Here is a 288,358-nt window from a genome sequence, read left to right on the forward strand (position 1 = left end):
TCAACTTCTAAGTCAGCTTCATTATACACACAGCTGTCACCATGCACCATCCCGCCCACTTAGCAAACAAAGTAACCATCTCGGGTGGTGAACGCATCAGCAGAAGTAAGTACTGAACCAGACTAGTACGGCAGTAATGCAAAAAAAGAACCAGTGAACTAGCATTCTTGCTCTATGCCCCAAGACTTCATACCCATCAGCATCAGACTCATGAAAATAAATAAATACCCTCTCCTTCAAGGACTTCGTTTTTTATTATTTTACATTTATAGCAGCGCACAAAACCCTCAGGCATCTAGGCGCTAAGTGCAGAGTTAACAGTTTATACATCTATTTCATACATTGTAAGACACACACACCCAAACTCACCCAGCCCACTATCCCTCCTCACAACCACTTTCTGCAGCCAAACTCCCTCTTCCACCCTCTCTCCCCATTCAACATTAGTTCCCTGATGGAGGGAGCCAGCCAATCAGGTGGCTAGGAACGCAGTCTGAAACCAGCGCTCTCTGCCAGCGTTCCGAACTGCATAATGGCCGGTTTCCCTGTCTGCCATCTTCCCCCCTCCCACCGCCCCCCTTTTTGTTACACCCCCCACTTACCTCCTTACTCGCTGCTCCTGACAGTCATCATGGAAAGGAAAGGCCTGCCTTCCCTTTCCATGGTGACTATATTTGAACAGTATTTTCGTTCCATGAATGGAAAGCCATAAGGCACCCCATTCACCGAACGAAAATACTTTCAATGAGCCCCATCCCAGCCCATGGGATGGGTGCTAATGACATTATGCACCCGTTCTCAAGGCTGGAACGTGTGGTAACATCCTATTGCCCTCGTTATTCGCCGACCAACGCAGGCTGCCAGGCCATTACCACCTGCCCCAATCCTTGAAACGGGTGATTAATGGCACATTGTTACATATTCCCTACTAACTGTAAATGTTAACCATTCCCTTTGATCCTAAGTGGTATGCTGTAAAAACATCTTCTGTTGTAGAGACTGTGCCCCCCTCCAGCCCTCTAACGTAAGCCTGAACACAAAGTTGATGTAGGGTACTTCATTGTTTACTGAAGTTGGGTTCATGCTCAAAAGATGCCAAAAATAAATTACATAAATACATTTAAATAACCCAGCAGAGATGATTTTACTGTTTTACTGCCCAGTGGTATTAAATGCTTCTAAAATGGTCTTTATGTTATCAGCAGGAGTAAATACCAATCATATCACTGGTACTCATACTACCATTTGCATAATGATGCCCTCGAACATAGGACAATATGACCATTGGCCAACTTAATCATGAAACTATGTCATTCGGTAGTTATACTAGTTGGTCGGGCTTGCCCCATGTATCCATAAAATACAAATGTAATCAACAATTCAGTCAGTACAATAATGAATTATCCAAAGAATTGCGTTTATTGTATCCCAACATTGTTCTGATCACAGCCAACACGTGTTTCGACACTGTCTTTTCCAAGGCTGTTATTAACACATTATTGTTGTAGTTTTATCAGCACATGTTAACATTTGCATATATAAGAAATTATATATACAAACGGATCATGGTTTGAGGAGGGAGGAGAAAAGAAATAAAAACATGGGAAAACTCAATATAAAAAACAAAAATGAATGATGAAAGATTAGCACATGCCTTTTTTGTCTCTTGCACATAGGTCCTTTTTGTCCACCTAGTCCATTACTGTTGGCGACAGTTAACTAACAAATAAACAATTATTAAGTCTGTTGTGGAATCGGTGAAGCACCTCAATTTCCCAATTTTAATAACACAGAAGATCAAGATTTAGCAGACAAATGGGAAGACAATCTAAATCAGAGCTCGAAAGTCATTTTTGAACTATTAGTGGAACATGCCACCAGGCAACATGTTAGAATACAGGAACGGATATGAGTAGCACAGAGAGAACTAAAAAGAAGAACTACAACAAAATGTATGATATTTTGAAAGCCTACCAGGATGAAATGAAGATACATAAGTTTAGAAAATATTTTAAGCATGACCATCGCTACCGGGAAGTTCGTGTTTACGCTTTCCAGCCAAAATTTGATGAGACTCAGAAAAGCAGATCTAGAGCGAGCACACCAAATACTTCTGTGGGAAGCTCAGATGTGGACTCAGATGTTAATATCACCCATGACAATGGTTTGCTTGATGATGTTTCTTTGAGTACTTTTCCTGTACCTGCATATTTTCTTTCTAAAAAAACCCTTCTTCTGATTTGAACTATCAGTGACCTTATTTTTGCTTGATGCTTGCTTAGTACAAACATCAATGTACGGAACACAACACCAGGGGCAGGAGGGGAGGCAGGAGGAAGTTCAGACAAAGATCTGACACAAACAGTGAGACTGACGAGATCAGGCCCCAAGACCGAGAAGAATTCAGGGAAATTACTACTGGGAGTCTAGTATCCAACCGATCCAATAAGCAACTTTTCACAATAGAGAATTGAGCCTTGAATAAAGGACTGTCATTTGCTGCGACGATGGGAATGGATTTCACTAATTTCCAAATTCATATGTTCAAGTGTGTTAGAAAACTTAAACAGAAAAAATACTTTGCCACTCAGGTGAAAACATTTGTACCATGTAGAGTGGAGTGACCAATGAGTGAATATTCAATTGTAGATATTAAGAATACCCACCTCCTGCTGTCTCTGGAACGGGAGACAAGGATCAATCATGCCGATATATGTACAGATTTAGAGGTATATTCAAGAAATCTAAAAGAGGCGAAAAAAGGAGGCAATGTTGTCATCCTCAACAGACAGGATTACAACAAAATGGGGACACCACAACTAGGCACATCCGGGTTTTACAGGAAATTAGCTAGCAATCCAACCAAGACCATAGTTCATGAACTTCAAACAATGACAATGGAATGTCATGTTTTGAGCCTTCTTACAGATGAAGAAAAATAATTTCTAAATATCACGGAACCAACAATGCCAACAATATATTCTTTACCCAAAATACACAAAAGATTTTATAGTTTTTCAGACGTCCACCCCATGAGTGCTATTGGTTAGGCCAATGAGAGCCTATTACAATATATAGACACTGCTATTAAGGATCATGTTTTGATAATACCATCCTATATCATGGATAGTACACAGGCTCTACAGTTCTTGCAAGATTTAGACTCGAAAGAGGGATATTTGCAAGCCACATGGGATGTCAAAGCACTTTACACCTCAATTGACCATGAACTAGCGATCCAAGCTATACACTACACTTAACGGGACCTTTCATCATCCTACTAACTGCAGGTGGAGATGCTGAAAACATTTCTATAATTCACACAAAAAAAGTATGTTTTTCTATCTGATGCAGCATACTATTTGCAAACTAAGGGAATTGCGAAGGGTGCCAAAAATTCCCCCGCATTGGCCAATCATTTCATGGCACATTATGAAAACATGCATGCTCTCAAGAACAGCGATTAGGTTGACAATATCGTCATGTGGAGAAGATACAATGGCGATATTGTCATCATATGGGATGGTTCACAAAATCTGTTCAAAGAATTCATGCAGTTCTTGATTAATATTGAATGTGGGCATACTCTCACAGGACGTTGTGATGCTAACAGCATAGAATCTCTGTACTTACACATTTATATTGCCAACAACAAAGTAAAGACATCAATATTTTGCAAAAATACAGAGGTCAACTCCACACTTCATGCTAGCAGTTGTCACAGAAGATCCACTGTCAATAACATCCCTACAGGAGAGTTTTATCAGGCACATTGGGATCTCTAGCGATGATGTGTACTTTGAACAACAATGTAAATTCCTGACAGAGAGATTTCAGAAGTGGGGGTATTTGCCCACAGTAGTTAGAAAGTCCCAGGACAAGATCAACATTTTGGACAGATCAGGAATGATAGTAACAACACCCATGACCAGTTCTGAGAAAAGAAAGCACATTGATATCATTGCCCAATATTCTAAGGATTCTCATATACTTTATAAAATAATGCAAAAACACTGGCCCCTTCTATGTATAGATACTGACCTAACGCCAAAATAATAATAATTTTGCATTTATATAGCGCTACAAACCCTCAGGTATCTGAGCGCTGATTATTATTACCCACGGTCTGTGGTGCTAATTTATCGATCTCAGAAGGATGAAAGGCTGAGTTTGGCCCTGCCGGGAGTTGAACCTGCATCAGCAGGCTCTGCCGAGAAGTCAAAGTGAGCGCTCTACTCGCTGTGCTATCAGACCGGCTCGGTGATACATAGATAGCAAGCCGAAGTTTGTGTTTACGAGAGCGCCAACCCTCATTTCTGTATGAACATTGGCACTGATTGGCTGAGAGCTTTGACTGGTTTCCACAAATGTGGGTCATGCAGTATGTGCGGAGTTGCATACAGCGACTGTGACAGATTTACGTACAAGGTAGGCTCAGAGATCACCATCTGTGGTGTATGCCTTAATATGTGTCTGTAAGAAGTTATATAAAGGAAGCACCGTCAGGCAGCTAAGAATACGTATTAGGGAGCACCTAGCAAGCCTGAACAGTCAGGATCCCAGATTACCATTGGTACATCATTGGCAAGAGTGACATCAGATGCAGAACAAAAGCGATCTCTGATTAATTGGACTCCTGAAAGCAAATTGTGGGAAACCTGGGGGTGACCTCAAACTCAAACTGAGACATATGGAATCCAAATGTATTTGTAATTTACAAAGCACAACGGTGGGCCTCAACACTGAACATGAAATTAATGTATTTCTGTAAAGAATACGGGGGAGTAGGTTATCTGTGATCACAGCGAGGTCCGCCAATGGTACGGCTAGTGAGATTATGTGACTTATTTCTGTGAACAAGATAAATTGACCTCCAAAATGTCACCAATGTATAATGTTAGACACTATTGTTAATACTGCGGAACTATTGCAGGCCTGCATATTTGTGATCACTTCGAGGACCACCAATGGTTAGGCCAAAATGACTATCCAAACTATCTCTGTAGGTAGACAAGATAATATTGTTATTAGAAAATGAATGTTACCATTTTATGATGTTACACACTGCTGTGAATATTGTAGAGTAAATTCAGGTGCGCTTTCTTATATATTAAAACCAAACCATGATTTTGCATTGTTGACAAACTAGGGGAATGTTCTATCTCTATATTGGATGGATGAAACACCACAAATGCCACACTATGGTATAAATGGAAACACTTGTGTATAGGCGCGTTATAAATGCCATATCATATCAATGGCCAGTATTATTAATGCCAGTCAGTCAGTCAGATAACTTTATTCGGTCATTAGACCATCAACGTACATCCTACAAAAAATAAACATTCCTAAACTAGCTTACCACCATATTATTTCATATAAAACAATAATGAACAGGATTGCTGGGAGCCCATAATAACAGAGTACAAAGTAGTATAACAAAATGAAGACAGGACCCTCACTATATATCAAAACTATTAGTGGGATACCAGGGGCTTCAACCCCTCTCCCGAACCAGAGAAGCCGAATAGATCGACCCTCCCACCGTGGTTGGCACGGGCGCCTGAAATAAATAACACAGGGAACCACATGGCAGCCAATGGGGGAAAGACTTAGGGAAATGGGGTGTAATGACAAAGGGAAGATGGGCTAAACATAACATGCATATACATAATCACAGTTACAATGACTACCTATTGCGCGTAAACCTGTACCTTACTTCTGTACTCCTATCCTGACCACCTAAACCAAGGCGGAACTACCCCTTATTCTTAAGGTGAGCAGTTATTGCAATAACATAACATATGCTGAAGTTGCTCCTAGTCTCAACATAAAGATACCTTTAAACATGTGTTAGAATGTCCAAAACATACATAGCACTGAAACAAACATGATAGGTGTTTCCCTGAATAGCGTGACATACAATGCACATATTATGGCACAGACAAAGGGGATGACCCTTATATGAAAAGACAAGACTCATGGCCCATTGAGCACAAATAAGCGACAAACAAATATAGCACTGATTTCACGTAAATGTGCTCCTCTTTCTTATGTTTGCCACAATCTTATACCTCCGGGCTGTAATTGTAATAACCAAAAGTAGCAACTGGGTTTCAGAGCACATAGTCCTCATAACTCTTTAAACCAAACAAGTGCAGTATGTAACACAGAGCAAGATTTGCCTCATACACACATATGTGAAGCGTCTGTAATGAATTTCGATATTCCACAACAAATTGAGTAGGGCAACTCAAGAATGAAATGACTAGAAAGTATAAACATTTATCTGCTGGTCCGGGCGCCTCACAAGGACACCCAGACCCTGGAGAATGATCCCCATAATGAGAAATGTTTCCTCGCGTATAATCACCACCACGGCCCGGGATCTCCTACAACGTGTGTCACTGCCGCTTCACATCACCGCCGCCGCCCTGGGTCAGTGAAAACAGTCCTTTGGCATTCCTTAATGTTGCATCCTATGCCTGCCGTCGCTGCCCGTGCTGATAACCTTAATTATCTGCACCAGAGCACGGGCAGTTAACAGCTTAATAAAGCCCCTAATTGCTCAGCTAGCGCTCCACGCAAACACAGAGAACTACACCCAATCCCAAAGCATGCTGGGAAATGTAGTTTTAGCACAATTTCCAATGCATAGCACGCTGTCCCTGGCCCCAACCTTTATTTCTGATAGTACCTCCTCTCTCAGGGGCTTTCCCAGGTCTGACTTTCTTCGGGTGCTGCAAATGAAATTGTCTCATCAAACGGGGTGCATGGACCGCACTAGCCGGATCCCAGGAACATTCCTCTGGCCCATAGCCAGACCATTGAATAAGATACCACAACTTTCGCTGTCTTCGTCTTGAGTCCAATATTCTCTTCACCTAGTACTCCATCTGCCCATCCTTGGTGATGGCTGGGGGTCTCTGCACCTGTATCCCAGGAACTGCGGGTTTAAGCAAAGACACATGGAATACAGGATGTATCTTTAATACTTGAGGCAAACGTAATTTGGCGGCCACTGTAGACATACATTTAACAATCTCATATTGCCCAATAAACTTAGGGGCAAATTTACTAGGTCCTCTCAATGGCAAATTGTGAGTAGACAGCCATACCTTATCTCCCACCTTATAGAGGGGACCTTCTCTTCTCTTTCTATCTGCATATTTCTCATACTGTTCTTTAGCCTGCTCTAAATTGGCTCGTGCCTTCTGTCTGATGGTCAGAAGTAATTGTTTTCTTTCCTGAAGCACTGGAATATGCTCCACATCAGGTAAATGTTCAGCTAAGATATGTTGCACTTGTCCATACAAGCATTCGTTTGGGGCCATACCTAGTGAAGCATGTTCGGTATTGTATGTGAATTCCGCTAACCATAGCGACTGCACCCAAGATTCTCAGCCATCATTCAAATAACAGAGCAGATATTGTTCCAACGTCTGATTGAGCCTCTCTGTTTGACCATCCGTTTGCGGGTGATAACTTGTAGATAATGCACAATCAATTCCTAGCATCTGACAGAAAGCACGCCAACATTTAGAAGTGAATTGAGGACCCCTATCAGATACAATACTTCAAGGTAAACCATGTAATCTGATCACATGTTTAAAAAATAACTGCTAATTTTCCTGCTCCCGGAATGCCTTTACACGGCACAAAATGAGCTTGTTTAGACAAATAGTCCACTACTACCCAGATCATGTCATACTGCTTGTCAGGGGGCAAATCAGTAATAAAGTCCATGGAGATATGAGTCCATATTTTCTTAGGAGTGGGCAAAGGCTGGAGCAACCCTACTTTCTTACTATGGTCTATTTTGCTACGTACACAGGTTTCACATTTCTGAATGTAATTAATAGCATCTTGTCTTAACCCTGACCACCAAAATTATCTCTCCAGCATACTTTGAGTCTTTCTGGTTCCAGAATGACCGGCTAAAGGAGAATCATGACACCACTGCATCGCTTTCTTTTGCAAATCAAGGGTGGGTAAATACAATTTTCCGTCATAGTACGGAAGACCATCACAAAAAGTTTCTCCACTCCCCATTTCCTCCTTGCCTGTTTCTTCATTTCTTGTTTCACCTGTCTCAACAAGTTGGTCATAACAGCTCCTACTACTCTTTCCACAGGAATGATTGTTTTAACCTCAGTCAACATGTTTTCTAGATTTTGCTGTCTAGACAGAGCATCATCTTTCCCATTCTTTTTTCCTGGTCTGAAAGTTACCACAAAATCAAACTTGTTAAAGTACTATGACCACCGCAATTGTCTGGGGCTTAAAGTGTGTGCTGTCTTAAAGTATTGAAGATTTTTATGATCCATGAATACCGTCACCTGATGTTTGGCACCCAACAAATAATGTTGCCACTCCAAAAAGGCTACTCGAATGGCCAACAACTCTTTATCTTTAATGGAATAATTTTGTTCACAACTCGTGAGCTTACAAGAGTAAAAAGCCATAGGATGCCACACACCTTCCTCATCCTTTTGAGATAAGACTGCCCCTACTGCCATATTGGAAGCATCCGTTTCCACTTGGAAAGGTTTCTCAGGATCCAGATGTCTAAGTACCGGAGATGATGTGAATGCCACTTTCAACTCTTGAAAAGCCTTTTCCGCCTCTGTGTTCCAAAGAAACCTGGTGGTCTTCCTTAATAACTTATTTATAGGGGTAACAATTTGTGAAAAATTGAAAATAAATTGCCTGTAAAAATTAGCAAAACCCAAAAAAGACTGAATATCCTTGATGCATTGAGGCATTGGCCATTCAGTAACTGCCTGCACTTTATTCTTGTCCATCACAATTCCAGGGGAGTCAGAATAAAACCAAGAAATTCCACCTGAGTGGTATGAAAAAATCATTTTTCCAATTTTATATACAACTGATAGTCTTGTAATCTTTTCAATACTTTTCTGACATGGTCTACATGTTGTTCTTCTGAAGCGGAGTAAATCAAAATGTCATCAATATACACTGTAACAAACAAGTCTTTCAACTCACTCAACACGTCCTGCAAAACATATTGGAAGGCTGCTGGTGCATTACACAGTCCAAAAGGCATAACAAGGTATTCAAACAGGCTGAATTTAGTCCTAAAGGCCATCTTCCACTCATCCCCCTCTTTTACTCGAATCAAATGGTAGGCCCCTCTTAAATCTAGTTTAGGGTATAAAAGTGCTGTCTTGACTTGATCCAATAAACTGAAATCAAGGGCAAAGGATATAAATTTTTCACTGTCACCTTATTTAAAGCACAGTAATCAATACACATCCTAAGGGTTCCTTCTTTTTTGGGAAAAAAGAACAGAGGAGATGAAACTGGAGAAGTAGAATGTCTAATGAAACCACTTTTCAACATATCATACAAGTATTCCCGTAAATGCTGATTTTATGTCTCTGTCAAAGCATAGATTCTGCTACAGGGTAACTTGGCTCCTGGTTCCAAATCAATCACGCAATCATATGATCTATCAGGGGGCAATCTCTCTGATCCCCCTTTATCAAAAACCTCTGAAAAATCCTGATATTGGTCGGGAATACCAAGACCCACTGCTCCCACCTTTTGGGATTCTGACACTTTCTCTGCCAAAAACAAAACAGGGCCTATCTCCCCCTCCATATGACTTTCACACTCCAGTCCCTCAAAAACGACCTCTTGTGTGACCCAATCAATTCTGGGATTATGTTTAATCAACCATGGCATACCCAAAATAAGTCCAAACTGTGGGGCCGCTATTAAATCAAATACAATTTCTTCCACATGACCAGACCCACACCTCATTCTAATTGGCTGAGACTGGTGAAAAATGGGCCCCGAGATCAAAGGTGATCCATCTATTGACTGCAACCCCTCCACCTGTGATTTGTCCCTCAAAGGTAAACACAACCTGTTGGCCAAACCAATGTCAATGAAATTACCTGTGGCTCCAGAGTCCACCAAGCAAAGAATAGTGTGACCCAGATGTATAAATGCACATTTTTTTACCTGCTGTATTGGCAATCCAGCTGGGAAACTTACTCTCTGCTGGGCCTGACACCTAAGTTCCCTTTAAAGCCGGACAAGCCCTTTTCTCGCCTCCCCCTTGCTTCGATCCCCTCCAGCTTCCGTCTTTGGAGTGTTAGGGCAGGTTCTAATATAATGCCCTGGTTGCCCACGATATAGACACACATTTTTAGCCTTACGTTGTTCCTTTTCTGCTGTAGGTAACGGGCCTCCCACTCTTCCAATCTGGATAGGCTCTCCTTCCCCGTTCCTACTTCCTTTACCTCGATCCAACCTAACAAATGGCACCACCTCTGGTCTTTTCTTATCACCATTGCGTTCATTCATGCGATTATCTAATCTTAATGCCAAATCAATCATGGCAGTACATGTATTCGGTTGAGGTTCCACCTGAGCCATTGCATCCTTTAGTTCTTCTCTTAATCCTCGGTAAAATAACACAGTTTGTTTATTCTCTGGCCAATCTGTCTCAATCAATAGTCTATTAAACTGGGTCACATATGAAACTAGGTCACAAGTTCCTTGTTTTAATGCCAATAATTCTTTGTCTTGTGCTAGGGAAACATCTCTGCAATCAAACAGTCTTCCAAATTCTGCCAAAAAACCATCCCAATTATACAACAATGGATCGTCCTTGTGTACTAGGGGCATAGCCCAAGCGGCCGCATCCCCCGTTAGATATGAAATCACAAATGCAGTTCTAGCCTGTATAGTCTCAAAAGCTGTAAGTTTGCATAAGAAATGCAGTCGACACTGTGTCAAGAACATAATATATTTTTTCGGATCCCGTGAGAACTGTTCTGGTGCCGCTAAAGGCACACTGTTCGGAGGCTGCACAATCACTTTAGGAGAGGATCTTCCTGTCGGGATTCCTGATGCTGACCCAGCCCCTTCCAGTGGAGTACGTTGGGCTACCAACTCCTGCACCTGAGCCTTAAGGCTACTTGATTCTTGTCTAGCATGCACTAATTCAAGTTGAATATCTTGCAAAGTCTTTAGCACTTCCACTAAAGAGGGAGGATTCGCTTCCATTTGACCTGGGTGGTTCAATACCCCAAATCGGGGGCAGATAATTCTGTCAAAACTATTACCAGGGGCTTCAACCCGTGGTTGGCATGGGCGCCTGAAATAAATAACACATGGAACCACGTGGCAGCCAATGGGGGGAAGACAGAGCTGGGAAAGGAGGTGGAATGACAAAGGAAAGATGGAGTAAACATTACATGCATATACATAATCACAGTTACAATGACTACCTATTGCACCTAAACCTGTACCATACTTCTGTACTCCTATCCTGACCTCCTAAACCAAGGCGGAACTACCCCTTATTCTTAAGGTGAGCAGTTATTCCAATAACATAACATATGCTGAAGTTGCTCCTAGTCTTAACATGAAGCTACCTTTAAACATGTGTTAGAATGTCCAAAAAATACATAGCACTGAAACAAACATGATAGGTGTTTCCCTGAAAAGGGTGACTTACAATGTACACATTATGGCACAAACAAAGGGGATGACCCTTATATGAAAAGACAAGATTCATGGCCCATTGAGCACAAATAAGCGACAAACAAATATAGCACTGATTTCACGTAAATGTGCTCCTCTTTCTTATGTTTGCCACAATCTAATACTTCTGTTCTGTAATTGTAATACCCAAAAGTAGCAACTGGGTTTGACAGCACATTTTCCTCATAACTCTTTAAACCAAACAAGTGCAGTATGTAACACAGAGCAAGATTTGCCTCAAGTAAAGTTCAGCAGTAATTTCTCATACGCGCATATGTGCAGCGTCTGTAATGAATTTCGATATTCCACAACAAAATGAGCAGGGTAACTCAAGAATGAAATGACTAGAAAGTATAAACACTTATCTGCTGGTCGGGGCGCCTCACAAGGACACCTGGACCCTGGAGAATGATGCCCGTAATGAGAAATGTCTTGCGTATAATCACTGCCGTGGCCCGGGCTCTCCTACAGTTTGTTCCACCACTGCTTCACATCACCGCCGCCGCCCTGGGTCTGTGAAAACAGTCCTTCGGCGTTCCTTAATGTTGCATACTAACTCCTTCTCCGCATGCCTACCGTCGCCGCCCGTGCTGATAACCTTAATTATCAGCTTAAGAAAGCCCCTAATTGCTCAGCTGGCGCTCGGTGCGAAAACAGAGAATTACACCCAATCCCGAAGCATGCTGAGAAATTTAGTTTTAGGACTGTTTCAAATGCATGGCCCCAACCTTTATTTCGGACACTATACAGTACCCGGTTCCACAGGCCTAGAGCCGCATTCATTCTCAGATGGCCTAGGGCCCAGGGGAATTAGATATGCACCAGATAAAACCTTATTGGTAGGGATGTTTTCAAGGGAACAAGAGGGTTCAGGGAACGGGCTGATTACAATCCAGCTTTTAAAGGCCCACCATGGCACTCAAATCTTTCCAGGATATCCCTAGCCATTCACGGGTCCCTACAAAACAATTTAACAGAATCAGCAGGTTTGTCGCTGGTCAGTCTCTGACACCCCACCATAGTTTCCCTGGTTACAAAAGCACAATCCCCAACAGAATGAAGCCAATGGAGACATTTATTTGAGAGAGCGTCCCTTGGTTCTCTCCTGTCTAGGGGCAATTTGGCTACCACATGAAGAAAAACGGTAGACCTTATTGGTCCCCCGTGTATGTGACGCAAGAAAGAACATCCCCCAGAGTAATGATGTCATGCACTTCTTGCCTTCTCTCTAGGCCACTTGGCCTTCGGTATGCTTGGTGCACTAACCACCAATATGAGGGGCTTGTTACACAAAGTAGGGGCTACAAAGGATTCTCCAGGTGCATTGAGGTGCGGCGGCTGCTCGGCCTTGGGTTGACTCATCAGTGTGGGAGCATTAGATTCACTGAAAGCAATGTTTGAGTGGGAGCACGAGGAGTGGGGCCCCACAACAGAGATGGCAGTGCCTGCACTCAAAGGACTTTTCCCGCCTCTCCCATCTCCCCCCTCCCATGGGCCTCAACCAAAACTTGTAACAGCTTTTTTTTCTACCAGTTCAGATAGCACCCATTGACAGGAACTACCTCAGGGAGTATGGACCTCCTTGTTTGAAGGATCTGAGGTGAATGGGTTAACTTGGATGGTGGGCTTGGGTGCCCTTAAGAGAATTAAACAGAGGAAAGATTTGCCCCCCAAATTTATAGCTGACATAGTCTCACTCCAGGTGCTGCAGGTGCAACTAGGAGAGGGGTTTTCCTCGGTTATTCGTTCAGTATCCATGTCCATTAAGTCTGGGGCAGGGAGTACAAGAGTAGACATAAAATGAGCTGCAGTGAAGCCCAGGGCAAACCGTAGACGTGGATCCAAGCGAGTATTCACAGAGGAATTCCGGAATGGCAAGCAAATGGACACAATCGGAGCCAAGGTGGAAGCCCGTGGGTCACCTTCCCAGATGTCTTTGGCTAAGCCTGGGGTCAGTTTCTCAGTTCCGTTGACAGATATATCAGAAGTACCAGCAACCATGCATAGAGGACTCCCTGCAGTGTACAGGCTTTTGTTGGACACCGGTTCTCCTTGATTAATGCTTGGTGACCTTTCCCCACGGGTCAAGGAGGGTGAGGCAGCCAGGGTGCTAGATGTTTTCCCCCATGGCAAACAATTTGGACAATTGTACCCCCCATAGGGAAAAAAGGTTGATACCTAGAGGCTGGGGAGACTTATTTGGGGAGCGTGCTGCTAGGTTTCTCAAATACTCCCCCAGACACGAAGATAGTGTCAGCAACAACTGGAGCAGGGATCCTGCCATGGTCAGTGACAAAAGCCCAGTGCCTACCATGGGTCACCACACAACCCACCACTTTTCTTCACACCACCAGGATCTTACGTTTAGTTTTGTCCTCAGGCTTTCAGTGGGTTTGCAGGTTGGAAAGGACAGCAGACTTACAGAGAAAAAGGGGAGGGAAGGGAGAGGTTGGCGCCACCTCCATTACCAATCTTCCAACAATCCTCCAGCAGGAGGCAGGGTTTCAGGGAACTTCCGGCTCACATCCTAGACAACCACAATACCCGCCCCCACCCAATTCGTAATTTTCAGTGCATTCTCGGGTTTTAGCTATGTAGGTGATACTTTCAGTCCCTACAATCCAATCCAATGCTCTATGGTGCGCCCTTCAGACTGCTGGTGGGGGGGGCAGTTATGGAGGGCAAAACACCAGCACTTACAGAGCACCCATCGCTTGTAGAATTCCCGCAACCTTGGGCCTCGCGGGCTCAGGCCCTGCGGGATCGGGGTGTAGCTTTTGGAGGCAGGGGGCCATGGCCTCACTTGCCCGCAGCAACGGTGTCCCTCCTGGGACAAACTCTCTCCCTGTGAGAGTAGAGCTCCCACACCCTTGGTCGCCATGGGCTTTGGCTCTGTGGGAGCGTGATGCAGCACATGGCAGCAGGGGGTAGGGCCTCACTCGCCCACAGCAATGGTGTCCCTCCAGGGACAAACTGTCATGAACCGCCGCCTGCGCCCATTCTGGACTTCGTGGTCCCTGACCCATAGAGGACTGAATTCCGTGATCCTTCCAACATGGACGTTTGGTGCAGAATGCAGCTTGCCAGTCTTTACGCGCTACGTTCAACATTCTACAAAGCAGACACACCCCTGCGGCTCTGCGCGTCTCAACGCTACCGCTCAGAGCAGTCTGATGTGTGTTTCCGAATTTCACCCAGAACTTCCTTCCTAGTCCTGTTTCCCGATTCCTTGAATCTACATCTTCCCTTTCCTTTCCTTGAACTTACCTTACGATTCTTTCGGGATCCTCGCCTGCGCTCGAGTCACGGCGTTCCGTGCCTCTGAGCCCGGGCTCAGTCTCCTTCCTGGTACCTGGTACTGGACATCCGACCGCCTCCTGGGGTAGGACCGCTATCCCCACGCTGGAACCAGACGACCAGCACACAAGTCTCTACAAATCCCAGACCGTGCAAAAGAAATCATCTAAGAAGGTCGCAAGCAAGGAAAGACAGGTGAGAAGGGGAGAGACTTGGACAGATCGAGACGCCTAAAAAACAATTCAAATACAGAGATGGAAGCCGCGGTTCAAGACCTCATGCGAGGTATGAATTAACCACTGAAGTCCAGAAACTTAAGGCACAGAACGCTGCTTTAAAGCAGCTAGTCTTGTCTTGTGACTCTGCTACTAAAGAAAGTGTCTTATTGAGAGGAGTGGTGGACAAATATGATGGCTCTTCAAAGAACCTTTGTGCCTTCCTTGACTCATGTTTGGTGCATTTCACCTTCAAGCCCTACTACTTTTCCACCCCAAGAGCCAAGATGGGGTTTATGATCTCACACCTCACCGGTAACGCCTTAACGTGGGCAACCCCCCCTAGTCAATTTGGGCGACGCCCTCCTAGATGATTATGATGGATTCGTGGAAGCCCTAAAAGCCATGTTTGATCCCCCAGAGCTTGTTTACAGCGCTCAGGAACGACTACTTGAATTTCAACAAGGATCCCAGGATATGCTTACCTATGTGACCCGCTTTAAACAACTTGTAAAAGAGGCTGATTGGTCCCAGAAGCAAGCTTCACCCTCTTTCGAAGAGGCCTAAATGAAGAAATAAAGGACGAGCTAGCCAGGGTAGCTCGCTCAAGCTCCTTCCAGGCCCTCATGGACCTCTCCCTACAAATTGACTTTCGTATCCAGGAAAGAAAGACAGAGAAAAGAAAGTCTAAGTCAACATCTCAAAAGGCTGCCACAGACCATTCATACAGACCAGAGCCCACAGCTTCTCCAACCCCGGATCCAGAACCCATGCAACTGGGGGCCTTCCGTGGACCCATTACCCCACAAGAAAGGATGCGACGGATTCACACTGGACTGTGCATGTACTGCGTAGAGAGTACCCTATTGCTCCACCACGGCGTTCGGGAAACGCCAGCTCCCGATCCTAGATGGGGCACAGTTTCGGGAGAAAGGTGTCTGCTCCTCATCAATCCCTTCCTTGAACTCTCCTGGACAAAACAATCTTGTGATTCTACAAGCATTCCTATCGCCTTCCAAGAAAGAATCCTACCCCATCTTGGCACTAGTGGATTGCGGAGCCATGGGCATATTCATAGATCATGATTGGGTCACTAGTCACAACATTCCCCAAGAAACACGAGAGACTATGCAACCTATTGAAGCTATTGATGGGAGACCCTCATCTTCAGGACCCATAACCCTTCAAACCAGAGAGATTCTTCTTTCTATAAATCACCACCAAGAAAGGATTACATTTGATATCATAAGATCTGCTCACTATCCTATAATAATTAATAATAATAATAATAATAATAATAATAATAATAATAATAATAATTTGGCATTTATATAGCGCTACGAACCCTCAGGTATCTGAGAGCTGCTTTACCCACGGTGTGTGGTGCTCATTTATCGACCTCGGAAGGATGAAAGGCTGAGTTCGGCCCTGCCGGGATTCGAACCTGCATTAGCAGGCTCTGTACAGATGTCAAAGCGAGCGCTCTACTCGCTGTGCCACTTGACCACTGGCATGGTTCTAGACATGCCCTGGTTACAGAAGCATAACCCCTATATCAACGGGCAGCAGGCTCCTTATTTCTTGGTTCAGAACATTGTATGTCCCACTGTTTGTCCCCAATCACTTTACCAAGTTCCTCTGGAGACTCTCAAGAAACTCAGCAAATTCCAGTCACCGTCTCTAACATTATCCAGATTCCCAGGGCCAACCAGGCATACGCAGATGTATTCTCAACAGCAATTGTTCAAACTCTGCCACCCCACAGACCAGAGGATTGTGCCATTGACACTGAACCTTCAGCTGTGATCCCTTTCGGAAGAATGTTTATTCTGTCACAATGGTCGAAGTGTACGAAAAGAAGTAGTGGAACTATGTTCCCTGCTGGCCTGCACCCACTCCCCACAAACACCATTGCCACAACCCCTCCCACACACAATACACCCTCCAAACACTTGCACCTGCTGTTTAAGGGAACGTTCAGTGCAGTTAACTGAAACTGAAGGTTTCAACTTCTTCCTACACTTTTATTTTAAAAGGAAACCATTCCGGAACGGTTTCTTTTTAAAATAAAAGTATAGGAGCTGTAAAAGGTAATTTAAAAAAGTAGAGGAGCACCTCTCCCGACCGCTCCTGCTCACTTCGACCACTGTTCTGTCAGAGCCAGAAAAAAGGGCCCTCCGGGAACACCTGGACACCAACTTGGAAAATTGAACTATTCGACCATCCAAGTCCCCAGTGGGCGCTTCCCTTTTCTTCGCTCCTAAGAAGGATTCCAAGGAGCTCAGGCCATGTTTGGATTACCGTGGCCTTAACCAATGCGCTCTCAAGGATCGTCACCCATTGCCTCTCATCTCGGATATCCTGGAAGCAGTGAGAGGTGCAGTCATCTTCACAAAACTAGATCTCAGGGGTGCCTACCATCTTATTCGTATATAAGAAGGTGAATAATGGAAAACAGCCTTTAGAACACCCTTCGGCCATTTTAAATACTTGGTCATGCCCTTTGGACTTGCTAATGCCCCTGCAATTTTCCAACGTTTCATGGATCGGGTCTTTTCTGATATGTTGTTCCTCTTCATCATTGTTTACTTAGACGACATACTGATCTACTCCAAGGACCATCTGAAACACGAAGAGCACGTAAGGGCAGTCTTACAGCGTTTACGAGAACACAAGCTCCTGGCCAAACCCGAGAAATGTCTTTTCCATGTATCAACTATTCACTATCTCTGATTCGTTCTTAGCCCAAAGGGGATAGAAATGGATTCTTCCAAGGTTGACTCCATCCCATCTTGGCCTGTTCCGACCACTGTAAAACAAATTCAATCCTTCCTGGGGCTTGCTAATTTCTACAGGAAATGTATACCCACGTTCTCTGAGATTGTGAATCCCATTGTCACACTATTAAAGAAAGATAATCCCTTTCAGTGTACCTCAGCCCAAGATTCAGCATTTCAACGGTTGAAGTCGGAGTTCACACAAGCTCCCATCCTAGCTCAACCCGACACTGACCGACCTTTTCTTGTTGAAACTGGTGTCTCCAACTACGCCATTGAGGCAGTCCTGAAACAGGAATATGGCAACAAGTTACAACACCCCATCGTCTATCTCTCCCGCACCTTGACTCCCAGTGAAACTCATTATTCCGTCCTGGAGAAGGAATTGTTAGCCATTCTTCAAGCCTTCACTGAATGGTGTCATCTCCTTCTGGGAGCCAAACACCCGGTACAAGTCTGCACGGACCATCGGAATCTTCAAGTCCTACAATCCATTGAATGTAGAAACAGTCACCAAACCCGTTGGGTCTTCTTTTTTGCACAATACCAATTTCAAATACATCATTTTCCTGGAACACATAACATTATTACCGATGCCTTATCCAGACATCCTGATTACGAAACCCTTGAGGACCGGACCTTTCCTAAGATGTTTCCCAACTCAATATTTCTTGCTCAAGCAATCACTCTCCTGGAGGATATTCAAGCCCGAACTCAGTCCTCTGAACCCTGGAACGAGTTTAAGAAGAACAATCAGTGGAATGTCAAATCAAAAGATGGATATCTCTTCAAGGACAATCGACTGGTCATCCCTACTCCTGGATTGAGACAAAAAATCACAAGCCTATGCCATGATACTCTCCATTAAGGACACCGTGGCATAACCAACACCCTCCATTTTATACAAAGACAGTTTTGGTGGCCAAGGATGAAGGATGACATCAAGATCCATGTCCAGACTTGTGCAGTCTGTAATCAGAACAAACATGACAATAAAAGACCAGCAGGTCTCTTACCCCAACCAGCACTACCAACAAGACCCTGGGAAATCATTGCCACAGACTTTATTGTAGAATTACCTTCTTCCAGAGGCTACACGACTATAATGGTTACCATTGATTTGTTCACAAATATGGCTCATTTTACGCCTCTATATAAACTACCATCCTCATCTGAACTCGCTGGGATTTTTCTAGAACTCATATTCCGGCTTCATGGATTACCTTTCAAAATCATTTCTGACAGAGGACCCCAGTACATATCCCAGTTCTGGAAACAACTATATCGTATATTGGGAATTCAACGTGCATTGTCTTCGAGTTAACACCCACAGACCAATGGTGCTACCGAACGAGTAAACCAAACCCTGGAACAGTATCTTCGTTGTTTCGCCACCAAAGTCCAGGATGATTGGTCACTCTTAATTCTTGTGGCCGAGTTAGCATACAACAATTTGGATCATTCTGCTATCAAGACCAGTCCTTTCTTCTGTAGTCAAGGATTTCATCCTTCAGTCCTACCATCCGTTCTCCCACATCCTACCCCAGTTCAGGCAGTTGATTCCTTGTTTGAAACACTAATCAATGTGCACAAAGAAGCAAAGGAACACTTAGAAGAGGCCCTAAGAGACGTGAAACAATATGCAGACTCCAAAAGAAGGCCTGGGCCTTCCTATTCAATTGGCGATAAAGTCTGGTTATCCTCAAAACTCCTTCCTCTGCACCTATGACCAAATAAATTGGCTCCCAGGTATTACAAACCCTTTTCTATGAAGGAAATTGTCAATCCAGTGGCCTTTCGACTCCGACTACCAGAGTCTTGGAAAAGGATTCATCCTGTCTTCCACACTTCTTTGTTAAAACCATATGTTCAGCCCTCTCGAACTGCTCCAAGATCCACCCCAGTGATTATCAATGACCAACTCGAATATGAGGTCTCCAGAATTTGTGACTCAAGGTACGTCGTGGTCAACTACAATATTTGGTCGAGTGGAAAAGGTATCCTCCCAGTGAGCGCACCTGGAAACACGTGTCAAACATGAATGCACCCCGGCTGATACGAAGATACCATCTCATCCATCCAGGCAAACCCAAAGGAGCTGGGTTTCGGAGGAGGCATACTGTCATGAACCGCCGCCTGCGCCCATTCTGGACTTCGTGGTCCCTGACCCATAGAGGACTGAATTCTGTGATCCTTCCAACATGGCCGTTTGGTGCGGAACACAGCTTGCCAGTCTTTACGCGCTACGTTCAAAATTCTACAAGGCAGACACACCCCTGCGGCTCTGCGCACCTCAACGCTACCCCTCGGAGCAGTCTGACGTGTGTTGCCGAAGTTCGCCCGGAACTTCCTTCCTAGTCCTGTTTACCGATTCCTTGAATCTACTTCCTCCCTTTCCTTTCCTCGAACTTACCTTATGATTCTTCTGGGATCCTCGCCTGTGCTCGAGTCAAGGCGTTCTATGCCTCTGAGCTCAGACTCAGTCTCCTTCCTGGTTCCTGGTACTGGACATCTGACCGCCTCCTGCAGTAGGACCGCTATCCCCACGCTGGAACCAGACGACCAGCACAAAAGTCTCTACAAATCCCAGACCAGGCGAAAGAAATCATCAAAGAAGGTCGCAAGCAAGGAAAGACAGGTGAGAAGGGGAGCGACTTGTGACACAAACACTCTCCCTGCAAGAGTAGAACTCCCGCACCCTTGGTCCCCGTGGGCTTTTAATGCTATACTCACACATTAATTGTGAATACATATGAGCCAGGGCGCATTGCATGCCACTAATTATTTGACAACCTAGGACATACAATGGCCGGGCCGGCAGAGCCTCAATGACAAATCTAATATTCAAGAACCTCTTGAAACAATGGCGCTATGCCATATCAAATAAACAAATGATTGAAATTGTATTCAGGGATAGCCAATGTTAATTCAAATTAGGGACCATTCATTAACTTGGATCACCCAGGTAAGACTACTAAAATTCTTTTGGGGTAGCGGGTGTTTATTAATTTACCTAAGGAAATCTCATTTAAATATCATCTGGACCGCTTCCACTTTTTCTGCACGTTTGTTATAAATAATATTAATTTTGGCTGTGACGTCATCGCGCAATGTGTATATGACATCACACAATGCATTGAGATGTAAATATAGTAACAATATGGTGACCGTGTTTCTCGCACATTCGGGTTACCAGGGGGAATCCTTACAGGATATCCTGCATATCAAGCTAAGGACATTGCGAAACCTATTTTATTGGTCACTATACATCGTGGCAAGAATTATGTTAGGACAGCACAACTTTACAACTTACTGATTCAAGCTGGACAGTTGTTAAAATTGAAGCTATCAGCTTATTATATCAGAGACTCAGAGAACTCTTTATTTTGATGATGTTCTCTGGACATTTTTGCAGCAGCACATTTATCAAGTAATAAGAAAGAATAACCCGCTGTATCCTCGAAATTAATTCAGGGAATGGGCTAAAGAGATAAGCCCTTGGAAACAATGACTTAACATTCCTAATTTACAATTTCAGATGTTTATAATAAGGTCTTACCTATTATTTTAATATGGGTTTTTTTGCAGCCAGAAGAGAGAAATATAGCATTAAAATCAAAACAACCAAGATGTTCATACAAACATTACCCAGAGCACTATGGGTAGATGCTACTATGATCCTTTAATATCCTTCATGGACTATGAACAAACATTTAATTAGTTATTGACTTGTATATTCAAATCTGGCTCGCAGGCGAGAGTGAACAGCAAATATTGGTGAGTTATACTTCATATCTCACCACTCACTTAATTGAGACTCTTTTCTTTGCATTACTGCAATCAAAATGTACAAGTACAATGGTATTCCCTAAACACCATCAGATCCTGTACTACAGCTCATAGTACCCAATCTATATAGGTTATCTTTGACACCATGCATGGGTGTATTAACAGATGAGTTACGGGATCACAAATTGGACTTGGGGTGTGTCACCAATTCTACAACAGAAGTAAAAGAAATGTTGCTTATGGTGACCTACAGTAATGGACCAGGTGGACAAAAAGACATATGCAACAGGCAAAAAAATAATGTGCTAATTTTTTATCATTCATTTTTGGTTTTAAATATTGAGTTTTCCCAGGTTTTTGTTTGTTTTCTTTTCTCCTCCCTCCCCAAACCATGATCCTGGTATGTTTATATAATTTCTTATATATTCAAATGTTACCATGTGCTAATATAACCACAACAACAATTTGTTAATAACAACCTTGAAAAATACCTTTTGTCGAAACACGTGTTGGCTGTGATCAGAACAATATTGAGACAGGATAAACCCAATTCTTTGGATAATTATTCATTGTATTGATTTAGTTGTTGATTAGATTTGTATTTTATGTATACATGGGGCAAGCACGACCAACTAACTAGTAAACCTACCTAATGACAAGCAGCATTTGAGGTCAAGGGTGCAACCTTAATTTCCTAGTCACGCTGCATGGCACAGCACACATTATAGGGTCAAAGCGCACTTACAAGCGGTCGTACCCTGACATCATGAAAGTAACCTGCATACTTAAGGTAAACTCTAAGACATTGGTTGAATTGAACGTGAATGGCTGAGTAGGCTTTAACAGATTGCTTTTGTTTAAACAATCAATACTACTTCTATTTTGTCAAAATATTTCTTTTTTAAATAAACTACTACTATGTTTTTCTCTTTTCAGCTGAGGTCTGCCCATAAAATCCTAATTCAGAGGTATTTGTATCTTCCATATTCATGAGAGTGTGTATATTCTCCTTGTTCTTGCCCATTTCACCTTTCCACTACCAGCCTCGCCCACCTGCTCAGCCCTAGCCTGGCACTACTGGGCTAGTGCAGCAGTCCATTGCTTCACTAAACGAAGGCCCATGTACGACTCCTACATTATTAGGAATGCATTAAGGACAGGTGTCTCAATTATTATAAAGCAAAGCTGACACCATCTATGTACTCAGGGCTATATATATATATATTTGAACATATGTTAAAGACCAGGTGATATACCATCTGCGAGCTGCTGGCCCTGAAAGGTCCTAGGTGGTAGGCCCTGAACAGTAATACGTGAGGTTGGTAAAGAGGTACGACGTCCTTTCATTGCAGGATGTTATTTCGCTGGGTTTTCTACAGCAAATTCTTTTTTGAAAAGACCAATCGAATTTTTAGGGGTGGGGGGTTAGTAAATTATAAATATGGGGTGTGGGTGTTTGGGAATAAATACTAATTAAAGAAAATGGGGGGAACCCCCTCCACCCAAAAATAATTTTTAAACAAATTGATGGGTTTTTTCGTTAAAAAAAATTGCGGTAAAAAACCCCACGAAAAAACATCCTGCGATGAAATGACATGAAACCAGAAAAGGCTACCAGGACTTATTCCAAACTATACCAATCTAATCGTATATAGTGTTTTTAACAGCACATGTGAAGCAATGTCGTGGTCACATTAAAAAAGCAATGAGCATCCACCATTTTCTATTGATTTGATTCAATTTGAGTTATTTCTTTTGTCAATGTGTCTTTTGCTCAGTGAACCCAATAATAATGAGCACAGTTAATATAAACCACACAGATTAAACTATTAATAAAATTAAAATAGGTAAGCACAGAGAGAGAAACATGGCAGGTGTAAAGAAAGCGAGAGAGGGAAGGGCACAATTTTAAAATATCTGAAAAAGCAAAGGAGCGTATAATAGTTCTACTTTGATGTGTGTCACATTCACAAGCAGTTCCGAGCCAGGCTTGTGTTTCAGCCAACACTAACTCAACTTTAGCACTCACCTCGATTCTCAGACATTTCTCCATGCAAGCCATTTCCAAATTGGCTCCCCTTGAATGTATGCGGTCTTTCAATTGAGGAAGCAGCTTTTGGTGCTGGGGTTGACTCTTGAGGGGAACCAGCATTCTAAATGATTTCAGCTCAGTGGCAGCGGGGGAATATTATTAATGGAGGGGCAGTCATATTTCCACAAATCAAAGTGAGGGACCAAGCATGGCGAGGAAGCTCTACGTATTCCAGGGGAGTTTGGGGTGGTTCTCTTCCCAAGACATATTTTAAAATAATCGATTCAATGTTTGAGGACATCAGTTAAAAAGTCATACAATGTATATTTGGTTTTGTTGGGTAATGCATGAAATAATCTAAAAGATGCCAGATCACCAGCAGTACAGATGAGCATTTTTCAAAATTCTCACGATACTGTACCCACAATATAGAAGTTAGTTTCCCAACGTAAAACACTTTTTCATGCTGCCTGAAACCAAATATGTGACAGGATAACCACTGTAAAAACCCTGATAATAGTAACTGTAATATATGCCAACATGGCACTGTAAAATGCTTTCCGGATGTTGTGGCACGTGATTATCTTATCACCACAATATGCGCAGGCATGGCCCTATAAGCAACTTTTTCATATGATATGATATGTCATTTATAACGCGCCTGTACACAAGTGTTTCTAGGTGCGACAAGATAAGGAAGGGCAGACAGAAGGAGATCAAAGCAACAATCTTACTAGGCCTTGTATCATTCAGATCGTGCAAGTCCGGGGTTGGGGAAGGGGAGAAGTGCCAGGGGGCGAGGGGAGAGTGCAAAAGAACTTGTAAGTGCTGCCAGGGAGGTGGCGTATATGTGCAGAGAGTCAGGGGACTGTAGGGTTTGCCGATACAGTCTCTAAGTGGTTGGGAGGTCAGTGCAAGGGCAACTAGCTGTGCAGGAGCCTGGTCCCGTATGTTCCGAGGGTGGTCAGGTAACCAGTATGCGCAGCAGACAGTGACATCAGTAAGGGAGGGGGAGAGAGAAAGCGGAAGCAGTAAGGAAGGTCTTGAGATGCTTCCGGAACCTTAGGTGGTCTTGCTCAAGTTTGAGCGAGGCAGGGAGACTATTCCAGAGGGAGACCCCAGCCGAGGAGAGAGATCTACCTTCCACTCTCTGCCTAGAGAAGCGCCTGACCCTCAAAGATTTAAAGGTGGATGAGCAGAGGGCTCAAGAAGGAAGATGCTTAGGAAGAGAAAGTTGGATGTAGTGAGGTCCCCATCCGCAGAAAACCTTTTGGACAATGTGTAGGGTCTTGAACTTGATCTTTGCAGTCACAGGGAGCCACTGGAGAGATTTCAGGGTTGGAGAGATGTGAACTCTGTGCTTGAGGCCAAGGACAAGTCTTGCAGTCCTGTTCGAGCGAAGATTAGAGGCAGGCAGATTTAGAAAGAGGCTGTTGCAGTAGTCCAGTCTAGAGAGGACCAGGGCTCTGGAGACAGTGAGCTTCTTGGGGAAAGTGAGAAAAGGAAAAATACCTCTGAGGAGGTGCAGAAGATAGTTTGACTTCTTAGAGACGTCAGAGATGTGCGGAGAGGAGGGTGGAGTCGAAGATGACACCAAGGTTCTGAGCCTCACAGGAAGGTGCAGGTAGAGGGCCCAGGGTGGGCAGCCAGAGTGAGAGTGGGAACATGGGAAGCAGGTGTCCCAATGAGGGGGATCACAGTCTTACTAGCATTAAAGCAGAGATTGTTGGAGGCATACCATTCTTGAATTGCGGCCAGACAGTCAGGTATGAGAGAAGGAGCAGAAGATGCTGAGGGGAGCCTGAAGGGGAGCGGGGTGTCATCCGCATTATACTGAAAGTTAGAACAGAAGTTAGAGATGCGGCGGGACAGGTAGTGGTTTAAAATCCAGGGAGAGAGGTTAGACCCCTGGGGAGCACCACATGTAGAGAGAGAGAGAGATAGAGAGGAAAGACCCAAGTTGGACCTGGGAGGGTTGATCTGAGATAAAGGAGGTCAACCAGGCTAGGGCCTGAACAGAGATACCCAGGTTGTCACGGAGATGATTAAGCAGGATGGCATGGTTGACTGTGTTCAAATCAGAGGACAGATCAAGGAGAATGAAGACAGGAGGATGGTTAGAATCTAGATTAGAGAGCAAGTCTTCACAGGTGTTCAGGAGAGCAGTTCCCATGCTTCTGGCTGCTCTGAAGCCAGACTGGTGGTCATGGAGACAACCAACAGATTCAGTATGCAGATTAAGCTGGCAGATGGCAAGCTTTTCCAGGAGTTTACCCAAGAAAGGAGTGGCGATTGGGTGATAGTTTCCCAGAGAGGAAGGATCGACAGAGGGCTTCTTAAGGAGGGGGAGCACAAGGGAGTGCTAAGGGGGAGGGGAAGGTTCCAGTGGCAAAAGAGTGATGGCAGAAATCGGCAAAGACTGGAGCAAGGGTGTCAATGTGGTCCTTAATGATGAGACTTGCATAGATTGGACTTGTCTAGAAACATCATTGGGAGTGAACACGGAGAAGGAGGAGAAAGGAAGAGGAGATACGGCCAGAGAGTGGCCTGGGAATGGTAGAGGGAGAGGAAGAGGACGTAGAGGAAGAGGGGAGAGTGGACAGGATGTCCTGAGTCTTAGTGGTGAAATAAGATACTAGAGCCATGCAAAGGGCCTTGGAGGGAACAGGAGTGCTGGAGACTGCAGCAGGATTGACCAGCTCCTTGCAGATTTTAAAAAGTTCAGCCGAGTTGTTAGAAGCCGTCGAGATGCGTCTTGGATGTAGGCTCTCTTCTTCGAAAGGACAGAGAGTCTGTATTGCCTTTGGAGCCAACAGCAGGCCAGTTTGTCAGAGGATGCACCTGATGCCCTCCACTTTCTCTCAGCCACCCTACACTTGCGCTTAAGGGTGGTGAGGTCGGAATCGTACCAAGAATTGCTCTTGGATGCAGGCTTCAAATGGATCCTCATGACAGGGGAAATTACATCCAAAGTGTTAGAGATTCAGAGATGAAGGTTGGAAAGTGTCTCAAGAGGAGATTGCAGATTCTCAGTTGCTGGTCCCAGACTGTGGAATAGTCTCCCGCTGAACCTAAGGAGGGCTAATTCCCTCTTGATGTTTTGTGCAGGTCTAAAGACTCACCCTTTCCTGTTAATTTCTACTGCATTAATGTTTGAAAGACTACATTTTCTGGCAGTGCTGGGGTTGGCTTACCCTGAGGGGCAGAGAGTGACAAGTGAGAGGAGAGACGAAAGTGGTCAGTCCAAGAGAGAAGATTGATGAGATGGTTGTAGAGTGGGAGGTCTAATGAGTTCAGTACAACCAGGGTGTGCCCTGCAGACTCAGTTGGGCAGAGGGAAGAATAGAGAGAGAGTGAGTCACATAGGTTGCAAAAGAGCCCCGAGGGCTAGAAGCATCTAAGTGGATATTCAGGTCTCCGAAGAGGAGAACATGAGGGGTAGAGGCAATGAGGGAGGAGGATAGTTCAGCCCACTCGGAGAGGAAAAGGGGGACTTGACCAGGTGGCCTGTAGATGGTGGCCGCAGTGAAATAGAGCCCAGCGTTCAAAGGAGGAGTACACAGAAGCAGGGATCCCCTCCGGGAAGTTCAGGGCTACTCCCACTCCAGGGCGGTCTGTTTTGGGTTTCAAGAGGATCTTGTAGCCATCAGGGAGGAGAGTGTCAAAACTCGTGACAGAGCTGGCCGTGAACCAAGTCTCGGTGAGACCGAGAATATCCAAATCAAGCTCTTCGAGTAGATGGCCGACATCCAATGAGTGGAGTGGAAGGGGGCCAGGAGGGCCTCCCACCGGGTGCCTCCATCAATGGGAGATGAGGAAAAAGGAGAGAGAACAGAGACCATATGGGGGGTCCATTGGCTTGGAGAGGGACCGACACAGAGGATGGTGGTGAGGGTCTGTCTAGAGGAAGCACTGTTGTAGGTTTCAGCGATAGGGAGGCCTTGGTTGGAGACCAGGATGCCCTTTTGAGTTTCTTCCTACCAGACTCAGTGAGGGGATAGGGTAGTCGATAGAGAAGATAGGGGAGACAGAGAGCACCATAGAGGGTGCGGTCAGAGATTAGGGGGGGCAGCCCAAGCTTGGGGATCAGGGGGGAGACACATACTATAGGAGCAAACAGGAGGGAAGAACACAGGGAGTCACATACAATAGAGGGGGCAAGTAAATACACCACAGAACAAGAACACTGGAACCTTGCGGGCCCTAGCATGAGTGAAGAAAACAGTGCAAGTAATACATGTACACTACAAAGGTACTCAAGGGCGTGCTGAGAAGGATGTGCAAAGCTGTGGGAGCGGGGATACGTTGCGGGCAAATGCACATAGCGTGAAGACGGGGGGAGCTGGGCCTAAGTTGTGAGGGAACGCACATGTTGCAAAGAATCAGGGGAGCTGGGCCTAAGTTGTGAGGGAGCGCACTTCGCATGCAAGACAAGAGGATCGGGACGTAAGTTGCGAGGGAACGCATGTGACATGAAGTATGGGGAAAACTGTGCCTCAGTTGCGAGGGAGAGCACGTGGCATGCAAAACAGGGGAAGTGGGTCCTAAATTGCGAGGGTATGTACGTGGCGCGACAAGCAGTGGGGAGCTGGGCCTAAGTTGCGAAGGAGTGCATGTGGCACGCAAGACAGGGGGAGCAAGGCCTAAATTGCGAAGGGAGCGAGCATGAGCAAGGGAGAAGGGCGGACGCGCAAGTGGGGGAAGCAGGGAACAGTTGCAAGGGGGGTGAGCATGTGGAAATGATATGCCATTGCGTGTGGCAATTATATGATACCTATGCCCAATTAAATGCCAGTAGTGGCATTTTAAAACATATTCATGATGGTATCCATAAGATATGTCAGCATGGCCATGGTAAAACCATGTTATAGTGCTGCCTGTATCCAAATAGATGCCAGTGTAGCTACTGTAAAACTGCTGGCTGTGTGGCTTTGTACACATATATGCCAGTATGCTAACTTCTGTAATGTCACTGAAATACACATTCATGACATGTACAGGCATGTCCTCTTTTTTCTTATTTTCGAGTTTATGAGTTTTGGTGAGTTTTGGTATTGTTATACATCTACATTTACTTTTTTCTCATTTAAGTGTAATTTCTATTCTTCAGCCTGTGCAAGTTTTCGCTTTTTCTAACATGACCCATACTGAGTGGTAGTTTATCCCCACGCAACTTTCTCAATAAGTGTAGGTGGATAAGCTATGGAAAACCCTTTGCAGGGTACTACGTGCCCCATTAACTCTGACATCAGCCTCTTTGGAGTTAGACTACAAGAAGGCACAGCGCCTCTTGGACGCAGCGGATGCAGTGGGGCACCAGTTCCACCTTATCAACCAGCAGATGAGGGTCCTGGAGCGCATTCGCGGAGTGCTTCATCACCAGATCCTCAGGATGCAGGCCCATCTGGAGTCGAGCGGTAAGTGCCCATGCATTCCCGTTTAAAACAGTGCATGTTGCAGTGTGCTGGTAGTTAGCTACTTGGCTGTATGTGTGACATGGGTCATGTATGGATGTGTGTGTGCAGGGACATGATGGTGCTGCATGTGAGTCCAGTCAGGCATGACCCAGATGGATGGTGTTTGTGTTACAATGCATCATGCGGAGCACCATGCAGAATGCACACATGTATGCATGCCTGTGTCTGTACTTGGACATGTTTAGGGTGTGAGAGATGGGTGCTGCTGTCATGGACATGCATGGTGTACATGTCCATGTGTCTGAGTAGTGTGTGAGTGACTGGTAAATGCCATGGATGCATGACACATGTCCGTGACAATGTGTTGATTCACTGGTACAGCCTAGTAATCCTTGTATCCACTGTGTCTGGGGGTATACAGGGCCAGATGCATGACCCTCTGGTGATGTGTCTGCATGTGATCAGCATGTCCCATGATGCATGTGATTTTCAGACCACCATTGGATGTTTCTACGGTGCTTTGGACATGGATGCAAATGTTTGTTGCATGTGCCATGCCTGTTCTGCATGTGTGTTGCCTGTACTGACCCATATGTTGTGGAGGGACATGATGGAAGTGACGTTTGACAGTGCCACTCATGTGCTATTGCTTTGTGTCTAGGGGACTATTGTACAGTACCCTGATGCTTGTGTTCAATGTCTCCCTTTACACAGCGGCGAGTGAAGAAGTGGGCGGAGACGGCGCTGTGGAGGAAAGCGGCAGGGATGCCTCCACTGGCCGGCGACGCAAGGCCCAGTCACCCTCCCAGGTAATTCTATCATCCGGGAGCGAGGGGACCGGTGCCGCGTCCGCCACTACGGCTGCAGTGGAAGGGGCGGGTGAGCCCCCACAGGGGCTGCCGACGGCGGAAGACGGTGCAGAGCCATCCAGGTTGGTGGTGTGTACGGAGGAGGAGGAGGCCGCTTCAGAGCCGCACATGGGGCCTGGTGGGGGTGGTACCACTGGTGCAAGTAGTGCAGTTCAGGGGCAGGGGCAGGAGGCAGCACAGGTCGCCGCGGAGGGGCCTGTGCATGTCACTGTCCCTGACACTGTGACTGGATCACCATGCACCAGCAGGGAGGCCCCGTCCTAGGCCCGTCCGCAGGTAGGGGGGAAGTCCACGTCATCTGGCACTCCTCTTCCTGCGGACGTGGGGACCCGTGACAGGATTCAATCCATCCTGATTGGTGTCACATTGCGCACACGTGACATTTGTGATGACATGCATGCTTCCTGGGGGGACCACGCACGTCATCACGAAGGAATGTGTGCCAACGTGACCCAGTGGGGAGGCCTCATGGTCGGGTTTTCCTCCAAATGTCGCTCTGTCTTGCGGCCCCCTCCTCCTCTATGCACACTATACGCCAGTCGTTCTCCGTGCCGTCTTCCAGCCCAGATGCCACCAGGGCCCCCTGTGGACCTGCCCCAACCAACGCAGCCAGGCTGGTGGAGATCCCATCCCTGCCACAGTCGGGAGTACGAGCTCCAGCACAGGTGGTCACCCCAGCAACTGGACCCCTGGCAAAGGACGATGTGTAGGCACATACAAGCAGGGCACCTGCAAGACGGCCCCGGGTGTTGCCATCTACCCGGAGGCAGTCGTGGTGGCGGCGGCAGGCAGCAGAAAGGCGGCAGCAGGCTCGGCGTAGGAGTAATGTGGCCTCAGGGCCCTCTACATAATCGGGGCAGGCATCGGCCGGCGGGCAGGAGGACCCAGGATTGGGAGTGCCTTCCGTGTGGCAGCAGTTGGGCCAGCGAATAGGTGCAAGGCGGCGGCAGCGGAGAGGGCATGGCTCACAATGGTCAGGCCGGAGAACTCCATGCACCAGGCTTTGAGGCAGGCTGAGTGCCTCAAGGCAACTCGCAGGGAGTTGGAGGAGGCCATGGCTGCATCCCTGCAAGACCTCGAGGCCAGGGAACAGGCCCGCCTCCAGAACATCGACATGGAGTTCAATGATGCAATGGCCCGGGACATCAATAAGTGAGCCATCGGACTAGCCCGCTGCCTTTGTATATAGATATTTAGGTTTAGGTTTCATTTGGCTTTTATTATGATTTGGAGTTCACAGACTTGCTCCACTTTTTGTATATAGTTGTATTTTAGATAGGGTTTTAGGTAGGTTTTCTTTTGTTTTGGGATAATGGACCCTTCAGACTTTCGTTTACAATTTTTCCAGACATGTACATACTTTCTTTTTTAGATGTTCACATGGATTCATGTTTTTTTATGCTTTTCAATTTATGATTTTCTTATATGGACTTTGGGTATGAACCACTTATATTTTTTCATGCTTTGGATTTGTTTTATTTCCTTGGATTTGACTTTCTTTTTCTTATTGCACTAATTATTTCTTCATTTGCATGTTTGGTTTTCATTTTGTCATTTGTTTTACTTTTTAATACATTTCATAATTCTACATTATTGGTGTGGTGTACTGTGATTTATTTTGTGCAGGTCTCCATGAGCATTGGCTCAGTCATGTGTTGCCACTGTGTGGCTCTGTAGGAGATTTGTTGATGGATATGCTGGTTCTTTTCAGACTATCATGGAATGGGTAATTTACTAGGGAGTGGGTGCAGTGGATCGTTGGGTGTTTGCACTGGGGGGTGGGGGTGTGGGATTTGGGTTGGCATTAGGGCCATGGGTCTGTATAGTTATGACGTGGTGTTAGGGGGACATGAGTCAAGGCCTGCTTTCAGGTGCCTGTCAATAGGGGGTGGGTGGGGGAGACATGAGTCGGGGCCTGCTGGCAGGTGCCCATCAAAGGGAGGGGTGTGGGGGGGACATGAGTCGGGGCCTGCTGGCAGGTGCCCGTCAATTGGGGGTGGGTGGGGGGACATGAGTCGGGGCCTGGTGGCAAGTGCCTGTCAATGGGGGGTCGGTGGGGGGACATGAGTCGGGGCCTGCTGGCAGGTGCCTGTCAGTGGGGGGTCGGTGGGGGGGACATGAGTCGGGGCCTGCTGGCAGGTGCCCATCAACGGGGAGGGGATGTGGGGGGGACATGAGTCGGGGCCTGCTGGCAGGTGCCTGTCAATGGGGGGAGTGCAGGGGTGGGGGGGAATGAGTCGGGACTCCCAAGTGCATGCTGCCATGTGGCCTGCCTGCAGGGCATGGGGAGGGTGGAAGGGCTGCCTGCGAGGCATGGTCAGGGTGGATGGGCTGCCTGCGGGGCATGGGGAGGGTGGATGGACTGCCTGCGGGGCATGGGGATGGGTGTAGGGTGGACCCCTTTGGCATGGTCTGGCTGCAGGGGGTGCATGTGGCTTCTCACCACACTGCTGGGGGTACGGGAGTGAGAATTACACGCGATTGGGCTGGCGCGCGCGGGGTATGCGTATTCCAGGGGTGCACAGGGAGTTTTATACGCGATTTCGCTGGCGCAAGCAGGGTACGTGTATTCCGAGGGGTGTGTGGGGAGTTTTACACATGATTTCACTGGCGCGAGCGGGGTACGCATATTCCAGGGGTGTGCAAGGAGTTTTACACGCGATTTCACTGGCGTGAGCAGGGTACGTGTATTCCAGGGGTGCACAGGGAGTTTTACATGCGATTTTGCTGGTGCGAGCAGGCTACGCATATAACAGGGGTGCGCAGGGAGTTTTCCACGCAATTTTGCTGGTGCTAGCAGGGTACACGTATTCTGAGGGGTGCGCGGGGAGTTTTACAAGCGATTTTGCTGGCATGAGCGGGGTACGTGTATTTCGAGGGGTGCTGGCACGAGCGGAGTATGTGTATTCCGAGGGGTCCGCATTGAGTTTTACACACGATTTCGCTGGCACGAGCGGGGTACGCGTATTCCAGGGGTGCGTGGGGAGTTTTACCTGCAATTTCACTGGCACGAGCGGGGTATGCGTATTCCAGGGGTGCACAGGGAGTTTTACACGCGATTTCGCTTGTGCGAGCAGGGTATGCATATTCTGAGGGGTGCGTGGGGAGTTTTACACACGATTTCACTGGCGCGAGCGGGGTATGCATATTTCGATGGGTGCTGGCGCGATCGGGATACGCGTATTCCGAGGGGTCTGCGGGGAGTTTTACATGCCATTTTGCTGGCGCTTTAGGGCTGAGTGGCGTTTTTAGTGCGTTTTGTGGTTGGGTGGCTGTATGCTGGTCCACTGGCCTTTGCGCCACGTAGGGGATTTGTGCTATGTTTTTGGTGCACCGGGCGGGGTTGGGGGCGTAACTGGCACTGCTGCAGGGTCGCTGTGCCACTCTGCGCCACAGCTGGTTATGGATGTAAGTATCCATGAATATGCTGTGCATGAAAATGGGTTTTGGCACGCGTACGCTGACGCACGTTCCCTCTCTGCACCAGCCGCGTGCGCTACTTCTGCGCTTGATTCTATTAATTAGCCTCTGTCTGTCTTGGATCTGGTGCTCGTTTGCTAGATGGCTGAGGCCATACCATCTGGGCCTACCAGGTCTCGACCATACTCTGAACTGAGTATAGACATTTCACATTGTGCAACATCATTAGCAACTTTCTAAGCTATATTAGCTTTTTTGCTGATCTTGCAATGGGATAACTTCATCTTTTGCAGTACAGAGTGGGCCCGGTTTTGATTTCAGAACCAATCTCTACTGATTTGGCTTCAATGTTTTTTCTGGGGGAAAGGTTATATTATTGGGGCTCCCCATATCCCCCTCAATCTGATCTCTAGAATAACACATTTTTTTGTTATCTCTATTAGTGATTTTCTGATAGAGGCTGCTGAAACCCACAGCCCTTGATTTGTGTTGGTTTACTGTATTTGCTAGATATGGGTGAGCACCTTATTGTGTTGGTTTACTGTATTTGCTAGATATGGGTGAGCACCTTATTGTGGTTGTCGTTTGTGGACCTGATTGTACATGTTGCTTGACATGCTGCAATTTGCACCCCTCAGCGTTGCCACCAGTGCCATAAATATTCTGACTCTGATTTTGCCATGGTACTTTCACAATCAATGGCTGGGCTCGGTGAGGCTGCAATCGGTGTATGGGTTTCTTGTGATGCTCCAGTTGTAGAAGAGTTCTCATTGCCCCTCAGGCGGGAGGCGAGGGGTGGTGGCAGATTTGGGGGCTCATTGAAAATTAGACATGGTCGGTCGCTTATAAAGAGTTGAATGTGAAGCAACAATGTCTTGAATTTGTAACACATAGTTACACCTTTCAGAGAGATTGTTCATTTTTTCAAAATGTCCATGGATCACTAATGTCACACGGCACATGTGAATCCTATTGTTCTTAAGAAGGAAACAAACAGAATAATATCTATAAATACTTATAAAGTTAAGAGAGTGTGTGAGCAGGGGACAGTGAGAGGGGCCAAGAGCAGAAGGAAGCAGCAAATGGTCAAAACAGAGAGCAATTGTTCCAGAATCAGATAACATTCTTCCCTCACACAGCCGCACAGGAGTGGTTAACTGTCCTGCATTAGGCCTGTAGTGGTTGTAGGTGAAAGTGTTGAATGCAATTGTTTTGAACACAATAGATTCGAACCAAAAGGACCGAAGAAAAAAAAAGTCGAATGTACGTTTTTTCTTTTTTTTGGGGGGGGGGTCCGCCCCAAATCCCTGTTTTCAATGTAAAAACAAGTTTTTTTCATATACGAAAGCAACAAAAAAATATATATTTTAAAAAAGGCATTCGACTTTTTTTTTGGTCCTTTTGTTTTGAAACTTTTGTATTTCGAAACAATGTATTCGACCCTTTGACTGGACACCGCCTGTAGTAGGTTTTGCAGTTTTCAGATGTTGTGTTGTCACCATCCTGTAGGCGCCGTATGGTCCAGGGAGTTGTGTGCAGCATTCCTGAATAAACCTTAATTTTCTCTTCAATCTCTAGTTTTTCTAAAACATATTTAGTATATAAAGTATTTGAAAGTGCATTTTATTGTAATTTCCAACTCAAGTGTGAGGACACAAAGCAGGATCTTCTGGAGAATCAGCCAGCCATGGCCCTAGCCAGTGGCCATTTTTCTCCAGACCCAATTCAAAGGTCAACTGAAAAGCCCATTGAAACTGTGTCATAGCTGTTGGAGAGTTTTAAATTCCAACAACTCAGAAACTGTTTCAAGAATCCCTCCATACTACACTTAGCACCAGCATGGCACGAGCACAACTTCAAAAATTAAACCGACAACCACGTTGGTGGGATACTAATCATCTTCAACTCTTCAGCAACTTTTGGCACTGTCAAACACCAAACACTTTTCCAAGGACAAAGGAGCTTGAATCAATAGACTACATTGTCTTGGCTTACATCCTTCCTTACCAACCAAACCAAATTTACCAAATTACAACAAGCCTACCCCAATTGTGGGATACCCAGATATTAACTTTCTCTTTTCTGATCTTTAAAGTATAAATGTTCGACCTGATCACCTTTATCCAATCCTAATTTTCTTTGGCTACCCTGATGACAGCAGAATCATCCTCAAACTAAACAGCCTCTCTATCCCTGACAACCTGACATCCATTGTTGCCTCCAAGAAGTCAATTCCTTGATGGCCAGATACTAGCTCAAGGGCAATCCAGAAAAAAACTGAAATCCTTTCATCCTCTGTTGTGTACCACATATAGTTCCTGGCCTACCTGCATTGGCATGTATGCAACGACATCCAAGATGGCAAGAAACCTGGACCTACTCATGGACAACATATCTCAACCTCATATAAACAAAGCAAGACTATTGTGTTTTTGTCAAAATTACTTGTCATTTTTGTAATAGTCATCTACACCCTAGATTAGACTTACAGTCAGTACCTAGGCTTTCCCTCCTACCAGCCACATAGAGTTCATGGAGAACAAATTGCTTTCTCTATACTAATACTACTTGGCCTATGCTAGAAAAACATGTTTTGTCTGACTTGTCAGGGGCTACTCGGAGTTCCTACAAGAGAAGATGACAAATACATATGCAAACCCAAGCAACGCTCAGATCATGATCCACCCATCTGCTGGAGGTATCACACTTCAAGAAAAAAAATGAGAAAGCAGAATTGGTTTCTCGGTCCAAGCAGCAGAAATTTGGATCTTGATTCCCCTCACAATATGAGGAACACAAATCTATATCTACTTTAGAAAGGCCTCAAAGAAACTAACACTTACCCACTAATCTGACACTAACATATTCTACCTAATATATCAGGAACACTAGTAATGCCCCTGTGCACCTAAAATAATACCTTTACACCGTATCCCACAACCACGCCCACATCTCTTTGCCCTCAAATCGCACCAGCTCACTACATTCTACCTCGCCTCTCTATATCTCTCTTTCTCTCTCTGCCTATCTCTGTCTCTGGTTATTTCTGTCTGTCTGTCTGCCTGTCTCTCCTTCCCTCTCTGCCTATCTCTGTCTTTGCTTCACTCTCACTCTTTCTCTCTCTAAATGTATTCAATCACACCATGATGCTGGCTCACCTTGCAATCCTACCTTCCCACTTCACTTCCAGACTAAATCCCACCATCTCACAACTACTCTTGAGAACCGACATTTCTCTACATTACCTGCTTCTATCTAAACTCTAATCTCTTGCCCTTTAAGTCCCTAATATTCAATTACCCATATGCACTTCACCTGCCTCATATACAAACCATAGCCAGGTGTTAATCCTATCTCTCACCCTACTTTAGCCCTGAATTTATGCTCCTTACTCCATATCTCCCTTATCAAGAACTACCTGCTACCATTCAAAGAACACAGCACAGCAAATCGCCATACCTCACATCTTTTAATACTTCTCTCCTTAGTACCTATCTTCAACTCCCTCTTCTCTTCAACCGCCCTACCTTTCAACACAAATTCAACATTAAGCCCAACCATCTCAACTTGTGAACCACCATCACACTATTCTGGTACCCTCACATTCTATTCCCTAACAAATCATCAGCCTGCCTTTCCCCAACTCAGACCACATTAGGTAATTCACCCAACTTTCTACCTGTCATGTTACCAATGCCCCACTCTTCCTACAGCCATATACTTTTCCCTCCCATCTCACTGCAACACAAATCTCCATTTTATCATCTTGCAGCCACCAGCCAGCCCCCTCACTGCAACACTCCATTTGCCAATAAACCATCACACAAACCATTGTGAACCAAAAGGTTTCAGTCAATCACCTTACCCTAACTCATAATGAAGCTCTGATATCATAAAAGGTGCCAAACCTATCAAGGTTAACATTGACTAGAGACTATTAGAAGATCCTGAAAGGAAGAAATTGAGGCTACCTTAAGTGCACAGTGGACAGACACTGCTTAATCATTTTCTCTTAGAGTAAAGGCCCTACCATTGAGATGCAATCACACCACTATATGCTTCCACTGGGTGAAGTTGGTGATGGTTTCCATCGTTCGAGTCAGCGATCAAGTCAGTTTGAGATGAGGTTCTGATGGATTGATATGATGCTTGAGGTTTGGCCGGTTGCATGCTTTTAAAGCTTTGAGCCGTGCTCGAGTTGAGGCAGTGGTAATCTCTACTGTTGTGAGCTGGTGCTGAGACAGCCTGAAGATGCAATTAAGCAGCTAGAAGTTTGTTGAGTGCCAAAAGCAGCACGAAAGACCCTGTGTCAGCTTGAAGGATCTGAAGCATGATTGAAGTGGATCAGAGAGGCTCAAAATGGTGAACCAGGATACCAGATGATTTTGGACTTCAGGCTTGCTGTGAGTTACAATCCATGGGCTCAGGATAAGGGGAGTCCATTGAAGCACTACCTCTCCAGGAGTCTAGCTGACACCTACAGGTGTTCCTACTACTCCAGTGACAAGGTCATGGTTCTAGTGCTGCCTGAGTAAGGCCTTGAACAAACAGCAGTTCACTCCATATGCACCATGGGGATGGTTAGGGAGCAGTGCTATCCTCTGTCTTCGATGCCTTCTTTCTTCACCTCGCTCGCAGAGGACTTTGGAATGCACTGTACTCCTAACAGAGGTCCAAAGGTCTATTCTTCTTGTTCTTAGAGTCCAGGAATGAACCAAAGAATGAGTGGGCGCCTCACAAGCAAGACTGCTGCGAGGGGTCCAATCCCCTTTTGTGTAACAAAAGTCCTTTTCCTTGTGACATCATACCCAAAGTGCCTTGCTTGCAGAACATGGATGGGACAGGAAAGGGATGAGAACCCTAACATAAAGCAAGATTTTGGGACCCTTCTCCAGGCTAACCTTCACCCTCTGACTACTCTAACTCCACCCACATCCCATGCCTATTCATTAATTTATTCCAGATATCAGAACCCTGGTGTGTGGCTGGCTTTGTCATGTCAGTACTACCTTCAAAGCACAGTTCCCCGGAGGTCTCCTATTACCTCGGGGAAGGTGTGTTCTTCCGTACTGGAGAATCAAAGAAGACAGCATCCTGCCTATTGCTCCACAAGGCAGATGTGGAGGAATACATACTTATCTGTCTATTGTGCTTACCCACTACTGCATTTGGTCCACGAATAAGACAGGATATCAGCTGACAGAGTTAGAGCCTACTACATGAATCCCCAACTGTGAATAGCAATGCCAAACCACTACTCTTGCACTTTTTGACTCATTTCTCTACTTCCAACTGTAACCTCTTCAAGTAAGCAACAAGCATGTATTTAACAAAATAAAGAAGAAGACACCATTGGCGATACTGACCTCACCATTGGAAAATCCAAAGCAAAATATGTATTAGACATCAGTGCCACATTCAGCAATATGTGCACAGCAGAATATGAAAAGATGGAAGAGAGACCACCTCTGACACTCTGACATGTACAAGTATGTGTATTGGTTCGCCAAGCACTGGTAGATATCATAGGGATGTTTACCACTATGATATACTACAAACCAATGGCAATGGGTAGAAAAATAGATGCACTAAAGTTGAGGTAGCAGCAGCCTGCCTCCTAAAAAGGATAGTAGCTGGGAAAATGGGAATTGCACCATTTAACTTCAATTGGAAGACCAAACATGCAGTGGTAGACAAATACACAGGCCTAAGGAAATTAAATGGAACTCTTATTACACTGCACAGTCAAATCAATAAGGCTCTTAGTGGAGAATCATTTGACAGTGCCAATCCATCTACAAACACAAGCCAAAAAAGAAATAAGAATTAAGAATGTCATGAAGGAGGACACAATGGAGTCAGAAGAAAGATCATGTGTATCCCACATAGTAGCAGTACCCAAAATCAAATGCAGAAACACATTGACAAATGTGTATACAATAGTTAAGCAAACTCAGACATAGAAAGAGAACACAAACCAGGGCTATACATTTACCACATAGGTGACCACAATGAAGCAGAGTTCTTCTCAAAACTAGACCTCCACAAGAAATACCATTAACTGAGACTCGACCTACAGTCAAGAAACATTACAACATTTGCAACACACTTAGATCTACAACAATACGATCGACTGAGCTTTGAGGTGTCCTTGCCAGATGAAATTCTCCAAGAAGCAATAAGAAACATGATGGAACAGGTCCAAAAAAGTTTCAAATACATCGATGGAATTATGGCCTATGGAAGAGGAACATGAAAGGGCCATGGATGATTCATGCAGGTCTTTCATGCAATGGAGGTAGGCTCGATCCTGAATGAAGACAAAGGCAACTTCAACAAGAGAAAAATGTTTTTCGATACATAGGGCCTCATTACGAATCAGGCGTTAAGGGAAGGTCCCTTAGCGCCATGGTGAGTTTAACGCCTGCTTTTTGCAGGCGTTAAAATCCATGGCGCTAATGGACCTTGGAGATAATTACGGCACCGTAATTTAGGGTGGCGTAATTATCTCCTTCCCCACTCCCATTATGCCCTATGGGGCAAAAATGGGAATGGGGAAGGGTAAAATGGGAAATGGGGATTTACCGCCCCACTCACCTTGGAATGGGGCGGTAAATCCACCATCCACCATGGTGTAAACGTGGTTTACACCATGGTGGTAAGGGTACGACCCAGGCGGTAACTTACCGCCTGGGTCTTAATGAGGCCCATATTCTCTGAAGGAGGCATGCAACCAGACCCAGGAAAAGTATCAATGATAGTGGAAACACCCACGCCATTAGAAATAGGAGACATGAGCTTCTTTCTAGGAATGACCAGTTACTGCTCAAGATACAAAAACGGGTATACCGCAATATACATGCTGTGAAGGGAACTCAAGAAAGCAGACAGATAATTGAAAATGTCTCCAGAATGTGAGGGAACATTCAGGAAAATAATGGCAAAGTAGCAGTGGACAAACAAATGTCCTACGTCGACCCCTCCTAATGCACTGAGTTAACAATGGCAGCCTGCCACATAGGGCTGAGGACATTACTTAGCAAACATAAACAAAGGACAAATATGCATGAACCATCATATACTATACACACAGGAAGCTCAGAGGAGTAGGAACTGCACCAAACAACCAGAAAATGAGAGTATGGAGGTGGTATTGGCCCATGAATACAACCACATGTTCACATATAGGAAGACCTGTACGATAGTAACATGCCATTGCTAACAATTTGTTTGTGACAGAATGCCACCTGGCCTGGGTATTTAAGCCCACCCTTTTTGATTTGTATAAATATATAGTGATGCAGGTACTTCTGTCTCTGAAATGGGGTTCTGCTAATCAGACTCCCATTTCAAAACTGGTCTTACCAAAATTATAATGCACAGAGGTGCTTTGCTGTAACCAGTTTACTGACATGACAGCACCAGCACTGCTGAGGCAAAAAGCAAATCCAAAGATCACATGTGTATACTTGATAACTGCTGGAATACAAACCTCGTATCTATATTGTAGTAATTGTTAGTCTTAATGGTTGTGTCATGGTCACTTATAAAAATCACAAAATTAGGAAGCCACATCAATTTGATTAGGGCTTGTCCATAACTTGATGTTTATTGCCATGTAGGCTGGCTGCCTCTACAGCTGCCTTGTGGAACAATAGGCAGGATGCTGCCTCCTTTGATTCTCCAGTAGGGAGGAAAACACCTTCCCCCAGTGAATAGGAGACCTCCTGGGCTTTGAAGGTAGTACTGACATTACAAAGCCAGCCACACACAAGGTTTCTGATCACTGGAATAAATGAATGAATAGGCATGGGATGTGGGTGGTGTTAGACTAGCCAGAGAGCGAAGGTTAGCCTGCAGAATGTCCCACAATCTTGCTTTATGGTAGGGTTCTCCTCCCTTTCCTGCCCCCCTCCATGTTCTGCAAGCAAGGTACTTTGGGTGTGATGTCACAAGGAAAAGGGCCTTTGTAACACAAAGGGGGATTGGACCCCTCGCAGCAGGCTTGCTTGTGAGGCGCCCACTCATTCTTTGGTTCATTCCTGAACTCTAAGAACAAGAAGAATAGACCTTTGGACCTCTGTTAGGAGTACAGTGCATTCCAAAGTCCTCTGCCAGGGAGGTGAATAAAGAAGGCATCCAAGGCAGAGGATAGCTCTGCTCCCTAACCATGCCCATGGTGCATATGGAGTGAACTACTGTTTGTTCAAGGCCTTACTCAGGCAGCACTAGAACCATGACCATGTCACCCGAGTTGTAGGAACACCTGTAGGTGTGAGCCAAACTACTGGAGTGCGAGTGCCTCAATTGACTCACCTTATCCTGAGCCCATGGATTGTGACTCACAGCAACCCAGAAGTCCAAAATCAGCTGCAAACCTGGCTCACTATTCTGAGCCTCTCCGAGCCACTTCAACCATCTGTGGGATCCTTCAAGATGACACAGCAGCTGGGGTGCTGCTTTTGGCACTCCACAAACTTAGAACTGCTTAATTGCATCTTCACGCTTTCTCAGCACCAGCTCACAACAGTAGAAATTACCACTGCCTCGACTCGAGCACCGGCCCAAAGCATTGAAAGCATCTAATGGGCCAAACTTAGGGAGCATCATATTAAATCCAACAGAGCCTCATCTAAAACTGACTCGACCGAGTCGAATGATGGAAACCATTGTGTCAATCACCAACTTCACCCAGTGGAAGCATCTGTTCTATCAGACTCAACAGCTGACTGAAACCTTTTGAAATCCATTGACATGCATTGTCTCGAGTACCATCTCGATCCACACAGAGCCCTATCTCGACACCGACTCAATGCAGACTGCCCACTGGTTCACCATTATTTACCCCATCTCGACACTGGCTAAACTGCAGGAAAGCATCTAGAAGCCTGGCTCTATGCTGTAGAGCCCCAGTGACAAAGACATAAGGCACTGTGAAGGTGCCCTGTGGTCTTCTAATGGGATCATAGTGACTTTTTAAGCCCCTTTCGCTGCCATTATATTAAAATAAATTTGCTTGAAGAATGACATTGTGCCAATTGTGTACCCGAACACTGCTGTTCATCTAACCAGTAGACTAATCTACAGCTGGGTTTTTGCTGGTGTTTTAGTTAGTTATTTGCATTTTTTGGTGTATAAATAAAACTCTATAGTTTTGAACAGACATTCTTTCATTTTGGTCTATAGTACTTAAGTTTTTAGATTGCTACTCCTATCACCTAACACCCCTCCTGAAGATATACCCTGCCCTCTTCCTTTGCTACCACACAAGCCAAAGAAGGTATACCTTTTTGTGCTGTGTCTATTTTACCGTTATGTTTGGAATCACTGCTGGTCTGGCAATAGTGTGAGGCTGAGTAGCCGGTATAGCCACTACTCAACCCTGTAATTTTGCAGAACAGTAGTAATTTCATCACATTCTGGCAAACTCAAATGAATATGCTCACTGATGCCAGAAATAGAGTGGCGGTACTAGGACTGTTGGAGTATGACTTAAAAACAATACAAGAAAGGCAATGAATACATCATAGCAGACTTAATATCATTACTTCCACTCTCAAAGACAATGACAACATCACTGTCAGAAGAATTCATCAACTTCATCACGTAAACGTGTGTATGCAGCAACTACTACATTGCCAGATATATCGGGAAACGCTAAGAAAGACCCAACACTACTACAGTTAAAAAGATTCATGTCAGGACAAACATGGAGGAATTTCACAGAAGGAAGATACCTGCCAGCGGTTAACAAAGGGGAAATGAAGGCACATGAGATAATACATTATGAACTGATAAGCAGCAAATGCTGCTGCTGGAAAAGGAGCGGCTGAAGGAATATGGGCAAGGAGAAAAGAAAACAGCAGAAAATGGTGACCAGGCACCACACCATTCAGGCAGGAGGGTGAGCGCTACAGAGATGATTAAAACACAGATGTGAACAAATGAAGATCAATGTTGCAAATATAAGATATTTGTGGATGTGAACCCCAACCCCCACTTTTCCAAATAGGTGGATGTCCCTGGTAAGAGGAAACCACTGCTTGTGTTCGGCAACAGGACAGGAAGTAGTGGATAGAAGCCCACTTTCCACACCGCGTCCGTGATACAATGATATTTGAAGGTCGACTCCACATGTGTAGGTCACTTGCAAATATTCCCAAGGATAAGGTAGATACTCAAAGTCTTACCTAGATGGTGTGCTTTCCTAGTATTGAGCACAGTCAGATGAGACACAGGGCACACAAACACACACAAATACTAAGGGGGCATAGAATGCTGTTATATCAGCATTTAGAAGGGAAGCAAACGGATCTAAGAGGCCATGTGGCAGTTCCGTGGAAAGTAGCACACACCCACACAGATACAAAAAGACATCACACTTAGGTGCCATAGAATGCTGCCAACCCTAAGCACTCAGAGAACCTTCGCTGATCCAGGTGTCACAAGAGGGTGAGAAAGCTGACCACCTTGAGTGAATGGACTTCCATTGTCACGGAAAGCTGAAAACCTCAGAACCCAGTGAGACCCCAGCCATCTAGGAAATTACACTCAGGTTGCATGGAAGGCTGTGAATCACCAACCAAATTAAGGCAACAGACTTACACTAATGCACACACACAGAGTTCAAACTCAGTGGCAATGGACATTTTCAAAACCTGATTGAGTTGGTGGAGAGAAACACATAAACTCAGGGAACGGACCTGCACTTACATTTACACAGTGAAACCCATAGACACACAATGATATTAAGCTCAATTGCCATGCATGAACAGCATGAAGGAACAGAGTCCCATTAACACTGACTGTGATGAATTCCATTAATTAATTAATTCATATTTTATAATGTGCTTAAGACTAGGGACTAGTCTCTAAGCACGGGATGGGGATTCAAACCTGTGTTTCTATGCATTGTCTGGCTTCCAAGATAAATGTGTTGCCCTTGAGCTATCCTCCCGGCCCTCGGGCAAGGGTATGAACCCTCTGTCTTTTTATTTTGATTCATTAATAAAATGATGCAGGTAATTCCACCTCCGAAAGGGTGATCTGATGATCACATTCCACTTTCACAATCTCCATGCCAAAAGAATATTGCCTTACTGCATTGGTATCGTAATCTGCAGTGCCTGCTCTACCAGTGGCCCAGGGGCCCAGGGCATGTTCAGAGGTCACAGATGCCCATTTTACAGCTCCAGCGCTGGGGATCCATTTAAGATATGCTCCCCTGCACCAACACTGTGATGATCACAACAAGTCCATGCTGGTGGCAAAGCAAACTGTAAAATAAGCCATGCCTGAGTTAAGGAATGGTGCATGGCCCTACTTATGAGAATTGCAGATGCATCCAATTATATCATACATGTGTCAGCTCCTGTGAGCCCGCTCATCTGTGGACGGTGATGTTCATTCTGGCCAGACAGGCTGATCCTGCTAATGTGAAAGGACAGGAACTCGAGGGTAGGTAACACTGTCCTTCAGAGACAGGCGCACAACAGGCAGCTGTCCTGGGCACATGCATCAAAGGAGCACACTGATTCAATGGGAGTAGCCTCACACTAGGGTGCTGCATTTCTAAAGGCCTTTGATCCTAGTTAGAAGGGAAGGGTGTTGGGCTAGTGTAGACAGGCGAGCTCTGTATCGTTGGAGAAGACTTTCACCATCTTGTTTCTCCCTGCCTCCCTCATTCCTTTCCCCTCCACTTTCTCTAAAGCAAAGCACTTTGGGTGTGATGTCAGAAGGCAAAATCCATGTCTTTCAAGAACAGGGATTGGGCCACTAAGGCAGGCTAGCTTTATCCCAATCACCTGTGAGCTTTTGTCTTTAAATGAAAGGTCTCCGACCACTTTTTTGAAGCATCTTGGAATCATCTTCTGAACTTCATCCCTTGATGAAGATGACATTGGGTGCTGCTGGGAGAGCAGTCCTTTCTCAAGTCCTCCAGTTGTGAGGTCAAGGCACAGATGTGTTATGTCCCTTACCCTTCCCCAGGGACCAACGGGGTGAACTCTGCTGCTGGATCAAGACCTGCATCTCTGCCAGCCACATTGTTGCCTGAGACCTCAGGGTGCTGCAGGACCCCTGAAGGTGTGTGCCAGTCTCCGCAGTGTTTCGGAGCCTGAGAACAGGAACCCATCTTGTCCCTGATCCCTGAGTCTCTGGAGTGGAGCTCACTGCAACCTGAGAAGTGACCTGCTGCTGGAGCACGACCTGCCTCTCTGCCAGCCACAGAGGTACCCCTGATCTTATTGTGTTGAAGGACCCCTGCAGTTTTGTGCCAGACTACAAAGTGTTTGAGAGTATGGGAAAAATACTCATCTTGTCCCGTAGCTCGTGGATTGGTACTCAGAGCACCTTGAGAGCCAAGACAGCAGAGATCCTAGTGTTTTTGCCATTGACCTGCTTGAAGCTGTTTTCAAGAAACGTTTGACACATATGAATCACCAGGACCCTCCGTTGCTGCCTTTTGCACTCTCCCAATCTTCTAGTTGCCCGTACAGCGCCAAGCAGTCTGGTTTGGCACTGCTGCACCACCAAACACTGCAGAACTGTACTATTGATTGTTAACTGCCCTCTTGGAATCTTCTAGTTGCCCGTACAGCGCCAAGCAGTCTGGTTTGGCACTGCTGCACCACCAAGCACTGCAGAACTGTACTATTGATTGTTAACTGCCCTCTTGGAAACTGGTTAGGTCACTTATATCCCTTTTGCAAACTCAAGAAGTACATTGTGGTCTTTCTCCAACTGTCTCATTACCCAGAGTGCTGCATCTATTCTATTTTGCATATTCTGCTCCTTCAAGGTGGTGGGTTTTTACAGTGTATTCTAGTAGGTTATTATTGTACATAGTGTGTTTGATTAAAATATATATTTGTATAGAAACTTGAATGGATGTTACTTTTCTTGGACTTTTATACTTCACTGTTTGGGTTGCAACTGAACACCATTCACACCCCTCTTGAGAGTGTAGCCCTCCCTCGGGCCCTTGTAACCATAAAAAGACAAAGGAGGTCTATCCCTTAAATGTGCCTGTTTAAACTGTATGATGTGCTGGCTCTTGGTTTGTAGAAGTGTGAGGGCTGAGTGGCCGTTTTCGCCTCTAGTTATCCGTGTACTCCTGCAGGGAAGAAGTTAATTGGTCACACTGGCATACAGGGTTCACAGAAGGCTGACAGCCTGACTGGCCCACACCCTCTGGACGTCTACACCTCTTCTTAGCTTGCCACATAACGACATCACATTTATGTTCTCATGGAAGGTTTCGAAACCTGACCACTTTGAGGAAGCAGAATCACGCCAAAAGTAACACTAAGCTAAGCTGTTGCTGAAGGCTTGCAAAGCCTAACCACTCTGAGACAACTCTATTCCTCTCTGCCCTGCTCCCTCCCGGTATACCTCCCCCCTGCTCAAAACTGGCCCTTACCCACCCTCACCCATATAAAAAACATAACTGCGTCCTGTCTTTCCTTCACTCCATACCCCAACACTGTGTTTTACAACTGTATCATCAACACTGAAATAAACACTGTGAAGGAAAACACCACCATTACTTTCACGGGTTGTTCCTCCACAGCATGCAGCGTTCTGTACCAACCGATTTTCAATCACCCGCCATTTGCAATTCTTAAGATAAATATCCAGGAGTATATCCCCCTCCCCAACAGCGATAAACTAATTATCTGCATACAGAGCTCTGCCTGAATCAATTTAACTTAATCACGCGTGATTGTAAAAGCAAACACTACTCACTGCAGCTGTGTGGCAGCTTGGGAATGGACGTCATGCTACAAACAGACTATTAAAATAAACCAATGCAAGTTAGTGCCTGCAAAATATCTCAGCACGATGCAACTCTCGAGAATTACCCACTGGTCCCCAAGTTCAAATCCCCTTTAGGGAAGAAACAAAAAATGTGTCATTCCATGCTGTTTCAGGAATAGTGCTCAGCGTGGCAAAAGTAAGGGAACGATGGTGGGTTTTCCCGAGTAGCAGGAAAGTAGGAAACATGCCCATTTCGGCCTCTGCCTGAGACAATAGGCCAAGCTCACCAAGCACAATAAGGGTGTTGAGGAAGCTCTGGGTCAGAGCGGAAACCCGCTTCAGGCAAGTCTCGCAGCTGTCAGCCACAGGAGCCCATGCAAATGCATATTGCGCTTTATAAATGCTGTAATGTATAACATTCCTTTCTTCCGTTAGGGGTAGTTCTGATAATACAGGATTTCCGTTGTTTTTGACGTCTTCATGTGGTATCTAATTTCTACCGTGTGTTGTCTCCTTTCCTCTGTCCCCATTTAGTACTTTTTTCAAGCTTCGTTGAACCTTTACTCAATGTGGTGTGCGCCATTGCCTGCACTATCCTCCCCCTTTCAGAGAAAGAAAAAAAAGTCTCTGACAGAATTTAGCCTTACATTTACTGCCACCTAGTGGCATATGCTTTAAATAAAGTTATAATTGTGAAGTTGCCATTACTTAATTGCGGGCCTAAATTTGATTTGATGGCTAGGAATTATCCTGGAATACATTCGTTAATCCAACCTTATTTCCTTTAGCGGGTAATAGTTACTTGTTTTGCGGAATGTTTATGAGTACAGGCACAGCTTGATTGATTTGCCAGATATGCAATCCTTCTAGGCTACAGAGGCTAAAAGACAAGAACTCTCCTGTGAAAATCTGGAAAGACTATGTGCCCGATTCATGGAAATCTGTGCATTTCTCCCGCATTGCCGCATAGCAAGAACGACACTGCGCAAGCCTGCACGCAGAATAAAAAATGCATGCCCCGCGTATTCATGGAATTCACTGCGCAAAGTAACCGTATTCACCCTCACGCAAAACATAAACAGCCAGACCGGCTACCTTTGCGTGCTCTCCCGGGCATGATTACATGTACCCTTCGAACAGTGTGTGGGGTCCCCCGCAAGCAGGCCTGCATCTCTTAGAACCTGCGCAGGGTCATCCGTAACTGTTGCCGGCACCCCGACAACATGCGTATGAAAATTTGCAACTCAGTTTGAACTCAGGAATATCTGCATGTGAACCCCTGTAAACCTTTCCTGCACCCCGCTACACTGCGTACATGCACCCCTAAGTTTGATCGGGAACTAGGTTGCGTACATGCACCCCTAAATCCAACATGCAAAGCCACCTCCGTGCTGCGATTTATATGCGCAAGTGTATTTACGCCTGCCTCGGGTGTCATAGAGATGGAGGGATTTGCATTGGTATTTCTAGGCCGGGAGGCTGCCTGGTTGATTCCATGAATATGTGTCATTTGGCGCAATTGTGGGTGTGCGATGGTCTGCCTGCGGGCCGTGCCTCGGCACTCCCACTTTTTCACATGTTCTTCCCCATTTTCTGCACTCTTCCCAGCCCACTGCGCAAGTCATGCCCACGCTCTGCATGGTGCCTCACACAAGATACTCGACGGCTCGCAGAGATGTGCCGAGCCTGCCCAAACTCCATGCAAGTCCGGGAAAAGTCCAGCGAATTCGATTCCATGAATCGACAAACAGGATTTTTCATGTAGTTTGGCACGCAAGTTCCCTAGTTCCTGTGCGAATAATTCCATGAATCTGCCCATCTTTCAATGCCATTACCACCTCATGACTTCCTCGTCCCGATCCTTACTTATCTGAGGTCCTCCCACCTCACAGACAGGTGTCCTGTTTGCACATAATCTAAAGACACCTCCCCATTTATAAAGATGGCCAGGTGTCCCGGATTTGCAGGGACAGTCCGGATTTTAAATCCCCGTCCTGGGGTCTGATACTTTCCCCGGAATTAAATACTTGTCCTGGGTAGAGAGAGAGAAGGTCAGGTGAGCATTCACACTAAAGGAAACATTTTCACGTTCCCACTGCTACTGGCCCTCATCTATCAAGACATCAACGGGGTAGGTTGTATGTTGCACATCTGCTGTCTCTGCTGCCTCAAACTTGCTACAGCGTTTTTCTCTGCAACACTGGCTCTTGTGACAGGTCTCTTTTCATAGAGGACAAGCATGCTCGAGGGCAACAGACGGACTGCATCACTAACATCCAGGGCTTTAAATGGGCCAGGGCTAGCTGGGACAGAACCCGGTTGTCTCAAAAATCTTCTTTTGAGCAATGTCTCTGCCTTACTTCCCCTAAAAGACCACTACCAATTTACCACTGTATGCGCAGGCTTCCATCGCCACACTCTAGCCAAAAAAAAGAAGTGTTCTTAGCTTTTAAGTGTCCCTTGGTGGTCTAGCCAGGAAGGTCTGTCTATCTGTCACTATTTTCTACCCCCACCTCCTTCGACTGCATTATTCAGCCGTGGATTATGAGGGCTTAGCAGCTGGATACGCCATCAAATGTTGTTTGCTTCCTTTCACAGTGACTAATTGTGGACAGTAGACAGTAACAGACAAGGCAGAGTCTCCCATGTTGCAGTTGGGGGGGGTTGACATTTCACGAAATCTCCACCCCCTGGGCCACACCCTTAGCCCTCTCCCCGCCCCGCAGCCCCCATAAAACCACTGAGGACCGTGCTTTGTCTGCTGCAGGCTGCAACTTTTCTACTTTAAGAAATGTGTCTATTTTTAAAAGGGTTGGAATACTGTGTTATCACGACTAGCAAATAGTGAAGATTTCTTTTTGCTTTAAAGAACTGTATCTTCATTGTTAATATCTTATTATACACGTGTGCATTAAGGGTATTAAAACTGGAGCTCCTGTGATATTTTTTTTAAAAAACATAACCTGCACAGTTCATATTGACAAAACTGTATTCCAATTTATCTAAAAACATTGACTGAATTATTGTATACTGTCACAGAGTAAAATAGTTTTCTCGAAGTGTAAACTACCTGTTGAATTTCTACAATTTACAGTATATTTGGCGTTTTCTGAAATGAAAGCCAAGCACCCTTTAAGCCATTCCTATCACTCATTAGGCCACACCGCTTCCTAGGGCCCCATTACTTCTTAACCCACTTAAAGCACTGTTCCCACCCCCATGAACGTTCCTGTCCCACCCTAGAATAATAGGCATCGGTCACAGAACAGAACAGGAACTTCAACGCAGTAAATGGAAGAGGCCATGTGCATAAACACTGTTGTGTGCACACATCCACAATCGGAGCACTCCGGGGGCCAGATTACAGAAACATTGCACTGGTGCAAGTACAAAGTTGCACAGTATTAGCATTAGGGCAAAGTTTGCCCTTTTTTTCAAAACACTAGGACATATTAGAAAATGATTGCACCATGACAAGTCCAGTTTGGCATGTTATAAGCACTAGGGCAAAAATTGCCAAAATGCAAAGGAGAAACATTTTTGATGCGTTTTTTAAAAAGGCAAAGTTTGCCCTAGTGCTAATACCATTCCTTATTAGCACTAGGGAAAAATTTACCAGGTTATTTTTTTTATTTTTTACATTTAAAAAAGTGCACAAAGCAGCCCTTAGGCATCGTAGCGCTCCCAATAATGCAGTGAAAATGTATCTTTTGTGCCCAAGTGCAATTGTTGAGCCAATTTAGCCAAATGCGAAATCACTGCAAACTTTTTAGCGCACGAAAAACGCGATTACAGAAAAGATATAAGGCGTTCCTAGCATGTACGGTTCAAAAGTTACAGAGGTTTTAGTAGAGGTCGATTTTTCTCAAAAAGGGTCAAGATTTTACAAATGGGATTGCGCTTTTGAAGATTTATCAACAAGGATGGGCTTATACTAAGGGACTATGAAGATGCAAGATACCCAACAGCCAGCCACCAGAGCAGCGACGCCTCCGCTCCGACTTTTGTCCACCAGGACACTTGACTTTCTTCAGAAAAATATCAGCACACAGATGATTATCACTACAATTATCACAGGATTATGTGGATGGGAGAAGGATTTCAGGATAGACAAAAGAGATTCTATAATGCAGTCTGGATTTGTTGGAATGGGTTGGATTGGATTACTTAATAATAAGAGGTTGGTTATGGACAGTTCTACGCTAAATACTCACAACTCTGGTTTCGAATGGACCCGTCAGAGATTTGGTCAAAGGTTTGGCTGGAATTCGCTCGCCACCGGACAGGTTTCAGTCACTTGGTTCTGCTCTCAGCAATGCACTCTGGTCTGCATGGCCTCTTGGACTGGATCTGACAGGTTCTGGGTTACAGCTCTGCTCTACTGATCTGGATCTCGGGGTTCTAGCAAGGGTTCTTAGCTCTGTCCCGGGAGGATAGCTTAGCGGTAACGTGTCACCTTGGAAGCAAGATGACAGAAGCAACACAGGTTCGATCCCCGGGTCCGCGCTTAGAAACCTGTGGGTATTTAGGCGCATTATAAATACGCAACTAAGACAAAAAAAAGAACAATTACGCAACAAAAAAAAAATTCCTGTAACAGCACCTCGATGCCCGCGGGCTGTGTGAGTGCTTTAAAAATGCAAATAAATAAAATAAAATAAAATAAGAAGCAGCCAAAACAGCACAGTCAGGCTGTTGAATTGGTTAGGCCCTGTGGAAGTTTTAGGGGTTAAAATCAGGTGGCAAGATTTTAAGGCCCGCTGAGAAGGGTTCAGCTTTTTGGGTTGGGCCTCTGCTTCAGGGTTCTGTAGTCTGGATCTGGGTTCTGGAGTCTGGATATGGGTTCTTCCTGTCTGGATATGGGTTCTTCCTGCAGAGTGCTTCGCCGATAGATCAGTGAGGGGTGAATGTGTGTCTATGGGTCCTCAACAGTCCCTCTTTATCCATCTTTCAAAGGGGTGGGGAGGCTGATTATACTATGCCCAAGCCTCTAAGAATCTGATAGGTCAGATAATTCCCTCTCCCCTGATTTGAGAAGGGAACAGTGTGTCATGATGTGTCAGAGTGACACAGTGTTTATGGTCCAGAGAAAAAAAACTCCCCTTTGTTTCTACCCATAAAATTTTCCCCAAAAACATATTTCCAATATCCCCCAACTTGTAAATAATACATATTTATATTACAGATTAACTAAGGTACGTTTCTGTCAAAACCTCATCTTCCTATGAGTTTTGGTTCACAAAGGACAGTTTTTCACGCTTTTAGGTGGTTACTCAGTGTTAGTTCTGTACCAATTTTTTTACATACATGCACATACTATCTGGGCTTATCCCTGTAAATTTTCATATTCCTAACATAATCACAATAGCTAGAATATGAACATTTCCGTGGTTCAGTCTCTGAATTTCGCACAGATTCCAGATAAGTTTTAAACTGTGAGCGCACATTTCATTTTAATAACCTATAAATTCCATATTTTTATCAGTTCAGTACAATTTGCTATAAGTCTTTTTCTCAAACATCTTTTCTGTGCTTTCTGAATCCACAAACGGTTTGTCTCCGCCTCCAAGGTCTTTGCTGGGCCAGAGAGTCACATGGGCTTGTCTTCTTGGGCAGTTGGTTTCTGTTCACACCCGAATTAGCATTTTCTTTCAGTTCAAGGAGCCTATTGTCTCTTTCCCAGAGCAGCAGAGCATGTCTCCTCCTCTTCTCATTAGCATCCAAATGAGATATCCTCTCCTTTTGGTGGGAAGGAAAAGGGTGGTGTGTTCTCAGTGGGGGAAAACCTCTTTGAAGTTTTAGCTGAATCAGGTTACCTTATAGTCAATTGTGACATTGTTCCTTGTGAAAAATTACAGTTACAAATTTGAAATAAGCAAACATATCTTCAATTCCAGTCTTTTTCAACATGAAAATCAATAGTGGCACCCTATATTGCATTTGATGGAATTGCCTTCTTTCCCCACACTTAAATTTTGATACACAAGTTTACATGACAGGTTTAGAGATCACCAGCTTCTGACAGAGGCGAGTTGCGGTATTGCGCCTATTTTCAACATATTTTCCCAAGCCAGCATCTTTAAATGTGGATTTTCTTCTGATAAATGTACTTCTGCTGATATTATATTTATGTGGATTCTTGAAGCAAAATGATGTTTAGCATCCAACAAGGAGGTTGGATCTTTTGTGTGGTTTGTGAACCATTATTTTTGCAGATTTGACAATCAAGAAAAACGGATTTCCAAACAGCTCTGTGTTTCTTTTGCAATCAGCATTGCTTTTTCAAGTAGTTTCAGGCTACTCTGTGGGTAGCCCAATGGTGGGTTTTGGGCAGTGGTCTCCTGTGTTACCACTGACATAGGCAAAAGTGGATTGTCGGCCTATTTTTCAGGTTTTTCCTGCGCACTTCTGGGTGATTTTAGAGTGCATAATGCTTACCAGCGGCCATTCTGATGTTCCTGATGCACGCAGCGCACAGGAATGTTGCAGGGCCTGGACTAGTGGGTTAAAACATCCCACAAGCCCCCCCTCTTGCGATTTGGCCTTGATCATCCATCAATGGGAATTCGCAAGACTGGGATATCAGTTTCATCTCTTCTGATTCCACAAATGGCAAAGTTCATCATCTTTTCCTCCATCAGGGGTGGATCGATCGGTTCTCCTCGCCAGTCCTGATGTGTGTATTGAACGATACTCCAGGCCCCTCGGATCTTTGCTCCCGGTCCCCGGGTAGTCCTCCTTGGATAGTCTCCATGGTTTCCAATCAACTATGGTGACAAAGCAAAAACATATTTGTAGACATTTCCCCACCACTATTAATTTAGTGGGGCGGACACATATATTTTGATATATCAGGACACATTTTTATATTGTAATCATGGACTGTATAAGGAGTATTTTATAGTTGGAGTTTTATGGAGCTGGAGTGGCCCCCTCTGGGGTTCCAGAAGACTCCTCCAGTTGCTGCAGAGTGTGCCTAGGATGGCAGCACTTTAGTTGGTTAATATGGACCCACCTATCTTCCCCCTCTGCCAAACTGCCTTTGGGGATGCAGATTTTGTAGATGACTGGTGAGATTTTGTCTACAACTTCAAAAGGACCCATCCAGGTAGGCAAAAATGTGCGCTGTGTGGCCTGGTTCCTTTGAAAATTGTATAAGTAGAACCGGTTTCCTACATTGTTTTCTTTTCTGATAGTCTTTAAGTCGTAGTGGGTCTTCATGCTGTCTGCAGATCTCTCTAGATTTCACTGAGCATAGGCAAAAGCATGTTGAAGGTGTTTTCTTAGATTTTCAACATACTCATGAGTTGTGGAGGCATTGATCAATGTTTGCTCTTGGGTTCTGTAGAGCAGATACTGGGGAAGCACCATCCTGCATCCAGTCATCAGCTCAAATGGTGACATTTTAGTTGCAAATGAAGGGGTAGATCTGATGGCCACTAGGACAAGAGGTAATCGAATATCCCAACTTGGCCCAGAATCTGCCACAAACTTTTTTAATATGCTCACAATTGTTTTGTTGTATCTCTCTACTACACCACTAGAGGCTGCCGGTAAGCAATGTGCAGCTTCCTTTTGACCCCAAGTATCTCCCACATCTTTGCCATTACTTCGCTGGTGAAATGGCTACCTCGGTCTGACTCGATCCATTGGGGTAGTCCAAAACACAAAAAGATGTGGTTGATCATCAGGGCAGCTGCTGTTTCTGCCTTGCAGTTTGGGGCCGGGAGACATTCTACCCATTTAGTAAACAAGCATGTCACTGTCAACATGTACTTATTTCCCCTAGAGGAGCGAATCACGGGCCCGATAAAATCGGCTTGCAAATCTGACCATGGCAGTGTCATCCCCCTCTTTTGGAGAGGCGCACAATGTGTGAGGGATGTTGGCTGAAATTGTGCACACACAAGACACCCCTTCATGTATTGGTTGAGGTCCTGCCCCATGTGTGCCCAGTATGCAACCTCTCTTAAGATTTCAAGTGTTGTATGAAACCCCCTATGACCGGCAGTTGCCGCATCATGGGCGTGACTTAACATCAGGATTCGGAATGAGGTAGGGACCCCCCACTGATCATGGCCAGCTAGGGATCTCCTGACCAACAAACCGTCTTGGATTCGGAACATTTTTGGACATTTCATCAACACTCCGAGATCCTCTTTCCCTATGTAATCGGTATCCGTCAAGGGAAAATTCTTAGGGTCCTCAATGTGTTGATAAAACTTAACAATTATTGGATACCCTTTTTGAGCCATAATCAAATCAGCATCTGGGGTCTCCTTACTCCATTGTGCAGTTGAGAGATCACTGTGACCATTTGTCTGGGACCTAGTGATAGCAGTGACCTGGATTTCCCTGAACAGGGATTCGATCTCAAGTAGATCCCCTTGTAAGGCTCTGGTTTTGGCCAGCTGATCAGCTAAGTCATTTCCAGTTTTGTCTGGTCCCTCTACTTGATCTTTTTCCAGTAGATGGTCATCCCATTCGAGGTGACCAGATCATCAATAGTTTGAATTAATTTCCCATGTTTCAAGGGTTTGTTATTAGCATATAACATGCCTCTGGTTTTCCAGTTAACCAGGTGCTCCACAAACCAGTTCCGTAAATCATGCAAATCTGTGATTATGACCAGTTCGTGGAGTTGATGTTCGACAGCAGTGAGGATGGCTTGATGCACAGCCATCAACTCTGCCACTTTTCTACTTCGGGGACCAATCTTGTACCCAGCAGAGGGTTCTGGGGTCTCATTCCCCCATGCATTCCCTACTCCGGCCACAAGTTCTTTTTCCCCATTGTTGTCAACATGATAAGAGCATCCATCCACATAGACAGTGGGCATTCCCTCACACTTGTCTTCTTCAAAGACTTTGTGTGGGGAATAGAGGTATGCCTCCATGTTGTCCTTGATTTTTAGACTCTCATCCTCAAGACAGTTTTCTCTGGCACAATCATGCAAGTCAGCCAGACCTTGCGCGAGGTGACTCTTCTTGTTTTGGCCATATCTGACCTCCACAGGAAAGCCTTGCATTGACAGAATCCAGGAAGTACTTCGGGAATTACTCACATTTCCGGCCCGGATTCTGTCACTTTGTAGATATTGCAGAGGCTGGTGTGGAGTCTCCACTATGATGTTTTCCCCCTGGATGAACGGGCGGTAATTCTTCAATGCCCACACTGTTGCCAGGAGGACCTTCTCACAATCGTTGAATTTTTCCTCCACAGAGGATAACGTTTTACTCGCATAGGAGATTACTTTATTGACCTTGTCATGCTTTTGGTATAATACTGCAGTCAAGCATGTATTAGAAAACCCTGTCTCCAAGAAGAACTCCTTGTTTCTGACAGGGTAAGCTAGGCAAGGTGCTTGTGAGAGGCTTCTTTTCAGTTGTCTTACTGCCTCGGCTTGTTCTGGACCCCACTCCCACTTGACCCCCCCTTCAAAAGATGAATCAGGGGTCTTGTGATCTCTGAGTAGCCCTCAATGAACTTTCTACTGTAATTAGTCAGTCCAAGGAGGCTCCTTAGTTCCCGCAGAGTTGTGGGGTCCTTTAGTTTCTGGAGTGCTTCCACTTTCTTTTCCTGGGGACAGAGACCCTGAGGAGTAATCTCATGCCCCAAGAAATTGACACGGGTTCTGCACCACTGTGCCTTTTGAAAGGAAAGTTTTGCTCCGGCAGCCCTCAACTGTGTCAGGACATAACGGATCTCCGCTATGTGTTCCTCCACAGTTGAGCTTTTGATGAGAACATCATCTACATAGGCCACGTTACCCCTCTCACCCAGGTCGGGCATGGCCTTATGTAGAAAAATGTTGAACTCATTGCCGGAGTTGATGTATCTGAAGGGAGTCCGGGTCCATGTGTACTGCTGCCCCCAAAGGTAAAGGCCAGCTTGTATTGGTCCTACCTACTGACAGGTACAGTCCAGTATCCATTGGTCAGGTCTATTGCAGTGAATACCTGTGACCCCTGGATCTGGGCCAGCCCTTGGTCAATGTAGAGAAGAGGCCATCGGGAAGTATGGACCCGTTTGTTGAGCTCCCTAAGGTCGGCGCAGTCTCTCCACTAGCCGTTTGGCTTCAATATCCCCAGCCCCGGATTATTGAAGGTGCTGTCGACTGGACGGATTATCCCACGGGACTCAAGCTTCTTAATTATTTCAGTAAGGGACTCCATTGATGCGAGAGGCAAGCGATATTGCTTCACAAACACTGGGGTCATGCCAGAGTCCGTGGGAATTGTTGTTGTGTGGAAGTCAGTGCGACCACAGTCATACGAGTCCACCGGAAAGAGATCTTGAAAATCCAATAAAACTTGTTTCAGCTTTTGCTTCTGCTCCAGAGTCCCACAGGCATCAGCTAGGTTGACGCTCTCTTCAACTATCTGCCTGCAGCCTGGAAAGACGTCTGGTTTTGCTATCTCAGTGGCCTCCTCCAGCTGGGTGGAGAAGTCCCTAGTTAAAGTGCTGATTTGGACTGGTGGCTTCAGGTGGGGAAGGCAACCCTCATAGACCTGGAAAATCACCTCATCCCTCCTGAAGTCTAAGGTCACATCTTCCTTACCATAAGGGCAGGAAGTGTACACCAGGAAGTTCCCCCCCTGCCGGGTAAAGATCCTGTCTGGTGTTGTGTTGTCATCACTGTCACTGTCAAAACAGTCCTTGGGGATTCGTCCTAACAGTTCATTTCCTAAATCTATGGAAAAATGTCGGTCATCATCCGCCATTCCAATAATGGTGCCTGTGGCTAGAGTGATACTCTTTAAGTCGCTTTTATCCACCTCTATTGGAATGGTGTCATGTTCTATATTGACTAGTGGTGTTGGGTTTACCCCCAACCCTTGCTGTTGGAGGTAAGCATTTAGATGAATATAGGCATCAGGGTTTTTCAATTTCTGTCCTCTTTTAACTTTCACTTCCAGGGAGAATTGTCGGGTCCTTTATGGGATGGTGACTTCCTCTCCGATATGAATTTCAACTGCATAAGGCAGCAATTGTGCTGACCTAAATGCTTTCTCTGGGTCATCAAAGCCCATGGGATTATCCACTAATCGGGACCAAGCTTTGAAGTTTATTAGGTCCAGACTAATGGCAAATCGATTGAGAATGTCACTGCCTAAGTAAAATGCGGCAGTGACTTCTCGCACGACCCAACAATTATGGACTATGCTCTTGTTGTCTATGGAGATTTTGAGCATACACCTGCTTGGCAGGGGATGTTTGGAATTCGGTGTTTCCAGATCCATTTCCCATTCGTCTATCAGTCTAAATGTGGGAATGGCTGGATCTTTTGGGAGTTGGCGGAACATGGCTTCGCTGATGAAGCTCTTACCGTTGTTCACACACACTCGGGTGAGAACAGAGTCCTTCCCTTCATTTAACTGAATAGGGATGAGCAACTGCTATACAATTTGCTGAATATCAGCCAGGATCTGAGCTGATTTTTCATCTTTCTGGACTATAGGAGTGAGAATGTCTGATTGTGGATTGGTAAAGAATTTCAGAGTGTTTCCTTCCAGTGTGGAATGCCACCTTAAATTGGAAGGAAGGTTGATTTTCAGAAATAGAGAGGACCCCCCCCCATCACCCGTTTGTTGTCCTGCTGCTATTACTGTCACTTCTGGAATTTGATTGTTCTGGAAGTGAAATTCTACTTGGTCAGATTTTTGTTCAACCATGTGGCATGTGCCGTTTAAACTAACATGGTTGACACTCTGTTTTAACTTTATCGGTAGGCTAGTCTGGGTCCAGAGGACCTTGTTTACACAGTCTATTAGGGGTGACAACCTTCACAGGGGGTCATTCCCTAGTAAACAAGGGGTGCCCTCTGGAGTCACAACTATGACCGGGTGCTTCGCCTTGTGTTGCCCAAGTTTGATGTCCAAATCCGCAGTCCCCTTGACGGAAATTTCCTTCCCGTCAAAGTTCTGAAGTTGTCCAGGAAGAGAGGTGAGAGGAATTTGGTATTTCTCCCCCCTTCCTGAATTCAGTTTATCAAAGGCCTTTTTAGACAGAAGGGTAGCTTGGGATCCAGTGTCCCTCAGTGCCAAAATTGTACCCTGCCCCTGGACTTGAACTAGGGCATAGTATCTTCCATCCTTCTCCGCAAGGGGGCACAGATAATGCACATTTTTGGACAACTGGTGGGCTAATTTTCTAGTTTTGGACATTGAGAGAGAAGAATTTTGGGCAGAATTCTGTGGCTAGTCTAGGGAATTTGCAAAGAAAAGGTGGCAACTAGAGATGGGAGAAGTGTTGGGTTCCCCTAGTTCCGGTTCTGGTCCGCCCCCCCTTTTTGGAGGCAGTCACCAGGATGGGTTTGAACCAGGGGATTTTTATGCTGTTGGTTCTTGGATTGGATGCTGGGCAGCGCTAGCTCAGTCCCCACATCTACCCAGTCTGGATTTGAATCCTTTGGGACCCATTTTTCTTTGGAGGAGTTCCCCCATCTCTGAAGGAGAAGATCTTTTTCCCAGGATCCTCTGAGGATCCCTCTCCTTCAAATTGGAAGACTCGTACCTCCTCCTCAAAATGGGTCTTTTTGGGTTCTTTGTTTCTCCTACCCCCCCTGCTCCTTGGGTGGCAGACTTTCAGGGGCAGGAGATTTTGGTTCCAGTTCCTGGGTTTCCAGGAGCTTTTTACAAGTGGGGAAGGAAGCTTCCTCCAAGGCTTTACACCCTCCTTCCCCTTGTGCCTCCTCCCTGGGAACCGGTGGGTTGTCGGGGTGCTGTCCCCGTCATTGTTCTGGAGCACCAGGTCCAGAGTTTGGGGCATTCTGTGCCGGCATGCTCATCTGAGGGTTTTGCTGAGCCCTCCGCATGCAACCCAGATCCTGTGCCATGTTTTGGACCTGGCGCTCTAGCTGTGACACCCGCTCAGGCTGATACGGGGTTCTCATTTCTCCCCTGGGCTGATCCCAGGAAGGTTAGCTATCCCTTCTCTGGTAATACCCTGGGTTGGGAAGATTTGGGTACCCCTCCACCCTTGGCCTCCCCTCTCCCGGATTGGGTTGTCTGGGCTCAGGAAATTGGGGAAAGAAGGATGGATGATTTTGGGGTTGGAAGTTTTGTGGGTACCTGGGGAAAAAGTTCTGCCCAGGATTTGGGGAATTTCTGCCCACCTGGGAAAGTGAGGAGGGAAGTTCCCGGGGTTAGGTGCTGCTTGGTTGGATCCTTGGGCTGGAGGAGTCCACACATAACCTAGGATGGGTCTATTCCCCTTGTAGCGGGGACTTACATAGTCAGGGGAGTGAGGGATCCCATTTGTGGGACTACCTCCTTGGCTCCCTGTCTGTGACTGGGGATTATTCTGCTGTGCAGGCGGGTTTTTAGGCCCCCCTATCTCCAAATCCAAAATGGGGGCAACCTTCACCTCTGCCACCTTGGCAGCAGCAGGGGTGTTGGTTGGTTTGGGGCTTTTAGCATTATTTTTGTTTTCTATGGGCTTTTGCACCTCATAGATCCGGGTGGCCTGTTCAATGACCCAGTCTAGTGATCTTTTCTCATGAAAATCTCTCACTAGCTGGTTCATGATGTACTTTGGTAGAGCCTGGAAAAAAGTATTAACAAATTCTTTGCTGTCCGTGGGCACCCTTTTTGTGGTATGCGCAAAGGCACGCTTTCATTCCTGCACAAATTCTTGGGGGGCCTGATCCTCCCCACATTGCAAGTTGTAGGCTGCCTTGCGAGCCTCCTGCGGATTTCTATGTACAGAAAAGTGCTTCAAGATGGCCGCCCTAGAATGATTTTGGTCCTCCAGCCCCGCAAAGAAGCTGGAGTATTCTGGTGAAAAGTTCCATTTCACATATTGAATACAGCTACTGCTGTCTTTCAAATGGAAAGTCTCCATCATCTTCTCAAAGAGCTCTAAGTGCTCCCAAACAGAATACTTAGAATTCTTATGATAAGGCGTGATGATGCTCCTTATTGCCTTGATTTGTTTTAAGGGGTCCTTAAGCAAGGCCCTTTTTGCCTTATTGGCCTTCTTGGTTTGGGTAACCCTGGTCCAATCCTCCTCTGACTCAGAGGCACTGCTCCCAGAGGTGCCCATCTGGTCTTATAGGTTCTCCCGGATTCTGCGAGCCTGGGAATGGCTGGCAGAATGTGGGGACCTAGTCTCCTGTGTCCTGGGGCGCTCAGAGGAGTCTTCTGATTCCTCCTTGCTACCACGATTCGATAGGTACCCCCCCCCCACTGTCCTAGCTGGGCAGAGGTTTTCAAGATGCCCTTAGTGGGCCTACCCTCATGGGGTTCCCCACTAATTCTTACAGTACTTGGGAACCCATACCCAGATGCCCACCCACCCATTCCTGGGAGGTGCTGGTCTATGAGCCCCATACATCTGATTGGATGGAAATCTGCCATCCCCATGGCCCTGGGCTCATGTGCGCCAGTGGACATGGGGGTGGTAGAGTCCAGGGACTGGGAGAGATGAAGGCCTCTGGTACTAGGGTTCCTGAGGTTATGCTCAGGTGTTTCCCTTTCCCAGTGAACCTCATCTCTATCAGCCCCTGCTCCCTGTTGCCATGCAAGAACCTGAGCTTTCTGTTCCTCAATTAAAGCCTTACTAGTCTCTATCAGTCTGCCTGTGGAGCCTGTCATTGTTCTCACAGAGAGCCTCATTTTCTCTCTGTGCTTCCTGGTTTGTCTTTGAGTACTGGGCCAGTCTTTGCTGCAGGAGGGTTACCTCCTGAGTCCTGTCCATATTGGCCTGCTCCTTCCTTGCCAGAGCATCTTCCACCCTCCTGGTGTGCTCTAACAATCTATCATGCTCTTTTTGGAGGTCACCCAGTCCCTGAGGGCCAGGTGATTTTCTTCCAGTTTCCCTTTTAAGTGACAGACTTCCTGGCCTAAGGTGTCCCTTTCCTGAGCAAGAGCCTGCCTTTGTGCCGCCAGGTCGTCCTTCTGTCTTTGAAGGGCACCAGCTTTCTGGCGCTCTTCATCAAACTCTGCCTGGTTATCCAGGTCTTTCAAAATCAATGTATTGCTCTCCTCTTTCTCTCTATTTAGTTGGCTTTGCATGGTGACTACCTGCTCTATGCATGCCCTGTTGAAATTGATATGTTGCTCCAGCTTTTTCTGGCTCTGCAGTAGGGAGTCCAAACTTTCTTGGTACTCCTTCTACAAGGCCAGAATTCTGGTATACTGGTCTGCCTTTTCCTGCTGCAGGATACCCATATCCTCTTTTATTTTAACTATATACTGCCTGCTTTCATTTTCTGACTCCTGGCTCCTCTGCAGCCCTTGCTCAGAAGAGTCCAGATCAGATTGGGCCTTTTCTAATGCCATCAGTTGCCTACTTGCCAGATTTTGGCCTTCAGCATATTTATCCTGTATGGCTCCAATAGATAAAAATAGATATGCCGCTATCTTGGCAATCTTATTTTGCTCATCCTTGGCCTTAGGGGCCATATATAGTTCACTCAGGGCCACATGTAAGGGACCCTGATCTTCCCAGTTATCTAACCCTGTTGCAGTGATCTGTTGTGTGATTGCCTGCTACCACACATTCTGATCCTGCTCAGTCCATTCACCTCTCACACAATACGTATGTAAAAGGTGTTCTCTAGCCATATTGATGTCTACCAATGTTGCCATTCTGGAAATATTAATCTCCTTCCTGACTTACAGAAGTTTTTTATTTTATTTTTGCAAAACAGACCGTTTCCTTAGAGCGTTCCCTTTGAGGGGTGCTTTTACAGTGTAACACAGCGTGGTAGCCCAGCAGGATTTATGTATCCTCTCAGTTAGAACACTGTATTAAGCTGCACAAGTGGTAGATCTCATCCAGAAATCCCGCTACGCGCCCCCAATCTGTAAGTGGTTTCAACCCAGCACTCCACGTCAATGCCTAGTATGGGATGCCCAATTGAAACCCTTATTTATATATTTTTATGTCAAAATTTCTTTTATTTCTGGATGATGTACCCTTATATAACGCCCTCTCTTTGAATCTCCCCGGTCTCACTGAGCCAAGAAGTAGGTTTGTTTTGCAAAGTTAAAAGATTTATTTGATGAGTTGCACAATATATAAATCAAACTTTTATGAAAATGAACAATATCTGAACATCACACTTATGAATATTTATACAATGATCAGTAATGGGTAATACTACAATAATCAACAATCTCTTTAATCAATAGGAGTAGGAATAGGAATAATAATGTAGCAGAGAATAACTTTGTGTGGGTTCAAGGAAATGCAATGAGATGAAATTAATGCAACACAGAAATTAAACTTGATATGAATTGAATCAAAGAAATGGTAATCACTCTTTCCCCCTGATACTACTCACTCCCCCCAATATGCAATATGAAGAGATGGAATGAGGGCACACAGGTTTCAGGAATAACAATCAACAATTGCAGTTTCAATCCCGATTCCCCCCAGCAAGCTTAGAGAGAACCGGAATGATTTTAAAACAGGTCAAATGCTTTTAAATGTGATTGAAATGAATGGGAAAAATGCTAAAAATGACTTTAATTCACTAAATCGGATTCAAAACTAGTGAGAGTTGCTTTGGATAGGTTCAGGTAGACACGAGCAATGATTTGTGAATGATTGGCAGATGGAAAACGAAATTCAGAAGTTGAAAGCAAGAAATAGCTATTTTTACATGTGGTGAAATTGAGCCAAATGCGAAATTGTGGAAAACTTTTCAGCGCACGGAAAATGCGATTACAGAACAACTATATGGCGTTGGAATGCGGTTCTTAGTTTGTTTAAAATCTGAGGATGTTAGCTTCAAAATGACATTTACATTTCGTTCCTAGCATGTACGGTTCAAAAGGGACAGAGGTTTTAGTAGAGGGGATTTTTCTCAAAAAGGGTCAAGATTTTACAAATGGGATTGCGCTTTTGAAGATTTACCAACAAGGATGGGTTTATACTAAGGGGCTATGAAGATGCAAGATACCCAACAGCCAGTCACCAGAGCAGTAGTGCATCCACTCCGACTTTTGTCCACCAGGACACTTGACTTTCTTCAGAAAAATATCAGCACACAGATGATTATTACTATAATTATCACAGGATTATGTGGATGGGAGAATGATTTCAGGATAGACAAAAGAGATTCTATAATGCAGTCTGGATTTGTTGGAATGGGTTGGATTGGATTACTTAATACTAAGAGGTTGGTTATGGACAGTTCTACGCTAAATACTCACAACTCTGGTTTGGAATGGGCCCGTCAGAGATCTGGTCAAAGGTTTGGCTGGAATTCGCTTGCCACCGGACCGGTCTCAGGCACTTGGTTCTGGTCTCAGCAAGGCACTATGGTCAGCACAGCCTCTTGGACTGGATCTGACGGTTCTGGGTTACAGCTCTGCTCTACTGATCTGGATCTCGGGGCTCTAGCAAGGGTTCTTAGCCAGAAGCAGCCAAAACAGCACAGCCAGGCTGTTGAATTGGTTAGGCCCTGTGAAAGTTTTAGGGGTTAAAATCAGGTTGCAAGATTTTAAAGGCCCGCTGAGAAGGGTTCAGCTTTTTGGGTTGGGCCTCTGCTTCAGGGTTCTGGAGTCTGGATCTGGGTTCTGGAGTCTGGATATGGGTTCTTCCTGTCTGGATATGGGTTCTTCCTTCAGAGCGCTTCGCCGGTAGATCTGTGATGGGTGAATGTGTGTCTCTGGGTCCTCAACAGTCCCTATTTATCCATCTTCCAAAGGGGTGGGGAGGCTGATTTTACTATGCCAATCCCTCTAAGAATCTGATAGGCCAGAGAATTCCCTCTCCCCTGATTTCAGAAGGGAACAGTGTGTCATGATGTGTCATCATGTGTCAGAGTGACACTGTGTTTATGGTCCAGAGAAAAAAACTCCCCTTTGTTTCTACCCAGAAAATCTATTTTTCCCAAAAAACATATTTTCAATATCCCCCAACTTGTAAATAATACATATTTATATTACAGATTAAGTAAGGTACGTTTCTGTCAAAACCTCATCTTCCTACGAGTTTTGGTTCACAAATGACAGTTTTTCGCGCTTTTGGGCGGTTACTCAGTGTCAGTTCTGTACCAATTTTTTTACATACATGCACATACCATCTGGGCATATCCCTGTAAATTTTCATATTCCTAACATAATCACAATAGCTAGAATATGAACATTTCCGTGGTTCAGTGTCTGAATATCGCACATATTCCAGATTAGTTTTAAACCGTGAGCGAACATTTCATTTTAATAACCTATACATTCCATTTTTGTATCAGTTCAGTACAATTTGCTATAAGTCTTTTTCTCAAACATCTTTTCTGTGCTTTCTGAATCCACAAACGGTTTGTCTCCGCCTCCAAGGTCTTGGCTGGGCCAGAGAGTCACATGGGCTTGTCTTCCTGGGCAGTTAGTTTCTGTTCACACCCGAATTAGCATTTTCTTTCAGTTCAAGGAGCCCATTGTCTCTTTCCCAGAGCAGCAGAGCAAGTCTCCTCCTCTTCTCATTAGCATCCAAATGAGATATCCTCTCCTTTTGGTGTGAAGGAAAAGGGTGGTGTGTTCTCAGTGGGGGAAAACCTCTTTGAAGTTTTAGCTGAATCAGGCTACCTTATAGTCAATTGTGACATTGTTCCTTGTGAAAAATTACAGTTACAAATTTAAAATAAGCAAACATATCTTCAATTCCAGTCTTTTTCAACATGAAAATCAATAGTGGCACCCTATATTTAATTTGATGGAAGTCCCTTCTTTCCCCACACTTACATTTTGAGACACAAGTTTAACATGACAGGTTTAGAGATCGCCAGCTTCTGACAGAGGCGAGTAGCGCTATTGCGCCTATTTTCAACATATTTTCCCAAGCTAGCATCTTTAAATGTGGATTTTCTTCTGATAAATGTACTTCTGCTGATATTATATTTATGTGGATTCTTGAAGCAAAATGATGTTTAACATCCAACAAGGAGGTTGGATCTTGTGTGTGGTTTGTGAACCATGATTTTTGCAGATTTGACAACCAAGAAAAACTGATTTCCAAACAGTCTGTGTTTGTTTTGCAATCAGCATTGCTTTTTCAAGTAGTTTCAGGCTACTCTGTGGGTTGCCTTTTGGGCAGTGGTCTCCTGTGTTACCAATGACATAGGCAAAAGTGGATTGGCGGCCTATTTTTCAGGTTTTTCTTGCGCACTTCTGTGTGATTTTAGCGTGCATAATGCTTTCCAGCGGTCATTCTGATGTTCCTGATGCAAGCAGTGCACAGGAATATTGCACAGCCTGGACTAGTGGGTTAAAACATCCCACATAGTATTACCAGGTTTTAGGCTGGGTTTCTTCGGCATGGGCAAGACAACCACGCGCTTGAGGCTGTCAGGTATAGTGCCATATCTAAATGTGGAGTTGATGAAGCATGCCAGGAAAGGTGCAAAGATGTCGGGATATTTCACAACACATTTGAAGGCAACATTTCTCCTGCACAAGAAGCCGGGTGCATTAATTTCAAGGTCTGAAGGATGTCAGTTATGGAAGTGGGAGGGAAAGAGAATTTGTGAGTAGATTATGACTCACAACTTGTGTTGGACATGGGTGGGATGAGGAGGGTGTGACTTCAATGAGGCAGCGATCATGGAGCACGCTAATGAGATTTTGTTTGCAAATGGTTGTTGGACTTTGCTACAATCTTCGTTAGAAGGAACAAGTTGCAGAGATTGCACCGCCAGTTTCTCTGGACAACGGGTAAGCTCCATGATTTGCTTTAGGCATTTCTCTAGGGCCGCAGGGTTAACCTTTTTACATTTTCTACTAGCTATTCTTTGTGGTTTTGGATGCAGCCTAGTCGTAATGTGAGGCAAAGATATATCTGACATAATCACAGAGTGATCTGACCAAGAACATGCTTCGGTAAGGGTGATATCCAGACTGATGTGTCAGACAATAATCCAATCAAGGATGTGTCCCCCTGAATGAGTTGGTTCAATGTTAATGATTTTAAAATTTGCAGCATGGAGTGATTTTTCCAAATCCCTTGCATCCTTGTCACTAGCCACCCTGAGCCAGTGACTCACATCCCCAAGAACAATAGTAGAGCTCTTAGGAGTATTAGGAGCAGCAAGAATATTTAGCAGCTCTTCATTAAAATGTGGCATAATTTCAGGTGGGCGGTACAAAAGTGCGACGTTAATGGAACAATTAGCGTTAGGAATACGTTTTTAGTGACAATGTTGTGACATTGCATGGCCAGTGCATGTGATGGGAACTTCATAAACCTGCCATTCTGGTTTGACAAGAAATGCAACACCTCTCCAACAGCCTTGGTCATGGCTCTTGTTGAAAAAGTCCTAGCCCGACGGTACAGCTAAACCTATTTTTGGACCACATGACCCGTTTAGCCATGTTTCAGTGAGGCACATAATGTCCAGTTTATTTTCTAAAATGTAGTCATGAATATCGACAGCATGTTTAGATAGTGAAGGAGTATTCAGTAAGGCCATTTTGATGGAATGTGAGGTTGTAGAAGTGCGTGTTGACATAGATGACTGATTCGTTGTGCTCAAAGAATGCAAAAGGGGGTTCACCCCTTTGTCATTGTCTGTATGATTTATGACTTTCGTGAGAGGAATAGACATGCATGTGTCATTTTCTCCTGCCTCTTCCTCTCTAGCTCAATTAACTGAGATGGCTGGGGGTGATCAAGAGGGGCCAGACAAGCAGTTATCTCTTGTAACAACCTCGAGAAGGTAAGATCCTTCAGAGGGTCCGCGGTAGAAAATCGAGTAGTTCAGAAGGCAGATGAGAATTAGGAATTTATTTATTTATTTTATTTATTTATTTTTTATTTGTACACCGCTTATGCACAAGTGAAGGGTTTCAAAGCGCATCAATGCGGGAAGGTAGAAAGGGAAAACAGTAGTCATTCTTAGGCCTTGAATTTTCCAAATGATCTAGCAAAAAATTAACTAGCATACTAGGCCTGATGGCATTTTCAGGCACAACCAAACTAGTGAGGGGAGGTAAAGGACGGACAAGACAGAACTTACTAGTCCTAGTAAATTGGGGTCATTCAGTGTACAGACAGATGTGCGGCGGGGGTACGTGCGCCGAGCGCAGCAGGGCCCTGGGTTAAGTGCAGAGAGGTTACACCTCTCAAGGAGCATATGCTGAAAGTGCAGTAGTCTGAACATAGTGCAGAGGCCCGGAGTCAAGGGTAAGACTGGCGAGGGAGCCTGGGAACTGTGAGGCTCTGAAGGTGAACCAGGCTACCAGTCAGTAAAACTCAACAGAGTTAGGAAAGGGAAGGAGGAGTGAGGCAGGAGACAAAAGAAGAGGAGTTTAACAGGGCAGAGGGAGAGAGAAGGAGGAAGCGAAGAGGAAGGTCTTGAGGAGTTTCCGGAACTTGAGGAGCTCCGGCTCAAGGTGTAGAGAGGAAGGGAGGCTGTTCCAGCGGGAGGCACCTGCAGAGGCTAAAGATCTACCCCCAAATCTCTGCTTAGAAAAACAGCTCACACGCATAGAGTTGAAGGAGGATGAGCAGAGGGCTCTAGAAGGAGAGTATTTAGGAAGAGAGAGTTGTTGATAGTGTGGGCCCGTATCCCACAAAGCCATTTGTACTATACAGAGGGTCTTGAACTTGATCCTAACATCCATGGGGATCCAGTGAAGGGATTTCACTGCCAGAAAGATGTGGTCCCTGGGCTTGAGGCCAAGGATAAGTCTTGCAGTTCTGTTCTGGATGAGTTGTAGCAGACAGAGAGTAGAAGTAGGAAGATTGAGAAAGAAGCTGTTGCAGTAGGCTGGCCAGGAGAGAACCATGGCTCTGGAGATGGTGAGACTTTGGGGGAACGTGAGAAAAGGTAGAATACCACTGAGGAGGTGCAGCTGGTAGTGACATTTTGGAGATGTCCGAGATGTTAGAAGAGAAGGAGAGAGTGGAGTCGAAGATGATCCTCAGATTTATTGCCTCACTAGTAGGTGGAGGCGCAGGGCCAAGGGAGGCAGGCCAGTGAGAAATTGAGAAAGCAGGAGCAGGGGTTCCAATGGGGACGATATATGTTTTACTGGCATTGATGCAGAGATCATTAGCAGCACACCAAGACTTAAATGTGGAAAGACAGCCAGGAATGAGCGAGGATGAAGAAGAGGCTGAGGATAGCCTGAAAGAGAGCTGTGTGTCATCCGCATTACACTGTAAGTTAGAGGTGAAGGTAGAGATTCGGTGATCTAGAGAGGCCATGTAGACATTGAAGAATTATGGGGATAGGTTAGATCCCTGAGGGACACCACAAGTAGAAAGAGTGATAGAGCAGAGAAAAGGCCAAGTTCCACCTAGGCAGGACGGTCAGAGAGAGAGGAGGCAAGCCACACCAGGGCCCGATCTGTGATGCCCATGATATCACAGAGACAGGAGATCAGGATGTTGTGGTTTACTGTGATGAAGGCGCCTGGATGCCCTCGGGCTTTGGCGCCTTACAAATAAGCTAACATACCATAACATAACAAGGCAGAAGAGAGATCGAGAAGAATGAGGACAGAAGGAGAGCCAGATTCAAGATCTGAAAGCAGGTCTTCACAGGTGTTTAGAAGAGCAGTTTTTGTGCCTATGGATGCTCTAAAGCCAGACTGATGGTCATGCAGGCAAGCAACAGATTCAGTGTGGATGGTGAGCAGTGAGATAGCTAATTTATCCAGGAGTTTGCCTAGGAAAGGAGTTATAGAGATCAGGCGATATTTTCCTGGGATAGAAGGGTCAGCAGAGGGTTCTTTGAGCAGAGGGTGCACTAGTGAGTGGTTGAGAGAAGTAGCATGATATTGAGAATCCCCTTTGTTTTTGACAGTATGGTTTACAACTTCCAACGGGGGTGTTGAGGCACAAATGTCACTTTCTCCTGCCTCCGTCCTCTCTAGCTCAATTAACTGAGATGGATGGGGGTGAACAGGGTGCTTGTATGAATAACAGTGGATCCCCCCTGACAGGCTGAGGGCACGGGAATATAATACTGAGAAATCTGACTCTGTGTAGCTCCTAAGCAACAGAGGATGAGCCATCAATGCACTCCTGAGAGGGTGTGGTCTGTGGAAAGGAAGTGTAGCATAAAGCTTATGAAGGGTTCCCAGGAGAGAAATGGATTTCTGAGATTCCAAAGTAACAAAAGATGGAGGCAACCAAAGGCTTCTGAAAGTCTCAGATCAGGGGCAGCAGGGTTCAGATCCCTTGGTTCACCTTGAAGGAAAGGGACAGAAGACATCAGCACAGGTTACGTCATCTCACTGCAAGAGTGGCGCATTGCCCCTTTCCCCTTAGTGCTTTTAGGGGCGATGTGCTTACATGCACACATTGTTAAAAAAAGGTTGCACATCTTTCTCTATGTTATTCTGTTTGGAGAGAGCCTACTTCCTACTGCACAGCATATATGGGGACAGAGACAAGAGGCGTTCTCTCTTTAGTTTGGAGCCCTTTCAATGTTTTATCGCCATGAAAAAGAAATGGAATTGTGGGTCTGAGATCCTGACATTGGAGCACCAGATACATAGGTGTTGGATTTGCCTGCAATTTGGAAAAAGAAAGTCAAAGAAATAGGATACTTGACTATGTAATATTTTCTTTAAACATGGATTTCTTTTAATCCATGGCCACTTTGTCCTTTGGGCATTACATGCAGGAACAATGGTTGAACCCCTTTCTGCCTTGTATCTTTGTGAAAACATGTGTTCAAGGGGGTTCAGACCTCAACTTTAGCCCAAAGGGGGATGTGTTTTGTCTGGGGAATAAACAATGAGCTCCCTTCCTATATCTGTTTTTTGTATACAGTGACCGGAAAGTTCAAGTGAGGGGTACTCCAAATGAAGAGGCAGGACTGGAAGCACCTCGACAGAGAGACAGAGTTTGCCTCACACTGAGGATCCTGTCGCCATCCTCCCTTCTGCTGATTGAGAAGGATGATCAGGATGTTAGCCCTTGATGTGTCTAATACATTATCATCTCTACAGGGTCTTCATATCATCCGTGATGGGCTTCCATTGAGCACATGGGCCTCACTGAGAAAGGACAGCAGGTTCTCCTCAGACTATTTTTTCACCAACAGGGGATTATTATCAGCACTCACCTCTGGGTCAGGAGACATGTTACTGAACATTCAGACACAGTTATATACGTTCATAGTCAACACATTAGAGTTCCCTTGTGCCCCCATTCATGTCAGCATGGCTGAGAGAAGCTTTAGGGCTAAGGCAGTAGTTTTCTCTTGAAATGTCAATGTTAGAGGAAGTGGAGGGCATTGGCAGCCTGGCTCCTGATGTCTGGATGGCAAGAACAATCAGATCTGCCAGGGAAGATGGCTCTGCAGGGCCTATTCCCCTCTGACACATCCTTGGATGATCTTCTTGCCTTGGCACTGACACCAGGAACTTTGGTCATATATGGACATTAAATTTGGTCTATAAACTGGAATCTAGGGGTATCCCCGAGGACACAGCTTCAGTATATTACTTTAAAGAGGAAGAATGGTAGGGGATATCCTCTCCCTTCTTTAGCAACCTAGACCTTTCAGTTTTTCTAAAGTAATTCAAAGGCATAATCCAGTCAAGTTTCAATTGCTAATAGTAAGACCTTTGGTGTGCCACTGTATTTGGGGGTCACTCCAGCCTTTAATGGATGTCTAGGTGCCCCCCTGGTGACATTTATTTCAGTGGCATGGCTAGAAAAATGACTTGGAACCTATGCCCTGATCTTTCTGGTGTAATAATCAGCAGATGAGATTTTGCCTTATCATCTTACTGAGAACAGGGTGTATACTTTTGTTCTTGTGGTTCCTCTCAGGATTGTCTCCCTAGAACAGTAGATTTCCATGTCATTCCATTGGAGTCCCATTGTCAATCCAAAATGCCACAGAAACCTTACTCTAGAAGAGGCATTATTTGATTCAACCAAGCAAAAGAACATGTGCCTTGGCCAGTGGGGTTCTTGATTGCATTGAAAGGAGCAAAACACTTCTGAGTTTTCTGAGGGGTGAGGTAGAGTACTCCTCTTAATAGTTCTACCCCCTCACCTTTGGTGTCAAACCAGCTCAGGGGGCACTTCCAATGGTCCACTTATCCTTTGTAGATATATACAGTAGATCAAAGTGTCTGGGCTCCCCTCTGTCTGGATGACTGTATGCTGCATACTTCATCCACGCTAAAAGAGGGCACATCTGGGTGTGTAGAGTTTCCCCCCAACTCTCCCCATCCATGTGTAACGCTCACCTGGCTCCCACGGAGGCGCTGGTCTGGTCTGGGTTGCTGTGGCCTCTTCAAGCGTGATGCACAGAATTCGGACCACCGATTGAACAGGACCCCCAAATCTAGCTTGTCTGGCCCGTAGGAATATCCTTCTGCAGATGAGAAAGGGGATTAACTGTCTGCTGAATAGTGTGCTTGCTCCCCCCTTTCCCCCTTCGTTCTTCTCGACTTCCTCCAAAACCCCCGGTTTAAGCTCACCTTATGGTTTGGAAGGATGAACTCTCCATCCTGCTTCTGGTGCAGGGGCGCGTGTTCGTCCAGTTACTTCACTGGTTTTCAGAATGGCGCTGGCAAATCCACTTGACTTTTCTGAGCGATACGCCGTAAGTATGAAGATGCAAAAGTTCAAGTGTGAGCCTCCTTTTATGTTGTGTTTTCTGTCCTTTATTTCAGGTGTAGAACAAAGGCGATGCGTTGAGGGGTTAAATTGCCGGTGGTAAAATCAGGTGAGTTAGTGATGAGGGCGACCCCTCTAAATGTCTTTATAATTCCCCAGTAATGTCTTTTGTCCTTTCCCCATAGGGGCCGGGTGCGGTACCTGCCAAAGATGCGGCGCAGACCCGAGATGTGGAATGGTTCACCAAGAAAAGCTGGTAAGTAATATGGCTGAAAATTCGGCTTTCCTCTTGTGTTCCCTTGCTCACCTTTTGTCTCTTCTTCTCTCCCCTAGGTGCAGAGATGTGGCGACCGGTGCTGAGAGCCGCGATGGAGCCGGGCGGCGTCTCGGGAACAGGTGAGTGAAGCGCGGCGCTGCAGCGAGCAACGCGGTGCTTTTAAATGGAAGTCTTCCTTCAGGAATGCTGGCGTGAAGATTCCGGATGCAGGTAAGAAGGTTGAATAAGTTCTTGGTTTTCACCTTTCTCTTCTCTTATTCCCTTACAGGTGTTCCAGGTTCGAGGTGGGCGTGGCTGGAGTCCAGGTGCAGGAGCAGACACGGTGAGCGTTCATCTGCTGGGATGCAGAACAACGCGAAGCACGTGTGGCTGTCCGGGCGTGGCTTAAATAGCCTTGGAAGAAGTTCCAGGTGAGTATTCTTCCACAGCCCCACCCAAGTAACAAAATAGTTCCTTCAGAAAAATAGTCCCTCCTAAGCCTCATTTGGCTTGGTTCTTCATGCAGCATGGTCTGCATCAGGTGAGTGTTCAGCATGGTCTGCTTCAGGTAAGTGCACCAAACACTTCCCCTTATGAGCCTGGCGCCTATGGCGCCAGGACTGATGTCCAACATGAGCCTGGCGCCAACGGCGCCAGGACAGAGTCCAAAGAGCCCCTATAAAGGGCTGCTGGGCTTTTACCCGGGGGCGTGATGCCTGCTCCCGGGGGTGCTGGGCCTGGCCTGGTGCTCCGGGGGTAGGCATCATGACAGCATGTGACGTCCAGACACCAACTGGATTCTGGTTTTGCGATATTTTGTTCAACTTGAAGAACCCCACAACTACTGTGCAACGGCTTGTTCCTGCTTGTTCTACACAGATCAAGAAGCAGAATGACTTGTAGCTTTTTGTGTATTCCAAACAAGAAGTCTGACTATCCCATGATTGTCAGTCCATACCACAAAGTGAGAAATGGGACTCACAATTTCAATCCAGTGTATTTAATTCTCTCATTCTTCAGTTTACTTTTCTATAGAGTGCCTCACTGGTTATTCCTTTCCCACAGCCACTAACAACAAAAATCAAGGTTCTATGGGTGGGGGAGTCAGCAGTAAATTCGGGGTCGTAGATCAATGAAGTCCACCACACATTCTTCCAAAATAAAGGAATTGTGACTGGTCTTCCTAGGCCACAAGCACTTTGCTTGCTTACTGACGGATCTGGCTAAAGTTGCCAGAAAGCAATTTGATAATGCACATAAGCTTCTTCCTTTTTGGTTCATTAACCTGCTATTTTAGAATAAAACGGGGAAACTGGTGCTGGGATGCTTCTGGAAGTATTGTGTATCTGCGTTTCTTCTTCTCAGACAGAGAGCAGCAGAGGTCTTGCAGAGATGTTCATTTGTCTTCGTGTTGGCTGCACTACCGTTTTTGTTTCTTTTTTCTCATTGTTTCTCATTTACTATCACCTACTTATATCAACATAAAGGTGAAGGGGTAGGCTCCTAGAGCTGGATCTCTCTGATCGGCTGACTTTTTAATGCCATACATCTCATCGTTCTTTGATCTTCAATGCATGAGATCACCACAGGGCCTCCTGCTTAAAATGGTGTATCCTAAAGCAGTGCCTACCAGTGTTAGTGTTGGGACAGTTTTCCTGAAGTCCAACTAAGGGCTTAGCAAAACCATTCAACTGAGACAGTACAAGACTCCACTTTTAGTATAAGCTTGTACCACCTGAGAATATGGTAGCATAGACAGAACAGCCAGGCTTATCAAAGGAGGGAGAGAGGGCTATACAATCAGTACAAAGAAATTGTAGTACACATATGGTCCAAAGAAACACTGAAACCCTATATTTATTGCAAAAATAAAGGGTTTATTTAAATGCAAGTAGGCCCAGATAAATCTTGGGGGAAAATAAGTACCATCACATTATATATAACTACAATTATAAAAACACAACAATATGCTTTAAAGTTCACAGACCAAAACATACAACTTATTTAGAAAACTAACAATATTTCTAGGTAAGTCAAACCTTATCATAGACATTCAGTATAGGTCACACCTATTCTTGGTTAGTAAAACCATAAGATACTTCCAGATTACTTTACAGTAATTCAAGGGTAGTAGACCGTAACAGTTATACTGTGATGCTCAGCAAGAAATCACATAGCAATCCAACTGGCCAATATACTTTTCAGAATAGTGGAACACTAATTGCAGGGACAGTATAAACCTATAACTCTGATTTAGGATAGTACAGTTATTCTAGGGGAGTTTGACCTCGGGTTGTAATATACAATTACACTTACTTTTCAGCTCAGTGGAACACAGTCTAAGATCAGTAAGAACTTCTTACACTATTTTTGGATGTCTTAAGGCAGACCAAGGTTAGTTACACCTAAGAACACTTTTCAAGAATGGTGTTAGGGAGAATTCTCTGTTTAGGCTGAATTTCCCAACCTAGTGAGTCCCCCAGCAGCTTTGCTGGATTTCGGGAGTTTGTTTTTTTCCATCCTGCCAAGAGTGAGACTCTTTTCCTCCCACTCTTGGACATGTATGTGTGTAATTCCTTTGAATGTCAATGTGTTCTATGGGCTATGGGGTCTTTTACTCCATAGGGTCTCATATGTTTTTCTATGTGTGTTACACGGCACCCTATGTGCCGTAGCACTGGGGCGTCCTAGCGGACCCCCACCATAGACTCCATACCCGGGGACTGACTACTGTCTCCCCGGGCATGTAAAGTCACCATTGGCTTTACTAGACCTAAATTTACTAACAGAACTAGTACAAACCATCTTATTGTGGACGTACTAGTAGGGGTAATTCGATTACTCCTGGATCTGTTATTCGAGGGGGCACTGTCCCGTCCCCCCTCGTCGAGTTTTGGCTGGTGGCAGTGGAAACTACTTGTTATGTTCGACCTCAAACCTAACCCTATGGGATTCGTCCCATTGTTGGAGATTGATACTTTTTCTCGTTAATCTCTAGCGTACCACCGATCTACTTATCTTAAATAGGTTTATCGGATGGTATTTTCTGCCAGAACTCGGTTTGTAAAATGGCGTCTGTGTTCGTCTCTGTGACTCCTAAACCAAAGGTTGAGCCCTTTGTTCCACTTTTGGCGGGCTCTGTACAGAGACCCTCCAAAGTGGTGCCATTCTGTCTGGGTTACCACAGGGGTGTGGGAGGGGGTTTAGGCACCCTGGACCGAGTTGCCTTGCCAACTCCGGTCGCACTCTGGAGTGATTGGCCCAAGTGGTGAGCCTTCCCGCTCACCACTTAGCATGTGTTGACTGACAGCTAGGCTGAATGAATGGAGGTTTTCTGCATAAAAGCAGGGCTTTTGGGACTGGATCTTCAGAAGTCGCCACAGGACCTAAGAATCCGACGAGGGTAATGCTGAGCCGACCTGCAACGACGACACCTCCGGTGGAGACCTGCTGAGCCGACTCACCACTTCCCGACGACAGAGGAGATCTCCCCGCCGGAGAGTCTCTTCCCCTGACTGGTGGGAACAACCAGTCCCCTTTGCTTTTTATTCGCCTCAGGACGCAGTGGTCGAATTGCCCGTGCAGCGCACCTCGGCAACCGGATAGCCACTACCCCTGTACCGCGACCAAAAGGTGGTGCCTTGTGACGGAGCACTCCGCGGCTGGTCTCTTCCATGGTGGTGCACCGGACTTCACTTTTCTTCGACGACGAGAACCTCTCTACTCTTGGCAAAGACCTGACATGCATCCACCACCAGGAACAACTGCCCCCGCCGGAGCTGCCCTCCACAACAAGGTACCGTGTCCGCCTGGCTTCCCTTTCGATCGGTTCGAGTGAGGTGTCTTAATCCTCTCCGTTCCGTTGGGTCGCCTCCAAGCTTTTCTCATTTATTGTTCTGAACTGGTTCAATCTGCCGATAACAATTTGCTACAAAGACTTGAATGCATCTCCACTAGAGACTTTTTGGGACATACCACCTTGCCTCTCTCCGAGTGGGCCTGGCCTTTGAACATTACGATCTATTGTGATTCTTGCATTCCTGCCTTGCATTTTATCCGCGAAGGATTGAACTGTGTTGATTTCATAACCTGCCTATCTTTTTCTCTCCCGTCCTAACTAATATTAGAGTGTCATCTAGGTTGAGGTATACACCTCTGTCTGAAAATCAGTGGTACCGGTAGAACCTAGACTTGTCGAAATATTGCTAGGGGGATTGATTGTTTCTTCTTCGTAGAGTAATTGTGTTTGATTTGTTTGCCGTGAATTTGCCATAGTGTTTTTCATAGATGTTTCGTTATAAATAAATACCTTAATATCTTTACACTAAGCCTTGTTACGTGTTTGCTTGTCTTGCTGTGAAGAATTGCCCTATCTTGTATACTCCACATACTGCTCAACTCTTCTTGAGGGAAGTCTGACTGCTCAGCCACAGCTACCAAGTGAATCTGTGTGGTACAGACTGCTACCAAGTGGGTTCACCGCGAAACACCTGTAGTCCTAAATCTTTTGCAGTGGTCCCAGAGGGAACTGCACAGGTTTCCGCCTAACAAATGGCATACAGCTATTCTAGGTAGTTAAAACCTAATGTTGAAATATACAATTACAGTTGCTTTTCAGATCAGTGTAACACAGATTGAGGTAAGAAATAACTCTTTAACTTGTTTTAGGATGGCACATGGCTAGCACAAGGTAAGTAAAACCTATATACTTTTTAAAGGAGCTACCAGCAATTTAAAGTAAGTATAACCTAAGGCATACTTACTCTGGACAGGCTAACAGCAAGTCAGGGGAAGCAAGACCCAATTGGTGACACTCATACATTTATCCTAACAGGAATTGTAAAGTGGAACCAACAGCATTACTTTTGGTGAACAGGCACAACCATTTCACAGGTGAGTAAATTAACTGTATACATACGTTTCAGAATAATGCAACACACATTCAAGGTAAGTGTTGGGGAGAATTCTCAAAAATGTGTTTACTCCTCCCACCTTAGAGCCCTCCAGCTCTTTTGCTAAACTTTGGGACTTTGAACTTTTCAATTCAATGTGTTTTCTGTGTTTGTTTCTTTTTTGGTTATGGAGTCTAACCAACTCCATAGGCATCATCTTTTACAATTGTGTCACAAAGCACCTTCAGTGCAGTGCCACAGGGAAGTCTTCCAGAATTCCCAAGGTTTAAATACCTTCTCTGGGATCAACTATTATTTCCCAGAGCAGTGGAGTGAAATTGACTTCACTTAGCCCTGTAAAATTCTAGACCCAGCACACCCTATCTTACAATAGATTGCTGTAGGGGTTACTTAGTATCTCCTATGTCTAGTTACTCATGTAGCAGTCAAATCATACCCTTTCCCCTGTGAATGGCTTGTGGCAGTGGTTTTACAATGAACTACCATGATTTACCCCGACCACAAACTGTTCGCAGCTCCGGTAATGTTAAATCGCGGGAGCCATGGTTTTCACGATGGCACCTAAGCCTCCTTTGTTAAAATGGTTCCCGGTTTTCTTTTTTTTGCCATTTCTTTGTGGAATGGTCCTTCTCGAGTCTTTCTCTGCGTGCCAAACCAGGTTTGGTATCTTTGTTAATTTGCCTTTGGCGGGCTTCAGGAGAGAAACCTGCCTCTGGCGCCCGAGTGTCTGGGGTGGGCAGGACGTGAGGGAGGTGCCTGAAACTCCCTGTGCTTAGTCTCCTAGGAGACCCAAATGCACTCTGTGGTGATTGTCTGGCTGACTGTCCGGCAAGGACAGCCACCCTGCTGGGTGAGTGACAGCTAGGCTGGAATGAATGGGAGAGAACTGAATAAAAGACGAGTCCTTTGGCTTGGAAGGCAGAGTCAACCACTGGACGAAGGGACCAAAGAAGAGCTTGATGAGGATGGCTGCTGCAACCCCTGGACTGTTGGTGTGCCCAGTGAAGCCCTGCAGCAGGTCCGAATCGCCAGTTCGCATAGACAGAGAAACCCTGCAAAGGACGACTTCTCCCTTTGAGTTGGTAGGACCAATCAACTCCCAAGTAAGCCACCTGAACACCCATCTCAGAGCTGGTTGAATTTCCTCAGAGTTGCTGCAGTAAACCATAGAGCCAGGGAGAGGTACACCAGATTATGTGTGTTGCTTGTAAGCTGGCCTAAAGCTTTTGGAAGATCCTCCAGACTCCCACAAAGCAGGACTGACCAAGCCTGACCCTCCTCAGTTGAGTGCGGGACCTCAGATGTGAGGAAAGTCCACCTTGACAGCCAGGAACCACGCTTATTGCTATTTGCTATATCGCAAGAAGCTGAAACGCGAAACAGCCACTGAAAATAAAGTTTGCCGGTTGCCAGCTTTGACGGTGCCAATACAGTGCGGGAGTCCCCCGACGTCCTCCCTCTTGTCCCCACGACTGAGGCCCAGGAACAGTGAGATCTGCAGAGCTGTACAGGAACATAGGTTTTCAGCTGCATCTTTTTCTTCTTTACTAAGGTACTGTAAACTAGCTTAAGAGAGCTTACCTCTTACTGTGGAAGTCCTTGTAACTTCTGCAACTCACAAGTCTAATCAGCTGTGGCACTACATTTGATTATTCTTTTTCTCAAAGACTTCTAAGAACTTGTGCAAAGACTTTTCCATTTACCTACCTGAAGTGTTGCATCCTATACAAAGACTTTGGCCTATTGACTTATATTGAATTGAATGACTCGTCTCTTGCTATCTGAAAGTATTTGCCCTGCTTATGAATATTTGTAAATTCTTGTGTTCTAATAACCTTTGCCTTTTACTTACCTTTAAAGAGTATTCTGTATGCCAACAGTAAGGTATTAGTGTCCCCAGCACCCTTGTCATTGAAGTCACCTGTAGGTGTAGGTTGTGTCTGTGGGCCATCCCAAAAGGGCCTTGTCTGATCCAGAAACTCAGAGTATACAGTATTGAAGTGTATCTGTGTGCTACTAGTATATTGCTCCCTTCTAAAGAAGGCTTTATAACTGACTGATAAATAAATTATTATTTGTTTATGCAAGAAACCTTGAGTGTGTTTATTTGAATACCTGTAACTGTGAATCTTTGTGTAACTCCACTACTGCTCATATTTCCCCTCTTGAGATAAGCCTGGCTGCTCAACACGCTTGCTACCAAAACTGTGTAGTACAAGTTTATACCAAAGGTTGGGTTGCCTATACCTGTAGTCATAGTTGTTTGTAGTGTTCCCAGCGGGTACTGCATTCAAACTTTGATTAACAGTAAGCACTTTTGTAACTGTTCACTCTCAGAGTTACAGTTACCAAACAACTTCTTTTACAGGTAAGTAACATTTGAACACTTGTTATTGTTTTCAAGGCAGAACCCTTTTCTTATCCAGTCTTTCCCTTATTCGATAGCATGAATTCACTCAGAGGCAGTAGATGGACCCTAGTGGTTTAGGTGCCAGCTGTAGACAGGGTGAGATAGGGTCCAGTTGCAGGCAAAGTCAGAGTTCCAGAGGAAGACTGTTCAAACAAGTAGGCATTTCACTTTAAAGTTAGTTGAGGGTCCAGGGACTATGGAGAAGACACCCTAGCAGGATTCCGCAGGTTGCAGCAGGAAGACTTCATGATTTGCAGCCAAAAACCCAGTCACTGAATTCCTTTGTCAAGAAGACGTAAGACAGTACTTTGCAAGGACATTTGCATTAGGGATCATGGTAGAAGGCTCCAGGCAAGAGTTTCCACACAACTGGATGTGGCTCTGTGGTTTTGGCACCCTTTCAGGAGCCAGGAAGAAGACTGAATATCGCTGGTCGAATTCTCATCGTTGCAAGGTCCAGCACTCTTGTGAATCGAGTTCAGAAAGTCCACTCATGTCTCTGGAGGTCCACCAGGATTCCCACAAAGTTTCAGCAAGATTCGGGAAACCGTGCACTGCACAATGACTTGAGGTCTAAGGTTATTGGGGAATTGCAGCCCCACAAGGACGCAGTACAACATGGGATGGCTCAAAATGCAGGTCTTCTTGAGGCTAATGGGTATCACCAAGCTCCAGGTTGGGGTCATCGTTTCAGAGTCCCCAGGTCAATTGAAAAAAGGAAGGGTAACAGCAGGCTCGGGTTACACAGCAGGATCTCTGGTCGCTGGAAATCATCTATGACACTTTTTCTTCATCATCCTCTTCGTGTTCAGTTCCAGTGGTCGACTACCTTTTCAGCTTCCAGCAGCAGACTTTTATGCAGGAGCACAGCCAATCAAACAGCCATGCAACATTCATACTTGGGGGGTTTCCCCCCACATTCCATTTAAGATAAACCTGACTGCATTTCCACTCTACCAAGGTCCTGAGTTAGTACAGACTGATACTAAGAGGTTGAGACCTACAAACCACTGGGATAGCTTACTAAAGTCTTACTGCCAATAGAACTTTAGAAAAACTCCCCTAACAGTTAGCAAACTTAAGTCTGTCAGTTTCTTCTAGAACAATTAGAGTTGTATCTCTCTGCAATTACCATGACAGTTCAACGCACTTCAATCCAAACTTTCACCCTGAATAGATGATGGAGCTGTTGGGGAAACTTATGCACTCTGTTTCCTTGGGGCTTTTCCCTGAATAAGGTCTTTTGACAGGCTTTGTCTCCTTGCAAGGCCCTAGCTTTGGCACTGGCCTGGCACCAGGACAGTCTTTTGAAACGTTGAGAATTGGTCCTCTAAAGTTCTGTCCTTAAGGTGTTGTTTCACTGAGATCAATCCCTCTAACTAGTCTTCTATGTTGATCTATGATAACTAGGGTCCTCAATTAATTTAAACAATATAAAACATCTGCTAAAAGGGAAGTCAAGACCTCCTACCCATGCTAAAGTTTTTCAGTGGCTGCAAGAGCTGCCACAGATTTGAGTGACATTTCACCCCTGGAAGGATGGGAGCGGGCAACGCCTTCCATAGCCACATGCAACAAGAGCAACAAGAGGATGTTGCCTATTTCTTCCTGCCCTACTCTATGAATCAGTTAGCTCTTCTCCAATATAGCATCACTCTTCTAGAGGCAAGGCAGAAAGCAGCCACCTGGGTGAATTCACATTATTTTCTTGCTTACATTAGAAGTAAGGCATTCAGGAGCTTTGTCTTTGGGTTCCAATATGGAGTCATCTATAACTCAGGTGTGACTTGTTAATTAAATGCATGAGTTTACACTGCACCTTTCTTCAGTGTGTTATTGTTGTGCTTGGGTAGAGGAATGGCATGCTAGTACATCCTCAGATAAGTAATACTTGAGACAAGAAAGTCCTGGGGCGGTAATTCTTTAGTTACTTACCAGTGATCTTTGTTACTCTCAATTTATCATTCTTATACCAGTGCCTACACCCCTCCCTCCTTTCCAAATAGGATCCTTTCATCAACTGAAAAGAAACTTGGGACTGGCTACTTAAAGGTGCTCCCAGTGGAGGAAAGTTCTTAAAAGGTATCTGCAGAATTATCAAATGCAAAAATACCTAACGAGAAATGGACACATTTTATGGTCGAATTCGTTATGGAATTGTGTTCATTTTTTGTAGAAATAGATGGGGGGTGGGCAAAGGTATAGCTGAAGGTATGGGTAAGTGGTGGGTGGTGCAGATGGACCCCACGCTCCCGCTTTGTTAAAAAATAATTCAATCAAAACAAAAGTGTCATTTCTGAGTAGGTCATTTTTTTCGATCATTTCACTTTAATCCTTCTCAAAAAGGGAGATTTCTTCAGATTATGAGGCAGGAGGGTGCCTAACTACAAGGTGGACTCAAATTGGATAAGTGCAGGGAAAGGATATAAACAAGCAATTGAATCTTTAAACCAACACACCTTTACTGCAATTAGGTTTCTGGCCCCTGCTTGCTTGAAGATTATGCCAAATGGGAACATAGTTCAATTGAAAATATGCACCTGCTGTTCTGTAAACAGGTGCTGAGGGTACAGAGACATGCCTCCACTTGCTGAACAAATAAACTAGCACTGAGGAAACCTTGTTCTTTTCCTTCTTTACACAGTCCTTGAAGAAATATCATGGTCTCAGTTGTATGGTCCCAGTTGAGAGAAATGTGTTACATAAAAGTTCATTAATCATACTTTCATATTGGGACATCTCCACGAGTATGAGTCCTCCGCCCTTATCTGCGGTTTTAATGATGAGGTGAGCGTAGTGTTGTAATGCTATGAGAGATTGTCTCTCTTCTAGTGAGAGAATACAAGGCGTAAAAAGTATGTTGTTGAAAAAACCTGGGTCATTCTTGTATGAAATAGTTTTCAAAAGCCAATATTTCAGGGGGCATATCTAGGTAATTAGGTATACATGTTGATTTAAGAGGGAATCCCTGGATTGACTGTGGTGTATGGCCTTCTGATTTAAGAAAGAATGCCTTCAGTCTGATTTTACAAAGAAGTCTTATCTTAAACGAATGTGTGGGTAGAAAGGAGATTTATCACCCATTGTAAAGGGAGTCGAGGATAGGTTGAAAATAGGTTATTCATAGGCTTCAGTCCTGATGCAACATATTCCATGTGCACTCTGATTGGGCAACTGATCTTTTGTTGTGCATAGAGTTTGCAGCCTAGTTGCTGGCACTTTGCTAAAAAGGGTCAGATCTCTCTCTGGGTGCCAGTGGGTTTTGTGTCTTCCAGGTTGCTGCTGTTACTGTTACTCTTGGAAAATGTAACCCAACATTTGTTATCTTGGCCAACTGTGTTATTTATGACTGGAAAAAATTGAAGGTTGTCCTCATAGTCGTGGGACAAGTATGGGTATACTTTTCTTTACAAAAAATAAAGATTTTTTTTTAATGGTTTTTCTGATTGTTTGCAAAATGGGCATTACAGATTTCCTCAGCCCCTTTTCTGATGGATAATAGTTTGATGTTAGCTTCAGTTATGAGGGAACTATCTAAACATTATTTCTCAGTCACCTCGAGCTCATCTGAGATCTTAGCTGCTATCTGAATCCCAGTATTGAACAAAACAGGACCCCCGATGCTTGAGGCCTGAGCAAGAGAATTTTGTAGGTAAGCGCTTTTAAGGGGTGGAAAGACCACCGCTACAAGCATGCTCAATGTAGAATTCAGCACGCTTGATGCCGAGTGGCATAAACAAAATATATTTTGGTTGGGATTTCAAACTCACGCGAAAGGGTGTTTTGGTAAACACAAATGGGGAGCAAATCGGTTACCAGTCATTGTAACTGAAAAAGTAATTCCTAGTGACCGCTAGAGTAACAGAATATTCATTGATTGAGCTGACCTCGGTCAGTTTTTGCCTTTGAATTTTAGATTCTTCATTTGGACACATTCAGCGTGCTGAATTCTACATTGAGGTCCTGTTTTGGTTCTGGCAAATCCTTGTTCATAAAGAGTTACAGATTGCTAGTCCCTCTTTCCTTTTGTTCATTTACAAAATTCGGCGGCCATACTTTGGGTTGAGTTTTAGTACGTAAGTCCTTTTTTCCTTTTTGATGTTTAAAATGATCTGTTGCATTTGTGTTTAGTGTAACATTGATTTGAATTTAAACTTCCGTATTTATCTTGCACGGCTGATCTGTTACTTATTATTATGTCCAAATTTACAAAAATTAAAGTTAAAGGAGTAACTAATTTTTCACTATGTTTATTAGTATTTTTTTCCTCCCCCCCCCGCAATCTCTTTATATTATGTATACCTAAGACAGTTTCCTGTTGGGAATGGTGCATTGTGGTAACTTTAGTTTTCTTCATTGACCATTATTTTCTCACTATATTTTATTAGCATTCTTTTCACAATTTCAGAATGGTGCATTGTGGTACCTGTGGTTTGATGTAAATTTCGCCTCTCTCATCTGTTTAACTTTCATCTGATTAGCGGTTTCGCCCATATAGGATCTCCCCATGTGTATATCTAAAACATATGATTTAACACCGTCCAGTTCAGAGGCAGAGGAAGAACCCGAAAATGAGAATGACGTGGAAACAGTATTAGGAACTGCAAAACCAAAGGGACAAGGATTTCTAAATCAAATCAAAAGATACAAACAAGGAAACAGAAACATTCAGACGAAACAAGTCCGTTTTCAGATCAGCAAAGCACCAGACACCTCACAGAAACGAGTCGGAGAAGAGGTAAGAGAGGATCAGGAGGACCCAGTCTCAGTCACCTCGAGCTCATCTGAGATCTTAGCTGCTATCTGAATCCCAGTATTGAACAAATGTAGTATTAGGTCTGGGCTACATTTTGTAAAGTTCTGTTTGAAGTCCATTGTTATTTAAAAAGTGCACAAGAAAAATGTGGAATTTTAGTCCCAAGGGGATATTAGGTTGCAAATATTATTTTGAGAGATGCTTAAGTTTCAAAAGATTCTCACTCATGATTTTTGGTTGAGTTCAATAAATCGTTTTAAAAAATGTGTCCAAATGAAGAATCTAAAATTCAAAGGCAAAAACTGACCGAGGTCAGCTCAATCAATGAATAGCAATATGGAATAGAAATTGGAAAGGAAATCCCTTCAGTAGCACATGCGTCAAATAAACTAGCACCTAATATCAAAAATACATGTTTTATGAGAAAGAATATACACATTAACAAACAGACATAGCTGTTTGTATAGAGAGAAGAGAATATACAACATGAACAAACCAAACAAGATAAATTGGAGAGACAACATTCAAAAGCAACTTTGAAATCCTTACACTATTGTGAAAAAGGAGCATAAGTGAGCATATGTGACCCTCCTCTGAGACAACTTGTCAAAGGGTCAGAAATTCGTAATTTGGGAATATATATTTGTAATGGTCTACTGAGTGAGGAACTTCTTGAGTGGGGATCTCATAAGGTGTACTCTCGCGACCCGTATGTTAGTACTATTAAGGTTGGCAATGGTTTTCTTATTTTATTATTTTATTCTTGTGTCGCAAGGATGTAGGTCAACACGGAGACATAGAGTCCCTCAGCTCAGTTTGTAAAGTAAGCAGTAGTTTGTTTGTGCCTACACCTCTTTGCGCCAAATTTCTGATGTAAATGAATAAAAGTACGTAGTCAAGTTTCTTCAAGTATATTTTCTTAATTTATTTTATATATGTTCTGCCCATATGGATGACACGTGTTTCGGCGTTTCATTTGCGCCTTTTTCAAATCCGGGCTGAATGCAAGCGTAACATGTAATAAAACAAAACACAAAATATAACATATGAAATAGCATTTTAGCATATTTTGTAACACATTTAGTAGTTAGAATAGTGACTTAGGCTGTGTAGTATATCCTTTTAGCATTCTCAAATTGCATGAACACCTAAAAGTGCAGCACCTCTTAGTTACCTCAAATGGTTAAAAATAAATCCATTACAGTGACTATGTTAGTTTTTTAAAATTAAATTTGTGCAATCCGAAAAAGAAGTAAGTATGGGATGGCATGGACCTAACAATTTTTGGCTGTCAGAAAAGCATGTAAATTTGTTTTCTTACCCTTATTGAATGTAATGCGAATCTCCCTTTCCTTATTTCCGGGAATTAGTTTTTAGTTGAAGTGTATCACAGTAGTTCCAGGGTTAAATCCCACCTAGAACCAATTTGGTTGTTCTATTATGCTAACATTAGCCTTTTAACCTTCTATCGGATTGATTCTTTATGCATGATTCCCTGGCATATATTTAGACACATTTTAAACTCTAGTAAGCATGACTAGTAACATCTTTCTCATTGCATTTATGTAAAAAGTGCTATTCATATTTGCAATCCTCCAATCGCATTACATATCCTTGGTCTCATGCATTCTGTTACTCTAGCGGTCACTAGGAATTACTTTTTCAGTTACAATGACTGGTAACCGATTTGCTCCCCATTTGTGTTTACCAAAACACCCTTTCGCGTGAGTTTGAAATCCCAACCAAAATATATTTTGTTTATGCCACTCGGCATCAAGCGTGCTGAATTCTACATTGAGCATGCTTGTAGCGGTGGTCTTTCCACCCCTTAAAAGCGCTTACCTACAAAATTCTCTTGCTCAGGCCTCAAGCATCGGGGGTCCTGTTTTGGTTCTGGCAAATCCTTGTTCATAAAGAGTTACAGATTGCTAGTCCCTCTTTCCTTTTGTTCATTTACAAAATTCGGCGGCCATACTTTGGGTTGAGTTTTAGTACGTAAGTCCTTTTTTCCTTTTTGATGTTTAAAATGATCTGTTGCATTTGTGTTTAGTGTAACATTGATTTGAATTTAAACTTCCGTATTTATCTTGCACGGCTGATCTGTTACTTATTATTATGTCCAAATTTACAAAAATTAAAGTTAAAGGAGTAACTAATTTTTCACTATGTTTATTAGTATTTTTTTCCTCCCCCCCCCCGCAATCTCTTTATATTATGTATACCTAAGACAGTTTCCTGTTGGGAATGGTGCATTGTGGTAACTTTAGTTTTCTTCATTGACCATTATTTTCTCACTATATTTTATTAGCATTCTTTTCACAATTTCAGAATGGTGCATTGTGGTACCTGTGGTTTGATGTAAATTTCGCCTCTCTCATCTGTTTAACTTTCATCTGATTAGCGGTTTCGCCCATATAGGATCTCCCCATGTGTATATCTAAAACATATGATTTAACACCGTCCAGTTCAGAGGCAGAGGAAGAACCCGAAAATGAGAATGACGTGGAAACAGTATTAGGAACTGCAAAACCAAAGGGACAAGGATTTCTAAATCAAATCAAAAGATACAAACAAGGAAACAGAAACATTCAGACGAAACAAGTCCGTTTTCAGATCAGCAAAGCACCAGACACCTCACAGAAACGAGTCGGAGAAGAGGTAAGAGAGGATCAGGAGGACCCAGAAAATCCAGACGGCTTAGACGCCTATCGAAGATTAACACGGGCGGCGTCGAAAGAAGCTGCCAAAAAACAACAGAAATAAATAACTTGGTGATGAACATATCGAACCAAATACTAACTGAAGATGAAATCAATGTATTGAATAAAGGCCTATCATTCGCCCCGACAACTGAGTTTGAACCCATAGAAATACATGTGGATCTTTTCAAATTTGTTCGGAAATGAAAACTTAAAAAATTTTTTGCGACTCAACTTGAAAAAAGGAAAAAAACATCTGAAACCATAACTAGAAGTGATATAACCATAGAGGAACTAAGCGGTATTCACCTATTACGATCCCTACAAGAACCAGGAGACTATCCAATACATCAAACCATTCATGAGTTAGAAATACAGCCAACTCCTTTTTCCATGAAAGAATTGAAACCCAAATCCAGGTTCACACCCCAGCTATCACCAGATAACATGGTGGACGCATTTTACAGAGCCGTCACACAAGATTTATACTACTTAAGAAAAAGACCACAAATAAAAAACAAGACTAATCTCAAAAATCTTACAGCAAATGAAATTCTTGCCATAAGAAAATTACAATCAAATCATCAATTGGTTATCAAGGAAGCGGACAAAGGTGGCAACATTATAATAATGAATAGAGTGGATTACATAAAGATGGCTATGAACCACTTGGAAAATCTAGAATGTTATGAGAAATTAATAGGAAATCCAATACCGAAAATAACACAAGATTTGACAAGCCTTATTAATGCCTGGCACCAGCAAGGACTAATAACTGATGAAGAGCAGACACACCTACGGGTAAATAAACCTACAATTCCAACCATATACTTTCTTCCGAAAGTTCACAAGATATATGGCACTATCCCAGAAGGAAGGCCTATTGTAAGTAGCATAGGTTGAGCGACAGAACCTATAGCGGAATATATTGACAATATAATAAGACCTGAAGTACCTAAAATACAGGCATATCTGAAAAAAACAACAGATGCCATTAAAATTGTAGAAGAAATTCAGTGGCAAGATACATACTTATTAGCAACATGGGACGTCAAGGCTCTATATACATCTATTAAATACGAATTGGCCCTGGAGGCAATGGACTATACTTTCAAAAATAGATCTGCGTCATTTTTCAACTCTGCATGCATGCTTAAAGAAATGCTCATGACAACTTTAGAGAATAATGTTTTCATTTTCAATAATCAGTTTTTTTGACAAACACGTGGAGTCGCAATGGGCGTTAAATATGCCCCAGCCCTTGCCAACATTGTAATGGGAATGTTTGAAGACCTACACATATACCAAATACCTGAGTTCAAGAACAAAATAATCAAATGGCTAAGGTACATCGATGATGTACTAATTATTTGGAACGGTACACCGGAAGAACTGGAGTCTTTACTAAACCAAGCAAATAACAATGAATTTGGCCTAGAATTTATTGGGCAAAGCAGCAAAACGGAAATTAACTTTTTGGATCTAACCATCTTTGTATCCACAGGACAATTACACAAAAAAACATTCAGAAAAGAGACGGAAGTCAATTCAACATTGTATGCGACTAGCTGCCACCATAAACCGGTTATCTACAACATTCCGAAAGGAGAGTTCATTAGAGCACGACGTAATTGCACAGAATTATCAGATTTTGAGAGTGAATGTCAACTGTTATCAGACAGATTTAAGGCCAGAGGATACTCACAAAAATCAATTAAAACTGCAAAAATGAAAGCCAAAAACATGACCAGACCATCAACATTATCTCAAAGCAGCAAAAGTACACAACCAGATGATACTATTCATTTTATTACGGCATATTGTGCAAACAACAAAGAAATTAAAAAAGTCCTAAAAAAGAACTGGTATCTATTAAAACTAGACCCACATATCGAGAAACACATACAAGATTATCCAACAATAATTTATAGGAAAGCCAGAACTCTGAAAAACATGTTGAGTCCTTCTATGATGTCCGAAGAGGAGGAAGAAGAAACAAGATCACAAACATGGTGACGACAACCACAGTCAGGTTTCAGGAAATGTGGCTTCTGTTCGATGTGCCACTATGCACTACAAGAAACAGTTACTTTTACGAACCAAGAAGGTGTCAAAACAAAGATTAGGGAACAAATTAATTGTAGATCCAAACATGTGGTCTACGCAGTGATATGTGTCTGTAATCTGCTCTACATTGGGAGCACCATTCGGGAGTTAAGAACTAGAATTAGAGAACATATTTCAGCCATAGGAAGTCAAGACAAAAACCTCCCGTTATCTGTTCATTGGCAAAACCAACACCAAATGCAAAATAAAAAAGACATTAGATTTATTGGACTGAAAAGAATCAAAATGGGCAAACGAGGAGGAAATCAAGAACTTTGCTTAAGGCAAGAAGAAGCCAGATTAATCTGTCATTTTCAAACATTGGAACATGGATTAAATTCAGACAATGAAATGATTCACTTTTTGTGATGCTGGAGAAGTAGCAGAGAAATAGCAGAAACAAAAACCAAAAAAATGATAATATACAGGACTCTTGTTATGAATATTTCAAATGTTTTCATTAATTACAAAAATGTTTTTTTCCTGTTTTCTATTTTGTTCAATTATAATTTGTTGCATAGAAAAATATTATTGAATACTGCAATGTTAAAACATATGCTCCAGATATACACATGGGGAGATCCTATATATGGGCGAAACCGCTAATCAGATGAAAGTTAAACAGATGAGAGAGGCAAAATTAACATCAAACCACAGGTACCACAATGCACTATTCTGAAATTGCGAAAAGAATGTGCACTGTTAAATCATATGTTTTAGATATACACATGGGGAGATCCTATATGGGCGAAACCGCTAATCAGATGAAAGTTAAACAGATGAGAGAGGCGAAATTTACATCAAACCACAGGTACCACAATGCACCATTCTGAAATTGTGAAAAGAATGCTAATAAAATATAGTGAGAAAATAATGGTCAATGAAGAAAACTAAAGTTACCATAATGCACCATTCCCAACAGGAAACTGTCTTAGGTATACATAATATAAAGAGATTGCGGGGGGGGGAGGAAAAAAATACTAATAAACATAGTGAAAAATTAGTAACTCCTTTAACTTTAATTTTTGTAAATTTGGACATAATAATAAGTAACAGATCAGCCGCGCAAGATAAATACGGAAGTTTAAATTCAAATCAATGTTACACTAAACACAAATGCAACAGATCATTTTAAACATCAAAAAGGAAAAAAGGACTTACGTACTAAAACTGAGCCCAAAGTATGGCCGCCGAATTTTGTAAATGAACAAAAGGAAAGAGGGACTAGCAATCTGTAACTCTTTATGAACAAGGATTTGCCAGAAGCAAAACAGGACCCCAGATGCTTGAGGCATGAGCAAGAGAATTTTGTAGGTAAGCGCTTTTAAGGGGTGGAAAGACCACCGCTACAAGCATGCTCAATGTAGAATTCAGCACGCTTGATGACGAGTGGCATAAACAAAATATATTTTGGTTGGGATTTCAAACTCACGCGAAAGGGTGTTTTGGTAAACACAAATGGGGAGCAAATCGGTTACCAGTCATTGTAACTGAAAAAGTAATTCCTAGTGACCGCTAGAGTAACAGAATGCATGAGACCAAGGATATGTAATGCGATTGGAGGATTGCAAATATGAATAGCACTTTTTACATAAATGCAATGAGAAAGATGTTACTAGTCATGCTTACTAGAGTTTAAAATGTGTCTAAATATATGCCAGGGAATCATGCATAAAGAATCAATCCGATAGAAGGTTAAAAGGCTAATGTTAGCATAATAGAACAACCAAATTGGTTCTAGGTGGGATTTAACCCTGGAACTACCGTGATACACTTCAACTAAAAACTAATTCCCGGAAATAAGGAAAGGGAGATTCGCATTACATTCAATAAGGGTAAGAAAACAAATTGACATGCTTTTCTGACAGCCAAAAATTGTTAGGTCCATGCCATCCCATACTTACTTCTTTTTCGGATTGCACAAATTTAATTTTAAAAAACTAACATAGTCACTGTAATGGATTTATTTTTAACCATTTGAGGTAATTAAGAGGTGCTGCACTTTAAGATGTTCATGCAATTTGAGAATGCTAAAAGGATATACTACACAGCCTAAGTCACTATTCTAACTACTAAATGTGTTACAAAATATGCTAAAATGCTATTTCATATGTTATATTTTGTGTTTTGTTTTATTACATGTTACGCTTGCATTCAGCCCGGATTTGAAAAAGGCGCCAATGAAACGCTGAAACACGTGTCATCCATATGGGCAGAACATATATCAAATATATTAAGAAAATATACTTGAAGAAACTTGACTACGTACTTTTATTCATTTACATCAGAAATTTGGCGCAAAGAGGTGTAGGCACAAACAAACTACTGCTATATTTGTAATGGGTTGACTGAGCACTCTTAAGTTTCAGCTTATTTGACCATCTGTGTACAAGAAAAGCCTTCTTATGGATGCCAAAATGTTTTTCATGTTTGCACTCTTGTGTGGTGGGTAACCTATGTGAGTTGTTGGAAAAGGGCCAGGGGTAACACAGTGTCATGATTGCTTGGAGATGTCTGTATCTGTGTTCACCTGCAATACTGCTATTCAAGATTTACCAAACTTACTCCACCCATGATTCAAATTCAGCATTTGATTTTGTTCTACCGTAGACAATAAACCTTTCAGAAGCTGAAAAAGATCTCTTCATGCCAGAAAGAGAGATACATACCTCTAAGAGAAATAGAAGAGCCCCAGGAAAAAAATAAAAACATCTAAATCTGACACTGAATAAGGTAGAACCGAGGCAACACCAACGATACCCCTATGGGAATCATAAACCCATGCAAAAACAGTTCAAACAGCTACAGACTTTTAAATAGCAACTACAACCTGGTGAAATAATAAACAGTGAAGGGCCCTAAGCATGCACCTACTCATCAAATATCTTGTTATGACCAAAGTCTCGAAATTGCAAGAGGTTAAGACAAACACATGTCACATGACACTTGACCAGACGAGATCCGTGGGTTGCCTAGGGTCAGGTAGTATGTAAATGGCACATAACCATGCTGGCCTATCAGGAGTCAGCATAACCTGAAATGGCTCCTAAGCAGAACAGAAACTGGTAGGTGGCCATGCATGTAAGGTTGGCCAGTGTAGGCCACTTCTGAGGCTTGGAGAGGTACAGGGACTTTTGGGAATCAGTGGAGGTTCACAGATTTTGTTGTGGCCATCAAGTACTTGACACATATTGGTTGTACATCTCAACCGTTCACTCAACCGTGGGATATCCTGGATGATGTACAACTCAACAGGAAGATCAAAATGGCAAAATCTTCCTTGCTAAAGTTGATCACCCACTTTCACTTCTGTGCCAGTATTGTATTGTACTGTATTTTATTTGTCATGTATATAGCGCCCTTTCGCCATTTGTATGGCCTCAATGTGCTTTATGGTTGGAACGCCTCAGTGACTGCAGTCCGTGTGTGGGAGATTCTAAGAGTTAATTTAATGATTTGTGTGTATTTTGCCAGGTTAGGTATTAGGTGGGCTGGCTAGGCTCCAGTAAGCAGCCCGGAGGTGAGGCACGTGGGCGGGTGCTGTTGGTGGTTTTAGGATATAGCGCTAGTGCTGGAGATTCGATGTGTGCCCAGCTAGACCGAAATCTTTCATAGGATGTCGCTGTATACTAATGGCAAGGTGTTGAGGTACATCAGGGGTTTCTGTGTGCGTATTGACAGTAAAGAGTGCAAGAAGGTTTCAAGAGAAGGAAGGGAAGAGCCAGGTTTCGAGGGCCTTTCTGAATGCCAGGTAATTGTCAATGTTGCATATGTGGAGGGGCCGAGAGTTCCAGATGATCAGCGCTTGGATGGAGAAGGTGGATTCACACAGTGTGGTGGATTTGTAATGTGGTACAACTGGGAGAGATGGTGTGCCAGATCTGAGTATCCTTGAAGGGTGGAAGCGAATGACTGTCTTGGAAGAATTCCGGGCCGGTGCTGTGGATGGGCCGGTGCTGTGGATGGCCCGATGGGTGATGCACATGGCTTTAAAGGCAGTGGCAAATTCCAGAACACTGTGATTCTTGCCTATGACTTCACTTAGCCGTTCTTTCAAAAAAGCACACAGGTTCAGAATGGATGCTATCATAAAGATAATGAAAGCTCAAATATTTGCCATTGCATAATTATGCATTGTGAATGTGGCCCTTCTAGCACCTAAAGACTATGGGCAGGTCTTCCAGAACAGGACACATGCGGCAGGGCATCAATGTACAATGGTCTGTGATGTACACCTGCTCTTTACAGATATATTGGCAAGCTTTACTTCCCAGGGTAAACCCACAGCTTAATAATTCTGTGGAAGAGCTACCTGCCATGGATCATGGAGGCACTAAAGCAATGTCGGATGTAGCTACTATGTAAATGTGCATCAAGCCACATGTATAGCATGCATGTTAGAAAATGTTAAGAATATTCGTGATTACCTGAAACCACTCTGTGATTCTTGTATCTCCACATATCTTGGTGAGTCTAAATATCAAGGTTACAGGGCACAATGTGCACAACTAATTCACTGAAGGCAATCCCATATGCAAACACATTAAACATGGACTCATTTGTTAGTAATAATGCACATTCATTAGACAACACTATCAGTGCATGAAGACACAAGGAGGAAAACAAGTATACAAATGGTCTAGTGTACCCACAGCCTCAATTACTTAATGCCATGCCTTTAAACAGGCAGCTCGGGATAACCCTAACAACAGTGGCTGATGATGCCAACATGGCCAGTCTGCTATATCCAGCAACACAACACCACGAGGAACACAACAAATCATGCCTCTGGAGTGATGAACAAATGATTATTTTGTCCTCAATGACCTAGGGGATGGGTCTACAGCAGGTGTACACAGTGAATCTCAGAAATAAGCATTGTGCTTCATGGTAGCTCATATACATGCACACATGCGTAACCATGAGGTGGTGGATGATGAAACTGTTGTGTTGCAATTGGACAACATCAGCTGCATGCGAATGGAGTCATGCATCAGGAAGATGTAATAAACAATTTCTTGGGCTGGGAATATCTGTTTATGTTTTCATTCTGAAGAAAATCAAACCTAAAAACACCACTGCTGCAGTGCCAACAAGCAACAAAAACAGCTCCAAATTGTGGTTGACAGCAAAAGTTCTGATAATGGTCATAGGGGCGTGGGGCAAGATGAAAGATAAGCCAAAGAAAGGCAAATGGTGGTTGGAAGAGAAAATCCAGAGTTCCATAAATTGGCACAGCGGATCAAAGTTAATATCCCTCATAGGTTTTTCCTTCTTTATTGCATTGTGCATGTGTAAGCCTATGTTGAATGAATTGCAAACCGAGGCAAGATATTTAGTTTGATACTACATGAATTGATACCTATTGAGGTTGACGGGTTTTAGTTCCAGCTTTTGGGGGTAATTCATAGAATCCAGCGCACAAGTGGCGCACGTGGGTGGCGCACAGTGTGCGCGTGTGACAGTCTGCGTCAACCGCGTGCGCTAAAATCCATTTCCGCGTACATCGTATTCATGGATTTCAACATCCAAAACCAGCCGTGGCGCAGTGGCGCAGCGACCCTGCAGCAGCGCCAGTTACGCCCCCAACCCCTCCCTGTGCGCCATGCACAGCGCACAAATCCCGTACATGGCGCACAGGCCATTGGACCAGCATACAGCCCCCCAACCACGAAACCGCCTGTAAAACTCCCGCGCACCCCTCCAAATACATGTACACCCCGGCGCGGGGAATTACACACGCGATTGGCCCTGTGCGAGCGGGGTACGTGTATCACTGGGGTTTGCAGGGAGTTTCACACGCGATTGGCCCTGTGCGAGCGTGCTACATGTATTTCGGGGATGCGCGGGAAGTTTCACATGTGATTGGCCCTGTGCGAGCGGGGTATGTGTATTTTGGGGGTGTGTGGGAAGTTTCACACGCGTTTGGCCCTGTGCGAGTGGGGTACGTGTATTACTGGGGTGCGTGGGAAGTTGCACACACGATTGGCACTGTGCGAGTGGGGTACGTGTATTACTGGGGTTCGCGGGAAGTTTCACACACGATTGGCCCTGTGCGAGCGGGGTACGTGTATTACTGGGGTTCGTGGGAAGTTTCACATGTCATTGGCCCTGTGCGAGCGGGGTACGTGTATTTCGGGGGTGCGTGTGAAGTTTCACAAGTGATTTTGCTGTCAGAGCGGGGTACGTGTATTTCGGGGGTGCACGTGAAGTTTCACACGCGATTTCACTGTCAGAGCGGGGTACGTGTATCCAGTGGGGTGCGCGGGGAGTCCCACACGTGAATTGGCAGTGTGGGTCCTCCCAGGTGTCTCCTCTACCCACTCCACGGCCCCTGCAAGCAGCCCACACCACAGGGGACTACCCAGCAGCCCTGGTGATGTCCTGTAGGCATCCCATCCACCATGGGCATGCCCCCCAGCCAAGCCACATGTCACCTTGTAATATGATCACCAACTCATGTCCCCCAGGACCCCCACCCCCCCCAGCAGTGACGGGCAACTGCCAGCAGGCCCCCACTCATGTCCCACTCATGTCCCCCTGCACCCCCACCCCCCAGCAGTGAGGGGCACCTGCCAGCAGGCCCCCACTCATGTCCCCCTGCACCCCTACCCCCAGCAGTGATGGGCACCTGCCAGCAGGCCCCCACTCATGTCCCACAGCACCCCCACCCCCCAGTAGTGAGGGGCACTTGCCAGAAGGCCCCCACTCATGTCCCCCTGCACCCCCACCCCCAGCATTGAGGGGCACCTGCCAGCAGGCCCCCACTCATGTCCCCCTGCACCCCCACCACCAGCATTGAGGGGCACCTGCCAGCAGGCCCCCACTCATGTCCCCCTAGACCCCCACCCCCCCAGCAGTGAGGGGTACCTGCCAGCATGCCCCCACTCATGTCCCCCTGCACCCCCACTCCCCAGCATTGAGGGGCACCTGCCAGCAGGCCCCCACTCATGTCCCACTCATGTCCCCCAGCACCCCCACCCCCCAGCAGTGAGGGGCACCTGCCAGCAGGCCCCCACTCATGTCCCACTCATGTCCCCCTGCACCCCCCACCCCCCAGCAGTGAGGGGCGCCTGTCAGCAGGCCCCATTCATGTCCCCCTGCACCCCCACACCCCAGCAGTGAGGGGCACCTGCCAGCAGGCCCCCACACATGTCCCCCTGCACCCCCACCCCCCAGCAGTGAGGGGCACCTGCCAGCAGGCCCGCACTCATGTCCCCCTGCACCCCCAACCCCCAGCATTGAGGGGCACCTGCCAGCAGGCCCCAACCCATGTCCCCCTGCACCCCCATCCCCCAGCAGTGAGGGGCACCTGCCAGCAGGCCCCCACTCATGTCCCACTCATGTCCCCTTACACCCCCACCCCCCAGCAGTTAGGGGCACCTGCCAGCAGGCCCCCACTCATGTCCTCCTGCACCCCCACCCCCAGCAGTGAGGGGCACCTGCCAGCAGGCCCCCACTCATGTCCCCCAGCACCCCCACCTCCCAGCAGTGAGGGGCACCTGCCAGCAGGCCCCCACTTATGTCCCCACCAACACGTCAACATGACCCACAATCATGGCCCTCATGGCTACCCAAATCCCACGGCATGCCACCCCTGCCCAAATAACCAACCAAGCATAACATACACCCCACATTGAAATGCCCATTACATGAAACAACCCAAATGGCATGTATGTACATCAACACATGTCCGTCACACACACACAATGGGTGCCGGTGAATGTGAAAACCCACATCGTGACATGCATGAAACCAATGAGAGAATACCACACATTGAAGTATGGGAAAAAATGTATTGAACAAAAAATGCGGTGAAAGAAATTCAAAGACCAAACAATGGACATAAGGAAAACAATGGAGAATGTCTCATAATGATAACAAAAGGAAATCAGAACCCAAAATATATGAAATCAAAAATGTCTCAAAAGTCTCCTTCCAACAAAGCAAATCCAAACAGAAATGAAAAAGTAAAATCCATTGCTCCATGGAAAAATCAAAAAAGAAAATGCTGACAAATCCACACTCCAACTATTTACAAGGATGAAATCCTGGGTCCATGAGCCCAACTGTCCAAATGAAACCTACAAAAATACACTAACTAATGAAGAAATATATACAAAAATGCGGGGTATTATCCAAGCGCCCCAAAAAAAAATTAAAACAAAAATGAAACCTAACACTAACTAACTAACTATTTACAATGGCAGCGGGCTAGTCCGACGGCTCACTTTTTGATGTCCCGGGCCAGGGCATCATCGAACTCCCCCTCAATGTCCTGGAGGCGGTCCTCCTCCATGGCCCCGAGGGTTCGCAGGGACGATGACATGTTGACCTCCAACACCTTTCGAATTGCCTCGAGGCACTCGGCCCGCCTCAGTGCCCTCCGCATGGAGTTCTCCGCCCTGACCATTGTGAGCCGTGCCTCTTCCGCCCGCTGCCGCTCCGCATCTATGGCGTGGCCCAACCGCTGCCACACGGAAGACACTTGCAATCCTGGGTCCTCCTGCCCTCTGGCCGGTGCCTGCCCCTCCGATGTTGAAGGCCCCGAGCCATCATTGCTCCCATCATGTTGCTGCTGCTGCTGTGCCTGCACCCTGGCTCTTGCTGCCTGCACGTCCTCCTCCGGCTGGGGTGCAGTTGTCATGGTGGCCACCCCTGCTGGACGTCCGACTCCCAACTGTGGCAGGGATGTGTCCTCCACCAGCCTGGCCGCTGGGTCAGAGGCAGCTCCACAGGGTACCCAGGTGATACATGGGTGGGAAGATGGCATGGAGGACGACTGGTGTTTAGGGGGTTCAGGTGAGGAGGGGGTCGCAAGAAGGTCCAGCACACGGAGGAATCCAGCACTGGTGACCCGTCCCAGTAGGTCAACGTGGTCAAAGAGGCATCCGAGATGACGTGCAGTGTCTTCACGAAAACAACGCAGGTCACCTCGCATGCCCCGTTGGTGCAATGCTATCCCAGCCAGGACAGGCTCAACCCGGTCCCGGATAGCCACGTCCGCAGGGAGAGGAAGGCCAGTTGTTGTGTGCCCATCCCCTCCCTGAAAACGGGTCTGGACGTAGGCATCCCTGCTGTTGCCGGATGATGCAGTCACAGGATCAGGGACAGGATTACACACAGGCACCTCCGCAGCAGCCTGTGCTGCCTGCTGTCCCTGCCCCTGCACTGCACCACTGGCACCAGTGGAATCCCCATCTCCAGACCCCGTGTGTGTCCCTTCCACGGCCTCCTCCTCCTCCAAACCCCCCACCAACCTGGATGACTCCATGTCATCTTCCACCGTCGGACCCTGTGGGGTCTCAGCTGCCCCTTCTGCTGCCGAGGAGTCCATCTCCAACCTTGGCCTCTTGGACCTACCCTCAGCAGCTGCGGCCTGGGACGCGGCACCAGACTCCTCACTCCCCGAAGAGATGACAATCTGTGAGGGGAGCCAGGCCTTGCGTCTCCAGCTGGTGGTGCGATCCCTGCCGCTTTGCTCCACAGCACCCTCTCCGCCCTCTTCATCAGTTGACGCTGCAGACAGGGAGAGATAGAACACAATCATCAGGGCACTGTACAATGGACTGATACACACATGACAGTTGTACATTAGTGGCCGTGTCAAACTTCAGACATGGCATCACACTTCCTAACACACATGTCATTTCTGCTCACACACATGAGCAATTCCACAGCAATATTGCACCAGGCAGCACCATCCATACACATACAACAGCATCAGTATCCGAAGGTGAGCCTGACTTCACATGAAACACGGGGAGTACACAACACATGCACACACACCAACACACTTACATGCATGTGTACATGTCCACCAACTGTCAGAGTGATGAGATTGCCATCCATGTCACATCTGGCATTCAGCCTTCAACATGTCAGTGCCACATGCATCCATGTTGCATCACAGTTGCACACTTGTCAAATACACACACATGCATATGTACACAGTGCAGATACATGCAGCTGGAACCAACATCCATGTGTGACACCACAACCATGCCAACGTACATACACAGTAATTCAAACATGTGTGCTCCCCCATCTGCATTTGGCCTGCATGCTTACCCACACATACACCATCCATGTGTCTCACACATGAGAGGACTCACATGTGTCAGCCTCACGCCCCTGTACATACACATCCATACATGGCCCGACAAAAACACATGTGCAACCTGCACTCTACTGGCACACCACGACACGCACAGCGTCCAATCAGTATGCATGTACACTTACCGCTCAATTCCAGACGGGTCTGCCTCTCAAGGACCTGGACGTGAAGCGCTGGGCTTATGCGTTCCAGGACCCTCATTTGGTGGTTGGACAGGTGGCCCCGGCGCCCCTTGGCATCCGCAGCCTTCAAGAGGCGCCGAGCCTTGTCGAGGGGCCTGGACCTGAAGTCCTCCCAGCGCTTCTTGACATGTTTGATGTTTCGGACTGCCACCCCCTCCTCATTGATGGCAGTCACAATGTCCATCCAGATCCTGGTCCGTCCTTCATAGTCGGCGCGCAAATTTCCAAAGAGGGCATCACACTGCCCCAGGACTTGCTCCACCAGGACAGCAACTTCCCTGGCACTGAAGCTGGTGGCCCTCTGCCTCTCTGGCTGGGGGTTGCCAGTGGTGCCAGATGGTGTTGTGCCCGACATGGCAACCCCAGAGGCAGGTGTGGGTGGGCAACTGGGTCCTGGGGCTGGGCTGTAGAGTGATGGTATCCCAGTCGGGAGTCTTCAGTTCAGCAGGGGTGGTCACAGCAACTGCACCCCGGGCTGACGTGCAGGCAGCAAATAGCAGGGCACGTGGGCAGTAGGCAGGCAGCAGCAGATGGCAGGTGGGAGTGTGCTTGGGGCTCTTGGGGGCAGTAATTCGGCCTTCTGGGCAGGACCGTGGTCTTCCGTGTGTTGTCGCATGGCCAGCTTGATACGGAGTGATTTGGCATGTGAAAAAATTGCACGTCAGTGTGTAATTTGAGGAAAGGCCCTTAGCGCGTAAGTGCGTCTGTGACGTTAAGCGCGCAGGTGTTTCCCTCATGACGGGTGCATAGTCAATCAGCACGTGAAGACACTGCACGTACACAAATTCATTGGACCAAAGGCCCTTTAGAGTGTAAGTGCGTCTGTGACGTGACGCGCAAGGGCGTTTCCCTCAACACGGGTGCATGTTCATCATACACGTGCAAAAACTGCATGTCCGAGTGTCAGCTCGTGTCATTGGAGGAAAGGGCCTTAGCGCATACACGCGTAAGTGACGTTGTACGTGTGAGCCGGTTGAAAAGGTACGTGTAGCACGCCATTTTCTTGTATATGCTTTTCGTGGAGAGTGAGTGGGTGAATTTTGTACTTCTAGTCGGTGCACACGCAATTACTTCACAACGGTTCAAGTTCATACTCCCTGTTACCTCTAACAGCGTTCAATTCTTATTTTGGCCTGTTTCCTCAAACAGCGTTCACTTCTTCTTTTGTCCTGTTTCTTCAGACAGCATACAATTCTTCTTTTGGCGGGGGTGTTGCCAACGCGCACACGCGCGTCTGTTTCACGTTCTTTTTCCAGGCATACGGTGAGTCGCGCACATATTTACCAACTGTGCTTGCCCCGGTGTCGCATACCCCTTCAGAACTCAGTGTAGGCTACGTGTATTACGCGTACATTTATTTTTGTGTTTCTGGGTGCCACAGCGTAGTGCAGGTTCATTTTTCCACGCACATGGCCTATGAGGGGTTGCGTGCACGTTCATTTTGTTTTTTGGGTGCCTGTGCGTTGCGTGACCCGTCATCTTCCCCCAGGGGTCGCAGACAGCCTTGCTAGAGCACTAGGGTACGAATTCCATCTAGTACCCTACCCCTTTCACCCCAAATTGCCCAGGACAATTGTTTACTGCTACTCCCATACGCACAACAACATCAGTGCCATGGTTGGGAGGCGACCAAGCGGTAAGGGAGGCAAAGGTAGCCGACCTCCAAAAGGTGGGCGTGGTGGGCGCGGTAGGGGACGTGGACAGGATTTGCAGGGTGCCCCTAGACCTCCGTGTGTGGAGGACCAATCAGGGACACCCATGCCCACCCATGGTTGTGGGAAACATAGCTGACACCATCCCAGCTCAGCCCTTGTTGGACAAACCCATTTTGGCACCAGAACCGGCACAGGATGACTCCCAAGCTGACTTTCAGGTCAGCAAGTCTAAGCCACGTGTGGTGGTGCAAGTTGCTGTCACCAGGCCACGTGGATCTGGGGCAGCAATGTCATCTGCTGCCCCAAGTAGGCAGGGTGGGGAGGCTGCAGGGGCAGCTGCAGCTCTATCCACCCCAGCTCTGAGTCTCCCAGCCGGGACAGTGTCGGTCCAAGTCCATCAAACCGATGTTGGCCCTGCCAACATCACCCTGCAGCCAATGCCTGCACCAAGACCTATGTCCATTGTGCATTCGCACACTCCTAGTACCCAGTCCACCGGTGCTTCTGCCCCTACTGACCAGAGCAGCGTAAGCCACTCAGGATCCGCACCACCTTTGAAAAAGAAGAAGAAGGGTGCTCTGGCAGTACAGGCTGAGACCCCAGACACGGCTACACACTCTGGCACATCAAGGAAGCCTAGCTTTAATTACGCCAAACTTGATGCACTTGTGGCCTATGTGTCAGCACATAGCCGCAAAATGGTGGTGACTGCAGGGTGCAAGACCACACCTGGTCAACGTAAGGCACACTGGCAGACCATCGCCGATATCATTAGTGCCCTTGGATTTGTGAGGCGCACAGCTGATGATTGCCACAGGCGGTGGAGTGAGCTGAAACGCAGAGCAAAGAACAAGGTGGAGTCAAATCATACCTCTACTCTGGTGAATGGCGGTGGGTCTCCACCAGAGGACAACCAACTCACTGAACATGAGTCTGTTGCTGGAACCTTCATCACAGAGGAACAGATCCAAGGTGTGGGAGACCTACCAGATTATGACGCATTGTCCAGTGAATGCCCATGCATGTGTGTGTAATCCATGTGTATGTTGTTTGGGTGACAGGTTCTGATTGAGTGCCTGGTGAGGGTGTGTACTCCTGAGTGGTATGGGTCACCCATGTGCTTCCTCCAAAACATTCACCGGCCTTGAATTTGGGTATGACAGTATCCCTTCTGCCCACAGTAGCCAATTAGCGCAACATTACTGCAGTTGCCCTTGAACTGTCATCTTACAACAACATTGTTCAGATTTTTTCAGGGTTCATTCAGGCTGATTGTTTCAATTCTCCAATTTTTGCAACGCATTTATCAGCCCTAATGCCACATATGTGACATGCTTCTGTCATTGATTACACCCCTCATTGGGCCACATTTGTTACCTTGTCATGTGAATGATTAGACCATTCATGCTGATTGAGTATTGGCCTGCTCACATTGATTTTTGGTGCCTGTTTGAATTTGGTACATGATAGTTGTTTCCTGTCATGTTGAAGTGACCAACCATTGATGTGTACATCTGCCTGCCATCACTGTATTATTGTACACTGGATGTGTTGCAGTGTGTGGCACATGAGTATTTTGTCACACTATTTTGCATTTATCATCTCATCATGTCCATCTCACATGGATGGGTGACAGTACTCATTCACTGACATATGCTACATGCCATCTGTGTGCTGGCATGTGTCATGTATGTGTATTGGACATGCCACTCACAGGCTAATGTGTGATGCCAGTGCTACCCAGCATGCAGCAAATGTGTTGCTTTTCCATCTTGGTGTCATCAGCGTCTGCTTTTTGCTTCCCATTCCAACTCATTGACAGTGCATGCATGCCAGGGTTATAGTCATGTGGGACATGTGTAAATCATGTACTGGATCTCTGGCTTGTCAGGCCTAAGTGTGTGCTATGGTGCTAATACCTGTTTCCATTTTTTGCCTTTCATGTTTTTGCAGGTGATGACGCACTTGATGCTGTTGAGGTTGAGGAGATGGTGCAGACCCAGGAGGAATCTCACCCACGACCGGGCACAAGTGGGGAACGTGGTGTGGTGGTGGGTGAAAACACAATCTTACTGCAGACCATACTGTCCAGGGGTGTCTCTGGGTGCACCTCCCCAGACCTCTATTCAGGTGCTGAATCGGATGATGAGACTTATGTGCCGTCGCAGGTGAGTGTTTCTGGCAGGGATTCTGTTCTGTCCAACCCACCTGCACCAGGGGTAGAACCCTCTATGGGGATGTCAGTGTTGGTAAGTCCGCCTTTGGCGGTTACGGATGCAGGGTCACACTCCACAACATCTGATCCTGTTCCTGGGCCAGCAGATCAGAGGGGGAATGCAGTCCTGCAGCCTCAGGCAGTGCCAGCAAAGCAAGGTGCAGATTGCCGTGCCCAAAACAGGTGTGGTGCCTGCTGACGCTGTGACCGTACGCCACCAGGCAATACTGTATGGGAAAACTTCATGTACAGTATAGCAGCCCAACAGGGAGCATCGGTTGAAATGATGGCTCAGGCAATGGAGAGGGTGGCCACTTCCATTCTCCCCCCTGAAAGGCAGATGGAGCAACAACAGCAGGCAACAGACTCCATTAGCCAATCACACAGGGAAGACATGTTGGCGTCCAACAGGGACCGACAGGCGGCACTGGAGACTCTGCGCAAAGCCATATCTATAGAGTCACAGGGCCACAGGGAAGCCCTGAGGGTAGAACTCCATAACCTCAGGAAGACTCTGGGTGAACTTGAGGCTTCCCTAAATTTAAGGTCAGAACAGCAGCTGGAGCACCTCACACGTTCACTCTCAGTTGAGCTGCAGGCAACTCGGGAGGAGATCCGGGGTTCAAGGGAGGCCATGTGTGCAGAAATGCAGGCAACCCGTCAGGTGCTGCATGAGGATCTCCGTACTATCATCCTCCAGAACGAGACCTTCCACACCTGCATGCTTGCTGCCATGGAGGACCATACCAGGGCTTTGCTTGGGCTGCCTCCCATAGCACCACCACCTCCTGATGCAGCAGCAGAGGGTGATGAGAGCGACAGCAGCACTCCTCCCACACTAGCATAGCTGTGCAGACCATGAGCACATGGAGGTATTTTTTTTTTGCAACATCCACGCAGGTGGCTGTTGGTGTGCACCCTGTCCTTGAACCTCCTGGGTGCCCCCCCTACCCCCACATGGCCATTTTTGATTATTATTATTTTTTTTTACAGTGTGTTGCCTTGTGTGGCTCCCGTGGGCATCCACTGTGTATTCCAGCTGGGCACATGCAGGCTTGTCCTGTGTTTGGGTTAGATGCTTGAGTTCCTGACACACAAACCCCTCCTGCTTCCCTTTCCATGGGCTTGCAAAGGGTGTGTCCAAGCGAAAGTGACTTACACAGTGACATTGGGCTCCCATGAGCTGTGTGGGCAGTCTGTAGTCAAAACTGTGTGTACATCCCTAGTGGGGATTGTTGTTGTATTGAACACTGCATGGTGTATTGATATGTGCTTGTGCATCCATGTCTTCCTCCTTATTCACAGGTACCTTCTTCATGTCTTCACAAGGCCGTCTCCTTTGCGGATGCAGTTCATGCTGTATGCAGTACACCGACACATTTGCCTGACGTCAACACTCTGCAGTTGGAAGGGGTGGTTGTAAAACTTGCACTACTTTAGTTTGGTACTGTCATATTTTGGCAATGTTTCATCCTGTGTTGCTGTATTGTGTTGCTGGTAAGTATTTGGTAATGTGTGCTGTTTGTTATTGATTACTGGGAGAATATTGTCTGTGGCCTGTTTCCATTTGGGACAGTGCACTTTGTGACACTTGTGTCATGTGTTGTGCATTCCTTTATTTGCTTTCACATTGCATGACCTGCCATGCTGTGTTGGGTAGCGGAGATGGGGAAGGGTTGGGTGACATGGCGCTGTTTTCATGTTGTATTTTGCAAGGGGGTAGTCATTCATGCAGCATGAATGTGTGCCTTTTTGTGACACAGCATTGGTTGTCTTTTGGTAGGTAGGGATGCACACAATGTAACACTTCCAGGTGACCAATCTCAGGCTGGTATGGTTGTGACAGTTGACTGTCCCTTATGTCATCATCATTGATTGTCATCTGGTATGTACCAGGGCTGTGTGCACTCCACAAGGGTGTGATTTTAGTTGAAGTAATTGGCCACCAGCTGCGTACGGGCTGCCTCACCACGTGTCCTTTCCCCTCCCATGCGCAGCGGCCGTGCATGTGGTTGGGGATGTGGGGGCACCACCATGACCACCGGCAGGCCCCGGCAGGTTGCAACATTGTGCAGGACACATGCTGCCACTATGATCCTGCACACTACTGGGGGCGCGTATAGCAGCTGCCCACCAGAGCGGTCAAGGGAGCGAAAGCGTGACTTGAGCACTCCGAATGTGCGCTCCACTATGCCCTGGGTTGCAATATGGGCTGTGTTGTATCTTACCTCGAGTGGTGTGGTGGGGTTCCGAATTGGCGTCATCAGGTGGGTGCTCAGAGGGTAGGCACTGTCCCCTAGGGAGGTGATGATGGGTATCATTAGTGGGGTTGTGACATTACTCAGTATCTGACATGCATGCATGTGCAGTGGCATTTATACTTACCAAGCAGCCATGTATCGCCATGCCGCCCAGCTTCTAGGTCCCGGTTTAGGGTTGACATTCTGTAAATGAAACTGTCATGGGTGGACCCTGGGTGCAATCAATGGCACCTAGCACTTTGGGGAAGTGTGCCACCCCGTAAAAATCCTGGATGGCAGTCTGCCTTTCTGCAGGTGTTCTGGGCAGGTATATGTGGCTGCGGATTTATGGGCGTGCAGTCATGATGGCCAACACCTGGTGTAGGCAGCGTGACTGCGTGGCCTGTGACACCCACCCCCCCCCCCACTATGGCACTTGTCCGCTGAAATGAACCAGTGGCCAAGAAGTGCAGTACATTGAGCATTTTCCAAGGGGCTCAGTGCTTGTGAGCACAGGATGGGTGATGTGAGGTCATCCTCCCACTCACTCACCAGGACGAGTATTATGTGAGGTGGAAACCTGTACCTCCCATACACCTGATCATCAGGCATCCCAAAAAGGCTGGTCCTGGGTGTAAAAATTCTGGGCCTGACTATCCTCCTCCTGCGGTGTCCCATGGCCACTGCTGCGAGGAACGGTATATTCATCGTAGCATCTGAGCTTGTTTGTTGTTTGCACGCACTTTTATGCCGCGCAGGTCCACGTACGCCTGCTTCCTGCTGGCGTACGTGTTTCCGGATTAGCGCGTCTTTTTTGGCGCACGCGTTTGCCCTGTACGATTACATGAATACGTGTTGTAGGTGCGTGTGTGGGCGTTCCGCGCATTTGCCTCCTGTACTTCCCCCGTAACACCCACATTTTCACGCGTTGTTCCCCATTCCGCTTGTTACGCCCCGTGTTCCGCCTACTTTTGTTGTGTGCGCCGCGCTATGTGCGCTTTCGCTGTGCGCATAGCGCACACCGTTTCATGACGTGTGCGCCCGCGTGTGCCCGCGTGCGCCAGGCAAAATTTTAGCGCACATCCCAGATTTTACACGCGCACGGACTTCCATGAATCAATGTGTGCGGATTTTGCACACTTGCACTGCGATTTTCGCACTTGCGCTGCGATTCGCATGCTTTCGCACGCTTGCGCAGAGATTTTCAGCGCACATTTATTCCATGAATCAGCCTGATTATGTATAAGCAGCACACTTCAAAATGCCAGCAAAAAATGTGCACAAAGCTGTATTTTAAATTTTGTTGTTAAACTATTATAAAGCTCTATTTTATAAAAACACCATGTGCCTCATGGAAAGTTTGCTGTGCAAGAAAAAAGTGGCAGTAATTTCATTACCACCACTTTTTTGTCAGTAAAAGAATTACCACCATTTTCTACACATGGGCAATTAATACCTTTGGTGGATTTAAAGCTTGTGGAATTACTGTGTGGTAAATCTGATGATTCTTGGAAGGAAAGATGCAGATTCACCTCCAGCCTGTTGCTGCAGGTATATTCCCACTTCAGCTTGAAAAATTGGCAGATTTACTGGGCGGTAATTCAGCTAGTGGTAATCTGCCAACAATCCCCAGAGGTCCCTGTGGGCTCAATAAATGGGGAATTACACCGCCCTACCAGCAGTTGTAAACTTGGGTAACTCCACGGGACTAAGTGGAGGTAACGGTAATTTGGGTTGGCAGTAATTCAGCAGATTTACTGCCCAATTACCACCAAACTCATAATGAGGCCCAATGTGGTATTTGAAATGAAAGAATTATGTTGGGTCTGCAAGGTTTCAATTGCTTTGTATAATGCAAATGAAAAAACATGTTTGAAGTACATGTGCTTGGAAAAAGAACAAATCTCCATTATTAGAACATGTGTGAAAAGTATTATTATTTCTTTGGCCATTTTATACATTAACATTTGTATAATGCATAAGTAATCCTTGTATTCCAATGTAATTTAGTTTATTTTCATTTTCAGATAGATCATGTTTTCCTATCGGAAAATAGCATGCTGAATGTCAATGGAAAATTATCATTGGAGGCTTTATGTTGAACTTAAAAAGCACAATTTGATCACTACTTTGGATAAGTTTGGGAGGGCGCTGTGAGATTAACCTCTGATTAATATATACAGAGAACATTTTGCAAATCAATGCAAACTCTATGGAAACCAGTCCTCCTGGCCTCTATTTTGTTTTAGATGGTGGGCTGGCTCAATTTTGGGAGGAGAAAACATTACAGTTTTGGCAAGGAGATAGAAATTACAGATTTGATTGACTTCTGCTTTGTCAATTCTTGAACTCAATATAAAATCAATAGGAAATGACCCTGGCAGGCACTTTACAAGATCAAACCTAGTGATTAAATAAAACAATGCCCACCAGTCACAATTGGCTGCCAAGGATGACACCCTGATGCCAACAAGTTATAAGTGGATGGAAAGGAAATAGGAGTGATTTTGTTAAATTGGCTTAAGACTATTAATATTAGCTGAACCACAGAGCTGAGATCAGACCACAGAAGACCACGGAAGCAGAGAGATGGAATGCTCCTGAAGCTAAAAGGGCAAGAGCAGGCAGGCAGGAGAAAGTGAGCTGGGGGGCTAGCTGAATCACACAACTGGCCTGCTTGAGTAAGAGGAAGTAAGCAACACATTTAACACATTGGCCCAGACAGGTCAGACCGGTCTATTGCCTAAAACTGGCTATTTTTCCAAATTCTACTTTTTATACCAGTTTCAACAGTTTGCCAGCAGAACTGAAACACAAGGCTAGACTTTTTTGATAAGAAGCAAACAGCTTTAAAATGTCTTCAATAAGACAGAGTAAATCTTCCCCTGTCCTAAAACTTGGCATTCTGCCAATGTTTCCAAAATATTTTTTTTGGTACTGTTGGGGGCTTATATGATATTTATTTGTTATGGGTGTTTGCACCGCATGTTTCTTGTTCATGGTAAAGCCATTAAAATACATCATGATTTATTTCTGCCAGGTAGCCTTTAAACTATCCCTGTGCTGGTGAAACACTGAGTTTATTGTGAGATCGGGATTTGGCATAGAGCACCAAGACATGTGCTGCCCCTTCTATTTCTTTGGTTAGGATAAGTGGATTTATCAGGACATAGAGCATGGAAGACAGGATTCATTCAAGGGGAATTTAAAATGCTTCACCTAGCATTTTTGGATCCATGGTTTTCGATTGTGCCTAGATTGTTTTTAGGTCAAATTTTCCTAGAAGCCATGGACCTTTGTCAGTTTTCTAATCGTTTTTATTTAATGGGTTTATAGAGGTTGGCATAACTTCACATGTTACCTACCGGGTGTACGAATCTTGACAGCACAAATGTGAATGTAATTGTATGTTTTACTGTACCACAATTTTCGATGGCTGCACTCCTTCCTAATTGGTTCTAGGTTACCTTAACATTCTAAAAAGAAACATGAACAGAGTAGACACTAGAGCTACACTCAAATGCATTTATAACACTTATAACACTTCTACAAGAGAATACAAATACATATATGCTAAATAAAAAGCTTGAGAGTGCCTTAATGTCTTTATCACATTGGACAACATTCCGAGTCCAGTGGTAACCCTGCCAGTGCTAAAGGCAGCTTGCCGCCAGACTCAGAATGAATTACTGGTGTCTGACTTCCCGGTGCCAGCGGGCTATTCCATGTCCGGTGGCCGGGAAGTCAGGCACAAGCAATTTCGTTAATCCCTATTCCCATAGAGTCCTACAGGACTCTATGGGAATGGGGACATGGGAGCACCGGCAGCGTTAAGAATGTTGCCAGTGCTCCCGTGACAAGTGCCTACCATGGCCACTGCGCCCAGCAGGGTCAGACCTGTGGGGGGGCCGTTGTTTCCGGACCGGCAAACTTATAATGAGGCCCATTATGTTGCAAGTGTAAATACTTGCTGATTTAGTGATAACATTTTTTACGGGAGATATTGATAAAATCTAATGTTAATCAAACACACAAGAGTAATAAGAATTGGTTCCTTGATGTTCAAGTGTTTGACACACTACAATATTGCACTCTAATAATAAATCTGCCAGGTGGCTCAGGGATAGTGGTTCCTTTTGCACGAAGCACAGAGATTCAACTTCAACGTTCTCCAAAACCTTGCATCGGTTACATCACTATTTTCTGCCACAGGCCCAGGTGGGCATTCAGACTGCCTTTGGGGAGGGTGTTAGTCTCTGACTTGCAGGGTATAATGAAAGCCATGGCAGCTAGGTGGCTGCTTACTCATACATTGTCACTGTAGGTGTGCTGATTGGAGGGACAATTGAAGATGATGTGCCACAATAAATCTGCTTTTCAGGAGGGATCTACTCCTGGTGAAAACTAGCAGCCCCTGTAAGGAGGCATAATACTCTACATGACTAAAGCTTGCATCAAATCTGATGGTTGGCCCAGGTGACAATTTAATATACATTTTTCACAGAAAAGAAACAGTAACATTGTTGTTGTGAATCTGCACTATATAAACTGTTTCATTATGTGATCGGTTTCTTAAGCAGCTGCTTGTTATTTGTTGTTCATGGTTCTTCTAATTAGTTTACTGTGTCGTGTTCAGCATTGGTGTTCCATGTTAAACATGACTAACCGAACACATAATGAAACAGCAACCAATAGGATAAGGAGAGGCTATAATTATGCACATAGGGAAAACCATCCCATGAAAACCAGGGCATTCACTTGTCCTTAATGATAATGATGTGTTATTTATATAGCACTTTAATCCAAAGCGCTTTACAGAGCACATATTTACATACAATATCACCCAACCGAAATTGGTACTCATTTATCGACCTCGGAAGGATGAAAGGCTGAGTTGGCCTTGCCAGGATTCGAACCTGCGACCTGCAGATCAAGCCCAGATCGCAGCAGCGAGCGCTCAACCCGCTGAGCTATCTAACAGCTTAATCATTATGATTGGATGAAGAGACTACAACAAATCTTTGTTTCAATGAACTATGGAGCCATGAAAAGACTGTAGAGGTTGAAACACCTATTGGCTTTAGAGGCTTTGGGCCTCATTACGACCCTGGCGGAGAACCATGGTGCAATTTGCACCATGGTCCATGGCGCAAAGCTGCCAACTCCGCCATGGGGGTTGGCGGACTTACCGCCCCATTCCGACCTTGGCGGGGCGGTAAGTCCCCAATCCCCATTTACCCTTCCCCATTCCTATTTTTGCCCCATAGGGTATAATGGGAGTGGGGAAGGCGTTAATTACGCCACCGTAAATTACGGTGGCGTAATTAACGACAAGTCCCGTAGCACCATGGATTTTTCCGCCTGCAAAAAGCAGGCGTAAAAATCACCATGGCGCTACGGGAACTCGTAGTCGGGCGGAAAGGTACGCCATGGGTTACGCCGGCGTAAACCCCTTTCCGCCAGGGTCGTAATGAGGGCCTTTGAAATTCAACGAACCTATAAGTGTCATGAGTAATCTACTGCACACATTGTATTTAAATTGAGAAAATAGATTGACATTTGGGCAAATGGACATGGGAGGGGCTTAGGCCCATTTAATAACAACATTGAATCTGTACTGTGTCATTGGCCATGGCCACATCAATTGTGCACATCTAGCTGTCCTTGTGAATACAGTTTAGCTGTAACTCAGCACAGAATTAGGTGTGTTCACATGCCCCAAAAAACATGTATACATCAATGCAATATAGTATGACACCCTTGGTATTGTTGGATTGGGGCACATATAGCAAACATCAGCACAGTTACGGTAGGTTTAAAACAGCTTGACACCCTTCCAGCCGAATATATACACCCTTCCGGATGAATATATACAAATACTATATATTTCAAAGTGAATGGGAGAGTAAAGGACTGGAACATGAGTAGGGAATCAAATAAGAAGAAGGGGTGCAAGGAAGGTGTGTGGAATACATTCATAGTACCTAGGAATTACATGAATGATCTATACATCAACATAAAATCAAAAAGATAGAAGCTACACCTTCATAATCGTCATGAGACTGTTGTGAGAAGTGCTGAAAGGAAAACTGGCAGGCTATGCTATGAGCCATACCCATCAAGGAACCCCTAGAAGGAGGGCAGTGCGTAGACCAATTAGTCATAGGAAGGGAAGGCCATGGGAAATTAAATAATCCAGGGATGACTCTCTGTGGGTAGGGAAGTGTAAGGTCAGGAAAAAAGTTCAAGAACATCATTTGGGTAAAGCAATTAAGGCAAGTTGAGGTAAAGTGGGGTGGTCATTTAGTTTATGAGACATTTTTGGAGGCTTTTCCTAAAGTTGACCAGATGTTTTTGCTTTCAGAGATCTTAAGAAATAGATTTCTATAATTTGGGAAGCAAAGGCCCTTGTAATGCTGCGTGAATCATCCATGAGGGCAGAGTTGCTTTTAGAGGGTTTTTTTGTGGGCTACCTTCTATTCCTCCCAGTTATAAAGGCAATGCCCTGATCATCAGCACTGACCTTTCATGCCTCTGTCAATGCAGCCTCCTGAGGTTGTTGGCAGCTGCCAGTTCCTGCTCTACCTGCTTCATTGACTGGTGCATATTTTCCATTCCATATCCCATTAATATGTCCATTTGCACCAGATCCCACCAATACTATTGTACTTTCTCTTGACTTTTCGATTACACACTTGCCATACGGTTTTGGATGGTGGGAATGCGAGTAATAGCCATCTGGTAAGGATACTCTTTCAGAAGCTTCCTGCCAAAAGCATAGTGACACCTATGCCCAGCTGCATCAGTCTCCTGGCCTGCAGCTCCTACTCTCTAGTGGCAGAGAGGAGGTTCAGAGGTCACGAGTGACCTGTTGGATAGCTTCTTTGAAAGCAAAATCACTGCAGTCCAGAGGTTGCATTAGGTCTGTTCCGCCATTCCAAAACCATAGGAATTATGCTAAATGATGAAACTGGTGGCAGGATAATCTGAAATATAAGACATACCTAGGTTTTGATATGGGGGTGAGATGTCACCAAATTGTTAATGCCACATATGGTTTGTAGATTAGCAGTGACAACCCTGTAGGCTCAAACCTGCCATGAAGGGCAATGTGGATCCAGGCACCTGACTGTCTGCACTGTAGTGAATGGGGTAAAGCATAGGATGCCTTCTTCTGTTGACACTCTGGGAGGTTGGCTAATTCCTCCCCGCCAGGCCCTACATCTATCAACATGATATCTCCTGGGAACCTGGCTTCAAAAAGGCAATTTCACAACAAAGGCCTGCCTCACAATAGGGGCTTGCTCACCAAAGGGCCTTGAAAATTCAGGGCTAGAGAAGAGGTGGGATTTTAGAAGTCAGGCAGAGTGGGGCGCAAGAGAGGAAGGATTCCTCAATCTTGCTTTTCGATGGACTTCTCTTTCCTTCCTGTCTGATAGTATACCTCTTACTTTGGGTGGTCAGTGTAAAATGCATGTCCTGCATATGCTCATCATGAGCAGTTGCAATGGTTATGAGCTTTACAAAGTTAAATTCCTTTCTGAGAAAATCCAACAGGAACCCCTTCCCAGCAAAGCATTTTACCAATAGTCAATTCTTGATCTTTCTGTGTTCTCAAGCTGGGATGGCTCCAGAGGACAAAGCTTCAATTCAGTAGATACTCCTATCAGGGGTGGCTCGTCCATAATGCGTGATGGGGTGTGGTCCCGCTAGTTGTGCCCACCCTTCTGGTCATGGATTGAGGGAGCACTCAGTGTTTACACTGGGCTAGCTTTGTTCATCCATAATCAGTGACGGGATGCAGACCCACCAGTGCTGCCGCCCATTCTGGGTGAGCCGAACAAGCCCAGTTAAAACACTGTGTGGTCCCTCAATCTACATGCATGGTATATGGGTGAGCGAGTGAATGCTATGTAAAGGCATGTATGAATGAGCGAGTGAATGCTGTGTGAATGTGTGTTTGAATGAGTGAGTCAATTTTGTGCGAGTGTGCATACAATTTTTGGACAGGTAATTGTAAAGACGGATTTCTGAGCTATGACCTGGTGGGTAGATGTTCAGAAGGCCAGCCTAGTTTCTTGGAACAGGGTAACCTCTGGACAAGCCAGACCAATCAAGGTAGCTATGGCAGGCGGTCAAGGCTAAGTCTCAGGAGGGGTGAGGGTGACTGAAAGACCTCAATGAGCACACAAAGCAAGGACACTTACAAATTACTCCCAAACAGGTGTTATATCAAAAATATAAACCCATTTATTACAAGGCCTTTGTAACTCAGACCATAGCAAAAGATTCACAGAAATACTAAGTAAAACAACACAACACAATCAATACAATATATATACAAGACCATTGAGGTCTAAAGGGTTAAATGCACAAAATATGTTGACAACCTAGATGGGAAGGAAACAGGCAGTGCAGGTAGTTTTGAGGCCCGTTTCAACATCAGCAACACACCTAACTAAGAGGCAGTCCAAGCCCTAAGAAGAGAGGAGCCTTGTGCTCAATAGTACATGCAAAGCAAGTGCACACAGTTGTTCTAATGGGCAAAACACGGTCTCTAGCAGCTCAGGAAGGTGGATGAGGCGATGAAGAATAAGTTCCCACTATTCAGGGAGGATCTCCACTTGAAGGCAGAGGCAGTTCCAGAGTGCGGGATCGAGTCGCTAGTTTGCACTAGCAGTTGGAAGGAGAGGGACCCCAGGGGCCACCCGTGCGTGATAATGGATGGAGGCGCTAGGGGCCACCGGTTAAGGTTAGGGTTACTCACTGGCCTGAGGCGCACTCTGGACCAAACTTTGCCAGCCGAGTCCACTTCGGTTGCGGGTTCTACTGTGGCAATATGACGGTTCTGCGGCTTTCAGTTCCTGAGATACAGCAATGATTCCCAAATGGGACAGTGGCGTTTTCTCAGCTGCGGGTGGATGAATCACGCTAGTTTCACTGCAGCAGGCTTCAAGGGCAAGAGGATCACAATTGCAGCACTCCTGCAAAGGTCGTTGCCGTGGCAGGGCAACACGGTAACCGCGTATGCTCCAGTTCTGGCTCACTTGTCTCACTTCAGACCTGGGAATGCCAAGTGTACGAAATTCAGTGTGAGGGTGCCGCGGACACAGTGCTAGCAGTATGCCAAGTTTCGAGGGCCTCCTCAAAACGACGGCGGAGACAGAGCAAAGGTCCTGCGTAAGCTGGTAAGCCCACTGGTTGGCGGAAGGACACTTCCGAGAAGGCTTACTTTCAGGGTTTGTTGAAGGTGCCAAGGATAGTGGGTCCCACTATTCTATGGTCGAAGCATCTTCGCAGACCTTCTAGGACAGCCAAATGCAGAGGGGTCCCACGGGATGACAGCGGGCTCAGTGTTCCAAACCTTCCAGCGATTCACCAGCGGTTCCTCGACTCAGCTTTTTAGTTTCAGGATACTTAACTCCTATCCTTCGTTCAGTGAGAACTCCAGATATCAACATGGTATGGGTGTTTTTGGCCTCTTGTTATCCAAAGTTTCCTTCTTGCCAAAAAGAAGAGGACCCACTGGGAGATCTGCTCACAAACACACACTCCATACATGGACCAAGCACGGACCACAGTGGTCCCAGTCATTCATGGCACTACAGAGTCTTTGGCACCCAGGATGTGTATTGGGGACAGACACCCCAGCCCACATCCTGGAGGCACACATACAAGGCATTCAGAAGCCCATGAAAGTTTGGCGTTTTGCGGGAAACTGCACGTCCAAATAAGGACTGACCCGGGTCGGCTCGACCTGGGGAAGGCTGAGGGGCAAGATGGCCAAAGGCCAGGACAAAGAACCACGTGGCATGGCCATTTTGGAACCAGGCCACCTATTGGTGTCAAACGCGGTTAATGCAGTTAACATGGCATGAAAGGGTTAAACTATTAGGAAAGGATAAGCTGCCACCAGCCCTGTCCAAGACACATCTGCAGATCTCACAAAAAAATCCATCAAGAGTATCTAGGGTCATTGTAATTGACTATGAGACCCAAATACACTGTACTGTAAGGTACATTGTGCACTTGTTACATGTTGCAGAAAAGTTGCATTAGAAAAGGACTAAGGGAAACAAAGCCTCCCAGTAATGACTGTCTTAAGGGCTTGTCAGTTTCCCCATAAAAAGTGAGCGAAAGCGCAGAGGAGTGCAAAGGCTGTGCTTCTCTGGCAAAGTCAGTCTATGGTGTCTAAACAGCAGCAACAGGTTTTGTTGGGTGTACACATGGAGGGAAAATTACATACAATTATGAAATCTTTCCTAACAGTAATCTATGACAATGCAATCTTGATAAGAGTTATTATATAGCTAGACTGGCACAGTTTGGTGCTGTCTGTCTAGCGCTACTTTCCTAGTGTGGCATGGCATTTTTCTGCTGGACATTTGTGATAAAGCAAATGTGATAAGTGTTATTACATGTCTAGACTGGCATATTTGTGTGCAGCCAGTCTAGATATAATTTCTTATCTTGGCATGGCATAATTTTTTACTGGGCTTCTATGATGGAGAAAACATGATCAGTGTTATTACGTGACTAGACTGGCATATTTTTGCACAGACAGTCTAGCTATGATTCCGTGCTGTGGAATGACATTTTTTTATTGGTCCTCTATGATAAAGCAAACTTGATAAGTGTTATCATGTGGCTGGTTTGGCATAGTTTCATGCAGCCAGTCTGGCTATATTTTCTTATAGTGGAATGGAGTGTGTTACTGGACACAAGGGTATGGCAAACATGATAAGTGTTATTATGTGTCTAACTTGGCCTACATCTGGAAATGTTTTCTGTTTCTGGCATGGTATTTGTATTGGCAAAGCCAGCATGAGTTTGCTGTTATTTTATTTAGTTATTTGGGAATCCTGGTATATATTGGTGCTGGCAGCATGGAAATGTATGGGCAGAGCCAGCAGGAATATTATTTGTATACTCTCATATATTGTGGGGAAAGGCATCATGAAAATGCAATGGCAAATACTCCTATGCACTGTTAGTGACATACATCCATTGGATTTATACATGAGTTATTCGAGAAAACCAAATGCAAAGTGTCTGGCTTTTCACCCACTTTTTCACAGAAAGTGTGCTGTATAATGCACAATTGAAAACAACATTTTCCCAAAAATGTAGGAGGGAAAATCTACCCCCAAAACTACCTGTATTGATTTCTATCCAAACATAAGGATTAACTATGCGGGTGCTGCTAAAAAATCGTTTTGTTTCTCCTGGAGTCTTAATCTCCCACATATCCTGATGGACAATCAGGTTCCAGTTATACCCTGCCCAAGGGCCAAGCAGGCTCTGGTAGGTGGGAGCACATACCCAATGAATAGGCCCATGTGCAAGGAAATAGCACTCAGAGGACTTACATGACCAGTGTTTGTTTGTTTGTTTGTTCATTTGTATTGCGTGCCAGACCCAGAGGTATCAGGGTGCAGAAGTTACAAGGATAGGCAAGGCTTAGATTACAAGAAGTTACACATGATGAGCAGAGATAGTACAGGCACAAAACAAGTATAAGTCAATAAATACACTGAAGAACATATACAGATACAGTAAATAAGTATAAATCAGTGAAAGCACTGAGGGGCAATCGAAAAACGCCAGGCTGTGAGTTAGCCGTGGGTAAATTGGCTGGTCAGTATAGCAGGAGGGGGCGAGCAGGCCTTAATGATGAGTAGATTTGAGCCAGTTGATGTAGTTAATTCTAAAGTTCAGGTAGGATTGATCTTCTCTAATTGAAGCTGGCAGGGAGTTCCAGAGCTGGGACGCTTTGACGGGGAAGCTGCAGCCACCAACCTTTGAAAGCTTAAATCTAGGGATGGTGAGGCAATTGGTGTTAACTAGTCTCATGTGTCTGATGGATGTTCTTCCGAGGAATCTGTGTGATAGCTGGGAGCAGCGTTATTCAGTGCTTTGTAGGTAAGGAACGCAGTTTTTAGCTGGATTTTGTTATAGGTCGAGAGCCAATTGCTTTGGCGCCTAATCTCAGATATATGGGTTCTTATAGCCACACCGAGGGCCGCTCTGAGGGCATTATTTTGGAGGATTTGGATCCTCTGGATAATCGATTTATTGGTACCAATGTAGAGGGCGGTACAATAGTCTAGCCTAAAGAGGATGAGGGCTCTAGCCAGGATAATGCAGCTGTCATCAGAGAGAAAGGGTTTGCCGGTTCTAATAAGCTTACAAGTGTAGGCGGTGACAGAGGCCATGGAGTTCACTTGTTTGGTAACGGAGAGAGTGGAATCGAGGTAGAAACCAAGGGTCTTTATCTCCTTGGCCACTTTAATGAGGTTATCATCGATTATGAAGGATGAGTAACCCTGGTCTAGTTTATTGAGGTTGGTCGGGGGACACAAGCTGATGAGCTCCGTTTTGTCATCATTCAGGCATAGACCATGGGTCGCCATCCATGCCTGGATGATGAGGTACCCTCTATTCACCAAGGCAAAATCCTTAATGTAATCCCCAGAAAGTGGAAGGAGAATCTGAGTATCATCTGCATAATTAGTGTAGGTGATACCAAGATGGTCCAGATCATCGAAAAGTGGCTTAGTGAATATGTTGTACAATGTAGGGGAGACATAGGAACCCTGCAGCACCCCGTAAGTGATAGGGATGGGGTCTGCCGCTGCTGAGGGGGTGAAGACCCTCATGGTCCTGTCACTTAAGAAAGACTTGATCCAGACTATGACCTCTTTGCAGAAGTGGGCGGCTGAGTCTAGTTGACTGCATAAGACCTTGTGGTGTACAAGGTCAAATGCAGCCGAGAGGTCAAGCAGGAGAAGGAGGGCTGTTTTCCTCTTGTCTCTTAACTCATCGACTTGGGTCTTCAAGTCGATAAGGGCATGTCTCCTTTCCATGTTGGGGGCGGAAGTCTGATTGTCGAGCACCTAAGAGTTGGTGAAGTTCCAGATATTTTTGGATTTGAAGATAAGCAACCTTGTCAAGTATTTTTAACAGCAATGGTACTGTCGTAATAGGACGCTAGTTGGTTGGTATAAGTGGGTCGAGGGTTTGTTTGTTTAGCAGTGGGAGCACCCATGATTGTTTGAGGTTGGTGGGGATGGTGCCGGATGCAAATGAGGGATTGATAAGTTTGGAGATAAAAGGGGCTAGTTCTCTTGCAGCATCCTTTATAAGCTGAGCTGGGCAGAGTTCGCCCTTGCAATTAGAAGGTTTAAGTGAAAGAATAACTTTGTCTACCTCAAGAATGGAGGTTTTAGTGAAGTTGAAACAAGCATGGGAGGAGTCAGATATTGTTTCCTTGGGTGGGAGGTCAAGAGTAGTATTATTAGACGGTGAGAGAGAGTTAAGGGATGCTTTTTTATGGCTATTTTATTTTGGAGGGTAGTTACTTTATTGGAGAGTGCTTGTTTGATGTCTGAGCACCAGAGTTTGTCTTTGGTACAAATGTCGGGTGTGGGGATAGGAGACTCTAATTCCTTTAGGATTGTGAACAATTGTCACACGCCGCGGGAGCTGGCGGCTCTGGCCCCGATGGCGCTTATGCCACCATTGACCCGAGCCGTTACTCTCGAGCGCACCGTGTGCATGCGGTCTAGTTCTTCCAATGCCAGTAACGTCGGAAGCCCGTTATCCCTAGCCGCAACCCGGAAGCCTACGCGTTGCAACCTTCACACGTTAGGCTTTCGGGTTGACACGCTACAGTTTTCCTTGCCTTGCTTCCTTGTCTGACCCCTCGTTATCCTTTCTGCCTGCCAGCCCTCGCTTTTCTTCTGTGCTCTCCGGTTCCTGCCCAGCTGTACTTCGTTCTCTTCTCCTTTTTCAAGGAATTCCTCTCTTTCCTTGTTACTGTTTCCCAGGGCCCCCCTGCTACACTGCTGTTCTCTTTCCAGCCTGACATTTGGTTTACCTCACTCTGGATCCATTCCTCGCCCTCTGGAACACACCTGGGACATCATCTGCGGAAGACCTGTGGGCCACCGCCTCAGGGTTTTTTTATGCCATCCGGCTTTTTCCCCTGGACTAGTTTGCTTCAGAAGAGGGGCCCCCCTAAATCGCTTATACAGGGGTCAGGGTGGCTTCTTTTCGAGGTAGACCCTACCACCACTCCAACAAAAAAAAGGAGGCACTTTGGAAGAAGAGGTTTGGAGAGGAACTAGATTTCGACATAACAGGTGAGGAGGCGGAGGGGGAGAGCGGCACACAGGAGAAAATCAAGGTGAAGAGTGAAGACAGTGAAGGTTGTGAAAGTTTGCAACGCCAAAGTATCACAATGGCCACACCTGAGCAGATTCAGGAATTGGTGAACGCTGTACAAGCCATGAATATTAAATTACAGAATGTTAAGGCTGATAACGCCGCTCTGAGGCAGACGGTTGCCAATCGCGACACTCGTGATTCGGTATTTACCACCCATGATGCTATCTGCAGGAAAGTATGATGGAACTCCTAAAAAATTGAAAGAATTTCTTGAAGCCTGTTCCGTATACTTTGCATTTCACCCCCAGACTTTTTCCACAGACCGTACTAAGGTAGGCTTCATGGTATCCAACATGATCGGTAATGCTTTGGCATGGGCTACGCCTTTAGTTTTAAACAACAACCCGTTCATTCAGGACCACAGGGCCTTTGAAACTCTACTTAGACAAACGTTTGAACAACCCGAGATCACCCATGTTGCGGCAGAGGAACTTCTTGACGTTCAGCAGGGCAGTTGTGACTTGCTTACTTATATTTCCACCTTTAAAGGTCTGGCAACTGAGGCCGGATGGCCTGAACATGCACAATATACCATATTTCATTGTGGTTTGAAAGAGGAAATAAAGGATGAACTAGCTCGCATAGCTCGCCCAACCACCCTATCAGATTTAATGTCCCTTGCCCTCCAAATTGACTACCACCTGAATGAACGAAGGGTGGAAAGGAGAAAACACAAGACACCAGTGGTGCATCCTTCCAGTGCCCCTTCTCCGCCTCCTCTGCCTGCTCTAGGGAACAAGGAGGAACCAATGCAGATAGAAACGGCGCAGGGCCCTCTGACTCCAGAAGAAAGGAGGAGACGTAGGGAATCCGGCCTCTGCATGTATTGTGGGTCCAGTACTCATCTGCTGAGAAGTTGCCCAGAGGTTCCACCAAGGAGAGCGGGAAACGAACCACCTCGGTCCTAAAGGGGACGAGTGTCCGAGGTTTATCTTCCAGTCCCTACGTAACAGTTGCATCGTCTGCCGAGTCAATGGATTCACGTCTTATGGTTGTGACCGTCCAGCTAGAAACCCCAACTACACTTCTCTCCACCTTGGCTCTCCTTGACTGCGGAGCGGCAGGCATCTTTATGGATAACCAGTGGGCTCACCAACAAGGTCTCTCCCTCTTGAAACGCTATGATGTCCAAAAGGTCGAAGGAGTCGACGGCTCCCCTCTCTCTTCCGGGCCCATTACCCATTCCACTGAACAGCTAAGAGTACGCATACACCAGCATTCAGAGCAGTTACAGTTCGATCTGATTTGAGCTGCTCATTTCCCTATCATCCTTGGTATTCCTTGGTTCAGAAGATATAATCCGGTCATAGATTGGACCAAGAACACTATGGCATTCCAATCCGAATTTTGCAAGCGGAATTGCTTATCACTGATACAAGGAGAAACCGTTCAGGTTATGACTCCGGAAAGTAAGGAGACTCGGAATATCTGTAGTATCCCTCCCGAATTGGCAGAATTTCAGGAGGTCTTTAGTGACAACCCAATTCTGGAGTTACCTCCACATAGTCTGGAAGACTGCGCCATTGAACTAGTCCCTGAAGCCTTGGTGCCTTTCGGGCGCATGTTTCCTTTATCAGTTACAGAAAGACAAGTCCTAAGCAACGATTTGGACTCCCACTTAACCAACGGTTTGATTCAACCATCAAGATCCCGAGCTGGAGCCCCACTGTTCTTTATACCCAAGCGCGAATCATCTGAATTGAGACCCTGTATAGATTACAGAGGCTTAAATAAGGTCACCATTCGAGATCGCTACTCGATGCCCCTCATCTCCGATATATTGGAGGCTGTGCAAAGCGCGGTGGTCTTCTCTAAATTGGATCTTCGGAGTGCCTATCATCTCCTCCGAATTCGTAATGGAGACGAATGGAAGACGGCGTTCAGGACTCCCTTTGGATTATACGAATATAAGGTTATGCCTTTCAGCCTAGTCAATGCTCCGGCTATATTTCAACGATTTATGGAATGGTTGTTCTCCGACCTACTGTATGTTAGTACCATAGTATACCTCGATGACATTCTGGTCTTTTCCTCCACCCAACAAGAACACACCCAACATCTCAGGGATGTCCTCCTTCGTCTTCAATCTCTACATCTCCTGGTGAAACTGGAAAAATGCTTATTCAATGTGACCTCGGTCCCTTATTTGGGTTACATACTCTCCCAGGAAGGCATAACAATGGACCCCAGAAAGGTGTCCGCCATCGTGGATTGGCCGACGCCCACTTCGCTTAAGGAAGTACAACGGTTTTTGGGTCTGGCCAACTTCTATCGAAAATGTATCAATCAGTTTTCTCTAATAGTGCTACCCATAACAGCCTTACTCAAGAAGGAGGCTAATCCCTTCGTCTAGACTGACCAAGCTAACCAAGCGTTCCAGCGCCTGAAGAGGATGTTCTGTACCGCCCCCGTCCTGAGCCAGCCGGATCATTCTCAACCCTTCACTGTTGAAGCGGACGCCTCAGCGGGCGCAATGGGAGCTGCACTCTTACAAGTCAAGAATGGTAGAGAACATCCAGTCGCCTACCTCTCCAAGACTTTTTCCCCTAGTCAACGAAACTATTCTGTGATCGAAAAGGAACTGTTGGCCCTTAAACCCACGTGTGAAGAGTGGAGACATCTATTACAAGGCAGTTCACATCAGTTCATACTTCGCACCGACAATGAAAACTTTCAGGTTCTTAGAAGCATGGAATGCGTTAATTCCAGACAGGCTCGCTGGGCTCATTTCTTTAGCCAGTATGACTTCACCATCACATACATTGTGGGACGTCATAACAGCCTGCCTGATGCTCTTTCCAGACCGGACACCCTAGAGTCACTTCCAACTCCGCCTTCTGAGTATATGTTTCCCCAGAACAGAATAGTGGGAGTGGTAACTTCTTTTCTCCAGGAGGTAAGGTCCAACACCACTCCTGATTTGGAATCGAAGTTGCTCAGTCATCAAAGACGGTTAGTCCGATGGTCTGACAGTTTGTTATTGGTTAATCAGAAGTTATGTATCCCTTCAAAAACCTTACAGTTAAAGATCCTGAGATGGGGCCATGATCATGTTACTTCAGGCCATCGTGGCTCACAAGGCAATTTAGAATTGATCTCACGTTCCTTCTTCTGGCCATCTCTATCTCGGGACGTAAAGAAATACTGCAGAACCTGTCAAACTTGTGCCAAGAACAAGAATACTACATTAAAGCCATATGGCTTACTCAAACAACCCGAATTACCAGTTCGACCTTGGTCCCATATCTCAACCGATTTTATCATGGATCTACCCCCGTCTCAGGGTTTTTCCTGCCTAATGGTAAGTGTGGACTCTTTTTCCAAACTCACTCACTTTACTCCTTTCCCGGGAGTACCGTCCGCTTCGGAAATGGCTGAGGCTTTTCTAAAGGATATTTTCAGATTACACTGCCTCCCTGACAAGATCATATCCGACCGTGGTAGCCAATATACGTCACGCTTTTGGGGAGCCTTATGCCAGCGGTTGGGCATTGAGCGTGCCCTTTCCTCTGGGTTCCATCCTCAAACTAACGGCCAGACTGAACGACTCAATGCCTCCCTGGAACAATATCTCAGGTGTTACACCAATAGATTACAAGACAACTGGGTGGCCCTTTTGCCCACAGCAGAGTTTGCTTATAACAATACCACGCACACGGCTACCGGCCTTAGTCCTTTCTTTTGCACTTATGGTTTACATCCACGTGGTATACTGCCAGTACACAACCATCCTACAAACACACCTACCATTGAATCTACCCTAGCAGACATAGCTTCAGATCACAAGGTCACTCAGCAGAGCCTCCTCACAGCACGCAAGAGGTACAAGTTGCACGCAAGAGGTAAAAGTTATACGCAGATCGGTCTTGTATGCCCTGCCCTGACTGGAAAGAGGGGGATAGGGTCTGGTTGTCGACTAAGTTTTTGCCCTGGTGGCTTCATCCCACCAAATTAACTCCCTGTTTTATAGGACCCTTTAGGATCGCAAAGAAGGTGAACCCTGTCGCCTTTAGATTACACCTTCCCAAGAGCATGCGTCGGATTCACCCGGTGTTCCACCCTTCCCTTCTTCACTCAGTAGACCCTGACACCCCATCCTCAGGGAACAGAGATCTACCAGAATGTCTTCCATCCACCTCTGAGGAATATGAGGTAGCTGGTATCTTGGATTCCCGATATAGTAAGGGCAGGTTGGAGTATCTAGTGAGTTTGAAAGGGTACCCCCGATCAGAGGATTCCTGGGAACCCAAAGCTCATGTCCACGCTCCTGTTTTGACCCGATGGTTCCATAGGCTCCATCCGGGCAAACCAGGTGGCGTGGGTAGAGGAGGGGGGCATAATGTCACATGCCGTGGGAGCTGGCAGCTCTGGCCCCGATGGCGCTTATGCCGCCATTGACCCGAGCCGTCACGCTCGGGCACACCGTGTGCATGCGGTCTAGTTCTTCCGACGCCAGTGACGTCAGAAGCCCGTTATCCCTAGCCGCAACCCGGAAGCCTACGCGTTGCAACCTTTGCGCATTAGGCTTTCGGGTTGACACGCTACAGTTTTCCTTGCCTTGCTTCCTTGTCTGACTCCTCTTTATCCTTCCTGCCTGCCAGCCCTCACTTTTCTTCTGTGCTCTCCGGTTCCTGCCTAGCTGTACTTCGTTCTCTTCTCCTCCTTTTTTCAAGGAATTCCTGTCTTTCCTTGTTACTGTCTCCCAGGGCCCTGCCATGCTACTCTGCTGTTCTCTTTCCGGCCTGACATTTGGTTTACCTCACTCTGGATCCATTCCTCGCCCTCTGGAACACACCTGGGACTTCATCTGCGGAAGATCTGTGGGCCACCGCCTCAGGGTTTTTTTTATGCCATCCGGCTTTTTCCCCTGGACTAGTTGCTTCGGAAGAGGGGTCCCCCTAGATCGCTTATACAGTGGTCATGGTGGCTTCCTTTCGAGGTAGACCCTACCACCACTCCAACAAAAAAAAGGAGGCACTTTGGAAGAAGAGGTTTGGAGAGGAACTAGATTTCGACATAACAGGTGAGGAGGCGGAGGGGGAGAGGGGCACACAGGAGAAAATCAAGTTGAAGAGTGAAGACAGTGAAAGTTTTGAAAACAATTCCTTCATGCTAGAGTTAGCATGAGAGATGCGTTTGTTGTAGGAATTACGTTTGGCCAGGCAAATTTCCTTTTTATATTGGGATGAGATTTCCGTTAATTTGATTCTGTTCACTTCTGATTCAAGTGATCTCCAGGAGGTTTTGCAGTTGCTTTTTATTTGTCATAGATTCTTTAGCTGTGGGGTGAACCACTTGTTCAGGTGGGTTTTGGGCTTGCTTGGTCTAAGTTTTACAGGGGCAATAATATCAAGCGAGGTTAGCAAGATTTTGTTGTACTCTTTAACGATTGTGAAAACCTCCAGATCTTGTTCTATGGCCACCTCTTAGATGGTACCTGAGCCTTGGCTTGGCTAAATAATGGAAGGAAAGAATGCATTTGTGCATTCAAATGAGGTTTATTTAGGGTTTGTTGTAGAATAAAACAGCCAGCTAAGAATACTCCAAATAAATAAGAAGGAAGAGTGAATGATTCAATTAAAAGATCTAGGAATTGCATCATCCTGGGGAAGTTCCAAGAAGAAATGTACTTTCTGCACCTATCTGAAGTCCAAGACAACATTTGGAGATATAAGTGAATTAGTTAGTTATGAATGGTGAAAAGATAGAAGAATAGAATGGAGTTTCCTTCACAGTTTGAAATATGTTGAAATATTTCACATGCTGAGCAGATCATTGCACATGAGAGTGTACTGAAACATATGCGTATATGTGTAGGTTATTGTTATATCATTTTTAGAAGAACTGTATATTGTAATTGATTGCTGGTGAAAGGTAACTTAGGGATAGAGATTGGATTGATATGTACCAACATTCCCTGATAAAATCACAGTATATGCTTATGAAATATTGTATCATATGTACACATGAATCTTATTTGAGCTTTCATATATTATTTTAGCATGTTTTAAATAACTATGGTTGAAGGAAAACTGTGAATAAAATGTAAATGAGATGTTGATTATGTTTTGGCACATATCCTTCAATATACGTTTATTCCGTAATACACCGAAATGGAAATTCATTGATATGTGTTATAAAGAATATTAGTTAATTTAAAAAATGCTTTGAATAAGTCCCCTCAAAGTTTTGTATATGTAATTTGTAAGTGCTCTTGACCAGGATTGACGTCCAGTGTCATCATAGATAGCTATAAGTAGGGATGTTTGAACTGGCTCAAGTTAGGTCCAATACTATCTAAAAAATGGCAATGTAAAACAGCTGCAACAGTTCAACCCATTTGGATCTGAATCTCAAAATGGTTTGAAACTTTGGAACTGGATTCAAACTGCTCATTATAGGGCGGCTGTCACCGCTCTATTGTTAAGGTGACACATAGTAACCACTCAAATGTCTATTGTTAACTTTTGATTCGAAAAACGGATTTGACCTAAATTGTAAAGTTATTAAAAGTATGTGGGTGCCCCCACACTGCAAAGTCCTGTAAAGATTCATTAACAACTAGAAAAGTTATTAAGCGTCGAAAAGACATTATTTTTCCAAAAGTGCATACTTCCCATTCATTTTCCCATAGACAAAAAAGGTCAAAGCGCACCGCCCAAACAAATGGACGGATATGGACCAGGTCCGAAACAACTTGGTCACGAGGCATTGACTTTTGACAGAGAAAGGGGTGACCCCTTGCCCCCCACAAAGTAGAGATATCTCCCATGGTGCATTGCAGGATCATGGTTTTCAGAAATGAAATGACAGCCATCTTGTTTTTCTCTCGATGCGGGAGATATTCGCTGCTATACCCGAGGCTGTGGGAAAATGAAAAGCAGTAAAAAGCTATAGGCAGGTCAAAAAACATACAAATGCCATCAGAGTAGAGGTGTGGGGATGGATAGAGGGCATCGAGTGACATTTGGGAGTTGGAGGGGTCCAGGGACCGAGTTTGCAACACAAAGACTTGGGCTTCACTCGCCACATTCATGAACCTACCCACATTAAGGGGAGAACACTTGACTGGTTAGCTGACTCATTGCAACATTAGCCTATAGTCCAATTCACCTTGCGCCTGGTCAGACCACCATATTATTAGCTTCAACATAAAAGCTAACCAACGCCCCAAACAGACTACTGCCCCGCCTTACATACTAGAAACTAAAGGGACATTACAAGTGATAAATTACTTCCACTTATCCTTCCCACCCTTAACAAAGCCTCTGTATCTTGCTCTGACCCCACTGCTCTAACTGATACCTACAACCATGCCATACTCACAGCATTGAACTCCATTGCCCCTATTAAACTTAGGAAATCTAAACCATGTGCACATCTCAACTCCAGGTTTACGCCGCACTTGAGAGTGCTACGTAAAGAAAAACGTAATGCTGAAGCCCGATGGAAAAGTCATCCTTCTGATGTCCACAAGGATAGCCCTTTCATAGCATCTCTTAACTACAAAGAGGCTATCTTACAAGCAAAAAAAGATACCTACAACAATCGCATTACGCAGGCGGACTCTAACACCAAAGAATTGTTGAAGATATTGAAAGAACTTTAATCCCCTGCAACCCCACACGACTCTTGCATTAAAGATAGCACATGGTGCTCGAACATACAAAAAGCACTTTTAGACAAAATTGCCACCCTCCAAACGAAAAACAAAGTAAAGCAAAACTGCCTGCAGATCGACCAGCAACAGAATCCCCCCACTAGTGCAAACACCTGGGCCATTCCCAATCACAAACCATTCAGCGTCCCTCCACTTACCATTGCTGAAGTCGAAAGCATCATCAACAAGCTCAAACCATCCGACTGCCAAGGTGACACCTGTACAGCCCCTATTATTAAGGAGGCCACTCACGATCTAGCCCCATTCATTAAGCCTTTATAAACTCGTCCTTTATATCTGGCATAGTCCCGGACAACTTAAAGGACGCTTGGGTCATCCCTTTGCTCAAAAAACCGTCACTCAATCCTAGCATACTAACTAATTACAGGCCCATCACCACGGTCCCTTTTATGCTCAAAATACTGGACCGAGATGCTTATTTGCAGATTCAGGACTACTTGGAAGTTAACAAACTCCTTGGCCCTAGGCAATCTGGTTTCCGACCGAGGCATGGGACTGAAACCGCCCTCATTGACCTAAAAACTCAGATTGAGGTGCTGAAAGATAATGGGAAACTGGCCCTGCTACTCCTACTAGATCTCTCAGCGGCCTTTGATTTGGTCAACCACCAAATTCTCTGCCATCACCTCAAATCAGCTGTCCACTTCTCTGACTCTGCCACCTCCTGGATCAGATCCTTCTTAGATAACAGATCTATGTGGGTATTCTCCCAGTCAGCATCTGCCAAGCCTTCTCCCGTTCACTGTGGTGTCCCTCAAGGATCATGTGTGTCACTGACACTCTATAACGTGTTCACCAAACCACTTTTTGATACCCTTGATTATCTGGGTGTCACGTACACTAATTACGCTGACAACATTCAGATACTCATCCCTATCACGGGTGACCATGCAGTGGACTCCAAATCCCTGAACGATGTCTACACTGTTATTCAAGAATGGATGGCTCAACACAAACTTCGCCTCAATGATGATAAAATGGAACTCCTTATCTTAGGATCCCATCAACGTCTTAACAAACTTGACCCGTCCTTCAAGTCGTACACCATTGACGGCAATGCCATAAAGGTCTCCAAGGATACTAAAACTTAGGAATTTACCTCAACTCTACACTATCATTGTCCAGACAAGGCAATGCTGTCAGTTCAGCATCTGCCTAGCCTGAAAACTCATCACAGCCTGCAGACCCTTCTTGACTACTGCTAATTGCACCACTCTGGACAGAACCCTTATCATGTCTAAGATTGACTACTGTAGTGCCCTGTATCTAGGGACCAGCCAATGCAATCTAAATAAACTGCAAGTTACACAGAATAACGCCATTAGAGCTGCCTTAAATATTCCCAGAAATCAGCACATATTGACCACATACGTAATCTACGTTGGCTCCCCGTTGCGCAAAGAATCTCCCTGAAAACGCTTGCCCTCACAAACAAGTGCTTGGCAAACCAGGCCCCTCCTTACTTGACTAACCGACTTACCTCTAACACTGCTACTCAACCTTTGAGAGCTGCCCAAGCCCATAGCCTCTCCCTTCCTAGATTCAAGCTCCAGAAAGCTGGCGGGGTGAGCTTCCCGGTCCTAGCCACTAAGTTATGGAATACCCTGCCCAACTTCATCAGAGCTGAGCCCTCCTTCCAATCCTTCAAGAACAAAACCAAATTGTGGCTCTCAGCTCAAGGCATTTGAGACACCTTGCCGTTACATCCTGATGCTCCCCATGCCTGACCTTTATTGCGACTTCACTCTGTATTTTACCTGTATGTAATTTGTTACTTCATTGTATTTAGACCTCTCACATATCATTGTACCTGTGTAATATGCATCATGCTTGTACATACCTTACTGTACTTTTATCTATTCTATGTGTGTAAATTACCTGTCTCTGTAATTATTCTATGTTTGTATATTACCTGTCTCTGTAACTTAAGAAATGCGTCCAGATGCTTTTGGGCCAGGCGCACTATACAAATAAATAAAATACAAATACAAAGGTTTCTGTAGCCTCGGTTATAGCTGCGACTAGCTGACATCTGAAAGCAAACTACATCACAGAAGCAGCGTGTGTTTTGCGGTGAAAGAGAGAGAGCAGGGGAGGGGACCGTCTGTGGAGTGGGGGGAGCTGGCACAGATGAAGAGGGCACTTGGTGATGGGAAGCATTTGGCTTCCAGTCGTTTTGCCGATATTCACGGCTATATTCGAGGATACGAAAGACTACAGATACCTGCGGTCAAGAGTAGTGCTGTATTTGCGGCTATATTTTTGGGGGTGTCTGTGTTTCATTTATTTTCAAAAGTTATTTATACAGGTACAGTGCTGTTGGGGTGAAAAGTTACTGGCCATGGTCAGTGATCTGGTAGGTATAAGAGAGTTTGGATGTGTGTTGTCAGACTTTTGAGCATGTGAGACTTTGGAGAAAAATACAAGAAAATTGTTTAACAAAATTAATATAAAAAGGAGCAATTGTAGTCTAGTTTTAGATGCACCATACAATGTATTTAAGGTTGTGAATTCTCACTTATAGTATCATATTGTGTTGCTGTGAGAAATGTTGGCCTATCTAGTTTATTGTTTTGTACTTTTCTATGATTTGTTATTTTTCAGTTACTTTACATAAGTACATGAGTTGTGTTGTACTGTATTGATCATTTAAGTTGGATTGTAGTATAAAACTTGAAGTCAGTCCCTTTTAATTGACTATTTGTAACCACGGTTATGGTAAAAGTCAATGAACTGTAGCCGCAGGTATAACAAAAAATGTTTTTGGTTATTAATATTGTATTTATGTATGATGAATAGGCCTTAAAAGGACTGTTTTGGGATACCCTGAGTGTAGAACCTTAACACATCAGGGGTACTGTTTTGATGTTATGAAGGAACACTGCATTTCCTTCATCAGTTAGGTGTACACCATCATGTCTATACAATATTGGCCATGTTGAGCTGTATGCTGTTGTTCGAAATCCATAATTGGTTGTGGTCTATCATGAATGCTGAAACTGCTTTATCAACATTTCTCCAGAATTTCTCAATTTTACCATTAAATCTGGTGGTCCATCTCCATTTTTGCCTTTGAGTGAGACTGGAAAAGATAAAGATGGTGTCAGGAAATAGTTCCATCAGTTTTCCCATGTCTTGTATGACCTCTGGGTGCCCTGTACTTCTCAGCCTGAACAATTTTGGAAAAACCTGGAACCAACGCATTCCCCACAATCCAAACCATTTGATAGTAAAATCTCTCAGACCTAGGTCCATGTTAATATTTAGTTTCTCACAAAAAGCCAGCAACCAAAACAGCCAACTGTCTCAAATCAACAACACAGTTTTCAAACCAGACATGATATCTGTTTTATTTCTCTGTTTCGAGGAAAATGATTCCTAGTTTGAACTTCTAGTAGTTTGTATGAGCAGGGTATGTATAATGTGTGTGTATGTTATAGTTTCTAATTGGTTGATGGTGCTGTTGATATTATTCGCAGCTATACAGCAACCACCCAGCGTGCAGCATTGCTATTCATGGGTAGATACCTACACTCCTCCATCCCCTCTGCAGCTGTGGCTATATTTTGGCAAATGACATGTGTGTTTGTGGACGTGTGGTAGCGTGGCTATCCGAAATTATGGTTGGTGTGGCATCTTATATGAATTGAGTGGGGGTTTGTAAGAGAATAGGGGAGTAGAGGGTGACTATGAGGAGTGGAGGGGCTGGTAGACATTTTGGGGCCATTTTTTGGAGTTTGGTGGAGTGGATATGCAATTTTGAATCTGTAGTTTTTGCAATTAGCCATGGTTATCAACAAACATCGAGGAGGGGCTTTGGTATAACTGTGTCTATGAAAAGCACATGCGTAGGCGCATCAGTATTATTCAATGTTTTATTTGTTGTGGCTGGAACCGTGTGTATTTAAAGTCGCGTCTATAAATATACATTTTCAGTGCAATAATCATATTTTTATGTGGACGATACAGTACAGAATTTCATTTGTGTATGTTATTTTATGTACTTAGTTGTTTACTTATTTGATGTGAAGGTTTTAAGGCCACTTTAGCTTGATTTGGGGCTTGCAGAAAAATGTGCGTGTAGCCGTGGATACAAACCAAGATCAGTAGCCATGTCGAATAGCCGCAGCTATGAAAGATACTAGTTGGGGAAAAAATAGATTTCTGTCATTTTCATTTTTATTTATCGGTTATTGTTACTTTTCTTTTTGTGTAGCTGACTGTGATAGGTTGTGGGAAAAATATGTCATCCATTTAGGTATATAGTCCTCTTTTTATATTAATTTTGGAAAGTATAAAAGCCACCATTTTCTGCAGTTTTATCTTTTGGATTGCAGAACTATGCCTGTGTACAGTGTTATTAAATGTTAATATGTTTTAGTGTTTATTATTATTTGTTTCATCTGCTCTGATTGTTTGGCAAGTATTTTTTAATGTATTGTTTAACTTTCCCTAAAATGGATCTGCACAATTAGATTTGCCAATCTGTGGCATTTATATGTAGGCATTTTGTTTTTTTTAATTCATGTTAGTGAGGTTGAAGGTATATTTTATTGTATTTGTTGTAATGCTAATGCAGTTTCAACTATGCAGAACTCTTAGCTGTTTTGAGTTTTCTGTGAGGTAGTACAATTGAGGGTGTTTTGTAAATTCATTTTTGTCATTTCTTATTTTTTTATTTTGTTGTAGCTGTATCATTCTCACCATCCAAGTGGATTTGCACCAGATGTTGGACAGTTAACTTCTGTGAAAGGTCAACCTATATTCAAAATATAATGGTACTGCTGGAGATAGGAGCAGCACATTTGCAGACGGTTTTTGAAAATCCTTTTATTGGTGTGGTGTTTCAAGTCTCTGGTTTGAGTCCAGAATTCTCACTGTGGAGATAGCAGGTGTGCGGCTAATGTGCTGATTTTTCTGCATGTAATGCTTGAGCCTCATGCATTTCTATTTTGTAGTGCTTGTGTGATTTTTGATAGGCTTCATGCACATCATTGTAGTGGATTTGTAGCAGATGGTTTGACATTTCCCAAATGGGGCTACTCTCCTGACTACCCATTTGTGGCATCGTCTACACATGACTTGGATCATGGAAAGATTGGGAGTTGGTAAAAGAGGAGTGTGTGTAGTTGACATTGTTGTTGAAGTTGAGGCTTCATTTCCACTTGGTGATGTTGTTACACTGGTGGATGGAGGGTGTGCAGGTGCTGCTGATCTCTGTCTATGCAAGGAATGTGTCCCATGCTTTTTCCTTTTATGATGTTTGTGTGCTTTTCGATATTCATCATCCACCTCATCCAAATGGACTCTCACTAGATGGTTGATCATTATTGATGTTCCTAGGCTTTGAGATGGAACATCAGAAGGCCCATGGTGTAGAGTCTTATTACAGAAGGTGCAGAATACCTCCTCTGCCTCTTTTCTGGAGCGGTGTTCCTTTACTTTGAAGAAGCACCAACTGTCAGCTGTTTTTTCATTCCTGTGTTCGACCCAGGTGATGATGTTGTCACTACTCGTGCTCTCATGTTCCGACATGTTGTAATATCTTACTAAGAAGGAATAAGTAAAACTTTCAAAAAGACAATACAAACAAGACAATGCTGCAAAACAAAACAAAACTTTTAAAAAAGAAAAATCAAACACAAAAAAAACAACAAATCACAGTACAAAGAGAAATAGGATTAGGGGAAAGGCGGGTAAAAAAGGATCAGGAATTTAAGGGATAAAGTGCCAAAAGTCCTTGCAGTTACTGAGGAACCCTTTCACTAGCAAGTACAGAGAGCAATGATAAATGTGAATTTCTTTTTGTGGTGCAGTGATTATTCGTGGCTACAAACAGCTGCGCCGTCTGATTGGACAGTCTCGTCCGCATGGATGTCGTCAAACTGCGTGGGCGTAGCTGCGTGTATATGTCATCATTGTTCTCATACAACACACATTAGTGATGTCATCAGTGATGTGATCTGTGATGTCATCATTGTAGTCATAGTCTGCGCAACAGGGGGCGCAAAGTTGAGGTGCCTTTAGCTGAATTTCCAGGGTTTTGTTGCATTAAGTTCTCACCTTAACGACCTTGCAACTAAAGTTTTTTCCTTGAAAATAGATATGAGCATTCAATGGTTAGATTCGGCTCGAATAAAAATCTGGATTGTGGGATACTGGTGTTCATGAATGATGCAATAGGGCCATCATTTCCTGCCTGGAGCCAGTCTGTTTTAGGAGAGCAGAGAGACAGGCCCATAAGAATACATTACAAAGCCATCTTTCCTCACAATCCCCATCTAGTTGAATCCTTTCATATTAAGAAAAACATTTTTATTTTGCTTAACTTTTAGTTTACTTCATTTCTTTATACAAAAAAATAACTCAGGCCAAAAAATTGATGAGCAAGTGCTTAGACTCAGTCAGGACTCTTTTCTGACTTCAAATTTTAGAATATTGTTTAAAGTAGGACATTTTCTGCTCCTAGTTCATTATTTTCCAAATAATTTAAAATTAAGTAGCATTTTGTTTAATCTTTCCCTTTTAGCTGCATGCTTTTTAAATGTTTTCTGTAACACATTTCCATTGTACTTTAATTGGCTCTGATTTTTGGTGAGCCTGTTCCAGTACTTTGTGGTATTTTAGTGATCCCTAAATACAGGGAAGTGCCTGATAACTGTTCTTATACCGAGGTAACTAACGGTAAGCCACGACAGGACTTAGTACACTCTAGATCATAATTTCATGCTCCTGCAGTATTTTATTTACAATAGCACATTATGCCCTTTTGGTGGTATCTCAGAATACACTTACAAAGACATCTGAACACAGTCATTTATGTACCCAGCCCCGGAAATGAACCAAATTCACAATAACCAACTTTGTTATGTACTTTACCACAATCAGCAATATGAAGTTACTGAGTTAAGGATTTCAATCAGGCGACGCACACCTTAGTCTCAGCCCAGTATGCAGTACACAATTGAAATGCTTATGGTATAGACTAGATTCAATATTGAGATGATATACCATTCATATCACACCCCCTTTTCAAATACCCAGGGTCACAATGGACCATGAATCAGGCCGGTGAGTAAAATATAATATTTATTTATTTATTTTAAAATTCAAAAGAAATCATACCATTTTTTAAATGGGGCAGCAATCACCAATGGGGGTGATAAGAACAATAGGAATGTAAGCAATGCACTTAGTTTAACCTTCTATTGACACATCTACAAAACACAAGGGAAAAGGAGCACCTTTTAATTTTAGGTAAGATAGCACTTGAGTTAGAATTTCCCCCTGCAATGTTCCCTCAACCCACAAATAATCAATTCTAAGTGGGTAAACAGAAGCAGCAGGTAATCAGGAATGACAAATGGAAAACAGAATTAATATCCGACTTTCCTTCCCCAAACAAGAGAGAAAAACTGATTTTAATTTAAACCCTGGCAATGCTAAAATGACACCCAGAAATGGATGGATAAATGTATGAATGTGTCTAAAACGCTTGAAACAAAAACAATGCTTTACTGGAGCAACACTGGAAAGATACTAGCTATCACAAGCAATGGATTGAGCAAAAGCATACAATTAGAAATGGAATGGAAGATTGAAAACAGTTTATAATCAAAATGACACATCAGAAATATAACGCACTTTTGCAATTTCTGCCTAAATTTACCAAAACATTTTTTATAAAACCGGGTGCAATATGTATGTTGGGGTGTAACTATGGATCATAGGTATAATATAAAAGTGAAATTAGGTATCTAGCTGTTAAATTGAGTGAGTTATACAAGATCTAGTGAGGTGCATTTTTGAGAAAATGAAGGCGGAAAAAGGAAAAGAAATCAGTTTTGGCAAGGACAGTTTTACTCTACACTACGGCATTCAGGCTAGAATACCAGATTGAGACACAGTAAGCCCTGGGATTGACTCACGAGTTCAACCCTAGCATCTCCGCGCCCGCCCTGGTGGACCCAGTCCAATCACTCCAAACAGGATTAATAGCTCAGGATTTTACAAGACAAAATTATTAAAGATGTTGGCGCTAGCAAAAGGAATCAAAGGCAGGGTTTCAAGAATGATTTTAACAATATTACAATGATCAGGATAAGTATAGGAGGACTTAGAGAGTGGAACTAAGGACAAGGCAAGGCAAGTTAGGCTATGGTTTTCTATAGTTCCTTATGATACTCACAGTCCACTTTAGTTAGGATTTTGGATTTTCGACAGTTAGCACTCTGGTCGCCACATGGATCTGGTCTAACACAGGACAGCCGGTCAAAATCAGCGGGACAGGATCAGCGTGGCGTGGACTGGATACCAAAGGATAGTTATTCTGGACTGGCAATTCTGATTACTGGATACTATAGATCAGCTGGATGGCAGGTTTGCAGCAGGCATGCATTTAGTGGCAAGGCAGGTTAATTCAGGATGCTTCCCAAAACACCACAGTGTTTCCCTTGGTTAGGGGGATTAATTTAGAATTGAGGCCTAGCTGAAGCAAGATCAGCAATGCTTGGCCTTGTGGTTGGGATCTGGAGGTTAGATGGATAGACGCAAGATGAAGACAGGAACAGACAGGAACCGACAGGAACAGGATTCCAGCGCAGGAAAGTCAGGAATCAGTCTGTGTGTGTTGTCAGGGGCTCTTATTTATAATGCCAGATGACATCATCACAGAATATGACAGGGGCAGTCCTTATTACTCCTGCCTCTAACAATAGGATTGGGCAAGAGTAGAAGTCTCTGCCTAGCACCTTGCTTTTTTTATCTCAGAAAAATGATGTCATATTTATGGGGTGATATTTACAGTGTCCAGAAACCTCCCAGAGTTTCTGGAACTAAAATCTAATTTTGCCTAAAACACATATTTACACAATTGCAACCTTTTAGTAAATCAGATAGACAGGTTACATATTCTTTTCCTCACATTTCAATCCAAACCCTCAGTCCGTGAGGCCTGGTTTCGCTCCTCTACCAGTTTTTCACACTTTTCACTGGGATTTACATTTCTCCAAATTCTACAGCTTTACACATGAGTGGGGATTGTCATAAGGAAGATATGTACAACATTTTACATTTGCAACATGGATGCTTTTCTTGTAATTCCACATATATCACCATGTCTCTCCCCGTGGTGTCACTACATTCTACCACTAAACTTAAACTAAAGGCCACAAATTTACTTTTACTTTACTTTTACACTGTGAAAATCCTACATGTTTACCAATTTTGGTTGCTGAGTTAAAAGTCCTTAATGTTTCCTTATGGAATAGTCTTTAGAACAAATGGCAGTCACTGTCTGTCATTTTCCTTCTTTCCAGCTGACACCAACTGGCATTTCCTTTCAAGCAGTATGGGGGGGGTTACTTCATCCTGATTGAAGTTTTAGGGTCTTTCACACCTCCGGATTCCTTCCCTGAGAATTGCATTGTCCTGGGTTCCAACAGAGATGAAAATCTGTTCCACCCTATAATTATCAGTGGGTTGGCAGGATTTGCTGGGAGAGATAGCCCTTTTGGCAGAAAACCTGTTTTTCAACTTTGTAACTCAAGCCACCCTGGGTTTAACATCTTTCACTTTTGAATTTAAATCCAGAATTAAATATGCCAGTTACATCAAATAACACATGTGAGATATTCTCCCCAGTAACAAACCCCTTTATATTTCTAAAGACAAGTAACACTTTTATTTACCAGTGTACTGTTTTAAAACACAGGCATTCATTTTTCCTTATTTTGTAAGCAGCCTATTTTCACATGTGTACAAAAAAGGTAGCAGGTGCCCCTCTCTCGAAAGAACACGGCATGATAACCTGTTCAGTGGTTTTTAACCACTTTAAGAGTTCGCAGCCATCTGTGTTTTGCTCACTGTACCTTTCACAGATGGGAAATATTCATTTGCATATCATTCTTTATCCCGCCCACATGGGCAGTCCAGCACCAAAATGCTATGACAATTCCCTTCTGAACAAGAGTACCAACAGCAACCCCATACACGTGTTTCAGCCTTGTTGGGCCTCATTAGTGAGGTGAAGCTGTGCCTCTCTGAGCAGAGTGAGCAGGGAGTCCATGTCTGGTTGCCCCCAGGTGTCATCAAAAGTGGGGCTCACCTGTGCTTCGAGATCCGATTCGCCGGAGAGGTCGGATCCGGAAAGAGTCGTTGCCGAGAGATCAGGCGTTCCTTTTTTTGTGAAGAGGTAAGGTCTGTTCCGGGAGCTCGCCACAATTGTCGTGCTGAGTAACAGTCACAGACAGAAATGACAATCCCCCTGTGCAGACCACGGAGGGGAAAAAGCCTGTGGCACAAAAAACCCCTATAGATGGAATGGCAAGAAGGTGTGGAGGTGATGGCTTGTCCGATCCAGTAGAATGACTTGAATAAATCAGGTAAGTTGAAATGTAACTGTTCTTTCTGCAAATCTGCTCCTGAAGGCTGGTATGATGGAGATCCAGCGGACAAAGAAGAGACAAAACTCTGAAGGCAAGATGCGAACTGGGAAATGTAGTTCTGAAGAAAAAATGGAGGGCGGAGGAGGACCAGAGACAGGAAGATGAAACTTCGGTGGAAAAATAGAAGAAGGAAACCAGGGAAAATATCAGGGGAAAAGGTAGAAGGAGGTTAAGTTGGTATAAGAAAGAGAGAATGGTACAGGCGCATAAGGTCACTGTACTAACGTGTAAAAAAGAACCCCTGCAAGTGGAAAACTTCTTACCCCAAGAATGAAGGCACCGAAACGGGAGCAAATTGGTCAGGATACCTGGGAACTCCTGTAAGGAAGGTAAGGTAATCAAAGGGACTGAAAGAGGCGGAGTAAGAAAAGCGGTGAGCGCCGTGACAGAAAGTGAAAGTAAACAATGTCAGAAAACCTCGAATTACTGCGTGCAGAAAAAAGGTAACAACAGTAGACAGATAGGCTGGTAGAAATGAGCTCAGGAAGAAACGCTACGGAGGGCTTTCAGGAAGAAACGAAGGAAGGCTGGAACTACGAGAGAACCAGAGAGCGAGGAAACCGCAACACAGTTGCAACGCACTGAGGGGGCGTGGCTTCCCTGCATTTAAAGGGGAAGAGATACATAGTTGCAGAGAGATAGAAACAGGACTAGCGGAGTTTCCACCGGGACCACATCTTCCATGAACCTCCTTTCATGACAGTATGTCCCCTTCTTGGGGCGACGGGCCCGGGTTTACCTGGGTGAAGGGCATAGAACTGTCGTAGACATCTGGGGGCGGAGATGTTGGTTACAGGTTCCCAAGAGTCTTCCGCGTGAGAGTATCCTTTCCAATGAACCAAGTACTGTAGTCTACCTCTATGGTAACGAGAGTCCAGAATACGTTCCACCTCATAGACTTCTGGCTCCGGTTTCTTATTTTGCAACTTAAAGACCTTCTTCCGATGGTGGAGATCCGGGAGATAGGTCTTTAACAAGGAGGAATTAAAGACTGGGTGAACTCTGCCTAGCTGAGAAGGCAGTCTCAGTCGAAAAGCCACCGGATTGATGCGGGCCGTGATGGGGAAGGGACCCAAAAACTTGGGGCTCAACTTGGAGGGATGAGTCCATCTAGGTAAGTATCTTGTTGATAGCCATACCTTATCTCCCACTTGCCATCCTGGAGTCTGAGTGCGGTGAGCATCTGCTTGGAGCTTATATCGGAGACGACTTTCCTGTAAATTAGTGATGGAATTCTTTTGTATCCTAGCAATATCATCAAGAAGAGAGTCCACCAAAGGTATAGAAGAACTGGGGATGTTACTCAAAGGGAAAGAACGAAGATGACGACCAAAAACACAGAAAAACGGGGACATCTTGATAGCAGAATGAGCAGTGTTATTGTATGAAAATTCTGCCATGGGGAGGAGAGATGCCCAATTGTCCTGTTGTTCATTGGCGAAGCAACGCAGATATTGTTCCATGGTTGTGTAAAGTCGCTCCGTTTGACCGTTGGACTGATGATGGTATCCAGAAGTAAGAGCTCTTTCTACTCCTAAAAGAGCACATAAAGTCTTCCAAAATGTTGAGGTAAATTGTGAACCTCTGTCCGACAGGATCGTTTCTGGGAGACCATGGAGACGTACCACGTCTCTCAAAAACACTTGTGCCATTTCAGGAGCAGAGGGAATCCCCTTTAAGGGCGAAAAATGGCACATCTTGCTGAAACTGTCGATAGCGACCATGATCGCTGTGAATCCCTTTGACCTGGGAAGATCCACCACAAAATCAGTAGAGACATGAGACCATGGAGTCAAAGGTAGTCTTGGTTGATGTAACAAACCCGCCGGTTTAGATGTGGATCCCTTACTTCTGGCTCAGATAGGGCAGGAATGCACATAAAGTTTGATGTCAGTAAGCATTTTCGGCCACCAGAACATCCGACTTATGAGTTCGGATGTGGCGGTGACACCCCTGTGTCCCGCTATCTTAGAATCGTGACCCCAATGAAGGATTCGTGCTCGTAACCTAGTGTCTGGAATGAAAAGTCTCCCCTGGTAAAACCATAGATCTTCTTTGGTAGTTAATCGGCTTGATAGACTTCTGGGAAGCGGAAGTAGGGCTTCTGGAGAGGCTTTCTTGACGTCTAGCAAGAATTTCGAAATGACCTGTATAAAACAGACTTTAGGAAACAACACCTTGCCTTCAAAAGGTGGATTATTGAAGGAGTTGGGACTGCGAGATAAACTGTCGGCTAGGATATTCTTACTTCCTGGAAGGTATGTTATGAAAAAATCATATTGAGCAAAGAAGTATGCCCATCGGGCTTGGCGGGAATTCCTGCACTCCATATGTTGAAGCACCTTAAGATTACTGTGATCAGTGCGTATCTCGAACGGATGTCTTGATCCTTGGAGAAGATGTCTTCATTCAGAGCAGGCTTGTTTAATGGCCAACAATTCCTTTTCAATTACGGAGTAATTGATCTCGCTGGGACATAGAGTGCTAGAGAGATATGGGATCGGATGTTCCACTCCATTATGTTCTTGCTTAATCACGGCTCCTAGGGCTCCAGCAGAGGCATCAGTCTCAACAATAAAAGGTCGACTCTGATCGGGTTGTTTCAGGATGGGTGCAGAACAAAAGGCTTGCTTAAGCCCGCAGAATGCCTGTTCTGCTAAAGAATTCCATTCGAACCGAACATCTTTCTTTAATAAGGCTGTGATAGGTAGTACCCGCTCTGAGTTGTTGGCGATAAATCTCCTGTAAAAATTGGAAAGACCTAAGAAGGCTTGTACCTCTTTCACATTGCAAGGGGAGGGCCAGGCAAGAATTGCGGAAACCTTCTTGGGATCCATCTCAACTCCTTGTTCGGATAGTATAAAACCTAGATAGGGTACTGAAGATACTGCAATGAGACATTTCTCCGGTTTTGCAAACAGCTGATGACGTCTTAGTCGCTGCATGACCTCCGTGAGATGAGCCTGATGTTGGTGAGGGTGTCGCGAAAAAACCAGGATGTCATCCAAGTATATAATAACTGAGACAAACAGAAGGTCAGCAAAAAGGTGGTCCATAAACCTCTGAAAGGCTGCCGGGGCGTTGACTAGGCCGAAGGGCATTGCCCGGTATTCGTACAGACCAAAGGGAGTACGGAACGCCGTCTTCCATTCGTCCCCTTCTTTAATCCTGAGAAGGTGGTAGGCACCTCTGAGGTCAAGTTTGCTGAACAAGCGTGATCCTTCTACGGCTTCCAGTATATCCCTTATTAGAGGCATTGGGTAGCGATCCTTCACTGTGATCTTATTCAGGCCCCCTATAGTCAATACAAGGAAGTAATTCTTTCGAATCTTTCTTGGAAATGAAAAATAGAGACGCCCCAGCTGGAGACTTAGATGGTCGGTTGAGACCGTTTCGAAGGTTTTGATCTAAATACTCTCTTAGTGCTTGTTATTCAGGAATGGTTAAAGAAAACATGCGTCCAAATGGGACCGAAGAGCCAGGCAGAATGTCAATAGCACAGTCCTCGAGTCTGTGTGGAGGCAAAGCCTTAGGTAACTTGTCTTCGAATACGTCGACAAACTCTTGGAAGATAGAATGGATATTATGGACTGGAAGCGAATCTGATGAGAAGGACGGAAAAGTCACCACAGCTTCTTTCATCTTGTTGGAAACCTCGCTTCGGGAAACTCTGCATCGTTGATCACAGTACTCGGATTCAAATTTCAGGGTGTTAAGAGACCAGTTGATCGTCGGGTTGTGTCTGCGAAGCCACGGAATTCCCAGAATGATTGGGAAGTGAGCTGCTCTTATAACATCAAAAGTGAGGGTTTCATGATGATGGGAGATACAAAGGTGAAGGCCACTTCAGCCTGAACAATAGGTCCAGAACTTAACGGACGGCCATCCACACCTTCTACCTTCTATTCTTCCGGTTTATCAACAAGATGGATGCCTTCTTGTTTGGCCCAATGGTTATCAAGGAAGTTTCCTGCAGCTCCACTGTCAATAAGGGCTAAGACATTTTTTTTTTGTTGGTTCTTCTTGGATATGGTTGCTTGAAGAACCATGAGACGAGAGTCCTCTCCTGATGTTTGTGCACAAGATGAGCCTTTGACTGAACCCCGGTAAGCGGCTCCTTCTAAGACCGGGGTCCGTCGTTTCCCCGACGCCGTGGGGGAACCTCAGTGCAATCCCTCAACAGGTGAGAATCAGAGGCGCAGTACAGACATAAACCCTTGTCCCGGCGTCGGCTTCGTTCTGTAGATGATAAAGGTCCCCTGGCCGTGCCGATTTGCATCGGTTCGTCCCCAGTACGGTTTGAAGATAGTGGTAGGGATGAAGGAGATCCGGATACAGGTATCATTGGGTTTCAACTCTTCTTTTTCTCAGATCTACGCTCCGATATCCTGTATTCGATTTGAAGTACCAGCGTAAAAAGATCAGCCAAGGTAGTAGGTCTGGGTACTCGCGCCAACTCGTCTTTCAGATCCTCATGTAAGCCCCTTCTGAATGCTGTACATTGGACCGGTTCAGGCCAATCTACTTCTGCAGCCAGTCGTTTGAAACTCGAGATATATGACAAAAGATCCATTGTACCCTGTTTGATATCAAATAAGGCTTCGCCGGCTGCGATTCTGATCTCTTGTCTCTCAAAAGTCTGTCGAAAAAGCGTAGTGAAGACGTTGTAGTCTTGTAGAATCGGATTATTGGATGTAACCAATGGGGTGGCCCATGCCAGGGCATTTCTAATCATGTTAGAGACGAGAAAACCCACTCTGGTGCGATCCGAAGCGTAGGTAGCGGGTCTAAATGTGAAATATAGCATACAGGCATCCAGGAACTCCTTAACTCTCTTGGGTGCTCCATCAAACTTCCCAACTGCTAAAGACAAGGGTGGAAGATCAGTCTGGTGGGCGTCTCTGGCAGCGACTATCTGGCGAAGAGTTGCATTTTCAGCCTTAACCCCCTGTACTTCCATAGACAGGGTCTGAACTGCATTCAGCAACTCCTGGACCTGTTCTGCCGTAGCCATCTTTTGGCGTTGCAAACTGTCATCAAAAGTGGGGCTCACCTGTGCTTCGAGATCCGATTCGCCAGAGGAGAGGTCGGATCCGGAAAGAGTCGTTGCCGAGAGATCAGGCGTTCCTTTTTTTGTGAAGAGGTAAGGTCTGTTCCGAGAGCTCGCCACAATTGTCGTGCTGAGTAACAGTCACAGAGAGAAATGACAATCCCCCTGTGCAGACCACGGAGGGGAAAAAGCCTGTGGCACAAAAAACCCCTATAGATGGAATGGCAAGAAGGTGTGGAGGTGATGGCTTGTCCGATCCAGTAGAATGACTTGAATAAATCAGGTAAGTTGAAAAGTAACTGTTCTTTCTGCAAATCTGCTCCTGAAGGCTGGTATGATGGAGATCCAGCGGACGAAGAAGAGACAAAACTCTGAAGGCAAGATGCGAACTGGGAAATGTAGTTCTGAAGAAAAAATGGAGGGCGGAAGAGGACCAGAGACAGGAAGATGAAACTTCGGTGGAAAAATAGAAGGAGAAAGGAAACCAAGGAAAATATCAGGGGAAAAGGTAGAAGGAGGTTAAGTTGGTATAAGAAAGAGAGAATGGTACAGGCGCATAAGGTCACCGTACTAATGTGTAAAAAAGAACCCCTGCAAGTGGAAAACTTCTTACCCCAAGAAAGAAGGCACCGAAACGGGAGCAAAGTGGTCAGGATACCTGGGAACTCCTGTAAGGAAGGTAAGGTAATCAAAGGGACTGAAAGAGGCGGAGTAAGAAAAGCGGCGAGCGCCGTGACAGAAAGTGAAAGTAAACAATGTCAGAAAACCTCGAATTACTGCGTGCAGAAAAAAGGTAACAACAGTAGACAGATAGGCTGGAAGAAATGAGCTCAGGAAGAAACGCTACGGAGGGCTTTCAGGAAGAAACGAAGGAAGGCTGGAACTACGAGAGAACCAGAGAGCGAGGAAACCGCAACACAGTTGCAACGCACTGAGGGGGCGTGGCTTCCCTGCATTTAAAGGGGAAGAGATACATAGTTGCAGAGAGATAGAAACAGGACTAGCGGAGTTTCCACCGGGACCACATCTTCCATGAACCTCCTTTCATGACACCAGGTAACTTAGGGTGACAAATGCCAAGTTCCTTCCAAAAATACAAAAAAGGTAGCAGACGCGCCTCTCTCGAAAGAACACAGCATGATAACCTGTTCAGTTGTTTTTAACCACTTTGAGAGTTCGCAGCCATCTGCTTTTTGCTCAATGTACCTTTCACAGATGTGAAATATTCATTTGCATATCAGTCTTTGTCCCGCCCACATAGGCAGTCCAGCACCGACTTTTTCACACGTGGGGCAAGCTGACATTTCTTTCTTTAATTCGGTTTTGGGCAGCTCAATCAGATTTCCAAAATGTCCTTGCAGCTAAAGTCATTTTTCTTTGAAGCATGAGTTTTATCTGAACACTGGTATATGAAAGCGACCAGGCTCAGATAGTTAAAGTTCTTTTGAAGACAGCTGATGTTTGCTACATTGTAAAGAAAATTAACGCGCGTTGCAGTGTTAGTGAAAATAAAGATCCTTGTTGATTTCTTTCCAAGCTACTTTGACAGGACCTGTCATTCAGGGATTATGCCCGGTTTTTCAGAGAAACAATGACTTATACTGTGCCTGGCAGGGCCCGTTTCCATCACAGTGGTTTCAGAATGCACAGATGGAAATAGAATAACACAGCATTTTGAAAGGGTGAAAAAGGGTTTCATTTTGAAGGGGAATTTTTGGCTTTTGCAGCAATGCAGTGCTGTCGGTTCACTTGATTCCATATATATGTCTCAGAACACACTGGCATACTTTTTCAGTGTGTCCCCTTGTTCCATTTTGCCTGAAGTGTGTGAGGCAAGATGGTGCTGCCATTTTTTTGTTGCTGCCAAAACGCAGTTTTGAGGTCCTGGTGCGCACTGGTACCAGCACCGGCAGGTTGCTTTTTCTTGCGCAAATGCAGCATGGTGATGTGAGGCAATGTTGTTGAGTGGGTCAATATATCCCACAACTGCCTGCAGTAAATTGCAACTACCACTTGTTATTCACAGTTGTCTGTGTTACCACAAGAGACCAGAACACAAAATAAGTAAGCTGAGGCTGTTAAGATGGATTTCTGAACTCTGTCCTGGAGGGGCAGAGGTTCAGAAGGCCAGCCTAGTTTCTTGGAACAGGGTAACCTCTGGACAAGCCAGACCAATCAGGGTAGCGATCGCGGCGGTCAAGACTAGGTCTCAAGAGTGGTGAGGGTTACTGAAAGCACGCAATGAGCACACAAAGCAAGGACACTTACAAATTACTCCAAGCAGGTATTATATTAAAAATATAGACACATTTATTACAAGGCCTTTGTAACATTGACCGTAGCGAGAAATCACAATAAAACTCAAGTAAACCAACACATACCAATCAAATCCAATATATATACAAATACAAACGAGTCTAACGAGTTAGACGCACGAAATGTGTAGACCACCTAGATGGGGAGGAAAACAGGCAGAGTGAATAATAATTAGACCCAGTCCACCTTCAGAGGCACCTAACTAAAAGGAAGTCCAAGCCCTACGAAGAGTGGAGCCTTGTGCTCAAAAGTACCTGCACACGCTGGTGCCAACGGGCAAAGGGGAGTCTCTTCGAGGGAATCAGGCAGTTTAGTTCAACGAACAAATGAAGATGAACAGAACTCTGTGACTCAAGCGCAGCCTCCACTGGGGGCAGAAGCAGAGCGCGAGTACGGAAGGCGTGCTGTTAGACACAGCGGGGAAAACCTATGTGCTACTGCAGGAGGGCGACCAGTTCCTAGCGAGGTTACTCACCGGTCCCCGATGCAGGCAGACCCAGGCTTCTCCGCGTCAGTTTCAGTGCTGGCAGGTTCATATACGAGCAGGGGACGTCTCGGCGTCATGTAGATTCCGCAGCAGCAGAAGTTGAGTTGAGGATGTCCCAAACACAGTGAACCCGCACAGTTTGTTACCACAGCAGGGCAACGGAGCGGCCATGTGTATTTCAGCCAAATGTACACTACTCACTTCAGACCTGGGAATGCCAAGTGTACGAATCGTGTGAGAGTGACGAGGACTCGTAATACAACACAACCTGACGGCGGTTACAGAGCAAGACTCCTCGGTAGGCTGGTCAGTCTACTGGATGGCCCAGAGACACTTCCGAAGGCTTACGTGCAGGAGATGGTAAAGATGCTGAGAATAGTTGTTCCCACTATTCCAAGGGGTCGAAGTACCAGTACAGGCCTTCTCGTTCGATCAGAGGTAGAAAGGGTTTCACAAAGCGACAGCAGTGCAGAGGAGCAGTCCTTCAGCGGGTCACCAGTGATTCCTCGGTTCAGCCTCGTAGTTGCAGGATACTTGGCTCCTGCATTCCTTCGTTCGTGAGAACTCAGGAGAGCGACATGGTAGTGGTGTTTCCAGCCCCCTCTTATCCACGGTTCCCTTTGCGCCAAAACGGAGGGGACCCAATGGGAGATCTGCTCACAAAACACTCACACCATACGTGGACCTATCACGGACCACGGTGGTCCCAGGCATTCACGACACACTAGACTCTCTGGCACCCAGGATGTGTATTAGGCCCAGACATCCCAGCCCACATCCTGGAGCACACACAAGACCTGTAGAAGCCCACGAAAGCATCTGTGTTTCGCGGGAAAGTACATGCCCAAATAAGGAAGGCCCCGGGTCGGCTTGACCTGGGGAAGGTGAAGGGGGCAAGACGGTCAGCGGGCAGGACAAAGAGCCTCGTGGTCTGGCCATTTTGGGCTAAGCGCAAGAAACGCGCTTAAACGCCAAAAGGAGCTAAAAACACAAAGAAACGATCGCTGCCACCAGTCCCGTCCGTGATTCACTTGCACCGTTCATTAACAATCCAAAGAGAGTATCTAGGGCCCGTAGAAGACTAGAGACCCAAGAGAGCAGTAACTTATCTTACAGTGCCCTCTTGTGCCATGTTGCGCGAAAGCTGCAACATGATAAAAGAACTACGGAAAACAACGTTTCCCGGTACTGACTGTTTTAAGGGCATGTCAGTTCCCCCGTAAGATTGGAGCGAAAGCCCAGAGGAGTGCGGCAGAAGGCTGCACTTCTCTGGCAAAGTCTAGATCCTGGTGAAAACAACAGCAAAAAGTTTAGGGGTTGCCACATGGAAGGAAAATTACCCACAATTAAGAAATCTTTCCTAACAGAGGCTAATTCAACTCTCTCTTTTGTTTTTTATAGACAGAGTTATGCATAAATATCAACAAGACATGCAATGCATTCTGTTCTCAGATAACTTTTCTGTGATGCAAAACTCAAAATGAAATATTTACAAATACTCATTGGCGGTTGCACTCCCCGCGATAAATGAGCTCTTCCCACATAATAGGCGTCACATATCCCTGTATCAGCATTGCAATGCAAACATTTTTATCAAAAAGTCCTTGACTCACTGTATTTTCTTTTCGCAGCTTAAGATAGCTCCAGGTATTTGACAATTTTTACATGAGCTGAAAAAACACCAGAAGAATATCTGTCTATGTTTATGCAGGGACCATAACTGTCCTGGTAGCAAACTACACACTCCTCAATTTTTTACGGGAACTTCCCCAAAATCAGTGCTTGATTATATGTGCCCTGGAATGCAAGCGCCCTAGGTCCATCTCAATAAAGCCTGCACGAGGGGTTTCCTTATCTGCTTCCCTCCACTTGTCAACCTGAAAGGAGCCCACAAAGTATTTTCTCCAGCCTGACTGCCTGTCAGTGAATGCTGCACACCCCAGCGTCAGCCAGAGATCAAGAGTGTCCTCAAACTGCAACAGTCTTCTGTGACAATGTGCCAGTCCAACTGCCAGCCTCCGAGAGACAACCCTTTTAAACACTCTGTTTATCAACTCCCATAATATATGTCTGGCCTACATAAAATGTAATGAAAAACCTCCTCCAAAAGTGATGTCATGCGTCAATCAAACTGTTTCAATCAACCACCCTCCAGAAATGTCCATAGCACATGATTAGTCCGGCAGCAATGGTTGAGAAATGTTTCATTGCCCTGCTCTGTATCCTCCTGGTCTGTGAATGAACAATGGAGCCAGTTTAAACAAATCAACTCACATCTAAATCTTGTCGCACATTCACCGCAAAACAAATCTAATTCTGCATTCTCTTGCACTTCCAGTTAACCTTGCAAAGCCCAAATGCCTTCACATTCAGTTTAACAATCTGCACCAAAGTTTGTACACAGATGTCATGGAATGATCTGCCCTGAATATTAATAGGGGATATGTTAGAGGTTAGAGGATAATAGTATAACTTAGTACACGTTAGTCTTATGTTTTTCATTGCATCAGTCCATAACTTTCTTGGTGAAAAATGACAATGTCATGTTGTGCAGCATGAAATTCAACTTTTAGCTTGTATGTGTTTTGCAAATTCATAATACTGACATATACTATGCTCAGCACAGTGTCTCACATCTGAGTCTCTCACCATTGTTGACCAGTGGGGTCACAGTTTTCATCTATGTTGAAATTCGGAGCCTTACTTAAAATGCAAAACCTTGGCTGAAATTCAGAGCCCTCTCTTGCTACATTAACTGACAGGGTCTACTATCCCTAAACTGTAAAGTAATCTGAAAGTAACTAATGGTTTTTACTCCCCCAAAATAGGTGTGACCTATACTGAATGTATATGATATGGTTTGACTTCCCTAGAACACTCTTAGTCTTCTAAATAAGCTCTATGCATTGGCCTGTGTATTTTAAAGCATAGTGTTCGGTTTTTTATAATGTGTTTGTATGATCTGCGATAGTACTTATTTACCCCATGATTTTTCTGGGCCTACTTGTATTTAAATAAACCATTTGATTTTACAATACATAGTGTTTCAGTGTTTCTTTGGACCATATGTGTATTACAATTTCTTTGTAATCAAGCTTTTATCACACCTTACCATCAAACTTTGCACTCAAAGTGCCTGTCAGTGTTTTTTCAAAGCAGTCTTCTGACGATTAATGACTTAATTGGAGCTGTAAACCAGCTACTGGTGTAATAAAAATGTCTTAACCAGGTCTGTCTTCCCCCACTCGATTTACAAGCACCATGCATGTCCTTCCCAGACATCCTGTTACAAACAAGCATTGGATAAGCCAACAGTTTTGGCTTGTGTACCAGTATTAGGAAATTGCCAGACACTGCTATTAGATGCCCAGGTTCTTGCACCATGTTGAACCTGCTACCATCAATAGCCAGTTAATACCACTACAACTGTGCCTATCAAGTGCCTTTCCCGAGCCTATACACAACCCCCCCCCGACTCCCCTCAGTGTTGCCGTCAATCAATCTAACCAGCTGCAGCATCAGCACTCAAAGGAGGGAAGTTGAGCACCCCCCACCAGTTTGCAGTATTAGTGTGTGGACTTCCTATCTCAGCTCCTCCAACCCAATCTCGGATGACACGTATGCTGCGCAGTACATACAAAGAAAGCTTGCATGTGTAAACGAATATTTTGCTACCATAAAATTGCCAGATCAAAGGCGGCAGTGGTAGAGCAACTGGGTCTTCATGATGGATGGCTCGGGAGTGTGTTGTTGGGATTGACTTGCAACATCTGTGTAAAAAAGTGATGGCAACCAAGCCGGCCTTAGGGGGGGCGAGCCTGGCAACGGCCCGGGGCGCCACACCCCCAAAGGCGCCATTAGCACGCACCACGCCAACTCTGGGGAGTCTTTCAAGGGCTCCCCTGAGCTGGCGTAGTGGCAGAAGTCGTGGCAGGTGCACCATTGTTATTAATTTTGCCCGCGGCAGCGGAGTGCATATAACAACAATAGGGTGCTTATGCACCCTTCTCATATCATTACCTCCTCACCCGAGCAAGGTTAAAAAAAAAAACAAAAAAAAGGCACATTCTGGCCCGCCCCCTGTTGACCAGGGGCTCGCGGGAGGGCGGGAGCAGAGGGAGGGGGGGGGCGCCAATTCGCCCTGGGCACTGCTGCCCCTAAGGCAGGCCCTGATGGCAACAGCAACATCTTCCCTGCAGTTGATAGATTCCCCAGGGGCGATCACACATTCTTTAATCAGCCAGTCCCAGGTGCATTTTGTTTCTGGGGAGTCAATGATATTGGTTGCAGATGGTAAACAGTTAGGCAGCGAACATATGCACGCTGGTTTGTTCACAAGAACATGACTCCAAGTGAGTTTCATTGATGACATTAAATTCCCCATGATCTGGGATTATGGGATATACTGAAAATGTGACTGTTTCAATAACCCGTGCATCCGTCCATTTTGGACCCCTTACATAGCAATAGCTCATTCCTCCTTTTCCCCCCCAGAAAAGCGTGACATGAGCCTTGCTTAGTTTTTTGGCATAAAAAGGCCGCAGATTTATTTTCCACAAAATCATAAAACATACTGCACACATTAGTGGAAATACTTTGGAAGATGCGGCGACCGCTCCATGTCCAAAACCTGCTTCCCCCTTGTTTTCCAAAAGTCCATCATAGGCCCAACTCTCCCAGCCCTTTGCGCCTGAGCCTCGCCTGCCCCTGCAGGTATCCGTGGGCGGGGAGAGTGCCGTTTCCTTGGGGGAAGCTGAGCCCTTGTTGTTCCCCCCAGACGCCCCTGCCGTTTTAGGCTCCCTAGGGGCACTGGTCTGGAAAGGGCGAAGACCCTTCCCGCTTTCTCCTGGCTCATCCGGAGTCTGTCTCTTGTGTTTGGTTGCCCAAACACCGCCACGCCACAGGTGGGTTACCGCCCACCGTGGCTTCCCCCTGCTTCCTTCCTCACATTTCTTGGATTTCTGTGCCAAGTGTCCAGAAGAATATCTCCAACCCCATTGGTGACAAATGTACCCCAACTTCCATAATATACTCAAGGGAATTAAAAATAATCCAGCCGTGACTGCTCTGGCAAAAACCCTCAGAGGCTCCCTTTCCCAGGCTTGTCGGGTCAGCACCACCCAGACATAAGGCCAATATGTCTGTCTTTTGCTGTTTCCCAGGCTATCTGCGCACCTGCCGCTGCAGCTGCGCCCCCATCAACCCCGGCACCCCACCCATCCCAATCTCATTTCCTCCAGGCTGCTGCTGGTGGGGAAAGAAGGTGGCATGTCGATTTTAAGTTCCTTTCGGCCTGATGTACCTTCTCACAACCAGACCTCCTTCCCCCATGCCACCCGATGAGCACCAATTTTTAGAGATTATTCAGTGGAACTTAAGATGCTAAGGCCATGTCTGCTGTACTTCTGCCTTTCCCTCTTGCTCCGCCTTACCAGGGCGAGCCTGCTCTGAGACCCTTTTTCCTTTGTTCCAGCTCCATCCTGCTCCGCCTTAACCAGGGTGTGCCTGCTCTGGGACACTTTTTCCATCTGTCCCCTTTCCATCCTGCTCCGCCTTAACCAGGGCGGGCCTGCTCCGGGACCCTTTTTTGTCCCCTTTCCATCCTGCACCGCCTTAACCAGGGTGAGCCTGCTCCGGGACACTTTAAAGTTAGAATTTCAGGCACCACCTTTGCCTTACTTCCCCTTTCCCAGTCCTCTCGCCCCACAAGAATCCGTGGTCTTGTGCCGTCTTTCCTTACTGTTACATTTCCCAGAGTTTTGAGCTGGATTCTACTATGGGGCTCTGTCCCTACTGCTGACAAATGTCTGCCATCCACTGGGTTATACTACGGGGAACTTGGGTTGAACCGCCCATGCCTGCCCTGTGCAATACCTTTCCAAGAGCTTTGTGCCCTTGTGCCCAATTGCCATCCACTGGGTTATACTACGGGGAACTTGGGTTGCACCGCCCATGCCTGCCCTGTGCAATACCTTTCCAGGAGCTTTGTGCACCTTGAGCCCAATTTCCAGTGAGTTTTCCTCAGCCCCGTGCTGGACCGGGCACTCACTCTCTTGTATATTCAACCAGGGACTCCATGTTCCACCCTTAGCAATTCATCTACCCCTTTACTGGACTCATGCTCCCCCCACCTTAAACTTGCTCCGCCTGCTGTGAGGTACCAACCGGGTGATTGCCTGTGCTGGACGGGAGGAGCTGCCTTTATAGTCCTTTGTTAGACCTGTACCTTTGCATTCATTTCCCCCTTGTCTCAGCCCAGGTACCATTTTTCCTGTCCTGTGTGCACCGCCTCCCATCTTTCACTAGAGGGCTCCCCCCTTCCATTTTACTTAACATGTAAGGCAACTGCCATAACCAAGAAGACTGCCTCTCCTCAGGCGTACCTAGTGGTGCTATCCCACAACTCACTTTATATCGTTACCTGCCGTGCACACCTTTACCACTGATACTTGATCATTCTCATTGGTAAGGTGCAAGGCTGCGCTGACCCTGCTACCTGCGCCTTTAACACGTTCCTGCTTCTCTCAGCGTACCACCTTTCGTTTTTAAAGTTCAAGTACTTGAGCCCAAGCCAAACTGTTCCCCCCTCGCATCACTTTGCAGCTTTGTTAAGTGTGTACGCCTGACAACTGGCCCCTTGTCTGAATTCATAATTGGGAATTTGAATTGCATTCATAATTGGGAAATGAAACCCATAATTGGGAATGCTCCTAGCGCCCTTTTCCATACTAGCCTTGTGGCGCTCCCACGCCCAACTGGCAAGAGGCATGCAATAATGCTCTTAGCGATATTTAGAAGTACGCGCCCCGTGGCGCTCCCCTTGCGCTGCCTCCCTCATACAATTTTCATGCGCCATGGCGAGTGCTGTACCTCTGGGTACTGTAAGGGGGTCAGGCCATTATGCTCATAGTGCCGTTAAATCATACCCTCCTCCTGGCACTCCCCTTTATCGTGAACGCGTAATGCAATTGCGCTTATAGCGCCATACCTCTATCCCCACCTACAGCGTGAAGGAACATGAACCCGCTTATAGCGCACTTTTGTACAACGGGTCTCCTCGCGCTGCCCCATATAATGGAACGGGTCCTGCCATACTGCCTGCAGCGCTATTCTGTAAGGATAACCTTGCGGCGCTCCTACACTCACTGGACAGAGTCATGCCATACTAAGTTACCAGGGTGAACCCCCAATTGCCCTTAGGGATCCCCGTTTCTTCAACCCATCCCGTCCAGGAGAGGCAACAGAAGCCACAACTCCTTCCCCAGCTGAGCTGCACAACCCATACATTAGCATCGCTCAATATGTTCCCGTACCCGTTACCCTAAACAACGCAAAGGGCGAAACTATGGAAGCATATACAAACAATTAAACCAAGAGTGAATGGATGATGCAGAAATACGGTATACCACTAAAGTGACGAGCTGACCTGCCCTCTTTAATGTTCTTGCGCACGAAACAAGGTGGCCCTTTAAATTTCCTAGTAACCCACCTGGTGTGCGTTTTCCGCGTGGTACCCGTGTTTAACCAATTACTGGACCGACGCTGCGCCCTACCCTGCGTGATCTCTATTTGCAGCCTTGCTTCCCTTTCTGCTGCAAGCCTGGTTGGTATGTGTCGCCCAGCCAATTTCATTCTGATCTTTGTAGTCCCCAACCGCGGGGATGGCCGAAGCCAGGCTCTTTTATTCTCTAGTTGTTCTATTGTTACAACCCCCAACGGCGGCTTCTACCCGCCATTCAAACTGCATAGCGTATAAACGACGCTCTGCGACAAACTCCCTTGCATCAAATATGACCGGCGACCTGTTACACAGGGAGCCCTGCATGCCCTTATCCTAATTCATCATCCGTTCATTAATGAACCTTGCCGCCAGGTCCCAGCCCCCATGGACGTCTCCCGGTTAGTAATACTGTGCACCGTAAATTGCCTGGCGATATGTGCCAAGGCCCTGAACACCTACTCCTAATATTCCTGCATCTGCGGGCCAATCCCTTAAAACACCTTGAGCATAAACCTGCGCCCTGTATGCCCGCCCTAAACCAGTCAGCTACCTCATCCTAAAAAGCGCACCCTGTACCTTGTTTATAGGCGTATAACTGCCATCTTTGTTTCTAACGTGTGGCGCGAACATTCAGAAAACGGCTTACTCACTTGGTGACCGTAAGCATAACCTGCCCCTGGATGCCCCGCTCTAATCAGTAACTTAAATCATCCTAACAAAGTTCGCCAAGAAACACTTGTGTATAGGCGTGTTATAAATGCCATAACGGTTTCTTAACGTGCGGGGCAAAAATTAAATAACCATTAAATAACTGCCGTGCATGCAACCAACAAGTTAACCACCAATACAACACAGCACAACCGCTTTGTAAGGATACCTGGCCGCATTTCTAGACCCCCCAATATTTGTGTATGACATATGATAGTTTGTTTACAATGCGCTTAATACCCCAGGGTTTCTGAGCGCGGACCGAACCTGGAGTGCTTGGTACCGACGCCCTTCCAAGGCGAGCACTTTGTCCCCAAAGCTATCCTCCACCTCTTTATAAAGTATGACTGCAGCTTTAAAACCCTCATCGGCCAACCTTCACACTGCTATGCCAACAACAATCACCTCCCTGTTCCTGGTGTGGACACCCCGATCGCAACTGCAACATTTCCCCCACTGTGTGACCAGAGTGGGTATACGATCAGTACCCCTAGCCCGACAACCAAAGGTGCAATATGCAACTTACACCGCAAGTACTGCTGCCGCTACTATTAATGTGCGAAATGTGACATTTGAGAAACGGCCTACTCACTTGGCGACCTTAAGCATATACCTGCACAATGGTTGCACCGGCCTACACCAGTAAGCTACATCGTCCTAAAAGCGTGCGCCATGAAACACTTGTGTATAGGCGTTTTACAAATGCCATATGGGTTTCTTAATGTGCGGTCCCTTATCGACCTTAATCATAAACCAGCACAAAGGATGCACCGCTCTAAGCCTTTAGGCTAAATCACCATAAAAAAGTGCACCAGGAACGCCTGTTTATAGGCGCGTTCTGTTAGCTTGCCCGTTGCATGCGCCTTGCACCCCGTGCATGGGAAACACCCCCCAGCAAATGCATCATATTTGCACGCCTCGCGCCCTGATGTATACAAGCATGCTGGCAACTGCACATGGACAACTATCTTCCTATTGCCCTTTTATCACCCTTGTGGCCCACATCCCCTTTGTGGCTGCCTACCCGCGGGGCAAAGCAGCCCCTAGCCAGCACATTTTACCGCTGGGTTTATACGAAATTGTTTAAACAACCCTGCACGCAAAAAGGCATCTAGAAAGACTTTGTAGGCTTGCATATGTATTTATTTAATTTGCATTTTTGTAGCGCTCCGGGGGCATCGAGGCGCTGTTACGGGAATATGCCTTAGTTGCATAATTATAACGTGCTTAATACCCAGAGGTTTCTAAGCGCGGACCCGGGGATTTAACCTATGCTGCTTCTTGTCGTCTTGTTTGCAAGGCGTGCACGTTGCCGGTGAGCTATCCTGCCGGCCTTATCACAAAATTAGCAACCGTATACTGCAACGGTTTCCGGTAACAAATCCGTTAAACTTTCCTTAAAACCCCCATGACTATCCCATGCACACCTTAAGCATGCGCACCCCCAACGGCGGCTTCTACCCGCCATCCAAACTCCATAGCGTATTGAAATACGATGTGCCGCGCGAAGACCATGTAAAACACGTATGAACATCCTGCGTGCATGCCCCGCTTTCGACCTCGCCGCCTCCTGCACGAATTCTGCGCACCTCGAAGGGGGGGGGGTAAACAAACCCCCCCTCCCACGTTTCAAGTGTACATAACCTCTTACCTAATTAATTACAACGGACCCTGGGCAAATAACAGATTACCCCCAAGACACCCATCCCGTGCTTAATCGACCCCGGTATCCACCAGCGTGCCTCTCAAAAGGCCTACCGTCAACCGTGCTTTTTTCTTCGTTCTAAGCTGTGTACCTGCCAGGCCGCGGCAAGGATCAACAGCGGGCACACCTCGCATTAACCCCTTTCAAAACGTTTTCCCGAGCCACAGCCCCCAACGTTATGCAATACTTTCAACCAAGTACCCGCCACTTCCTTGTTCCGGCACACTCCCACTTAAATGCCCTTACCCGACGCACCCTTGTTGCTGCGGCTAACACGTCTCTTTTTCCGGAACCCGAGCTCCTGCCAACCGGAACACATCTTCTTCTGGCACAGAACTCGAACAGCATCCCGAAAAACAGCCTTCCTGCGCTGCTCCTGGAACGAAAAAACGAAGTCCTCGGTGGCAGGCGGGCATCCCACGCCAAGGCTGGATGATGCCTGCAGTGGGAACCCGCCTGCTTTAAAGGGGGATAACTCCGCCCCTTTCCATTGTCCCCCTTCCGCGGGCTTTTTCTCCCCCTTTGCCGCGCTCTTCTCATTTCCGCGGGCTTTCCCCGCTTTTGCCGCGCTCAGCCTTTCCTCCCCTCCTTTGAGGAGGGGGAGGGAGATTTAGGAGGAGGACACCGCCCGGGTTATCGGGGTGCCTCCTCCATTTTCGGATTTCTTCGTCGACACCTGGCATAACCAGAATAGGAAACGGTGTCGTTATCACCAAAGAATAGAAAATAACTTATTGCCACCAGCCACATTTCGTCATTAATTACTTTTTTTTGTTTACACTTTCGCTGAATCCCGAAGGCCTTCGGGTTCCTAAATGGCGAGTCCGTGACTCGTAACAATATTGTTTTTCTCCGTTATTAACCCATTACTCTATCAATGTCCTCAATTTTCCGTAGATCGCTATGAAAGGAACACATGATGTTGTGGCTTGTGTACTGCAACCACCAAAGCTTTTCACCATGTTTGCAGAGTGTGAGACACAGTTGTTCTTATTCAAAAGCATTCCACTAGAGGGCGCTCATTGCATAAAAGATGCCATGTTCTTTAAAAAAAAAAACATTGTGTTCCATGTGCAACGATAGCACACTAGTACACATTTTACAGCCACTCGTTTCCCCACTGCCTTCTGTTTTCAATAGTTAGTGTATTTTCATGTGATCACAGTGTTTTGTGTTGAAATATGCACGTTTACATGAACGTGTTTAAAGATAGGTTGTTGGACTTATTTATTTTTTGCGACTCCACGGGTGATTCTGCGGCGTAGGCTACGATGGGGCCGTTTCCGCCTCGTCCCCAATGTGGTGGTGTGCGAGGGCAAGCACAGTATAACGGAGGCACACACGTATGGCTGGCTGTCTCGGACTAGTAACCCTTTGCAGTTGCAGTCTTTCTGTCTCTCTTGTATTCTCTCCCTCACGTGGTCTCGCGCAGACACTTCCCGTGGTCACATGACCATCACACTTATAAAGAATTGGTATGAGCAGAAGAATGTTTTGAATTCATTGAATGATTAATTTGGGCGCATTATTAAGCTCTAACTGATCAATCCATGTTGCTGACACATGGCAAGCAATATAAAAAGCATTAACCTGGCGAGCCGACTAGCATGAACTTGATGTATCGCTTGTGTCTCACTGGGAATGTTTGTGTTATCAACACTCCGGAAATGTGCAGGCACAGTCCAATGTTATGTTTCTGTCCCTCACGTTTCATTAGTGGCACTAGATTGGGCGGGGGAGTAAGGGGTGGTGCAGGATCAGGTTAGACTCTACAAAATGTATGAACGTGATGCACCCATCTTTTGATTGGAACGAATACGGAGATCCCCGTGAGTATCTATGGTGTATCTGAAACAAAAATGCTTTAGAGTGGATGGAGTCTGGGGACACCGGGAGGATGTTTGTGCTTCCTATAATCCAAGCTTTCGGACTTTAATCTGCACTGGATTTTAGGCTTTGGGAATCAGGTTTAACGTAGCATGTGGAAGTGAGAGCTGCTCAACACCTTTGCTACAGTGCACATCTCTGTGACTCAGCCCCCTGTGTGCATGTCCACGCGCATGCATGGGCGGTAGAGCACTGCATCACTTGGCTTTTGACAGTGGTTGATGTATCCAAAAAGAACAAGTGGAATTATGTTCCCTGCAGGCCTGGCCCAGCTCCCCACAAACCACACAGCCACGCCACCTCCCATGCACAATACAAACCCACAAACAAACACACCTGCTGTTTAAGGGAACGTGCACTCAGTACGCTCAACTGAGTGCACGTTTCAACTTCTTCCTGCACTTTTATTTTAAAAATAAGCCATTCCAGAATGGTTTCTTTTTAAAATGAAAGTATAGAAATGTAAAGTTTAATTTATAAAAGTAGAGGAACACTAATCCCGACCGTTCCTGTCCACTTCGACTACTGTTTTTCGATCAGATGGAGTCTGCTGCCTAAGGAGACGACATGATTCTATGTTACAGAAATACTACTTTTCCAGCCCTGGGCCTCAAGTTAAGAAACACACGTATTTTGACAGCTGTGTTGTTGGCTAACCTGGACTGAAAACATTTATGTAAGCATCTCATTGGAATCCTTAGTATGGAAAGGCCCAGGCTTGGAAATGGTCAGGCTGCTCCCTGCGCCATTGGACATTGGGGGAGAACATCCAAGTCCGCCATTGGTGTTGTCGGGTTGAGGAAAGAAACATACATGGAGCCCATCTTCGCTAACTTTGATCCGCATCATTCTCTATATTTGTTGTGTTTTTATTCTCATAATTTTAATGAAAAAATACACATATCTTGTAAAAAGGTAATAGAGATTTCAGAGACAACGGAAATAAACCTAATCAAGACAACATACAAAGAAACGAGAAAGAAAAGGCTATTTATGTACACATTTCTCTCTTCTATCTCTTTAGCTCATTCCCTGAATTAATGTCGAGGCTACAGCGGGTTCATCTTTCTTAATTATTGATAGATGTGCTCCGTGTTTTGTGTCTCACACAAGTCGGTCACTGAGGTGAATCCTTACAGGATATCCTGCACAACAAAACAAGGAGCCCATCTATCAAGCATTGATAACGATGAACCTCGCTGTATGCTCGAAATTAATTCAGGGAATTGGCTAAAGAGCTAGAAGAGAGAAATATAACACAAACATCAAAACGACCAGGGATTTTCAGACAAATATTACCCACAGCACAATGGCCGAGCGCGTATTGCCTTGATAAAGACCTTATGTCGAAACATGTGTTGGCTGTGATCAGAACAATATTGGTATACAATAAACCCTTCTCTTTGATAAATAATTATTATATTGACTTTATTGTTGATTACATTTGCATTTTATATGCACATGAGTCAAGCGCGACTTACTAGTACAACTATCTAACTGTATGCAATATTTGAGGCTAAGCGGACAACCTCGACATACTAGTTACACTGCAGGCCACAGCACACATTAGAGGGTCTCAGCGCACTTAAAAGCGGTCTTACCCTGACTTATCTGTATTTCTATTAATGTACATAGGTATCGGGTACCATTAAACAATCCATAGTTTGATCTTTTGCATACCTCTTGTGACATCATGGTTCAGTTAATTCCTCAAAATATCTCCAAAATGAGAATTGAGGAAATTACCAAAAATGTGTGACATCATACTCTCCCTTGATGAAAAAGAAAATAATAAAGGCTAATGGCAAAATATTATTCATCTCTTCCAGACCAAACTAAATGCATTAGGCATATCTTTAAAATGATAAATAACTTAATCAACCCCACCATTGTCTCATACTTTCTTTACCACTCAGCAATTTGTCATTAATCCTCTGTAACTCTTGAAGGACACGATAAGGAAGAAATTGAGTTCAATTGTGAATTTTGCTCATTGTGAAAACACCAATGCTTTGGTGTATAGTTGTCTGGACTTACTGTTCAATAGAAATGTATTATCCAGAAGCCACTGTGATATACCCCCTACACACCCTCAGGCTTGACTCTGAAATTATATTTTGTAATTATTTAAGAGTCGTTTTCACCGCACTTTCTAGAAACTATAATTCGCCTCTTAGAGCTTTGGGGTCACTTGGGGACGTGGACAGGGAAGGTAGTAAAGGTCTTAAGAGAGCCCGGCGATGGCTATGGGTGAGTCAGTTGGAATGCTTAATACACAGAGAACGAAGTGTCAGGTGGTTTGGGGCAAGGAGTTGTTCTACCACACTGCAAGGCGGCGGAACATCCCTCCCTGGCGACATCATCATATGAGACGACCCTTGGCTTTTAAGGAAGTAGGTGAAGGTACTGCTTCCCTGTGATGTTTGCTGCCTTATCTTTCTGATTTGTCTTCTTATCCAGGGCTTGCCTGTCCTTTTGGGTATTAAGAGCTTTAGAAATGAGTTTGGATTTGAAATGGGTTACATCAACCAAATGTATTACGACTGGGACTTAAGTTATCTGCCTACCTTGACTTTTATAAAGCCTTCTTTCTTTATAGTAGACATTCCATACATCGTGTTTCCACTGTATATCATTTGTCGAATGTGTCTGCATCTATTACATGGTAATAATTAGTCTTCAACACCAAAATAATTCAAAATGAACATATATGTTAAGGTTGATATTTATGTATCCCATTATATTATTTAACCTTTTTGGGGTAATGTTGATTTTGCATTATATCACTAACTTATATCACTAACATTGGAGGATATTTAGGCCCAGAATTGGTGTAGCATCCAACTTCGTACTCACATGTACATATGTAATGTTAGGTATTTGTATAGCACCTGCTGATATTGGTATGGCCACGAAGCGCTTTGAGGATGAACGGCCTTCGGAAGACTGTAGTCTGGGATTGGAAAGTAATGAAAGGATGGGTAAAGCGTGTGTGTGCATTTATAGCCAGAACAAAGGTAGGTAGAACATGGCTGGGTCTCTAAAAGCAGCCCATATTACAAAGGTGTGAGGACAGATGCTGTGTGAAATTGTCAGAGTCAAGCTATGTGAACAGCTGGACCAAATTCTGTGTGGGACTCAGCTGTATTCTGTGAGTCATAGCGCTTGGGGGTTGAGGGTGATATCTGTTATGGGAAGGTATAGTTAAATAGCATGTATCTTAAATGTGTGCAGCTATGGGAACAACTGGATAACATTTTTCGTGTGACTCGGCTGTATTCAGTGGGAGGCAGTGCACGAGGATGTGGTGAAGGACTGAAGCATATTAGTCTTAGTCATGCGGTGCATATCGAATAGGTGTGGAAAGGATTGCTATGTTCTGCTTAACTGGCTCCTCTTGTTCGCCCGATTTCCTGGTGAGGGAGGGAGGGTGGGTGGCAGTTAGTGCTTTAGTTGGGCGTGAGATCCAGAAGTGCAAGGGCTCCAAGGGGAAGAGCCAGACTTTGAGTGCTTTCCTGATGGCGAGGTGTTCCTGTATGCAGTGGAGGGTTAACGGGAGGGTGTTCCAGATGGTGGGTGCTAGGACTGAGAAGGAGGAACCCCTATACAGTTAATTTTGTCAATGGAATAACGAGAAGAAGTGCTGAGCCTTATCTGATGTTTCTGTTAGGCCTGTAGCGTGTACATTTATGTTGCTGGTATTCCAGTACTTTGTTGTAAAAGGCTCGATGGGTGATGCACATCTCCTTGAGGTTTAGGGTGATTACATTGAATCTATTTGTTCGTAGGAGAATTGGTCGGATTTCTGTTTTTGAACAGGTTGATTTTGCCACAAATATATGAGGGGTAGACCCCTCGCAGCCCCTTAACCCCCTACAATTATTATTGCCCCAAACCCACCTCCTGCATATTTATGCAGCAAAACCTGTCAGAACAAACGTGACAAATCCTCCTGTGACCAAATAGCCTGTGTAGTATTCTGACAATTTCCTCCTTGAAGGGGGTTCACAGTCCAATCGGAAGCCAGTGAAGGACACAGAGGGTGAGAGATGTGTACTCTGGGGCTTAGGGCTATGAGGAGCCTCACGGCAGTGTTTTGTACTCTGAGTTGTCTTACTGTGATGTGGGGGCCCCTAGGTATAGGGTGTTAGCATAGTGTAGATGTGAAAGGATGATAGCAATGATCATGGAGACTCTGCGTGGGAAGGTCAAGTAACGAAAAACGCAGCAGAGAATGCGCATGTGTAGGTAACAGCATTTTACCACCGGGTTGATGTGATGTGAAAGGGTGAAGTCCACGTCCATAATGCATCCATTATTTTTGACTGTGGTGGAGGCGGTGGGAGGAGGGCCTAGGGAGAGCGGCCAGAGGGTGGGTTGAGGGGAGAGGGCAGTCTTCCCACAGAGCATGATCTCAGTTTTGTCTGGATTGAGTAGGAGGTGGTTGGCCATCATCCAGTGTTCGATTTCTGAGAGGCAGTATTCAAGATCTGAGGAGGTAGATGCAGGTCTATTAGGGATTTTGAAGATGATTTGGGTGTTTGCAGGATTGTAGCACGATAGACTGTGGGATCGAATGTATGTGGGTAGCGGGCTCAGGTAGAGGTTAAAGAGGAGCGAGGAGTGAGAGGCACCCTGCGGCACCCTGTGGGCGACTGGCTGGGGAGTCGAAGAGAACAGAGGCATGTGTGCTTTTTGAGATCTATAGGAGAGGAAGGAAGATCTCCAATTCAGAGCTTAGGGTGTGTAGTCTCTTGCTGATGATGGAGTAGTCAATGGTGTGGAACGCTGTCGCAAGGCCGAGTAGGATTAGGGTGACGCAACCTTCGAGTCTGAGTGCCTTTTAAGATGGTTCTAGATGAAGACTAGCCAGGATTCAATTCCTCGTAAATGTTTGAAACCAGATTGAGCAGAGTCACTGATCTTGTTTGATTCTGAGAAGAGGCATAGTTGTGAATATACCACTTGGTCAGCTAATTTAGCTATATATCAGTTGTTTGAGATGGGTCTGTAGTTGGTCGGGACAAGAGGGTTGAGCAAGGTCTTTTTGAGGAGGGGCTTGGTGTAGGAGGTCTTAAATTCTTCTGGGAAGGTACCGGGAGTGAGTGATGAGTTGACGATGGATCTTACGAGTTCACCTGCACAGGCGGTTGTCAGCATTCCTTTTAGCAGTGAGAAGGAGTAGGCAGGGGGCAGGGATCACCAGGGGAGATATGTGTTTTCTCCATGCCAGAGTTACAACATCTTAGGCAAATGGATGGTGCTTTTGTCCATATTTGTGGCTTGTAAGGGTTGTGTCATGTGTCGGTGAACTGGAATCAGAAAGGAACATATTCTGAGTAGTAATTTAGCAGACATAACCATAGATATTTCAAACTCTTCACGCTCTATTTCAATCCACCACCAACATCTTCTATGAACAGCAGAAACAGCTGGGAGATTGGAATGATGGCTGGTCTCAATAATCTATGTAGAAATGGGTGAAGATGCCTACATTGTTTCAGCCCAAATTTTTGAGAATAGGGGGTTTTAACCTTTTCTTGGAGTACTTTAAATTACATTGTTATGCAGATCTCCAAACAGTGGGCCGCCCTTTTCCCATCTGTGCATGTGGCAGTCCCTAACAATATGCAAGCATGAATCATTATGTAAAAAAAAAGACATCTTTGGCAAATAATTGCAGTGGACCTTCATTTGTTCAACTACAATACATCCCGTTGACTTCTAATGACATTTACTCCAGCCCTATGTCTTCAAAACTCTGGCTAATCTTTTTGAAGAACTTAGGGCCTGATTATGAGTTTTGTGGTATTACCTAAAGTAATACCACCAAGCTAATTTACTGTTACTCCATGTAGTAAATTTTCGGTACCCAGGAAGGTCTGGATGATTCCAAGACATGTGAACCTTATTCCCCATTTCAGAGTTGCACATCGTCCATGGGGTATTTATTGAATGCGGTAGTTCTTTTTTTTTTTTACATGCACACAAAAGCAGGCATTAAGTAAGAGTTTTAGAAAGTAATTTGGTGTGCTTTAAAACATCCAGTTGTTGTAATAACCAGCCGTTTTACCACGACTGCTAAACTAATCCCGCCTGCATTTGAAAGAATCTGAACCTACTATTTTAATCAACCAGGATTTTGGTTGTATTTGTTATTGTTCCATGCCCTTTATTTAACAACTAGATGGAACCAGAATATCATACACATATATATGACTCTCTGTCTCTCTTCCTGTCTGTCTGTATGTCTGTCTCTCCCTTGCTCTCTCTTGCACTCTCTCTCGCTTTCTCTCTATGCTATGATTCTTTCTACATCCCCTGCTCGGTCTCTCTGTATTTTCCCTCTTACTCGTTGGGCCTGATTCACATAAGTGTTTATAATGGTGCAATCCCATTGGAAAACTCTCTGTGAATCAGGCCGTATGGCTCTGTCGATCTCTCGCTGTGGGTGGGAAGCACTTTGTCAGGTGTGCCTTTGCTAGAGACAACCCTGCCGTTGCTGCAGTCGGGCCAACAGAGAAATAACAGTTATTTTGTGGGGTGGCTTGTGCTGTGTTTTTTCAAAATAAGCAATTAAAAAAGGGACATTATGTAACTGTGCTAACATATGGACATTCTTTTGCAAATTCTAAAATATTCATTTAAAATTATTTCAAATGATCAGTTCTATTATATACTGTAGTAATTATAATAACGTTACACTTATCTTAAGGAGGAAATCACATTATCAAAACCTAGAATAAGGTTATCATTCCAATATCGACAGTCTAGCACGGTCCTATTGTGCTCTTTCTAAATACTCATATTATGAAGGTGAATGTGATAAATGGAAACAATTAGGGTCCCTGACTGCGTTGCATGAAAATCAAAGAGTATGTTGGGGACATAAGAATGACAACAGATCATTGTCTTTGACAAATGTGTCTAAAATAAGATTATTTTATGCTTGAATTGCTAAGTGTAAAACGATCAATAGGCTTGGTGCTTATTTCATTTTATGGCACACTCATCCAAACATTGTAATGTTGTTGTTTAATACCTTTATTTGGCATGAGCAATATCGGTAGAGACACAACAGAATATTTACAATCACCAATAAACAAAACAAAAGATTTAAAAAAAACATCATTAAAACAGTTTGCAGTTATCAGAGTAGGATCCACAGGAAGCAAGATAAAAACTAATTGTAAAAACAAATCACATGCTATAAAAATACAGGTTTCAAAATCATCTATTACAAACAAACCATATGCTAGAGGGGTAGTTTATTTTCAGAGCTTCACGGGAATCACTCGAGGGCCTTGATCCTCCTTAGCCAGGCTCTGTGAATGTATTTGGCGACAAAATGAGCCACCGACAGATCAACAGAGTTCTTACATAGATGAATAGCTCCGCTAACAGTCGAAATAGCGTGTAGTCTGAAGAGGGGTTTCAAGTAAGTAATTCTAAGGTCTTTCAATTTATTACAGAATTATAAAACATTCACCATCGTTTCCTCCCCGTTTTCACACGACGGGCATGCAATGTTGGGTGATTCAGCCCAGTTTTTAGTGGTATCCCGCAAGGGCAGAGATCCTAGGTGCAGCCTCATGTACAATGACCTTGCAAAGGCTGGTTTGATGATCTTCAAATAATTTTCAAATCAATGGGATTCTTTGATGGCTGGGTAGGTAGGGCCTGTGGCCAAGGTAAGTGTCAGCACCCTCGCTCTTTGTACCTACCAAAGGCTTTATTCACTATGATTTTTGAATTAAGCTCCAGTAGGCAGAAAGAACCAACTGGGCCAGCCAGATTTTAAATGCGCTAGCCAGAAAATCTTCTGCCAACCCCTCAGGGATAGAGCGTACTCGAGTGTCAGGCGATATGCCTCTAGTGTCATGAACCATCGGACGCGTCCTTTCTGCACTTTCTGGTCCCTGACACATAGGGGCTTGCACTCAGCAGTACTCCCAACATGGCCTTCGAACACGGAACACTGTTTACCAGTTTCCGCGCCGTACGCATTACGTTCTATAAAGCGGACACGCCCCCGTGGCCCTGCGCGTCTCAATGCTACCGCTTGCCGTGGCTAAACGTGTGCTGCCGTAGTTCGCTTGTGCTTGTACTTTGATTCCTGGTTCCCGGTTCCCCTAAATTCCTCCTCCTTCATTCCCCCTGTTTTTGTCCTCTATTACATCCTGGATCTCCGTGCACTCGTCTTCCATGTGCACTCTTCGCTGTTTTCTAGGATTTCCTCAGACTTCCCCGGACATCTGAACTTTCCCAGGAGTCGGAACGCTGAACGCACGCTGGAATCCGAGGACCTACACACAGGGTTATACAAGACCCGAACTGTGCGAAAGAAGACTCCGTCGAAGAACTCCAACAAACAACATAGACAGGTGAGAAGGGGTGAAACCTGTGACATCTAGGTCCCGACTGCCCAAGATCCTAATATGGGGTGCATTTAAAGGCCCTAAACAGAAATCCCTTTCACCTGAAAAACTGCATTTAAACAGTGCCACCGAAAACTGCAGTGCTTTGCTTTCCCTGTCACATGAGTGGCAAGCATTTGAATACTGCATCCACAAACGGCCCTGATTTGCTTTTATTTCACCTGAATGACAAGAAGTTATACACTGCATCAAAAACGGCCTTGCTTTACTTTCATTTCACCTGAATGACAAGAAGTTATACACTGCATCCAAAAACGGCCTGCTTTGCAATGATTTTACATGAGTGCAAAGCGTTCGAACACTGCAACCCAAAAACGGCCCTGCTGTGCTTTACTTCATCTGAATGACAAGAAGTTATACATTGCATCCAAAAAACGGTCTTGATTTACTTTTAATTCACGAGGGGCAATAATTTCAACACTACAACTAGAAACTGATTTTGCTTTCCATTTCACTTGAACAGCAGCCCTTCAAGCACTACAAATGAAAAATGGCATAGCTTTTTCTCCTGTTAAAGTCAAATCAAAGAACCATGTGGAAGGGGGCCTACCCCTCATTGTCAATGGACTAACAGCAAATGCAAACTCACTAAAAAAGGAGAAATTCAAGAATCCCGTGACCTACAAGACAGGATTTCAAACATTAAACGCAATAACAGTTTACACACGTGTGAAAAAGAAAAATGACTTTAAAAAGCCACAGTGAAAAGATAGCACCGCTCGCACAAGAAAAATGTCAGGGAAATATGCTGTGGGGGTTGACTAAAGTAATGTATTTTCACAATTAAAGGCCCCAGTCCCACTGGAAGTCGCACCTACCAGTGAACCATTCCGCAGTCAAATGTGATGTTACTTAGGGTGTCATAATTGCCTGCTCTTCCAGACTTGAAGGCAGGGGCTCAGGGATTTCAATGAAAGCAAGTGTGGCTAAAGTTTGACTAGGGGGTGTGATCTCCTTCCTGCAGCCACTACAAAGAACAAACTGACCACTTCAAAGGGGGTCATGAAAATCTCTGGTCACCGGCTGAGCCAGGGAAAGACAGTTGGCTGTGGGGGAGGTGGCTCCCCTCCCACAGAGGGGGACAGATCCTCCCAATTGACATTAAATAACTGACTTCATTTTTATGCATTTTCGCAGCAATTAGAATGAGAAATAATTCTGTTTTATGCTATGTTTTTATGTCATTTCCAGGCGGTTTGTAAGAGATAAAGTGCATTTTCCTAGAACTTTGGAGACTGAAATAATGGCCAGTTAAGATAGTTTTCTGGCTGATCTAACAATGGGACAAATATTACAATTGGTGGAAAGATGGAAAATGAAATTATGAACATTGTGAAAAGGACAAAAATGTGCCACGGGCCATGCTATATCATACAGAGTTGGCAATTGGCTTACCTACTTCCTTATGACCCACTAAAACCACATATCTAGTTCATATGTCAGGGGCTAGTAGAATTATCAAGTTAGGAGACATAACTGTTTTTTGTCAAAAAGTGGCAAGTAGGACAAAGGATCATAATAAATGCAAACAGACAGATGTTGCTATCTTCCCTTGAACCAATCATGCCAGGGGGCGGAGAGAGGAATGGTAAACTGTCCTTTCCTAGCGGTAGGGGTTATTACAGAGTACTCACCCTAGATTGTAAAGTGAGTGATGTCATTTGTGCTATATAAAGGGGACTGTACTAGGTCAGGACACACAAAAAATCTGGGGAGACAGGAGAAGGCAGCTGAACCAAAGCAAGGGAGAGTGCATTGAACAGGCCCCTTGCCTAGCTGTCCAGAGTGTTCTGAGATCCAGCTGGCTTTCCAGAATCCCAAACCAAGGCAGAGTGCAGTGACCAGACCCCTTGCCTAGCTGTCCCGAGTGTCCTGAGATCCATCTGGCTTCTCAGAATCCCAATATAAACAGAGAGGATCTCCAAATGCCTCGGGAACACAATGGAGTAACAAGCTAACATATAACACAAGACGTTCCCGTATGGCTAAAGTTAGAAAATGGTTTAAGGAGCTATTGGTGCTATTCAACTGGTAGCTAAAACAGAATAAATCATTCAATTTAACATGTACACTGTACCACCAGTCATGCTAAACTTCAGTTGTGCCTATTGTTAATAGCACATATCACAAAACACTCAAAGGTATATTGAATAAAATATATATATTTTTAATTTATGAAGGTGAACATGAATATAGCCACTTGTTGTCTTCATTAATGTGAAAAATGTACACAAATAGATGAACATATATAGACAAATCTTCAATTGTATGAAAAATACCTTCAGTTTTTATGGGAAAGGGAAAATAAGGAGCAGGGTAAGTGAACAAGAAGAAGAAAAAGACAGAAACAATACATTTAACAAAAGATACGCCTTCCGCTATCCAAAGACTGGTAAACGTGAGTAGCCGCGTCCTGTGGTCAAAGGTACATGTGCACCGATGCCTAGGGCGTGGCGAAGTTGGCGTTTTGGTGGTGTGTAGACAGATAAAGACCACCTTCTTCAGGAAATTCAATCTTAAATTCAGCCCCTACAAATACAATCAAATGTCATCCCATCATGTTATATTATCTCAAAAACATTTTTAAGTTCAATGTGAAGTATTGGCACGAAAGGTGATTTTAAGGGCACTAACGAATGGTAAAAAAACACCAGGCAACCACTCCTTTAGGTAGGTAGGCGAACCCCAGCCAGCCCCCTCCTAATACCTATAGCCAAAAGTAAAGTGAAAGTAGAGCCACCTAGTTAAGTGAAGCCCATATACACCGTGCCAAAATAATGAAGAATAGCAGAGGCAAAGACTAATAAATAAAAAAGTAAAAAAATAAATAGGAATGAATGTGAAAATAAATGTGACTATAAATATAGACACACATATTTAGTGATTAAGGGAAATGGCTCCCATCACCACTTGCAGGGATACTAAATCCATACGTACAATAATACTGTAAATGCCTCCTAGCGAGGCATTCAGAAATCGTGGAACAGATCACCAAATATGGTTCATTCAAGTTTGCGAGAGCCGCCTCTGAAGTGTGCAAACACATCTGTAACAAAATGTATAACATGGAAGCGTTACAAACAATCACTGTTCATCAATTTGGAGTGGCAAATGATGTGTATTCACTAAGGTGAACCAACCTGCCGCCAGCAGTGGAGTCATATGGAAGAGAGCGCCGTGAAAGTCCAGCGCTGCTTAAGCAGAGTGCAATATGTCTCAAAGCCCAATGTAGTCACCTACGAGCACGATATTCGCAATTGCTAGAAGACCAAAGAAATTAATTGTTTTGAGCGGCTGGTGGTAGGCGCAGTTAGCAATACGGAAGCAAACACATCAGCGCTTACCGTCAGTAACATCCTACACCTCGATGGAGAAATTCATACCGATCTGGGTGCATGTCCTTAACGGTGCCGTAGCACCAAGTCGAATAAATGGACTTCCGGGGGCGTGGCTATTGCTCCATTGTGATGCATAGAAAGAGGACTCGGTCATTGTACCCCCGGGCGGCTCAGAACACACTCAGCCTCCATGGATTACACTTACATTCAACAAGGACTCCTGTCAATGGTCCCAATGTGGCTCCAAAACAAAACGAGACACCGTAGGTTACATCCTACTTGAAGTCCTGAATGAAGTCAGGAAAATAAAAACATGCTTTTTGTGTATTCGGTGTAGAAGAATAAAAAAAAGTATTAAAACAATAAAACTATGAAAAAAGGATGAGACAAAGAGCGAAACTACATGGAACATCCTTCCCAGAATGCCAAAACAAATCAGAGTGCAGTGACCAGACCCCTTGCCTAGCTGTCTGGAGTGTCCTGAGATCCAGCTGGCTTTCCAGAATCCCAAACCAAGGCTTACTTTGTAAGTAAACAAATACCCCAGCCCTAAATTGCATAAGTCCTTCCTTTTTGTAGCATTAAACCCCATTGAAAACCCCAAATTGCCAGTGTAATTCACACACCTCGCAGAGAAGAATCTGTGTTTAGGATGTGTCTGTTAGCATATTCCCTTTGGTAAATCTCTCAGTGTCTGTGTAAATCCTTAGCATATTTTTAAGTAAATCAATGAATTCCCCTATTTGAAATTCACGGTTCAAAAGTGTTAAAACTCGAAATTAACCCTCTTGTCCCCGGTGTCTCTCTTTAATTATTATAGTCATTAAAGTATTGCCTCGAAAGAATTAGTCTCCTTGTAACTGAAAACCGAATGTGTCTGTGTTTTGTGTGCATTACGCCACAAATTCCTATTTGCATCTGTCCTATTAAAACCCAAAATCATAGTCCCATTTGAGAGCAATCCATTTTGCCTACAAGTATATCTGTTATGTGCCTCTTTGTAATTGAAAACCGATTTTCCTATTATAAGCAAAACCCCTTCCCTGAGCTTCCTGTCATTGTAAATCCAGTATAAAAAGAATTTCCATTTGCCATTGTATTTTTCCTGTTTGCATTTGTTTTCTCCCAAAAACTATTTTCCCATTTCATTTCTACTTTGCCCTGGTGTGCTGATTAGTGTTATCTAAGCTTCCCTATCCCCTCAAGTGTGAGCTACATGAATTTCCTTTCATCCTGTTCCCTAGCAATTTTGAGTAATTGTCACACATTTTGGTACCTGGCGACTGTTGAACCGTTGGAAACGGCGTCCTCCATTACAGTTGCCATCACGTTCTGTACAACGCAGAGTGCTGGTCTAGTCTTTTGTTGCAGCACGTCCGACGCCGGTAGTTTTATTTCTGCACTTCCGGCTTTCGGGAGCGTTGCAATGTCCTGTGTTCCAGTTCGTCTGCGTTAGCCTGCGTTTCACTTACTTCCCAGTGCTCCTAGTTTTTCACTCCTTTGCTTCCTTTTTCAGTCCTGCTCGACCGTTTCCTTCTAAGCCTTTTCCTCTGCCCCTATCCCTGCTCGTACCATTCCTTCTCTTCTTCTACCTCCCTTTTCTGCCCGTCTCCTGTTGTTTTCTTCTGCTCGCTCTTCATGTGGAATCCCGTGTACCGAATTTGCCCCTTTTGGATTGCTCGCTCTCGACCTGTGCCCTGTTTTGGCTCACAAGTTGCTGACCCTCGCCTGTAAGCGGACTGCCTTTCTTCATCCCTGTGCTGCCTCGAATCTGTCCTCGTTGAGACTTACACCTTATGGAACTGCTTCAAGAACTCCTGGATCACGTTTTTCAACTCAGCTTCTGGTGAACTTTATTGGGGTTTTTTGTGCCGCCGGCTTTTTCCCCATATTCAGGTGGCCGCGGAGGATAGCCACAGGTTACCTCTTAGGTGACACTGTGGCGTCCTTCCATGGTCGCACCTATCTACATAAAAAAAGGAGAAGTCCAGACCCAAGGGAAGACAAAAGCCCGCACTTCGGTGGAAAGACAGAGGTGAGGTGGAAGGGGAGGTGGGAGAAACGGAATCCTCAGTGGAGGAAGATGATATTACTGACCATTCTGACAGTAATAAGCAAAATCCCATTCTGCCATTTTCCTCCAAATACGGATTTACACTTTCTTTGCTGGCTTCCCATCTTGGAGTGGTGGGCTGTACCCCACATCCAATTTTCTCTCTCTATTCTTACTCCTTGCCACTGCCTTCCATTCAAAGGAATCAAGTTAGCTGATGTTTGGGGGTGCGTGTTTCAGGGGGGAATGCTAAACCGTTGGTGTTATCTCTTTATAAAATATTTCTTTTTCTTTGTTGCAATTACAGATTGTGTGAATTGTAATAGGAGATCTTAATCAAATGTAGAGGCCTAGTCAAAGAAAAAGAACTTGTGGTTTATTAAAAATAAAAAGTGCTTCATTGTATGCCACATTCACTGTAGAAGAAAGAGTCCCTGGCTGGAGTGTGCCCTGTAATAAAACCGTGACAAAGTAGAGGCTCGTGCCGTGGTTGAGGTTAGTTTTCACCTGTGACAGTGAAACACAGCATGCTAACCCATTGAAGGTAGTGTTACTTTTAGTGGCTAGAAAGCTGGGTTGCATTTTAAAGGCGCCATCCAAAAATGTGTACCCTAGGTATCAGTGTTGTGTCTCAAAATAAAATATTGGTATATGAACTAGGCAGGAGCAGGGTGGATATTTTGCCCTTGCATAGATAACCCACCAGCAGTAGAACACTCTTCATAGTGAGCACTGTGGAAATTAACATTGCTAGGCAGCACCTTCTGTCCAAATTATTCATTAGAGGGGAATGGGCAAAACAAAAACACGAAACCTGACTATCTAGTATGATGCAACATGTGACCTCTATAAGTATGAATGTGTGGCAGGACAGTGGCCTCTTACATCAAGCCCAGACTGACTTCTATATGACGCAGAACGTCAAAGGTGAACACATTAAAATGGTCCAACTCACTGCATAGATGTACTTCCACATGATAGTCATGGAAGAAAGGTACCAGAAAAGTGTAACCTCTGTGAACAATCAGTCTGAGTTTTTAAATCAAACACAGAATGAGTTAAGGCAGGTAGAGGAGAAAATGCAAAAGAGGCACAATTCAGAGTTAGAATTAGGAAATATCCCTCATCAGCTAAAGGATGAGTACAGCAGCAAACCAATTCAGAGCGAGAGTGCCAATTATCTGCACTAAAAGAGGAGTGCCAAAAAGGGTTGATTCCCTGAAAGAGAGTCAACTAAAATTGAACCAAAAAGTGACATACAATAGCGAGTGCTTAGAGGATATGGGCATTTTGAAAAATCAGATTAAGCAATTAGAAGAGGAAAATAGCAAGTTAATTATTAAAGAGGTCCATTCCCAATGGGGAATTTGACCAGGAGCTCCAGAAGTCAAGCGCTGTGAAACAACAGAGAGATAACTTTAGTGAACTGATTAGCACACTGTATCAGGAAAAAGATGCCCTATGCCAGGAAGTGTGCAAATTAAAGACAGACCTGGAGAAAAGTGAGTTGTGTTTTCAGGAACTGACTAAAATAAAATGAGAGAATGAAAAATATATGGGGCACATAAGACAAATAGAATGTGATCCAGAGCAGACAAAACAGACCAAAAATGTGCAGAGTGAGGAGATGCATCTCCTGCAACAGAAATGGTCTGAGTACCCCCAGACCATACAAGAAACACAGAAAGAAATTGAGGCCCTTTGTGATGAAAACAGGGGACTCCAGAGCCAAGTAGTAGCATAAGCAAAGGTCATTGAAGTCAGTCAAGCCCTGATAGCAAAGCACAAGGCTCTGGCCTTTGCATACTATCAAGAAATAAGGGCTGAGAAAGAGAAATCCGAGAGGTTAGAAAAAGAGTGTGCTAGCTTTAATAAGGACTTGAAGAAACCCGAACAGTTAGAAAGTGGCGGACAATCCCAGATCACAGTGTGATGCCCTCTGTACCAAGGGCCTCATGCCAACTTACTACCCTATATGCTCAAGGCGCTGCTAACTTCATGTCTACAAGTGCACATGAACAGGAACCATGAGGCATCCAGATTCAATTAGACCTAGCATGATTGAGCCAGCAGGCCAGCGTCCATCAGAGATTAATGGACGTGCATCCCTGTTTAGGTTCAAAACTATTGTGGCCCATGTATCTGACCAGCAAGACTCCTATGAAGAGAAGATCAGGGAGTTAGACTGTCAGAAACATCAGCTACAAAGGGACCACCTGGTCCACTTTGCAGATAAAGTGAGTCTGAGTTTAGGCACCAAAAGAGCATCCTGAAAACCTCCACCCAATCAGGGAGGCGGGGGAGTTTCCACCAACCCGAGAAGAAGGGAGGAGTCCGAGCAGTACTCCCCTGTGAGAAAGAAGGAGTCCAAGGGAAGTAACCCATAGAGCCCACAATACAACAGGAGAGAAAAGACTAGGCCTCGTCATTCTGGGAGAGACTCTCAGTCTCAAAGAATCAGGGAGCGCCTAGAGGATGAGGATAGGGCTTCAAATAGCAGCAGCTCTGAGTCTGAGGGCGAATGGAATCGGATGCAGCAGAAAAAGAAAGCTGCCAAACAAAAGAGAACTTTGGTAAAAGACCCCAGTAGACAAATAAAAGCCATTACAAACTTCATGACCTTGTACAATAAAAACATCAAGTGCTCAGCCTGGGAGTATCGGGAGCTGTATGACCAGATGATGACGTCATTTGGCATTAAAAATGACTAAAATTTTATGGAGTTTGCCAAATGGACATTCTCCCCAGAATACTCCAGCGTCTTTCAAGAATCATTCAAGGTGGTCTACCTACAAGGCGGCCATCTTGAAGCACTTCTCTGTGCACCGGAACCCCCAGGAGGCTCGCAAGGCGGCCTGCAACCTGCAATTCAGAGAGGATCAGGCCCTGAGGGAATTTGTCCAAGAATTGAAGTGGGCATTTGCACAAACCACTAGGCAAGTGTGCAGGAACAGTAGGGAGTTCATCAATACCTATTTCAATGCACTCCCCAAGTACATTAAGATGCAGTTGGTAAGGGACTTCCACGATGAAAGGACCCTGGACTGGGTAATAGAACAAGCTACCTGGATCTATGAGGTCCAAAAGCCAGTAGAAAATAAGAATTCCTCCAAAAATTCCAAAGCTACCAACACACCCCTGCTGCCAAGGTGGCAGAGGTGAATGTTATCCCCATTTTAAACCTAGAACTGGGGGGGCCTAAAAATACACCTCCGACTAACCAACCAAACCAGAGGCAGAGAAAACCCTCTGACCAGTCCCAAACAGGGGCAGCCAGGCAGGGTACCCCAGAAATGTGTCACCTGACTCTGCCACCTACATCAGCCCGAGGTACAAGGGGAATAGACCCATCTTGGGGAATGTATGGGGGTGGTGGATCTAACCAGGCAAGTACGGCCCCAGGAAATCTTCCTCCCGACGTCCCTCCATATTTCCCTCAGGAGGGCAGCAATCTTCCACCCTCTCGTTTAAGTTTCTTCCCCAGATACCCTCTAAACCCCAAACCCCAACCTACAGAACAACCATCCTTTCTCTCCCCGCTTTCAGGAGTCTAGATCACCAAATCAGGGAGAAGGGAGACCAAGAATGGAGGGCTACCAGGGAAACCTTCCATATCAAAGTTACTGTGGGAGAAGGGACAGTTACCCTTCCCAAGAGCAGCACAGATTTGAGTCAAGACCCCCGTATCAGCCGGAGAGGGTGTCACAACTGGAGCGCCAGGTCCAGAGCTTAACCCAAGACCTGAGTCGCATGTTGAGGGCTCAGCAGAATCCTCAGATGAACATGGCTGCTTAGAACAGCCTAAACCAGGGTCTGGAACCCTGGAACAATGACGGGGAGAGAACCCCAACAACAAGCAGGTTCCAGAGGAGGAGGCTCAGGAGGAAGGGGGATGCAAAGCCCTAGAGGAAGCTTCCTTCCTTACCTTCAAAAAGCCCCTAGAAACCTCAGAACCTGACCCCCAAATCTCCAACTGTGAAAAGCTGCAACCGAGGGAACAGGGGGTAGGAGAAACCAAGGGACAAAGACGCAAGCGTCCTCTAGTTTGAAGGAGAAGAATCCCTAGAGGATTCTGGGAAGAAAGTCTTCTCTTTCAAGGATGGGGGATTCCTCCCAAAGAAAAATGGGTCCTAAAAGACCATAACTCGGACTCGGTAGGTATGGGGACTGACCCAGAACCACCTATCCCTGAACCCCAGAAATGTCATCCTGAGAACTCAGGAATGAATGAGGGATCCTCCCCCCAAACCAGTTCAAGTGACTGTATCCGGGAGAAGGGGGACAGCACAGAATCAAGGGAAAAAGGGGAATCACAAACTCCCCAAATCTCAGGATGCCAAACTTTCTTTACAGATTCCCGAACTCTGACACAGAAAACAGCCCAAGACCCCATGGCGTCGGAGTCCAAAATAAAGAAATGAGCGGCCCAACTGACCCAAAATGCCCATTTCTTTGCCCCTTGCAGGAGAAAGAAGGAAGGTTTTATGCCCCCATCCGGGTGCAAGCGCAGTTTGCATTTTCAGCACTGGTGGATACTGGATCACAAGCCACCTTCCAGTCTAAAAAGGCATTTGAGCAAATCAATTCAGGAAGGGGGAGAATCACCAAATTCCCCTCACACCACTTCCTGGACAACTCCAGAACTTCAACGGGAATTACATTCCTGTCGAGGGGATTGTGGATCTGGAGCTAAAAATTGTGTGACACAAGGTGAAACACCCTGTCATAGTCGTTACTCCAGGGGGAACCCCCTATCTCTTAGGGAATGACATCCTTCGTGGGTTGTCACCACTAATAGACTGCGTGAACAAGGTCCTCTGAACCAGACTGACCGGCCAATAAAATTAAAACAGAGCACCAACTATGTAAACCTAAATGGCACATGCCACATGGTTGAGCAGCGGTCTGACAAAATTGAGATCCATTTTATGCTTTGGGGCAGGTTTCAGATGGATCCCCATTACTCGGGGCAAGAATGTCAAGAGTGTTGGGGATAGAAAGATGGCGGTTGCTGAGGGCATAGTCAGAGGTATAGTCAAAGGGGAGGGGTGAAGGTGGAGGGGAAGGCAGCCACAGTCACTCGTTTCATGGGGCGGATGTTATTGAATGAGGTTGGAGGGACTTTTGGGGGGCGGTCAATGGACCAATGGGACCCAGATGGGAGGAGAGAATGGTCTGACTAGGAAAGAGGGGTGACTAATGGGGTGGGGGAGAGAGACAGGCCAGAGTGTATGAGGGCATCGAGAGCATGTCCAGCTGTGTGGGTTGGCCCGGAAGGGAGAATGGAGCGGGGAAGCGAGGTGCAGGCGTCAGTGAAAAGAGTGGATGCAGAGCCAGGGGAGTCCAGTTGAATGTTGAATGTTGAAATCACCCAGGAGGAGACGTTTAGAGGTGGATGGAAGTAAACCAGAGCAGAAGCCAGCCCCTTCAGAGAGGAATAGGGTGGTGTTTCCTGTAGGCCGGTAGATGGTAGCAATGGTCAGGGTGGAGGTGGGAGAGGTGACCAACTTGCAAACCAGGCTTTCAAAAGAGGAAGCACTTTTGAAGGTTTTCTGAGGTGGGGTACAGGGGCATGGTACAGGAGGGAGAGAGAGAGAGTAGAAGAGGGAGATGCAGGCAAAGGAAGAAAGTTAATGAGAGAAGGCAGGATGCGGTCAAAGAGAAGGAGGTTGCGTTGTGGACCCTGAACGCATTAATCTCTATCACACTGGCACCCAGTGTGGTAGACATTAACGAAGTGAGGATGTGAAACCGGCCAAGAGCACTTCCCACTTGGTGCCACCATTAATAGAGGAGTGTGTGGAAGGAGAGAGAGTGTAGATGTGATTGGCGGTCCAAAGATCAGGAGAGGGGACAGAGTAAAGGATATCAGTGGAAACCTCTCTACAGGAAGCACTAACATAGGTGTCTGCAATTGGAAGCCCAAGGTTTGCACTCAGGATGACTTTTTGCGGATTTTCCTGCTTGGACTTGGAGAGAGGTGGGGGATAGGTGATAGCGTAGTTAGAGAATATAGGAGAGAGGTAGAGAGCCATAGGAAGGCAGAGGTTAAGCCAAGCAGTGAGGGAGTAGTGGCAATACAGCACAGTTCTGGATAAACTCACTAGAAGGCCTAGTAGATTGAGTCAGAGAGAATAAGTGAAAACTAGAATTACATTGGACAAGTGGTTCAGAGATGTATAAAATATACACACCCAAATTCGATTTTAGCTTGAAGCAAGCTCTTCTGGCTTGGATTGTGAGGGAAATAGCAGGCCAGAGTGAATCCATATATTTTTATGTTTTTGGATTATTTTTCATATAAAAGCGAAACTAGGAATAGAACCTTACAAAAGTAAATGATATTCTTTGCATATGAAAGTGCTGCTGATTAAAATGAAATTAGGAACGTTAGCACTCCTTCCATGCAAAATGGTAATCAAGTGCTCCAGTAGATATTTTCCGTCTGCACTGTGGTTACAATGTGGAAAACTTGCTGCATTTCATTGTCTTTTGTACTCCCTATTTGAAACTAAGGAAAAGATGGTTGCAACCACTCAAGAACAATCATGGTACATATTTGTGTAACAATTCTCTCCACTTGTGTTTGATGGTAAATACAGATGCACTTCATGGAGTATCGAACTATGGGGCTCATTACAAGTTTGGCAGTGCATGGAAAATGTGGCTGGAATTCTGTTACAGAAACTTTTTCTGCACCGCCAAATGATCATTCTTGGCACATGGTAAATCTGCTGATTTTCAGGGGGCAAAGTGGTCGATTCACTTCCAGTTTTTGCTGGAGGTAAATCCTCCACTTTACCTCCAAACATCAGTGGATTTATCGCACAATAGTTCTGCCAGTGGTAAATCTGCCAGAACTCTCCATGGAGTCCTATGGACTCCAGAATTGGGAATTGCCACCTCTTGTAATCACATGGTAACTCTGCAGGGCCAAGTGGTTGTAACAGTAATTGAGTTTGGATGTATTTTGGTGACTTTACCACTGCAATACCGCCAAACTATAATAGTGAGCAATAATTACAATAAATATTGGTGGAATTATTGATGGAGTTCTAATCTTCACAACTTTAACCAGGATATGTTCCTGTGCTTGATTATTTTTGTATGATATGCATGTTTATGGGTTTATTTTAATCATTATAGTGGAAATCACAGAGACGATTTGGCTTTATTGTAACCATCTTATTACAGGTTTACAGAGTAATATCTGCCATTGTTCCTATTGATAGATGAGATCGTGTGATCTATATGCATTTTAAGTTTTATTATGAGTGCCACTGTATTTGATTTTTAATAATTCCCTTTTCAGCACACTTTATTTATAATGTATAGTAGCCCTTTATGACTGAACATTTTTGTTTTTTAAGAGCTTGTATTTATTATTAATTTTGTCAGAAATTATTTGCTATGTAATTGTATGTCCTATGCCAAAATAAATTTGATTGGTTAATTGATTGGTTGTCATACAAGACCAACACTGAAAAGAGAGGGCCCCTAAATCATGTGAAAGTGAGTATAATTTTCTCAGAAGGAAATGGAATAGGTACAACTTTTAGAACGTTGTTTTTACCCTAGTAAGGCCTCTGCGGGTCTCCCTGAACACCCTGAGACCCAGAGACAAACTTCACCTAGATGTGGCATTGCCTGCATCCACTATTATGCCCAGGCACCACTAAAACCTGCAAAGATGGCCGCCGCTGCCTCTGTCCCTCCAATGGGCTCCCAGCCTGCTCCTTATTTCCCGGAGCCGGCTGATTGGCTGCCTGGGGATACATCACCAACCAGCTCTCCCAGCCTGGAGGCTCAGCCATCCACAATCAAAGGCCAGAATCAAAGGCCTCCCACAGCAGTCTCTGCATATCTCCCTGAACACCATGAAACCAGAGACAAACTTCACCCAGATGTGACATTGCCTGCATTCACTATTCTGCCCAGGCACCCCTGACTTGTGCAAAGATGGCCGCCACTGTCTGTGTGCCTCCAGTGGGCTCCCAGCCAGCTCCTTATTTCCTGGAGCCGGCTGATTGATTGGCTAACTGGGGATACATCACCGACAAGCTCTCCCACCCTGAAGGCGCAGTGGCCACAATCAAAGTCCAGAAGCAGAGGCCTCCAACAGCAGTCTCTGCTAGTCCCCGCAGGCGAAGCATATAAGTATTACAGTTCCCTGGTGCCTCACGAACCGCAGCACCTCTACAACATCTGTGTGGAAAGCAGAAGGTAAGAAGAAGCCCCTGACCCTTATCTGCACTGCTACCATCCTTCTACCATGCAATACCACATGAGTTTTAAAATTGTCCTGTGTCACACACATTCTGTCGCCCTCACCCTCCCGCATCCTTCCGCCTGCTATTAACTTGTTTCCAAGGCCAAAGCTATCAGAAATGCCTTGTGTCCTACTTATTAATGCTTGCTGCCCCTCTGGCGTATTCGCAGCAAACCACCGGGCAACAGAGTACCCAAAAGTGCCACATCCTGACGACCCCAGGCCTCAGCACAATCCGCGTACACAAGTGTCTGCCCCTGTCCTCCAATTGTTTGCGAGGTATCAAGCCCCTGCTACAGATCAGACCACCGGCTCCCAGCAACCACTTTCTCCAGCTCCGGCATCCTAGATGTATCCATGCCGGTAGGCATAAAATCAGTGTGTCCCTTACCCAACAGCTCCTGCTCCCCCGCAACAACACTCTGAGAGCCCGAACTGAGATGTGATCCACCCCACCATTCCACGCCATATGGCCAATAGGAATCACCTGTTGGGAGTGCATGCCCGGCCTCTACATACGGCAGCCCCACGCCGCTCCATGCCCAGCCCAGTCACCAAGCCCAACGGTCGCATCAGTCCCAGCAGGAGGTATTTTCTTTTGGCAAATGTGTATACTGCTTCAAATGTTCCCACCAGCATAACTATCTCTATGCCCATTCAGAGCACATCCAAAAATGGACTAGACAGCCCCATAAAAAATGGCTCCATGCTTACGTTTAGTAATGACACAATTATCAAACCTACAACAAATGCAAACATGTCTCTAACCGCCATTGCTAGAAAGGCTTTGAACAATGCCACTCCTACGACTGATTTGAATATACCACTGATTTCCAATGTTGGTAACACTCACGTTGCTGCCAGATATGCAAATATTTGTAAACTGCCAATGACTCCAAATCTTGATATTGCATCAATTCATACCAGTACTGTTAGCATACCTGATCCCAATGTTGTTAGTACACCTGCTCCCAATGCTATTTGTATACCTGATACCAAGGCTGACAACGCACCCATCAAAGCCACAACTGTCAATATTGGTAAAATGCCCATGACCCCTAATGCTGACTTTGTACCCTGCATTATTAACTCTGTCAGTACACCTACAATCCCCCACATCAGGACTGCCCCCTACAATGCAAAATCTACCAACATGGCGACTAGGCCCATGACCACTGATGCTAGTAAGACCCCATCTATGCCAGCTTCACCCAAGTGGCTAACAACTCCTCTGTGCCCTGCCCTTTAATTCCTGTCCGATAAATGCTCCTTCCTGTCAGAAGAACATACTTGCCTCAGCACTCCAATACCATATACTAACACCCCAGCCGCTGCAGCCGTGAACCCAGCAACCACCAACACCAGCTCCCTTAAGACGGCCCAGACTTCCACACTCCTCCTCCAATCCAATGCACAAACTGACCCTCCCAACCTCAGACACTTGGCCTCTCCACCTGTCACAACCCAAACTAGGTTTAAGGAGCAGGAGCTATCTATGCCAACCATGAACTGTGCCATGATCAGTGCCCCTGCTCCATTCTGGTGCAAGCCCTGGATATCAACGACCTACTCACCTCTTACAACCTCAATGCCCTAGCCATCTCTGAAACATGGCTCCATGATGCCTCCGGACCCACCCTCTCACTAGCCCCCCCCTTGGGCTTTGCCATCTACTGACAAGACCATCCCAATGCCAGAGGAGGGGGGGATGGCCCTTGTGGCCAAAGAGCCCCTTCCTTTTAGGCAGTTAAACACATTGCTTGATGGGAATGGGGATATCTTGTCCCTTAAGCTGACCACCGCCCCCTCCTGCACCATCACGCTCCATATTGTGTATCAGCCCCCTGTCCCATGTCCAGCTTCCACAAGAATTTCCTCCACGTCCTAGAAGATAACATCAAGAATTCATTGAAGATCATCCTAATGTGTGACCTGAACCTGGGCCTCAATGATCTGCAGGACTCTCAAGTCAAGACACTTGCCAAGACCCTCAAAACACTATGCTTCCCACACTGCATTAATAATACCACCTATTTCAAAGGCTGCACACTGTATTTGATTTACAACCTTAATTGTTTGCCTTCTATCATTTCCAACACCCCATGCCCCTGGTCAGACCATCACATCATTCACTTCTCCATCCCCCATCCAGAGAGACACAAGCCCTCGACCATACCAGTGCCACCTGCGCTAGCACGCAGCTCCCGTAAGCTGACAAAAGAATGCTTACTGCCCCTCCTGGATGTCCGAATCTCAAGCCTCCCTTCTCCAAGGATCCCAACCTCCTTGCAGAAATCTACACCTCCACTTTAGCTAAGGCATTGGACTCCATTGTCCCCCTGATGGCTCGAAGAGCGAAACCCATCAGACACTCCAACTCATGGTTCACCCCATAGTTACTAGAACTCTGAAACAAAAAACGTCTTGCCCAATCCACCTGGAAAAAAAGAAAAACTCAGACTCCATGAGACTAAAGTTCGCTAAGATAGCCGAAGCGTATACACATGTGATTTATTCTAGCAAATTCCACTTCCTTTAATGAGAGAATTGCCAAAGCAAAGTCACACTCAAGGGAAAACCTCAACATCTTCAGGGAACTAGAGATCCTGACTGCCACCCCTCAAACCCTCACCAAAGATGAAGCCTGATGCACAACTGCCATGCTCAGCAAAATCGACTTACTAAACAAACAAAAAAACCACACCAATCTGAACAACCTGCACATAACCCACCACACAGACACAGTTACCCCAAGGCCCACATCCACACCAGGCCTCCTTCAGTTCTCTATCAAGGAGGTTTCAGAACTAGAAGTTCTCTCCATCCTGAAAAACCTCAAACCCCCTGAAATGCAGAGGTGATGTCTATCCCACCACGATCATCAAGGATTGCTATGAAATCCTGGCACCATTTATCACTGCCTTTATCAATGCCTCCTTCGCCTCAGGATTGGTCCCTTTCAGCCTCAAGGATGCCCGGGCACTTCCCCTCCTAAATAAAACCCTTGCTAGAAACCATGGCCCTCAATAATTACAGGCTCATCACTACAGTCCCATACTAGCTGAAAATTCTCGACAGAGCTGCATACCTGCAGGTCCAACACTTCCTAGAATCCAACCACATACTATACCTATGCCAATCTGGATTCCGTATCTGCACCAAAACAGCACTGTTGGATTTAAAAAAACAGATGGACGAGACCAGGGACAGGGGTAAGTCACCCCTGCTCCTCCTCCTGGACCTATCACCCGCATTTGACCTAGTGGATCACAAAATCCTCGGCCAGCACCTCACTACCTCTGCCACTTTTCGCATGAAGCAACTTCATGCATTGCCTCATTCCTTGGGGGGTCAAGCAAGGCTCCTGCATCTCCCCAACACTCTATAACATATTCACCAGACTGTTGTTTGACATCCTGGATTCCATCGGCATAGCCTACACCAACTATACTGATGACACCCAAGGCTTCACCACCTAACAGGCAACTATGAAGAAGACTATAAGGCCCTCAATGTGGCCTACTTCACCCACCATTCAGGCATGTATTGCATTAAACAGCCTTTGCCTAAACGGGGATAAGACTGAAATCCTGCCGGTATGGCCCCCGGCATAACAAAAAAAACTCAGTGTCCAATATGCAGCTTTTGACTTTCGACAACATATGGATTCCTATCTCATCCTCAGTCAAGACCCTAGGGGTACACCTGGACACCCCTCTCTCTTTGTCATGCCATGTCAACTCCATATCCTCCTCCACAGCCTAGGCTACCAAACTATTGAATGCAGCCAACCCCTTCTTGTCTACTGACAGCTGCCTCACCATTGCCAGACCCGTCATAGGTTCAAGACTTGACTACTGCAATGTCCTCTTCTCTGGCACATCGTCAAAACATTTACAAAAAATACAAGTCATTCAAAACAATGCCTTCAGAGCAGCCCTTAGCATCCCAAAACTGGAACACATCTCTGCAGCAAGGAGGGAAGCCCACTGGCCGCCCATTAGGGAGTGTGTTCTATTCAAAACACTGGCCATCAACCACAAATGCCTCACCAACACGGCCCGTTCCTATCTCTCCCAGAAGGTTGCGAGAGCCTGTTCCTGCAGACCTACCACAACACTGTATGCCCATCGACTCTTACTACCCAAAGTCAGCCGTGCCAAAGCGGGAGATGCAAGTTTCCCTTTCTTTGCAGCAAAGCAATGAAACTCCCTGCCCCCCACCCTGAGAGCAGAAACATCCTATTAGGCTTTCCTCAAAGCCCTCAAAACAGGACTGTTTGAATAACTTAAGCCAGAATGCCTCTAATGGAATTATTAAGAACTGGCTGTAATCTGCATTACCTGACTATAATCCTTACACAATTTTAAACATATGTAACTGGTTTCTGTGACAGTGCCATGATGCCCTTGTGCTGTTGTGCACTTTATAAGTAAATAAAAAAGAAAAAGAAAAATACATGCAGAAATGGCGTTTATAAGTCACCTTAATATGTCATATAATTAAATCGTGATTGAGTCACTGGTGAAGCAGCAGGCATTTTCTATCCATGTTACAGAGGAGTGTGGGAGCCCCTCTTCTGAGAATGAACATGATATGATAGAGTTTATTTATATAGTGCCTATACACAATGTGTTTCAAAGCGCTTCAAGGCAAGGGAGGGAACAAGGGAAAATACAATTAAATTCTGACAGGCCATGTAAGGATGTGAAATTAACTATCATACTCGGCCTGACATTTCAGATAGTGCAAGAACTAAGACATAGATAAGGAAGGGAGGGGGAGAGTGGGAAGGAAATGGACACAGACAGGCGACTACCGCACTAGGTCTGACAACATTTCTGGTAGAGCCGGAGAAAACAAAAGGTGGGGGAGAGGGGTGCACAAAGGGAGGGGAGGAAAAAAACAAGCAACTATTGTACTAGGCCTCATGACATTTCAGATAGTGCTGGAGCGGGGGCGGAGGGAAACAAGTAGGAGAGGGAGGAGACAGACGAGGTTGCTATCATACTAGGTCCAGGGACAATTCTGATAGAGTAAGTGCATAGAGGAAAGTAAGGGGCGGAGGGGAGGAGATAGGAAAAGGGAGAAAGGGAGAGGAGGAGAGAACAGAGAGTAAGCAGTCAAAAAGAGTGAAGAAGCAAGAGGGGAGAGCAAAATACAATTGCAGAAGTCAGTAGTAACACATAATGTTGTTAGCCTGGATACAAGATGAAGATGGGAACAGCATGATTCAGGGCCACCATGAGAAAGGGTGACGCAACGTGAATCAATGAAGTCCATAAAAGTACAATCCAGCATTGGCCACAAGACGGTGATGGTGAAACTAGAATGTATCAGGACAGACTCCTGCAGAAGTAGACTGGAGGAGGGAGCAGGGTAGAAGAATCAAGGAAAACAGGCAACACCTGTTTGCGAGAAGGGGCGGGGGCACCAGGGAACATCACAGGGGGAGCAGAGGGGTGGGATGGCCTGTGAGCACAGAGGGAGTAAACACATGTTGGTGCATGCTTACCTGCTGTCTGAGCAGGGGTTCGGACCCTGGATCCTCCTGGTCCGAAAAGGTCCAAACAGAAATTGCCTTTTCTTCGACTACCCTTCGCTTCGTACGCCTGGGTAAGAGACGCCCTTGATCTAAGAGCAGGAAGGAAGAGGCAGGGCTAAGAAGGTGGGCAGCGCTTAGGCCAGGTGACCAATATCCACTTGCACCTGCTCCCCAACTGCAAAGGAAAAGAGGCTGGAGGGCTCCTTAAGTAGGGAAAAAGAGCAGCGACCAGGAAGGCACCACGTGGGCGGGGCTTGCTAAGTGCGGAAAAAGAGCGGCAACCAGGAAGGCACCAGGTGGGCAGGATCAGACCAGGTGACCAAGACCCACTTGCACCTGCTCCCCAACTGAAAAGGAAAAGAGGCTGGAGGGCTCCACAAGTAGAGAAAAAGAGCGGCATCCAGGAAAGCACCAGGTGGGTGGGGCTTGCTAAGTGCGGAAAAAGAGCGGCAACCAGGAAGGCACCAGGTGAGCGGGGCTTGCTAAGTGGGGACAAAGACTCTGTTCTATGGAATTTCGTCCACCCAGGAGGGTCTACAACCATGTTTTAGCTCACTGCACCCTTCACAGAGGAGAAATATCTATTTGCATATAAGTCTTTGTCCCACCTACAGGGGCAGTCCAGCATCGAAATGCTAGGCAATTCTTCTCTGAACAAGAGTACCATCAGCAAAGCCAGACACATATTTTGACCTAGTGGGGCCTTATCAGTGAGGTGAAGCTGAGCCTCTCTAAGGCACAGTAGGCAAGGGGTCAACATCTGAATTACCCTGGGTTACATAGGACGAAACCCCAAGTTTTACAAAGGAGTGTGAGAGCCCCTCGACTGAGAACGAACAAGGGACGAATACCCTGTTCTATGGAATTTCTTCCACTCATGAGGGTCGACAACCATGTTTTAGCTCACTGCACCCTTCACACAGGAGAAATATCAATTTGCATATCAGTCTTTGTGGGTAGGACAAAGACTGATATGCAAATGCTAGAGGGGCTCTCACACCCCTTTTCAATTTTGTAAAACTTGGGGTTTCACCCTAAGTAAACAAGAGTAATCCATACGTGGATCCCTTGCTCACTGTGCCTTAGAGAGCCTCAGCTTCACCTCACTGAGGAGGCCAAACAAGACTAAGACATGTGTCTGGAGTTGCTGTTAGTACTTTTGTTCAGAGGAGAATAGCACAGCATTTCGGTGCTTTTCAGCCCTTGTTGCGGGGACAAAGACCGATATGCAAAGGGAATGTTCTCTGTGAAAGGTGCAGTGAGTTAAAACGTGGGTGCAGACCCTCCTGAGTAGAAGAAATTCGATAGCACATGGTATTTGACCCATGTTTGCTCTCAGTAGAAGGGCTCCCACACTGCTTTTCAATGTTTTATCCCTGAACAAATAGCAGAATAAAGGGCTGAGCCACACATATTCTGGTTCGACCAATGGATTTTATTTCTTGTATAGGTACCTAATGCCACCGCTTTGAGCAAGAACAAAAACAGTGTGCAAAAATGTTAAAAATAAGATGGATGGAAATAATGTTCAGCTGGGAAACAGGTAGAATATGATTAATAATAGTAAGGAACAAATAAGTAACCTCTGTAAAAAATATATTTGTACTATATAAAACACCTTTCTTCCTACCCACCATGTGTTCCCTTTCCTTTTTCCCAAAATAATGTACAGAATTTTTACTACCCGCTTGCCCTATAAGGTGACTAGCGAGTCACGTGGGAGTGCAAGTAATATCCATTAAATAAAATACATGCATTTCCCCCACAGAGTTACACTTCTTCTCATGATATATCATAAAATAAACTTGGGCTGTTAGAGAATATAAGAACTAAGGAATGTATGTAGAAGGTAGAATGTAGAAATTTTCCCTTTCACCTTAGAAGTGATTTTTAGAATGTGAGGACCAGAATTGTACTTTGGACATGGGACGTTTTGCTTTACACATTCTGACATATTATTTGTTTGAGTCAGGGAACACCTCTTAGTGACAGAGAGGCATATCTCAAACCCCTTTTCTTTTGACAATAAAGGTTTATGGCCAAAACTATAAGTCTCTATACCGTGCCTCATTCCTGGTTCCTCACATGAGATGGGCCTTGAAAGAAAGCACTCATTATTTGTGCAAAACAGGAGGGAATGCAAAGGATGGGAGGATATGTAAAAGTAACTTTATTCTGCAAACAGCATGTGATGGTGCCAAAAATAACCCTGTTCAAAGGTCGCCATGGGGCGATGTAGGAGCTGGAAGATTATGTGGGCTGGCACATGATGTAGTGAGAGGTGACATCATGAAGAAGGTGGGGACATTTGAAGAAAATATTCAGAGGGCCATATAGAGAGGTTGTAGATGAAAAGGGTATTAGAGACTTCACTGGACTTGGTGGTTGGAGTCAGAGCTGGCTGACAGCTGCGCAGGGAGTTGGAGTTCTTTGAAGGCTGTGGCTGGGGAGAATTAGAGTTCCAGTGCATAAAGAAGAAAGAAAGAAAGAAAGAAAGAAAGAAAGAAAGAAAGAAAGAAAGAAAGAAAGAAAGAAAGAAAGAAAGAAAGAAAGAAAGAAAGAAAGAAAGAAAGAAAGAAAGAAAGAAAGAACATCCCTCATGCAGAATAACTTGCAAGGTGTCAGATGTGACGAAAATCACTTCGAGTGGGTGTGTTTGCCTTTTGTGCAGAGGGTTATATCAGAACGAGCTATCCAATGATAAATGAGCATGGGAGGGTCACAGAAAACTGAAAAACAAATGTTTGTATATCGCTGTAATAACAAATGAATGCTGATGTCTAACAAATCATACATGCTTTGAATACCATGCCAAAGTTAATGTTGATTTGCATGTGTGCCTTAAAATAACTGTCTTCATGTGTTTGTGCACAACAGATGTATGTAACCAAAGTGATTGATTACAGCTAATAAGATTACTTATATAGAATGCATTATTGTGAATGGCTGTAGCAGTGTTTATTTGCATTTATAAGTGAATACAGTATGTAGAGGTAGGCCCAGGATCACACAATTAGTCAGATTAATACTCAAGAATGGAGTACTCGGATGCACGTCAAAACCCAGCTTTAGTCACACAACAAATTCAAGCTAGGACAGCACACAAGCATCTTTGTCCTCATAACAGTCAGTTCTTACAATGATTACAAGCGAGCTTTGTCACACCGCTGCTTCATCATTGATGTCACATTTCATTATCAATTTATAAAACCTACAGGAAAGTTGGGTTGGTTAAACATTCAAGCTACATATAGAATGTATATGGGTTAGTAACTCCATTGGTTAATATCTACCTGATGGCTCCACCTGGACCTATCCTTCTACTGATAGTATTTCTAATACACAGAACATCCAATAGTACACAGTACATCCAATACATTCTAATTTCCTTCCAAGGCAACAGGTAAGCGTTTGTTGCTGGTGCTCTCTGCTCCATAATCCACCTGCGCAGTGAATGTATTCCTTGCGGTCTCCCCAGCTCCCTCGGCTGCTTCCCATCTCTATTCCCGCATCCCTAGCCCTCACCCCGGCCTTGATTAGCCAATAGTTGATTTTTGTTTGTGAGGGCCTAACCCTCTGCAGCAACGCTTCCTGTGCCATTTCATTCCAACTCAACAGGTAAACGTTTGTTGCTGGTGCGCTCTGCACCTTAATCCACCTGCGCAGTGAGTGTATCCTTTGCGGTCTCCCTGGCTCCCTCGGCTGCTTTACATCTCTATTCCCGCCTCCTTAGCCCTCGCCCAGGCCCTGATAGGCCAATAGTGCGTCTTTGTTTCTGCCTAACCCTCGGCAGAAACGCTTCCTGTGCCATTTCCATCCAAAGCAACAGGTAAGCGTTTGTTGCAGGTGCTTTCTGCCCCTTAATCCACCTGCACAGTGAGTGTGTCCCTTGCGGTCTCCCCGACTCCCTCGGCTGCTTCCCATGTCTAATCCCGCCTCCCTAACCCTCCCCCAGGCTCTGATTGGCCAATAGTTGGGACTGTGTGTTGCACATGTCCCATCCCCGCACCCGGTGGTTTCCCTGTAGCTCCATTTCCCTCCACTTACCCCCACCTCCCAGCCCGCCCCATGATCCTGATTGGTCAGACGGTTACTCAAAATCCATCTACCCTGAGCAGCCCTCTGCTGGCATCCCCTGCGGCGAAGGGCGGCTCCAACAGAGGCGGCTCCAGATAGTGTCTGCAGGTGTCAGCAGGGGAAGTCAGTGAAGCCAGACATCAACTGACAGCAACAGAAAGAGTAAGTGTGGCATGGGTGGGGAGTAAAGCAATCACTCTACTCCAGAAAGCTCTGCCACTCTACATTACCTCACCAAAACATAGATTGCCAGGCGAACATCACGTACAACACTCATACTTAGATAGAATTGTGACCATCAGCCTACGTCTATTTGAGACAGGATTGTGATTTTGCCTTGTGTCTCATCTAGACATATTTGTGCATGTTAGCAAGTTCCACACGTACATAGAATTTTGAGGGTTAGTAAGTACCACATTAGATAGAATTGTGAACATTGGCCGGCGCTGAACCCAGACAGAATTGTGAATGATAGCATGTGCCACACCTAGATGGAATTGTGAACATTAGCCTGCGTCACATCTAGATATGATTGTGATTATCAGCATGTCCCATACTTAGATGGAATTGTGAATGATATCATGTGCCACACTTAGATGGAATCGTGAACATTAACCTGAGTCGCATCTAGATAGGAGAATGAATGTTAGCAAGTGCCACACCTAGTTAGAATTAGGAAGGCTAGCAAGTACCACATTTAGATCGAATTTGAACATTATCCCACACCGGACCTAGACATAATTGTGAATGATAACAAGTATCACACTTAGACAAAATTGTGAATGTTAGCATGTGCCACACTTAAATAAGATTGGGAACAATAGCTTGCGTCACAACTAGATTGGATTGTGAATGTTGGCCAATGCCACATCTAGATGGAATAGTGATTGCTAGCCAGTGCCAGGTCTCGACTGCATTGGGAATACTATTGAGACCAGATTTAGATAGCATTGTGAATACCTGCTTGCTTCACATATAGATAGGATTTTCGAAGGTGGGCCAGCATTTGGATACAGTTGTGAATATTGGGCGTCATATATAGAAAGGATTGTGAATATCAGCCAGCACCGGATCTAGATAGAAATGCAAAGATATTCATGCGCCATATCTATAAAGAATGTGGAAATTTAGCACACCACTTCTAGACAGCAATGCCAATAACCAACCCACTAACAATTTCACCCCTCTGTATACACCTCTCAAGCTCTAACCAAACACAACCACAACCCTATAGCACAACAAACTGCACAAACTTCACTACACAGCAACAACAAAACAAACCACACATAGGCCCTCATTACAACTCAGGCGTTAAGGGTTAACGCCACCGTTAACCCTTAACGCCTGATTCCCACCTTAACGCCTGCTTTTTGCAGGCGTTAAGTTCCATGGTGCTAAGGCAACTTAGTGCTAATTACGGCACCGTAATTTACGGTGCCGTAATTAGCGCCTTCCCCACTCCCATTATGCCCTATGGGGCAAAAATGGGAATGGGGAAGAGAAAATGGGAAATGGGGATTTACCGCCCCACTCACCTTGTAATGGGGCGGTAAATCCACCATCCACCATGGTGTAAACGCAGTTTACACCATGGTGGTAAAGTTGGTGCACTTAGCACCTCAGTTGTAATGAGGGCCACAGACTCGCATAACAGCACACGACGGCTATGGACCAGAAAGCACCCCAAGCCCAGCGAACATTGTTAACCGGGCAGAGACTGCCAATGGCACATCACTGGTCTCTTGCACTTTTCCCGCTCGTTCCCATTAACTCACCCCCCTTCCCTTTTCAGAGCCGCCAGAGCACCAGGGGACCACTCCGGTGGTGATAATGCACGGTACAAAAATCTCCTTTAACATTAACATCATTACAGGTACAGCCATTCGATTGGTATTGGGTGGTGCAGCGAAGGGATTTTTAATTGGTTGGCATCTAGCTTACAAACCTTGTACATTTTTACCTGGTGTCAAGATATGTGTGAGAGCCAAGTGGGTGGATCTTGTCTGCCATCATTGAAATTAAAGAATACTTTCCTAATCACCTGGGCTGAGGGGGTGAGTGATTCTACGAGATTCCACCTTGTGAGCCACTCCTGGGCCTTATTCATTTATTTTATACTATTCTTTGTGCCCCCGTGCCCCGCTATTCACTTCACCCTTCCCGGTTCCCTTCACCTTCCGTTCCACTTATTTCCCCTCAATCCTGCCTCCCAGTCCACCCAACACCCCTGATTGGCCTTCCATTTCGGTTTCTGCCGGGTCCAGAGACCCGCAGCACACAGTGCTTGTCATTTCACCTGGGCTGAACGGGTGAGCAATTCCACGCGATTCCAGCTCATGAGACCCTCCTGGGCCTTCTTCATTTATTTGTTGCTGTTCTTTGTGCTTCTCTGCCCCAATGTTCACTTCTCCCTTCCCGGTTCCCTTAGCCTTCTCTTTGGCTTCTTTCCCCTCCCTCCTGCCTCCCAGCCCGCCCACCACCCAAGATTGGCCATGCCATTCTATTATTACCGACCTTCCCAGGGCCGCCCTCTGCCCTGGCAGCCCCTGCGGCTAAAAGCCCCTAGGCAAAGGGCGGCTCCCACAGAGGCGGCTCCCTATAGTGTCTTCAGGTGTCAGCAGGGGAAGCGGCCAGCCGCCAACCAGCAGCGACAAGTACGGTAGTAGTGGCGCGGGTTAGGAATAGAGCCTCACTCTACCCTGAAAACCTGGCCACATAGCAGACTCTCAGACTTAGGTGTGTTTTTCTCTGATATTAAAAAATTGCATTGTGAAAGTATTAAAAAATTGGATTGTGAAACCTAGGCCTTTTTCCCCACTATACAGGATTCTCTTACTTAGGTGTGTTTTCTCCAGTATTTAAAATTTAATTGTGAATGTATTTAAAATTGCATTGTGAAACGTAGGCCCTTTTCCCCACCATACAGGATTCTCAGACTTAGGTCTGTTTTCTCCAGGATTTAAAATGTGCATTGTGAAAGTTGTACTGTTCAGTGGTTTTGCCACCTAGCATAGCATTCATCTAGCAAACCTCTTCTACCATTATCTAAGCCCCTGTCGTCGTGTCCAATTGTCCACTTGTCTCGTCTCCCTCTGTCCCGTCTGCTTACACCCCCTCCCAAACATTTCCTCTTCTCTCCTCTCCCCACCCTCCTCTCCCACCTACTCTCCCCACCTACTCTATGGTGCTCTCTGTTTCACCTATCTTTTCTAACTGCATCTCTATCGACTATCCTGTTCTCCTCACTAAATCTGGTAGGAAGAAGTTTAAAAAGGAAACCCTGGTCTCCAACCTACAATACCTATACCAGTGCCTCCTCCAAGCAAACCCTCACCGACATCCTCTTTGTCATTCCCTCCACAGACCTATGGACTGTACATATGGTCTCTGTGCTCTCTCCTTTCTTTACTTCTCCCATTAATGGTGGCACCCGGTGGGAGGCCCTCCTGGCCTCCTTCCACTCCCCTAAGGTCATCATTAATGTTTACCTAAATGACAACGTCTTGGTCCAAGGCCCTCAGGCCAACCTTCTCTTCTTTAATAGACGCTTCCCGCGCATCATCAATTTCCTGTCTTCTCCTGCTGTCACTTCTCTCCCTTCCTCGGCTTTGTTGCCTCCCCTGCTGTCTCCTCCTTGGCTATCTTGCCCTCTCCTACTTCCTCTCCTGCCCCCCCTCTGGTTCCTTCTACACCTCCACAGGGTATACCTCTGAATTGTACACCCCCACACCGGGAAGTCTTTCGAAGACAGCACCCTTCTCCATATTGCCAATCTAAACTCTCGCTCACCTGTCAAACACCCCTCCAACATCTGCTGCCTCCTGGAGGAACTTGACCTTGATGTCCTCTGTTTTACCAAGACATGGTTCACAGCCATCTCTGTCACAAGCTTTGACACTCTCCTCCCTGATGGCTATAAGATCCTGTCTGCGCCCAGATCCAACCGTTCTGGAGGGGGTGTAGCCCTGATCTTCACTGAGTGGATTGCTGCCTCTTTCATTCCTACGCAGGCCTACTCATCTTTCAAATGCCTTGTCTGCAGGCTCTCTCTCTCCTGGCCATTCCCTTACTATGGCTACCATCTATCGGCCACCTGGTCAGCTATCCCCCTTCCTCTCTCAGTGGGCAGACCTCTCCTCTTCCCTCCTGTCCTCAACCACTCAACTCGTCCTTCCTGGAGACTTTAACTTCCACCTGGATGCTTCCTGTCCTTCCTCTGGACTCTTTTGCGACCATTGAGATGCTCTCTCACTCTCTATTCTCCCCTCTGGCCAGACTCACTCTGCAGGGCATACCCTGGATGTTCTGATTTCTTCAGACCTTCCCCTTTTGAGCCCTCTCATCACTCCTCTCTCCTGGAGTGATCACTTTCTCCTTTCCTCCCAGCTCACCCTCTCCACCCCGCAGGCCAAGCCAACTCCAGCACTACCACCTACCTTCACGGTTATCCGACCCATGAAGCGTGCGTCAGTTGAGCCTTTTGGCAACACTTTCTCCCCCTCTACCCGTTCTCCCCTTGGCTGACTCACACCCTGACTTAGCCCTCTCCATGCTCCACTATGCTATATCTGATACTCTTGATGTTCTTGCCCCTGTCATGAGGATCCGCTTGAAGCCCAAAGCCAAGTGCAACTCTTGGTACGATTCTGACCTCATCACCCTTAAACGCAAGTGCAGGGTGGCTGAGAGGAACTGGCAGACTTCCGGTACATCCTCTGACAAACTGGCCTGCCGCCTGCTCCAAAGGCAATACCGGCTCTCTGTCTGCACCAAGAAGAGAGCCCACCTACAAGCTTGCATCTCTGCGGCATCTAACAACTCGGCCAAACTCTTTAAAAACTGCAAGGAGCTGGCCAATCCTGCTGTAGTCTCTACCTTTCCTGTCCTCCCCCCCAGGACCTATGCATAGCCCTGACTTCTCATTTCATGTCTAAAACGCAGTTTAGAAACTGTGTTTCTTCAATAAGATTCTTGCGTCACCTATTTTGAATGTAAAATTATAAACATTTTAAATGTAATTTGTTTATTTCCCATTTTATCAAGTGAGCCATCACTTATGTTATTCCCCTCACACCTATTTGAGTTTGTGATACCATTATAAATAACAGAGCCATCAATGATAAATGCTGGAATTTAAGTTGGATTAACCATTTGTATCATGACTTGGTGTCACATAGAGGTTATGTTCATTTTAACAAAATGCCTTACTATTTCTCTAAGGTAAATTCGTAGGCAAACATAAAGTTTTCATTTTTTGAAAAGACACAGTAACTGTCCATGACCCATTCTGGTCATGCTCCTCATCCCTCCCCACCTGTATGTACCTCGCCTCCTCATATCCGTAGGCTTTTGCCTGTTTCCTTGTTATTCTCTGAACCCCCAATGCCTCTAGGTGCTCCATGCCCCTGCTAGTTTCTCTCCTTAGATAGCAGTGTATGCAAGTCACAGTGGTGCAGCCTTGGCGTGATAATAATGCAGTCATCCAATCCACATGCTGTAACCATGAAGTATTGCTAAGAGCCATCTCAGCTGCTAGTGGAGTCACAATAAAGGTAATCAGTGGCAACTTCTGGACCCAGCAGCATTTGTGAACAATCATAAATGTTCTGGATAAAACCGGTGCAGTTTATGTTCTGTACTGTCAACATAGCGGAACAGACTGCATGGATGGTATCTATGAAAGGTGAAAGGCTTAATGGCACAGTCTATGCGCTCTGATACACTTCCGGATGTGCTAGGGGCAAAAAGCAAAAGCCCTTCAGCAGCCTTAAAAGAAGCAAACTCATCAGTGACTCCCGGTAGTCACCCATGTACATGTTGCTGTAGACAAGTATACCCTTTGTTAAAATATAGAAACTGTTTTTTGGACGAAGTACAAGGAGGAAAGGTAGAAGTCACAAACAAGTATTGGCACAAGAAATCATGCTGGCTTTGCAAATTGTGGGATATTTTGACCCACTCAGCTGTGCTATGTTACATCACTTTGCTGCATTGGTGCAAGAAACAGCACAAAATGGCCATGCTGACTCCTGTGCGCGCCAATATCTCTAAACTGTGTTTTGTCATTACCAGAGAATGGCTGCACCGCCCTGCCACACACATTTCAGGTGGGGTGGAACAGAGGACTCACTGCAGGAATGTGCCAGTGTGCTCTGCAACATGTAACATGGAGTGAAAGGAAAGAGGCAGCATTATATTTCTGAAAACCAAAAATGCTGTTTTAAAATGTCACTTTTTCAACCTTCAAAGTGCTGCTTGGAGCTAAATTCATCAATTTCTCATGAACCACTGTGATTAAAAAGGCTCTGCAAGGCCCAGGATCATCCATTGTGGCTCAGAGGAACCCAGCCTCTTTTGAATGACAGCTCCTGTCAAAAGTTTTTTTGGAAAAGCAACCAGGGACTTTGTTTTCCATTTTACACAGGGAAACACGGCTAAAACTTTGCAAGTGTATCTAGAGAATCAGCTGTAAGAGAAAGACTCTAAGCAGATGCTTGATACATGTATCCATGCTGCAAACAACTCCAGCACTCAAGAAAAGGGCTAGAGCTGCCCAAAGTGTAGATTTGCTGGAGATGAAAACCAAATTTAAGGGAATAGTAAAATGTGCTTTTTCCTGAATGAAGAGTAAAATCGCCCATCGTTACATTGTTGTGTAAAAGCATGCTCATTTAGAAATGTAAAAATATTTCTTGCTGGTAAAAGTACTCCTATAAACTGTTTTGATTCCATAGGTTTCAGTCAAGATTTAAAATGAGAAAATAAAAGCTAAACCCAGTTGGTAAACTATATATTTTTTAAAAACCTGCTCTGCCGGGTGCTAGCCCTGAGAAAGGGTGACACCTCATAAAATGCTGGCACAGGAAAGGCTAATTGCTAGCTTGGAGGCTTTGAATACCAGGACAAAAGGGGACTTCCCTAGCTCATCAGACATTCGTCTTTGCCCAGGCTGAGACAGTAGCAGGCTAAGACTCTCACCTTGCAAGTGGGAGGGGCAGGAAACTTCAGTCAAGAGAGAGGCCCCTCATCCTGTTTCAAAGGAATTGACATTTGCTTACAGTTGTGACAAAAAAAAACTTATAAGTGACAATGGACTCCTTGTTGGTTTTAAAAAGCCTATTTTGTAACTGAACTTTCAAGAGATTTAACTTTGCAGCAAGAATGAGGCAAAATATGAAAGTTGGTAGTTTTCAATCTAATTTTATGCTTTTTCTGTGAAGACTTGGTAGAACTCACTACTGCATAAAGAACAGAAGTTGTAAAGAATGACAGATTGTGGGAAAAGTATTGATATTGCGCACATAGCATTTTGTACACACATTCCAGGGGTAAATGTGCATCTGTGTACAAAGTTGGGAAATTTTAGGCCAAATCTTTAATTGTTAAAATTGCCAAAATGTAGCAGAAAGGCTAAACCAGGTCCCCTTGGGGTTTGGATTGAAATATGACCCACAAAATATATAACCTGTGTATCTGATTTTCTCAGAGGTTATCACTGTATTAATATTTATTTGTGGTAAAATTAGATTTTGGTTCTAGGAGCTAGGGGAGGTTTCTAGACACTGTAAAAGTGACACCATGAACATGACATCCTTTTCTGTTATCCAATCAGCGAAGAGCAAGGCGGAAACTATGCTCTTGCCCAATCCTAGCATTACGGGTGTGGACAGTAAGCCTGCCCCTGCCATATACTTTAATAATGTCATTTGGCATGATAAATAAGGGAACCTCACAACACACAAAGACACTGATTCCTGACTTTCTTCTTGATTTCCTATGTGGCGTCATGTTCCTGATTTCTTCATCCTACTTGATACTGATTCCTGAATTTCATTGCAAAGCCAAGCCAATGCATTGCTGAACCCTTTTCCGATAGGCCTCAAATTCTAAAAATCCCCAAAACCCAAGGGAAGCATCTTGATCCAGCTGGCTTGCTACTACTAAATGCATGCCTGCTGCAAACTCACCATCCCACTGATCTCCAGTCTCCAGTAAACCAGAAGGGCCAGTCCAGTGCCATCCAGGTGACCAGAACCACCCATCTGACCCTATCCTGCCAGATGTGCCCTGCTGTCCTTGGTTAGACCTGATCCGTGTGATGACCAGAACCCTTGATGGTCCAAAATCCTAAATTAAAGAGGACTGTAAGTATTAATAGGAAGCATAGAAAATCATAGCATACCTTGCCTTGTTTTGTTCCACCCCAGTCTCTAAACCATCCTATCCTTACCTTAAGAACTTGTAATATTGTCATAACCTTTCTTGAAACCTTTAAGTCGGTTGGCTGGCGGATTGGAAACTAGATATCTGTGCGCTAGTGTTCACCTTCAACTTCTAATATTGGTAAAGTCAATCAATTAAATGTGTGCTGGCAGAAATTCACTCTAATCCCACCAACCCATCCACCCAGGTTGTTACAAATTAAGAACAGGTTTTACAGTGAGGGATGATGACGATGCGCTCAGCACCAGAAAAGAAACTGGCGGTCACTTGAATTTAGTAAATTGAATGGTGACTTTAATTCAGTAGCAAGCAGCCGACACGTGTTTCGACACTATGGTCGTTTTCAAGGCACTGGTTGCTTAGAAGATCCCCCACTTCATAATCCTGAGTAATGGTAAGGTTTAGACTGGGGACACCTCAGTGATAAGGTCTGAAAAGTGAAGAATAGATAGACTAAATCTCGCCGTAATGGCTCATAACCATATATTGCTCGATAAATCGGGTGTTGAAATCAAAAGGGTGATCCCCTGCTGTATTTCTTGAAACCTTGCCTTTGATTCTTTGCACTAGTGCTAACTTCTTTAAATAAATTTGTCTTGTGAAATCCCAAACCCTTAATCCTCCCTCGGGTAATTGGACTGAGTCCGCCAGGGCGGGCACGGAGGTGCTGGGGTTGGTTCCGCGGATCAACTCTAGAGCTTACTGTGTTTCAATCTGGTAACCTAGCCTGAATGCCCTAGTGTAGAGATAACTATCCTTGTAAAAATTGATTTCTGTTTTCTTTTTCGCACCTTTATTTTCCAAAAACACCTCTCATTAAACATTGCATAACTCACTCAATTTAATAGCTAGAGACTTCATTTCAACTCTGGAGTATACGTAAGACCCATAGCTACATCCCAACTCCAAATTGAGTATATTTCACCCATTTTTCTTAAAAACCTTTTGGTTAATTTTAGGTGGGAATCTGCAATTCTGCAAAGTTTTACATGTGTGAATTTCATTCTAAATTATTTTCAAAATTCCATTCGGATTTAAAGTGTTTACTTTTGCTCAAACTAGAGCTCATGATTGTCAGCATCTTGTCAATGTTGCTCCCATAGAAATGTATACTGATTTAAGGATTTTTGCACACTTTTCATTGTTTTGCTAAACCATTTTCGAATGTCATTTAAAAAAGTGTAATATTTCCAACCCGTTTTTCTCCCTTTTTTGGGGACGGAAGGTTGTAGTTAAATTCTGTTTATGGTTCTTTATTCCTGATTATCTGCTGCTTCCTTATATCTATTCAGAATTGCTGATTTGTGGATTGAGGAATTTGGCATGGGGAAATCCTAACTTAAGTGCTATCTTTTCAAACAAGCCAAAGGTGTTCTTTACTTTTGTGTTTTCTTTCTGTGTTGCTAAATAGTGAATTTAAGTGCACTACATGCCTTCTGTCTGTTATTGTCACCACATTGGCGATTGCTGGTCCCTATTAAAAAGTATATGTTTAATGTGATGTTTAAATAAATAAATATTACCTTTACCAACCAGCCTAATTCCTGGTCCATTGTGACCTGGGTATTTTGAGAAGGGGTGTGATATGAGTGGTATATCACTCAGAATATTGAACCTGTAAACAAAATAAAATAAAGCATTTCAGCTGTGCGCTGCATACTTGGCTGAGACCAGGGTGTATTGCCTGATTGAAATACTTAACAGATTACACAAGGTAAGATAATTTCTTCCATCAGGGCCTTTACAAGCCCTCTTCGTTTGCAAAGCGAGACCAATAGTCTTTGCCAATTATTGTTATTAATTTAGCATCTAAATTTCTACTTAGGAATTACTGTGAGGAATTCGACCATCCGCATGGACTTATTGACATTTTTAAATAAATGAAATGATGGTAGACCAACCTCAGGAAAATGTGTGGGGCTAATCCCCATTTTCCTATGCTCACACCTCAACAAACGCATAGAGCTGTGTCCTCTGGCTGGACACAGCCCATAGGCACAGTCCGCCCTGTCATTTATTTTATTTATTTATTTATTTATTTTATTTATTTATTTAATATTTATATTGCGCCGGTAGCTCGCGAGCCTCGGGGCGCAGAAACAAGGACACGAGAACGGACGGAACAGATAGTGATTAGACATAGCAGACGGGACAGTCACATAGAATTAAGCTAACTGAGGCACATGCCGTGATGGCCGTTTATTTGAAGATATGGGTTTTTACCTGTTTGCGAAAACGCGAGTAGTTGGTTTCCAGTCTAAGGTGGTCTGGTAGGTTGTTCCAAAGGTTGGCTGCAAGGGTTGGAAAGGCTCTACCTAAGCCACTTTTGAGTTTGTGAGGTGACGTAGCAATTTTAACAAGTTGGGATGATCTCAGTGTTCTATTAGGAACGTATGGTTTGATCCTAGTTTTTAAGTAGGTTGGTGCCTTTCCGTAGATGCATCTGTGAACGATGGTTAAGGTTTTGAAATGCACCCTATCTTCGATTTTCAGCCAATGAAGCTCTCTTCTGGAGTTGCTGATATGTTCTGTTTTAGTTTTGAGCTTGACAATTCTTACCGCGTTGTTCTGTACAATTTGGTAGCTTTGTAGGCATTGCTTGGAGGCACCCAGGACTAGAGCGTTGCCATAGTCAAGGCGCGATAAGATGGTGGCTCTTGCTATGGTCGCACAATTTTCCTCGGATATGAAAGGTCTGATGGCTTTTATTAGACGGAGGTGGTAGGCACAGTTTTTTTTGATGAACTGTACTTGGGCGTCCGCACCCAACGATGCTTCTAGCAGCATACCTAGGGTTTTAACCTTGCTTAGGACCGGAATGGGGGTATCTTTAATGTGGAAGGATGTGTAGGATGAGGGTAGCTTAGCACGAGCAGAGGATGAGCCGAAAATCATGAGTTCCGTTTTTTTTCCGTTTAGGCACATCCAATTGGAGTCCATCCATTGCTCCACGTGGTTGTATATCGTGGTAAGTTGCTCGCCATCTTTCTGATAATTGCCACTTAGTTCGAATACAAGCTGTGTGTCGTCAGCATAGTTAGTGAAATAGGTGTTTATGTGGTCTAGAACAAGGCATAGGTATTTTAAGTAAAGATTGAACAGTAGGGGTGACATACTGGCCCCTTGGGGAACTCCACAGAGGATTTCTTTTTCAAGGGAGAACTTGTCCCCCCAGTGCACTCTGGATATTCTGTTTTTTAGAAAGGACATTATCCATCTGATGGCTTCATCAGAGCAGTTGGTGGTCTTTTTTAGCGCATTCTGGAGTAGGTTATGGTCGAGGAGATCAAATGCGGCGCTGAGGTCGAGTAGAACGAGGAGGCCTGTCTTACCCTTGTCAATAATACCGAGCATTTTGGTCTGCAGATCTAACATGGCCGTCTCGGTACTGTGTGCGGGGCGAAAAACAAGACTGCTGTGGGTGGAGGGAATTAGATTCCTCTACGTGTGCCTGGAGCTGCATGGTGGCGATCTTATCCATGATTTTGAGGATGAAGTTGCAGTTTGTTATGGGTCTGAGATTATTCGGATCGCGTTGGTCGAGATTGGGTTTTTTTACCAGAGGGGTTACTGTGACTTTTTTGATGGCATTAGGGACTTCCTGATCTCTAAAAGAGGCATTAATGATCTTTGTCAGGATGGGGGCGAAAATGTCTATGTTGTCCAATGTTATCTTAGGTGGAATGATATTCTCTGCACAGGTAGTGGGTTTCATGGTCGCCAGTACTTTGCTCATTTCGCTGTTGTTGATCTCTGTGAACTTGAAAGTTCCAATACCTGCTGTTGCAGTCTCAGCTGGCAGAGTAACTGTCGTTTTTTTGTTGGTCAGGGAATTTATGATGGCGTCCCTGGCTTTTGAAATTTTGTTGAAGAAGGCGATCTGGGTGGCATCGCATTCTTCTTGAGGGGGTAGGAAAGGAGGGGTAATGGCTTTGGGTTTTTCTATGGATTTGAGGATATTGAATAGTTTGCTGGTGGAATTGGTGGCTGTAGAAATCTGTTCGTTATAGAAGTTTTTTTTGGCCTCGGTTATCATATGTTTATATATTATTTGGCTTTCCTTCCAGCGGGCTTTATTGGCTGATGAAGGATTTTTTAGCCATACATTTTCTCTGTTTCCTTTGTCCTTTTTTTGTTCTGCAAGTTCTTTGGAGAACCATTGTGGTTTTTTTTGGGTGGGTCTAGTTGATTTAGTTTGAAGGGGGGCAATTTGGTCCGTGAGTTTCTCGAGGTGACTAAGTAGATTTGCTAACGTTGTTTCGCAGGAGTCATTCTCGGTTTGGTTTTTATCCACCTCAGCTAGGCATTGTATGAGGTGGTTCCTATCAATGTTTTTGTAGTTACGGTGTGTCGAGAGGGTCGGGCAGTTAGGGGTTTTGGGTTTGGGAAGAGGCAGGGTGATGTGGAAGGATATGCTATGATGGTCTGACCAAATGCAGGGTTCATTCTTAAACTCTCGGGTTTCGAGGTTGTTAGAGACGACCCAGTCAAGAAGATGGCCGTTGTCCATTGTGGGCTCTTGGTTGTTGATCTCAAAGTCAATGTTGTTTAGGGATCTTTGAAGTTTACTAGCTTCTTTGTCTTTTGTATCGCCAAACCAGCGGTTAAAGTCGCCCATGACTAGTGTGGCTGTGTTGGGTCCTTTAAGCATATTGAGTTGATGCGTTATTTCGTCGTTGAATTCTGGGGTGGACGTTGGGGGCCTGTATAGGACAATCAAGTTTAAACTACTGTTAGCCGTAGGGGTGTGTTTGAGGTGCAGTATTTCACAGCCTGTACATGCTATGCTGCTGGGAAACATATGTATAGAGTCTCTTGCGATGACTGCTACACCACCCCCCTGGCCTTCTTCTCTGTTTGAGTAGAAGATGGAGTAGCCTTCCGGGACTGCGATGTCGCAGGTGGGGCCGATAGGGTCCTTGAGCCAGGTTTCAGTTATGCAGAAGATGTCTATTTGTTCATTGACAATCCTGTCATGAACACATTGTGCATGTTTATTGAGAGAACGCGTGTTAAGCAAGCATATTTTTAGGTCTAGCTTATTTGAGGGGTGAAACTCGGGACTGTTCCGGGGGGGAACGGTCAATTTTTCTTTCTTGGGGGGCCTTTTGATGGCTGCTTTTTCCTTTGAGTCCTGACTGACTCGGTTAAGGGCAGTTTCTACCGCTTTTTGGACCAGGTTAATGCGCGCAAGCTTACTGAGATCTAGCGCGAGCTTGTCGAGGGGGAGCAAACCCATGATTACCTGTGAGGATGTTACACCGGTCTATGGGGAGACGGGCAGCACTTTCCGCCCTGAACGCCGCGGACGGCGAGGACCGGCGCAGACCGGCTTGCCCCTGAAAGCGCATATGTAGTTGGAATGTGACAGTCAGGAGTGCACCATGTCATCTCCAGGAAGCGGTAGGGCCCAACTTCCCCATGCCATGGCCAGCCAGATTAACTAACAAAGGCTCCATGGATCCATCCTGCTCCTTTGTTAGGCCCTGTATCAGGTGGTAGCAATTAACATACTAATAGAGTGTACTTCAAACAGGCCCACATGGGCTTGGCTGCAGAGGGAGACAGAAAAACCAACAACCTTTCATATGTAACTGTGTCACCCTGAAGCCAGCTCTCGCCCGCCGTATCAATGACAGTGAACTGACATGTCTGGGGCTGGTGGTTTGTTTACAGTAGGCCACCCAGGTCGGGGGGCCCAATTCATAAGGTACAATAATGTCGCTTGCAGGAGCCAAAGAGTCTGGTCTCACTGCAGCTTCAAGGGAGGCCTGACGCTTTAATCAGGAACCACAGAGAGATCAATCAACTAGAGAGACTCTTTGATCAAAAATAGTCAGGAATATGGGTGGGACTTAGTATCACAGGTTTTCACCCCTTTACCTTTCCTGTTGTCAAACACTCCAGTTATGACCTCATGCACACAGGAGATTTTTGGTAGGGACACCAGGATTTGTTAATTAAGGTAGGCTTAGCATACACCAATCTCTTCAGCAAGCTTCCTGGATAAGAAATGCCAGAAAGTCTCTGAACCTGCAAACAAGGACAAGGCAGCTGCCTGCAACACACTCCTCAGCTTTGAGCCATCTACCTTAAAGGACAAAATGAGCCCCTTGAAGAATTTGTGAGAATGCCTCGACAAGCAACTACCGCTGTCCACTCTAAAGAACATTTTCAAGCCAGTCGAGTTCCTCAATCAGCAACGGATGGCAACATTGACCGTTATGAACCCTCTGTCACTTAAAGACATCCAAAATGTCTCGACCAGTGCTTCAGAACCACCGATCAGTACTGAGATGTTTCCTGACCCTGAACAGCCATGTAGGCCAGCCTGCAGCCGTTCATCCAGCTCTGCTCGCTGAACTGTCTTGCCGCCTGATACCCGCAGCTTACTCCCTTCTTGACCTCTGTCACAGAAACATGCAAAGTGCCCTGAGGCCCTGTCGACCACCATGAACACCTATAGCACAAAGTACATTGTGGATTTGTCCCTTTAGTCCTTCCCAGAAGGCCCCTAGAGACACATTAAGATCCATTGCTCCCTTTGTGCTGGACCCAAATAACCTTAAACTGTTGTGATTATTAACCATACCAACTACCCTCCTGTCAGTATCTAGAGTGCATCCATTTTCCTTCTATGAAACTGTCTATCCTCTGCATTCCTTTACAGGGTAGGTTGTATTTCGTAGTGTGGCTAGAACTGTCTGTTGTGAAATAAATAAAGTAGATATTTGATATAACCATGACTGGACAATCCCTTTTATCATTGGGTAATAATTGTATTATTACTGTGTTGCAACCAACCAAAGATCCACCTTCAGCGATAAGCCTGCGATTCTGTCAACGTTACCAAAATTGGACAAGGAGGTTTATAATTTGCTTGCTGTTCCAATCTGTTCGGTTCTCTTCTGGTGTATTACATGTGTGGGGCTGATTGATGGTTTAGAAACCGATTTTCACCCCTGGCCCACTGATAGCCCAGAAGTTGATTCGTCACAGCTACCTAGAATGTACTGCCTGGGCTAATCAAATACATGAATGGAGTTAATTGGGTGGGACTGTATTCAAGTGTTTTTTTTTCCTGTAGCTAAATAATTTACCCATGACACGCCTTGCCCTTCTTTTCCTGTTCCATTGGTAGCAAAATGCCGAATATAACGAATATATGATATACGCAGAGCGTTTGGTTAGATTGATCGACCTTTATTAACATTTTTGTAAAATGTTGTTAAATATAATATCACAATCTTGGAACTAAAAATCAACCACAACGATTTTTAAAAAAACAGACGTAACGTTTAGCTGAGCTAGATTTGTCTACTGCTTCCTTTTAATTGGTTTCGCCTTGAAACAAAGAAAAAATGTCCATGTGGGCACCACCCGTCCTCTATAGCAGATTATCGACCTCTTCCTCTTTTTTATGAGGAAGTTGTTTCGCTGATAACAAAAGGCAAATACAATGTATATCTATAGCAGGCATGCAGGGATCTATCGTTCACTGAGGGAATGGTACATAAGTACAAGATTAAAGTGGAACAGCTGTGTTCATTGCATTTACTTTAGGTGTGTGTGTTTTATAATGAAAGTGAACTTGAAATCTATTTTAAAATGACATTTTCCGGTTGGCGATTGTGAAAAAGATGTGAATGACGAAAACACAGTTTGCTCTTTGAAGAGCTGTGTGTTTTTGGAGGTGCAGCGGGCCCTCTTGGATTATGGTGAGGTTTGTGTGCGTCAGGGTATTTCGTTTTGCGTTGCTTGCAGGGTCGGACTGGGACAAGAAAAGTGGCCCACCCCTCGGCTCAAAAAGTGGCCCACCCCGCAACTCAAAAAGTGGCCCAGTCCTCGCCTAATAAAAAGTGGCCCTCAAACCATCATCCGTGAATCGCGTCAAAGCACGACTTTACAGAAAATGCTACTTATGGAGGGTTCATGTGTCTGTTGCATGTTATTTTTTGTGTAAATGCTTGAGAAAGTGATAACATTTCTATTGGTTCTTTTTAAAAAAAAAAAAACAACATAATCACATAGCTTAATACTCATTTTGTAGAACCAAACTCAAAGCATGTCTACTCATTGCCACCAGTAATGAAAATAGAGTTGCATTTAAAAGCAGTACTATGTACTGGAACAACTCCTATCTTGTATGGAATAAAACATCAACCTTTCTTAACATCCCCAGTGTGAAGGGTTAATTCCCGTTGCTCATGCATAATGTGACAAGACCAGACTAAGAAAAACAAATGAAGCTAGCGGAAATTACTAATGCCAATACAATGCGCCATCAAATGGGAACTGGACCTGTTAGGAATTCTTGTTGGCTGCACACACTTCTGATTTACCTGCACTGAGCCACCCACTGGCTGCACTTTTAAGTTACCTGCACTTCTCCCTCCCCCCGCCTCAGAACTTCTCCCCTTCCACCTCCCAGCACTTGCGCGATCTGAATGACACAGGGCATAGTGATATCATTGTTTTGTCCTCCCTCTGTTTCCCCATCCTTGTCTTGTCCCACCTAGAAACACTTGTGTGCAAGCACTTTATAAATGCCATATCATATGTTATCATCATATCATATCATGTTGAGACTCCATCAGTAATCAGTCCCTGTCAGTATCAGCAACCCTACCTTTAGCTCTCCAGAGGTTTTGGACTGCAACTCCCATCACCCCAAGCCCATTTAGACAATGGTGAGGGATTATGGGAGCCATAGTCAAAAACATCTGAGGAGCCACAGGTTACAACCCCCTGCCTCTGGGTTCCACGGATGTAGGACTGGGCTGCATTTCCTCTGGGAATAGTATGCATATGCACCTCACTGTGCATTATTCTAAATAGTACATATTATCTGCTACTGTTCCATTCCCATTCCCCACACATTCTGGCCTGGGATGGAACTTATTTTTGGTTAGCTAATAGCTAATATACATGGCATGAACAATTTCTGAAAAATCTGCATGTTTTAGCAGTGGCAGTTGGGCAGCGATCTAAGACTGCAGGCCCTCATGAGTCCGTACAGTGTATTACCACTGTATGAATGTCATGTGGAAATCAAGAGCAGTCTGAGCACACATCCCAAACTTAGTCACTGTGGAGCGGAGCACCCTCCTCTGGCAGCTGCTGCACAAGCAAGAATGGTCTTTTTTAATGTGTACTACTAGCTGTGGTCACTAAAAGGATTCTCACATAACTGGCATCTTTCGAACAGTGGAGTTGTCACAGAGATATATAATCAGGAGTTACGCGCTCTACTCTTGAAGAGTAAAGTGAGTTGAGCCATTAGTCCGGGTGGGCTCTTGCAGCAAAGTTACCTGCTCAGCCGCCACTCACCCACCATTTAGGTTTCCTGCATTCCTCTCGTTGTCTGCTATATAGCTGACCCTGTGCTAAGAAGCGGGGCAAGGCAGCATGTAGAGGTTATACACAATTCCCAAATCAATATGTTATGCTGCATTAGGGAATGCAGGATTTGTAATGATTCATAATGACGCTGACACACTGACGATCTGTACGTGCCTTTCCTGCGACTCATCTGCTTGTCTGCTGTCTCGCGGTTTACGCGGTCTCCTGGCCACTGTGTAAACACAGCCCCCGCCATTGAAAGGGCAGCCGTCCACACATGCATTCACATTTGCTTCTAAATGTTCAAAGATCGTCTGTTCGTACAGTGCTGTAGCAAGGTTCCGTCTGTTTCGAGATGGTCCCAATTGTAGCATATAGATACGGGAGGATAACATAGTTCTTAGCAAGGTAGCTGTGTTTAGAACCCTGGGCCCAAATCCAGCATTTTAGTCTTCCATATACCAGACAAAACGGGTGGCACTTCAAGTCCAAATAGCATTGTGTCCGTCAAAAGTAGTGACACTTTTATTCCAAAATGATAATTGTCAAAGAGTGATATGCAAGCTGCCATTTAAGCTAAAACGCCAAAATGCAATTTTCATTGCCCTGCGTAAGGGTTCAGAATGATAAAGCTTTATGTTTCTGACCGAGGCGAGACAGATTTCGTGAGTGGCACTTTCCAGCTACCTCCAATGCCACTAGCATTTAAGGCTCCCAGTGGCTGGACCCTAAAATCTGACACAGGTATGCAGTGAGTCAATCATCGTAGCCATAACCCGTGCATCTGTCCATTCTGGACCCATTATTCGGCAATACTCACACACCCCCCTTTCTCCCCCCAAAAAGGTGTTGCATGAGCCTTGCTTGGTTTTTTGGCATAAAAGGCCGCAGATTTTATTCTCCACAGGTCATAAAACACACTGCACACATTAGTGGAGATACTTTGTAAGATGCGGCGACTGCTCCGTGTCCGAAAACCTGCTTCCCCCTTGCTTTCCAAAAGTCCTCATAGGCCCAACTCTCCCAGCCCTTTTGCCTGAGCCTCGCCTGCCCCTGCAGGTCATCTTGGGCGGGGAGAGCGCCGTTTCTTTGGGGGAAGCTGAGCCCTTGTTGTTCCCCCCCAGACGCCCCCGCCGTGTTAGGCTCCCAAGGGGCGCTGGGACTGGAAAGGGCGAAGACCCTTCCCGCTTGCACCTGGCTCTTCCGGAGTCTGTCTCTTGTGTTTGGTTGCCCAAACACCGCCACGCCACCCGCGGGTTATCGCCCGCTGTGGCTCCCCCCTGGCTCCCCCTTGCCTCTTTGCCTACCAGTCTGACAAATGTGAGCAAATGTTCCAGACAAACAACTCCAACCCCTGTGGGGACAAATGCACCCCGTCCCTCAGGAAATACTCGGGTGACTTTAAATTGATTAAGCCGTGCCTGATCTGGCCAAAGCCCCTCCCCTTGCAAAATCTGGCCATCGCGCCGTTCAGTTTTCTTCTGGACCTCTCAACGGCTGCATGGTTGTCCGCCCCCCGCCATACCTGCCTCGGGATTAACTCGGACCAGATGATTTCCGTGTCCCCCAGTTGACCTGCCAGCTCCTGTAAGGAGGCCATCATCGCCCGCATCAGAGCCCCTCTCCCTAAGCTCGTTAGATCGTTCCCCCCAAGGTGTATGATCAACCGATCTGGCCTCTGCCGCTTTGCCAGCAGCTTGTGCACCTGCCCCTGTAGCTGAGCCCATTTCATGCCTGGACTCCCGTGCCACTCCATTCGAAACCTGCCCTCCGTCTTCTCCTCATGTTCCGTCGACCAGCAGGCCCCTGCCCTTGACACGAATGAGTGCCCTATCACCCATACCGTCTGTTTTCCTCTCGGGGCTGCCGCTGTGAGAGAGAGAAGGTGGCACGTTAAGTTAAATTTTTTCAGGCCTGATATATCTCCTAAAACACCCTGACTTCCATCTGCCCATCTGTTTGATCCCCGCCTCACGCATCCCCATTACCGCGGCAGACGTGGCCGCTCCAATCCTGAATGAATGTGTTCCAAAGACACCTTTGGTCTCCCCAATCCCCTCCAGCGCCATTTCCATAACCCGTCTAAATTGAAAGCGGCTTAAAGCCAACCCCTCCTGGTGGATGAGCAGCGGTGCCTCTTCACCTGAGGGCGGCCTCACTTTTAGGAACTCGGCCATTGCCCTGACTGGGCAAATAGGGTCGCCCCCGATGGCTTGGAGGGTAACTGTGCACCCCCTGCCTCCTTGATCTGTTTTAGACCGTCTGACCCATACTGCCAGCTGGGCCCCTGTGACCTGGACGTCCTTTACCCTCACAAACCCTGCCCCTTTTGCCTCTTTGTTTTCCGGTACCAGTTCACTAATCCTGAAGGCCCCAAAAAACGCCAGTGTAAAAGCTGCTTTAAACAGGGCCAACTCGAACCCTCCCCGGCACACCTCTTGCAAGTGTGCCACGATCCTCTGTAGTTTGGCCACGTCTATGGGCCTCCTAACGTCACCCTGATGCACTCCTTGCTTCGCCCAACCTTTCATGGCCGTGACAATGTAGTGATCTTTGGTGGGATCCCTCTCCCCCATAAGGTTGCAGTGATGGGCGATGGCCGCCAGGTGGTAAGCCATCCATGACCTGGACTTTCCCTCGCGCCAACCCCATCCCACGAAGGCCCTTACTGGTTGCTCCCCTTCTACGCCAGCCAACACCTCCTGCTTGAATTGCAAATAGCGCCCCCAGCATGCCTTGTATCTGCTCGTGGTGCCCGGGGCGAGCGCCGTTTGGATCAGTGTGCTCAGATCGCCCCAATAATGCCCCACCATTGCGCCTTGAATGTGGTCATCGTCCTGTCCGCTCCCGGGCAATTCCTTCGGAATTTCTCCAACTGCAAACGAGAGAGAGCATCAGCTGCTGTGTTCTGTACCCCTGGAATGTGCCTAGCTCGCACTTCAATGTTGAGTTGCAGCATGCATTTGTAGAGCCCCCTTAACAACCGTAGAACCCTGGAGTTGCTAGCGGTCCCCTGATTAATGACCTGGACTACTGCCAAGTTGTCAGACCATAGCACGACTATGCTGTCTTTCAGTTGTGCCCCCCACAATCTGAATGCGACTACAATGGGAAAGAGTTCTAACAGCGTGATGTCTTTGGTGACCCCTGCCCGGTGCCATTCCTCCGGCCAGGCCATGCCGCACCATTTGGTGCCCAAGATTGCCCCAAATCCCAGAGCCCCGGATGCATCTGTGACTAGCCTGAACCTTTTATCCTTTTCCCTCTCCTGTCTCCATAATCGAACCCCGTTGAAATGATCCAGAAACTTATCCCACATGTCGAGGTCTTCCTGTACCTCCGGACCCAACCGTACGTGTTGGTTAGCATGTTGCAACCCCACTGTTTTCAGTTCAATCTTCCTGGCAAACACTCTACCCACTGGGATCACCTTTCCTGCAAAGTTAAGGTTTCCCGCCAAAACCTGGAGTTCCTTCAACGTGGCCTTCTTCTTCCCTTTTAGACCCTGGATGATTGCCTTCAGTTTGTGTACTTTCTCCGGCGGGAGCCTGCACTCCCCCTTTAAAGTATCAATTTCGATTCCCAAAAATGCTAGACACGTCACTGGTCCCACTGTCTTGTCCCCTGCTAATGGGATCCCCATCTCCTTTGTCAATCTCTGGAATGTGCGCATGAGAGCCTTACACTCGTCTGACCCCTTCTTCCCCACAAACAGGAAATCATCTAGGTAATGTACCACTGCCCCCTCCTTGCACTCGTGCTTGACCGTGAATTCTAGAAAGCTGCTAAATGTCTCAAAATACGCACAAGAAATGGCACAACCCATCGGCAGACATTTATCAAAATAGTACTTGTCTTGAACTTTGAAACCAAACAACCGTTGGCTGTCTTTGTGGATTGGTAGTAGCCGGAATGCCGACTCAATATCTGCTTTCCCCAAGACTGCTCCTTCCCCCGCCTTCCTTATCACCTCCACTGCATCTTCAAAGGAGGAATACTGTATTTTGCACAGTTCCCCTTTGATCCCATCATTGACTGAGTCTCCCTCGGGAAAGGAGAGGTGGTGAATCAGCCGGTATTGTCCCTCCTCCTTCTTAGGCACCAGCCCTAACGGGGATACTACCAGGTCCTTCAGCGGGGGTTTAAGGAAAGGGCCCGCCACCCTCCCCAACCTGATTTCTTTGGCTACCTTGGCTGCTACTACCTCCGGCATTGCCAATGCTGACCTGAGGTTAGCCGCCTCCCCTCCTTTTCTTACTCCTGCACATGGTATCCTAAAGCCCCATCTGAAACCTTCCCATAAAAGTCTGGCGTCTCTGTCGTTATGATACATATTCAACCACGGAGTCATTGCTTGCAGTTTGACCGGGGTTGGCAGCCTCTCTTTAATGGTATTGTTACACAAATGCAGTGTTGGCTTGTACATACTGTTACACTCATCAATCCCTCTGAACTTTTTCATTTGGTTTGGGGCTGCTCTTACGCTTCCCTTCACTAGTTGAGGAGTTGTGTTCCTTGGCCCTCCCCCCTCGGGGGTGTTTGAATCTGCATGTCTTCCCAAAGGGGCAGCCTTCCTCAGAATTGACCCTCCAGCATTCCGCTTGCTCCCCCTGGTAGCTGGTTCTACTGTTCCAGGAGGAGTGCCCGCGAAAGGACGCCCTCCCTCGTTTGGTGTAGCCCCCCCTACCTTTCCACAGTTGAGGTTTCTCTCCTGGGGATTTCTCAACCCCCCCCCCCCAGGCTGGATCATTTTGTCTAAAAACCCGCCCACATCCATTTCATCCCAAGACAACGCTGGCCACACTTGCATTTTTAGACGAAACGCTCGGTCATACTGCAACCAACCTTCCCCCCCGTGTTTCAAATACAGGTCATGGATATACTGTTCATATGCCAACATTGAGAGCGCATCTTGTGGATATTTTTCAATCATAATTGATGTATAAACCTTAAACGATTTTAACCAGTTGTGAATGGACGCCTCTGTTTTAGGTTGCTCCTTGTCCTTCTTCTCTTTCTCCTTTTCTGATAGTTCTTTCAACCCGTTACCCAGAGGTTCCATCCCCACAAAATCCAGGATATCAATAAATTCTTTTCTCCACACCCTCTCTTTTATCGACAATGGAATGTGCCATGACAAGGAGTTCACTGCCACCCTTACTGGACCAAAACCCGGCATTGCCCTCCCATATTGTGTCATCACGGGCCCCCACATCCCTTCTAGACCTCCATTACTGCTAGGCCCCGGGGTTGCGCCTACCCCTGCCACCCCTTGGCCCCACCAGGCTGGTGCCTGACTAGCTCCTGCCACGGGCCCTCCCCCCTGCGGTGTTCCTGCCCCCGCAGGGCCTGGGCCCCACCCCGCTGGTGTTTGCGCCCCCGCCGTCATCAGCCCTTCCCCTTGTGCTGCAGTTAGGCTGTGCCCTCCCAAGGGGTTAGGACTGCTCCCCGCCGAAGATTGTGCGCCCTGAGGCCCCTGCCCCTGGCCACTCAGACCTGAGGGAACAAAGGGACACAAGCTCAATTACCCCTCTTTTTGTCCGCCTCGCAGTAGGGCAGGGACAGAGGGATTTTTGGATAGATATATTTCTTGTCTATCTGAGAGTCGCATAAAAATATTTCATTATTCAGAGGGTAGTCACAGTAAAAAACATATTTTAATAGTATAATTTATACACTTTTGTAGGTGGTTGGTGCTGTCCACCAGGCACCTCCAGACTTAGAAAACAATACATACAACTAAAAAGTCCAAACTAACACATACATATTCTGCTTGTGGTGTCTAGGTTAGTAGAGTGACAATTCTAATGATGCACTTTGTCAATTTTAATTTGTTGACTTTCGAAAAATGGGGAAACTAAGACATTCAATGTACAGCATGCAATTTTAAACGCTGCAAGAAAACACAGTTGTTTCAGTGTTAGGATGTCTACATATGTTTCGGCACATAATATGCATCAACACCATCCCTGGTGTTCTGCTATTTTAGTTGTGGCCCTCTTCAGGACAGAATGTTGTTTTTCGGAATGACAAAAAGTTCAGAAAAAAACCCCAGGTGTTCACGTTGTTTTTCAGTGCTGTAAAGGGTGGAAAATATGGAATTTGTGTTAGTGGTGTGTCTAGGACTCAACTTTGCATTAAAAACTCTTCTGATAGAAATTTATGCGACATGGATACAATCTTCTCCACATTCCCACTTCTTACTGACCTTTGTATGCTTTTGCGGTCGGACTTAAGATTATTATTTTTGTTCTAGGCAAGCGTCGAAATCGCTGTCATGCCCTGGATGTCATCATACAGTTGGTTGCCTATATCTTATTTGGGCTTAATGGTTGGTCCTTACGTCGAAGTAATTCAGACTTTCGAGCCTACGGACACAATTGAAAATTTAAAACAAACCGTTTGTTGCGTTTATGCGTGTTGGTATTTCAAACATAGAAGTTGTCTTCATTTTTTACTGACCTGAGAGTATCGTCAGAGGGTATAATTTAATTTGGCGCTAGTTGTTTTTGCAGAGATGCATGTCCCCTGCATGTGGGTTCCCAGGGGTACCTTCTTTTCCAGTTTGACAGAACCTGTGGGGGCAGATGGAATAAAACCTGCGTTTAGGAGGCCAAATCTCCACATGAGCCGTAATATACTTTTTTTCCTTTCGCTAGCGTGGTTTCGTAGTTGTTTTATGAAACATTAGCGTTTAGGTTTTGTTTACCTTCTATTTGATTCGATGAAACGATCTTTACGTATCGTAGTGCAGCTCCTCTCAGTTTCGACGTAGAGGTACCAACTTGTTTGAGTTTGGTGTTTCAAGAGATGAAATATATTACTTCCGTATTGCTTCCGTAGTTGCATATCATGTGACTGCCAAGTACGTCTTTCGAAAAACCCGTTCATTTCTTGGCGGCGCATGCGGCCATCTTGAAGTGTGTAAACTAAATGGTTGATCCTTTCTTTTTTGTAGGTTTTCACATAACGTAATTATGTTTTGTTCATTAAAATAAATATGGTGGTACATAGACACGCCTTGGCAGTGTTTTCATTGTTTACATACAGTATAGCCCGTGTATTTGTTATGGTAGAAACGAAGTCTGGGCTCCAGGGTCATATAGGCTCGAGATATTCTCTTCAGAAGAAAGTTCAGACCTGAGGCATTCCCATTGTGCCTGGTCGTTGGCCCGAAACCTTGTTGCGCCACCCCACTTGTAAACGGGGAGTTCACCCAGGCCCCGGACCACTGGTTCGCCCCCCCTGGCGACCCATAACCATACTGATTCCCCACCTGGAGTCCCCTAGCCCCCAGGCCCCCAGGTCCCCAAGCCCCCAACGGCTGTTGCCCCATTGCTGTGCCGGCGCTCAATTGATTAAATGCATTTACATTATTTACATTCCCGCTTAGCACCTGCCCCGCACCCCGTTGCCCCAAGCCTGCATACATTGCATTAGCATACCTTTAACCGCCTCCAGGGATGTTGGCCCATCCTCCCTCGCAGCCACCGGTACGGTCACAAGCGTGCTGGGTGGACCTGTTTCCCTTGGTGGCGCCACAGGTGCAGGTGCCGGACTGGCTGCAACCTCCTGTGCCCGTCCCTTATTCTTTGCCCCCACGGTCTTGGGATTCCTTGCCGCCTGCTCCTTGCTCGCCTTGGCACGCTGTGTTTGAATCCTCCTCCTCTTTCCAGCAGGTCCTTCCTCCTCTTCGCCTTGTTCTTCTTCCCCTAGCTCCTGTATCTCGTCATTGTCAGGGAAAAGCACTGGGGAGCTAGGCCCCTGGCTCGTGCATTCCCCTGCTTGTTGGTTTGCCAAGACCTCCAGCCATTTTGGCCCATGTCTTGCTGCAGCCTGTTTGGCCATGTCCAAAAATGCCGCCATGTCCATTATTGCTGCCGCCGCTGCCTTCCTCTGTTGGCCCACAACCACGATTGTTTGCACCGCCGTGCACGTCCTATGTTCCCGGCCACGTGGGGTGCCTTGCCGTGGGCGAGCCCGCTCGCTCACCGAGCCGTGTCCTCGCGGTGCTCTGAACCGCCTTGCCACGAAATGAGCCGCGCGCTCCCTTGAGAGCGGCCGCGGCTTCCTCCGCTGCTTCCTTGCCGCTCCCCTTCCGGGCCCGCTCGCTCACTGAGCCGTGTCCTCGCGGTGCTCCGAACCACCTCACCACGAAATGAGCCGCGCTCTCCCTTGTGAGCGGCCGCGGCTTCCTCCGCTGCGTCCTTGCTGCTCCCCTTCCGGGCCTGCTCGTTCACCGCTCTGTGGTCTCCTCATGGGGAGCACCGACCTTTGTTCCCTTTCGTCAGCCAGCAGCGCTCACTTGCTTCGCTCACGTTTCGCCCCGCCGATCACAGCAGCTGATCTCCGTTCGCTGTGTTCTCCCTCAGCTGGGCTGCCGACGCACTTCTTGGCTTTCTCCCCTCGCCTAGCCCGGTGATGGCTGTTTCCGCTGCTCGGTTCTCCTTCCGCGTTGCCGCTGCCTGCCGCCGGCTCCTTCCGCCCGGTGCGTCCACTGCTGGGCCTCCGACGCTCTCCCTGGAAAAACAATGTCCTCGATGGCAAGCGGGTCCCACTGCCAGGGGTGAATGAGTTCTGCAGTGGGGACCTGCCTGCTTTAAAAGGGGTTAACTCCTCCCCTTTTCATTGTCCCGCTTCGCGGGCTTTTCCGTTCCTTTGCCGCGCTCCTTTTTCGCGGGCTTCTTTTGTTTTTTGCCGCGCTCGCCTCCCCCCTTCTGTGGAGAGGGGAAGGGCGCTTTTGGAGGAGGACACCGCTCGGGTTATCGGGGTGCCTCCTCCATTTTGGGTTTCCTCGTCGACACCTGCATATTTACTGCATCACTTACCTGCGACATGCACGAGGTCAGGGTTTCACGTTGAGTCCCACCGGAGTGTTTGGACGGTTGGCCTTAGCGACCCTCCGAACCGGCCAGGACGTTTTCACCACTGAGGACTAACACAGCACAGAGCAGCCTCATCCCGACCCTCTGCTCAGAAATCAGGTTGTCAGTCTGGATGCCCATGGCCATACTTGCCCCTTCCAGTTCCTAGTCTGCCTGCTTCGCCTGTCTGTGCTGCTGAGAGGGCTCCTTGCCTCACACGTGGGTCAACAGGCCTAGCGTGCGAGATGGAAACTCCAGGGAGGGTCCTACATTAAACAGAAAGCCCTGTGCACACACCACCACACACGTATGTCCCCACTTGGGAAAGGTGATTGATGGCTGTCTGAATTTTTGCCCCCTAAACTCTGGAATAACATTTGTTAGAATAAATTGGCAATATAATCTAAAGGCAGAACTGAACAAATATGTCAGAAATAGTCACTCCACCGACTGGGCTACATTGAAAGCTTTCCACTTTTCTCTTGTGACTCAACAGTCAAAGAATTCAATGTAGGCAGGGCTGTATTATCACCCTACCTGGTGGCACTACTCAAAATAACTAAACAGTGCAGCACTGTACAAAGCACTGGTAATTTAGGATGCAGCACGGCCAGAAACGGAACTGTAACAATTTCTAAGGGATCATAGTGAGGTGCACGTTCTCGTCGTTGATAAAGAACTAAGGGGGCCGTTGGGCTTATTTTAACCTCCCCGCCCCCTCAGCGCCTCTGCTTTGGGAGCCACGCAGAATAAAAGTGACGGAATGATCGCACACGCAGGGTGCGGCAAAGGAGGGAGGCAGGAAGCGCTGCAGCAGCGCCAGCGGTCTAAGGGATTAGGCCAGGATTAGTGCCCCCATACCCTCTAAACCTGCAATCACACTAGTCCCTTTAGGCACTGCCGACACAAGACATCCATAATAAAATTTTACCCACACTAGTCGCAGGCTGCCACACATACCTCGTAATGTTCCAGGATTAAACGCACTACTTTACTTAAAGATGACAGGAGTAAAACACACGCACCCGTCGTCTTGGACGGTGGCAGCTGTTGATGCAATGCACACACAAGCTCATCCACTGCACCCACTGGGCCACTGAGGCTTCCAAAGTTCCAAACAAGATAGGCAATAAGGCAACCAATGTCATGATGTGCCGACGAGCCGAGGCAGAACACACCCCATGGTGGGCCATTGGCAACTGTCTCATCATGGCTGCAGCCTGCAGCAGGCCAGCAGCCCTCGTAGCCAGCATGTAGCTACTAGCAGCCAGACACACACAGACGTGTTTAATCAGGGTGGCAGTGCATCTCAGTCTTACCTGCAAGTCTGTGACAGACTGTGGACAGCAGCGGCCTGGCCCTGGTCTCCGACTACTCTCTGCGGACAGCGGCCTGGGTTCCTCTGGTCTCGGTCATGTGGTGGTCCACTCCTGGTGGTGACTCTGTCTCCTGCCTCCTGGCACTGGTTCTCCTCCTCCTTTCTGTCTTCTGTGCGTGGCCGAGTCTGCAGCAGCCCAGTCCTCTCCAAACACGCACCCACCTTGACTGTAACTTGTCAATCAGCTAGTGTCAGGGCAGGCTTCAGCTCAGCAGAGCCGGGTCAGAGGCTCAGAGCAAAATATAGGAGCAGGCACGCCGGGCAGTGCTGTGAGTGACAGGGCAGGGCACAGAGTATTGCGGTGCCGCCTTTTCATTGGCCAAAATTAGTTGCTTTCAACTTTGCAAAGTGGCGTGCAACAAATTTGTTGCTTGTTTCCTGCAATGCAAAGTTGAAAGCAACTTTAATGTATGCCGCTTGCCCAACCCTGCAGGCAGCCTGGCTGGTGTCAGGCTCCTCCAGCAGCCTGCCCTGCCCAGGCCAGGTGTGAGTTCCGTCTTTGCAATTGCAAAGAAACACTTGTCATCTCTGTGTGTGAGTGGAGCTGGAGCCGGGCCCGAGCACCGCCCGGACCGTCGCCCCCAGCCCCTCTTCTTTGTTGCATATGCATGTTACCTGCCAGTGCCTGGTGCATGCATGCATAATAATTTACAATGGCACAATGCACACATTGATGATTTATGTTGCACTGGCCCACGTGGCCTCCCCCTACAGAGCAGACACAGTTGCCCCACGTGGGGGGTCTGACCTGTGAGCGTGAGAGGGAATTTAAACAAACAACAAATGTAATAAAATGGACTCGGCCGCCGCAGCCGGCACATAATAACAGTGTGTCAGTGACACGCTGTCTCAGCAATGCGGCCTGCGAGCAGCGGGCCAGGCGGCGCCACACGTTCACACTCTTAGTGAAAGATGAATCTGATAAATTACATTTTCATTTATAAATTATAATATAAAACCGGCCCACCCCAGAAAACCGGCCCCCAAGTCCTCAAGGTCATCGGCCAGTGGCCGACCGATCGATAGGGCCAATCCGACCCTCGTTACTTGGGAACCATTGCTTCCGACTGCTACATGAAATATGCGGCACCATTAATACCAAACCTTGGTGGGATCTTTGGTGTTGTGTGCACGTACATGGAGCCACTGCACTGATCCCTCTGGTTCATGGCATGGCATGTGGGTGTGAACGGGTGCCCTCCACGGAGGAAGTCACTTGCCTTATCCTATGTGAAGTGACAAAGCACTGATTCTGAAATACACAGTTTTATCTGTTCACGCATGTTTTATGGCAATGTACCAAAATCAATAGTACATCTATCGTCATTGAGGAGTAAATTGATGAGGGAGACATAAAGAAACAAGCATTGGCAAAGCCAATAAGTCTTGCTCTGCAAATATGGTGGATGCCATGTTTGCGTAACACCCAGTGCTTAATTTGTAAAAAAATAAGTGCCAGTGCCCAAAAAATATTGGCCCCATAAAGCCGGGCGAGGCGCCGCCAGCATCCGCCCCGTAGTGCGGATGCGCGCCCCGCGCCACTTCAGTGCTAGACCTACCTAGATCGGCCCAGCAGCAGCCCAACACACTGCTGCTGCTCCATGTCACATGTTTGGTACTGCAGCAACTGCTGGCACAGGCTAGTAGTGGGATGGATGGGGAAGGGCACACATGGGTTGAGGAAGTATAATGCTTTAAAGTTTACCCAAGCTCCACCTTAAAATTAACAGGGGCGGTGGAGAGGGGGTTGGGGAAAGGCAGCCAACATTGCGCGGTGCTATACAACCATTCTCCATTGCAAATTGTAACGGGGTGGCTCTCCCTGCTCACATGGTAATTGTTCTGTTTTATTGTTTGCCCCACTACAGTGTTTGCTGGCATTTTTTGAAACCAAGCCAAACCACTCTTCAAATAGTTAATTACGTTCACCCTTGCGAACTGGATGAAAGACATGTTCTCCATGTGGGTGGAAATACCAACCAACTTCTATTGGCAGATGCCAGTGCTAAACCCGCTGAGCTATCTTGCTAGCCCAGCACACCTGGCTCCTCAGTAAACCTGCCCGAGCTCTTAATTTGCCTGGAGCTATGCACCCACACAGCCGCCTAACTGCAACACACAATCAGGCGCGGACACATTTGGAGCCAGATGCACACATCTTTATTCTTAAAGTGCTAGATCGTAACTGCTGTTACTTCCCCGAAAGCAACAGTGGATGTGGGCAGCATATTAGATTGCTAATATCTAATTAAGAAAAGAGATGTGCCGTGGGGTGGGCTTGCCTTGCAAAACACTTCAATTGAGCCTGGTCTGTCCTGTCACTGCCCAGGTGTGGGGAACGCACGCAACAGGCAAGTTCCATTTCAAACTACTGGCAATACTAGAAAAGATCATGGGTGAGCGTTTCTATTCATATTTTCCATTCCTAGTATGGACATAGGGGTGGGAATACAACATGGCCGTCCAAGTGACCCACTCTTTAAAGTGCTTTACTCGAAGCGATTAACCGTGGGGTGGTGTGCTGGCCCTATTCCTCCACCCTTCACCAAAATGGCTGAGGGGTGGAGCCAGTATTTATTTGGATATCAATGTAATATCACATTTTGTGACCAAAATTCATATATGGGGGTTCAGGGGCAGTGTTTTGAAGCAGGTGCGCTTCCTTCTTAACTTTCCATCTGCAAGCGGTCCACTTTGTGAATCAAGAGTCCCGCGTGGTGGTCCGATTGGTCCCAGGATTCGATGAGCAGTATGATCATTGAATTGAGTGTTTGGCTGCAGTTTTCATAAAATATGCCCTTCCAATTCTACTACATTTATGGGCAGAAAATAAAGCAACAATACCACTTGATTTAGAACCTTCATGAGATAATTGGCTGTTTACCAATTACAGTCTTGATGGTCTGATAAATACCTGCTGCCAGATATTTCTTAAGGTATAAACAAACAGATTTGAACACAGTTCTCCAAACTCTAGTACTAAAACACCATCTGGATTCATCGAAATATACGAATGGAAGCGCACATCTACATTAATAACTAAGGGCTGGAAGACCACTGATGCTATGGCTGATGTCTGTTTTGACAGATAATCTGTTGTACTGGCTTAAAAGAAGGATGTTCTTCAAAATATTGCAGCATTATGGCTTTGCAAAGTTATTATGTAAGCCTGTCAACCAACTGATCACGTATAACATATAGGAAACATTAATAACCAGAATATAACAACGCTCTCCACTCTTGCTTAATGTAATAACCTAATAACTATTATAGATTGAGCCTATTAATGTAAGTTAATTTATGCAACAATCGTGAAATAATCGCAAACAGTTGCACAATCACTCCACATGTATTTTCCCAAAGTGATATTTAATACATTTTCTAGACCCATATTAGGTAAACATATAATGCAAATTGTGTACTCTGACAACTATAAGGGTACAACATTGAAGTTTGTCCTGGATGGAAATGTAAGTCCGCCTCACAACGGTGGAGGTGTGGTAATAGGAGGGTGGTGCAGCCTCCATCTATACATATTGCTTCATATCCCAATGTTACCCACGTAGCACCAGCGTGACTGTGCATTTGGTTGGACTGATCAGATGGCTCTGCTGAGCCTCAGAAAGTCGAGCACACTTGTTTAAAGCATTGCAGTTTCCCAAGAGGGGAAAGACCAAGGCTGCCGTGGGGGCGGGGCGCTTTCCGCACTTCTTCATGCTTGGCTTGTTATTGCGGGCAGCGGCTGGCGGCCGCACTGGCTATGGGATCATCTGCATCATCAATATTGATGCATGCAGATCATGATCCCATTAGCCAGTGCTGCCGCCGCCGGCCTGCTCGCATTCTCCTCGCGGGCCGCGGCCTGCTGCTGAGTCGGACTCCAGCACTCAGGCCAGGTGCCAGCCCGGCTGCGGAGCAGGCAGGGCGGCCACGGGGCGGCCCGTGGCTGCGGCGGCAGTGGCACACACACTGCTGCGCCTGCAATGCATGCAGCATGCTGCATTGCATTTCACGACACTGGCGGCCGGTGGGTCAAAGCTGGGGGGGCGGGTGTGCATGGGGGGTCGCACTGCACTCCCCGTCATATGGATGGCGGGCGAGCACGCGCAGGGCCTGCCGCCGTGGATGTCACAAAACTGAGCATCATGTACATTCACGGCAGATGGCGGAGACGCAGCGGCACTGCAGGCCCGAACAGATAGAAAAAAAGACAGTCTGAGTCAACAAGTTAACTTTCTTCACTTACCTTACCGCCGGCGGCGCTGCGTTGTTCAGCAAGCGCGGCACGGCCTGGCCTGCCCCTGAGGAACTCACGTAGGCCTGGACGCGGAGGCGGAACACAAACAGAACACGAGTCTCACCCTCACCATGCCTTAACAAGTGTGCTCCTGCCCTCTCAACAACAGACCCACGTGACAACCACCCCCACACATTCGCGTCATCATGTAATTTCACTGGCTGGAGCCTGGAGTCAACAAGTTAACAACACAGCCAATGAAAACTGTGCATTCTGTGTTACTATACAAAATGTATCAGATACTGCATAGTAACAGCAGAATGTTGGTTTTCATTGGCTGTTGTTGTTGTTGTACTCTGTATGTCTCTGCAAGGAGAGCAGCAGGAGAATGATTTATGATGATCATGAAACTAGTTTAAGTGTGTAAACAAAGGAATTACACGTGCGGCAGCCGCCCAATGATGTTCCGGTCTCCAAAAAAGAGTGCCGGTTTTGGGGACCGGCAACCACCCCCACAAATTAAGCACTGGTAACACCACACAGGACACACGTGTTTACTCTGTACATTTGCAAAGCCCAACCTATTGCCTTTGCCAATGTGAATTATTGTAGATTTCGCACTGATTCCATTTCATGTCTGCCAGATGCCCAAGCTCTGTGTTTGCTCTGCATGCGTATTTATGTTTACATTTCTCGTGCTGCTTTCTTCCTGTGACTAGTGTTATATATTCACATAGGATGGATTGTTAGGGTTCAGTGGATGCGGCTGAGTAGATGGTGTTGTGAAAATAAACACGGACACCCTAAGTTTTAATATTTTAATGAACAATAATATTCATACACAAATGCGTTCTAATGTCACCTGCTTAAAACAAGTTTGTTCAGTTCAATACACACACACTAGAAACATCACAAGCTGCTTTAACAACAAGCATTGGCAAAGCCACGAGTTTGCATTTTTATTAAAGGTGCAAAATTATAACTTTGTGTGTGTTTTTTTTTAAATAATGGGCACTTACTACCATCAAATTGCACGTCTGATTATGCTTGTAGCCTGCAGAGATCTCAGGCTCTTCCTTTAAGACCGTGTCATCGTTTCATCTTTGAATGATTGTGCCTATGATTCTGCACTCTTGCAGTTTTGTTTTCATTTCATCCTAATTTTCATGGCTCAGGGGGAACGTGTTACGCAGCGCAACACAGGTTCAAATCCTGATCCCACACTTAGAAACCACTGGCTGCTATTAAGCGTGTTATAAACGAACAATAAAATAAATAAATAACCTTAGACGGCCCCATGGTGGGTGAAAGCAGACGATTTTGTTTTGGTTGGGTGAGAGCTGGTTGAATTATATTCACGGGCAAGTGGCTTGGTGGGTGATTGAACTAGTTCCATGCTGGTGACACCTCGTCAAATCGTGTGAGTTGAGAACTATGCAGAGAAAGAAAAACTGGATAAACCATCCAGCAGAGATTGGTGCTCACGCTAATGCTCAGTACTCTGAGTTACTCTAATGGCGTTTATAAATTGTATTATTATGTTCAATAACGATTCATAAAAGAGTTCATAGTAAATTGTTACTTCACAATTTATTTTTTGTTGTGGTATATGTATACCAAAATAATTCCTTTCATATATTTATCTGCATAAAACCATCCTAGTTGATTGTAAAAGTGTTGTGGTTATATATGCCTATGCATTTCAGAGACTAGCTCCTTCCTCAGGGCCTAAACCACATTCTGTTTGTTAAGTTAAAGCATTAAACAACAGTTGAAATACAGATTCAAAAGCAAGGTCACAGTGTGAGTAGATAATCAATATAGAAAGCATTACATACCAAATAGCACGTGTAGTTGTGTGGTAAAGAAAGGGGAAAAAAGGAGTAACAAATACAAGATTCACTAAGTCATGAGCAATATTCAAAACGTTTCACAAAGTCATGATACCAAAATTAAAGTTCACATGGACACTGTAGCTGTCAGTCAACAATCTATTATTTAGAAATGAAAAATCAAATGGAAAAAATAAATAAATCCATGCATAGACATGCATATATATAGATCTGCATGTGAAAAGCATCAATGCAGAATGGGTGTTTTACCTTGTACGCAGATGTAAAGGTTGGAGTAAGTGAAACTCCCATCTGTGAACGGTACAGTGAGCAACAAGCGTGTGCTGTAAACTCTCATCTCAAAGCAGGTGATCATGCCATGTTCTTTCTGGAGAGGAGCGCCTGCTACCTTTTTTTGAAACTCCCAAGTGATCTGGATGAGAGGGATACAGAAAAGGTATCCAGCCGAGTGAAAATATTAGTATTGGTGGATAATGTTCGAGCTACCTAATATATGGAGTCTGTCAAACTGTTGGAGTCCCTTACCGCATGTCACAGTTGCCTGCAACTACTCGAGTCCTCGCGGATCATGAAGCCCTAGAGAACTATGCATCATGAGTGCAGGAACATCATTTTCAGATTGCAAAGAATAAAACAGAAATGGTGGAGCTACTCGCACCTGGTATGGTCAGTATTTCGCGTGGGTCTGCCCATATGCCATTGTTTCCTTTTTGCTTGGGGTTCTTCTGATATGCTTCATTTTTGGCCAGGAATTTAATTCAGGTTGCTCAAACCTGGGACCTGTTTTTGTGAAAAGAGAGTTGTGTTACGTTTTTTTTATTAAATCAATCTGGTGTATGATGTCCATTTTGGAGGTCACGCTTGGATATTTCCTGGGTGCACATATTCAATGAGTGAAAATGAAATAGAAGAGTAAGACATTTTTCAGTAGACATGTCTTCCAGGGGCGTATCCAGGGAGTGCCCTGGGGTGGCACATGCTACCCCTGGAATCTGATTGGCCACTCCAGGTGCTACCCCATTATACCAAGCTATGATCATTATGTGTGTGTGCGCGCTCGTACTTCATGCGACCCATGCATAAGTCAGTTCGCCACTTGGGACACCCCAGTCAAAAGAGTCTGGCCATGACAAGTCATCATGATAGGTTCAGGGTTCCCATCAAAATTCGAGAGGTGTATTGACAAAAGCAAGCCATTTCAGGATTGCACATGACACCGAAAAGTATGTACTGAAACAAAGACATCTAACTATAATTGGAATCTCCGATGCCAGGGACATGTGTAGCCGATCCTTAATAGTGTGGAGAAGAAGCCAGGGAAAGACCACAACCAAAAAGGATTTTCAGCATGGCCTACAATTGGAAGAAGGCAGATGTGATAAGTTGGACTGGCCACCTCAGACCTGAATTGGAAAATCTCGGGTGAATAGCTTGGAAGCAAGACGATGCGGAGCAACACAGGTTCGATCCCTGTGTCCACGCTGAGAAACCTCTGGGTATTAAGCGTGTTATAAATAACCAATTACAATCAATATTCGTGCTGCATAAGCTACCAACATACAAACACAACCATTGGGATTCCGCCTGCCTATATACAGAGCGGCAAGTTCTCTATAATTCAACAACATTGATAGAAATGCACAGCCATTAGTGTAAAGAAAATATTCAAATATCCATTTAGGTATAGGCAGTAAATAATCATCAAAAGGCAGCAGATGTAGCGCAGACAGTTTCTCATTATTTTATCTGGGTACCTCTGGCATTGGGATCCACTCTAAGCAACTGTGCTGTTGGTTGTTGTCTTCAAAATCTTTTTCCAGAAAAACAAGCAGAAATGACGGATTGCTCTACAGATGTGAAAGCACGTTTTGGCTTACTGCGTTGGCCTCTTTTAAGCTGGTTTCAATGACTTTCACTTCCGATTTTGGTTTTGCAAGATTCAATTCTTGCGTGTTGAACAAGTCAAAAAAGGGATGTATGTCGAAGCCTATTGCATGTGCTGTACTATTTGCAATTCGTTGAAAATAATGGCATCCTCCCTTTGGCATTGATGGCGTGGGATCAGTGACAAGGCCTCTGTTTTACAAAATATTGTACCTTCAGACCAGTAAAATCAGACATAAGGTGGATCTGTTTTTCTGCATGCTGACATTTTGAAATAGTCTCTCTTTTATTTCTGTCTGCGGATGTCTGCATATTAACTCTCTCTCTGGGTGCTTGGTCTGACTTCATATAATAGGCGATAACATTTGGATTTCTTTGATATTTTCTAAAAATCCACATGGCATCTGGTTAAGTCTTATGTTTAATTTGTTGTTTTCAGTGGCTGAGACTGGGCACGACACACCCTGGGAAATAACAAGCAACACTCAGATTATTATTACAGCTTCACCTACCCAGAGTGTGCCCTATCAGTAAATGGGAGATATTTGCCACAGCAATAATCATTTTTATTATTATTATCTTTGGGTTTTTATACTGCACCAGTTCACCATCACAGTGGTCTCAGAGGGTGTTACGAAGCATTCTTTCCCACGCCACGGACTGCAGGGCCTTGATCTGCTGGAAATCATTGATGCCAACAATAGTGTGTAATAAATAGAATGGCAGAAGGTGTTTTAGCTGCAAAGGTTGCAAAGGTGTGTTGTTAAATACATTAAAAAAAATATATGTATATGAATGAGAGAAGAGAAGAAATAGAGTGTGGCAGGTAAGCTTTAGATGAGTGAGGGGCTTGAGATGTGCTTGGCCAATCCTACGTATTGTGTGGGCAAAGTTATTTTTTTAGTTAAAGTCAAGCTGGCTGCGCAAAGGTCTGTTGATAAAGAAGTCCCAAAAGTATGTTTTTCATATGTAGAGATGCGTTTAATAAAGTGAAAACCAAGAAGGATAGGTAGGAGAATGTTGAGGAAATGGAGATGGTTCCGTAGTTGTTTCCATGTGTTGGGAGGCCGATAAATGGAGGGAAGGGAACCGTTCTGTCATAGAAGAAGGCTTCAATGCTCCTATTCTGCAGATAGCATGCATTATACGCATGTAAACATTTAATGGCACGAATTATAACAAAATAACATTTAATCTTTTCCCTATAAAAGAAAGGTTGTCCAGCATTGGAAGGGCCAAACTAAGGAAAGGTTTTGCCTGAGCTAAAAATAGCGTATTGTCACTATAAGATATGAAGTTATTTACCCAGTTTTAATGATAATCGGGTTGAGGGATCAACAACCTATACAGGCATTAATTAAGAAGTGAGATGTGGGTGCATCATTAGTGTGGTGAACACCTTGGCAGGTACTGACAAAGGCTTGATTGTGAGTATTGGGTATCCAGTGAGGGAGCCCGAGGTTCAGATTTCTAAAATGTGGTCCCTTAGTTTTATATGTCCCAGCGATGGTAGGGGAACACCTGCGACTTGAGCAATGCCCATGAGAAAAAGCACCATGCATTTTCTGTAATTACAATTGTTCTTTTTCCTCAATATCTATATTCTTATATACGTTGATCAGGCAAGTAATTAACAACAGGACTCAACAAAGGTTCTGTTCCTCCTTGACTTGAGTGATAAGGAACCACAAGGGGAAAAGTGAATGCAAGAATCCCCCTAAACTCCTTCTCCTCCTCCCTAACAGCAAGAAAAGCCCAGAAGGGGAGAAGGATCTCAGGGAAACCCTCTGGGGAATAAAACCATGTTCCGTCTTCAGGTAACCGTCTGCTTCGGATGGATTCAATGCAGCGGTTTAGTCTTGGAAGTTCTAGTCGAACACGGATGTCTAAGTAAAGAGGTAAGGAAACAAGGTAAGTGATTTGGGTAAAAGGTACAGTAGAGATATGTAGGAAATGTATTTATTTACCCAATTAAGGACAGGGGTAAATTCTGGCATGGAGTGCTGGTGAAATATGACCGGGGACGAATTCCCTGTCAGGGGAATAGTATGTTAGAACAGTGAAAGGGAATAGATAGTATGTGTAACGGAATTGTACCTGGAAACAGGAATATGATTGATGGAGTATTCTGAAAGCAGTCTTGGAGATCAGGAGAGGAATCTTGCAGTGTATGTAAGGCCAACACGGCGTTCTTGCCCCCGATTGACTGCACAGTGTAGATCAGTACTGCCGCTCGGCAAAACCTTTCGAGGAAGGGACGGCAAGGGAATGAGAAGGCTGGGAGTTTGGGTAGCGGTCAAATTACCCTGAGAATTGAAAAAGCAGAATTCACGGCGGTAATGAGAAAAGTGAAGGATACATAGACAGTAAGATGCAGCCTAGGTTCGTACTCACAGAGCACTGAAAGCGCAGAGTAGCAACGCGTACACGCGTTGTGGAGAGTCTCTGATCTGCAGTGAGCTGTAGAGGGGGCAGAGTCTGCCAATCCTCCAAAGGCCAGAAAACTAGACTGTTAGTGTCAGATAACAACGCCTTCTTGGAAGGAAAAATGGAAGACACCAGTCTTCGGGACCATCTATGCCAAAGGGACCAACGCCTCCAGAGAGGCGTGACATTTTCTGTAAATCATACTGGTTGGGTGAGGAATGGTCAATGATAAGTGCGGGTTTGCGGTGGTTGATGGTATATATTGAGTACTCATAGATGATCTTACTTGAGGGAGATACATTTTCTCTCAGCTTGAAGAAAAGAGCTGCCAAATATTAATAGCTTTTTTGAAGGAGCTAAATTCCTTTATGTCTCTATGGGGCAAGGTGTTTCAGAGCCTGGGAGCAAGGGTTGAGAATGTGGAGCCCCCATTCTCATTTTACTGAAAGAGGGGATGGACATGGAGATATGTGCTGATGATCTGTGGTTTCTACTAGAGAATTGAATATTGAACTTGTATTTAATAAATGTTATCCCACATCATGAACCACATTAAAAGTAATGCGTCTGTTAAAGCTGATTCTGCAGGCTACTGGAAGCCAGTGCAGTGATATCAACGTGGGGGTCATGTGATCTCTGCGTGATCATTTTAGTAAGTGTCTAGCGGCAGCATTTTCCACTCGCTACAGTCTAGCTAGTGGATACACTGTTTCACCTAAACATAGGATGTTTGCACAGTCAAACCAGGAGGCAATGATAGAAGAGATTGCTGCACGTTTTTTTTGGGGGGGGGGCAGTAGGAAAGGGAGGATTTTCCTTAGTGTTTTGAGTAAGATAAAACCTCTTTTAGATACAGCATTAATCTGGGCTTCTAATGAAAGTTTGCAATCGATCATCACTCCTAAATTCCACACTTCAATAGCGGGCATGATGGGAAATGTTGAGTTTGAAAGATTAGATAGGAAGAGGCTGCTGGGTGGTGAGTTCCCTGTAATAAGAATGGTATAGTAACAGGCATTGTAAAATGACATCTGTTCAATGTGCTGCAAGGAGGACTTTTTACTATGTCTATTACTAATGGTATGGGTCTGCAAGCCTTAACTTGCAGACATGCGTCTTACTTTTTAAGTAATTACTTGGTATTTAGGGACTATATCAGCTTTCAGTTATGGTAATACTACTGTGCATTTCAGGTAGCTACATGACCATTTCAAAATACACTTTAAAATTACCATAACGGTTGCAAACTAGTGTTGGAAAAACATTGACAATGCTATTGGACATATTAAAAAGACATACGTTGTTCATGGTGCAATGGTCCTTTTTTACTAGGTCTAGCAATGGCGGGGAGGAATGAGCACCAGAACCTTCCACGCAGCATGGAGGGGACTGCAACCCGTGTGATCCATGCCCAGCTTCCTGTCCAAGAAACAGTGTGTAAAAAGAGAGGAAGGGCTGAGAGATGCAAAAAGCACAAAGCGACAACGTCAAAGAAATCCAGTGGGTGTATGTTTTTTTGCAGGGATGGGGGAGTGAGGGATGGGAATGAGCATTAGGATTAGCAAGGCAACTGGCAGCCAATAAGTGGGTAAAAACACTAAACAACGCCCAGAGGATATGCCCCCCCCCTTCACGTGCCATCTGTACTTATGTGCCCATGGTTTTGTGCTAGATAACCACCAAATAGCCAAAATAAAAATGATTAACTCCTCACCCACAACTAACCTCCGGCACTTTTGTAAAATGCAATCTGAACAGTTAAGCAAGGGGTGTATACATATTTTATGTGTTATGGTGGTCTGACTACTCTTTAAAAGTCTCCTGTTGTGAGTGGGCGGCCCAGTGTGATTTATAGGAAATAGGCAAAATCGCACAGTGCCATATTCATTGTATTGCTCTTCAACCCGAACTTGAATTGATATTGTATTAAAAATGTAAGGATGTGTGGGTAAAATGTGTAATGTTTCATCGAAACAACTCACTAGTTCCTCTCCCTGTCACTCTCCACTGCCACTTCCCTTTCATCTGTTCACTTGATTTTCACGGGCTGCGAGATGTGAGTTGGCCACTTTTGATCATCAAAGCCCTTTCATTATTGTGTCCCCACTGTGTAATGTATACCTAATAAATGACTTAAATGAGAAACCTTGATTGTGTCTATTCAGTGATCCTGGCATCCATCCTGACAGTGTATTGTGAGGGTGTGCAAAGAGTGTGTGGGTGAATGTTCAAAAGTGTGTGTGTGTGGGTGGGTGTGTGTGTGTGTGTAGGTTATATGGGCGTGTGCAGCAATTCGGTCCATTTGCAGTGTATGGGATTAATTGCAGTGTGTATGTGCAATGTGAGTGTGTGTGTGCATCTGCACAGAGTATATACACACCTGTGCAGCATGACGATGCCCGTGCATACAGTATGAGGATGTATGGGCAATTGTAAGTGTATGATGAGTGTGAGGATGTTTGAACCAGTGTAGGCATATATGCAATGTATGGGTGCATGTGCAGTATATGTGTGGAGTGTCTATCTGTTTGTGCTCATTTCCAAAATTGCGGTGTGTGCAGTGAGAAGTGTGTAGACTGTGATGCATGAGCAGTTTGTGGGCATAAACACAGTGTGAAGGAGCATGTTAATTCGTTTACTTATTCTCAGACTCTGATGGTTTAGGGTTATCAACCGTACCCGTATCACTAGCCCATTCCTCACCTGAGTCCGTGAGGAAGTCGACTCGTCTGTCTCTCCAGGAGCTGTTTGCATTTTTCCTTGTTGTCTTCCCTTTCTGCGTGAAGAGATAGGGACGGGCTCCCCCAGAGGCCACTTTGCCAATGAGGCTATTTGCCTGGCAGCGGGGACTCTGGGGAGCCCACCCCAAGCCAGGGAAAAGCTTTGCCGAAAAACCCTGATGAATCTGTGAAAAAATGGTCTTTCCTCGTTAGCTGAAGACTTCAGGATCCAGCATGCATTAGGGTGCATAGATGAAACTGGGCTCAAAGTCCGTATCCTCCAAAGTAGTAATGACTGAAGGATTGCAAAAAAGGTAGCAGGAATCCCTGTCCTGATTCCGGGCAGGTAGTAGCACAGCGTTTGAATGAAAGGCGCCAGGCGCCGTGCAATGCGGAAGACAGCCGCGTTCACAGAAAGCAAGCAGGTATGTAAGAGGAGGAGGAAAGGGAAGCCCATTAGCGCACAGTAGCTGGAAGAAAAGTATACCGCCTGAGAGCGGAAAACAGGGATACCGGCGGAGAGCGGAAAGCAGAAACAAGCAGGAAAAAACACATGGAGGGCAGTAGAAAGGCACTGAGCGTTGGTAAGCATGATCCGAAGAAACTAAAGTTGCAACGCACCTGCGTTTGGGACCCCTGGGTAATTGTAGTCTGTGAGTGAAAAAGACTAGACCGCACAATGCTTTCCAAAGGACCCGTAGGTGTTAGTCCTTCTTCCATTTTGCCCATCGATCCCAAAGCTTCCATGGCCGATGTATGACACTTATAGGCTGCGTCCTCTAATGGAAATGCAGCGTGTTCTCTGTGATATGTTGGCATTCGACATGTTGCATATATGTAAACATGATCTTTGCTCTTGGGCACTCTATCTCTGACTGCACAGAGAGTGTTTCACTAGCTCCACTATTCTTTGATGCTGCTGGCATTTGGCCAGGGTTCACTTTAAGGACAGTTGTTACTCTACCCAGTGCAACACTTCACAAATCCCACAGACAGAACTCTCAAGATGTATCATGCCAGGTATGAGTTTCTTTATTTTTCTACACGTTATAGAACTTTTAATGAATTGACTTCTGCCCTGCAGGAGTACACGGATGGGTAGAAGGTAAAGCACCCAATCAGCCCTCACACTTCTACAAACCAAGTGCCAACGCAATCCTACAGGTAAAAGAAGGCACTGTTAAGAGATGGATCTCCTTTGTCTTTTGTGGTAACGTGGGCTGAGGGAAGGCTATACTAAGGGGGGTGGAGGAGGAGTGGGGTAAATGTGGCTCAGTAGCAAACCAAACAGCGAAGTATGACAGTCCACTAAAAGGAAGTCCAATAAAGGTTATATAAAAAAAAATACTTTAATGAAGCACAACATCTACAGCAATAACTAACTAGAAAACACTGTAAAAACCCATCCCCGTAGAAAGAACACCGAATATTTGTGATTTGTGTTAGGAATGTATAACGTGTATGAGAATGCAGTAGTGATGCTAAGTAGCCTGTAAACGTCCTTGTCTCTTTAGGGCAACCACACACATTTCTGTCCTATCTATCCTACGACAAATGTAAACTGATCTCTAAGTAACAAGTGAAATCCGAGTATGCTATTTTGCAAATTTTTAAGATTTTCATTTTTCGTTTTTGGCCTCCCATTCTGGGGTGGTGGGTCGAATAAAAAAAAAATCCCTTTTCTTGCTGACTCCTTGCCACTGCTTTCCATCCACAAAGAACTTAGTTAGCAGGTGTTTGGTGGGAGTGCTGCAAGGGGAGTGCATAACATAAGTGCCATCTATGATTGTGAAAAAAATTGATTTTGTTTCCATTTCTATTTAAGGTTTATGTAGATGTCAGAAAGTTGAATTAACAGTAATAACAGATTTTGCATTTGTATTGCCACACTGTGGTGGCTGCTGCCCTAAATTTGTTTCGCTCTGATTTTCATTTGAATCATACAAATAAATAAATATTTCTTTTTTACACACTGGCCTGGTTCAAGGTCCATTGTGACACAGGGTGTTTGATAAGGTGGGTGTGAGACGGGTTGGGTGCCTCTTCAAGAAAGAATCCAGGGTTCAAATAAAAATAAAAAGGCGTGTTTTATTGTGTGCCACCTTCAATGTCAATGGAAGAAGTCTCTGGCTGGAGGGTGCTGTGTCATAAAATCTGTTACACGTTGGGGGCTCATCCGGAATTGAAGTGTTTCCACCTGTGACAGCTTAACATAGCAGGCTAACTCATTGAAGGTAGTGATACTTTTGGTGGTTAGAAAACTGTGTTAAACTGTAAACGCGCCAGCCCAAAACTAATAGCCTATGTATCAGGCCTGTGTATAAAAATAAAGTAAAGTTAACCCTAAACTAGACAAAAGCAGAGTATAGATCTTTCCTTGCATAGACAATTAAATAAAGGAAGAACACTCTTCATAATGGGCACCATAGAGATTAATTTAGCTAGGCAGCATCTTCTGTCCAAACTATTTGTTAGAGGGGAAGGAGCAGGGAGCCTGGCTAGCCAACATGATGCAACAGGTCACATCCATGAATATGGATGTGTGGAAGGACATTGGCCTGTTACATCAAGCCTTGGCTGAGTTGTATATGATTAAAAAAAGAGGTTTGGAAAAGTTACTCAAATTCGCCAACCTTATTCAAAAAATATGTTCAAAGGTGAGTCAGTTCAATTTTGCTTTTATTTTGCACAATAGATTAAAGAACATTCAAACAAAAATTGTTCCAAATTTGTGTTTCCTTCACACCATTTCAATCCTTAATGCAACTTGATATTAGGTGTTAGCTCCACACCTATAGTTAAGTAGCTTCTTCAAGAAGATTTCTTTTTGTTTAACTGATTAAATGTGCCTAACTATATCTCTCTCACCACGTGTTTCCTCATTGTTGCTAACAATGGTTCATCAGGAGAGGAAGTGTATTTGCTAAAAGAAAGAAAAAAACAAATTTTCATTTAGAATAATGCTAAATTACACATGTTAAATTTTGCTGTTAATTTTTCCATACACAAAAAAATGCATTTTTTTATTTTTTTATATAATGACTCAGCATTCTTGTGATTTTAGCATATGTCCAGCTAACTTTAACAGGCTCAAAATTGATGAACAAGTAAGCTTGATAGTTATTTATTTTTTCAGGGTTTGCCTCTTATCCCAATTTTTGGGTAAAGTTCAGTATTATAACTGGAGGGAGGAAGGTGAAAAGAAACAACAAGAAAGTATTCCTTGTTAGCGCGCTTGGAGAAAGGGTCACAGTTTAAATACTAATTTTCTGACACTACTTTGTTCTACAGAAATAATACTCTTACCTTGTTTCTTGTTTTGCGATCCTTTGCCATGATAAGCATCCGAGTAAAAGGATGACTTAGCTTGGCTAATTCCTGCTATTTATGACGCGATCGTGCTGTGATGACGTCATCACACCACGTCCACGTGATTTAACGTGACGTGATGACATCATCGCGCACGTTTTTACGTGCCGGCGGCCATTTTAGATTGGTAAAACTACCTCTTAACTCGAACCTTCCTAAGAGTTGATCGTGTTTTAGGAATACTTATTTATTTTTGAATATTATTGTTTGTTGGTCATTCAACTAAGAATTATTATGGTTCTACATAGATAGGTTATATATGAGCTCATTTTGTTTTTTATTTTTTATTAGCTAATTATTTAAATTTTATGGTATGCTCATGCAAACATGATTTGTGGGCTGATTTCAAATTCTCATTGGGTAATACAATTTTTAGATCATGTGTATTAAGCAAATCAATTCTAATTGTAACATGCATGTATAGAAAATAAACAGGTAATGAAAACCTTATAAACAAACAAAAAATATAAATAGATATTTAAAGCCAGTTATACATTTCCGTGTCACAATTTAAACCTGTGACACAGGTATCCATGATACAAATCCATTTGCATTCATTTTTTCGTAATAAATCTTCCTTATTTCCTCCTCTCGAAGATAGAGTCACTTTCTCCAGGCCAAAAATTCTCAAATTGGAGATGTCAAAATCTGGGTGATTTCTGATGATATGTACTGAGATGGGGGATCTTCGATCTTTATTTCTGATTGCTCTTATATGTTCAAACATTCTTATTTTTAATTTTCTTATAGTACTCCCTATGTATAGCTTCCTGCAGGTGCATTCTATCCCATAGATAACAAAAGTAGAGTTACAGTTAATCATTTGATTGATGTGTTTAGTTTTTCCATTTGGTAGTTCAATTTCCTTTTTGCCTTGTTTTATGAACGGACATAATTTGCAATGCCCACATTTGAAAGTTCCTTTATTTTCCATTTGAAAAAAGATTTTCCTCTCATTGGGTAATGGACTCAGAAAGCTTGGGCTGATCAAATTCTTAATAGTCGGTGCTCTTCTGAAGCAAATATTTGGATGATTGTCCAGATGTTTTTGCAGACTTGAGTCTGTGAGAAGTATATTCCAGTGATTCTTGAGTATTTGTTTGATCCAATTGGCTTCCGTACTGTATGTGGTGATGAAAGAAGTTTTTTGACTCATTTTTGCTGATTTTGGTTGGTCTTTCAAAAGAGAGTCCCTTGATACAAGTTCTGCCTTGATAGTTGCTTTTTTGATGATTTTTGTTCCATAGCGTCTCTGTATGAATTTTTGATGAGTTTGTTGAAGATTATCTTGAAAGGTAGAGACAGTGCTGCAATTTCTTTTAATTCTGAGAATCTCCCCATATGGAATACTATGAACAGTGTGTTTCGGATGATGAGATGTTGCATAGAGAAGACTTTTTCCAGCTGTAGGTTTCGTGAATAACTTTGTTTGGATTTGTGCGTTTTCAACAAAAAGTTCAAGGTCCAAAAATTTTATATTTGTGGCACTGGCTGATTTTGTGAATGACAAATTAAAAGAGTTATTGTTGAGATGAGTTACATAGTTGTCCAGATCTTTCATGTTACCTTCCCAAATTAATAAAATGTCGTCTATGAAACAACCCCAAAATTTGATGTTTTTGTGAAAAAGTGGATGTTTTCAAGCATGTTGCAACTAAAAAAAAAACATAAAAAGGTTTGCAAATTTCGACCCCATTGCAGTTCCTTGGAGTTGTTTAAAGATGGTATTGTCAAAGATGAATATATTATTGTGCAAACAAAAATGTAGCATTTCAATTATCATTTTGTTTTGCTCAAGAAATAAAACAGGTCTTGTTTTAAGAAAACACTTTGTGCTTTCCAGGCCTTTTTGGTGTTGTATACTTGTATATAGTTGTACTACATCCAATATGACAAAGTGGTAATTGAGTTCCCATGGTATTAGATGTAACTGCTGAATGATGTGTTTTGAATCTTTGACGAATTAAGCTAAGTTTGCTGCCAACGGTTGTAGATGAGAGTCAATGTATTGTGACATTTTCTCTGTTATTGAGCCAATGCCATTTATGATAGGTCGAAGTGGTGGAAAATCTTTATAAGTTTTATGAACTTTAGGCAAAAAATATATTGTTGCCAAGATAGAATTTCTGCAAATCAAACTCTGATATTCCTTATCACCTAATAGGTCTTGTTCATGCCAGGTTTTGATCTTATCATTCCAGAGAATTTCCAAGTCAGGACTAGGATCATTAGTTAGCTTCTCATAACATTCCATTACATTAAGTTGTTTAGATCCTTCTTAGATACAGTCAATTCTGTTAAATAGGACAATTTGTCCTCCTTTGTCTGCTGCTCTGGTTATTATTGACTTATCTTTAGACAAATCATTAATTGCCTGTTTTTCTTCTTTTGTTAGGTTATAAGTTGTCTTCATGTGTTTTTTATTTAGATAATTCTTCCGTATGTTATTGCTGACTGCCTTATGAAATACATCATTTACATTTTCTGAAGATAAGATTGGCACAAAAGTCAATTTCGGTTTTAGGCTGGTTTCTTCCACTAGATCTGTTAAGATACCTTGTTCTTCTAGGAATGTTTCCTTGGTGTAATATTGTTCCTCTTCAATATTCAATAAGTCCACAGTATCTTCGACCATCTTTTCTGTGAGTTGTGACAGAGTAATTGTTTGACAGTTTTTTTGAAAGTTGTTTCCTCAAAATGTTGTTTCAACTTTAATTTCCTGCAAAATTTATACAGGTCTAATTGTAGCTGAAAATAATCTCCTTTATACGTTGGACTAAAAGAGAGTCCTTTGCTTAAAGCTGTCCTTAGTGCTGGTGTAACTTCATATTTTGATAAATTTATGATGAGGTTCGCCTTCTCTTCCCTTGTCTTTGTGCTCGTGTTTCTACTCCTTGATTTCTTTCTCCTTGTTTTGCTTCCTCCTCGACTAGCTCTATGGTGTTTTGGTGAGAGGTATTTGGAGATCTTTGTTGTTTTGGCGGTCCGCGATACATTGGGTTGCTTATTCGCGAATTGATCCTGTGTCTTTGTACTTCCTCCAAAAAAGGACATATCTTAGTTTTGGGAACTTGATTATTCTCTGTTGTGATGTCAATTGTAGGAATAGCTGCTGTTGAGGTAGGTTTCGCTATAGGTACTTCCTTATCACTTGATGTTTCTAAATCAGAAGTAGATGGAGTGGAAAAATTACTTGAGGACGGGGTTTTTCTTTTTTTGGGTTGTTGTTTAGTACCGGTATCATATTTTCTTTGAAAGGTGAATATTCTGTTATTGATATAATCATTCTCATCTCTGATAAAGGTTCTTTGTTTCTTGATTTTAAGTTCTTTCTCATACTTACCTAAAAACTCATCCAGGATCTGGTAATTCTTAAATGTGATCTCTGGACATTGAAGTTCCTTAATTACTTCTTTTGTGTCTTCTATGTCTTTCATAATTCTTTTGTGGGTTAGTGCTGCTTGATTTATAAGCCGTATCATAATTTCCTTAGAAGTGTTATGTAATAGTTCTACCCAATCATTTAGGGCTGTGATGTCTTCATCTTCAAAAGACGGGAAAATGCAATGAGTTCTATATGACTCCGAATATTAAAGAGGAGCAGCTGAAAATGGTCCGATCCACAGCCTACATATACCTCCACATGGAGATTATGGAAGAGAAATACCAAGAAAGTATCACTCTTGCACAAAACCAGTCTGAGCTCTTAAACCAAACCCAGAGTGAATTAAAACAGGTAGAAGGAAAAATGCAAGTGAGTCAAAATTCTGAAGCCAAGTTGAGAAATCTCATTCAACAGTTAAAAGAGGAGTTGGCAGTACAGAAACTAACTAATTCAGAACAACAGGCCCAACTAGCTCCATCAAAAGAAGAGTGTCAGGAAAAGGTTGATTCCCTGTAAGAGAATCAGCTAAAAATAAACCAACAGTATTCGTACAATAGAACCTGCTTAGGGGACATGATGGCATTACAAAATCAGATCAAAAAGTTGGAAGAGGAGAATAATAAGTTAATCATTAAAGAACTCCACTCTCAAACAGAATTTGATCAGGAACGCCAGAAAATAAGTGCTATCAAACAACATAGGGATCACCTGGCTGAACCGAGGGGCACCCTGTATCAGGAAAAAGATGCCCTGTACCACGAAGTGTGCAGATTAAAAACAGACCTACAGCAAACAGAGTCAGAACTTCTGGAACATACTAACCTAAAAATTGAATATGAAAAGTTATTGAGGCACACAAGAGAAGTAGAAGGTGATCTAGAAGAGACCACCCAAGCCAAAAATGTGCTGAGTCAGGAGATGTATCTCCTGCAACAAAAATGGTCTCAGTGTTCCCAGGCAATACAGGTAGTACAAAATGACAATGAGGCCCACTGTGATGAGAACACGGGACTCCAGAGCATGGTAGCAGCCCAAGGGAAGGTAATAGAGGCAAGCCAAGCCCTGATAGCAGAGCAAAATGCTCAGGTCTTTGCATAGTATCAAGAGGTAGGGGCTGAGAAGGAGAAACTTGGGAAGTTAGAAAAGGAGTGTGCTAGGCTGCATCAAATCTTGAGGGACCCTGAACAAGTAGAGAGTGGCAGGGAAATCCCTGATCACAGCATAATGCCCTCTGTACCAAGGGACTGAAACCCATGTAATACTTTATAAGAACAAGTCATTTCACACTTCATGCCCACAGGTTCACATGAACCCGAAACCATGAGGCAGCCAGACTTAAATAGGCCTAGCATGATTGAGCTGACAGGTCTGCATCCATCAGAGACTGATGGATGCGCGTCCCTGTTCAGTTACAAAAATATCATGGCTGAGGGCTCTGACCAGGAAAGCTCCCATAAGGAGAACAATAGGGAGCTAGACCTGCAGAAACCTCACCTACAAAGGAACCACTTGGTTTGCTTTGCAGAGAAAAAGGAGTATGAGTCAAAAGAGTATTCTAAAAACCTCCAACCAATCAGGGCAATGGGGGGGATTTTCCACCAACCCTGGAAGCAGGGAGGAGTCAGAGGACTACTCTCCTGTGCAAAAAAGGGAGTCCAAGGGGAGAGACACAGAGAGCCCAAGGCACAATAGGGGAGATGAGACTAGGCGCCATCATTCTGGGAGAAACCCACAAGCTCAAAGAATTAGGGAGCGCCTAGAGGATAACGAGGGGACCTCAAATAGCAGCAGCTCTGAGTCTGAGGGCGAATGGACTCAGGTGAAGCGGCAAAAGAAGTCTAACAAGCAGAAGAGAGCTCTGGTGAAAGACCCCATTAAACAGTTTAAAGTTATTAGGAGTTTTATGACCTTGTTCCACAAGAATGCAAAACATTCTGTCTGGGAGCATCTGGAGCTATGTGAACAGATGATGACCTCTTTTGACATTAAAAATAATCAGAATTGCATAGAATATGCCAAATGGACGTTCTCTCCAAGGTACTACAGCTTTTTTGCTGGGCTAGAAGACCAGAACCATACCAAGTGGACCACCTACAAGGCGCCCATCTTGAAGCACTTCTCCATGCACAGAAACCCCCAGGAGGCCCGCAGGACTGCCTACAATCTCCAGTGTGGAGAGGATCAGGCCCCAAGAGAATGTGTTCAGGAGCTAAAACGGGTATTTGCACAAACTACTAGGGGGGTGCGCACAAATAGTAGGGAATTCATAAATACCTATTTTCATTCACTCCCAAAATACATCATGACACAGTTGGTAAGATATTTTCATGATGACAGGACCCTGGACTGGGTAATAGAGCAAGGTACCCAGATCTATGAGGTCCAATAATGTGTAGAAAACAAAAATCCAACCAAAACCCCCAAACCAACCAACACCCTTGTATCTGCCAAGGTGGCAGAGGTGAAGGTTGCCCCCATTTTGGACCTAGAAATGGGGGGGCCTAAAAATACACCTTCTCAAAGCCAACCCAATCAGAGGCAAAAAAGATCCTCTGATCAATGACAAGCAGGTGGTAGTCAGGTAGGGCACCCCACAAATGTGCCCTCTAACTCTGCCAATTATATCAGCCCTCGGTATAAGGGCAACAGACCCATCTTGGGGTATGCGTGGACTCCCCCGGCCCAGTGGGGGGGATCCAGTCAGGAGAATACTGCCCCAGGAAACATCCCTTCAAACTTTCCTCAGGAGGGCAGTAATCCTCCAAATCCTGGTTTATGTTTCTTCCCCCGGTACCTTCAAAACCCCAATATGCAGGTCAACTCTCCTTACTCTCCCCACTTTCAGGAGTCCAGACCACTAAATCCAGGAGAGGGAAGGCCAAGGGTGGAGGGTTACCAGGGGAACCCCCAGTACCCAGGTTTCTCCGGGGGAGAAGGGATAGTTACCCTTCCCGATAGCAACCCAGAGTGGATTTAAGACCCCTCTACCAGCCGCAGCAGGTGTCCCAACTGGAGCACCAGGTACAGAGCCTGACTCAAGATCTGGGTCACCTGTTGAGGGCTCAGCAGAACCCACAGATGAATATGGCAGTTAAGAATAACTCAAACCAAGGGTCTGGCACCCCAGAACAATGACGGGGAGAGAACCCTGATAACCCACCAGTTCCAGAGGAGGAGGCACGGGAGGAAGGGGAATGCAAAGCCCTAGGGGAAGCTTCCTTCCTCACCCATGAAAAGCCCTTAAACAACCCAGAACCGGAACTGAAATCTCCTGCCCCTGAAAATCTGCAACCCAGGGAACAGAGGGTCGGTAGGAGAAACAAAGAGACCAAAAAGATCCATTTTGTGGAGGAAGTCAGTGTCCTCTAGTTTGAAGGGGGAGAATCCTTGGAGGATTCTGGGAAGAAAGCCTTCTCCTACAAGGATGGGGGAATTCCTCCCAAAGAAAAGTGGGTCCCAAGAGACCATAACCCCGACTGGGTAAGGGTGGGACCGATTCAGAATCGCCCATCCCTGAACCCCAGAAATGTCATCCTGTGAATGTAACAGTAACTGAGGTATCCTCCCCACAAACCGGTTCTAGTGACTATCTCCAGGTAATGGGGGACAGCACAGAGCTAAGGGAGAAAGAGGATTCCGAAATTCCATCTATTTCTGGATGCCAAATTTTCTTTACATATTCCTGAACTCTGACACAAAATACTGTCCAAAACCCCACAGTGTTGAAGTCCAAAATAAAGAAACTGACAGCCCAGCTTACCCAAAATGCCCATTTCCTTTGCTTCTTGGAGGAGAAAGAAGGTAGGTTCTATGCCCCCGTCCAAGTGCAAGGGCAATGCGCAATTATAGCACTGATGGACATTGGATCCCAAGCCACTCTTCTGTCAAAAAGGGCCTTTGAGCAGCAAAATTTAGGAAGGGGGAGAGACACCAAATCCTTCTCATTACTGTTCCTTGACAACTCCAGAACTTCGACGGGAATGAAATTCCCATCGAGGGGACTGCAGATCTGGAAATTAAAATTGGGTGACACAAGGTGAAGCACCCGGGAATAGTTGTGACTCAAGACGGAACCCCCTGTCTATTAGGCAATGACCTCCTTAGGAGGTTGTCTCCCCTGATAGACTGTGTGAACAAGATACTCTGGACTCAAACTAACCGGCCAATAAAATTAAAACAAAGCATCAACTATGTCAGTTTAAATGGCACATGCCACATGGTTGAACAAAAATCTGACCAAATTGAGTTCCATTTCCAAAACAATCAAATACCTGACATTACAGTAATTGCTGTAGGACAACAAACTGGTGATGGAAACTCCTCTCCATTCCTGAAAATCAACCTTCATTCCAGTTTCAAGTGCATTCCACACTGGAAGGAAATACCTTGACATTTTTTACTGATCACCAATCAGAAAATCCAAGTCCTTTAGTCAAAAGTGATGAAAAACCAGCTCAAAGTGTGCGTGAATAATGGAAAAAGCTTCATCAGCTAAGTGTTGTTCAGGAAACTTGCAAAAGATCCGACCATTCCCACATTTAAATTGATTGATAAGCGGGAAATGGGCATGGTAACTCCCAATTCCAAACCCCTCCTGCTTAACAGGTGTATGCTAAAAATGTCGATAGCTGATAAAAGCATAGAGCATAATTGTTGGGTCGTGCGAGTTGTCCCTTGTGCATTTTATTTAGGTAGTGACATTCTCAATCGGTTTGCACTTAATTTTGATCTTATCAATTACAAGGCCTGGTCCCGAATGGGGGGGCAACCCTATGAGCTTTGATGATTCCGAAAAGGTTTTTTGGTTAGTTCAATTGCTACCATATGCAGTTGAAGTTTAAATTGGAGAGGAGGTCACCATCCCAGAACTGACCTGACAATTCCCACTTGACTTAAAAATTGAGAGGACAGAAACTTCAAAATCTAGATGCTTATGTACACCTCAATGCCCACCTTCAACAGCAGGGGTTGGGGTGAAACCCAACACCATTAGTTAACGTAGAACACAACACCAATCCAATATTGTTGGATAACAGCAACCCTAGGAGTATCACTCTGGGCGCAGGCACCATTATTGGAATGGCGGTTGATGACCAGCATTTCTCAATGGACTTAGGGAATTAAATTATAAGACCAGTCCCCAATGACTGCTATGACTGTGACATCGCCAGAAAGGATCTTCACCCGGCAAGGGGGTAATTTCCTTGTGTACTCTTCCTGCCCTTACGGGGGGAAGAGGTGACCTGTGACATCAGGAAGGATGAGGTGATATTTCAGGTCCTCAATGACTGGCTCTCCTGCCTGAAACCCTCTGTCCGGGTCAATGCCCTCACCAGAGATCTCTCCACACAGCTGGAGGAGGCTGCTGAGATCGCAAAACCTGAAGCCTTTCCAGGCGTCAGACAGATGTTTGAAGAACGGGTCAACCTTGCTGATGCCTTTGAGACCGAGGAACAAAAGCAAAAGTTGAAACAGGTGTTTTTAGATTTTCAAGATATCTTTGCTGTGGACTCGTAAGACTGCAGTCGCACCAGGATACATACAGAATGACTCCTGTATTCGTGAAGCAATATGCTTGCCTCTCGTATCTATGGAGTCCCTTACAGAAATTATAAAAAACCTAGCGTCCCATGGGATAATTCATCCAATCCACAGTACCTTTAATAATCCGGTACTGGGGATTTTAAAACCAAATGGCCAATGGAGACTTTGCGCAGACATTAGGGAGCTGAACAAATGGGTCCACATTTCCCGATGGCCTCTTCCCTACATTGACCAGGGACTTGCCCAGATCCATGGGTCAAAGATGTACACTGCCATTGATCTGACCAACAGATATTGGACAGTACCCGTCAGTAGGGAGGACCAGTACAAGCTGGACTTTACCTTCTGGGGACAGCAGTGCATATGGACCTGGACTCCCTTCAGATACATAAACTCTGGCAATTAATTCAACATATTCCTACACAAGGCCATGCCGACTTGGGTGAAAGGGGTAACTTGGCCTATGTGGATGATGTCTTGATTAAAATCTCAACTGTGGAGAACACATAGCAGAAATCTGCTATGTTCTGACTCAGTTGAGGGTTGCAGGAGCAAAACTGTCCTTCCAGAAGGCACAGTGGTGTAGGACCTGTGTCAACTTCTTGGGACATGAAATCACCCCTGAGGGTCGCTGTCACCAGGCGAAGAAAGTGGAAGCACTACTAAAACTGAAAGACCCCACAACTCTGCGTGAACTAAGGATCCTTCTTGGACTGACCAATTAGAGTAGGAAATTCATTGAGGATTACGCAGAGGTCACAAGACCCCTGGTCCATCTGTTAAAGGGGAGGGTGAAGTGGGAGTGGGGTCCAGAACAAGTCGAGGCAGTAAAACAACTCAAAAGAAGTCTTTCACAGGCGCCATCTCTAGCTTATCGCATCAAAAACAAGGAGTTCTTCTTGGAGACAGGGTTCTCGAAAATATGCTTAACAGCAGTATTAAAATCATGCCAAAGTCAATAGTCATTTCCTATGCAAGTAAGTCTTTATTCTCTGTGGAGGAAAAATTCAACGATTGTGAGAAGGCACTCCTGGCAAAGGTGTGGGCATTGAAAAATTACTGGCCGTTCATCCAGGGGGAGTACATCATAGTGGAGACTACTCACCAGCCTTTGCAATACCTCCAAAGTGACTGAATCCGGGCAGGAAATATAAGTAATTCCAGAATGACTTCATGGATTCTGTCCATGCAAGGCTTTCCTATGGAGGTCAGATATGGCCAAAACAAGAAGAGTCCCCTCGTGCAAGGTTTGACTGACTTGCATGATTGTGCCAGAGAAAACTGTCAAGGACGAAAGTCTCACAACCCAAGACAACATGGAGGTGTACCTGAATTCCCCGCACAAGGTCTATGAAGAAGACACGTGCAATGGGATGCCCACAGTTTATGTGGACGGGTTCTCCTACCATGTTGACAACAACAGGGAAAAGGAAAAGGTTGCCGGCGGTAAGAATGCCTGAGTGAATGATACCCGGAGCCCTCCGCTGGGTACAAGATCGGTCCCTGCAGTAGTCAGATGGTGGAGTTGATGGCAGTTCACCAGGCCATTCTCACTGCCGTGCAACACCGACTCCACGAACTGGTCATAATCACTGATTCAGATTATGTATGGAATAGGTTTTTGGAGCATCAGCAAAACTGGAAAACCAGAGGCATGCTGTGTGCAAATAATAAGCCACTTAAACATGGCAAGCTCATGTAAAATATTGATGATCTGGTCACCTGTAATGGGATGACCATCTATTGGAAAAAGATTAAGGGTCATTCCAAAATAGAGGGACCAGACAAAACTGGAAATGACCTGGTTGATCCGTTGGCCAAAACCAGAGGCATCCAGGGGGATCTCCTTGAGATCGAGTCCCTGTTGGGTGAAATCCCGGTCACTGCTGTCAATAGGTCAAAGACACTTAGTCACAATGAACTCTCAACTGCCCAGTGGAGAAAGGAGACCCCGAGATGCTGATTTAATTATGGCACAAAAAGGGGATCCGATTACTGGGAAATGTTACCAACACATTGAGGACCCCGTGAACTTTCCTCTGACTGAAACTGATTACATTGGGAAAGAGGACCTCAGGGTGTTGATGAAGTTTCCCAAAATGTTCCAAATCCAAGACGGTTTGTTGGTAAGGAGATCCATCTCTGGATGTGACCAGTGGGTGGTACCTACTTTTTTCTGAAGCCTGATGCTCAGTCGCACCCATGACGCAGCCACAGCCAGTCATCGGGGGTTTCACACTACTTTAGAAATCTTGCGGTAGGTTGCCTACTGGCCACACATGGGGCAGGACCTCGACCAATATTTGAAGGGATGTCTTGTGTGTGCACAATTTCAGCCAAGTTCACTCTCACACAGAGCTCCCCTCCAGAAGAGGGGGATGACACTGTCTTGGTCAGATTTACAAATAGATTTCATCGGGCCCGTGATTCGCTCCTCTAGGCGGAACAAGTACATGTTAACATTAACATGCGTGTTTACCAAATGGGTGGAATGTCTCCCAGCCCCAAATTGCAAGGCAGAAACAGCGGCTGCCCTGGTGATCAGCCACATCTTCTTGCATTTTGGCCTTCCCAAAGTATTGAGTCAGACCAAGGAAGTCACTTCACCAGCGAAGTGATGAACAAGATGTGGGAGATACTTGTGGTAAAAAGGAAACTCCATATTGCATACCGGCAATCCTCTATTGGGGGAGTTCAGAGGTACAATAAAACCATTTTGAGCATTCTTAAGAAGTTTGTGGCAGACTCTGGGCCAAGTAGGGACTTCCCATGACCGCTTTCCTGATGGCCATCAGATCTACACCATCTACTGTGACCAGAATGTCTCCATTTGAGCTAATGACTGGACAAAAATGGTGCAACCTCAGCATATGCTCTATAGAACACAAGAGCAGACTTGATAAATGCCTCCACAACACATGAATATGTTGAGAATCTAAGAAAACACCTTCAGCGTGCTTTTGCATATGCTCAGCGGAATCTGGAGAAATCGGCGTACAGGATGAAAACCCACTATGACTTAAAAACGACTAAAAAAGAATACCAAGTAGGAGACAGGGTCTACTTGTACAATTTTCAGAGCAACCAGACTAAGGAGAGAAAATTCCTCCCCTCCTGGCGCGGTCCCTTTGAAATTGTAGACAAAATTTCACCTGTCGCCTACAGAATCCACATCCCCAAAGGAGAGCTGTCAGATGAGAAATGTGTCCACATCAATCAGTTAAAAAGTTGTCACCCCAGACGTACTTTACAGCTGATTGATGAGCCAAAGGAAAATCAAACAGAGGAGACAGCGGAAGAATGAGTAGAAAGGAAAAGAAAAAGCCGAGAGAGGTATTGAGATACATAGATATATTTATGTAACAGGGAGTATTTTCCTTTAGTGTTACTGTAATAATGAAAAAAAAATGTGTTTTAAAAATCAGATGGTTGTTGTTGTCCAGTGTAGTATTCTTCTTGGCATGATGGTAAAGATGAGAAATGTTTATGTCCTAGAACTCGTAAGTTGTAATTATTGACCCACTGTTGTAGATCTTACAGGAAGACTGTAATTTAAATATCCTAAAACCTGTCTTTATCTATCTCCTATTAGATGATTAACTTCATTACTTCCTAGTCTGGCGAGGACCTCCCCGGGGACGTGGAAAGGGAAGGAAGGAAAGGAGGTGCCGCTTCATACCCTCCAACCGAAAGACGGAAGAAAATTCTGGTGTGCCGCTCCCTGATGAAAGAGAAATCCATCAAATGAACCCCACTCTGCCCTACTCTCCCTCAACAAGAAGTCATGGCAGAGCAGGGGGGGGTGATCTGTGGGGTACATTTAAGGCCTAAGGCAGAACCCCCTACAACAAAAACTGCATTTCAGCAGTCACCCAAAAATGGCTGTGCTTTTATCTGCTGAGCACATATGGGGCGAGAGTTGAACACAGCCACCCCAAGAATAGCTGCATTTCGTTGTCATTCACGTGAATACAGAGAAAACAACTGTAATTCATAATGTCTGTGCATTGCTGTTCTGTCATTCAAATATTCAAGGCTGCATAGGAAAATGACCTACAATTTAAACGGCATTGCACTGGTGCTACTTTCATTTCAAACATCACACAGTTTTGTTCTATTAAAACACAGCCCTGTCCGTGTGTTTCATTTTGAACACCATCAAATAAGGCCATCCCTCCCAGAACTGAATTGTTTCATCAGTAAAGTCCATGAAAAGTAAAAGAATTCTGCGTCAAGTCCGCACGGCTTTGATTTACTTTTTGAAATAAACCAACACAGAAAATTACTTTGGGAAATCTAAATATGAGAGAATACTGTAGCTCACACAGAAACACTATTGTACATGTGGGGAGAGGGGCTGTAAAGATATGTATATTGTGCTCTGTCCCCCCCAAAGACAAATCATCCTGGCTGAGGCCCAGGAGTTTCTGTCAAACCAGTTTGGCAGCAAGGCTAATTTTGCACCTAGCAGTGACACCTGACAGTGTGATAATTATAGATTCTCCCTGACTGCCAGGGAGAACTGCTCCCAAGGACTAAGGATGGGGTGAAGCTCTTTGTTTTGCCTCGGAGGTGTGATTTGCTCTACATTCCTTCCGATTATCCACTGGAGGACTTCAAAGGGGAGTCATGGAAACCCTTGTGCAAGCTGACCCAGGGAAGACAATTTGGATTGTGGGGGTGGCAGCGCCACCCACATCTTTGGCAAATCCACCTCACTGACAATGCAGGACATTTATACTTCAAGCCATTTTTCCCCACAATCTGAATAGGCAGTAATGTGATATTATGACAAATTTAATGTGATTTTTGGACAAGCACAATAAGACTATGGCAAACAAAATGTAATTCTGGGGGAAGCATAAAGGGCAAAGATATTAAACTTGGGGAAAATATGGCAGATACTATTATGCTTATGTGGAGCCATTTGCAAAATGTTATGTTTCTCCCGAAAACAGCGAAATTGTGCCCAAGGGCGAAGCAACATCGCACAGAATTGGTGTTAAAAAACTGCATATTTCTTGTGAAATATGTGGCATGCCTATCTGATTTTTATGAAGATGACTATTGTAAATAGGACGTTTTGTTCCATAACCCACTTTTGTGAAAAATAGGCTTGTGAGACAAAGGGAGTCCTAAAAGTACACACACACAAGGTGAGGTCACTTCCCTGGAACCAATCAGCCCGGAGGGAGGAGGCAACACCCGTAGCCTGGCCTATCCCATGCAAGCGGTAGGTCCAGAATATTTGCGCCCAGATTGTAAAATTCTATGATGTCACTCTGCCTATATAAGGGGTAGAGAGGGCGACACAGGAAGATTCAACATTCAAAATTCACCTTTTAAGATTCCAAGACTCCAGAACCAGGTCCAGAGGCAGCTGACCCAGATCCAGGCAGAATCGCCTATCCAGAACCACATTCATCCCAATAATGCAGGCAGAAAGGAGGAAAGGCTGCTGATCCCTTTAAGGGAATCCAGTCACCAGACCCTTTGCCCAGCTGACCCAGTAACCAGATTTGACCCTGCTGCCTATGACCAGATTCTTGGCCCACTGTCCAGAGACCTTGCAGGCTGTCCAAATGGCCCAACTCAAGTATGCCTTGTAAGTATTCAAATAAAAAAGGGGGTCCTGGGAGACTCTCTGACAGACATTAGTACTGGTTACAAGAGCCTTACCCAGAGTCTTTAGCTCACTATCTTTCACAGAGAAGAAATATCCCAAACATATCAGTCTTTGTCCTGCCCTGGGGCAGTCCAGCACCAAAATGATAGGCAAGAGTACCAACAGCTACCCCAGACACGTGTTTCAGTCTGGTTGAACCTCATCAGTAGGGTGTAGCTGTGCCTCTCTAAGAATAGTGAGCAAGGGGTCCACGTCTGGATTCCCCTAGTAACTTAGGGTGAGACCCAAAGTTACTTGAAATATGCAAATAAAATAAAAAAGGGTGTCCTGGGAGACTCTCTGCCAGACTATTCCTAGAGAGGTGGCAGAGAGTCTTAGGAGCGGAGGTTTTAAGTGCAATAATCTTCTATCACATGTCGCATTGCATTCTGTTAGTATATGTTTTAGAGTTTCAACTTCTGTATCGCTTTTGCATAAACAACAGAATTTTCGATGTGGTAGAATGATTTTACGCTTCACTTGCACCTCTTGAGTAGGCCAAAGATTTAATCTTATTCTCAGGAAGTCCGATCTATGTTGCATTGATGGTGTCTTGATCATATAAGATTCAGCAAGACTATATTTTGCTCTGATTTTCATCTGAATCATAAAAATAAATAAATATTTCTTTGTTGCACACCGGCCTGGTTCATGGCCCATTGCAACATGGAGTGCTTGTTAAGGTGTGTGTGAGACGGATTGGGTGCCCCTTCAAGAAAGAACCCAGGGTTCAAATAAAAATAAAAAGGCGTGTTTTATTGTGCGCCACCTTCCGTGTCAATGGAACAAGTCTCTGGCTGGAGGATGCCGTCTCATAAAATCTGTTACAGCTTCCCCCTTCTCTTCGCACCACCACCTCTTCTTATACGCAGGGCCCCACACCCTAGATCCAGGGTATTCTCCTCCCTTTTCTATTGACTTCTTCTCCTTCTCCTTCTCCTTCTCCTTCTCCTCTCTTGATTTGGGGTATACTTCCCCTTCTACATCTGCCACCTCTTCCTTGCAGTTTCAGAGTGCAAGACTCTAGGCTTGGGGTATTTGGGGTATTCTGCCCTCTCCTCTGCTTGCCTCCACTTGCTCGGGTTCCCAGCATCCTCTAGCCCTCTTGCATACCTGTGGCTTCAGTCCACGAGAGTGTCTGCCTTTTTTCAACTTCCTCCTTCAGCCACGGGACTCATGTGGCTTACAGTGGCTCGGCTTGGCCTGTGGCAGCTCCACAGATCCAGCTTTCCATTTTTGAGTTGTGTCGCTTTCCTTGACTCGAGATCACCTGCCGCCATTGTCCGCCAGCCTGACGTCCCAGCCAGTACTTCGGGACCGGCTCTGGATGCCTCGACCTCTCCATGGGCATCCTGGCATTCACAGGTGCAGCATGTCCCTGTTGTAGGTCCTTCTTCACTTTGTATTTGTTCATTGGGCTGAGCCAGATTGAATAGGCAGGACTGCTCATTGCAGTTCCACAGGGTGCTCTTCTGCACTCCTCACATTTTATTCATCGCAGATTCTTGAGGGTTCCATGGCCATTCTTCTTTGTCTCAGTATAAACAGGAGGTCATACTTCTACCTTGTTTGCATACATAGAAGTACTGAGGACCTTAATTATTTGGAGAGTGTAAGAGGGTGAAGGAGTTGGAATAGTGGTATGGATATACCGCATCTCTTCTAGAGTGTCATCCCCTATCCCTTGAAGGGTTTTTCACCCCATTGATCCTCCTGCAGTGCACAGCCCCAAGCGGGATTATTGGACTGTGACAACAGTGCCCTAGTCACATGAGAAGGGCTCTCCTCCAAGGGAAACGGGCAACATCCTGGGATTCGTCACATGTGCCACTGACAAACTAAATTCGCATAAGGTGCAAACAAAATACACTACACAACCAATGCCAACTTCACAGACACATCATGCGCCAATGTGTTATACTAGCAAAACACAGGTCTTAATGCGCTTCCAGAGTTGCAAAACACGTTCCAACTCATGGATGCAAAGATAGAAAAGATGCAGCAGTCAAGGTAATGAGACAGGGGAATAAAAGGCCATTAAAATACCACAATGTTCAAAAAGGATATTTTATGAGGATGGAAAAGGGACTAAAATGGCCTGTCCAATCTCTGGGGTCCAAAGATGGACCAGGGGGGACAGATACCAAGCAATAATATATTTTCAAATGTCTTGGTGGTTCGATGTCATCGAACCAGGATTCTCCGCATCCTAATTGAGTTATTTTTGGTTCGAGGATGTGGCAGTTATAATGGTCAAGCAGCAAGCTGGCATTGAGTTGATGTTGAAGAGAAGGAAGCTGTGGTCCTGAAGCATCTACTCGAACTGTATGGATCAGGCAGTCACCAGGTTTGGTCAGCGGTCGAAGTTCGATGGCATTGAGCTCGTACCGGGATGCAGAGGCTCAGGGGTCTCCATTTGTTGGACACCAGGGTGGGGTCAATTGACTTACAGAAGCAGCGATGAAGAAGGTGCTGCTTCAAACAGTGACTCAAACAATGTAATCAGCAGTACTCATTGGATCTATCTGAGATAACAGCGCGCTTCAGCTGGTATAGGGGCAAATTGAGTCGAATAGCAAATGGCAGTTTGGAGAGCGATGAATGCCAAAGTCCTCTTTGAAGGTTCCTCTGGGTTCCCTCAGCGTCAAACATGCTTGAACCATAGCTCACAGTGGGATGATGTCAAAAACAAGAGGATCTTGGCTGTTCGGGCTTTCAGTAGCTGTGAGTCCCACTCCAGAGTCTCGAGGGCCAAGGTTAGTCCCTTTCTTGGACTCCCATGCACACGGGAGGATGGCACACACCTTCAGGGTTCCTAGACAACAGGGTAGCTGGCAGAGATGCAAATCTTGTTCCAGCAACAGAGTTCAAACCACATGGTCCATGGGAATCGTTAGGGGACATAGCTCGTCTCTGCCTTGGAACACCTGCCTTCACCTCACAACTGGAGGTCTTAAGAAATTACTACTCTCTCAGCAAGGTCTAGCAAAATCGTCTTCTAGGGTTGGATTGCAGAGGTGATTCAAAGAAATGTTTTAAAGGTACACGTCCACAAGTGATTGAACTAAAGCTAGCCTGCTCTAGGCGTCCAATCCATGCTCTTGGAATAAGTGGACGTTTCCTTTCTGACATCACACCCAAAATGCTTTGTGCTACAGGAAGTGGGGATGGTAGAAAAGAGAGAGGCAGAGAGAAACAAGGTGGCTGAATCTTCCCCCACCTGTACAGATGTCTCCCTGGCTACACTTACTCAATAGAATCAAAGTTGTCAGAAATGTAGCACCCTGGTGTGAGGCATGAATGTGCCCTTTGATTTCTATTTCCAGGCCAGATTCCTGTGGCGTGTCTGTCCCCGGTGAAAGGGTGTTACCTGCCCTTGCAACAGAACACACATAGGCAATCCCCCAACGCCAGTGGGCAGGGGGAGCCTTGTCTGGAACAAATACACATAATCCTTCCACAGCTGAACTGAGACCACAGAGCTGACACGTGTTATATTAATGTAATGTGGCTGGGATAACTATGAGAGATGCTGACCACCATACTCTAGTTCAGGTAAGGCTTATTTGAGCAGTTTAACTTTATACCAGACCAGAATCCCCAGAGTTATGCAATTTCTGTAACAGGGGTGCAGATCTTAAATGCAGAACCTGCTCTACAGAAACATGTCTGTCACTGTGGCTGTCAATAGGGTGTGTGACCTGAACCTGCTCTGTGCCACTGTAGGGCAGATGCTTCCACAAGATTACAGAGGTAGCAGTGAACTTGTGTGCGCTATATTTTTGGCATGGAGTTTTACAAAAGGGAAATCTGATCAGCAGATTTCCCTTCCTGAAATGGAATTACCCACATCATTTCATTTGCTAACACAAATTAAATAAGCCAGGGCCCCCCTAAGTCTTTGCCAGATGGCAATTCCTCACAGTCATGCAGTATTAATATGAAAGAAAAAATAACAATAAAGAGGATGCACAAAAATAAACCTTGACACTCATATTCATGTTTGAGCTCTGAACAGTATAAATCATCATCTTTATAATACTGCAGATAAATAAAGCACACAATTTCTTCTTGCACCTCTGGAAAGCATTTGCTGCATACATGGCTCATGTTTTAAGATCACCAGCAAGTAGAGTTTTGTTTCCCATCTATTTAATAAGAGAACGTTTGATCAGAATCTGCTTCCAAACATCTCCTTAAATGAAAAATGAAAGAAACATTTCTGTAAATCATTGCGCACATGCCCTTAAACTCTATTGGTGTACCTCCAGGGATGGGCCTGTGATGAAATAATTAATTACTTAAAATGAGAACCACTCTCACTTATCTAACAAATGAAGGGCAGTTGTGACCAAGCCATTCACCTAAATATTATAAATATTGAAAATAATACATTTATGCGTGCCAATGTAACCGACCACCCACCTTTGTGATGCAACTAAGACATATTCCCGTAACAGCGCCTCGATGCCCTTGGGCTGTGTGAGTGCTTTATAAATGCAAATAAATAAATAAATGACCCTGCACTACGCGCTTGGATTAGTCGGAGGAACGGATGTGTGTGCAGTGCAGTGCTTTGAGTAGGATCTAAAATTGTGCTGGGCTTGCCTTGAAGGAGGGTCAGGTGGCTAAGGCAAGGGCCACCTGCCCCAAATGAATAGTACATTATCAAGCCCTGCAAAAATGCATTTTGGGTCAATCAGCATGGTCACCGGTTGTCTTGTGTGCAAATAAAACTACTCAGTTCCAATTTCTATGTAAACTGCTGTCTGTAAATAAATCCTTTTCTCACTCAGGATACACGCAATTGAATCATAGAGCACATCTCTGTCCCTAAGTACATAATTTACCCAGGCCCATTGTGTTTATTAGCTGTTCTGAAGTGCCCATTTAGGGTTTCAACTCCCCTACTGTCTGTTGGTCCAATGATAATCTGTAGATATTAACCCCCTGGAAGGAAGGGCTAATATTATGCACATATTCCTGAGGAAGTCACTAGTCTTCTGAAACTAAAGGCTTTGCCACTTTAAATGTGCTTCGGCTGGCCAAAGAAAGAGTTTTAACGTATTCAAATATCCCAAATGTAAAAAGGAGTGTGGGAGCTCCTCTACTGAGAATGAACATGGGTTGAATACCCTGTTCTGTGGAATTTCTTCCACTAAGGGGGGTCTACAACCACGTTCTAGCTCGATGCACCCCTCACAGAGGTATCTATTTGCATATCAGTCTTTGTCCCACCCACAAGGCCATTCCAGCACTGAAATGCTAGGCAAATCTCCTCTGATCAAGTGTCACATCAGCAACCCAAGACATGTATTTCGGCCTAGTCGGGCCTCGTCAGTGAGGTTAAGCTCAGCCTCTTTAAGATACAGTGAGCAAGGGGTCCACGTCTTGATTACCCTGGGTTACTTAGGGTGAATCATCAAGTTTTGCAAAGTTAGAAAGGAGTGTGGGAGCCTCTCAACTGAGAACGAACATGGGTAAAACACCCTGTTGTATGGAATTTCTTTCACTCAGGAGGGTCCACAACCACGTTTTAGCTCACTGCACACTTGACAGAGGAGGAAAATCCATTTTCATATGAGTCTTTTTCCCACCCACAAGGGCAGTCCAGCACCTTTTCAGTCTTTGTCCCACCCACAAGGGCAGTCCAGCACCTTTTCAGTCTCTATCCCACCCACAAGGGCGGTCCATCTGGGTGGGACACAGACTGATAGGCAAATGGATATTTCTCCTCTGCCAAACCGACAGTGAGTTTAAACATGGATGTAGCACCTTCCGAACAACAGGCTATTTGTCCCTTATTTAGTCCTCGGTAGTGGGGCTCTAAGACCTTTTTGTGTGTTCCCCGGATGTGTTTTACCCTGATTTCAGTTTTCTGATGTGGGGCATTTTATGCACCCTCAAAAATAAGCCACGAGAAATTATGCATTGGTGCTCGCATTAGAAAGCATCTCCATTCAAATCTACACACCATACAGATGCCTGAGAGGAGATTGGGTGGCCACCAGGTGCCTGTACCTCTTTCTCCAACCCTACATTCACCCATGATATTACACTTGACCAAGGGAAGGTGTACAAATAGCACCCTTGTATGCTACTTGGTGCTTCACGTAATATTAAAGGGAACATTTGTGAACATAGGAACAAACGCACATTTTTATTTATGACATATCCATCACAGTGATTCAAGCCTGCAACCCAAATGAGGACGTAATGCTCATAGCCCTTTCTGCTTATTTCATTTATGATAACAGTCTACCATTAAAGTGATGGCAAACTATGAGTCATGTGTACTGATTTGGAGACTGTTAGTCTATGGGAGTAAGGTGCTGGAAGTCCTGCTTTGGTTGGTAGGCAGCTTTCCTCTACTGCAAGTCACCCATGTGTCCTCACAGGCTTGTGACATCATAAATCCACCAGTTGCTTAATTTTTGGGGACTGAGGGAGCCCTGGAAGCACCCCAGCTCAGGGACCGTTTTTGGAGTCTACCAGGGCTTTTTGGCCAACTAGCCCCAGCTCAACCAGAGTCCCACTTCCAGACAAGTTAAAATGAGGACACCCTACTGTTTTTGCTTTTGGTCATGCTGAAAAAACTTCAGTTTCTATGCTATTACTTCAGTCTGTTCATACCAGGTCTGCACTTTGACATTCTTCTCTGTAAATGGACAATCGTTATTCATCATCAAACACTTATTAAAAATGTAGCACAGCAGTTACATGCTGTGGACAATGATTTAAAAACCACACTTTTTCCTGAGTGGGCTGTTAGCCATATCTAAAGCAGTAAATCTGCTTACAAGAAATATTGTTTGTGAGATAAAGGGTGGGATATGGCAAGGTAGACAGTGAGAACCATGAAGGTAAGAGTGAGAGAAGTGCTTGTGTGTGCATGCGTGCGTGCCTGTCTGCGTGTGAAGTATGAGTAAGAAAGAGTTTGAAAGAGTTTGGTGACTGAGCCGCAGATGAGTGAGCAAGAGAGATGTTAAAGGGGAGGAGGGGTCGCATGTGAGAGTATGGAAAATTTGAAAGGAGGGTGTTTTAGAAAAGAAGAGGAGGGGAAATAGAAAAGGTTCAGTGGGTGATAGAAGTGTAAATAGTAGGGGAAGGAAGGGAGAGAGAGGATGAGGGCAACAGAATCAACAGCAAATGTAGAGGTCAGGATAGTAAGCAAGGAAGAATGACAAAATTACTTCTGTTCTGCAAATGTGATCCAATAGCAACCCAAACAACAAGGTACAACAGTCCAAAATAAAGGACTGTCCAATCAAGGTTCTATAAAAAATATATACACTTTAATTAAACACATCAATGTAGAATAACTATTAAAAGCAATGTCATCATCATCATCATATTAACTTTATTCGGCCGTAAGACCATCAAAGTACAGCATATAAATAAACACAAAACACATTTCTTATCCAAATTTACAACAAATTAAGATGCAGTCTATATTATCCAAGGAGGAGATTGATGACTGCCCCAAGTGCTTTTCTACTGTGACCAGATCTTATAGCAGTTGGAATCAAGTTTATTGGCCAACTTAACAAGCTCTTCCCTTCCCTTGCTGGTTCACTTAATTGTTCCCCAGAGTCTTATACCCAATGGGAGGACATTGGCCCCCAACAGCAGTGGATTTTGAAACCTAAGGTCCGGGGGTGAGAACTAATATGATGGGGATAGACACTCATTTCAACAATGCTGCGTGATGATGGACTGCGTCTCCTAGAAATGCCAAGTATACAATTAACAAGTGATTGCTCCCTTAATTCTATGCATATATAGTCGTGAGTGCTTCCTGCATTATAGCAAAGTCTAGTGCAGTTTATAATGTGCTCACGAGTTAGGGACAGACACCCGCACACCTCTCGAAATCAGTGTGTGCACTTGTTGGCGAGCGATTCCCTGGAATCTATGCAGTCAGAGGATATTTTGGGTACTCTGTGAAGAAATACCAAGACCCCTTCTGCATCGTACTCACATTTACCCTTGGGTCACCATATCCAGGGTGCAATCTAGGGGCCCTGGGGCTGGTGCCATTAGTAGCTGGGTTGGATCCTCTGTTGGCTGATTGAAAACAATGTATAAAATCCCACTACTATAGGGAGAATACTGCAATTGAAAAATATAGAAAAATGCAGCAATTAAAGTAATGAAACAGGGTTAAAAGGCAATACTCAACCACATCAAATTAAAAAGAATATGTTATTCAGTGTAAAATGGTGCAAAAGTGACCTAACCAATCTCTAGGGACCAATGATGGACCAGAGGGACAGTAATGGGTCAATAGAACTTTTCCACTGTTCTTACGTGCCATTATGTGTTGACTTAAAAGTAGGCAGCTCCTCTCTGCCAAATATTCATCATTTGCAAGGCCCAGTGCAAAAATGCAATGCAAAAGGCGGCATATGCTGCATTTTAACCTGCACATTTGCACTCCTCTGTGCAAGGGGAGTAAACACTGCTTAGCATGCTGTCATGGCAAGTGGCACTAACAAGTATAATTAAACATTGCCCGACATGTGAGCATGATGGGCAGCATTTAATTTTCGTTGTTAACACTGCCTCTCGCATGCTAACAATCTCTTCCTTCTCAGTATTAATCTCTTTGCCCTTCTTCCTCAGTTCAGCTCTGGACAAATCATTTTCCTGTTCTGCTTCCCCTTCTCATTCACATGCTGGCTCCTCCTCTCCCTACTCACCCCCTACAAAGGATTGTCAGCTGGAGAGGATCTACCATCCCTGGCTTCTTTGAGTTTTATTACAAATACAATGATGAAGAAATGTCTATCTCTGAAAGGGTAGCCTGCCAACCAGATCCGCCTTTCAGCAAATGCCATGCCAACAGCATAGTGCATACTTGTACCCCACTGAATCAATATCCTGATCTGTATTGCCTGCTCTCCTGTGGCACAGAGAAGGTTATGGTGATGCAGGTGCCCTTTTGACAGATGCAGTGTCAATCAAGTCACTACAGTGCAGGGGCTGCATTTAAGATATGCACCTCTGTCCCCAAATCACATAACTATGAGAGTTACTCTCCAGGTGGCAGATGTACATTTTAACTATATGTCAGACCTGAGTTTAAGGTATGGTGGCTAGTATCTCTCATTAATTATTAAAGGCACATCAAATTGGTATAATACTAATGTCAGCCATGCAAACAGGCCATGTACAGGCTATTACTGTTGTCCCGCTGCCAAATGATTACTTTCTTTGAAATTAGCTTCATAGTGTGTGTATCTGTGTGGTATGAGCATCTACATGAACTTTTCTGAGTATGTGTGTCTGTGTGCATATGTGCATGCCAGGGTATGTGAATAAAGGTAAGATCTCTGCCCATAATGTTGTCCTTTTTGCTGTAATGTAATGTCCCAAGTCTCCAGTTGTGGATTTAATTCACTAGAACATAAAAATAGAGTGCTTCTATCTTTCAAAACTCACAACTTTTTTAAAGCACGTCTAAAAAAAGAAATGCAAATCTAAAAGATGTAGTAGTAGCATCAGAGGGACATATGACCACAGTGTTTCCATAATGTTTATCAAACATTGAGCAATAATTTCCCAAAGGGTTTGACTGTCATAGTTGCTAGCACAAATGTCTGCTTTACTATCGGCAAGAATTGACTCATTTTGTCTGTACTCTGAAATGTCAAGAATTGTTAATGCCGTTTATACATTTCTCAGAAATGCAGATACCTGTTCAGAGTCACATTGTAATCCTGTGACTGACTAATTAGAATATGCTTCTTCCAGCATTGATTTAGACTTGTTCCATTATTGATCAGAAAGTACTGTAAGGAAGGCATGGTATCAAACAGTGAAGACAGTTCATGGGTGTTTATAGAACGTCAAGGGGTTGGTAGAACGCCTATCTAAACCTAAATCTAAGGATGGGAGCAAGCTACGACCAGACAATAATAATAAGCAGTACTAGTTGAGGCTCTGTCAAATAAAAGGGCCAATACTGATTAACCTATTGGCAATTCTTACTTCTAAATACAAAAGGGTGTGGCACTATAGTGTATGCAAAAGGAAAAGTGTTCAAGAAATAGTATGCCAGGGCAGTTGAGCAGTTGGCTTCCCTTATCCATGTTTTCAGCACGGGGCAGGGTGGCACGTTTGTGCTTCTCACACACTCTGGCTTCTCTACCACGAAGATACAGCTCAAAGCATAGACATCAGGGCCTTCTGCCAAAGCCTATTTTTCAATAACAGTCTCTTACAGAGGGCCTGTCGTAACAAACAAATATCAAAGTTCCATTCCTATCAGGATCTTCACATGCACAAGTTCTTGCTTCCAATGTTCATCATGGGCCTCCCTTCTTCAGACTTGGACCCCCTTTTTACTACAATGTTTACACTTGGTCTCCCTCGTTAGGGGTTGTATCATGGATCACCCTCGTTGGGGCTCGGCTCCTCTGACTTTTGAATGTGCAATGGGTTTTGCTTAAACTGCCGCAGGACCACTTTGATTCATTTCACACAATGTTCTTATCAATCTTCTACTTTTGTTTCTCTTGGCGGGATGCCTTACAAAGACCTCTGATTGACCACTCTGTAAACGGTATTGTATTTTTCTTTTTCAGTTCAAACATTCATTAGCAGCTTACCTTTACTCAAGTCTTTCATCACACGTGATTGAACAATGTTCGTTCCAGTGCTCGTTATACAATGTTGCTGCTTGCAACCTTGAATTTAACACAGACCGGTCTTGCATCGGTCTCCCGAACTCACCAGCTGTGTTGATCTCTCTGGGGCTCCTTTGTTCTTGGAGCCAAGGACGATATCACGGTGGCTGCTGCTCTTCCCCACCTTGGAAGGTTACACAGGAAGGTCTCCAGTATCTCTGACACACAATGCAGGATTCTTCAGTCTGGTTTCCTGGCCTTATGCTTTCTGACTTGAGGGTTGCTTGAAAGTAACTGTTTCTTGCTGAAAAGGTCAAGGGTATTTCCCTTCTTGTGAACCTTCTTGGCTTGCCGTCTTTCTCCCCTTATTCAGCTGCTGACTTGAAACTGCTGTTCCTTCATGTGCTTTGCCTCACTCAGAGTGTGCTCTTTCGCTCTGCCTTTCATCTGTGTGGGGACGTTTAATGGAAGTCAGGTGTGAGTGATTGTCAGTAATTGCCTGACTTCACCTGACCATAGTAGCGGGGCATGTAAGGTATACTGCTCGGGTGTGAGTCTGTTTTCTCCCAGAACGGGCTGTCCATGTGCAAGTGTTTGACAAGGGAAATTGGGGGGGGGGGGGTCCCACATATCCTACCTAGTAGGAAGGGGTAAAGGTGGTACAGGGGGAGGGATACCGCATCTCACCATTCGGTGTGCCACTCCCCGAAGACCCCTCACCCAAGTGATCCTCCCGCACTGGTCCTCACCCATGGTCTGGATTCAAAGGTGATGGCTGTGCCCTTGCCATCTGAGAGGGAGAACCGTGGCGACTAGCGAGTGAGCCACCTTCTGGTTTCTGACAGTACACATTCCTTACAAAGTGTACAGCACATTTAAACCTTTGGCAAAAACACCCAAAGATGGATTACAACAATCCAAATAATATTCAACAAAACTTTGTTGTCATAAATAAGCATGGGCAAATGTAATCACCCATAATCCAAAATGTGTAACTATTTAGCATTTTGAGTGAACTAAACCTTCCCAAACATTATTTCAAAGAATGCACACATATCACCCAGAGACTCAAGGATGGTCCAAGTATTTATATTGACAATGTGTGGGCCCTAGGGCTGTCCCGTTCTCTCTTGTTGCGCTTGAGATTCCATCCCCAACCCAAGCATCTGTAATCCCTGGTTAGTGCGACTAATCAGTAACCCCTACTATCTATGTTTTACCTTAGTCTGTGGACAATCTCCCTAAAGGAATGACTCTCTAAACTCCAGCAGGGACTTCCTAGTTGTTTCTATCTGACACAAATCTTAGTTTTTCAAGGGAGTTGGGGTGCAGGTCTGTTCACTCGTGCCTCCCTTACCTCTTTCCTTCTATTCTTAATACCTTGCCTGCCTTCTTGCTCATCCTCTCACTCTTCTGTTCCTCCGATGTTTCACTCATCCTAGCTCTCGTGTCCACCCTTTGATGATTCACCTCCTCCCAAACTGCTTATCTAAGCCTCCTCCATACCACAACACCTTCCTTCTACGACTACTATGTTCTACCTCGCACAACCCCCACTGCTCTATCCCTCCCTATAGTACTCTCCTCCACCCACTATTACTCTGCTCCTCTCACTACTACCACTCTCCTTCTACCACTACTTCCCACTACTACCACACTTGTCCTCCACTACTACTCAAACATGCTGCGTTCACCCTGCAAACATTTGCTTCACAAACACCCCATAAACGTACCTTCCTAACCCACTCATCACACAAACATGCACACTTACATTGCAGTACCCTTACACTCACTACAATAATACTTCACCTTTTCAAATAGCCACCACACACCAGTGCTTTCTCAGGCTGGTCTCTTGGCCAGGCTCCTTCTCCTCCTCCTGAACTCACCCAGACAACCCGCAAAACCTGTATCCTGTTCCTCTTCCAATTAGCCCCGCCCCTTGTATTAGATTGGTCATCTTTCATTGGCCAATCGTATCTACTCATCTCACCCAGGAACGTGCATGTATGGGTGATAGATTTCAAACAGGGTCTAAGCCCTGCCCTGTTGTTCTACATAGACACATTGCACAATATTCTCAACATTGTTGTTAGTTCATGCTGATCATTCCAGTTTAATGCCACTGCCTCCCCGAGGGTGAGGGTAAGTATTAGAAAATGACCCAGTTGGTTTAGTGGTTTCCTTTAATTGCATGGGTCCCCACTGGTATTATTTTTCTGACAAGGATGGGGCATTAGTTGTGATGAACACTTCTGACTACATCAAAGAATGCTAACATCCATTGGATACACTGACAGTTATTTGAGATTGAAAGCCGACCATATTTTACCATTGCAGGTATTGACAAACCCTTTTTGGATCAGGCATAATTGGATGGGTTGATGTCCTTAAATACTAAGAATTTTAAAACTAATTTACACCCAGTGAAAACAGTATTTTACACACTACCAAAAATTCATAAGTCTTTGGTCAATCCCCCTGATCACCCCATAGTGGCAGCCACACATTCTATACTGGAACCACGATCACAATATATACACTGTTTTTTACAACCCCTGGTTATGAAGATCTCCACATACTTGAAGGACCTTAGTGACTTCTTTGTAAACTTGATGTCTTGAAATTAGAACATGCGCAAATAACTCTCTTTACATGCGATGTAGTAAGTCTGTACACATCGATCTCTCATTAGGAGGGTCTTTCGGCGATGGCATGGTTCTTGTTCCAACCTGAAGATATTGGGGCTGATAAAACCGTTCTGTTGACTTTATTGAAACTGGTGTTGAATGATAAACTACATTCAGTTCAGAGAGGAGGTTTTTTTTTGCAGGTCACAGGAACCTCTTTGGGAGCCACTACAGCTCCCTGTTATGCTAATATCTTCATGTATTTCTTCGAATATTACAACATCTTGTATGAACTGATGCAGACCAATGTTCTTTATGGTCTATATGTGCTAAAAGGGGCATATGAGTATGGGATAGTACTTACCATGAGTATGGGCACTATACATTTGTTTTGGAGGTTACACATTGCAAGATGATACATGGTTTTGGTACATTTTCATCCCCAGGACTCTCACACCACTCCGTACTTGGTGACACAGGCTGCCCTTCTCAACTTGTTCTTATGCTGGCGGCAGTTGTTCTAGAGATGAAGAGGGATCACTTACCGATATTATGGGCGAGCACATAACGATTGGGGAATACTAAGACAAATATTAATTTCTGGATTTTGTCTACAGCTTAAACAGTTTACAGAAAACCTGAGCGTTACCGTAGCAAGATAACGGTACATGTCCTTCAGATTTTTCGATTCATATGATTTCTAGAAATGTTTTTGTGGAGATGGCATTATTGAGTCCTGTAATTATGTTTCGTTGTAGGTATTTTCTTTGCATGAACAAGTGAAGAGTACTCAACTCAACAGGATCGTTGAGAGGTTGTTGATGTTGAACTTCTGACTGGACTGAGGTCATATTTGTACTATCAACGTGTGCAGCACCTGTTACTGGGGGGGGGAAGTGAAATTGACATTGTCCAAAATGCATAGGGTTTACATGTAGAATCCTTGTCAGGAGTTGTTAAATAGGTTTCAGGATTGTATTGTTAGTCTGATTGACTTTCTATGTATTGATGGTGCAACATGTTAGAATAGAAAATGCAAACTACTCTGTACTCTATGTGGGTTCTATTAATTGAATTACTTTATAAACATATATTAAACCTTGTGGTTAGCACACAGGTTGCATAGAAAATTATTTTCGAATTGACCTTAATTTAATTTTGCTGAGTAATTTAATGGATGGCTAGTGAATGTGAATATGTATGTAACATTATCTTTGTGATTACAATAGACCTTTAGTGGTCTCTCGGCAGTGTGCTGTTGAGTTCTAGATACATTTCATCTAGACACAATTGGATTTGTTGGTAGGGTATTTGGTCACACCTTTTATATCAACATTACACCTGCATTAAGTGGTCTTTGAATACATCACTGACATTAATTGATTTTTATGCAATTGTAAAAATTGAGTGCAGTCCTCATCCCCGTTTTATGTATATTATTTTTCTTTGGCCATGCTCTCTTTGTCTGTGACTACCATACTGGCTTGCTGGTCCCCCAGTGGTTAGCTCTCATCTTCCTACTCACCTGGCAGCTCCATGCTACTACCCTGTTTCTGCCTGGAGTAGTGTAGGCTCCCTGCTAGCGCCCTCCCATCTAGCTCCCTTTCATCCTTGGAAAACTGGGGTATGAAAGCTGCCCCCCTCACTGGGTTGTCTCTACTGTCTCGTGGTCTCAAGTTAGAAATTCCTGTAATAAAAGAAAAACACTGGTGAACATCGGAAAGGTAGAGGCAAGGTTGGAGATTAGGGTCGGCATGCAAGCATGTTGGCACAAGTGTGGTGAACATGAATTATGGACCTCACTACTGCCATTTTCTCTTTAGGTGGCAGGGACAACTCTGGGATACTGTCTGGTAGGTATCCCCCGCCCCACTCTTGACAATTCTAAGTCAGAGGCATTGTCACAGTTATCATTGGCATGGTTAACAATGTGAGGTGCTGTAGGCTAAAATAGTACAAATAGGACATGCATGTTTCAATTTTGGGCTCATGCTTTTTAGGCAGAGGCAGAAGGTTACTAGGTCAGTTGAGTGAGTAGACTTTAGTTGAGGGAAATAGCAGAACATGAAAATAGGCATTGCAAGAGGAAAAAGGTAGAGGAATAAATTAGGTCTTTGTTAAGGGAGAGATTAGAAATTGAAATATAATAAGCCATCTTTTTTTCAGGGGGAGGAGAACAGCATCCCAGAAATAGTTGGAGTCAGACAAGAGAGTGCACTCAGTGCCTACTAACTCTGACATCATTGTATGACCTGTCAAAATGTGTGTTGCTTGCATTGAAACAGATTCAGAATTGTTTTGAGAGTCCATTCAGCAGAAGTAACTATGCAACATACACATTGGTTTCATAGAAAATTCTAAGAATGGGTTGGCGATAGGAGTGGATAGGAGTGGACATTCTCTTCCTATAACTTAGTGGGTAATTTCTTTTCTGGTGTGACAAAATCTAAGTTTCAGAGAAAAAGCCTTAATTCTGTGGAGGAAGTAGGATATTATAGTAATAGAAGATAAATATAATCAATGGGTTCGATATAGGATCTGTGCGGAAAATGTGCAGAAATGATTAAAAAATGTGAAAAGGGCGACTCACGCTCAGGGTATTGTGTCCCAAAAAATGGGTCTGATTGGGATAGTCCAAATAGTATACAATATACAAGTTGTTCAAATAGTGCGTAGAATTTATTCCATGGTGTGCACAGCTGACACGTGTTTTCGACCTTGTGGTCATTTTCAAGTCTGTTAATTGTCAAAGGCATGAGATATGTACATATTTACATAAAATTATAGATTCAAAACGGAAGTTAGGCAAAACATTAAGCCAAATTCAACAATGAAGCAGTAAGAAGGTACACCAAATATGTCACATTGTAAAGAAAACAAAAATGAAGCAACATACCACATTTCAGATCAGAAACAGGGAGTGAAACGGAAGAATCGAACTGAAAACAAAGAAAAAGTATAAATGTAACTTTGGCATTGTTACTAAGTCCTCATGTCTTGAGTGTCTGTATCATAATCATTGAAAAGACAAAAGCCCTACAAGTCGCAGAGAAAGAAACACAGACCACCTGACTTGCAACCAATTATTGCAGTGACTAGTAATGACTGCCAGACCCTTGTGACAGTGTGTATACAGAACAAGTCCCATGGATAAAATCCACCCATGCTTGTGACAAGTAGAAGTGTCTAAGGGAGGCCCAGAGGGCTGATAGTCATCTTAGGTTGTGGGATTTAATAAGAAGAAGGCTGTGTTGGAGATTGGTAAGGATATGGGTGTCGATGCCAAAGTTGGGAGCTTACCCCTTTCCTGTTTTGGGGTATCCAATCCTATGATGAGAAAAAGATTTGCGTATGAACAGGCAATTCATATGGGGTGAGAGCATTTGTCATCCAGTGATGAAGCCCAAAAAGCATCTAAAGTGATGGACTATCAAATAATTGGTAACATCCCTTGCTGAACTAGTATCCCTAGTGTGATAACTGAGAGAGCGATGTAGATAAGTATGGATGAGTAAACTAGGATGTCAATGCCTGTCTCATCTGAAAAGCAAACAGTGAAATTCAATATGTAGAACAACATAACCTCCAGGGAATGGTCATTAGACATAAGGAAAAGGTAAACACTGCTGCACTCGGTATGTGTAAATATGTGCAGGAGAATTTATTGAAAGGTCGTGAGGTGCAGAGGAGAAAAGCACAACCCTGGCACTAGCTTGTGGGAATAGAGAAAACAAAAAGTGTCCACGGGCTGTGGATCACTCGCGTCCCCTGCACACTCAGGTTATTGTCAAAGACAAACAATAGGTTACTGTATTTTAAATACTAGAATTTGGAATCAATTAAATTGGTCAATTATAAGCTTTTCATAGAAGTAGTTAGGTCAATAGTTAGGCAAGCAAGTGTTAGTTATTTGACCACAATGCACATTCAGTAATTCAAATATAAAAAAATATTGACAAAAGTTTCAAAAGACATCTAAAAGTTATCCAATTGTTAATGGTACATGCCATTCCAGATGTGATTACTATTCAAGTTTTTCGTATTATTGCAATATTGAAATCATACTGTCATGTGTAACAGATCTATAGTACTGTTCTACTTGCTCAACGCATTTCGGGAATCACATTCCCTTCTTCAGGAGCTGATTAGTTTTGCTGGCAGTTGCGATGTGGTTGTTGTATGGCTCATGTGTGCATGTAGAAATGACATGTGTGTTGCCAATTGTGATGCCATGTCTGAGGTTTGCCAATGCCACTTATGTGCAACTGTCATGTGTGTATGTGTCCATTGTACAGTGCCCTGATGCCTGTGTTTTATTTCTCCCTGTCTGCAGCGTCAACTGATGAAGAGGGCGGAGAAGGTGCTGTGGAGCACAGCGGCGGGGATCGCACCGCCAGCCGGAGACGCAAGGCCCGGCTCCCCTCCCAAGTTGTGATCTCGTCAGGGAGTGAGGAGTCCGGTGCCACGTCCCAGGCCGCAGCTGCCGGGGGGAGGTCCAAGAGGCGGAGGTCGAAGTTGGACTCCTCGGCAGCAGAAGAAGCAGCTGGGACCCCACAGGGCCCAATGGGGGAAGATGGCACGGAGTCATCCAGGTTGGTGGGGGGTTTGGTGGAGGAGGAGGCCGTGCAAGCAACAGAGACGGGGTCTGGAGGTGGGGATTCCACTGGTGCTAGTGTTGCAGTGCAGGACCAGGGACAGGAGGCAGCACAGGTTGCCGCGGAGGTGCCTGTGTGCAATCCTGTCCCTGATCCTGTCACTGCATCATCTTGCACCAGCAGAGATGCCTACATCCAGACCCGTTTTCAGGCAGGGGATGAGCTCACGACAACTGGCCTTCCTCTGCCTGCGGACGTGGCTATCTGGGTCCGGGTTGAGCCTGTCCTGGCTGGTGTGGCGTTGCGTCAACGGGCCATGCGAGGTGACCTGCAGTCTTTTCATGAGGAGACTGCACGTCATCTCGAATGGCTCATTGACCGCGTCGGCCTACTGGGACAGGTCACCCAGGCCGGATTCCTCCGTTTGATGGGGCTTGCTCGGACCCCCTCCTCAACTGAACCCCCTATGCGCCAGTCGTCCTCTGTGCCATCTTCCCACCCATCAGTCACCTGGGTGCCCTGTGGAGCTGCCTCTGACGGTGCGGCCAGGCTGGTGGAGGAGGCATCCCTGCCACAGTCGGGAGTCGGAGGTCCAGCAGGGGTGGCCACATCAACGACTGCACCCCAGCCAGCGGAGGATGTGCAGGCAGCAGGAGGCAGTGCACGGGCAGAGGCGCAGCAGCAGCAGCAACGTGGTGGGAGCCATGATGGCTCGGGGCCTTCGACATCGGAGGGGCAGGCATCGGCCGGAGGGCAGGAGGACCCAGGACGGGAAGTGTCTTCCGTGTGGCAGCGGTTGGGCCACGCCATAGATGCGGAGCGGCAGCGGGCGGAAGAGGCACGTCTCACGATGGTCAGGGCGGAGAACTCCATGCCGAGGGCCCTGAGGCGTGCCGAGTGCCTCGAGGCAATCCGCAGGGAGTTTGGGGGGAACATGTGGATGGCCCTGCGGACCCTCGGGGCCATGGCGGAGGAGCGCCTCCGGGACATTGAGCAGGAGTTCGATGATGCCCTGGCCCGGAACATCCCGAAGTGAGCCGTCGGACTAGCCCGCTGCCCTTGTAAATAGTTCTGTAGTTAGTGTTAGGTTTCCTTTGGTTTAGCATTTTTTTGGACCTTTTGGACAATGTGCCACCATTTGGTATATATTTTTTTTTATTTTAGGTAGTGTTATTAGATAGGTTTCATTTCTTCAGTTGGGATCATGGACCCTGGATTGTTTAACTGTATATAGTTGACTTTTGGATTTTCATTTTTTTTTATGATTTCCCCATGGAGCAATGGTTTTCGATTTTAATTTTCCATTGGATTTACTTTTGTGGACTGTGACTTTGGACACCTTTCGTTTGCATTATGATTTGTGGTTTGGCATTATTTCACGTACCTGCTTGTTATTTTTTTAATAATTTCCATTATTGTTTGTTTATTTTTGGTTCAATTTATGTTGCGTTTAATACATATTTTTCTTCAAACGTCAATGTGTATTATCATCTCATTGGTTTCATGCATATCATGATATGTGTTTTGACATTCACTGACACCCATTGGGTGTATGTGAGGGACATTTGTTCATTTCCTAACTTGCAATTGTGGTTATATCATGTTTTTGCCATTTCTAAGTGGGTGGATGCACTACTCAGGTGGGTGTTTGGCATTTGGAGGATGACCATAAGGGCCAGGGATCTAGATTGTGTTGACATGTTGGCTGGGGGACATGAGTGGGGGCCTGGTGGAGGGTGCCCCTGGTGGCTGGGGGTGGTGGGAGATATGAGTTGGACATGAGTGGGGGCCTGGTGGAGGCTGCCCCTGCACTGCTGGGGGGTGGGGGTGATGGGAGACATGGGTGGGGGCCTGGTGGAGGCTGCCCCTGCACTGCTGGGGGGTGGGGGTGATAGGGGACATGAGTGGGGGCCTGGTGGAGGCTGCCCCTGGTGGCTGGGGGGTGGGTGTGGTGGGAGACATGAGTGGGGGCCTGGTGGAGGCTGCCCCTGCACTGCTGGGGGGTGGGGGTGGTGGTAGACATGATTGGGGGCCTGGTGGAGGGTGCCCCTGGTGGCTGGGAGGTGGGGGTGCAGGGAGAAATGAGTTGGACATGAGTGGGGGCCTGCTGGAGGCTGCCCCTGCACTGCTGGGGGGTGGGGGTGATAGGGGACATGAGTGGGGGCCTGGTGGAGGCTGCCCCTGCACTGCTGGGGGTGGGGGTGTTAGGGAGAATTCTCTGTTTAGGCTGAATTTCCTAACCTACTGAGTCCCCCAGCAGCTTTGCTGGATTTCTGGAGTTTGTTTTTTCCATCCTGCCAAGAGTGAGACTCTTTTTCTCCCACTCTTGGACATGTATGTGTGTGTAATTCCTTTGAAATGTCAATGTGTTCGATGGGCTATGGGGTCTTTTACTCCATAGGGTCTCATATGTTTTTCTATGTGTGTTACACCGCACCCTACGTGCCGTAACACTGGGGCGTCCTAGCGGACCCCCACCATAGACTCCATACCCGGGGACTGACTACTGTCTCCCCGGGCATGTAAAGTCACCATTGGCTTTACTAGACCTAAATTTACTAACAGGACTAGTACAAACCATCTTATTGTGGACCTACTAGTAGGGGTAATTCGATTGCTCCTAGACCTGTTACTCGAGGGGGCACTGTTCCGTCCCCCCTCGTCGAGTTTTGGCTGGTGGTAGTGGAAACTACTTGTTATGTTCGACCCCGAACATAACCCTATGGGATTCGTCCCATTGTTGGAGATTGATACTGTTTCTCGTTAATCTCCAACGTACCCCCGATCTACTTATCCTAAATAAGTTTATCGGATGGTATTTTCTGCCAGAACTCGGTTTTTAAAATGGCGTCTGTGTTCATCTCTGTGACTCCTAAACCAAAGGTTGTGCCCTTTGTTCCACTTTTGGCGGGCCTCTGTACAGAGACCCTCCAAAGTGGTGCCATTCTGTCTGGGTTACCTCAGGGGTGTGGGAGGGGGTTTAGGCACCCTGGACCGAGTTGCCTTGCCAACTCAGGTCGCACTCTGGAGTGATTGGCCCAAGTGGTGAGCGTTCCCGCTCACCACTTAGCATGTGTTGATTGACAGCTAGGCTGAATGAATGGGGGTCGTCTGCATAAAAGCAGGGCTTTTGGGACTGGATCTTCAGAAGTCGCCACAGGACCTTAGAATCCGACAAGGGTAACGCTGAGCCGACCTGCACGACGACACCTCCGGTGGAGCCCTGCGGAACCGACTCACCACTTCCCGACGACAGAGGAGATCTCCCTGCCGGAGAGTCTCTTCCCCTGGGTGGTGGGAACAACCAGCCCCTTTGCTTTTTATTTGCCTCAGGACGCAGTGGTCGAATTGCCCGTGCAGAGCACCCCGGCAACCGGATAGCCACTACCCCTGTACCGCGACCAAAAGGTGGTGCCTTGTGACGGAGCACTCCGCGGCTGGTCTCTTCCCTGGTGGTGCACCGAACTTCCTTTTTCTTCGACGACGAGAACCTCTCTACTCTTGGCAAAGACCCGACGTGCATCCACCACCAGGAACATCTGCCTCCGCCGGAGCTGCTCCCCACAATAAGGTACCGTGTCCGCCTGGCTTCCCTTTCGATCGGATTGAGCGAGGTGTCTTAATCCTCTCCTTTCCGTTGGGTCGCCTCCAAGCTTTTCCTCATTTATAGTTCTGAACTGGTTCAACCTGCCGATAACAATTTGCTACAAAGACTTGAATGCATCTCCCCTAGAGACTTTTTGGGACATCGCGCCTTGCCTCTCTCCGAAGGGCCTGGCCTCTGAACTTGATGATCTATTGTGATTCTTGCCTTCCTGCCTTGCATTTTATCCGCGAAGGATTGAACTGTGTTGATTTCATGATCTGCCTATCTTTTTCTCTCCTGTCCTAACTTATGTTCGAGTGTCATCTAGGTTGAGGTATACACCTCTGTCTGAAAATAAGTGGTACCGGTAAAACCTAGAGTTGTCGATATATTGCTAGGGGGATTGATCGTTTTCTATTTCGTAGAGTAATTGTGTTTGATTTGTTTGCCGTGATTTGCCTTAGTGTTTTCCATAGATGTTTCGTTATAAATAAATGCCTTAATATCTTTACACTAAGCCTCGTTGCGTGTTTGCTTGTCTTGCTGTGAAGAATTGCCCTATTTTGTATACTCCACATACTGCTCAACTTTTCTTGAGAGAGGTCTGACTGCTCAGCCACAGCTACCAAGTGAATCTGTGTGGTACAGACTGCTACCAAGTGGGTTCACCGCCAAACGCCTGTAGTCCTAAATCTTTTGCAGTGGTCCCAGAGGGAACTGCACAGGTTTCCGCCTAACAGGGGGTGATAGGGGACATGAGTGGGGGCCTGGTGGAGGCTGCCCCTGGCAGCTGGGGGGTGTGGGTGCAGGGAGGAGACATGAGGTGGACATGAGTGGGGGCCTGGTGGAGGCTGCCCCTGCACTGCTGGGGGGTAGGGGTGATAGGGGACATGATTGGGGGCCTGGTGGAGGGTACCCCTGGTGGCTCGGGGGTGGGGGTGGTGGTAGACATGAGTTGGACATGAGTGGGGGCCTGGTGGAGGCTGCCCCTGCACTGCTGGAGGGTGGGGGTGATGGGAGACATGAGTGGGGGCCTGGTGGAGGCTGCCCCTGCACTGCTGGGGGGTGGGGGTGATGGGAGACATGGGTGGGGGCCTGGTGGAGGCTGCCCCTGGTGGCTGGGGGGTGGGGGTGGTGGGAGACATGAGTGGGGGCCTGGTGGAGGCTGCCCAGGCACTGCTGGGGGTGGGGGTGATAGGGGACATGAGTGGGGGCCTGGTGGAGGCTGCCCCTGCACTCCTGGGGGGTGGGGGTGATGGGAGACATGGGTGTGGGCCTGGTGGAGGCTTCCCCTGGTGGCTGGGGGGTGTGGGTGCAGGGAGACATGAGTTGGACATGAGTGGGGGCCTGGTGGAGGCTGCCCCTGCACTGCTGGGGGGTGGGGGTGATAGGGGACATGAGTGGGGGCCTGGTGGAGGCTGCCCCTGGTGGCTGGGGGATGGGGGTGGTGGGAGACATGAGTGGGGGCCTGGTGGAGGCTGTCCCTGCACTGCTGGGAGGTGAGGGTGATGGGAGACATGGGTGGGGGCCTGGTGGAGGCTGCCCCTGGTGGCTGGGGGGGTGGGGGTGCAGGGAGACATGAGTTGGACATGAGTGGGGGCCTGGTGGAGACTGCCCCTGCACTGCTGGGAGGTGAGGGTGATGGGAGACATGGGTGGGGGCCTGGTGGAGGCTGCCCCTGGTGGCTGGGGGGTGGGGGTGGTGGGAGATATGAGAGGGGGCCTGGTGGAGGCTGCCCCTGCACTGCTGGGGGGTGGGGGTGATAGGGGACATGAGTGGGGGCCTGGTGGAGGCTGCCCCTGGTGGCTGGAGGGTGGGGGTGGTGGGAGACATGAGTGGGGGCCTGGTGGAGGCTGCCCCTGCGGTGGGGGTGGTGGTAGACATGATTGGGGGCCTGGTGGAGGGTGCCCCTGGTGGCTGTGGGGTGGGGGTGCAGGGAGACATGAGTTGGACATGAGTGGGGGCCTGGTGGAGGCTGCCCCTGCACTGCTGGAGGGTGGGGGTGATAGGGGACATGAGTGGGGGCCTGGTGGAGGCTGCCCCTGCACTGCTGGGAGGTGGGGGTGATGGGAGACATGATTGGGGGCCTGGTGGAGGGTGCCCCCTGGTGGCTGGGGGGTGGGGGTGGTGGTAGACATGAGTTGGACATGAGTGGGGGCCTGGTGGAGGCTGCCCCTGCACTGCTGGGGGGTGGGGGTGATGGGAGACATGGGTGGGGGCCTGGTGGAGGCTGCCCCTGCACTGCTGGGGGGTGGGGGTGATGGGAGACATGATTGGGGGCCTGGTGGAGGGTGCCCCTGGTGGCTGGGGAGGTGGGGGTGGTGGTAGACCTGAGTTGGACATGAGTGGGGGCCTGGTGGAGGCTACCCCTGCACTGCTGGGGGGTGGGGGTGATGGGAGACATGAGTGGGGGCCTGGTGGAGGCTGCCCCTGCACTGCTGGGGGGTGGGGGTGCAGGGAGACATGAGTTGGACATGAGTGGGGGCCTGGTGGAGGCTGCCCCTGCACTGCTGGAGCGTGGGGGTGATAGGGGACATGAGTGGGGGCCTGGTGGGGGCTGCCCCTGCATTGCTGGGGGGTGGGGGTGATGGGAGACATGATTGGGGGCCTGGTGGAGGGTGCCCCTGGTGGCTGGGGGGTGGGGGTGGTGGGAGAGATGAGTGGGGGCCTGGTGGAGGCTGCCCCTGCACTGCTGGGGGGTGGGGGTGATAGGGGACATGATTGGGGGCCTGGTGGAGGCTGCCCCTGCACTGCTGGGGGGTGGGGGTGATGGGAGACATGGGTGGGGGCCTGGTGGAGGCTGCCCCTGGTGGCTGGGGGGTGTGGGTGCAGGGAGACATGAGTTGGACATGAGTGGGGGCCTGGTGGAGGCTGCCCCTGCACTGCTGGGGGCTGGGGGTGATAGGGGACATGAGTGGGGGCCTGGTGGAGGCTGCCCCTGCACTGCTGGGAGGTGGGGGTGATGGGGGACATGATTTGGGGCCTGGTGGAAGGTGCCCCTGCACTGCTGGGGGGTGGGGGTGATGGGAGACATGGGTGGGGGCCTGGTGGAGGCTGCCCCTGCACTGCTGGGAGGTGGGGTGATGGGATACATGATTGGGGGCCTAGTGGAGGGTGCCCCTGGTGGCTGGGGGGTGGGGGTGGTGGTAGACATGAGTTGTACATGAGTGGAGGCTTGGTGGAGGCTGCCCCTGCACTGCTGGAGCGTGGGGGTGATAGGGGACATGAGTGGGGGCCTGGTGGGGGCTGCCCCTGCATTGCTGGGGGGTGGGGGTGATGGGAGACATGATTGGGGGCCTGGTGGAGGGTGCCCCTGGTGGCTGGGGGGTGGGGGTGGTGGGAGAGATGAGTGGGGGCCTGGTGGAGGCTGCCCCTGCACTGCTGGGGGGTGGGGGTGCAGGGAGACATGTGTTGGACATGAGTGGGGGCCTGGTGGAGGCTGCCCCTGCACTGCTGGAGCGTGGGGGTGATAGGGGACATGAGTGGGGGCCTGGTGGGGGCTGCCCCTGCATTGCTGGGGGGTGGGGGTGATGGGAGACATGATTGGGGGCCTGGTGGAGGGTGCCCCTGGTGGCTGGGGGGTGGGGGTGGTGGGAGAGATGAGTGGGGGCCTGGTGGAGGCTGCCCCTGCACTGCTGGGGGGTGGGGGTGATAGGGGACATGAGTGGGGGCCTGGTGGAGGCTGCCCCTGCACTGCTGGTGGGTGGGGGTGATGGGAGACATGGGTGGGGGCCTGGTGGAGGCTGCCCCTGGTGGCTGGGGGGTGTGGGTGCAGGGAGACATGAGTTGGACATGAGTGGGGGCCTGGTGGAGGCTGCCCCTGCACTGCTGGGGGCTGGGGGTGATAGGGGACATGAGTGGGGGCCTGGTGGAGGCTGCCCCTGCACTGCTGGGAGGTGGGGGTGATGGGGGACATGATTTGGGGCCTGGTGGAAGGTGCCCCTGCACTGCTGGGGGGTGGGGGTGATGGGAGACATGGGTGGGGGCCTGGTGGAGGCTGCCCCTGCACTGCTGGGAGGTGGGGTGATGGGATACATGATTGGGGGCCTAGTGGAGGGTGCCCCTGGTGGCTGGGGGGTGGGGGTGGTGGTAGACATGAGTTGTACATGAGTGGAGGCTGCCCCTGCACTGCTGGGGTGTGGGGGTGATTGGAGACATGAGTGGGGGCCTGGTGGAGGCTGCCCCTGCACTGCTGGGGGGTTGGGGTGATAGGGGACATGAGTGGGGGCCTGGTGGAGGCTGCCCCTGTACTGCTGGGGGTTGGGGGTGATGGGAGACATGATTGGGGGCCTGGTGGAGGGTGCCCCTGGTGGCTGGGGGGTGGGGGTGGTGGGAGACATGAGTGGGGGGCTGGTGCAGGCTGCCCCTGCACTGCTGGGGGTGATAGGGGACATGAGTGGGGGCCTGGTGGAGGCTGCCCCTGCACTGCTGGGGGGTGGGGGTGATGGGAGACATGGGTGGTGGCCTGGTGGAGGCTGCCCCTGGTGGCTGGGGGGTGTGGGTGCAGGGAGACATGAGTGGGGGCCTGGTGGAGGGTGCCCCTGGTGGCTGGGGGGTGGGGGTGCAGGGTGACATGAGTTGGACATGAGTGGGGGCCTGGTGGAGGCTGCCACTGCACTGCTGGGGGGTGGGGGTAATAGGGGACATGAGTGGGGTCCTGGTGGAGGCTGCCCCTGCACTGCTGGGAGGTGGGGGTGATGGGAGACATGATTGGGGGCCTGGTGGAGGGTGCCCCTGGTGGCTGGGGGTGGGGGTGGTGGTAGACATGAGTTGGACATGAGTGGGGGCCTGGTGGAGGCTGCCCCTGCACTGCTGGGGGGTGGGGGTGATGGGAGACATGAGTGGGGGCCTGGTGGAGGCTGCCCCTGCACTGCTGGGGGGTGGGGGTGCAGGGAGACATGAGTTGGACATGAGTGGGGGCCTGGTGGAGGCTGCCCCTGCACTGCTGGGGGGTGGGGATGATAGGGGACATGAGTGGGGGCCTGGTGGAGGCTTCCCCTGTACTGCTGGGGGGTGGGGGTGATGGGAGACATGATTGGGGGCCTGGTGGAGGGTGCCCCTGGTGGCTGAGGGGTGGGGGTGGTGCGAGACATGAGTGGGGGCCTGGTGGAGGCTGCCCCTGCACTGCTGGGGGGTGGGGGTGATAGGGGACATGAGTGGGGGCCTGGTGGAGGCTGCCCCTGCACTGCTGGGGGGTGGGGGTGATGGGAGACATGGGTGGGGGCCTGGTGGAGGGTGCCCCTGGTGGCTGGGAGGTGAGGGTGGTGGTAGACATGAGTTGGACATGAGTGGGGGCCTGGTGGAGGGTGCCCCTGGTGGCTGGGGGGTGAGGGTGGTGGTAGACATGAGTTGGACATGAGTGGGGGCCTGGTGGAGGCTGCCCCTGCACTGCTGGGGGGTGGGGGTGATGGGAGACATGGGTGGGGGCCTGGTGGAGGCTGCCCCTGCACTGCTGAGAGGTGGGGGTGATGGGAGACATGATTGAGGGCCTGGTGGAGGGTTCCCCTGGTGGCTGGGGGGTGGGGGTGGTGGTAGACATGAGTTGGACATGAGTGGGGGCCTGGTGGAGGCTGCCCCTGCACTGCTGGCGGGTGGGGGTGATGGGAGACATGATTGAGGGCCTGGTGGAGGGTGCCCCTGCACTGCTGGGGGGTGGGGGTGATAGGGGACATGAGTGGGGGCCTGGTGGAGGCTGCCCCTGCACTGCTGGGGGGTGGGGGTGATTGGAGACATGGGTGGGGGCCTGGTGGAGGCTGCCCCTGGTGGCTGGGGGGTGTGGGTGCAGGGAGACATGAGTTGGACATGAGTGGGGGCCTGGTGGAGGGTGCCCCTGGTGGCTATGGGGTGGGGGTGCAGGGAGACATGAGTTGGACATGAGTGGGGGCCTGGTGGAGGCTGCCCCTGCACTGCTGGGGGGTGGGGATGATAGGGGACATGAGTGGGGGCCTGGTGGAGGCTGCCCCTGCACTGCTGGGGGGTGGGGGTGATGGGAGACATGATTGGGGGCCTGGTGGAGGGTGCCCCTGGTGGCTGGGGGGTGGGGGTGGTGGTAGACATGAGTTGGACATGAGTGGGGGCCTGGTGGAGGCTGCCCCTGCACTGCTGGGGGGTGGGGTGATGGGAGACATGGTTGGGGGCCTGGTGGAGGCTGCCCCTGCACTGCTGGGAGGTGGGGGTGATGGGAGACATGATTGGGGGCCTGGTGGAGGGTGCCCCTGGTGGCTGGGGGGTGGGGGTGGTGGTAGACATGAGTTGGACATGAGTGGGGGCCTGGTGGAGGCTGCCCCTGCACTGCTGGGTGGTGGGGGTGATGGGAGATATGAGTGGGGGCCTGGTGGAGGCTGCCCCTGCACTGCTTGAGGGTGGGGGTGCAGGGAGACATGAGTTGGACATGAGTGGGGGCCTGGTGGAGGCTGCCCCTGCACTGCTGGGGGGTGGGGGTGATAGGGGACATGAGTGGGGGCCTGGTGAAGGCTGCCCCTGCACTGCTGGGGGGTGGGGGTGATGGGAGACATGGGTGGGGGCCTGGTGGAGGCTGCCCCTGGTGGCTGGGGGGTGTGGGTGCAGGGAGACATGAGTTGGACATGAATGGGGGCCTGGTGGAGGGTGCCCCTGGTGGCTGGGGTGTGGGGTTGCAGGGAGACATGAGTTGGACATGAGTGGGGGCCTGGTGAAGGCTGCCCCTGCACTGCTGGGGGTGGGGGTGATGGGAGACCTGAGTGGGGGCCTGGTGGAGGGTGCCCCTGGTGGCTGGGGGGTGAGGGTGGTGGTAGACATGAGTTGGACATGAGTGGGGGCCTGGTGGAGGCTGCCACTGCACTGCTGGGAGGTGGGGGTGATGGGAGACATGATTGAGGGCCTGGTGGAGGGTGCCCCTGGTGGCTGGGGGTGGGGGTGGTGATAGACATGAGTTGGACATGAGTGGGGCCTGGTGGAGGCTGCCCCTGCACTGCTGGGGGGTGGGGGTGATGGGAGACATGGGTGGGGGCCTGGTGGAGGCTGCCCCTGGTGGCTGGGGGTTGGGGGTGGTGGGAGACATGAGTGGGGGCCTGGTGGAGGCTGCCCCTGCACTGCTGGGGGGTGGGGTGATAGGGGACATGAGTGGGGGCCTGGTGGAGGCTGCCCCTGCACTGCTATCGGGTGGGGGTGATGGGAGACATGGGTGGGGGCCTGGTGGAGGCTGCCCCTGGTGGCTGGGTGGTGTGGGTGCAGGGAGACATGAGTTGGACATGAGTGGGGGCCTGGTGGAGGCTGCCCCTGCACTGCTGGGGGGTGGGGGTGGTGGTAGACATGATTGGGGGCCTGGTGGAGGCTGCCCCTGGTGGATGGGGGTGCAGGGGGACATGCGTTGGTGGGCAGTAGTGCAAGGTGACATGTGGGTTGGCTGGGGGGCATGGCCATGGTGGATGGGTTGCCTGCAGGACATGTGCAGGGTAGGCCCCTGTGGTGTGGGCCACCTGCAGGGGCCGTGGAGGGTGTAGAGGGAACACCTGGGAGGACCCACACATGCAATTCACGTGTGGTGCTCCCCGCGCACCCCTGTAATACACGTACCCTGATGGAACCGCGTGTGATACTTCATGTGCACCCCTGAAATACACGTACCCTGCTGCTTTTGCGTGTGATACTTCCCGCGCACCCCTGGAATACACGTACCCTGATGGAATCGCGTGTGATACTTCCCGTGCACCCCTGAAATACACATACCCTGCTGATTTTGCTTGTGATACTTCCCGCGCACCCCTGAAATACACGTACCCTGCTGCTTTTGCGTGTGATACTTCCCATGCACCCCTGGAATACATGTACCCTGCTGTTTTTGCGTGTGATACTTCCCGCGCACCCCTGGAATACACGTACCCTGATGAAATCGCGTGTGATACTTCCCGCACACCCAGGAGATACACGTACCCTGCTGCTTTTGCGTGTGATACTTCCCGCGCACACCTGGAATACACGTACCCTGCTGTTTTTGCGTGTGTTACTTCCCACGCACCCCTGATGTACACGTACACAGGACAATCGCATGTGGAACTTCACGCAAACCACTGAAATACACGTTCCCCGCTTGGCGTTTGCTGTTTGCCAGCCCTGTGAACTGGTCCAGGGTTAGCGCAGCCCTTTGCGATGATTTGGGGATTTTGAAGGCTTTTCCTTGCGCGAGGGCGTTCTTGGGGGCGTAACTGGCGCTGCTGCAGGGTCGCTGCGCCACTCTGCGCCACGGCTGGTTTCGGAGGCCAAAATCCATGAATACGCTGTGCGATGAAAAGGATTTTTTCGCACGCGGCTGGCGCAGTGTATCGCACGGGGACACTGTGCGCCAGCCGCGTGCGCCATTTTTGTGCGAATTTCTATGAATTACCCTGAATGTATGTTCAACATATATTTAGGCTAACTCCCCTTCTGTGATGTTTCTATTTAATTACAGTGTAAATGTATGCCTTCCTCACTTTCAATGTGCACCTTAAACAGCGAGTAAATGGGTAGTGAATAATCACCCTCTTGCTTTTATCTTGAGCATCTCAGCATTAATAACAGTATTCTGCTTGATTTGTCTAGGCATGCACACAGTGAGATGTCCTACGCTTGTCTGTGCTTTGACATTGAACAGAATAGCAGTCAAGGGATCTCTCCGTGTACACACTTTGGGATCTAGTTAATCAAAGCTATAATTGCACCAGCATATACGCTTATGAAATATTTACTTATTACCCAGGATGTACAGTCAATTTACTTACCCTCACCCCTCGGTGCTGACAGGGACCAGGATTTCATCCAATTCCCTTTATGGAATCACTCCCCTCAGGATTATTTCTCCTTCAAATCATACTCACATGTGCATTTCTTTTGGCTTTATCACAGACAGCTGGGCACCCTCTTAAGGACTGGTTCAAATCTCCCCTTATGGGAACAGGTGGGTATCACTCTGCAAGATGGAATCAGCTTTCCTCCACAACCTGACTGCTGTCTCACCCTATAAATAAAGCCTGGGACTTTAACTCCTACTAGGCCTTACTTTCAGGCTGCTGGTGTAATCCAAAATGGTTCCAAAAGGACAGCAATTTATCAATTCTTATTTCTCTCTTCTTTATCAGTCAGTGAGTGAGCAAGTGAGTCTGTGAGTCTTCTCCTCTGTGTGTGTTGAATCTTATATACAACACAGTAAGCCCATCTTTTTGCGGTGGTCAAGGTATGTGATTGGACAATGTTCCAAAGGTGACATCACAGTGGACATACCCCGCTGCAGTCATTGGGCAACTGCTGAAGGGGCAGTCTGATGGGAATAACTTCTACACCAAGTTTTCCCTCCTATTTATTGTGATGTGATCGCAGGGATTTCATGCATCAAATATTATAACATTCTGAGATAGTAAATTCCACACATATGGCCACTAATCATCTCACCATATTTCTCTCTCTGGCACTAATAAAACAATTCAATTTTCATCAAGATATCACAAATGGTTACTGAGCTACAGAACTTTTTCATTTAACTCACTCCTACCTTTATATATACATTATTTCTGCATCTCAAAGTAACATTTGTCAATTGGGATGCTAGGAAATGCTAGGAAATGTGCAACAAATGAAAATTCGCCTAATTTGCATAATTAAAAATCTCATTATAAAAATAGTTTTTGTACCACCAAATAGAGCATTTCAAGTTAAACATTTTAAGATGGAAATTATCTTGCGGTGACATTTCGTTCCAGAATGATCCACTGCAAAATGGCACAGTTCACAGGGTATTGGGAGTTGCAGGCTGGCAGGATTGCACCTCTTCATGGGATGGAGCAAAATGCAGGTGGTCTTGAGGTAGGTTAGGCCCACCAGTCCAGTGGAGTAAGTTGTCATCAAGAGATCTTCCCTGTAACTCGAATTCAGTGTTGGGTCTGCACCGGTCACTCAATGGCTCTGGCGGTCGCTTGGAAGTTGCTGGGACGTGATCAACTCTGAGGTTCAGTTCCAGGACCCTCATCTTTTATGCAAGAAAGCTGGCTGAGCCCATCAATCACCAGACAAGCATTTCAAGCAAATCTGGAGGGTGGCAGTCCAAGGGAGATAGCCAGCCTCACACTTCAAACTGGTTCTTGTCTCCCCCACTTCCTGTGCTTTCAGCCACTCAGAGAGCCTTGGCGGGCTTTCCAAGGGAAGCCTGTCTAAAGACAAAAGACCCATCAAGACCTCCGCAACCCAGGTAGGTAGAAGTCTCAAGTAAGAACAAGTCATCATGAACAGGGCTTAGAAAAGTGCAGCCACCATTATAGGCAAATGGGGACCCCTGTGCCCCCTACCGAAGCTGTGAAGAAAGCCTGCGCTAAAAGTCCACACAAAGTCATGCAAAAAGGTACACTGCTACCAGGCTGTCAGATGAACCTGTAACAGTAACTAAAAGTTACTGAAACAGTGAGAAAATAGAGACAATGTTTCATCTCAGCACTCCACATAAGGTGGTGTGTGCTGATCTCACAAGATAAAATACAGGAGGGAAAAAAGGGTGTGCCCCTAACACTGCACAGAAAGTGTTCTGTACTGCAATAATAAAATATAGATGCCCTAATGCACGGGTGGTATAGCTCAGTGGCAATGCGCTTGTCTTGCAAGCAAGACGACGCAGAGTAACACAGGTTCGAATCCCGGGTTGCGCTTGAAACCTCTTCGGTATTAAGCACGTTATAAGAACACAATTATAATTATAAAAGATGTAGGAAAGCATAACTCCATTAAAATGTACCCAAAAAGAAGTAAAAAAGGTTCCAACGTACAGAGTAAAAGAATGAGTGAGTGTGGAAGAAGGTTCCCACTACTCAGGACAATTAGATAAAACCAAAAGTCCAGCAGAAATTGATTGGGGACTCACAGGTGGAAAAAATCTCACTTGAAAAGGAAATGTATTTTAACACTTGTTCCCCCGCCACCCAGACTAAGGGATAGAAGGATTTAATCTACTCCTGGACAGATCTCTTGCTTCAGTCATTTATTCTTCATGGAGAGCCCATCAGCATTATTTTGTTGTGTCACTGACCCATGCTCCATGGTAACATCAAACTCTTGCAGGCTTATTGACCAACTAAGCAATTTATGATTTTCTCCCTTCATCTGCACCAGCCATCTCATAGGTTGGTGGTCAGTTTGAATTTGGAAGGTAGGACCATACAAGTATGGCCTACATTTCTTTAAAGACTACACAATGGTAAAACACTCACGTTCAATTGTTGCTCACATCTTTTCCCTATCTTTTAATTTCTTGCTGATGAAGCAGATGATGTGCTCCACACCTTTGTCATCCATTTGACTCAAGACTGCCCCTATACCTGTATTAGATGCTCTGTCTGCACAAGAAAGTGTCCATAATCTGGAGCTCTCGGCACTGGAGCTTTGCACAGGGCATACTTCAGCTCCATCCTTCGACCCCTGAATAGCTTTGACAGTTCCCATTCAACTTCATCTTCTTAGAGATGAAATCAAATTCAATGGGACTGCTGTGGCTCCATAGTCAGCAATGCAATTCCTTTAGTAGCCAGTGAGCCCTAAGAAGGCTCCCATCTGAATTTGAGTAGTGGGGTCTCCCAGTCTTGTACTGCTTGTACTTTACTGGGTAAGAGCGTTATCCCATTCCCTCCTACCTCATGCCCAAGGTAGACTACAGAGCTCTGGCCAACTTGGAACTTGCTTGCTTTTATGGTGAGATTGGCTTATTGAAGAGCCTGCAACACTTGTCCAAGGTGGGAAAGATGTTCTTCCCATGTAGGGCTGAAGACTGCAATGTCATCCAAGTATGCCATGCAGACGTTCTCTAGCCTAATCCGGACATGATTCAGCAACCTTTGGAAAGTGGCCGGTACATTCTTCAGCCCAAATGGAATTACCTTGAATTGGGAGAGGCCTTCTGGAGTTGAAAATGTATCTTCTCCTTGGCATGGCCTGAGAGGTCTATTTGCCAATAGCCTGAAGTTAGAGCAAATGTGCTGAGGAATTTTGCTGAACCCAGCTTCTCCAGAAGCACATCTGTTCTGGGCAATGGATGTGCATCTGTCTTGGTGACTGCAATCAAAGCCCTGTAGTCCACACAGAATCTAAGCTCCATAGATCCTGCAATTGGTACAGCTTTTTGTACAAGTGTCACTGGACTAGTACAAGGACTACTGGAGTGTTCAGTTACTCCAAGGTCAAGCATCTTGTTGACCTCTTTATTGATGGGATTTCTCACAGTATCTGACATCCTGTAACCCTTGCTTTTCACAGGGACACTATCACCAGTGTCAATGTCATGCTGGCTCCAAGGAGTCAGACCTGGTGAAGTAGCAAACATGGGGGCAAACTGAGTTAAAAGAGCTTTGCACTCCCCTTGCTGTTTCAGTGTCAACTCAGTATAGACTTGTACCCCTCCTTCTACTGAGCCATCTGAAGGGTGTCCTTATGGAAGGCTTACTCTCCTCCTCTTCTTGGTCAGATGCTAGGAGCAAAACACCCCTCTCTGCCTTGGGGACATAAGCATTCAGGCAGTTGGTGTGAAACACCCTAGGGGCTTATTTGGGGCTGTCCAAGTCCACCAAATAATCAACGTAAAGCAGGACAAAGTGAGAGAAACTACTGACACCAATAAGCTAACTCTAGATCAATTCTTGCAACTTCAGTTAACTCCTGCTTATCCAATGTTTAAAAGTTCAACCCTATACTAGATGAGTCTCACAGAGTTAAGAGGGGCACTCGCTGGGGTTCAGAGAACAAGGGCTGAGGAGGAAAGAGGCAGGTAATCAGCAGACCGAGCCGATGCTATGAAGATTTTCTTCAAGCTTTCAGGTAAGTAACAGTTAGTTTGACAAGTTAGAGCCCAATGGGTTGTTCACCCCAATGGCACGCAAGGTGCCCTGGAGGGTGGGGGTTAAGTAACAGCTTAACTGCTGCCTTCCAAGAGCACAAGAACAACACAGTGCGACCAAGGTATGTACCAAGTCTGGGGACAGTATCTTCTTAACGAAGAACTTGGTGCAGCAGTTCGATCCCCAAGGTGAGGCAACAGTTGACCCCGGTTCGGGTTTCTTGGCCAGGGCGGCTAAAGAAGGAACTCTGGAAGGAACAGACTTGAGTAGTGGGATGCCCAGCAGTGGATTTACCTGTCACTGGTGCATTGGAGCCCTTCACAGGCTTTGTGTCAGCAACAATTGTTGTCCGGTAGACTTCTCTATGGTTCTCTCTCCACGACTCAGCTGAGGGATATCTAGGAGTGGGAAATAGTCACTGTCAGCCCAGAAGAAAGCCCACAAAGTGCCAGCCAAAACCACGCTTCACAAGGAATTGCACTGCAAAATGGCACCGTTCCCAGGGTATTGGGAGTTTGCAACCTGGGAGGGTCACAGCTCTTTGTGTGATGGCGCAAAATGCAGGTGATCTTGAGACATGTTAGGCCCACCCATCCAGGGGATGTCAGTCCAGAAAAAGTAGATACCCCTCCATAACAGAGGCAATGTGTTTTGTTGGCCGAAGACCAACCGCCTCATATGTACGGTATTAGTAATACAGACTCATAAGCTTGACTAAAGTGCGTCCATTTTGATGGAATAGAAATTACCATTTTGTTGTTAACTTTCGCTTCTTGCCTTCTGTTTAAACTGCTTTGCTGTAAGCTTATTCTATTCCACTATTAAATTGTTGTTCATGCATAGAGCAAGGCCGCAAGATACTTGTTGAAACATAACGCAGGTGACCCAGACAGTAATGCCCGGTCTTCTCCCTCACAAATCCTTGGAAGTAAGCAACAAAGCATTTAATCATTACACAGGTGCCAGCTAGTCTCGCTCATGTGGTAGAAATGGTAGAAACAAACAATTAATGGCTTGAATTATGCTCTCTTTTGCGGCCCCCCTTCCCTGAGCCCAGTAGAGGCCTGGAGAGCGAGTTGACCCCTAGTACACGCAAGAACAGGAGAAATGTGTTCTCTAAAACAAAGAAATGTGTCTGCAGGCTCACGAAATTGCAAACTGTTGCTAAATGAATGTCTGAAGGTGTCATACTCGTCACAATTGTCAATCGTCGAACCCAATTCCAAGGAAATACATTGTGGGCGGTATTGAATATGTCACTGCTGATTGTAAGATGCTTGCTTTGTATATATGTAACTGTTGTAAAATTCTCATTCTCTTGCGTCCCTCGGGGTCTGGAGACACACGTTGTGAGGCGTGAGACCTAGTTGGCCAACTGAGACCATTTGCTTTGCAATAAACCCTAGCTTTTGGGAAACAACCTTGTGTCTGGCGTATCAGTTTGTGTGTGGTGATTGTGCCTTGTTTCCATATGCAAGGGTCCCCTAGGGCCCCCATCAGGGAGGTTGTCATATTCAAGAGATCTTCCCTGTTGCTCCGAATTCAGTGTTGGATCTGCAGCAGTCATTCAATGGATCTGGCGGTCGCTTGTATGTTGCTGGGAGGTCCTTCAATTAATTCCTCTTTAGATTTTCAGTCAATTGGTCAACTCTGAAGTTCAGCTCCAGGACCCTCACCTTTTATGCCAGAAAACTGGCTAACTCCACGAAACACCAGGAAAGCATTTCATGCAAATCTGTGGTGTCGCTGTCCAAGTGGGACAACCAGCCTTCCAGTACAATATGGTTCTAGGCAGGCCCACTGCAGGACAAAGATTGGGAGAGTTTCGGTAACCTCCCCCACTTCATGTGCTTTCAGGCACTCAGAGAATCTTGTTAGGCTTTCAAAGGGAAGGCTGCCAAAGACAATAGACTCATCAAGACGGTGTCCAGTCATTTGGTCGACTACAAACTGGTCGACTGCAATTTGGTCGACGTCATTTGGTCGAAAACCAAATGGTCAAATTTTTTTTTTTTATTTATATATGTGTTTTGTGGGTTTTCGTGTAGAAAGAAAAAAAAGGGGGTTGGGGGGGACCCCCCAAAAAAAACCAATAAAGGGGTAAAAATTAAAAAAAAATAAAAAATTCGACCATTTGGTTTTCGACCAAATTGATTCGACCAGTTGTCCAGTCGACCAATTGTTTTCGACCAAATGACTGGCAACCCATCAAGACCTCCCCCACCTAGGCAGGTAGAAGGAGTCCCAAGCAAGAACATGTCATCATGAACAGGGCTTAGAAAATTACAGCCACTGTTTTGGGCAAATAATGACCCCCTGTGTCCCATACCACAGCTGCAAAGACAGTCAGCACTAAATGTCCACAGAAAGGTACACTGTCACCAGCCTGTCCGATAAAATTGTAACAGTAACAAAAAGTTACTGAAACAATGAGAAAAGGGAGACGATTGGGGTCATCACAGCTTTCCTGGTATCCTGCCAGTAATTTCGGCACCACCACCCGATATCCCTGTATTACCGGGATAGTATGGGTGGCAGAGTAGCAGTAAGTTCCCATTCCCATGCAGCCCTTTAAGACTCAATGGGATGGGAACTGTGATTCAGTCATGTACCTGCCAGATGTGATTCAGTCATGTACCTGCCAGTGGGGCCTGATCTACTGGCGGCTCAGTCCTACTGGGAGATCTGTGGCCCCCACCTGCAGACATGTACTTTGGCGTCTGGAAAAAATGCTGGTTCCCGAAATTACTGGGATTTGTTTTAACCATTTTTTCGAGACCGTCAGTTATATAAGTTATAATGAACCCCAATTATTTCCCTCAGCACTCCCCATATGGTGGGGTGTGCTGATCTCACAAAATAAAATACAGGAGGGACAAAAGGGTGTCCCCCTGCCAAGGTAACATGTGTTATCACAGGGAGAATAAAAAGGGATGCTCAGCGAGCTCCCAGCAATACTGCACAGAAAGTTCTGCATGCTGCAATGATAAAATGTATTGAGGAGGACATACATCAAAAGACACATGACAATTCAGGTGACAATTTGTACCATGGCAACAATACATATGACCATGTGCTCTTCTAGGAATACCCGAGTTGTCTTTGTACATGTGTGGACACTTATCTGTCGCAATGGTGTATTTCTGTTTTGCTAGACCACGTGGCCTGTGGGTTTGTCTTCCTGCTTACATGTCACCGACATAGGCCCTACGCCCATGCATGTCTGCACCTGGCATTGCAGTCAGTCAATACATTTATTCAGATAAAAGAAATCCAGCAAACAGACACATTATACACACACAAAAAAACAGTCACATAGCAAAACGCCAACATTAAAATACATTAATTAAAAAGAAAAAAATGAGTTCCAATACCTGTTTAAAAATTATAAAAACTACTAATAGCAAATACATGTAATCAAAGCTGCCTTTCTTAAGTACATTGATCTTTTCAGAAAGGCCAACAAAGCCCAAACCACATATAGAGAATCTGATAGAAGGATAAAAAATAAGGCAGGGGGACACTGGGCCTCATTACGGGTCCGGCGGTAACCGTGCCGGTAAAACCAGCAGGTAGCCGCCGAACCTGAAATGAATTACCGCAGTCTGAGTTTCCAGTGCCACCGGGCTACTCAGAGTCCGGTGGCCAGGAAGTTAGGTGCTGGTAATTTTGTTAGTCCCCATTCCCACAGGAATGGGGACACGGGAGCACTGGCACAGTTAACAATGGTGCCGCTGCTCCCATGAGAACTTTGCAAGTGGGTGCTGTTCCGCCCGGCAGGTCTGACCCTGGAGTTGTATTGTGCCGGTCCGGAAACAACGGTGCCGCTAGGCTTACCGGCACCATTGTTTCCAGGCCGGCACAGCTGCAATGAGGCCCATTGTCTAAAATTAAAATGCCTAAGCACAGGCAAGATGGTTGACATTGTAAAGGCCTCATATGCTGAACAAAATACTATGTGCATAAACTCTTACAAAGCATCACCACAGAAGGGATACCTAGATGTATCAGGGAAACCTTTCCCTCCAACAGTGTAATTCCAAAAAACTAAACAATTAAAACGGGCCTGAGTGATCAGCCAACGGTTTGTTTTTTATGACTAAATATAAGGTGTGACTGAATCACGCCTAACCAAGTAATAACTGCAGGCAGTCTATTAGACCTAATGCTAATTTCTTTGCACTCACGCCTCTCACTAACTGCCAAAACAAACTGACGCTTGGAAGGCTTTTTATGCACTAGTAGCAACAGTGTACTCAGTGGGGGATGGGAATAGAAGTGCATTAGTCTGTATCAAAACGTGTTTATAAATTCAAGCCGTGAATTTTTACACCAGTCTTTCCTAACTAGCAAAGAATCTTTATATATAATGCTGAATGTATGTATGTGTGTGTGCATGTTTGTCCGGCTATACAAATCCACACTGTTGAACCCACGTCTACCAAATTTTGCATGGAGTCCTCTCTTGTCTGGGGCAAGATCGTAGTCTATGTTTGGATGCAAAAATCTTATATGTAAAACAAATGTTGGATGTGTGTATGTATGTTTGTCCGGCTATGTCCCTGCTCAAAAAACTAAACCTAGATCCAAATAGCTCTACCAACAACAGACCCATAACCACAGTTCTGTTCCTCTTGAAAATGCTTGATAGAGCAGTATACCTCCAAATACAAAAGCATCTAGAAGACAACAACCTCTTAGGCCTGCGTCAATCCGGATTTAGACCAAGACACGGCATTGAAACTGCCCTCCTTAATCTATAAAACCAAATTGATGAATTAAAGGATAAAGGAAACATCGCCATCCTCCTGCTGTTGGAACTCTCAACATCTTTCGGTCTGGTTGACCACAGATACTTACCAAACATTTTACCACAGCAGCCTCTTTCTCCCCTAAAGCCACCACCTGGATTCAATCCTTTTTAGCAAACAGGACTGTGAGGGGTTTTGTACCCACGGCATCTGCCGAACCAGTACCAATCTCTTGCGGCGTCCCTCAAGGCTCCTGCGTCTCGCCTACCTTATACAATGGGCCTCATTACACAGATGGCGGAGAACCATGGCGCTATTAGCACCATGGTTCATGCCGGTAAAATACCGGCACCGCCTTGGCGGAAAGGGGAATTACCGCCCCATCCCAAGGTTGGCGGGGCGGTAATTCCCCCTTCCACCATTGCCCTTCCCCATTCCCATTTTTGCCCCATAGGGCTCAATGGGAATGGGGAAGGCGCTAATTACGGTACCGCAAATTGCAGTATCGTAATTAGCTCCCTGGGTCCCTTTGCGGGTTGGTT

Source organism: Ambystoma mexicanum, chromosome 7q (genome assembly GCF_040938575.1).
Source record: "Ambystoma mexicanum isolate Mex_15411 chromosome 7q, UKY_AmexF1_1, whole genome shotgun sequence".
Lineage (NCBI taxonomy): Eukaryota > Metazoa > Chordata > Amphibia > Caudata > Ambystomatidae > Ambystoma > Ambystoma mexicanum.